The 288,358-nt window shown below is 42.4% G+C and overlaps 2 protein-coding genes across 7 annotated transcripts in view; one reads left to right on the top strand and one right to left on the bottom strand.

Annotated features, from left to right (window-relative positions):
• Positions 1-58,104, bottom strand: part of Prkacb (protein kinase cAMP-activated catalytic subunit beta) — a 90,483-nt gene extending 32,379 nt beyond the window's left edge. The window contains exon 1 of one of the 4 annotated variants that reach the window (XM_032897198.1): positions 57,640-58,104. In XM_032897198.1, coding sequence (XP_032753089.1) covers positions 57,640-57,685 — 46 coding nt within the window. In that variant the 5' untranslated portion in view covers positions 57,686-58,104. Of the gene's footprint in view, positions 1-13,524; positions 14,011-14,102; positions 14,291-26,784; positions 27,046-57,639 lie in introns of those variants that run through there. The other 3 variants (XM_032897201.1, XM_032897199.1, XM_032897200.1) reach the window with 3 other exon arrangements.
• Positions 58,105-97,583: 39,479 nt separating this feature from the next.
• Ttll7 (tubulin tyrosine ligase like 7) lies at positions 97,584-221,799 on the top strand. 3 transcript variants are annotated; one of them, XM_032897194.1, is made up of 22 exons: positions 97,584-97,794; positions 127,878-127,982; positions 136,217-136,415; positions 136,583-136,714; positions 138,780-138,901; positions 139,627-139,694; positions 143,356-143,514; positions 145,774-145,990; positions 151,326-151,490; positions 153,252-153,410; positions 155,656-155,750; positions 160,749-160,896; positions 161,085-161,158; positions 162,157-162,292; positions 165,155-165,241; positions 170,188-170,380; positions 174,230-174,438; positions 175,389-175,523; positions 177,761-177,841; positions 191,840-192,000; positions 198,845-199,018; positions 217,425-221,799. In XM_032897194.1, the coding sequence occupies exons 3-22, from the start codon at positions 136,391-136,393 to the stop codon at positions 217,543-217,545; spliced, it is 2,661 nt and encodes an 886-aa protein (XP_032753085.1). In that variant the 5' UTR covers positions 97,584-97,794; positions 127,878-127,982; positions 136,217-136,390; the 3' UTR covers positions 217,546-221,799. The 3 variants fall into 3 exon arrangements, with proteins under 3 accessions (XP_032753085.1, XP_032753086.1, XP_032753088.1); XM_032897195.1 differs by lacking the exon at positions 127,878-127,982; XM_032897197.1 differs by lacking the exons at positions 97,584-97,794; positions 127,878-127,982 and adding an exon at positions 128,422-129,294.
• Positions 221,800-288,358: the final 66,559 nt, after the last annotated feature.

Here is a 288,358-nt window from a genome sequence, read left to right as displayed (position 1 = left end):
TGTGGTTTATATTGTTAAATTTGTTAACTAAAGATGAGTCATTTAAGAGTATATCCTGTTTACACACTCCTCCCACAAATTCACTAACAAAGGCTTCTGCTTTTAAAACAAATTTTGATATTTTAGAAACAAATAACTGTAAACATTTAAAAATGATATATTTATTCTTACTTTTATGTGAAAAATGAGAATAAAACAGGATTACACAGGACCCTTTACTGTCTCCTTTGTGCAGCAGATTCCTGACATCTCCCTGTATGGCTGTATGGAGAAGCAAGGGGTGGAGGGCAGTGTGAAAGGCTGCAGAACAGTGAGATGCTAGGGAAGACACACTGCTGTACCAGCCGCTACTCTAAAAATAGGGAACGGCTGAATAAAGCCAGAGTTATGCTAGGCATGAGTCTACAATCCAGCCTGTGGAAGGCTGAGGCAGGTGCACTACAGTATATGCTCAAGACCAACCCGGGCCACACCGTGAGTTCCAGGCAAGGCTAGGCTACCGGGCAAGGCCTCTGTCCCACACAAACAGCAACAAAACCATTCTCACAGATCTCCAAATAAGACAGAGACCTGGAGTGAATGAGCAGCGGGGACCTGATCCATCTTGTGCTGTGCACTACTCTTTCTCACTTTCTCTACAGAACAATACCTTTGGCCCAACACAAACCAAAATGGGGCTCGACATTCTGTTCTGCCATTTCAATATGATGACAACAGGAGCATCAATAATAGACAGTAATTTTGAAAGAACGCTGGCTTATGCATTTCTGGGAATAGCATTTTACTACTTTCTAAGTATTGTATTATACAGTATTTCCAAAATACTTATTTTTAAAAATTAGAGAAAATTAATTTCCAAAGTTATGTTTCTCATGTACCAAAACAGTAAATTAACTGTTGCACCTAATTATCAACATGTGATCTAATACATTGTAGGATTGGAAAAGTCAAGAGGTTTTGGGTCAGTCTGAACTCTGATCTTTGGAAAGTTAGTATACTAGTTGTGGCTGAAGAGGGTTGGTTTGTTTTGTGTCAGACCTAGGACTCCAACCCAGGGACTTGCACTGTCTGGCATTAACTGTCTAGCATGCATTTTACGACTAAGCTTCACCCCAGGCTCAAAAAGGTTGGTTTTATATTTTATAACTAAGGTTTGTTTGTTTTTTGTTTTCATGGAATAGAAATGTCTGCACATGGCCTTGACTTGGAAATAATGGGTATAAGTTAAATTAGAAATAAAATACATCAGGACATACAACTATGTTTTCTTAAAAATACCACACTTGGTGATACTGAAAATAATACCATCTCTAATTTCTTCTGAAAAATATTTCAGTTCCCATGTATAAATAGAACGTGTACAAGTCATGGTGCAAAGTCCCCAGATTCCTGCAGGGATCAGATTGAATGGAGAAGGGAGAGAAGTGGAGAAAGACAGACCCTCAAGTGTCCTGCTGCAGCTGCTGTTGTTACCGTGAGCAGGTTGAAGGGAACAAGGCGAGTGGTCAGTGGGGGCAGTGAGGACAGGTGACAAATCAGTGTGCTGGGAACAGTCTCTTCTGTCTCTGTGACGAGCTCATGAGAAAGGTTTCTGATGCTGCTCAGTACGCATTAGTGCTTTGAAATGTTCTCCGTACTCATGAGTACTCTATTTATTGACTGGTCATACTGGGGCAAGCAAACGGTCAGAAAAGTTTTATGTGAAAACCATTACTTAGATGCACAATATGCACTGGTGAAATAATGTTTCAGTAACTTTAACATATAAAGGCGTTTTCTTTTAGAATCGAGAATATATTAGTTATAATTTTACTAAAGAACACCATGATGAAGTCTTCCTGAAACACACTTTTGTCCTATGCAGTATGAACAAACATGGAATCTCCAGTATGTATGTATGTATGTATGTACACCATTTATATGCAAAGACAAATGTAGTCAGCTCTCAGGAAAACAGTTGTGACTGATTATCTTTGATGATCTTTAAACAGCAGACAATCCAGAAGTGCATGGATTTGCCATGAAATTTTATTCTTTTCAGACATGGGTAAATTTAACTTCTAACTGCTTTTCTATGGGCATTGCCAAACTTGTTACCCATGAGGTGTTAGGAGGGGGAGGGATGCTAGGCAGGCTCACACACTGGACCTCAATCCATTTAGTGTGCCGTAAAGCAAGCCCTGGGAGGTTCTCACTTATCAGTTCTCTTCTCTTCTATTATATGATCTGGATATACATTTAAGCATTTGAACCAGTGTGACCGGCTGATACACAGTTTTTGGAACCTGGTACATAAGCAGAATACCAGCCCTACTAATCATAGCTGTGTGATCAAGACCCTTCATCAAAGCTTCTAAAAGTACCAGACAACTATCCTTAGTAACAACACTCCAGGGAATGGTTTTTCTGCAAATGTGTTTTGTTCTGTACTATTTATTAATGGTGCAAAAGAAGGCATACCAAAAACTCAACCAATTTAGTCAGGTACAATTTTACTTATCCAAATGAAATGATTTCCTCTTCGATTTTTGTTTCAATTTTCACTCAATTTTTTTTCTAGAATCTCCCATGTTGCACTCTGAAAGAGCTCACCGAAGGAATGTATATGCTCACTGAAGGAATCTATATGCTCACCCAGGGTTTGTCAGCTTTAGTTACCTACCGAAGAGATAAAGAAGGAGGCAACAAGAGCCAAGTCTCATGGATTTCCACAAGTACAGAAAAAAAGAAAATGCTCATTTCTTACAACTTTCTGTCCTCAGCACTGATGTCTTTGTACATTAGTTGGAAGCAAGTCACAACTTACAGTCAGATGAGAGTTCATTTCAAATAGGAAATTTAACTGACACTTCAAGTATGGCATAATTTTACCTCTGCAATTCACACAGTTCGACAATGAACAGGAATGTTGCAGTAGCAACCCTGAACACAGCCACAAGGCTTGCACTAGATGAACTGGATAGCTGCTGATCTGTCATGACACAGCCTGAGTCACACAAGATAGGTCTAACTGCCACATGTGATCACGACCACATCATGTGCAGAACGGGTACATCTATCCCTGGAGATGAGATGCCCTGCTACAGATGTTGACCTCTAGAGCCTCTGACAAGAGGCCTCTCGTCTTCCCCATCCCACCTTGCACAATAGAAGGACAACGTCCAGCCAAAGAATATTAGAAAACAAAAGAAACAGAGAAGGCAAACCTCAGGCTACAGATGCCTACAACAAAGCACAGCTAAACACTGTTCCACTCAACTGCATATTTCATAAGCCACTCTTCAACCAACAGCCTTCTGCAACTCTGACAGCCTTGTACTTTTAAGGAAAATTAAAATGAAACAAATTTTGGTATCAAACAGTAGTTGTCAGTTTTACATTTTTATCCTTTAAAGTTTATTATTTAAATATATGTAGCCAAATAAATGACTTTTTACATTAACATTTTATTTCTACCAATATTTTAGAACAAATATAAATGACTTTATCCTAACATACCACTTTATAAGTCTAATTTAATTATCATTTAATTTTCATATATATGCTTCTTCCTCTTCAGACATATCTAGTAGCCAACTCCTTTTTAATAAAACAAGTATTTACTATTAAATTTTCTATTCAGTTATTTGCAAATATTTATTCTTATACTTTGATTTTAAGTATTTTGGCTTAATAAAACATTTTGTGACGAAGGAAATGATTTGTTTAACTTTGTTGTTTTATGTAATATTCTACAGATAATAAATATAACATGAAGCCGAGAAAGTTATAGTAGGGGACAAAAGACATGTGAATGTGTGTCACTTGGACGGTAAGCTGAAGCATCACAGAGGACACATTTGTGCCGGATTTTGAAGGACAGTTGCTCTGACTGGCAAGGTTCTAAGAGAGGACACTGCAGGCTGAGGTGACCTTGTACAAATGCATGATATTCATTTGTCCAACCTAGCAGAGTTTTAGAAAGAAGACCAAGAAACGTGAACCTGGGGAATTTCTCTGTGGTTACAACAGGGAAACGACGCTCACTCCCACTGCTCTTCACTACTGCACTGTCAGTCAAGACTGAGAGGGAGGGAGGCTCTTGGTCCTGCAGAGGCTCAATGCCCCAGAGGAGGGGGATGCTAGAGGGATGAGGGGGGGAGTAAGATGGTGGGTGGGTGAGCATCCTATAAAGGGGAGGGGCAGGGGTGCGGTGTTTGTGGAGGGGAGACCAGGAAGAAGGACATTTGAAATGTAAACAAATAATTTTTAAAAAGACTAAGAGTGTGACAGGAAAAAGGCAAGAGACATGAGAACTTGTATCCGCAGAACTGTCATTATTCCTTGGTGACTGCTACTCAGGAAGTCAAGAGACTACCGCTGTGATCTTATAACCCACAACCAGGGTGGGTATAGTTTTAATCTGTTCTTTTTTTTTTTTTTTTTTTATTAACTTGAATATTTCTTATATACATTTTGAAAGTGTTATTCCTTTCCGGTTTCCGGGCAAACATCCCCCTCCCCCTCCCCTTCCTTATGGGTGTTCCCTCCCCACCTCCCCTATTGCCACCCTCCCCCCAACAGTCTAGTTCACTGGGGGTTCAGTCTTAGCAGGACCCAGGGCTTCCCCTTCCACTGGTGCTCTTACTAGGATATTCATTGCTACCTATGAGGTCAGAGTCCAGGGTCAGTCCATGTATAGTCTTTAGGTATAGTCCCTGGAAGCTCTGGTTGCGTGGCATTGTTGTACATATGGGGTCTTGAGCCCCTTCAAGCTCTTCCAGTTCTTTCTCTGATTCCTTCAACGGGGGTCCTATTCTCAGTTCAGTGGTTTGCTGCTGACATTCGCCTCTGTATTTGCTGTATTCTGGCTGTGTCTCTCAGGAGCGATCTACACTTCTGCACTTCTTTGCTTCATCCATCTTGTCTAATTGGGTGGCTGTATATATATGGGCCACATGTGGGGCAGGCTCTGAATGGGTGTTCCTTCAGTCTCTGTTTTAATCTTTGCCTCTCTCTTCCCTGCAAAGGGTATTCTTGTTCCCCTTTAAAGAAGGAGTGAAGCATTCACATTTTGATCATCCGTCTTGAGTTTCATTTGTTCTAGGCATCTAGGGTAATTCAGGCATTTGGGCTAATAGCCACTTATCAATGAGTGCATACCATGTATGTCTTTCTGTGATTGGGTTAGCTCACTCAGGATGATATTTTCCAGTTCCAACCATTTGCCTACTTAATTTCATAAAGTCGTTGTTTTTTTATAGCTGAGTAATATTCCATTGTGTAGATGTACCACATTTTCTGTATCCATTCCTCTGTTGAAGGGCATCTGGGTTCTTTCCAGCTTCTGGCTATTATAAATAAGGCTGCGATGAACATAGTGGAGCACGTGTCTTTTTTATATGTTGGGGCATCTTTTGGGTATATGCCCAAGAGAGGTATAGCTGGATCCTCAGGCAGTTCAATGTCCAATTTTCTGAGGAACCTCCAGACTGATTTCCAGAATGGTTGTACCAGTCTGCAATCCCACCAACAATGGAGGAGTGTTCCTCTTTCTCCACATCCCTCGCCAGCATTTGCTGTCACCTGAGTTTTTGATCTTAGCCATTCTCACTGGTGTGAGGTGAAATCTCAGGGTTGTTTTGATTTGCATTTCCCTGAAGTTTTAATCTGTTCTTTAAAAATGGTTTCCATGGGGGTTGGGGATTTAGCTCAGTGGTAGAGCGATTGCCTAGGAAGCGCAAGGCCCTGGGTTCGGTCCCCAGCTCCGGAAAAAAAAAAAAAAAAAAAAAAAAGAACAACAAAAATGGTTTCCATGAAAAGATTTAGCTCTTGTCTTTATTTTCTGTTCTACTAACTTTCATTCACGTCTGTCACTCACCCCACCTGAGTTCTGATTTATCTGTGCTGGATTTTCACCAACTGATTTACTTACACAGTTCTTTTCCTGAACACTTTACAAGCTATCATAAAAATGTAGCTCAAAATCCATTTTAGCTACTCTATAAATTTCAATATATAGTTGAGTTTTAATTTATAAAAGTTACTTCTTGGCTCATGAGTTATTGGTATTTTGTAAGTCCATGTTCATGCTCGGCCCAGGGAGTGTCACTATTAGAAGGTGTGACCCTGTTGGAGTAGGTGTGGCCTTGTTGGAGTAGGCATGGCACTGTCAGGGATGTGGGCTTTAATACCCTCATCGTAGCTGCCTGGAAGCCAGTACTCTCTGCTAGTAGCTTTCAGAGGAGGATGTAGAACTCTCAGCTCCTCCTGCACCATGCCTGCCTGGCTGCTGCCATGTTCCTGCCTTCATGATCCTGGACTCCAGCCCCAATTAAATGCTGTCCTTTATAAGAGTTGCCTTGGTCATGGTGTCTGTTCACAGCAGTAAAACCCTAACTAAGACAATAAGCAAACATATTTTTGTTTGTTAATGAACCTTTATTGACTACACTCAATTATTCCATGTCAAATATTGTAAGTAAATATATCTCCACTCTTTCAAATATGTTGAATATGCTTAATTATATAATAAGCAATCTCTATGTTTCTCTTTATTATCTAATGACTACATAAGGAATATACATATAATCTATAAATTTTATATTTTATAATTTCTCTCATATAGGCCAGTTTTGTTTTATGTATCTTGAGACATCTATATATAATCTATACATTTGTAATTTAAAATTTCTCTTAAATAGGCCAGTTTTGTTTTATGCATTTTGAGAAATCTATATATAATCTATAAATTTTGTATTTTATAATTTCTCCTAAATAGGTCAGTTGTGTTTTGTGCATTTTGAGACTCGGAGGTATACATGGTTTTCATTTCTTCTTGTCACTGATGTTAAATGGGGATCCATAAATGACTTGAACTCTAAAATCTTACTATAAAATAAAATACTTGGAAGGTACAGACACTTACAAGCATGGTGAACAAAAACTTGAACATTGATATCTCTGTAGGAAACTTGAAAGGCTTGTCGTCCTAGCAGAGGTTTTCTAGTTAGGAGCTTATTTCTACTGGTATCAGTGTATTACCAGCCTGGATCTGTTCCAACAGTATGTTTTATTGGCAGCTCATAGACCACAGAATTAATATACATTAAGCCCAAAATGTTCTTGAGAGGAATCTGCTGATTGTCATTTCTTTGAAGAGGCATCCTACATGAACAAACACACATCCCACTCCTGACCCCATAGACTCAAGCCAAGACATTTAAACTTCCTTTGTATCTTCCCAGCAGAGGCTGGGTCTTCTAAGCAACACGTTCATTGAGATGATTTTCTTCTCTGAATCCTGACTGCCCATAGTGCTGGAAGAAACCTCATGCTGGAAAGACTGAAGGGCTTATCTTCTGTTTTTGTGAGGACATTTTCAGGAGAATCCTTAGCTGGGCGTGGTAGCACAGACTTTAGTCCCAGCACTCAGGAGATAGACCTCTGTGAGTCTGGGCCCACACAGTCGTCTATACAGCGAATTCCACACTATATAGCCAGAGCTACACAGTGAGAGCCTCTCAACCCCACCCAAAGGAGTAAAGGCCTTTGATCAAGGAGGGATGAAGTCTTCAGTGAAGTCACATCAGCTCCCTATGGCTCCTTTCCACTTCCCACCTTCTTTTTTGCACCCTGGGAATTTAATTCTGACAAATTTAGAATTCTATAAAATGTGCTTGTCAGAGTCTTCAGTCTAAGGTATTAGATCTTCACTATTTTTTTCCTCTTAGAAGGAGCTCTAAGTTATGTGGTTTCCAATTCTACATTTCCTCCCCCTCACCGGAAAGCTTCACATGAGATTTTAAGATGTAAAGAGATCTAGATGTTTGACGATTGATTTGTTACCTTAAAATTCAAAACTGCCATCAGAAAGTACATGGTGCTGATATCTGGTTGGTTTTGTCAAAACATGATGACTTCTGACTGGCAGACTCAGGCTTGTAAGTTTTGCTTTATGTTTTCCCATGTGCTAGGTGTGTGGTAGTGCATGCTTGAGGTCCCTGGCTCCAAAACAAAAACTCGTTTTCATTAATTAATTATAAAACAGAGCAAACAACTTTCTCTTCCATTACTACTGCCTCATGTGAACACTGCTCAATGAGTGTGTAGACTGACCTGCTTTGATATAATGCAGTGTTCACTTCATAGGCTTTCCCATTTGGTTCCTGAGACAGGGCTTTGCTGCACCAGTTGCTCTGTGTATTTTGAGGCAGGATCTGGGTGAGGAGCTCAGGTTGGCCTCGAGCTCCTGAGCCTAGTGCAGACTGCACTGCCACATCTAGCTTCCAATCTCTTATTCCTCTTATTTATATTTATCTGTGGGTGCATACGTACATGTGTGGTACATGCATATGGAGGTTAGGTGTCATTCCACTCCCCCTGCCCCAACCCGCACCACCGTCCTATGGCTTTGAGACTGAATCACTCTCTGAACCACAGGAAGATGTTTTGGCTACAGTGGCTGGCCACCAGCCTCTGGCCACAGTGCTGTGCTTGGTTATAGGTGTCTACAGCCATGCTGAGCTTTTATGTGGATCTTGGAAGCTAAGCTCAGGCCCTCATGCTTGCACAGGCTCTCTTTCTCATGGAGCCACCTCCCCAGCCTACACGCATTAAGTTTTATCTTGTCCATTTCCTTCATATGGCTGGTTCTTCACCTCATTAATTTGCTTTCCTACAGTGAGCAGTATGCACTCTCCTGACAGCTTGCTTCTTATCTTGCAAGCACCAGGTGGATTTTCTCATCATCTTTCATATCATAATACAATGCTTCTTTTCTGTTCTATTCTCGGCCTCTTCTCATCCGAGGCTTGTTCTTAGTAAAAGTTCATTCTATTTATGAATATGTATGCAAACGCCTATGTGTATGTGCATATATATGTACATGTAAGTGTGCTGGTGCCATGGATCTTTGAGAGCTGGAGTTAGAGGATTGGATGCTGCCTGATGTGGGTGCCAGGATTTGAACTCAAGTCCTTATGGCTGGGCAGAAAGGGTTCATAACTGCTGAGCCATGTCTCCAGCCATCCAGGGTCATTTCCTCTGTCCTATTTCATAGAAGTTGTGTTTACTCAAAATGTTGAAGAATTAATTCAGATGCTATCTGTAGCTTTTTAAAACAAATATTTCTGCATATAAGTTCATTTGTTTCCTGCTGAAGGCCGCGATTTTATCCTTTAATCATGTATAATAACCCTTTTATAGGCTCCACATTCCTTTTTTTTTTTTTTTTTTTTTTTTTGCTTATTTATCCACAAACAGTGGAAAGGTTTTAAAACATTTACACATGATCTAAAATAAAGGAGCAAGTTTTTCTTTGGATCTCTCATTTTCTTTTCTTTCTTTCTTTCTTTCTTTCTTTCTTTCTTTCTTTCTTTCTTTTTTTAAGAATCAACAGATAACTCAATTGCTGGGCACAACCAATAACATCCTAATCAGTAAGCCAGGCCAAATTAAATCCTCCCTCTAGTTCGTTACATCTTCCACACCCAGCTCTCTCTCCATCCTGGGTCTCTCATTTTCTATATAGGTGCTATTAGAAATAAGCTCTTGGATATTTTTCTCTGTATGCACACACATTATTAAACAATCCAGGAACTTTAAGAAATGTGCTTGGTGGCTCAGCAGTCAAGAGCACTGGCTGCTCTTGCAGAGGATCCAGGTTCAGTTCTCAGCACCCATGCAGATGGAGATCTGGGGTCTGGTCAGTGTAGTCACATACATACCATCAGGCAAAGCACTCGTATGCATTAACAACAAAGAAATGTCTAAGTGTCCAGGACAACGAGGATCTTGCTGGTACTGATGCCAGCACATCAAGGGAGAGCCCTTGGTATCCAGAAAACAAAGGCCATGCTTTCAATTTGCAATGACCTAATGAATTCCTGGCTGTCCCAACAGGCTTGGGAGAGCACAGAAGCAACAGGCAGTGCTGTCCTGCACCTATTTCCTCACAAGTCTTATCCTGGAAAGTTAGTGAGGATGAACTGGTTGCTTCTCTTACTTACAAATAATCCAAAGCAAACTGACTCTCGAGTGGTCCTCATCTAGCCTGCTCCACTACTGGGGAGAGGCCTCCTCACCAGCGGGGCTGAAGCACCACTTTACTGCTTTGTTCTTGTGCTTTCAGTCAGACAGAGAAGAGGGAAATTAACCAGATGCTCATTCCTGTTTAGGTCTGCACAATTCAGAAAACCATTATGTAATGTGTTCTTCAGACTGACCCCTCAATTGAGTTGGACCAAGAAGCAAGCTCCCAGGAGCTTAGAATCTGTACATATTTGTAGTGTGTCATACGATGTTTCCATATGTGGATACATTGTATGGTGTGCAAATCATATGGTGAGCATATCCGTCTCCTCATACCTTATTTTTGCAGTGAAAACATAGGACATCTTCTCACACAGAAACAACAGAACGCAGACTCATCCTCCCTAGGCATGCCACCATGAACAGCACACCCGTCTTGTTCCCCTCATCTCGTTGTAACAAAGGACCTGTTGACTAATGCCTCTTCTCCACAGCTGCTCCCTGGCTCTCTTCTTCATAAGCGTTTGGTATGTGAACCAGGAGTGTGCAGTCACTCTGTGTGTCAGATGACTCAGCTCCCTCTTACACAAACAGCACAGAAACCTGCTACATGCTGCGATGACGGAACATCAGACACAGGGAATAAAGAAATCACGTGTCTCAGAAAGAAAAGTCGAGAAAGGTGATATGATTCCAGGCTCCTTCACCAGTCCCAGTGCTGGTCCTTGTCAAAGCTTAGCTCTTCCTTTGCCTCAGAACTCAGCAGCTTCTGCATTCTGACAACACCTCTATCTGGGTATGCTTCTGCCTGAGTAGACTGCTATGTCTTCTAGTCAAAGGGCCTTATGGGAGCCAACTGAATTCTGGGAGAACTCCTTCGGAATTTATTTACAAAACGTGCTCATCAACAAGAGAAAATCTTCACCACATGAAATCAACTTACCAGGGGTCAGCCGAAGCTATTTTTATATTTAAGAGCAATTTTTAGATGCTAGAGAGAGGAAAGAGAGGATGAGTACAGTTAAAGGACTCAAAGGATGGTTTTCACTTAGGAGGTCCAGATCTAGAGCCAGAAATGCACACACAAATGTGTGTAATTTGCTTTAATAAATACTGTGGCACATCACACCTCTCTTTGAAAGCACAGAAGCATCCATCCCCTTCGAGTTTCTAATGGAGGTACTGAAAGCTATTATGGTCCTTGTGATTTCTACAAGGAATGTAAATATGGAAGATCATAACTAATACATGATGCAAGGGTGGGTCTCCCCTGACTTGCTAAGGAGTTTCATCTTTACTTTAGTGGTAATTCCAGAACTGCAAGTTTCACACTGTATTAAGAAATGGACTTATTTCAATTTAACAATCAGTATGAAAAATCATCTGAAGAGACATGAAACACGGAGCTCAGGAGGAGCACAGCCAGTCAGGGTAAGGGTGCTGAAAAGAGAGTGATGCCCAGTTCTAAAGGTGGTCTCAGTGTTCTGGGTCTGGAGAAAAGTCCTGGTGTACAATCAATGGAACTAAATGACCAAATACACAACCAGGGTGGCAAGTTCTAAACAACCCCAGATTCTGGCTTTACTTCCCATGTGGGTTGTGGAGTCATTAAGAGAAGTGAGCATCAAAGAGAATGGAAAAGACGTTAGGGGAGAAAGATACAGCTGACTCTTGTAATGGATGTCTCAGGTAGTGACTGAGGCGTGGGTAGGGATGAGATCACTGAGAAAATGCAGCACTGAGAGGGCCAAAGGCAGCTCCTCAGAGAAGAGCATGCGAATATCAGGAAGGAGGAAGAAATAGCTTTACAGCTACTTCCACACAGACATAGCTGTGTGTGCACCACACACATAGACACATATAATTTCACACTCAGATAAAAAGGCCTAATATTTGATTATTTTTATTAATGAAGCCACACTTATACTTTCCCGTATTTTAAAATGTCTAGAGCACTCAGTCACAGCAGGGGTGAATTTATTTGAGATAGAACATTCTTGGAGGAGCCAGTGTCTATTTGTTATTAGGACACTTGTGTGGTAGAAAAGGCGACTATGATCAAGCACACAAACACTCTTTCAGCCATAGCTGAAAACAAGAAAGGAGCAGCAGCAGCGTCCTCCGCTGAAACAACAGACTGTAAGGTCCAACAGCCACAGCGGTCGGCAGAAGGTCCTAAGGCAATGTGCAAACTTTTAAAGGAAATGAAAACGGAGCTTTATTCAAATAAACAAATAAATAAATAAATGGAAAGCATGATAACCAGGTTTCATATCTGCAGAATTCTAAGAAATGTCAACACATTGATTTCACAGTATCAAGGACTAAATCAGAATATCTACTCTAGACACAAGAACACAATTGTCCAGTCAATTCTTAACATTTGCACGCAAGACAACTCCTTGTGTATCAAATGCCACTCTTTAACATGAACCACACTGAGGAGGGTAATTTTAGATTGCAGCAGGATAAACAGCACTTCCTCGTTTTAATGAAGTCATCTCTACTTATGGAAGAAAACGTTCTTGGCTTTGAATGTCTTCACTATATCATCATCATCATCATCATCATCATCATCATCATCATCATCATCATCATCATCATCATCATCATCATCAAGCCCAAATCTTTCTGCAGAAGCTGATCCTGCACGTCTTAGGCAGGGACCCTGTCATGACAGGGCCACAGAATGCTCCCCCTGTAAGGGACACCTGGACCAGCCCTTTCCAGCTCCGCAGAGTGCTGCTGGGCGATGCTCTGAGCAAACACTCACTGTGACAACAGATGTCTATTTTTAGCTGCAGGTTTGCTTGAAGTGAACAGCCCCTGCCCGCCTGTGATAAGATGCTGCAGTACATGCTATGGCAGGTTTTCTCGGAACACAAAATAAAAGCACTTTTGAACAAGCTTAGAAAAATAAATAATCATAGCAAAATCATTTTCCCAAAATAATTTTAACAAAGGCTCCAAAGCCAAAACGTACATATTTATTTCATTCTTAATTCATTATTCTAAACCACTTATAATTAAATGCAATCCTCAAAAAAAAATCAATACAATTTTGGCAGCTTCTTATTTTCAGAATTAGTATTTTAAAAATAGTGCCCAAAAGAAGCTAACAAAAAATAGTATTTGGATAACCAAGTAATTAAAGGCAAGTTAATTAAATGTGGTTATCTTCAACCCTCACACTAAATAAAACCCTCCTTGTAGCGTAAGCGTCTTCCTTCTGATGTTTACAATACAGAAAGCAAGAGCAGAGCAGGTGAGCACAAGAGATCAACCATAAAGACAATCAGAGCTGGACCGATGGAGCTGTGAGCACTGTTATTGTTTACAGTCCTAACGGCCTTTACAGGCCCTTTACAATAATGCCTACATTAAAAGCATCAACGCGAATGTCATTACCACAGCTCTGGCTTTTATGACCTCCTCTACAAAATATTTTTCCTTGTACAATTAAATATTTTAAAAAAAATATATAGCAGAAGAGTCCCCACACCGACTACTCACCATTCATGATGACAGGCAGTGTCCCCAGAGCATACTGCTTGGAACAACAGCCGGCTGCAAAGGGAGCTATGCTAATCTCCGGAGGCAGGGACGGTGTAAACACGCACACTGGAGCAGGCAGTGAAAACCAGGCTCTCTTTTGTTTTAAAAAGAAAAGCCCCCGTAGCAACGCCTAAATGCCCAGTAGGAGGTACTACTAGAGAGCAAGCGAGTAAGCCAAAGAGGTTTTATGTAACGAGGTTCAGTTTTCCCAGCTAGCTATCCCAGCTTCCTTCATATACCTCCAGAATAACTCAAAATGGCAGGGAGAAATGCAAACGAGGAGGTATGCGGTATTCTCAATTGTATCTGCATGAGCTGTTACCACGGCAACATTAGACCAGCATTATCAGTGTCCTTCTGACCAAGAGCAGCTCTCCTGAAGCTGTAACCAACTAAAGCCAATAAAACACATTTTCATCTTAAGGCGACATGATCTCTAAATGACCACGTTCTCTACATGTAAGCACTGAGCTACCCTTTTCATATCTTTTCATATCAAACATATCTTTAAAATGTTGTTATCTTCCCATACTCACACAAGCCCATGTTGAATCCGGCGAGGACGACAGCAGATGATTGCACCTAAATGCCTCTCATTACAGCAGCTCCTGCCGCTGCGGACCTCACGGAGACTGGAGTGCTGCGTGCTGCTGCTAGCGACTATTGGCGATGAATCTTATTGCCCAGATCGCTGACAGCTTTCGTTTTCCATGAGGCAAAAGCCATACTGCAGCACAAATGCTAACTATCTAACATTCTGGACCATGGCAGAGGTGCAGTGCTGTCTATGATCTTCCTTTATAAAGGAAAATCAGGGAAAACACTTGTAAATTTCCATTAAGTTCAGCATTAAGTATCTGATGTTACCCAGATATTATTTAAAAAGACCCCACACAACAAATTTACTGGTAATCATTACTCAAGAGTGATGTTCCATCCATTACACAGTACTCTGAGGACAGACTATATGGCAAGGTGGGTAGGCTGGGTAGCATGACCAGTGGGCTGTTCTAATCCCAGAGACCTGAGATTTGCAGCTCTAGTGACAGGAAGAAGGGACTAGAGAACCCTGTCTGTGAGGCAGACCGTCAGCAGGTGAGCCTGCACCTTTGTGCAGTGCACCTGTGGTGATAAATAGTGAGCAAAGCTCCCCAAGAAACACCTAGACGGGGAGCTGGAAGGGACTTTCACTGCTCTGGTGCAGACCTGTCACAGCATTTCAGGAGGCTCTACTGGCCTCTGGGTAAGAATACTCAAGTCTGCTTCGTGCTTAGCTGCTCAGATCCCTTCGGCTTGGTCTGGAAGGCTTAGTAGGTGCACGGTCAGATGAAGGCCCCAAACTCTACACTGTAATGCTATCAGAGGTAAAGTGAACTGTAAGTAACGAGTAGGGAAACGTCCAGCTCCCCTAGCTTAATGTCCTAGAAGAGGCAGGAGCACAGTGATGGCCTAGACAGAGGTTCACAAGAAAATGGCTGTACTTGAGATCCAAAATTTAAAGCTGCTATGGACCAAACATGTGCTTCCCCATCTATGCCCAGCCCACCAAGCATGATCCCAGATAGCACACAACACTGAGTTCTGGGATCCAGGACAAAAACTGAAACCAGCGGTAAGTAACGTCCGTCACACCAGAATCAAGAGATGAGTAGCACATGCCATGCAGGACACTAAATCTACAACTGGACTGAAGACACTGAGGATGAAATGAAAAGACCAGTCCTTGGAGGAAAACAAACAGAATACAGAGTTACTACATATACCTTATTTTAAGGATTTGATTTTTGCCCAAACACATATCCACATATCATTCATGATGAGAAGGATAAGCAGAAATAGGATTTATGTATAGTTTAAAAAATATTTGCAACTGGCTCGTAAAACGTTAGATGAAATAAAAGGGAACTGTTTAAAGACTTGATGAGAATGATACAGCAGATGGGAATTTCAGTACAGAAAATAGAAATATGAAAATACAAAAAGTAGAGGTCTGATAAATAAATATAAAAACTTAAACTCACAATAATATTAACATCACGTTTCAGAAGGAAAACGACAACCCTGAAATGCTGAGCTGAAGTGATGTGTAAATACAAACAACAAACCCCAAGGGACATGCAAGTCTGAGACAGGAATCAATCTGAGGGACCAACATACATCTAATAGAAACAAGAGGAAGGAGAGGAGACGTGTTATATGTCTCATTGAAAGTAGAACAAGCCCTAGTCCATGAACCAGGTGAGCTAACAGGTGAGGTACTGCTAACTAGGACAAACACAGAGACACCCACACCTAGCCACTTCAAATTCAAGTTACTGAAAAATAAAAACAAAGAAGAAACCTTAAAAGCAGCAAGAGAAGAATCAGTACTAATTTCCAAGGGAAAATCAATTCAATGAATGCTAACTTCTCAATCAGAACTAAGAGTGGCCAGAAGACAGTGACATGATATATGGAAAATGCTAGAAGACATAAGAAACAAAACTGTCCAGTAATAACTGTATACCCAGGAAAATGATTGTCCAAAAACATAAAATAGAGCATTTCCAGGAGAAATTACAATAGAGACTATGTGCTTTAAGTACAAATGCACAATGGAGTTTTCAGATGACAATGGAATGCCATTAGAGAGTGAACTGACAGGAAGGGACAAAGAATAACAAAGCACAAACCATAAGGAAACACTTCTGTGGATGTACACACATGAAGGTTATGCATAGTACTAGACATGTGACTGTATATGAGCTGGTGAGTATCCAACCTTAAACTGCTAGGTATGAGCTCAAAAATGTACACATGCGTTATTAGTTCAAAAAAGTTTTATTTTATAAGAGAATTATATCAATCATATCCTAAGATCTCCCAGGGACTAAACCACCAACCAAAATGTACACATGGGGGGACCCATGGCTCCAGCTGCATATGTAGCAGAGGATGGCCTTGTCTGACATCAATGAGAGGAGAGGCCCTTGGTCCTGTGAAGGCTCGATGCCCCAGTGTAGGGGAATGCTAGGGAGGTGAGGTGGGAGTGAGTGGATGGGGGAGCATCTTCATAGAAGCACGGGGAAGGGGTATGGGAGAGGGGAAACAGGGAAAGGGGCTAACATTCAAAAATGCAAATAAATAAAATAGCCAATAAAAAATAGAGAAGTTAAAAACAAACAAACAAACAAACAAAAACCAAAAAACAAGGTTCAAGTATGGGTCATCTGTAAGAGACAGCCTAAAAACACAAACAGTTAAGATAAAAGATAAAAGATCACCACAACACCTACTTAGAAGATGCTATATACTTTGTTAATAAATATTCAAGAGACAAACGGCCATTCATTATACAACAACACAGCTGGAAAAGTAGCGACCATATTGAACAGAAGAGCTCCTGCAGTATCAAAGCAGACACTGAAAGCTGAAAGAGAAGTAGGTGACAATAACTGTACCCATGTGCTGTTTGGAGCAGACATACAGTATACAGCCTGTGTCTGTAAGCAGTTCTGTGGGAAGGGTTGTGAGTGTGTGCTCATATATGTGGACAGCAGACCCCACGACAGACCTGAGCATGTGACAGGTGCAGCCCATTGCTCTACCAGTTGTGTTCTGGAAAGCAATTTCCCTCCACAGTAACTCATTGTGGGGCTTCCCCTAATACTTCATTTCTATGAAGACATGACCCAGAGACCACCCATTTTAATTTTGTAATGAATAATGATTCTTAATCATGTACATACCTAGAGCTAGTAGAAAATCCAATATCATTGTGAAACCCACGTTTCCCTTTCTACATTGCAAATAGGATTGTTCTGAACCTTGTAGTGCTGACAGGGATCCACCTGTACACCTGTTCCTCAGTGCAAGTCACCAGGCAAAGCTTGTCTTAGGGAAATTAGATAGCGTTTTCTGGATCTCTGCTCATTTCATTGCTTCCAATGAAGAACATCCTTCCAGAGTTACTCTTTGCTCTGTTCTTCTAGATCACAGCTACACAGAATGGACCATGCCCAGCAAACAAGCAATGAGGCTCCCTGACTCTCCATCTGTGCACCTCAGCTCCTATCTTCATCCCCAGGTCAGTCGATGTGCCCGCCCTTCCTGGCAAGAGTGGTAACACTTCATATGCCGGAGGCCCATGGTGAACACAACACATGAGATGAAGTCAGACAGGAGCACATGATGCAGTGCAGAAGGAAATGCGTGTGAGTGTGAACTTGAGACTCACACACATGGGTGTACTACGTCAGAGTAGACGTTCTAATCTGTAAACTGAAGGCTGTGTTCTAAAATAATGCTAAACACACAAGCCAGCAACCAGTCTGTCTACTGGCATTACCAAGCATTATATATGGTCTATAATTATATATGGTGCCTTTATACAATTATCAGAGCAGTAACTTTGTTGATGGCGGTATTTCTCTAACGACACGAACAATGCATTGACCTACGAATTAGCACAGCTATAGCATCACTATGCAATTCAAGGCTTGTACTTCATTGTGTTCTAGTGGATCTGCCACCACAGTCGAGGTCCACTGCTCACTGAAAGTCAGTGACGCATGGCTAGCGTTGGTGACTTCAAGGCTCTTCCTAATAAATCATAGGAAAAGTAGACGGGAAGTGAATATGGATAAATCAAACTTGTACAATGACACTGAAAACTCATACACAAAAATACAGCACTAAAAGTCAGCAGAATGTTGTTCTTTTACAATGTACATGCACACGCGCTGTATTCATGTGTAAAACAAAATAATAAATGAATTAATTCAAAAGGCTTGTTCAATCGTTTAAAATACATTCTCTTATCAAGTATAATCAAGGACTTGCAAGACGGCCGAATGAAAGGCATCTGGCAGAAAGTCTGAAGGCATGAATTCTATCCCTAGGCCCCACAGTGTGGATGGGGAGAACTAACTTCTGTAAGTGATCTGTCAGTCCTCTGACTTCCACATCTGTGCCGTGGCATGCACGTCACACATGACACACACACATACACACACAGAGAGAGAGAGAGAGAGAGAGAGAGAGGGGGAGGGAGAGGGAGGGGGGTTCAGTAAAATTTTAAAAGCATAATTAAAGAATCAAAAACAGGACAGATTTTGGAAATCCTCAAATCCTCGGACACTGTATCACAAAGAGATCCCAAGGAAAATAAGAAAACCTTCTGTATAGCAGGGAACAACCTACGACCATTTCTAGTTCGCTCCCAGGGCTCCATGCACCCCATGCCGAGAGGTCCCACAACCTCACAGAAGTACAGTGCCTCCATCTGTGAACCAACTGTGGAAATAGAAACTGTGGGTGATTAGCAGGTCCCAAAGTAATCATTTCTTCCATTTTTTTGAAACTAATGAAAATGGAAGAAATAATCAATAAAATTGAAAATATGAAAGTCTCACCAATAATACAGAACTACAAATATTGAGGAACATTTACATATGACAAAACACTAATTATTGAATTGAAAAATAAAAAAAAAGAGTATCATGACAAAAGGCTAGACAAAAGATCATAAAGAAACATTATTAGCAATTTCATGCTAAGCACATTTAGGTTTAGGTAAATTAGTAAAAATACAAATTACAAGAACCCAATCAGAAAAAAATGGATAAATTATTTAAAAGTTACAAATTATCAAAAACTAACTCCCAAAGAAGTAGAAACCCTGAATTGGCACATAGGGGCTGGAGAGATAGCTCAGTAGTTAGGAGCATTGGCTGAGAGGACCCAGGTTCAATTCAGCACCTACATGTTAGCTCATGACTGTCTGTAACTCCAGTTCCAGGCCTTCTGACACCTTCACACAAGCATATATGCAGGCAAAACACCAATATGCATAAAATAAAAAGAAATTTAAAAAAATTAAAATAGTTAAAAGGTTTTCCCATAATTGAAAGTTCAAATCCAATGGGTTCATGAAGGAATACTATGAAGTTATTAAAACCAGTTTTATGGGGGCTGGGGATTTAGCTCAGCGGTAGAGCGCTTACCTAGGAAGCGCAAGGCCCTGGGTTCGGTCCCCAGCTCCGAAAAAAAGAACCAAAAAAAAAAACCCAGTTTTATACAAAACAGAGTATTCACAGTTATACAGAATTCAGATTAGAGAACACTTGTGACTCATTTTCTGAGGACTAAAAAGAAAACTGGGAAAGCCCTAAAGAAAGCTACAGAGCAGTACTCCACAGTGCTGATGCAGAGATCTCCGCCCAAATTCTGCAAGTGCGCTGAAGGGTCACTCCATGGCATGCAGGCTTACCTCAGGAAGGCAAGATGGTTCCATGTTGAAGACTAATGAATCAAGTACATGAAGAGCACACAGGACAAACCACATGACCACTAGCATGTGCAGCAACAGCATGCTACAAACTCCTGTAGCCTTTAAATACTCTTAAGAGCTAAGAGTAGAAGGGGCTCTTACACTATGCAGGGACTAATATGCAGAGAAAACTCCAGTGGGAATCACAGTTGACAGTGAAGAACGAATGGACTGTTTTCCCGTAAGGTGGGCACAAACCACTCAGCTGCAAAACTTTGTAGAGCCAAGGAATTAGGAGAAATATTCAAGATGTTCCAATGTATAAGAAGCTTTATATGAAGACAACATGATCTAATCTGAAGAGAATTTTAAATGTATAAAGAAACTATTAAGAATAATTTAAAAATAAGCATATAAAGGTGAAATTAAGAAATGGTCTTATTCACAAAAGCATTAGTAGAATTAAAGCTCTTAGAGATGAACTCAGAGGTATCGCAGACAGTAATGTGCATCTACAGAGACTGAGAGGGACGTGACTTGTTAAGATGACAATTTCTCACAAAGTAATCAATAGACCCCACACCGTATCTAGAGAAACTTCAATAGGCTTGTCTGTAGAAGATGAAAAGGTGATCTAGAAATTTATATGGAAAGACAAAGCCCTCAAAATAGTTCAAAGAATTTTGATAAAAGGACAAAATTAGCAAAATTACACTGCTGGGTTTCAAAACTCATAGTGACCGAATCAGTGTGGCTGTTGTAAGAATACACATCGTTCACTGACGCAGAGCTGTGGGTTCACAGATAAATGTCTACCTTGACACGGGTGAGCTCCGACAAAGGAGTTAAGATAGTTCAATGGAGGAAAGTTTTCATTAAAAATGAAGTAATGAACCAGACACACATATAAAAAACTTCAACCTATACTTCACAGTAAATATAAAAGTGAAAAATGGGCCTGTAGGAGAAAACACAGATTAAAGATATAAATGGGTTTTGGTAAACAAAGATTCCCTAAGTCCTGGCACAAAAGGCACAGCACACAAAGGAAGAGGAAGCTAAAACTGACTTCATTAAAGTGGTGACCTTTCCTTCTTCAAAGATAACATTTTAAGAAATAATGAGACCTGTCAGAAGCTAAGAGCAAATGTTTGCAAGTTATAAGTCTTCAAAAGAATTTGGACCGTGAGTATATAATGGATTCTTAAGACTTAATAAAAAGAAGGCACTTTAACTTTAAAAGTGGACAAAATATTTAAATATACATGTGTCCAAACCAGATAGACAAATGGCTTCTGAGATTGTAAAAATAACCAGTATTACCAGTTATTCTGAACGCAGAAACTGAAGCCTACTGGGACTCTCAGCTCAAACCTCAAACTGGCTGTGCCCTACAAGGCCAGTGAGCACATGAAGGAGCTCCACGCCTCCGAGTCACAAGCGAAGGGGAAAGCGGTGCGGCTACTTGGAGAAAGTATGCTGGCTGGTGCTTCTTCTTTCTTAAAGAAGATTTATTTATTTTATGTATATGTATACTTATTTTATGTATATGTATACTTATTTTATATATATGTATACTTATTTTATGTATATGTATACTTATTTTATGTATATGTATACTTATGTATATGTATACTTATTTTATGTATATGTATACTTATTTTATGTATATGTATACTTATTTTATGTATATGTATACTTATTTTATGTATATGTATACTTATTTTATGTATATGTATACTTATTTTATGTATATGTATACTTATTTTATGTATATGTATACTTATTTTATGTATATGTATACTTATTTTATGTATATGTATACTTATTTTATGTATATGTATACTTATTATATGTATATGAGTGCACTCTCTTCACACACTCCAGAAGAGGGCATCAGATCCCATTACAGATGGTTGTGAGCCACCATGTGGTTGCTGGGAATTGAACTCATAACCTCTGGAAAAGTAGCCAGTGCTCTGAACCGCTGAGGCATCTATCTCTCCAGCCTTGGCTGTTTCTTCAAAATATAAAAATATATGACGCAATCATTTTATTCCCAGTACACTCCTATATAGCTACTAAAAAAACCTGTTCACTCAGACTTGTTTTTAAATGTTTATCCTAACATTATCCAAATAGCCAAAGAATCTAGAAACAATCCTTTTTTTAGTCAATCACAGAACAGAACAGATAAAGCAAATGTGTTCTGGCCATACAACACAAGATGATTTTGCAATAAACAAGAAACAACTACTTGTATATTCTGCAACATAGATGAAAGGTGTCAGAAACAATAGGTTACATACTATTTAATTCCAGTAATGTAAAACATCCAGAAAAAGAAATTAATAGAAAGAGGAGGTAGCTGAGTATTTATGAGTTTGAAGGAAGAGTGGGAGATCAGCTCTATCTGGATTCAATGATGGGAATGTACTGTTGGTACTCAACTGCTAGGGGTTGAGGAGTTATTTTAGTATTTTTATTAAATATCTGTAAACCTTTCAAAGAAACTGCAAAGACCACAGTGGAGCCAGTTAGAAGAGTCCATCAGCATAAGCCTAAAGGATACAAAATATTAAGATAACAAAGCATTTACTCAGAACAGTGGGTCAGAATGAACCCATACTCTTTATGTCTCCAAGAAGTTCAAAATCAAACCACATAGACAGACACAGCAGGAAGACTAAAATAAAAGAAGCACAGCTCTAACATCATAAACTACGCCTTGGTGAAAGTGAGCAGAGGATGATCAGAACATGAGGAAAGGAATAGTGGGTTCCAGAAGAATGAAAGATGGAGGGACAGGGTACTTTAAGAGCTAATATATGAAAGGCATTTTAACTATGAGCAAATCTCTACACGGGAAAAACTGCAGAAGGAACTCCCATCAGAATACGGTGAACAGATATGGATAGGCAGGAAATTCACTAGTAGGCAACCACAAACTGTCATATTTGCTGTAGCTTAATAGTGCTAGTCTGAATTAAAGACTAAACACAAACCAACGGAAAGTGTGCTAGCTACAAGCACTTCCTAGTAGAAGACTGAGCAAATTAAATTATCCTCAAGTGCATATCACAGATTCTTTTGGCTCTTTTATCTAAGGTGTCATTATATTATGATTTCCCATTTTAAAAAATGATGTTAATATGGCTGGAAATATCGCTCGCCTACCCACTACGTTCGTTCAGTTATACTCCCAGCATCACACACAGACATGGGGGAAGAGAGGAGGGATTGGAAGGGATGGAGACATTATATCGGCTTTCTATTATTACAGTTCAACATTCTGAATACTAAGTGTCATATTGCTTCTGGCTGCTACTGTTTCTGACTTCTAATTTCCCCCATAATCTTTATAATCATAATCTTTAGAACTTTATAATCATAGTTTTAAAGATGCTTTATTTTTCTATTATGTGTATGAATGTTTCCCTATAAGAATGTATGAGTAGCACACGTGTGCCTGATGCCTAAGGCCTGAAGAGGTCTTTGGATCTCCTGGGACAGGAATTACAGGAGCTTGTGGACTGTCATGTGAGTTCTGGGTACTGAAGCCAGGTCCTCTGCCAGAGGAGCAAGTAAGTGCTCTTAACTCTGGGAAATTTCTCTGACCTCTATAATCAGTTTATAAACTATGATATAACAAATATTAAAATATTTTTAATGAGTAGAAATTGTTTATAATCAATGAGCTCATAAAATAGTTGCAAAATTTAAAAAAAGGAAAAAATTTAAAATTTTAAATTTTAAATTTTAAAAAAATTTAGAAGTTACAATTGCACAAATTGGGTTTAGAGAGCTTCAAAAGGATTAAAAATGATAGTCTATTACAGTCACATGAGCTATAAGTTCTAAGGAAATTCATAGCCTAGGTCACTACAGCATTTGCTGTACAATGCACTTGACTAAAATTAGCTTGTATGCACCAGAGAAACTGACAAGCATCCCTTGGGAAGGTCAGTAGAGTGTAGGAAGGTACTAACAGACGGGCTCTTTAAAATGCTGCAGCTCAGACACTGAAGTGTGAAACTCAATGGCTAACAACATACAAGTCTTCGACTGCTTTCAGTTTTATAGAACTGCAATTCTGACAAAAATTATTTAAAAGGGAAACAATAAATTTTCTAGGAAGACAAGTCAATGAATGTCAATAACGCATCTATTGAGTCAGGACAAAAGGAATTCCTCTGTGCGGTTACTAAAACGGGATGTATAGGTGTGTAAATAGCTATGACATATTTTATCAATCGGGAGTTACTGTTAATTAATTTGAAAGTAAAAGCTGAAACCCCCAGAACAACTCTGTAGCCTATGTTCTATATTTATTCCTACAAAAAACATCCTTGGAGAAGAAAAAACTTTGATTAAAGTTTATTACATTTCATATGTGCCATTTGATGAAAGGGGCATGCTATTATTCTCAGGTTGAAGCAGGAGGATGCCAGTCATGGGCTGCTACATATTGAGTCCAAAGCTAACCTGAGCTACATTAAAACCAAAATACCTCTTCAAAAACCAAAACTGCATTTACCTAAATGAACCTTCAATCTTTACTCAAGAGTCCATGCGCCTAATTTTTAGATTGTGACTTCCACACTTAGTTGTTTCTTAAAACAGCACTTTGGGACACGGCACCCCTTGGTGTGTCAGGAGACATGGTTTCCATTTTCTGGTAAAACATGTCATGCGTGTAAATTCCATTGAGTAGCTTCCAACAATCCAACAATGCCCGAAAACTGCTCACTGCCCAGAGCTCGTCTTTGGTCTAGTGAGACAGCTCCAAGAGTAGAGGCATTGTCCCTGAACCTGCTGACCTGGGTTCGATCCCCAGGACCTACATGGTGCAAGACGAGAATGTCCTGCAAGCTGCCCTCTGGTTTCTACACTTACGCATTTTCACCCAGGACCCCAAACAAGTGTTTTTAAAGCCATTTCTTAGCACATACACAAACGGATGCAGACTGCTTTCACCACAGGGAACAAACAAGTGCAGAATACAGAAAGGACAGGATCAGCTTCTCTTCTCTGCATTTCCTCCGTGCACCGACACACCAGAGCACATGCTCACTGTGCCCCTCCTCACATAGGAAATCACAGGGCCTGTCAGAATGGTTTGAGGATATGAAAAGGAGAAGAGGGTGGGGGATCACTCACTGAACTCGCTGCTCCTTAGCCAGTTCTCACTCCAGCTCACTCCTCACACAACTGCAACCTTGGGTCAGAACTGTGTGTGTGTGTACGCCATGATCCTAGTGCCCCATTTTTGTCTTTTTCAAAAGAAAAGATAAAACTAGTATTCCTTAAAGTCTATTTCTTTAAAAGAAATTATGTGTTACAAAGCTGTATTCTGTCACTACATTTACTAATGCTTCAGAAAGTGCATAGGTCTTGTACACTATGGCCATCTGGTTGGAAACATAACCTCCAATGATTAAATTCCATCACAGTCATCCCAAAGCAGAGGACTAACTCTTCCCTTGTTAAAGTTAAACATACTTTTAAAGAACACAAAAGGATCTCCAAAAGGGTTTAGAAGGCTGCAGTTTGCAGAGCAGGCACCAGGACACGGGGCCCTTGTCACACAACAAGTTGAATACTGAGACTTTACTCCAGTTTTTATCAGTTCACTGAGACAGACAGAAGACTCTGCATGTGTTAGCTTCCTATGTAGTGACGATAACACGAAGTACTGCAATCTTTCTGAGAAGTTGGGCATAATGGTACAAGGTTAGAATTGTAGCATTCAGGAAGCTAGGCAGCAGGATTTACTTCCTTGAATTTGCAGCTGCACTGTGAGATCTTGTGTGAAAACACAGACAGAGATAAAGACACACACACACACACATACACACACACACACACACACACAGAAGCAGAGAGACACAGACACACACATGCACATATACATACATGTACAGGCATATGTGCATATATACAGACATACATGCACACAAATATACATATGCAGACAGACACATAGAATATGTTGAAAGAAAATGGTTTTGTACAAAAATATGCCCTTTTTCATATCTCCCTAAGGTAGCTTCAAGTTAAAAAGCAACTGTGACATAGTAAACAGTAGTCTGGGAGCTGCCCCAGAGCCGGCTACGTGCACATTTTTATTTCAAAAATGAGTTCTCTTACTTAACTGCTCTACAATCCATGGACACGAGGAGGCAAGTCCTGCTTCTCTTTAATGAGTACATAAAGGCAGGAGAGAAGGCTCCGATGCCGAGGGCAGTGGCTGTGTCTCAATCACACCATGCACTCCTTGGGAAGGGTACAAGCTAACACGGGGAACGGAGGCACTCCGCTGTTTACATGTGAGCTTGGCCTGTCATCATCTTGCCATCAAAGGTGACAAATCATTTTAGCAAAACAGTAAGTCTGGACATTCTAACAGGTCCTAAAAATATGTAATACATTATACAATTTGTTTAACCTATTTTATATTGATGCAAAATACAAGTATGAAAGATTTTGATTTCATCACGTAACAAATGTAAATTTTACATAGATTAATAATGTGCTTTTATTAGAAGGCCTTTTCTATAATACTTAAAGTGACTTTTACATGTACATTAAAGTAAGATGACAAACCTGTACAACGTAACTGTACATAAATGTTTCTTTTCACTTTTGAAATAAAAGAAATTTAAAAGTAAGTATATCATTGTCTATACTTTAGAACAAAAACCATAGTGACATATAACAGAAATTATGTAAGAGTGACACTGATATTTTGTAATTAATATTTGACCTAGGTAGTCAAAAAATTTTAAAAAAGAACGACATAGCTCAACTTATTTTTTTATGAACTTTCTCACCATCTTGAAAAAAAAAAGTCCTATGTAAATCAAAAAACAGACAACACTGGATTCTTTGTATTTGATCCTAAAACTCCAAGTACTTTAGCTGCTAATTACAGTGTATCAGTTTAAAAACCAAACCAAACCACTTACTTGGTTTGTCCCATGAGGCAGTGTGCTCGGAGGCCCGAAGGCCTTCTTCCTCCAGAGCTGCCTTCTGGTCCTGTGCAGTGCCTTTGGAGTGCCTGTGAAACAGCCGGCTGGCAAACCCCTCCAGTTTCTGGAGGGCGGTGGGCGTGCCAGTGTGCTGGCCAAAGGACAGTTCTTTGTGAGCTGCCATTCACGTGCATTTACACTTTAACTGCAAATGCTTCAGAAGGAGCTCAACTTCCTACCAAGAAGCTAAAAGCTATGCATGTGTTAAACTTCCTGTCTGCAGGGTTTGCAAACCACTACTGCCGCGGCTTCCTGTTAATATAAAACAGCACAGTAGTGTGCCTTTCTCAGTGAAACTCCTCATCTCAGCTACAGACGCATACTTTAAAACGTGCAATATCGCTAAAGGCTCTCGGTTTGAGTGTTCTGATATTGGTATGCCTGAGAACGAGCACGAGAACTTTAAAGGTTCATAGATAGAGAAGGATAAGAAGTATTTTTGAAAATGTGGAAAACTAGTTAAACATGTATTACAACCCCATGTAAATAACCAGAGGCCAAATATTAACACGCTAGAATGAGTTTACAGGAAGTCAGCTCACATACAGACTTTATGAATCTTTATAAGCAGTTTACTTTTCATCAAAATTGGTTCAAAAAAATAGCAATGGATAACATGACATGACTAAGAAAAAATATGTACTAATCTCATAATTTCAAAGGACTCAGAGGTTAATGTATATGAGAACTACAGAAACAGCATACCAGTACCACCTATTATAATGTACCTGTCTATAAATAATAAATTTCAAAACATTCTAACATTTGGAAAGAATGAGAAAAAATCAGATTTAAATTATGAAATCATATGGTAACTATAAGTTCTAATTTTATAAGCTGTTAGCAGTACCAGAACTTTTCCTTGAGAGAAAAGAACCCCTTCAGTTGGCTGGTGAATGTTAAACGCCTAGCATACACGACTGCTGTTTCCTTGGTCTTATAATTTAATGATCTCTTAGAAACATCACATACAATAAAAAAAAAAAATCATGTCCAGTTTACAAGATAAAGGTACTGGTGGTATATAAGAAGGATTTTGAGTGTTAGCCTCTTGACTCATGTGTGTCAGAAATGTATGGCTTTTCTCTTTGGAAGTTCAAATAAAGGAAAAGAAAGGAAAAGACTTTTAAAGTCTTTCTGAAATATGTCTAAATCCATATTTCCTGTTAACTATTTTAACATAATAAATAACAATAAAAATGGTAAATAAACTAAGCAGTCATGCAGTCACACTAGAGCAGCACACTGCAGGCTCCCAGGCAGGCCTGCCAGGGAGACCGTGAGCAGAGAGCTCTGCTACCTAAAACCCTCAGGGTCTCTGGAGTTATACAACCAGGGTAGACAGGTATGCAGGACCTACATGACCAGCCTTTCAACCTTAAAATGTGTAGCTTTCTCTTAAGCCCTCAGTTCCCTTGACTGGCTCTCCTGATAGAAAGAGCACCAGTGGAAGGGGAAGCCTTTGGTCCTGCCAAGACTGAAGCCCCAGTGAACATGATTGTTGTGGGGAGGGTGGTAATGGGGGGAGGATGGGGAGGGGAACACCCATATAGAATGGGAGGGGGAGGGGCTAGGGGGATGTTGGTATGGAAACTGGGAAGGGGAATAACACTCGAAATGTAAATAAGAAATACCCAAGTTAATAAAGATGGAAAAAAAAAAAAGAATTCTGCTCACTGTCCCGCTCAGCAGAGTCACCTTGTCAGCAGAGAGGGCTGCTACATAACACAGAGGGAAGCAGCTATACTGGTCCCACGGCCCTTACCTTGTCATACTATACTGGCTGTTTGTCACCTTGTGCTCCCTTTGTTATTATCTAAATTTGTGAGCACATGAGTTCGTATATGCATATTATTACATACAATAAGATCAATAAAGCATGTAAGCATTACTTTTAGCACTCCAAAGGTCTAACTAAAATCACCAAATACTAGAAAACATTACCGTTAACAACAGGACTCTAATTGTAAACAAACTAGTAAGCACTAAGTAATTTATTCAGTTAATAACAGAAGTGATATTATTGGACTTTTCACAGTTGTCTACAACCAAAGTTTGTCTTCATTCTCTTCTGTTCATAAAGTGCAAATGTAGATTTCCAAAAACGCTCCGCATTCATTTCTGCCACATGGCCTCCCCACATATACTCATGGTGGTCCCTTGCCAAACATAACTGAACACACTTTCTCAGCTATAATGCTTTTTAATAGGCATCTAGCTTATGTTTGATGTTACCTAAATACAGAAAGTCCCACATTCAAACAAGAACACTGGGATTCATTCAACTAAAGTACATAAGATTTAAAATTATAGCAAAAAAGTAAACTTTACAAACTGAGTATCTTGAAAATGCTATGTTTGATAGCTCTTTGCTGGTGGTGGTAATAAAACTGGTTCCTTTTGTTCGAAAGACCTTGCAGAACATAGAGTATTTAATGTTAAAATATCTGTCTATACTAATGTGACCAGGAAGCTGTTGCTATGGAGGTGCCACAGGGACCTGGATTTTATTTTAAAGGACTCTGCTGGCATCTACTGCCTGAAAGGCACAACTGCAGCTCCAACTAAACTGGAATTACAAGAAGCAGCAGCGGGTGTGGAGGTAAACTCGCTCTGATTGCCAAGAGATGTGGCGCATGCACGCACGCGCAGTACACAGACTTGCACACATGAATACTGAATAGCAAATATTAGCAATATATTTTCTAAGTACTTTACCATATGTAGTATCACATGTGTGACATTAAGGTTCATAAAGTCTTCACAAATGAATAGTAACCCCAGTATTGTGACTCCCACCACCCACCTCAGTACTATTTGGGGATTCAACCAGGGGTCTCATACATTCTAAACAAGGACTGCACTGGCTAATATTTATTTTCAGATATTTCAGACACTGTATTTTGAGACAGGACTTTGTTACGAAGCCCAGGCTGGCCTGGAATTTGAGATTCCCTTGTCTTGGAATCTCTTGGGACAGCAGGACAATGGCACCAAGCTCATCTGACCACGTCCACTTCAAGAAGAAACTGCCCTTGGGCTGCATGAGGATCTCTCCAGAAGCAGCTTCCTAGTCAGTTTCAGTTTTTCATGGATGGAAAGGGAGGTGAAGGTGGTGGGCACGATGGGCTGCTGGACCTACTGGCAAGGGTCTGAGACTCTGCCATAGTGTGTTTTCCTTCAGACGGTTGGTCACTTTGGAGTCTCAGTTTCATGTCCATATCTATGTGTGCAAGCACACTGGGGCCTAGCAAACTTATGTACAGAAGTCTGAGGGTTAAGCAAGTCATGGAATCATATTTAGTAGTAATGACATTGCCTTCATGTGGAGGACAAATGACACCATGACCTTATTACTCAAATATGGCTTTACACAGCAAGTGAGATTCATGGTGCATAGCACAGTGACTGGCATTTACCTACATAGTCAGAATAGCTCATGTTTTCAGTAAATATTTCATCGTGTAGATTTATAACAATGTGGATATCCACTTACTATTAAACTTCATTTGCACCTACTGAAACTCAAATGGCTGAATATGGGTCCCAGTCTTTTATTTTATCTACCCGTGTCAAGTCCCTGCACATGTACCATACTGACTTGGAAGCTGCAGAATTGCAAGCCAATCTAAAATCTTACAGTGTAAATCTGCTAACTCCCATTATATTACCTTTCTACAATCTCTCTCTCTCTCTCTCTCTCTCTCTCTCTCTCTCTCTGTGTGTGTGTGTGTGTGTGTGTGTGTGTGTGTGTGTGTGTGTGAGTTAGTTAGTTAGTTAGTTAGTTAGTTAGTTAGGGTTTTACTGCTATGAACAGACACCATGACCAAGGCAACTCTTATAGGGAAAACATTTCATTGGGGCTGGCTTGCAAGTTCAAAGGTCAGTCCACTGTCACCAAGAGGGGAGCATGGCAGTATCCAGGCAGATATGGTATAGGAGGAGCTGACAATTCTATATCTTGTTCTGAAGGAACAGGAAAAAACTAGCTTCTAGGGAGCTAGGATGAGGGTCTTAAAGCCCACACCCACAGTGACACACCTACTCCAACAAGGTCACACCTTCTAATAGTGCCATCCCCTGGGCCAAGCATATTCACACCATCAGACTCCACTCCCTAGTTCTCATAGGCTTCTTCAAACGCATGATCTATGGGGCCACACCTAGCCACTGTATAATAAAAAAAAATACATTTATCCAACTTTCAAAGTCCCCGTAGTCTATAGCAGTCTGAAAAGTGTTAAAAGTCAAAGTTCAAAGTCTCTTCTGAGATTCATCCAATCATTTAACTGTAATCCCCAAGGCAAGACAGGAAACCAGCTGGTCAAACTCCAAACTCTGCATCTCCATGTCTGACGCCAACTGCAACTAAGGCTTCACCTTCATAATGGCCTTCCATGGCCTCTCACAGTGCCCAGCCTCAGCTGCTCTCCATGACCCCTTCACGCCTTCAAAACCCGTACCACCTGGGTGACTCTTACACATTACCAAGTACAGCTGCAGCATGAGGTACAGCCTTGGCTATCTCTACAACACAGCTTCTTCGTGCTCTCTGAAAACACTTCCCAGATTTCACCTCAGTGATGCTGGTCTCTTCTTAATCAGCACTAATGTCTTAGCTCCAGCAACCAGCATCAATTGTCCAGCAGTCCCTTCTATTCTTGAATATAAAGCCAAAGCTCCAGGGCCAAGGCTGCCACGTTCTGCTGCTCGATGGGGCTGGAACATGCCCGCCCCTCCCTAATTCTGTTTTCCAACTCCCTCACTGCCTAAGGTTGGTTGTCTTGGAACTTGCTCTGTAGATTAACCTTGAACTCAGAAATCTGCATGGCTCTGTCTCTGGAATGCTGGGATTAAAGGCCTGGGTTTAAGATTTTCTTTACCTAAAACTTCCTCTGTCCCAGGCAGGCCTTGAACTCAGAGATCTTCTTGACTTTGACTTCTGGGACTAAAAGTGTGTACCACCATGTCTGGGCCACTGTTCTTAAGATCCAGATAAAAAACCTGTGTCCTCCAGCTTCAAGATCTGGATCACAAGTGTTCTCCATTTCGGGAGTGTAGCTCATTCCAGATTAAAAGTCCAAACTATTTCTTGTTCAACTGCAAACACTCTTGCCCTGAGATCACCACTCCCTTGATCTCTTTATCTACTTAATACAGAATTTAGCTGCATTTGATTTCCTGGTGCCCTTTTATTATTACTTGAATCATACATTTTATATTTTTCCTAAGTTTGCTATGTTTGTTCAAACAAACCACTCTTCATGAGACTTAACCAGAGAACAAAGTCTCTGTTGGGCTTTTTTGAGACTTCCTTTGTCAATTAATACAAATTTGTCTCAGGTAGGCTCTTCAGACAAGGGCAAAAAGCAGTCACATTCTTCACCAAAATATCATAAAAACAGTCTCTTGGTCACATGTTAAAATTATTCTCCACTGAAACTTCTTGGGTTAGATCAGCACAGGTCAAATCACTGCAACAAAGTCTTCCATTTTCCTACTAGGATGGCCCAGTAAGCCCCATTTAAAGCATTCCACTGCTTTCCAAATCCAAACTCCCCAAATCCATATTCTTCCAAACAAAAGCATGGTCAGGCCTATCACAGCAATACTGCAGTTCCTGGTACAAATTTCTTAGGGTTTTACTGCTGTGAACAGACATCACAACCAAGGCAACTCTTATAAGGACAACATTTATTTGGGGCTGGCTTACAGGTTCAGAGGTTCAGTTCATTATTAAGGCAAGAACATGTCAGCATTCAGGCAGGCATGGTGCAGGAGGAGCTGAGAGTTCTAATCTTTATCTGAAGGCTGTTAGAAGACTGGATTCCAGGCAGCTAGGATGAGGGTCTCAAAACCTACTCCCACAGTGACACACCTACTCCAATAGGGCCACACCCTCTAATAGTGCCACTCCCTGGGCTAAGCATATACAGATCATCACAGCATGCTAACATGCTAACTTTCTAGTCTCTCCCTTGTTTTTGTACATTTCTTGGAATTTTATATATAGATTTAATCTTTTTGAACAGGGTTCCCCTAAGATTTATGCCATCCATTTACTTCTTTGTTATATTGAATGTCTACGACTTTCAGCATAACATTCACAAGAGAGGACACACGTTTTTGATCCAGATGTGAGAAGCCATGGCAGGCCATTGGTGAAGGTGGAGCCTTAGTTATAGTTGATGGCCAAGGCGTGAAGGGGTCATGCAAGAAAAGGTGGTTTGCCACCATGAAGAGAGTCTACGAGAGGCTATTGGCGAAGCCTAGTTGCAGCAGATGAGCCCAGCGTACTGGAGATGATAATAACACGGGATGATCACCAAGAACAGCAGCAGCAGTGGAGTCAACCAGAGCCTAGAGTGCTACGGAAGACAGGGCTGGAGATGTGACCCAAGTCCTTTGGAGGAGCCCAGAAGAGCATGTGTGGATCCCAGACACTGGAACAAGAGGCTGTGAAGTTGAAGTTGACTTGGAAACCCCAAGATATTTAAGATGCCAGAGCTGTGGGCTATCTGCTGAGGAGAGCTGCTAACAAGGAGTGGAACCAGCTCACAAGAAAGTCTGTTGCAGTCAACAAGATGAGAAAGAAGTTGGAGATCTGAAGACCACTTTGACATCAGACACGCAGATGAGTTTAGAATTTGCCCAGTGGATTTCCTGTCTTGCTTAGGGGATCACAGTTAAGTGACTGGATGAATCTTGGAAGAGACTTTGACTTTGAAATGTAAGCCAGGCAAACATATAACCTTTAAAGGATATATATATACACTTTATATTGGTTCTGTTTCTCTAGAGAACTCTAATGTAATAGTGTTGTTTATTAACTTCCATAGCCTGGATTTGCTTAATTATTTGCTCTTCATTTTATTTTAAAATTAGCCAGCATCACCAATATTAGGTTTCATCATGCATTTTCAAACAAACCTTGTTTTTGCTGACTCTCCCAATCTTCTACACCCAATCCATCTTGTCCCTCTGCTCCGTCATCTCCTGTGTTTTCACTCCACACTTGTTCTTCCTCACTCTCTCCACATCTCCCCAGCTCCTGCTCTTCCTGGTTCCGCAGTCTCTGGCCACACTCACCCCCACTTACAAACATACACAGACATTAGAAACCAAGATCCTTATGAGAAGGGTCAAACAACACTTGTCTGAGACTTAACCATGTGTTGATATAAGTTTACAGCTGCATATATTTTTCTACATATTTCATTGTTTGAGAGCTGAAGCAAATTCCAATGAGTACTTATTCTCCTAAGGACCACTTTGTCTAGTCCCTGCCTTGTTTCATATACATTTTTAAATTATTTTTCTAGTTTTTTTGAAGAATGCCACCTGAAATTTTGATGGAAATTGCATAGAATCAATTAGGACCTACCTCAAAAACATGACAATTACCTAGGTAATTCTAGATTTGTCAAGATGGGAGTAAGTGTAACAGTATTTATATGGTATATTCTCCCCCAATTCTCCTGATCGGAAACAATATTCTCCAAAAGAGATCTCGTGTAGACTAACTATAATAACGTAATTATTGGCAGACTTGGGTTGAGGTCTACAGCTCCTTTCGGTTGCTCTCCTTACGTTTAATGACTTGGCAGTGCCCATCTTTCAGGTCAGTGCACTGGTTCCATCTGTCTTGACACACAAATACATTGGTGACATCACACGCCCAATGAAGAAGAGAGAGCACTCACTGCCTTCGTAATGTTTCTATCTTCTTTACTCTTCCTCCTCCTACCATTCGAATCCCCAGGCGAGCAGTGCTTTTGACAATGCTGGTAATGTGCATTCTATAGACTTTTCATATCAGAATTTCTTTCATTAAGCTAAGATTTTATTGTACAACAAATTGAGGTGTACAATGCTGCATAAATCCTACTCTAGCTTTACCGACATCTGCTTTTATGTGGAGGCTTTTTATAATCAGTCCATCGATACTGACACACTAAGGTTAACCAGTTCACTGGTTTCACATAATGTCCTTTTCTGCTCCTGGATTCCACCCAGGATGCCACACTCCGTTCAGCCCCATAGGAAGAACACTATTAGCTAAGCAGACCCTCAGAGCTCCCAGGGACTAAACCACCAACCAGAGTACACGTGGATGGGTCCACGGCTCCAGCTGCATATGTAACGGATGATTGGCTTATCTGGAATCAATGGGAAAGGAGGTGGTTAGTCCTGTGGAGGCTGATGCCCCAGCAAAGGGGAATGCCAGAGGGGTGAGGCAGGATTGGTTGGTGGGTGGGAAAGTACCCTTTAAGAGGCAAAGGGGAGGGGGAAAGAGATAAGGGGTTGTGTAGGGGAGACCAGGAAGGGGAACATTTGAAATATAAATAAATAAATCAATTTAAAAAATGGTCAGAGAAACACACACACACACACACACACACACACACACACACACACACACACACACCATTATGGCTTCTGTGAACTCTATATCTGACCATTTATAACATGTTTAGTGATAGAAAATAAACTGACACAGCACCTTACCAAAAGGGAGCAGCAATATGACGTTTTTTTGAAACTGAACTTAAGATTCTTAAAGAATTCTAGGTCAGCCATTAAGAAATGTTTCTAAAAATCAGTGCAATAATGTTGAGAGGGTAATGAATAAAATTATGTAAAATTAAAGTTAAACCAGAAAGAGGCCCAAAAGTAGGAGAAAAGGTAAATGCACTAAAGTAGAAATAGTTACAAACAACAAATGTGAATCTAGGTCAAGGGTCACTTTTAAGAATGATGTTAGGACACCAACTACAAAACAGGTATTATCACTATAGATTAAGATGAGACTCAAATACAAAAGCAAAATCAGGATCCAAGCATGTGTTTATCCAGGGAGCTCACCCTAGTCAGATGGCTAGAAAAGGGACAGAAAAGCCTACCTTGCAGTCACTGACACAGGATGTGGGCATGATGTGTTAGCTTCAGAAGACACAGACTCAGAGCATGAGCTGAGAATGATGAAAGACAGGGGCATTACATACTTATTAGCAGGCAAGGTTTTGAAAAGCAGCTCAAAGCACGAGAAACACAATCCACTATTACAATCAGGAACTCCAGCACTACTCTTTTAAAAATCAATTAATTGATCAGCAGTTTGAAAATCAGCTCAGAGTATTGATCACCTGAATAGTGATGAAATTAGCTTTATTCAGTTGATACGTGTGGCCTATTCTACTCAGTAACAACAGCATATACAGCTTTATAGTTGTCCTAAAGAGTCATGCCAGACATAATAGCACAAACTTAGATCCACACTCAGCTGTTTTTCCCTGCAAACAGTGGTTCCCAGCCATATGTCACAACTTTATTTCCTACACACATGCACACGCACACACACACACACACACGAAATATATTAAAAAGGAACATGCACAGATTCATAGTTTCTAGAGGGTTCAATTATTGACATCTGGGTGCACTGCCTTTATGTATGAGGTGAGGGGAGCCCTGGTCCCCAGCATATGACACAACTTTTTACATTGGCTCATAGGTTCTATGGGTCTCTCCCTGTCTGCAAGCATGGTCTTTCATTGTTGGCAATAACAAACGTCCCCAGTCTACTGCATGGAGTCTGTGTTATCCCAGGTCTCCATGGTTTAGACCCCTGTGCACTGCTACTTGACACAGAAGTTCAATCAAGTGTTCAGTGTGCACCTCGCCTGACGTGTGCTTGGGAGAAAAGTACCACACAAGACTTCCCTCACGGTTTCCTCTGTGCAGGAAACTCCCTTTCAGGCACGTGTTCTGGAGCACTTTTTGGTGAAGCCCGCTGTGGATTAAGTTGCCTAGAGTATCAGCTGGGATGGGCAGGGTAGATTTTAAAACCATGAAATTTACCACCATGCCTGTCTCTTTCCAGGCTTCGGTTTTCCTATCCAAAATACCCACTGTCATTTGTTCTTCAAAATATTTCCAAAGCTACTGTATGTATCCTGGTGGGAGAGAGAATGAGGTGAACTTACCTCATCTTATTAATCAACATGAGAAGCCAATGGCATGGCTTTTTTTTTTTTTTTTTAGTAATTTGATAACTGATTTAGAAAGTAAAAAAATTAAAAGTAGCTCAATTTCAATATGATTTAAGTGTGGAATCGATACATACACTTTTCTAAGTAAGTCCAATCAAGTTATACTGCTTCTGTCACAGAAGTATGTAACAAAGTATACACATGGGCTGGAGCGATGACCTGCGACTAAGCACTTGCAAAGGACCCAAGTCTGTACCTAGTATCCCAAGGCAGCTCACAAATGTCTGTAACGTGGATAACCTCCTCTGGCCTCCGTAGGCGCCAGGCACAGACATGGTGCACATACATACATGCAGACACTCATATACATAAAATAAAACCCTTCTGGAAAACCTTATACAATATATTCCTTTCAAATGCAATTTTATATAAAATTCTATGGTAACCACTAGTGATGCTGTTATTAATAAGGAATTACTATTTTACACTCAGGAAACTGTTTTCAACTAAACAAATTTTCATGATCAACCTCTGTATTTTTCAGCCTTGTATCTCCTTAAGGCCCAAAATAACAGACAACAATACTTGAAGTCTAGTATTCTGAAGTCAGTTTATAATCTTGCTGGATATTCTCTCTTTCTAGGGAAAAACTCAGGTGACTTCCGATGGCCTCCAAATCCAAGCAGTTTCACCTACTTTTACCAGGCCTCCACCTGGTGTGGTTTCACACAACAGTGCGGATGCACACAGTCCTTTTGAGTCTTCCTGGCCGTGTTTGCAAATTCGATTCCTTGCTCTGCTTCAAAGCCATACCTGGGATTAGGCAGCTCACTTCTGGAAGGTAGGGGGGTCTGCTCCCTCCTCCCACTAGCTCGCTCCACCAATCCCCTTGGATTGTGAGGGTGTTACTGTGCTTGGCGAGGATCTTGTGCAGGTGAAGTTAAGGGAGCTTATCAGTAACCATGAAACAGTCAGTCAGGTGGCCTGCGATAACCACATTGGCTTTAACATGGGAAGATGCTCTTCCATTGGAAGAAGAGCAATTACATGGAAGGAAGTCATTAGATTTCAAACTTGAGAAGATTCAGAGTGTCTTATCCAAGCTAGAGCCTATAGGGCCCAAGAACCAGCATCAAAGGCCTCTAGGAGTTAGGGGCAACCTCTACACATCAATCAGCAAAGAAACAAAGTCATTCTCACATTCAAAAGGAACTGAATCAAATACATGATGACTATGTGTGAAAGCAGGTTCATTCCTATGACGTCTAGGTAAGACTCAACCAGCACCAGAACGGAGTGGTAATGAGTGGGTATTGCTTGAAATCATTTGAGCACAGTAATTCACAGGAAGAATAGAAAACAGATACGACCTGAATGAAACAGAGTGAGAGAAATCGGGAGTGAAACAACAATCGAGCAGGACAACAATGAAGTATAAAATTTGAAACTCCAGATTATGACACAGATATTATCTTCCTCAAACATTTTAAAGACCTTCATGGTGGTGACAAGCTTCTGAGTCATTTACCTAATCAATATCCAAGACCTTGGCTGGGCAGCCATCTACATCACTGTTGAGGGATTCTCTAACTGAAACGGGTGAAAAGGAAATTTCTCTCCCCAACCTCCTGTAGCCCTAAGGAAAATGAAGTAAGGCACCAGAGCCAGCCCCTTTGCACCCAGGGAGCTTCTGACAATGTGCCTAAGGGCAAGCTTTAGAACTCAGATATCTGACTGGCAGTGCTTATTTGTATGAGTGTGCGTGTGCGTGTGCGTGTGCGCGCGTGTGTGCGATCTCCAAGACATAACTTCAAGTGGCATTCTCAGGAAGACCTTTCTTTCAGTGGTCAGGCTAGGCTGACTTGCTAGCCAGTGAGCCCCGTAGATCTAAGCGTCTACTCCAGGGCTGGATTCCACGCACATGCTACCATGTCTGGCTTTGGCTCTTTTGGTTTTCTTTCTAGAGATTGAAGTCATGGCCTAAAACTTGATAGAGTGATCTGCTCAGTTCCTAGAGGACATTTGTTAGTCCTCAGTATAGCAAATGTACTTTAGGATACTACATTCCACTATTTTCAATTTATCTATTTTAAATAAACAGTATTTGCAAAAGTTTCCCTCCTCCCTCCCTCCCTCCCTCCTCCTCCCTCCTCCTCCCTCTCCTCCCTCCATCTCCCTATCCCACCTACCTGCTAGGTACATACTCCAATCACAAAGCTAAACCCCTAACTTTTCCTTCTACAAATGTTTTGTACTTGGAAATACCTTGGAAATGTGAAAACATATCAAGGTGCCACAAAAACAGGGATAAAAAACACTAATAGATTTTCTGATTTTATTTTCATTTTAAAGTTCCAACAAGAAATCACCAGACATTAGTTTCTGTATTAGAATTTTGTTCTGCCTTATCAACTTCCATTTCTATATTACTTTCCAAGTTATAAGTGCATGTTGTGTGGTAAACAGCCACACACACCACCATGTATTCTCTCCCTATAACATTTAGCACATCTTACAACTAAGAAACGGGTGTCAGGCTGAGGCTTTGAGGCTTACAGTGAGAATGAGGTCACAGTTTAAGTGACCGCTATATGCAGTACTCCAGCCCCAAATAGAATATGCTACCATGATATAAATAATTAGATGACATTCAGCGCATAGCAGTATAAGAAATGGAGTCTACCAGAAGGTGGCAGAATGGGGCTGTGTAGAATTGAAATTAAAAACTATAAAATTCTTTTGTCATTTCTGTAGACTTGGACAACAGATGAAAACCACAAATTTAGACCCTCATAGGAAGATGTGCTAGGAATGCGCAAGAACTTACCTCACACACAGGCTGTACTCTCGCATAGGCCATGCTATCAGAAGACTAATAGCCATCTTCCTGCTCCCAGAAGCCTGTTCAGACAACACTGAGAGAAATATGGCTCTTCACATCCTTTGTCTCATTCCAATATTGTGTTTGAATTTACTAAAAATTCCTTGGAGAATTACTGCAAATGTTACACAACGCATTTTATGTGGTAAGGTTGGTAGCAGTTATGAGGAACAGCAAGGTGAAATCCTTCATAAAAGTTCATAATACTGTTAAGAGATCATTTTAGCTATCACTAAAGATGTTTTGGAACTGCCAATGAAAAGTATAATTACCAAGGCCTAATTTGAATGCATATGAATATAATTTACATGTCACAACATTCAAATAAAAGTTAAGTTAAAAACACAATGAAATGTCAGAATATTACAGATGAGCCACAGAGCAGTAAACCACCAATATTCTTACACAGTAAAACAAATCATGAGAAGTTTGAAGAGCATTTCAAAGCACTAAGTAGGGAAAAATTCCAAACAGAGCACTCAGTTACATAATCAATATAAGAACAATACTATGAACATGGAGGCAGGAGAGTGACTATCTCCGAGAGTCTGTCTCAAAAGTAAGAGGCAGTGAGATGAGCAGCAAGTGCTGGCTCCTGCCGTCGGTGTTCTGAGGTCTTAGAGCTCACATATGAAAGGCAAGCAACAGTGCTACTTCTTCCACTGCTAAAACGTATTGGGAACTGCAGGGGGGAGATGCTAGCGGCGCACCTCAACACTCTACTTCACTAGTTATGATTATAAATCCTAACAATTACCATTCCTTCACGTACAGCAAAAGTCTGGAGAGTTAACTATGGTATGCTCTATTAATTATAATTTTGTAGTTATTTATGAAGCGAACTCTTTAGATTTTGATTTCATTTTATATTGCTCTTGAATACATATAAAAAGTTTCTCGACCCTATTTACATTCCTATCCTCACTTCTGAATCAATCTGTGACTCAGACAGTACTGAGTTTACATCATTATTTATTTTCTTTTATGATATAATAAACACTCAGTGCTGACTTATTTCTTGCAGGGCTTTATCACTTCCTACCTTTTCTTCCAAGCTGTGGCCACCGATTTTAGGATGGTGTCTATAACAACAAGTCTGTCAGAGCTGTCTGGTTGACCATAACTATGAAACCGTAAAGTTTAGAAAACAGTCTAATATCAAATATCCTACGTTTAAGAATTAAGCATGTTAGAGTCACTGGAATATAGCTCCATATTTTATTCATTGGGAAAGTCTGCTTTCTGCCCTGAAATTCTGCTTTATAAAGCTAAGACCTTGGAAGAGGTCTTATCATCCTAATAAATTCCTCGACACAGTTGAGAGCCACCTGGGTACTCTGGATGCCTCATTCACTGAAACAACAGGCAGGAGAGGATTCCATCTCTGGGAGATTCAGCAGGGAGGCCCCGTTTCCTGCGATGAGATGGAGATATGACGTGTGCTGCAGATCCATGCAATCTTGTGTGTATCCTCTGGTAATGTCAATACTGACAATAAAAACACACAGATGACTCCAGCAGTCCAATACAATGATCCTTGATTTACAAAGGTTTAAATTAAAAGGGTACAGAGTAACACACTCAGTAGAAACTTCTATTGTAAGTTTTGAATTTTCATCTTTTCCCAGGCTGGCAATATGCACTGGGATCTTTGTGATATCGGGCAGGGGAAGGGGCACAGCTCCTAGCCGACCTCATGACACTCTTACATGAGGTACTGTTAGGCAATCGTGGTGCTCAATGCATTCTTAATTAAAATATTTTCAGCTTAAGAAGGGTTTATTAGGAAGTACTACTGAATTCTCCGTGGTGTAAGAGTAACTGTCTGAACTCCTACCACGCCAAAGCACCCAGTCTATCTTATACACTGATGGTAGGAACACGGGATCAATAATAAAGTTATAAATGTAATACCAATTCCCAACAAGATGAGTGACTAGACTAGTTACTGAGAAGCAGCACTTCCTGAGTTTTATGTGTGCATGTATAATTGTGCAAAGTGGAAATTTCAGATTTCTTTAACAACTAGATGTGTCATGTGAATTTTTCTGGAAGCCATCTTGTGAGCATGTGATGCTTTGCTGAAAACAGACACTTAAGAGGGCACATGATATTGGAAAGAATCTAAACAGAACACACAAACAGTGAGAGGATGCTCTTGCGTTGCTATGCTGTGTAACACTTCACTGGTCTTAGCTGGCCTTCACTTCGGAGAAACATCCCGAAGAACTTCTTGTGGTATTCTGGCCACTTGCTATTAGGGGGAGCCTTGTTGTTTCTGCTGGATCCTGCCACCACTACTGATTCACATTTGGTGTTTGCTATTAAACTGTACTGCTGGTATCCTGACAATGAAGAGTGGAATTGCCCCAAGAAACTATTTTTAAACAGGTCCACCAAAGCCTACAAAAAGATCAAGATTTACCTGTGGTCTCAGTCCTGTGACAAGGACACTCTAAATAAATGAATGAAAGGTTTTGATTTAAAGCCCTAATAGTCAATAAAGAACGCCCTCTCCTCCAAAAAAAAAAAAAAAAAAAAAAAAAAGTCCACAACACCCTTTTCCTATTTAACCTTCTTTCTCCTCTACTTCTGGTGGGTGGGTCAGAAGGAAAGTTGAAGCATTTAAGAACCTTAAATAAAGTAAGTTTTGAAAAAAATGTAAGCCTACATTCGTGTGATTTTATAAACATCGGGGTTTTTCTGCTTCCTTCAGTAATTTTATGTAAGGAACGCTTATGGGAGTTAACTACATTCAGCACTGGAACTGCAGGGAATCAAGGAGAGTATCATGAGGAACTAACTGGAGCCAATACCCAGAGACTGACGGAGAGACTGATGGATCTGAGGAGTCTCCTTTTGGTTCAATGCTGTGTTTTCATGTACATGAATGATCTGAGATGGGAGTATGGAACGGATGCCTTTGCTGGGGACCAGCAGGAGAGGGGAATAAACAGGCAAAGAACAGAGCACCCTTGAAGGCACAAGGAGGCTCAACCCAGTCTTCCCTTTCTGTGACAGTAGAAGAGGAAAGCTCTAAAGCCCACTTCCTGGACTTCCTATCTCTGAGATACAAAGCCTCCACTGTGATTGCTTCTCCCGTCTGCAGCACATCTGTGGCAGACAGCAGTGTTCAAGTTACTTCAGCTCCACCTTCAGAGTAACAGAAAAGGTTACATTAGTATTCTAAGACAGAGTTGACAGAGAAAGAGACAAAGAAAGGCATAAGTATAATTACAGTATTTGAGATATTATTATGCCTAAAGTCAATCTTACTACTTTTGCTCTCAAATTACTTGAAAACTATTTTCTTTCTGTTTTTTTTTTTTTTTTTCCTTCTTTTGAGACCAGGTCTTATGTAAGCTAACTGGCCTGCCCTGGTGCACTGGCCTCTACTCTCCACAGTGACAGGGTCACAGGTGGTTCCAGCACAGGCTCCCTCTGTTTCAGCCTGTTCAGCTGAGTCAAGTTCTGCATCTTGAAATGAAAAATGAAAAGTTCTGCATCTTCAAAGAAAGAAACAAACAAAAGCCCCAATTCCAAAATACTCCAGAACCAAGAGTAATTTATACTATCCTACCAAATACTCCAGAACCAAAAGTAAGTTATACTATCTACCTTTGTATGCATTAACTACTCTGTTTAAGCTTATTTTTAAGAGCTACTAAGTTATGAGGCTACCAAATCTATCTTGCCTTTTTCAATCAAAGAAATGAATATTACAGATGGTTTGGACAACTTTTAAGCAAAGTTAATCATAGATCATGTTGTGACCAAGAAAAAAGAGAATGACAAGGGTGTCAAAGATATTTACAAAACAGTTCAAGTATCTATCATACTCAAGAGTTCCAGCGTCACACCCCTGCCAATAAAGCACAATGATCCCTAGGATCTGTGTCCAGCAGAGCCCTGGATCTTCCCACTGTAGTCACTGTCAGTGTCTTCTGACGCTCAGTGACCTTGACGGACAGCTGGTTTTCTGGAAACCTTAGGGAGCACTGTATGTTATTACCCAATTTTATCCTCAGTAGCCAAACAATTAATGGCATGGAATAACCATAAGAGCAATGGAATTCTAATTATATTCCAAATTAAAAATACAGCTAAGATTAAAGAAGTGATGAAGACCAGGACATGGCTCTTAGCATTGATTGGAATTTATAAAGTAATAATCTGATATTACAGTGTAGTAAGTGGTGGACAAATACAATGTCTAGAGAAACTAGGAGAAGAGCAAAATTAAAACCAACAAGGAAGTGCACAGCACTGAACAGGAAGATCTGAAAAGCACAAAGATCGGCTGTATGACAAAAACAAGCAACAAGCACAAAACCTAGTATATTAACAAGTACCTCAGTCCATAAGGAATTGTCCAAAAATAAAGGTTGTTATAGCTGATTAGCAAAATATCAATTATTCTAGAGAAGCACTGAAAAGTTACATTAGGTATTGAGAAGCTAAGACTACTGAGACAGTATGTCATACACATGCTAGCAAGAATTAACAGGTGAGCTACGCTAACGCCTAACAAATTGAAGAGGGAGATATTATGAGGACACAAGTAACCATAAAAGACGAAGATCCACAAATCCTCTGCCTTAACGTACAGAAGTATTTAAAATGAATACTTTGGCAGACTGAAAAGAAGCACAAAGATCCAGCAAGACTTTATGTATGTAGCTATAATTAACATTAAAAGATAATCAATAAGAATAAGAACACTGACGCACACTGTGACTAAGATCTAAGACTGTAAGGCCTGAGAGATGGGGAAACTCTGTAAGCAGCAAGTAGAGTGCAGACACCTTATAACCCAGCAGGATGCTTAGCAGAAGTCACTATTCCCACACAGTGGTGTGTGTGTGTGCCTATGTGCTGGTATGCATATGGGAGCATGCATGTGTGTATCTGTTATGTGCATATAATATATATATATGTGTGTGTGTGTGTGTGTGTGTGTGTGTGTGTGTATAACCCTTTTATATCAAGTCCAAAAATTTATAAGATTGAAAAATCTTTCAAAATATATTCTAATCCCAATGAAACTAAAATTTCAAGCATTTGAAAACTAAACATTAGAAAACACTAGTAAAAGAAAATGTCATAAATATTAAAATATAACACAAAACTCACTTCTACATAAATGATACAAAATGATATTGAATTAGATATTAATGATAATTAAGCTGAACATTTTCTACATAGTCAATATTGGTTTAACATTCAAAATCCATAGCTATGAAAAGAACTTTTAACAGACTGCCCATTGCTCTAATTTGGTTTTTGCTGCTGTGATAAATGGCATGACCAAAAGCAACTTGGGAAGCAAAAGTTTATAGGCTTCTATTTTCAGGGCACAGCCATTATTGACAGAATTAAGAAGAACTCAAAGCATGATGATAGCGGCAACAATTATGGTGGAAACTGCTGCTTACTGGCTTACTCTCTGGCTCTGCTCAGCTAGCATATATATATATATATATATATATATATATATATATATATATACATATATACACACACACATATATACACACATATATATACATATATATACAAGTATATACATATATACACATAATTTATATGTGCTAGAGAAAGAATATACATATATGTCTATATATACATACACACACACACACACACACACACACACACATATATACACACACACACACACAGAGACATAATTTGTATATGCTGGACAAAGAATAGATCTTCCTCAATCAGACAAAGGTATATATATATAATATATGTATATGTAAGTATATACATATGTATACACACATACATACATATGTATATCCCTGCTTAGGGATGCTGCCACCTTCAGTGGGTTGGACCCTCACATAGCAATCAATCACCTATCAGGATAATCTTTTACAAATAAAGTCCCAGGCCAATTAGATCTGGGCAATTCCCCAATTAAGATTCCATCAGATGACTCTGAGCTATGTCAAGTTGATAGGTGAAGTTAACTAGGACACCCATTTTCTATTTTATATGTATAGACTCTTATACATATATGAGAAATATACATGTAAGTAGTATATGCTAACACTGTATATTCATATGTATATGTATATACATGTATGTATATAGTATATAATATATACACAATATATGTATACATGTAGACACACATAATTTATATATGCTAGAAAAGAATATATATACATATATATACATATATATACAGACACATAATTTGTATATGCTAAACAAAGAATAGATCTTCCTCAGACAAAGGTATGGTTAGAGGCACACTGTTGAAAGCACATTAAGATCCAGAGTTTTCCTATATCCTTCTGCTTCCTAGCTGCTACGATGCAAAGTTTTGCTGTACCACATACATGCTAGCCCTTACAATGCTCTGCCTTGTCAAAGGTCAAAGCAGCAAAGCCTGCTGACCATGATCTGAGAATTGCTGACACCATAAGCCAAAACAAATCTTTCCTCCTAGTAAGTTCTCAGATATGGTCACCGTAGCAATAACAACAAAAATAATCTAATCTCTCTCTCTCTCTCTCTCTCTCTCTCTCTCTCTCTCTCTCTCACTCACACACACACACACACACACACACACACACACACACACACACACGCACAAAGTTAGATTCCTAGATAGGCCAGTATGAATATCTCCGTACTGTAAGCTGAAGATGAAACCAGATAAGAGATATACGTGACTTTCTATCTGGTGTTTTCATTGTGATATATGAGGATAGATTATTATTAGAAGAAGAAGATAGTGCAGAAGCCAGACAGAAGAATGAGAGAGTTGTTCAGAGAAATCTAGTCTGACTGTGTTGCTGACAGCCCAGATAACAGTGAATTTAGAGCATCCTTCCACATGGCATTCTCCAAGTGTTCAATTCTTAACTGAAAACACAGAGAAGGAGGAGAGCGGAGTCTCTCAGAGTCGGGTTTTATGAAGCAGATATGATAAAAAGACTTGTGAAGGTTCTGGGTCCATGTCATCCTGACTGGTTAAGAAGGCAATGAGGAGAGAATGAGTGGATGCATAAGTAAGAACATTTTAAAGGCACCCAGAAAGTAGACAATGTGTGCACAGAACTGATAGCTACCCTGGCAGTCAGGGAGCCGTCCATCAGTATGACAAGGTTCTTGATGAGATGAGGTATCCAAATGAAGTACAGGGAAGGAGGTTACAGACAAGAAAGAAGGTTTTCTGAGGCTCAGTGATGATGAATAGTTATCCGTACAGAATTTGAAACCGTCTTAAATAGATGCTCGGCTTAAGGACAGAAAGAGATTGTGATGTCCATGCTTTTGGTAAATGAGAAGCAAGCAAGCCACAGATTAAATAACAGGAAGAATGGGCAGCCGTAGTACAGGTGAGTGACGACACCTCAAAAGAAGGAGTTTTCAAAGGTTAAGGAAAACATCTTTCCTCCCTAAAACCTATTTTCTCCCATTTCAAGTGTGGTAATTTTGGGGCTAGAGAGATGGCTCGGTGGTTGAGAGCTTGTGTGACTTAGGCTCCTAATATCCATTTCAGGTGGCTCAGGACTGTCCGTAACTCCAGCTCCAAAGGGACTGACACCTCTGATATTCAGAGCCACCTGCACTCATGGGGGAACACACAGACACACAGACACACACAGACACACACAGACACACACACACACACACACACACACACACACACACTTTAAAAGAAGTAATATGACTTTGATTCAGTAAACTGTTCTTTACTAAATAAAAGCAACCCCATCAGGTCAAGCAGCTGTTCCCCCAACTGTCGATGCAGTACAAAGTACTTCCCCCACATCACTTACAAAACAGAATTCAGTTTTTAAAAAATGCATGCATATGGATGTTTTGTCTTCATGAATGTCTGTGCCCCGTGTGCATGACTGGTGCCTGTGGAAGCTAGATGAGGATGGTAGATCATCTGAAAGGGATTACAGACATTTGTGAGCCACCATGTGGGTACTGGGAATTGAACCCAGGTCCTCTGAAAGCGCATAGATGCTTGCTCTTAAGCATTGAGCTGTCTCTCCAGCTCCCAAGTGTGGTATTTTTATCACCCATTAAACCGTCCATGATTTTCGTTTCCATCATGGCATAAGCCATCATCAACCCTGGCAAACTCTGGAGTGAAAATACTAAGCAAGCTCCCTGTTTCTTGTATGGATGAAAATGTCCTGAGGCACAGTCCTGGACTGCAGCGTACCATGTCTTTCTTACCACGTCAGACTCCATCCCTCTGGAACCCTAGGCACAGATGTCAGGTTTATCAGCATATATTCCCAGAGGAGTTTCATAAAGTATGAACAGTCAATGCCTAGCCAGTCCTTAATAATGACGACTTCCTCTGAAAAGGGCACATACACCCAGTAGAACGTGGGTCAGTTAACTATGATGAAGGTGCAGAGAGAAGCAGTGCAGGCTTCGATGACAGAGCACGGTGAGCTGCATAATTTCAGAGTTTTACATCTCTGGAACAAATCTCCTTTAAGTTTGATCACTTACAGAAAGAAGCAAGTGACCTTCCCCCCTGCCAGAGGATGTAAATGCAGGCTTGGGGACCCAGAGAGGATTTGTGACAATGCTTTACAAGTCCTTGCAAAAGATTTACATCAACATCTCCTGTACTATTTATGACAAAATGAAGACAGGCTGCAGACTCTGTGGCATGGACTGAAAGCCACAGGTTTCAGTCTAAAGCTTCTGCGATGCTCACTGGACATGAGAGTGGAACTTTGCCATCATTACACACTTCCTGCAGCGCAGGTAGCTAGATTCTAGTGCATTATGGTGAAGATGGTGATTTTAGTTATAAAGGGGTAAAGGATTCAATAACCAATTTTAATGAAGTCCACACTGCCAATGAGCTTTTTAAAATCATAGAGTACAGAAAGCTAATGTAGGAATCTCCACCATGTGAAGAGGACTTAACATGTTATGACAATACGATGAATAAATGACTTATAAACAATAAACAAGTGAGTGACGTTTTCCTAGGTAACAGAGTTAACAGCCCAGGTCACTTAGGACTCAGCTGTCTGCTCCTGAAGCAATGGCAAGGACTCGTAGAGTACATGCACTACCCAGAAGCTCCTCTTTTGGCCTCTTTGCTGATGCAAGTAAGGGTGATGACCTGTTTCCTGCTGGCACTGAGGATTATATGCATGGGAGACTTCAACAGTGAGACGGCAGGAAGATCCTCAATACTGACCAAGGAACTGCTGCTGATCACGAAAATGCAAAAACACTAATGAGGGTGCTTAACAAGAAATTTGCCTTCAATGGTACTGCAGTTGAGCATCTCCATAAATGTATTTCAGCTACCATGGCAGCTTCTGACAGAGATTGGGCAGGCTGAGAAAGACCAGGAGAGGTACATGGGTTTCAAGTGCTGACAACACTCTGAATCTTAAGTGAGGATTTTCTTGCAATGAGTAGATTTTCCCTTCTGTCATTTGTCACAGGTTTAAAACCGTCACAGTTTGTATAAGGTAACCATTTGGGGTCCACTTTTAACTTAGACTAGTCTAACTCCATCATGCAATCGACTGAAAAGAACCATTAAAAAAAGCATTTTCCAGCCTTACGGAATAACACTGTTGAAACTACAGTAAAGTTGTGATTGTGTGTGTGTGTGTTCCCTGCCCCATCATTTTCTGTTGTCACCATATGTACTTGATAGTTTTTTTTAATTCTGTTTCATATAATGTCAAATCTACCTAAGTCATTTTATTGTTTACAAAGTTTCCTAGCCACAAAGTCCTGTTACTGTTTTGTACCCACAACCTGTTCAGCACTTTTTACTCTGGTGTTCAAAGCCCTTCTGGTATGTTAGTGGCTTTCACTGACCCTCAACTGCTAAGGAGGCTACACCACAAATGTTTTGTGCATCCCTCCTTCTCGCTCTGATGGCTTCTGTTGTTCACAGCAGCAGTTCTCAAGCTTTGGGGACCCCTTTGGGAGTTGCTTATCAGATATCCTTCCTAGCAGATCTTTACATTACAATTCATAACAGCAGCAAAATTAGTTATAAAGTAGAACAAAATAACCTCATGGTTGGGGTGAGCATGACAGGAGGACTGCACCGAACCGTGGCAGCATTAGGACGGCTGACAAGTGCCGGTTCACAGCACCTCCCAACTGTTTTCAGACACTTGGATTAGGGCTTTTTGGCTCCCTATTGGGGTGCAAAGAAAATTTCCCAGAAATTCCATAGCAGCAGCTCCTTGGGGACTTAGTTCTCAATCCAAAGACTTGAAGCATATGCCCTGCATGTGAATGATTGCTTATTTTCATTTCCTCACTGTCTCCTCCCAGCTACTGCCATGGTAGCCATAGATGTCGGCAGTTTTACGAGTTTTGCTCATTGTTTAATATTCAAATATGCTGAAGCTAATGCAGATGTTGTTATGACATTAGTACTGTCTGGCAGGGTTTCTACACACAGGTCGGTCAAACAGCTGTGCATTCACACAGCTGAGATGAAACAACCTGGCCTGAGAACTCTGGGCAGCATCTTCTGCTGCAACCTGCTTTTAAGGTAGCTATGTTTTCATTAAACTGTACGTAAAACTCATTTTAAATTACTCGTAAAACTCATTTTAAATTACTCTTCTTCCATCCACCTGCCCACCATGGCCTCCCACGTGATCGTGCTACCCAGGTATATTGGTAGGTACGTGTGATATTTCAGAAGGTGCAGGTAGCAGGATATGACCTGTAACAACCCAGTAAGGGCAGATTCAAGTATACTGCTTACGCTTCTCTAACAGGCTCAGGAGAGAGCAGCTTTTGAAAAACCAAAGTAGCATCTTCCTACCTGCCCTCAAATACAAATAAAAACAAAATGAAATTTTGCTTCAGCTTTCTTTTTACTCAGCAATCCAGTCAAGCAGAGTTTATGGGAAAGCTGTGTTAGCATTTTTATTTCAAATAAAATACATTTGTACTAAAAAGCACACATGTGGTGGACACTGTTTCTGTGCTACACATCACATTGTCCTGTAGAGAACACCAGCAGAGAAACAAAGTAGCTGGAGTGCTGCACATAGACGTGTGACCCCAGACTCCACAGACAACTGCAGACCACTCACGAACTTTGCACTCGTCCCTATAGAAAGTCTCATGCTCCCTTACTGCCTAGCTCCCATGCCAGGCCCATGTGTCCTATGCCTTCCACAAACATTTTGAGTAGCTGTCTTCCAGCTTGAGGACAAGAAGCAGGTCTGACTTTTATCTGCATCTACACGCAGCACAGCACCTAGTGTGGTGCAGACACTCAGGAAGGGCCTGAGGGAGAAACATCAGAGGACTGATGACAGATACACAGATATTTTCTGTGTAAGTCTGAGCTGCAAGATGATTTGTCTCACAACTACAGCTGAAGATGAAACATATTCTCCCCCATGAACATTCATGACTGCTAACTTGGAAGCGGACGGGTATTCAAGGAGTTAACTTACCAGGAGAGCCAGCCCTTATAAAAGAAGCTAAGTAATGCTTATATGGTCACCTCCTAAAAAAGAATGACAAACAAATTTTATAAAATGAGACCATTAAATGGTCAAATCTCAAAGGCTCGATTTTTCAGGATGAAATCCACATGGGAAAGATGGGTCTGCCATAAACTTTCACATGAAATTCAACAACTGCCTAAGAAGTCACCACAGAGTCAACAAGTAACCTCAAGCACAGCCATAAGGCGTGGCACTCACATCTAGCTATAGCAAGCCAGATAAAAGACATCACATCTCTACTGGATTTCTAAGGCAGAACTAATTTCAACTAAGCTAGTGCAGTAATTCAATTAGTGCTTTTCTGTCTTTAAAAGAATCCTAAATTTAACCCAAAACCATTTGCTTAGACAGAGAGCAGTAAATCGAATTTATCATAGAACATCCAAGTCTTTCATTGTATGAGCTACAGGAAGGCATTACCCCCATCTAGTACACTAAAGCACACCAAAAGCCCCTGGGGCTAAATATCCACACCAAGGCCAACAACTTATTTCTAAAACAGAAATTTTATCAAATCTCTTTCCCTGATTTCAGAAGCTATAATGGTTGTCTTTAGGACCAAATTCTGAGTCTTCCCATGTGGCTCTGTCCTATGAGTTCATTATATAATCTTTATCACCAACTCCATAGTCTACCATTAAGTTAGAAAAGGCAATTTTCTTCCTAATCTTGACATAGTGTGTTGTCTCTGTCCTTTGAATTTCTCCTACAGTCTCTTTGGTTTCTCATTTCAGGATCCCACTAAGGATCCATCTCTTTGAAAGTCTTTTCAAACCTCGTCTACCCCATCCTAGGGGAAAAGATCAGTCCTTCTCTTGGCTCCCCTGCTAACCTTTCATGACTAATGTTGTTGTTGTCCTTTAGAATTGAATGTGGCCAATCTTTCTTTGTACATCATCACATGTACTCTAACACATAAGCTTACTTATGTGTACGGAATAAATGAATGAGTAAATGGATGGAAGAACAAGAAAAAAAAGCTTGATAAAGTATTTTATGTCTATGCCCAGGTTTCTCCTGATATGACCAAGGGAGCCTTTAACTCATGGTTCTCCTACTCCAGCCCATCGATTCCTGGTACTACAGGTGTGTGCACCACTACAAGACACTCCTGAAGAGCATGCACAGGTGTGTGCACCACATGCGTGAGTGTGATACACACACAGAAATCAAAGAAAAACCCCAGCTGTTAGCCCGCACGTCCACCTTTCTGACCCTGGGCCTCTGTTGTTTGCTGCAGAGTGCACCGAGCTAGCTAAACTGAAGCTTCCAGGGACTCTCCTGGCCTGGCCTGGCCTCCCTTCTCACCATAAAGGCCTGGATATTACAAATGTGCACTACTGTGCTGGCTTGAGTGAGTTCTACCACTGTGAACCCAGGGCTTCCTGGCTGCGCTTTATTCACTGAACTGACTCTCTGGACCTAGAAGGAGTATTTTTTTTTTCAAGACAGATTAAATGCTGTAAATAATTCAGTACTGATGTTTTATCTTCTATAAATTCCATATTTTTATAACTTTTCAATGGAAATTTATATTTACCAGAGGAAATTTGGTCACAAACCTATTTATTAATATAAATAGGTAACTATATTCTTAAATTTATAAATGATAATGATTGCTTTACCTTGTTAATTCAGTGGAGTATCACAACTAACTGTGGTTAACTTCTAACTGTCCATCAGAATCTTAAGCTACTCTGGCTTACACAGACTCTTCTTCCAGGCTAGTTTCTAGCTCTCAGCCATGGCTGCCCTTCCTAAGCTGGCTCTCATGCTTCTCCACCATCCTGCTGCCACAAGTGCAAAGCACCAACCTGTCTGTGTCCTGCAGAGGAGCCTGGGCAGAAGAGCAGGACGGATGACGCCCAAATGGGAGGTAGCTCTAAACAGTAATCCACACAAAAATAGAAATCGAGAACTAAAGAGATCAAGTGTTGAGTTCATAATTCTGTTTTATCTTTTAACCAAAACTATTCCCAAGTACCTCTGCCAGTCTATTGACAACTCCACTTCTAATTACCATTTAAGAAACTTGTTAATCTGATAAATAAAAAGTACAAAGACATAAGAAGAGAAAACTAAATTCACTTCTTGTCAACAATTGATCCTAAAATACTGTCAATCAAATATACATTTCCACCAAAGGGAACTTCAGGGAACTTTTTGAGTCTATCAAACTACTACATCTTAATTTGTACACTATGTTTATAAGTCGTTACCTAGAAGAAATGCAGATGACTTTGAGAAAATATATATCTAGAATTTTGTTCATCTAAATACACTCTTTATTAACAAAATTATAGATTAAGGGTTGGCGTTTTTATTAAATGTAAAGACATCGCTTGTCAAAAACAGGCTGTCAACCCACCAAACATCATCTAGACAAGTGCAAGGGAAAATACAGTCCTTCCGTGGTGCGGCTGCGGTCCATGTGCTCAACAGCAGCATCTGTGTAGAAACCACCTCACTGGGCAGTGACGTGGAGAACATATCTACCATCATAGGACTATTTAAAATCATGGTAAGATGCAAAAGCCTAAATTCATTAATAGCAATGTAAGTTCAACTGACCTCTTGGCTTGCTTACTACCTAACAGGAAGATAAGGGAAATTTAGAAATGAGGAATAAACCACATGACAATGAAGGTTTTAAGAGTAGAAAGGTGATTATATATGGTTAATTTAGCATTGAAAATGAAATACCTAAAGAAAATAATTTAGCCCTGCCCCCATTTTTAGATGATGATATGAATCTAGAAAATGGTACAGGAATGATAATCTTCCTTATTTAAGATAGTCAGCAGATCCAAATAGAGTTATCATTGGAAGTAATGAAGTATGTTATCATTAATAAACTGAAACAAAGAACTGGCTATTCTTTGTCCTGAAGCTGACTTTCTGCTGGGTACTCAAAAAGAATGCTCAGCAGGACTCTTAGGTTAGAGGCTCTGATTCTAGCCTAAGTTCAGATGCCACTCCTTGATGAACTACGATGCAACCTTTAACTAGTTACACATCATTTCTTTATCCACTTTTGAAAATGGGGCAACATTAGAACCATTCCATAGGGTTTGAAAAGGTATGCATGGCAATGTGTGCAAAGCACCCAGAGAAAGACACACACTAGTTCTCCAAAACGTTAAGAAGTTTGCATTTGCTGAACTTAATCTACTGATGACTTTCTCTGATCAGTTTCTACCTATTCTCAAGGTCTCTTTTTCCTTTCTCTTTTGAGACAAGGTCTCATGATGTCACTATTGCTGACCTCAACTTTATATTGAGCAGGCTAGCCTTGAACTCAGAAGCCTTGAACAGCCGTCTTCTGCCTCTCCAGTGTTGGGATTAAAGGTGTGTGCCATCTCATCTAGTCTAAGCTCCAAGGTCATTTCCAAAAACCATCATAAAACCACTGGGCTACAGAGTAGCTTTCCTACTTCTGCTCATGGGAGAATTAACACCCAACAGTGGTTACCCCTGGACACGCTTACCATGTGTAATATGTAGATCACTGACAGCCTGGAGATGTAAAATATGTTTTAAAAGAACAAAAACATTTCCCTGATTAAAAGAAAAGCATGGGGTTCTGTGGGTTTCTTTTTTTCCCTCTTTTGTATTAATAAGACTATGTGAGCAACATATTTAACTGGGAAATAAGATACTCTTGAATCACAAGGATTGAAACATCTCTGAGACTTGTAGCCTCTTGTTTCTAAAAGTTTAAGGTTCTACGTATTAAATGATGTTTAAATAAGTATACTCAAATTTTGGAAGACATTGTTTCAAGAGTAATTTTTAAAACACATAGGAGACTTATATAAAGGCAAAAGTTGTTCTTTGAAACACCCCCGTTCTCTGAGGAATTCAAATTAACTTATCTCTAGAAACTGTGGAGATCAGAATGGAATCCTTTAATTTTGTGGGTGTAGGAGCAAGGCCTTGGATGGTCAAAGCTAAAAAATTTAAAAAAAAAAAGTCAAGCCAAACCAAATCAAACTAAAACAACACTGATAAAACAACCCCCAAACAAAAACAACCCCCTAAACAAACAAAACAAAAAACAAGGAGCTACCAGAGCCTCACATTTATCTTTATACCCAACTTCATTCTTTGGGAGTATTTTTAGAATTAAACTCTAGAATTACCTGTCTGTGGGAGGCTTCTTCCTCATCAAACTGCAGATCTTACCTTCATATCTTTAATTAGCACTTCAAATCAAAAACTTCCCTGCTGATAATTTCTGGTGTTCTAATTTTACTCTCAGTGTCAGCACTTACAGTCTACCTTTCACCTGATACTACATAGTAAAACCTTAGGATTTTGTCCACAGGGTCTACCAGGAAACCCAAAGTGGGTAGTAACTACTCTGAAAGAGGACAGACTAATTACTTAGTGACGTGGGATGCAGTGAGAGCATCAGTGCTGTTCTTCACTCTCTCGTTAAGAACACGATCTCAACCCTTGCTTCTTCAGGGCTGGCACTTGGTTGGGTCTTGAGATAGGATGAGTGCATAGACTGAACTCTTAAGATCACATACATATATCTACAAGTGTATTTTATGTATCAAGAGAAGTTTAAATAATTACATTTAAAACATGAGCCTCAAATTTTCAAGAATAATTCATTTGAAAATATACAGAACATTTAGTCACACAATGGTAAGACATGTTTTGTCATGAAGTTTTATGAAATTATACCACTTCTTTGCTACAGAAGAACACCAGCACATCAGCAAACATTTCTCCAAATGAAGCCATGAGAGCTGATCCACAAATGCCTCATATGATTTCCCATGAGACATCTGCTACCTTCTTTCCACACTTCACAATATTTTGCAAATTATTCTAAAGATCTTCAGTTTCTATAAATAAACTCACACAAGACTTTGTCGTAGTTACCAGTTTAAATTCACATCATCTGGGGGAACTGGTTGGAAACATAATAGCAGAAATGTATAGACTACTGGAGAGTGGATTATCATTAAAAATATAAGAACTGTAAAGACAGCACTTGCTAAGAACATTACTGGGCTGATCCAACTATCAAGTTCATTTTTATAACACACTCAGCATAGACTGGACAAGAGAAATAGGGGAAGAGTAATGTTAAGTGGATATAAAATTTTGTCATACTTCATTTTTTGTGAGTCTGTATGATTAGTTACTACATTTGCACAATAAATAAAGATAATACGGAAGTCCTAATTCTACATTGGCTTTTCAAGTTGGCACATGCTCACCTACAGTTTGCACTACTGTTCATATAACTGTCCGGGAACAAACCATATTAATGAAACAACCCCCTAAATCTGACTTTGTGGTTTACATTCCATAAAAGCAATAGCTGGACCGTCTGTCGATTCAATTCTGCTGTATTCATGAGGATCAAAAGCTGTTTGCTTCAAGCTAATTACAGGATTAGCTGTATTCTTCTGCTATAAACACAGACATAACGGAAGATATTTTTTACAGAATCATGAACAAATTGTCAGACTTACTTCAAGGGCTGAGATGTCATTTACAATGTAACAAAAGAGTACTGTTCGTTAATTATTCTGAATTAGAAATTATAATATGAACCGTATAATGGCACACGATTTTTTCACAACCTGTTAACACTACACGTGTATATGTGTTTACATATAAAACCGTGCTACTACACCTCCACGACTCTTGAAATTTTGTATAAAGTACTGAATGTCTGCACTTTGAGCTCTCAGAAGAAAGCACTTCAGCTTTCTTCTTTCCTCATCACCTTTAAGTTTTACAGGCATCCTGGTGCATTCCTGGATGTCTAGGGTAAAAACAAAGCTGTCTCACTTTTTTTTTCCCTCGAATGGATAAAGTTGCTGCTTGTGTTTATGTCTGCCATCCCTAATGTGGGTGAAAGAAAGAGCCTTAGACACTGAGGGTTAACGTCACCTTTGGAGACTCACACCCGGCACTCACCTTGTGATGAGATTGATATATAGATCCATGAGAAGTAAAAAAGAGCCAACTCAACCCAAACGCACTACCTGTAGCTCCCCTAAAAGAGGAGTTAGGGTGTTGGGGGCTCTGGGAAAAGGGAGAAGAGCTAAGGGTGCGATCACAAAAGGGACTTCTTTTCAAGGACCATATTTGGGGAAGCTTTCCAGACTGTGGCAGCCCTCCTCGCTCTAGTAAAACAGGGGATCACAGAGACCGCGCGGCCCGCCTTCCCTCCAGCAAGCCCGGGCGCTCGGCCCTCACCCCGGAGCCTTAGTGGGGGAGGGGACAGAGGAGGCGGCCGGCCCCCGGGGCCCCTGGAATTGTTAGCTGCGGCCGCCGCGAGGCCTGGCCCGTGGCTCGCGGCCTTGGGGGACTCCGGCCCGGGGTGCTGCACCGCAGCCCATCCGGCGGGAACCCAGCCAGGGCCTTCAACTCGACTCACCGCTCTCCACTTCGCTGCCTTTCTTGGCGATCGCCGTGTTCCCCATGACCCGGGAGTCGGTAAGCGGGAGTGACGGAGGGGAGGGGACCGGGGCCGTCCCGCCGCCCCGCAGTCTGCAGCAACTCCTGCTTTTGTTTGACTCCCACAGACCCTGGAGCGCAGCGTCCGGGTGCACAGAGCGGCTGGGTGTCTAGAAGAGATGCTGCGAGCTCCCGGGCAGAAACCGGGACTGTGGCGGTGGCGGCGGCGCGCGGACACTCCCCCTTCCCGAGCCCGCCCTCCAGGCGCGTCCCCGACACTGCGCGTCCCCAGTAAACGCACACCCAAAGTGCGACCTCCGCCTCTTTCCGGGCGGGCGCGCCGGAAGTGACGTACGCAAGCCCCCCGTTGGATGGGAACCCCCTCTGTGCAGCGCTGAAGTGGTAAATAATTGTTCTCCGGAGTGGATGCTGAGCTTGGCCTCGGAGGCTAATCTCGAGGTTGCGAGGGACATGGAAACCGTTAGCTTGGAAGCACCCCAAATCCTTCCTCGGCGTGGTATCCGGTGCGGTAGAGCCGGACGGGGGGCACAGTGCCAGGGCTCGGCTTGCTCCCACATCCGTGCTGCCTGCGTTCCGCATACAAAGGTTGCTCACTCGGTGGCTAGAGGAATGTGCGTGCGCTCCTCCGCTTCCTGCGGACCCTGCTGATCCTTAGGTCAGCCTTGGCCAGGAACGCTGGCCAGCTGCCACTGGAACTTCTTCCCTTCGCTCTAATAGGTATTCTTCCAACACACTAGGTCAATCGCCAACTTTCTGGACAGGTTATTCCTTCCCGAGTTCGCTTTCCTTGGTCTCACCTAATCACCCTCTTCTGTCAGACTTTCTAAGGAGAGATGCGGGAATGTATTACTGTTTTTACACAAGTACGTTATGTGCATCATCAGAGTCACTAATTTCATGTGTAAATTTCAAAATAAATACATTCCCAATTGATTGTTGCGTTTTTATGCATCTTAGAGAACTTAAGTTTTCTGTGAGGTTATTAGATATTTAATCACCTAGCTCTCTAGTAGTTTTTGTACTGTATTCTTTTGAGCTTTGCTATCTAAGCAAGAATTCCAGATTTATAACAGAAAGATTAACTTCTGGAAGGTCAGAGACCATGTATATTAATGTCTGCAGCTCAAACTACAATTGGGGTATAATGAACTGATGGCTGTTGACTGGAAAGTAAGTTAAGGAGATTTTTCTTAGAACGTTTTTAAAGTTTTGTTACTGGGGGGGAAAGTAGCGGTGACTGGAAGATTCTAAACAAAGTCATGTTTCTATTTCTTATCGGCAATTATGTTAAAGCCAAGGGTGCACACCAAGTACACTGCATTCTAAGTGTTGTACAAATAGTAAGTAATTTCCTCATAAAGTCTCTATGAAAATGTAGCGTTACTATCATTGTTTTACTTAAGGTCCAGCGGGGGCACAGAGACATTAAAGGACTTACCTAAGTCGCACAGATATTACCTAATTAGAATTTGAAATGAAGAAGGTAAATCCATACCATCTGGAAAAAAATGCCAGAATGGTATATTTATTATTTTGGTTTTAAATGAATTGAGAAATTATAACTTAAGAATAGACCATTGTTTAGAGAAGATGTCGTTTACATACCAAGGTCAGAAAATAACTTTAATCACTCGATACGAAAATAACTTTAATCACTCAATACTACTGATCGGGGCTACCACAAACTGGAATAAACTGTGATATAACTTTCAAACATACACACACACAGACACACACACACACACACATATATGTGTGTGTGTGTGTGTGTGTATGTATATCTTCAGACCATGCCAGAAACTTAGTGCAGTATCTATCATCGACATATATATTTGTCCAATTAGTCCTTTCCAAATGTTTTATTTGTCCAAGGAAGTATGAAAATACTTTATCAGTCACTTCTTCAGATTTTACTTTTTGTAAAGATCTTCATGTCTTATAAAATTAATAATTTACCTGTTTCTCTGGCTAATCAGCTCTGATTTTTTTTGGATTCCTACATCCAACCAAAGAACCCACACAAAAACTGAAGGGGGATAGTATGATGCTTTGAATAGGTATGGCCCCCATAGACTCATGTGTTTGAGTGCTTGGCCACAGAGAGTGTCTCTATTAGGAGGTGTGGCCTTGATGGAGGAAGTGTGTCCTTGTGGGGTGGGCTTTGAGGTCTTTTATGCTCAAGCTAAGGTCAGTGACACAGTCCCTCCTTGCCGACTGTGAATCAAAATGTAGAATTCTCAGCTCTATCACCAGGTCTACCTGCAAGCTTCCATGCTTCCAACCATGATGACAATGGACTGAACCTCTGAAACTGTAAGCCAGCCCCAATTAAATGTTGTCCTTTGTAAGAGTTGCCTTGGTCAGGGTGTCTCTTCTCAGCAATAAAACTCAAACTAAGACAAATAGAGAAAAGTGTTCTGTCCTCTGATAAGCAGTTGGGCTCCAAAATGTGAGCTCAGTCTTCATGTGGGTCCTCCAGCAACCAGAGATGGGGCAGTCCCTAAAGCTCTTGCCTGTTTGTGGATCCCGTTCCCCTAACTGAGATGCCTTGTCTGGCCTCAGTGGGTGAGGATATACCCTGCAGAGACTTGATGTGCCAGGGTGGGGGATACCCAGGGGGTACACAACCTCTGAGAGGTGAAGGGGAGAGGGTAGATAGAGGAACTGTATGAGGGGAGATTGGGATGGGGGGGCAGCAATTGGGATGTAAAATGAATAAATTAATAGGAAAAAGTGTGGCTTTTGTTTATACTGTAAGACATCTGTGTTGTGGTAAATCAAATTCCCTCCATATAAAATCCCACTGACTTGGCAAGATAGAGAATTAGTTTAGTCCTTGAGAATGTTGACTATATTGTTCCCTGAGTTTCATTAAATATAAATAGAATAGCAAGGAGAGCAGACATGGAGGCCCATACCGTTAATCCCAGACTAAGGAAGCAGAGACGGGTGCTACACAGTGAGTTCCAGGACATCCAGGGTTACACAGACCCTGTCTCAAAAGAGAGATGTGGATGGGTTGGGGAGAAAGCAAGTAGATCACAGGATGTGAGGTTTATGTCGGCACCCAGTGATATCACACCCTTCCCAGTTTTAGCTTTGTGAATGCAATGTTTCGTATACTTTAAAAGTCCACTAACAAACCACATACACTCCAAATTTTATCGACTTTGTCTGAGAAGGACCTTCCTAGACCCCCTAGAATATTCCTGCTGCCCCCCTAGCAGTGACTTTTTACGTGTATGCAGGCCTGAGCACTAGCTGAAATGATAAGTGTACATGATTTTTCTCTTCCCTTAACCCTATTTTCAGTCATGAGTCATCTCTAGTAAGAGAGAAGTCTCCATTTACCGTCCATTTGGAAGGAGGCCATCAGCACCTCTTAGAAAGGTGGGCACTTAAGAGGTGGCTCATCAGGTAAAGCTCTTGGCAAGCCAGGTTGTTTCTGTTTCTACAGCCCTCTTAAAGGACAGTGGGGATGCCAGCCACCAGGGAAGGAGGAGAGATGGGATCTTGAGAGCAAGTTCACTGGCCAGGCTAGGTCAGGCCAGTGTAGAACTAAGAACTCCAGGTTCAGCAAGCCGTGCTGCCTCAAAGGCTGACAAAGATGAAGAAAGACTCCTAACATCACTGCGGAGCCTGCACATGCGCACCCGTGTGTGCTTCCACTCACAAGTGTGTCCACGTTGTGTAAACACGCATACACACATGCATAAGAGGAAGCTGTGCATACTCTTACAACATCCTGATGGTGAGTAATTTTTTAAAACGCCATCTCTCTTTCCTCTGTCCCTTTTGAGAGGAAAGTAAATTATTTGTTTACAACACAGAAAATGAGACCCACATGAATTTCCTGTCGTTTTTTTTTATACTATCGTTATGGCTTGTTTTATACTGCTTATTTAGTAAGCATGAGTTACTAAATAGATGTCTGTCCTATTATTAGAGACCTGTGGTTGAAAATAATGTTAAAAGAAAGCACCAGGTAATTCATAGCTGCTTTTGTCCTTCATACTAGTCACTACACACACACACACACACACACACACACACACACACACACACACACACACGGCTTTATAGGGGTGATTGGAGTATTTTAGGTAATAATGCTTTAAAAGTACACTATGGTTATTGATTAGTTAATATTAATGATCACTTATAATTGCACGCATGCTGCTTTTGATGATTAGAAAGGCATTTTCAATAGGAAATCATTACATCCTATCTAAAAGACTATCTCACAGTCGGATCTTTCTAAATTCTACAAATGGCAAAAATCTTTAGCTGTCCAGCTGTTCTGGGATGGTTGGATGGAACACCAGCCTCTTTTGACCACCAGTCACTTCGCTACACCATACACAAGCATGGGGTAAACCTGTACTTCACCTCTCTACTGCAGTCAGAGTAGGGAGCAGATTGTACAGAGAAAGATTGTCCTTCTGTATCCCATTGTCACTAACCTATGAGCATGCAGTGCTGTGTGGAAGGGAAAACCAGTGTGAACTGCTTTAGAAATTGTTGTTGTAAAAGCATTCTTGTCATTTTAATCTGATCATCACGACGACAGTACCTAACAGAGAAGAGAGCTTGCATATAGAATACATATATAATGAAATACATATGACTTGCATTTCTCAAATAAATAGAAGTCGAAAAGGACTAAGTAACTTGACCCGAGGTTTCTGGGCAGTAAGTGTCATAGCGTAACTTATACTCCCTCACTGTGGAAAGCAGCCGTGACCTCAGTCTTAATGAAACTCAGACTTTAGTGTCTCTATTTTACAGATGAGAAACTGAGCCTTCAAAACAGCGAGGCTCTGCGGCCTTCTCTCCCCAGTTCCCATTAACTCAGGGGTGAGAAAATTAAAAAAAAAAAACTAAATGCATGTTTATATTCTAGTTTTTTCTTATAATGCCAAGTTCTTATATTGTTTACTTAATTGCTAAGAATTTTGAAGAACAGTATCCTGCAAAATGATGTACAGGAATGACAGCTCTTGGTTTTGCTTTTGGTTTTGTTATTTTTTTTTTCGTTTACTGGGCCAGATAAACAAATTGAATCTTTGTATGGACAAGCAATTTTGATTTTATATCATCTTATATCACATAAATATAAACAGGGACTTATTTTGCCATCAAGGATTATAGTTATTATGAATACTTAGTTCATATAACCTTTCATTATTGTGTAGTTAAGTCATGAACCAAGTTTAATACTAGATGAAAGGTATAATTTCCCAAATAAAGAAGTCATTTTATAATAAATTAGAAACATAAAAATTGCTCAAATAATTCTAGAAGTCTATAAAAGATTTTTGTCAGGCAGAATTGGACTACCATTGTTCAAGATTAATTTATTATCTAAGGTCTATTATTCATCTTTTACAAGAAAGGAAGTTAACATATCTGACTGTGATTAAGTAACTTGCTCAGAGGAGAAAAGGAAATGATAGCTAAAGTCTAAGTGGAATTATGGCCTGTCCTTTTTGCAGAGTGACTGGAACCCAAACTCAGAATGTTGGAAAATATAAAAAGCAGAGGGAGATGCAACAATATATTTGCCACTTCCTATATGTAAGATGCTCAGAGAAGATTTATGTGTGATCTGGATGCTCTGATTTTACTAGTGTACTTACAAAAAGTACACAGAAGCCTTGTTGTGTGGGTGTATGGTTGTGTATTTTTGACTCATTGTCAGAACAAACATAACACCTAAATTTGCAAATCTTTGCTGCTCTGTGAAGTCACCAGATGTAACATAAGTAAGACCTTTCATGAATTGTCAGTTTTTTCTGTTTGGAGCCTTTTACCAATGTCAAGTGGGAAGACTGACCCACTCTATGAACTTAGAATTGTACTCATATTATTAATAGTGACAGTCCATAGAGTTTGGTATAGTAATGTAAGAAGAGTTGAGGCTTTGTCAGCAGAAAAAACTGGATACAAGACATCATTCTCCTACTCTCTGTGATTTGCATATACATTAATTTCCATTGGCAATATACGAAATTATATAGTTAAATACAAAAAGCACTCAGGATAGCTTTGATTTTAAATAACGAACAAGGGTGACTAAAAATGAAGTGCTATAAAACAGGGGAGGAGGAGGAATAAGAGGAGGAGGAAGAGGAGGAATAGGAGGAGGAAAAAGGAGGAGGAGGAGGAAAGAGAGGAGGAGGAGGGGAAGGGGAAGAAGAAGAAGAAGAAGAAGAAGAAGAAGAAGAAGAAGAAGAAGAAGAAGAAGAAGAAGAAGAAGAAGAAAAGTAGTAGTATAGTAAAGTGAAGGAGTTCACAGTCAGTGAAATTCAAAGGACGCCTGGAAAGACTCACAGAAGTGTCCCCTACAGACACTCACTGGAAGGCTATACAGCTGCCAACGTTGAAGAACCGGGTACCTCCAAAGAGCTGCAGGGCAGCTGCTGCTTGGCGTTTTCTGTTGATTCAGCAAAGGGAATCAAACAGAGACAAATCAACCATCCATCCCCACCTCTTCTCAGCCTTATCTCTTTACCACAAGTCAACCTATAAGGAGAAAATGCTATTGGCTTATGTTGGCTGAATGTTCTGTGTTTACCCAGAAGAAGGCAACTGGTTGGCAATCTCATGAGAATCATTTGCAGGGGAACAGGACTACCTGAAAGATTGGAATGCAACTGAACAACACAAAGTCTTCTGTGTGAACAGCATCAGCAGGGCATCAGTCTCTTAGTGGAACAGCCTTGCAGTGCTCCTCCCTCCTCCAAATGAGCCTGACTGTGTCATAATGTCATAGGTTATTGGGGGGAGGTGTTGTTTAAGTTATAGATATAAGTAATATGCTGTTACCTATATGAAAAGGATAATAATGTGCTCCCTAGAATATCCTAGAATATGTCTGTAGTAATTATTGTATCTTCAGTGACAGGGAAATTAAGATATCTAGTTACTGTCATAAACCAGGGCATTATCCTGGAGTACTCGTGTGGGAACGATGCAATCACAAAGTTCCTTAGCAGTTGGTCAGGGAGGCAGAAGAACATATTGAATGATGGGATGTGAGGAGGACTGGGCACCTCTTCTGGTTTTCAGGATGGAAGAAGGTAAGAGCGGCAGAATGGGAGTGGCCTGTAGGAGCTGGGAAAAGCAAGGAAGTGTCTCATCCTTGGAGCTCTTCAAAAAGACATCCAGCCATGGAGACGTGACCATGTTATAACAAGGAGACCTGGGTCAAAGTTCTGACCCACAATCTAAGAATTTTGCATTTCTTTAACAGCTTATGATAATTTACTATGGTAGCACCAATGTCTAATAAATTTAAAATAGATTCAAGAAAAAGTTAGGAAAAATAATTTGCTAGTTGGCCTGGACATAGGATCCCAAGCCAGTGGTCAGTGATCTTCACAGCATTGTGGATACACTAGAAATTCTTACATTTAGGAACACAGACAGGATAAAGAGTGTAAGTACCATTAACTGTTTTAAATTATTCTGATAAATAGATAATTCTTTAGGTTGCAATTAATGAAAATGAAGTTAAATATACTTCTTTGGTTTCTGACCTGAAGGATCAAATGGTTATTTCAATAAAGTCTTCAGAATATGACATGACCATTATAAAAATAAATGTTTCCTTTTTTTAATTTTGAAATTGACAATTATTTTGTATTAATTTGCATGCAAATAGTTGACCTTAGAGTATATTCTATGTGAAACCACAATTATTGTTTTGTTAGATATGATTAACTGTCCTAAATAAGGGATTATTTCCCTGCAAGTTTAGGGGCCGGAGAGGCAGAGTCCCTGTCCAAAGAGGAGGGAACAAAAGAATTGGAAAGATGTGCGGTGTCTGAAACTGTGTGGGGTGATAAGACCAGTGCAGACAATACAGATCTAGCGTAGGATTCAGAGTTGTTTCCAAGGCAGCGCTGAAGGGCGCCCACAGTTCTTCAGAGTAAGTTCTCCCACACGCAGCATCCTTGCCTTTGAAATTGCTCTTGGCAAGATGATAAAAGTGATCATGTAGCCAGCCTCTGACTTGAAAGAATCGTAAGTTACAAACCACAGAAATTTCTCAAAGGCAGAAAGTCAGTAACAGAGGGATCTGTGAGAAAAAAAAAAACATAATCAAAAGCTTAATATAATCAAGAAGGTTTGATTTGCCAGTGTGTGCGTTTGGAGTTCGAGCTAGCTCTTTTCCAGAAAGTTAAAGGCCTGGTACCTGGTTGACTTCTGCTCTACACAATAGCAAGCATCACCGACCATAATTCAAGACAGAGGACAGCCCTCCTCTACTGCAGGGGACTCAGAACAACCCACCTTTTAAGATGATGTGATCTGGAGCCCAGCCTGGTGGTACACACTTTTAACCTTAGGACTTAGGAGGCAAAAGCAGGAGGATCTCTATGAATTGGAGGCCAACCTGGTCCCTGCAGCAAGTTCTAAGACAGCTGGGGCTCTGTAGAAAGACCCTATCTCAAATGGCTAGGAGAAGGAGACAGAGAGAAAAGAGTGCGTGGGCTCTGTGTGAGCTTTGATGTTCATATATTTTAGTGCGGCCCAAATGTTCATTTTAAAGAAGTAACACCGCCACAGTCTATTGATTGCCTAGATCAGCAATCTCAACACATAGTTCAACGTAAACCCTTGTAAGTACTGAGGTTTGTAGTGGATTTAAGGAGTCGGTACTAACGATTTATCTAGTATATTTTTAATACTATCTCTCTCTCTCTCTCTCTCTCTCTCTCTCTCTCTCTCTCTCTCTCTCTCTCTCTGTAATATGGAAATTAGTGGAGAAAATACTCAATTGGGAAAACTAGAATTGTTGAAGTTTACCTTGGACCACATACTATACAAGACATTCATGTCTACTCATTGAATCCCTAAATTACCGTCCATAGTCTGTCCACCACCATCCCAGCTGACAGGTGATGCTGAATGACAGGTGATAAGCTTTCTTCTGGATGGGATGGCAATGTCTGTCTTATAGCTAGTCTAGACATCATCCCATATCCTACCTTTTCTTCCACCCCTCAAATAGTTTCAAACTGTGAAGTCAACCGATCTAAAAATATTGCACAAGTGTAAATGTACAAACCCAGCAGTGTTGGTGGCAGCAAATCAAAGCCTGAAAGAGAAGTAGAAAATTATCGCACTCCAAATGTGTTGATATGAACCTTTCCAGTTCTCTGTCTTCACGCGAAGATAACACCCGAAGGAGTCATTTTTTGTTTCCCTTTGAATTCGTTGCAGGTTTGTTTGTTTTCTTAACTTGCTATTTAAGCATACAGCACTAGAAAATAATTCTTCAGTTGTGCCTAGAAAATAATTCTTCAGTTGTGCCTGCTTTTGAAACGTATTTGGAAAGGTAAGGGTTGACTTACACCTTGCATCTTCTCCCCCACCACCTTCCCAAGGTAGTCCTATTGTGGTGTGTGCTTACAAGTTGTAACACTAGTGTACCAGTATGTGGTCACACCTTGTAGTGTATGATTTGTGTTCAAATCGCTTCCTGAATGTTACTTATTCAGATTATGTTTCTGTAAGAAGTCCTGCTTATAAACAAGTACACTGAATGGCATATAATTTAGTCGAATGTATAGCAAACAGTTGAATTGAAGGTTGCAGTTTGTAGAGTTGAGCGTAGTCATTTCCCATCGGCAATAACGAGCTATTTTAAAAGGTGACTGCATCAACTTTTAGTAAACCATTCGTGGCTAGTCATAGATTTCTGTCTTTGTGTGTAATATCATGTTCGAAAGTTACCTATGCATCCTTTATGTAAAATTCCTAATTGTACTTTTACCTGCTTTTCTAGAATCTTCAGACAACTTTCTTTCTTGGAGCCTTGAATGTTTCCTGAATTCTAATCCTTTGTAATCTTATATAAGGTATTAATACGATTCTCACTACTCACGTTATTTTTGGTGTGTGTGTGTGTGTGATTTTTTAAGCTTTATAAAAAAAATAACTAATGTATTCATGTGTGCACTAAGACTGTTGGCACGTGTGGAAAGCAGCCACACACACTGAGAATAATGAGCACACACCTTTCCTTCTCAAGTCTTAGCATGCTCCTCGATAGTCCTTCTCCCTTGTCCCTCCTCACCTACCCAACCCCACACAATGAGTAATGGGCCCTGAGTTCCTATAGACTTTTGCAAAGCATTTAATTTTAATACTGGACTCATGTTGTAAATGTTCTTTTGTAGTTTGGTGCCTTTTCCATGGAATCATCATTTTCAGATTAAAATGGTGGTTGGTGTATCAAGAATTACCTCACTTTTATTGGCCACAGCATTACACTTTATAGATTGCTTTCTACAAATGCCTGTTGATAATCCTTCCATCATCCGAGGCCATTGCTAACAATCTCCTAGGATATTCATGTGCAGGTTTACCATATGGGATGTACATTCATTGTCACGCATAAATTCTAGGCATGGACTGGCTTGCTCATAACACATTATTTTAAAGGATAAACAGACTTTTCCTAATGCATTCTAAAGTTTCCTAACACGTGTTTTCCACTGTTCTGCACCCTGCCTGCCTCCTGTGTGATCCTTCCTTTTGTAATTCTTTCTGGCGTTCTGACATGCTAATACCGTGTTGTGGCTGTAATTCGCATTCATTTAGTGATTCCTTCGGTCGAATAGAATATCTTTTTCTTGCTCTCTTGCTCTCTATATATTCTTATTAAAACATCTGTTTAAATTTTCTTCCCACTTTTAAAGTTAAAATTTACTGTAGTTGATTCATATAGCATAAAACTATACATACTTGTGTAGCAGTATATGGTATTTCATAATGCCACAATCATCCATTATTTCTTTGTGTGGAACATTCTAATTCCTTCTGTCTTTTAGAAATACATGGCCCATTATTACCTAAAGCCAAGCTACTACGTTTCTCAGTTGTATCTAACTGTATCCACTGATTGGCCTCTTTCTCTCCTTGCTTCCTCTGGGCTCTGTCCAGTCTCTGGTGAGCTCCATTCTGCTTTCACCCTCCACTGTGTCAAGTGTTTATACTCCACCTGTGAGACAGACTGTTTGCTAACTTCTGGGCCTGTCTTATTTCAGTTAACACATTGGCATTCATTTGCATTCAGATTGCCTTAAGTTTCCGTAATAAAATATCTTTACAAATCAACTTAAGGAAGAAAGGGTTTATTCTAGATCACAGTTCAAGGGTGCAGCCCACCATGGTGGTGAGGTGAAGGCAGCAAGAATTCCTAGGAGCTGGCCACAAAGAACCCAAAGTCAAGAAGCAGACAGTAGTCAAAGTTTGCATGCCAGTCCTCAGCTCTCTCTGCCTCACAGAGTCCAGGATCCCATTGCCATTGGCTAGTTCACAATTAAGATGGGATTTTCCACACCAGATAATATAATCAAGGAATTATCCGCAGATTATCAGCTTCCTATCCCCAATGATTCAACTGATAATGACAGTTGCCATTAACCATCACACAGGTTGTCACATATGGCAAGATGTCATTCTCTTCCATGACTGAATAACTCTGCACTGGATATAACGCAACCTGTCTTTCTCTGTCCACCCACCCACTGATGGTTATGTTGTTTCCATTTCTTGGCTATTGTGAATAGTATTGCAATAAACATGGAGTGAGAGGTAATTAACACACTGATGTAATTTCATTTGGATATGTACTGGATCATATGAGAGTTCTATTTCAAAATTTTAATGGCATCCCATATTATTTTCTATGTGATGGTGCTAACATTTCATTGCCACCAGCATGTGTGAGAGCTCCCTTTTGCTCACCATCACACAACTTTGGTGGCTTTAATAATAACCTTCCATCCCTGAGTGAGGTGATTTCTTTGATTTCTCCAACAATCAGTTACTGTTAGTCATTTTCCTGTATACCTGTTGGCCCTTTGTATGTTTAAAGAAATCTTTATTTGTTTATTGTCCATTGTCCAATCAGGTTATTTGATTTTACCATTGAGATTTTTAGTTCATTTTGCACTTTATCTTGAGTTTATATATTATAAATATTCTATATTTGCCAGCAGCTGGCCTTAGGGGAACAGGCTAGGTGAGACAGAGTTAGATGATGATCTCTGGCCTTGTAACTTTCTCTAACTGGACTGGATGCGACCAGCTCCTGGCTTCTGACTTAGCACTCTCTTACTCATTCTGTGACTGAAAGCCACTGCCTTCTTTTCTCTTTATCTCTCTGTGCTTTATTTTTACCTTATGGACCTCTGTGCTTTATTAAATGCTCTATCGTTATTTTCTAACTCTCTATTACTGTTTTATACTTCATTATGTGATGAAAACTTAACTATTTATTACTGTTCTGTGCTAAAAACTTAACTCTTTCTTACTTTACTTAAATGAGTGCTAAGATCTGGTGACTAACACGTGCTGTTTAGCAGTGTGGAATTAAAAGGATTTATTGTTAGATGCCTCTCTTCAGGCAGCCAGAAACCCTTCACTGGCCAGACTGGTTGAACCAGAGAGAAAAAGGAAAAGAGAGATGTCACTCACAGAGACAGATACCTGATGAAACAGAAAATAGCTACATCACTACATTGGTGGGTGGGTGGATGGATGGATGGATGGATGGATGGATGGATGGATGGATGGACAGATGGATGAATGGATGGATGGGTGGGTGGGTGGATGAATGGATGGATGGATGGACAGATGGATGAATGGATGGATGGGTAGGTGGGTGGATGGATGGATGGATGGATGGACAGATGGATGGATAGACAGATGGATGGACGGATGGACAGATGGGTGGATGGATAGGTGGATGGCACAGAGCCCCACAAGCCAAAGCGCCATCTTTATTTCTTTCCTCTGGCCTTTCTTACAGACAAAAGTTCTTAAAAAGAAAATAACTGCCTAGATAAAATGTTACACAAAATAAGAGTTGCAAAAGGATGTTGATATTAAGTTCAAAGCAGTGTTTATTCTATTTGCTCATTATAAGTTCAAAGCAACAGTTTCATGGGGCCTTGCCTTATCATAGTGCACACCTGTGGCTTCATCCTTGGACATGAATGTTTTTCCTTGAATGCAAATTTGTTCCAAGTCTATTTCTCTTTTTAGTGTAAATATGAGCTATCATTATATGTCTTATTATATAGCCTTTACTTACTATTCTGAGGAGTGGGCACATTCTATTCATGATTTTAACTTTGTTACATCTTTCTAGCAAAATGACTAACAGCATCTCTTAAAACTTTCTTCCTAAGTTGTTTTGATCAAATCAAGAGTTCTATTAAATCATTCATTCATCTAAACAGCATTAATCCATGAAAGTTCATCTTTATGTTGATCTGCAGGAAATCTGCTCAGGGTGGGCTAACGCCCAGGGGTTCTTACTCTAATTTAATAATGACAGGAAAGGCATGTCAGTTCCAAGAAGCAATCCTGAGATGAAGTCTCTCTGGGACCTTGCTTCATAGAGCTTGCCCATTGCAGGAAGGTCACCTGCTAGCCTTAGTCTTTCCCTGATGGCTCCTGACACATACTGAGTTCATTTACATAGTACCTGTTTAAATGTATAGTTTGAAAATGTTGCCTCCCTTGTTGTAGTTTGTCTGTCCTCACCGTTGATTGGCCCTTGCCTGAGAATATTATGGTTTGATGACTTCCCATTTGTCTACTTTTCGTTTCTAATGCTTTGGGCTTGTAGTCCCTTCTGCAATCCTTATCAGTGACAATGTCTTAAAACATTTTCTCTATGTTCTCTTTTAGGCATTTCAAGATATCAAGCCTTGTAAGCATTTAATCTATTTTGACTTGAGTTTTGTACCTAGTGAGAGGCAGGTGTCTACTTTTATCCATCTGTGTATGTGCATATCCAGCTTTCCCACCGCTCTATTGAAAATATGGTACTTTCCTCAGTTAATGTTATGTGTACCTCCAAAGAAAGTGTATACATGTACACAAATCCACAAACAAATAAAAAGATACCCCATGATCAAAATTGTGCATACACATGCACATCCAAACACTCTCAGAGTGAGTGTGGAGATGGCTCAGAGCAACGCTTGCCCCAGAGGCAGGAGAGCCTGAACGTGGATTCCTCGAACCCACTTAACAACCAAGCACATCTGTAGCCCCAGTGCTGAGTCAGAGATAATATCCCGGAGCTCACTTGTCAGCTAACTTAACGGAACTGCTGAGCTCCGCGTTCAGTGAAAGTTTGATCTCTCTTTGGCAAGGCGAGAGATTGAGGACGACACTGGACATCAACCTCTGACATCTATACGCTATGAACACATCAACACACCAGTGAATGAAAGCATGCATAGCACACACACTCGAGCATGTGCACGCGCACACAAACACACACACACACACACATACACCCACATGGCTATTAGACTTAATAAGATTTTTTTTAATCAAGGCTTAACAATCACCACAGACTCATTTTAAAATTAACTCTATTCCTATATTTTAGCAACGAACAAGTAGGATTTAGAAACTTAAAGTAAATCTTATAATAGCATCGAACATATCCAGTGCATACGATTAGATCTATAAGGAGTGTCAGGATCTGTAAACTCAACACTCCAAGATGTTATGAGAAGTTGAGACCCAACAAGGTGACACAGTGCTTAGGGGTTGGAAGACTTAGCTTCATTAAAGTGTCAGCTGCTGCCAGGCTCACTGTCAAAAACCATGCAATCTCGAGAAAAATCAGAGAAAGCGTTCTTCTTCTAAAACTGGCTAGTTGGCTGAAATTCTCATGTAAAAATGCAAAGGCAGCATGGCTTTGAAAACAGAAGCAAGTCGGAAAACTTCCGGGAGCTTGGAGACAGGATGAAGTCATGACATAGGCGTGACCATGGGTGTAAATATGGAGGAACTGGGGATAACCAGTGCCGAGACAATGCTCACAGAAGAGGAAAGAGCACACAGGTTAACAATCCACATGAGTGCACTCATTGATTAGTGGCTATTAGCCCAAATGCTCGAATTACCCTAGATGCACAGAACACATGAAACTCAAGAAAGATGGCCAAAATGGAAATGCTTCACTCCTTCTTTAAAAGGGGAACAAGAATACCCTTGGCAGGGAATAGGGAGGCAAAGTTTAGAACAGAGGCAGAAGGAACACCCATTCAGAGCCTGCCCCACATGTGGCCCATACATATACAGCCACCAAACTAGACAAGATGGATGAAGCAAAGAAGTGCAGGCTGACAGGAACTGGATGTAGATCTCTCCTGAGAGACACAGCCAGAATACAGCAAATACAGAGGCCAATGCCAGCAGCAAACCACTGAACTGAGAATGGGACCCCATTGAAGGAATCAGAGAAAGAACTGGAAGAGCTTGAAGGGCTCGAGACCCCAGATGAACAACAATGCCAACCAACCAGAGCTTCCAGGGACTAAGCCACTACCCAAAGACTATACATGGACTGACCCTGGGCTCCAACCTCATAGGTAGCAATGAATAGCCTAGTAAGAGCACCAGTGGAAGGGGAAGCCCTTGGTCCTGCCAAGACTGAACACCTAGTGAACGTGATTGTTGGGGGGAGGGTGGTAATGGGGGAAGGATGGGGAGGGGAAGTCCATATAGAAGGGGAGGGGGAGAGGCTAGGGGGATGTTGGCCGGGAAACCGGGAAGGGGAATAACAATCAAAATGTAAATAAGAAATACTCAAGTTAATAAAGATAAAAAACAATCCACATGAAACATTTAGATAATTTAAAATTAACTTTGATACGTACCTTATGCTGTCTCTGAATCGTAACTCAGATGTGGTCCTATATTTAAATAACTGGAAATACTCTTACAGATGAATAAGAGTATTTCCAGTTATACATTTTAGAAATATTTATTTTTATAATTTTATTATGTGTGTCTGTGTGTGTGTCCATGAGTGTTGGTTTTCATGAAGGCCAGAGGTGCGGCCCCTTGCCTGTGCAGCTGAAGTTACAGGCAGTTGTGAGTCATACAATTTGAGTGCTGGGAACCAAATTCGAGTCTGCAGTAGTGTGTACGCTAACCACTGGGCCACTCCCTGTCCCCAGCTATGTTTTATTTCTTTGTTATTGTACCATCAGAATCTTTTTCTTCATGTTATTTCTGCTTTGATTTTTTTTCCAGTGTGCTTTGTGACAAACTTCAGTTTCATTTTGTATGTGTCACAAGTCTACATAAAAGATTGCATTCTGCGGGGTTTTGTATTTCCTACATGTGGTTAGGTCTACTAACCATGCTGCTCCAGTATTCTGTCTGCTCCTGCTTTGGCTGTTTAATCTACTAAACACGGAAGGAAGCGTGTTACGACTTCCCACCCGGATCGTGGTGTGTTTTCTTTATAACCTCTCCAGCATACCTCCCCCTGTACACCCTGCAGGCAGTACTCTTTGAAGGGACAAGTGATAGAGTTCATCTGTTTCACGCGTCACACACTCTCTGAGCCTGTGTCCCCTGCCAGTTCCTGTGCTTCCGTCTAAGGATAATGACACCAACGAATCGGTCTGATGGGGAATGCGGAGAAAGAAACGCTTTGAAGGCAGGGGACTTTTCTCACGCAGTGTGTGCTGGAAAGTGTGGGTTCATTAAAAGGGGAAGATTTAACTCTAGTGTGGGAAAAACATCCCTGAAGGAAGGAGCATCTGTTCTACTTGAACACCGACGTGGAAATGGCAGTCAGAGGATTTGACAACAGTGGCTGAAAGGTGTCCTTCAAAATTTATGCGGTGGAAACTTAATTCCTGATTTCCCTTGATGAGTAGTAGAAACTTAATTCCTGATTTAGCTGACCATGGTTGGTGCTTGGGGGGTTGTGGGAAGAAGCTGGGGTTAAGTGAGATGAGGAGAATGAAGCTGCCATTGTGAGATTAGTGACTTTGGAAGTGGTGGAAGAAAGTCTGGTCCTGCCCCCAGACCTTGCAAGTGAAGCATCTGCCGTATTCTAACAGCCAGAAGATCCCAACCAGACTCAAGCATCTTGATCTCAGGCTTCCCAGGTTCTAGAATGGTGACGATGCTTTTACTTTCCGAGTAACAGTCTCATAAAAACATGGCGGAAGATCGATGGGAACAGCAAGCTTGTGCCAGCTCACACGGGAAGCATGCGAAGGGGAGTCTGTGTGGGGCACTAAGAAGGGAGGCGGCCGGCTGGTGAGGGCAGAGATAGATGCAACCCATCCTGGGGCACTTCCTTTCATGAGAACGATCGCATTCAAGTCACTACATACATACAATACACACTACATACAGTACGACACGAGAGAAGCCTTCCACCTTCAGTGGAAGGCAGTGGTGGAGGAAATTTGCAGAGAACGTCCCAGTCAGGTTGTCCAAATCATCTCTAGCATTGATAACAAATGAACCATGAAAGCGTCAGACAATTGGGTTCGTTAGATTTATTTATTTACCAACCTATTCATTTTCAAATATTGGTTTTTTCAAGTCTCCATCACAACTAAGCCTGCACACACACAGCCCAACTTTGGTAGGGAAGATGAACTTAGAGGGTCTCTGAGAACGTTTTCCATCTTCCCACAGGCTTCTGCCCCTTCCTTTTGCATGACTGAGCACAAAACCAAGCCACTTTCTCTGGTGGGAGATCGGGAAATGGAGAGGCTTGCTCTTTGAGAACAACCTTCCAGCTCTGGACCGAGCATCCTCCTTTACCATCCACTGATTAGGTCTCATGTTACTCGCTGCTGGTGGATGCAGGCCAGGAGAATGTGCAACGGATACTAGTTTCCCTCCATGCTTCAAATTCTACCAGACATGGAGTCCCACACACTGTGTTATACAACCTTACACAATGCCCCTTCCTTTGCTTTTCCCCGTCACATAGTGGGTTTTCTTTTTAATATTTTAAAATGTCAACATGTTTTAAATCCAATTGCCTTATTGGCAGCATATGTTCTTTGTGGACAACAGAGATTTTACAGGTTTTTTTTTCCATTCACAAAATATGTATTGTTCAGGCCAATTTTACGTCAGCTTGAGTCAGGCTGGAGTCATCTGCAAGGCGAGAACAGCCATTGAGAAAATGCCTCCATAAGGTGGGGCTGTAGGCAAGTCTGTAGAGCATTTTGATTAGTGATCGGTGTGGGAGAGTCCAGCCCATTGTGGGCGAGGCCATTTCTGGGCTGCTGGTCCTGGGTTCTATAAGAAAGCAGGCTGAGCAAACCAAGGGAAGCAAGCCAGTAAGCAGCACTCCTCCATGGCCTCTGCATCAGCTCCTGCCATTAGGTTTCTGCCCTGTGTGAGTTCCTGTCCTGACTTCCTTCATTGATGGACTACAGTGTGGACGTATAAGTCAAATAAACCCTTTCTTCCCCGACTTGCTTTTGGTCATGGTGTTTCATCACAGCAAAAGAAACTCGAACTAGGAGAGGTATCTTGAAATGCATAACTATTCTTTTCCATCTTATTTCTTGCTTTAAACATAAAAGAAGTATATTTCATATAGTGTGTGTGTGTGTGTGTGTGTGTGTGTGTGTGTGTGTTATGCATACAAGTATGCATGGCTATGTGCACCTACTGGGTACATGGGCAAGCCAGAGGAAGATGGCTCATCTCATTCCCTTGAGACAAGATCTTTCACTGGACCTGGAGCTAAGCTGACACCCAGCAAGCCCCATGGGTTCTCCTGTGTCTGCCACTGTCCAGAGCAGCAGAGTGACAGGGGACACATAGCCACGCCCCCTCTTTTCCTGAGTGCTGAGAATTCAGATTTGGGTTCGTGCTTGTGTGGCAGCTGCTGTTACCCACTGGGCCATCCCCCCCAAAGGTGCCCCTCATTCTCAGTGTCTCGACGCAGTTGGGGAACAACATGGCCACCTGCGTAAAGCGACTCTGATGCTATTTTCCTGTAAGCCATCCCAATTACATAACACAGACCGAATGAAGAAGCAAATGAAGGAATTGCCACTTGGTTCAAAACCAGCCCTGGATGTGCAAAATGTAAATTCAGATTTACACGCGTGAATACAATGCCACAGATGTAGGATCCTCTGCATATTTGATTCACAATTGCGAAGAATGTCGATGCTGTGTCTAAGACTTTTTAAATGGTTTTGGGATAATGTATGGGAGTCACCATTTGAAAGACTTGGAGTATAGTTTAGCAAATGAAAGCTACGTCTCTCAAAGCACGTAGAAAGCTTTGCCTAGCAAAGCGATTGACTTAGTATAACTTAAAAGGTAGAAAATACCAAATTGGAGAAGAAATACTGAATATACACATACCCCAGATTTCTAGTTTCAAAATGTGATGATAAATTAAAGGCTTAATCACCGTCCAGATGAACTGTGGATATGAAAGGCAGTGACTCAAAAATTCACGGATGCTGCAGTTCCCTGCAATTCCCTGCCTTGCAAGGTGCATGCGCTGCACTAGAGGAGGACGTGAAGCAAACTCTCACTTAGACCCAGCTGCACACGCATGGCAGGGAACTGCCAGGACCTGTACTGCAGAGAGAGAAAGCTCGAAAGAATTAACAGTCTCTGAGGGCTGTGATTTGAATGGCTGGACTACACAACAATTCTCTTTATGAAGTCAGTTGCTTTATGTATTTTTTGTAACAAAATCGATTAATATAGCTTATCTTGTTATCTTGTTACTCTAAAAGTATAAACATTCTAAGTATTGGTCTTTAGACAATAAAAACCTAACCCTCCACCCAAAAAAAAAAACCAACTTGGGAAAACAATACAATATTTTTATGTGTTGAATAATAAGATATGAATCAATCCAAAATTCGTAACATTTCTCCAGTGTAAAAATATACATGTAGTGTATGGGGGATATTTTGATTACAAATAGAAGAAAACATAACATCTTCCAAAGGCTACATTTAGAAAGACTATATATAGATTTCTCATTTTAAGGTCATTGACAGGATAAAAACACTTTATGGAAAACAAAGAAATAAACCTGGATTCCATAATCCCATTCCTTAAGAATCTGCTTTTGGTGTGCTACATTGGAGGAGCAGACAGATGACCAATGGTGGGACATCACGTGGGCCATGATTAAAAGAGGGGCGTATCAAGTTTTTCCATTTACAACCTCATTTTGTTATAGAAACTTTTACATGACCCCAGGTAATATATGTATATACACACATGCACATACACACACACACACACACACACACACACACACACACAGGCACACATACAGTGTACATATAAACCAAATATTCTCTGATAGTAAGTTCTTAAATTTTTTATTTTAAAATAATGATTCGGCATCCATGTACTGTGATCACTTGTTAAAGACAGAAGCGAGTGTGCACAGGAATGAGATAGATGGCGACTTTTGCATGAAGAATTAAATCCTGGCCTAAGAGTTGATCCTGCAGAGAATAGAACATCTTGGATATTTTCAGAGTTGATAAATATTTGACTTTTGGAATTACTAGTGCTGAGAATGGAGTTTTGTCACGTAGTAAACTCACAGTAATTCACAACATAGATTGGTCTGGAACCCATAATACTTCAGGCAGACCCAGTTGGTGTTGTGTGGTGCTGAGGGCGTGTGCAAAGTGAGACTAGTGTGTGTTCAGAGCCAAGGCCAGCTTGAAGCTGTGTCATGCCACACAGGTAAGCACTACCAGAAACGCCTTAGATCTAGTATGGTTTTGAATTAATTTTTGTTGTTAACAATTTCACAAACTTTTTATTGTTGCCGAATTCTCACCCACCCCCCATCTCCATTCAGTTATGTGACTCTGCATGAGGTCACAGTTTCAGAAGTTGGGGGAAAAAAACTTAACAGCGCCTAGAAGAGTGAGTATGTTATCAGGCAAACCATTCAAAGGGCAAAGTTAAAGCTAGAGAGAAGTCTCGGTGGATGGGAACCCTCTCTGCTCTTGCAGAGGATGTAGATTTCGTGCCCATCATTCATGCAGTGGCTCCCAACTATCTGTGTTCCCAGTCCTTGAATCTGGACTCGCCTGGCAGCTGTAGGAGGCACATGGTAAATGTGCGCATGTGCAGCAAAACCACCCAAACATAGAAATGAAAACAAAATAAATGTTTAAATATAGCGCAGATCCGAAAGTCAATCTAGCTCTATAGCTCCTGGAAGTAGTAGAACCTGATAAACAGAGAAGAGACGTGTGGATGAGTAGAGCAGATGCAGTGCTGAAGTGCCGCAGACAGACAGCCGGTCAGTCAGACACAGCAGACAGACGGTCGGACCGAGGGACTGCGCTCAGGCTCGGTCTAATTACCACTTCCGTGCTTTTATACATCTAGTCCATCAACTATCTTACCCTCACATCCTAAATTCCTAGAATAGGGTAAATAAGTGTTTTAGTTACTTCTGTTGCTACAACAAAATACCTAACAAAGCAAGTTAAAGGCACAGTGCGTCCTGGTGGCAGGAACTCGAGGCAGACGATCAGTTTGCAAACACAGGCAGGAGGCAGAGTGATGAGTGCTCGGCTTGCTTTCTCCGTTTTCTTTGGTACAGGGTCTGAACCTGAAGAACGGGTCCATGAGAATGGCCCCATAGGTTTGTATATTTGAAAGCTTAGTCCCTGAGACCGTTTTAGGAAAGATTAGCATCATGGCCTTGTTGGAGGAAGTGTGTCACTAGGCTTTGACGTTTCAAAAGTCCATGCCAGGCCCAGTAAGGTATAAGCTCTAAGCTACCAGTTCAACACTATACCCACTTCTCTGCTGCTGTGTTCCACACCACAATGGTCATGGACTCACCTGAAACTTTAAGCAAGCCACCGAATTAAAAACTTTCTCTTATAAGTACTTTGATCACAGTGTATCATCATAATAATAGAAATATCTAAGGCTGTTCACAGTTAAACTGGACCTTTTGGATTCAGTTACCCTCCAAGCCCCATCTTCTAAGTGAGTCTAGACACTAGCTAATATGACAATATTAGCTAGCACAGTTAGTGTATAACTATGGAATCACTACAGAGATAAAATGTATCAAACATACAAAGTATCAAGTGTTGCATATGCTGCAAAATAAATACTAAATTACTGTTGGCTATGAGGACCAGCAATGTCCTCATAGCTTCCTGTCAAACAGGGTCCAACCACAGGGTAAGCATACCTGCAATATGTAAGGTAAGGCTTTTAATACAAGGATTACTCTTCCCCTAACTGGAAGCTGGCCCACAATTTTGTGTCTAACTAAATAGTCTTTCAGTATCCACACTGTCAGTGGTAGGATGCTGGCTGACAACTGGATGAATCAGAGCCTCATAGGGCAGTGAGAACGTTCTGCTAAACAGACCTGGATGAGCTGGAAAAGCTATGATCCTAGTGGGATGTCCCATCGACAAATTCGCCTGGGAAATTGGGGGCATAGGCACTTTCAGAGACAAATGGTGAAGAGGGCAGGATATAGGCCATAATATTAGTGCCTCAGAAGAATCACGTAAATAATTTAATAAGTAAAAAGACAATGTCTCTCTCTCTAAAAAAAAAAAAAAAAAAAACCCTGAAAGATGAAACAGGGAAACTGCAGGAGGGGCAATTAGGAAAGCCCTTGAAAAGAGGACCAGATTTCAGCAACTTACTGAATTAGCAACTAGCCAATGATTCCCAATATGTCTAACATTTTGTGCACGTCTAAAGTTATAGCTTTGTGGGCTAGGTAACACCCACATTATGAGGGACAGCTCCGTTTCATGGTCACAAAATGGCTTATGGTTGTACATCAGTTTTTACCAAGGCCATCACTGTAGAATTCTTACTAACAAGGATAGGGTTGTTGCATCCCCTGGCTCACAAAGTCCAGTCAGCATAATGCTATCAGTATGGTAGTGCAGAACCTTGTGAAGGGAAAGGCTATCTGGATTCCTGCAAAACATGCTATCCACTGGGTTAATATCTCCCGAGATATACAGAGTTAATATCTCCCAAGGCTACTTAACGACCTTAACGACCACATACGCTGTCCTCACTGTCTTCAAAGTGCTTTCACTAAGTGTTATTCGCAGCAATGGGGTAAAAGGAACTTTCTAGATCAATAGCTGTTTACCAGGTAACATGAAGATGTGTTAACTTGGTCAAGCTATGCAGCTACATTGGGTATCAGTGAGTCAGCTTATAGTTCAGCGCGTGAGACTTCACCACCCACCTCCAAATCCCATGTTTCCTGCAGTATCCAACAGAGAGTGGAATGGCTGGTGTGGTAGATTTCATTCATCCTTTCAGTGAAGTGGACACAGGCGAAAGGCTAAGCAGACTTGGGAAGGAACATTTTGCTGAGGCAGACACAAGAGAAAGGATGTTCTGCTAGAGCGAGGCCCTGGAAGGACACGTGATGAGGGATTCTTCACTAACAGCACACGTGCATTGGGCTGCCTTACACATTGAATATTTGAGTTGCATTTGTCAGGACTTCATAGAAAAAGAGCGCACCAAAAACTCCTGGCGGTGGGCTGCAATTTCTTGCTGCTTCCTTGGATTCGGGCTGATTGGCAGAGTGATGTCAGCTGAGGCAAGACCCGTGGAGGACGCGTGATGTTTGGAGGGAGTGTAAATAGGACTGGGCAGGCAGTGATGGAGGCTGAGCTGGGTTTGCTTATAGAGCTAGCTGTGCAGTGGTTGTTGGTATCCTGTCTTCGCTGATCTTCACTTCACTGAGAGAGGAAGAAGGGAGAACTTTTCTTGGTGCTCCTGTTGGCCCTAGTCCCTCCTGCCGAGGCTGAGGCTGCTAATCTGTGTTTGCTATCCCGACTGTACTGAGCTGGACTACTCATATATCCCTAGAGTAGGGAGTGTGTGTGTGTGTGTGTGTGTGTGTGTGTGTGTGTGTGTGTGTGTGTGAAGTCAAACTCTAGCCTTCACTTCCACGCACACACATGTATATATGCACCTGTGCACACCTGTATTCATTTACACATATGACCACACACACACATCTACACATGGAAATAAAAAGAAGAAATGAGTGATATTGGCAGGAAGTATGATATTCTTGAACCGGGCCAGGAACATAGTGCTACAGAGGGAAAAGAAAGCCCCTGTGGAGATCAACAGGTTAAGACTTAGCAGCTGACTGACTGAAAGGCCTAACGGGGCAGAAGCACTCAGGTGCTCGCCGTAGCCGGGGCCTTGGATCACATAGGAGAGCCTAACCGAATGTTTTAGGAATGCACGCTGAAGTTATCCCTGGTTGCTCCTCCTTATATCTGTGACCACAGACAACTTGATTTTTTTTTTGTGGAGCCTCAATTTCTCATCTGTAAAACCAAGCTGATCACAGCACATCAATCACAGAACAGCTACAAGAGGTATACTGTCACCAGAGACAGGTTTTAGAGACCACTGGAAGAAGCACTTTAGGGAGCTAGGGAATACATTAAAGATAGACCAATATGCAAGTTTACTGTTACTGTGTTCCTGGAATAACAGGCCAGATGGGGAAATGAGTGTAGGTGTCTCCAGTGTTTCTGTGAAAGGAATGTTCAGGAAAATGTGTATACAAGAAAAATAAAGCCCTTTTCTCCCACTATGCTGATTAGTGTTATCCCCACTTGATACAACCTTTTGTCACTTGAGAAGAGGGAACCTCAATTGTGAAAAATGCCTCTATAAGATCCATCTGTAAGGCATTCTCTTAATTAGTGCTTGATGTGGGAGGGCCCAGCCCAAAGTGGGTGGTGCCACCCCTGGGCTGGTGGTTCTGGGTTCTGTAAGAAAGCAGGCCGAGGAAGCCATGAGGAACAAGCCAGTAAGCCACACCTCTCCATGCCCTCTGAATCAACTCCTGTCTCTAGGTTCCTACCCTGGTTGAGTTCCTGTCCTGACTTCTTTCAGTGATGAACAATAATCTAGAAGCATAAGACAGATAAACTCTCTGCTTCCCAAGTTGGTTTTGGCCATGATGTTTCTTCACGGCAATAGAAACCCAAGTCCTGTCTTGCTTCACATGTTTATCCTTCCTGACCCGTTCACTCTCTTTAATTTCATATTAAGCTAATCTCATTTTATCCTATTGTGTGTTTGTTTGATGGCAGTATATGTCATACACATTTCTGAGTATATAATATAGAGACCAGACTATATAACATCTTTCTCCATTTTTTTTCTGCCCTAGCTTTTGAGCCGGAGTCTCATAGAACCCAGAGCTTGCTGGATTGGCCACTTTGACTGGCTAATGGACTCTGGGCATCTTCCCTTCTCTGCTGAGAATACAGCTGCATTGCAGTGCCTGGATTTTCCATGGATTCTAAGGATTCAGCTTAAGTCATCAAGCTTGTACAGAAATCTGCCTAGCAGTTCTTTAGTTTTTAATAGAAACTAATGTGGTCCTTAATTTTTAAAAACGTTATACATGTATGTGGTGTGTGTGTGTGTGTGTGTGTGTGTGTGTGTGTATCTATGTGTGCATGCTCACATGTGTGGACACATGTGTGCGAGTAGGTATGTATGCACATGTGTTCATGTGTGTGTAGGCCCAAAGTTGATATAGGATATTTTGCACACTCTATATTGAGCACACTCTAGTTTATGTATTAGTTCTTTCCTTGAATCCATGGCTTGCTGATTCTAGTCAGTCCAGCCAGCCAGCTGGCCCAGGGACCCTGTTCTCTATGTTGTGTCCTTGAATAGCAGAAGGCTGCCATACCTTCCAAACCTTTATGTGGCAGTCAGGTTTGCACTGTGTAGCCATGAGTTGTTAATCTACTCTGAGCTCCCGGTGGGTATAATCTCATCTCTGCACCTGCCCAAGAGCTCTGGATTCACAAATGAAACACACACACACACACACACACACACACACACACACACACGTTTATATTTTGATATGCTTTCACTAGCTCAGTGGCAAAGCATGTCCTGAACCTCTATACACACAGCCCTCCAGTATTCCTGAGTGAACACTTTTTACATCTATATTTTATCTTTGCTGCCCCAGACCCAAGCCAGAGAAGCCAGGCTCCTGGGCCTGCTTCCTTGACTCTTACATGTCTGCGGGCTCTTCTGTCCCCTGTGTTTCTCTCCTGGGAATCCTAAAAGTTCCACCTCTTTCACCTTGCCGAGCCATTAGCCACTGGCTCTTTACTGAACAATCAAAAACCAGTTGGGGACAGGGACCTTCAGTGTCTGGACACATAGATTCCCGTGTGATTTTGGGAGCCGAATTAAGACAAAGCATTAAAATCAATCTCCACCAAGACACGTGATTGACTCACTCAGACATGTGTGCCGCAGGAGGGTTTAATTCTGAATTTTTAATGATAGACTTTAAAAATCTCTATGCAGGCACACAAACACAATTTCTCTGCAAATCATCCATCTGTGTTCCTTAAATTTCAGAATGAATTTTCTAAATTGGAATACAAAGCAATATGCTGTGTTATGTTGCATTCATATGCATGCGCCATGATACACATTTGATTTTTAACCCTCCCTTCCTCACTGCCTTCCCACATGGATAACATTCCCTCTGCTTTCCTGTCGCATGCATTCCACATGCATGACCTTTCCTATCCTTCCCTCCCTCAAGAATTGTCCTTTCCTCTCTGGGTCTTCATTATACTTCACGCTTGGCACATGTAGATATGTATAAAGATGTTTATATTCCACGCAAGTGACTGTCTTCCAGTCTCACTTATTTTGTTTAATATTTTGAACCCCGGTTTCATCCATTTTCCTAAAATCACCATAACTTCATTCTTCTTTGTGATTGAATAAACTTCCTGTGCATTTACTGCATCTCTTTGTCTGCTCCTCTGATGGAGTTTCTTGACTGTTACAGAGAATCAAAGACCTCATACAATGCCAGTCAACTGAGAAAAGATAAAGGCTTAAAAAAAAGACAAAGGCTTGGGTTATGAAGGATGGCATCTAAGTCGTAATTATAGTTAAGTCCAAGTAATCTGATCACAGAAACGATCACGCACAAACTATCGCACTAGTATAACCTGTATGTCATTCATAAATCCAACCCCAGTAACTTCACCTCTTGAGAAATGTGTTTCTCAGGGAATGAAGAGGAGTCTCTGGGGTTTTCAAAGACATCATACGTTCGTGGTGAATGCTATGTTTTTCTCTTAGGACTGAGAGAGCTAGTTTTTGTTCTAGTGTGAGCTCCAGTGGGACTCTTATTTGACCATCTAAGAATCTGGGGAGCATGCTCACACATCCCACACCCTGGATATATGGAAAAGTGTGCATGCTATACAGCTTGATTCAACGATAGTCACAATGCAGTCAATGCAAAACACAGACGAGAAGAAAGTTTCTGTTTCTCCTTTTTTTGTTCACTGAAGCTGAGCACTCTCACCATACACCTAGCACTTTCTATGCCACCTTTTAATGTTCAATAGACCTGTGCTTGAATCCCCTCTATTCCAGCTTTCTTATCTGTGAAACATGAGAAGTCAACAGTACCCACTTCATAAAGTTACAGGAGCAATGAATAGCACGTGAACAACATTATCCCTGCTGGTATGCATCTTTGGATCTAGTCCAGCATTGCTTGACATCAGTTTCCCAATTGTGATTGGTAATGTAGCCCTGATTTGCAACAGAAAATTTGCAAATCTAAGCTAACGAGCAATTTGTAAATTATTCAAATGAGGTCTTTACTAAAAGTTCCTAGACTCCTGATTTTTGTTACATTACCTGCCCACCAGAAGGGAAGTCTAAAGCAGAAGGAAGAAATGAACAAGGAAGGGCAGAAAAAAATGTGCATGCTTAGGGAACTTTCAGCTGTGTCCCACACCTCAGTATAGTAAAGTTGAATCCGTGGTCACTCAGATGCCCTTCCAGCAGCTTTTGAATTTGAATGACTGCCTTCATACACAACCTTATAATAAATTATAATATGTCTAATTCCAGACGGTGACAGAAATATTCGTCTACCAGTCAGGGAAAAGTTAAAACAGAATGACAGAAACAAGTGCAGAGGCTGGGGAGAAAGCTTAGGAAGGCACTTGCCTTGAAAGCACAGAACTTGAGTTCATCCCTTCAAACTCACATTAAAGACAAAAAAACAAAAAAGGCTTGCTGGATAGCCTTATTTACTTGGCAAGTGCCAGACCAGTGAGAAACATTGTCTCAAAGAGAGGGTAGATGACATCTTGAGGACCTTTAGACAGTGCTGTTCTCTGCCCCACCCCCACTCCAATGAAAGACAGACCACTTCTTTGCCCAAGCTATGACCAGATGCAGAAAGGGGAGAGGGGCATTGCTGGTTTGTTGAGTGTAACAGAATACTCGAGCCTGACTCTATTCAAAGGCAAGGAAAGGAGTTGGTCTTGCTTGGGCTGTGTCTAGCTCACACTTCTGGGGATACAGGGCATGGTGGTGGAGTCACAGTAGATGTACCCCAGTAGCAGGAACATGGGTGGGACAGAACAAGCCCCTGGCCAGGCAGGAAACCAGAGAGTGACTCAGAGGTCAAGATGATTCTTATAATAACTATCTTATAAGAATAAAGTTAGGATCTCATAGGAACTAACTCTTTCTGACCACAGCACCTCTATTAACGCAATGACTTGCAATTATTTTCCATCTTTTATAAGATGTCCCCACAATCTCCTTCACTGCCACACCAAACACTCAAAATTGAGCCCTAGGGTGACAGTCTCAATGCCTTCCCTGTCAACAGCTCATCTTAGCCTCTAGATGTTTCCATGCCTCTAGGCAGGTTCACTCCAGTGTGCAAGACACTGAAGTCTCTGTAGCTTCCCCCCCCCTCACTTCCGCAAGGCACGCTTGTGTCTTTGTCAGTATACGCTTTCTTGCTCTCCTCCGGCCTCATTGACCTAAAACAACATATTTAAGCCTGTCACATATCAAAATGCAACATGATATCATACATGACACTACATAGCACAGTATTAACAAGTGTGACATCTGATCCTCTCATAATTATTGTTACAATAGCCTATCTGACGTGATCAAGCAGTCCCAACTACTACAATGCCAAATCCAGGATTTAAGATGATTAGAAATTGGTGACAATCATGGTTATTTCTGTATATCACTCTATTATTGGTGTCTTCGTCAGGAATAGAAGTGGGTAAATGGAATTTTCAAAGCCTTCACAATTTTGAGTATTTTGTTAACGTCTTCGTTGTTCTAGGCGTTTGGCTTTTTGAGATAGTTCTCCCTGGGTAGCTGAAGCTGCCCTTGACCTCTATGTGGAACAGGCTTGTTTCAAACCCACAGGGATCCACCTGCCTCTGGCTCCCAAGAGCTGGAGTCAGAGGTATGCACCACCACCTCTGGTGAGTTAACCTACTTATACCAGCCTTCACCACTGTGCTGTCTGGTTTTGTGTGTCAACTCGACACAAGCTGCAGTTATCACAGAGAAAGGAGACTCAGTTGAGGAAATGCCTTCATGAGATCCAGCTGTAAGGCATTTTCTCAATTAGTGATCAACGGGGAAGGACCCAACCCATTGTGGGTGGTGCCGTCCCTGGACTGGTGGTCTTGGGTTCTATAAGAGAGCAAGCTGAGCAAGTCAGGGGAAGCAAGCCGGTAAGTAACATCCCTCATGAACTCTGCATCAGCTCCTGCTTCCTGACTTGCTTGAGTTCCAGTCCTGAGTTCCTTTGGTGATGAACAGCAATGTGGAAGTGTAAGCTGAATAAGCCCTTTCCTCCCCAACTTGCTTCTTGGTCATGATGTTTGTGCAGGAATAGAAACCCTGACTAAGACAACCACACTCTTCCAAAGCTTGAGTGTTTATGAGCTCTGTCTCAAAGGATCGAGGGTATTAACTGAAGCCACAGGTAAGCTAAATAAATAGAAACGGGTTCAAATTTACACACATAAAAAAAATTCAAAGATCTGGATAGTAAGGACCACTTTTCCTGAAAGAAGTGGACTCCAGGGGAGAGATTTCTGACTCGCCATCTTTCCCCCCAAGCCTATCTGACAGTTCTAGGAAGGCTGCACAGTTGGACACCGTGGAGCAAAGAATGACTCAGGGTGCTGCTTCTGTGGAGGGTGGAGTTGTGGTCGTGGAGGTCAGAAAAGAATCCCCTGTGTTGTCTGCAGATATGACTGACATTGATTTCAGTCTGTGGTAGCTGCTTACTCTTGTTCACTCAGAAATGTTTGTTCACTCAGTGTTTGCTATATGACGATCCCCATTAGTCTTGGGCTATAGCAAATAGGATCAATATGAAGACTGCCTATACATTACTTGCTTTACGTTTCATTACTCAGTGTTGTGCTGGGATGTTTAGGTAATGATAATATAGAATGCTAATCTCCTTATCTTCCTCAGTGAACCAGGAAAGGGGTGTAGAAGTTAACACCAGGGAACCCAGATGAACTCATTGAAATGGCAAACCTAGTGTGTGTATTCCTAACTGATACTTTAAGAAAATGAGATTCCGTTGCCTTTGGAAGAGAAAGACTTTGTAGAGCTTGAAACAGTTTACCCTCTTGGTATAAATAGATGACTTGCAGGGACCACTGTGTCCTGAGAATACTGTGGCATCTTTGCTCTTGGCAGTAACGTAAGACCAAAGGGTAAGGTCAAAGGCTGTGCAGAATTAAATCTCATCCAGCTCTTTATTGTGAGCCAGCTTTCTATCCCTGTGCTTCCGAGAAAACTACCATTTTTGGAATCTCGAGAGTGAACCCAGGGGTTACCAAGGTCAGTGTACTGTTTACTTGGCAATGGGATGGCTTCCTTAAGAATCTGGCCTTTTAGTGAAATGCTTTTGTCCGGGACACTTGGGTCCTCAAATGCAATGGACCACACTGGCTTTACTTCTGCAATCAGGCAAGAGACTTGGGGAGTAAGGAGGGAGGTGTGTGGAAACCAGAAAGAGCTGATCACAGAAAAACTTGAATACTACAGTTGCTAGATTTGTATCCTGGGGGAAGTTATTTAATATTTTGAAAATATTAGTTTTCCTACTTTTGTTTATACCTGAAGACTAATGCTGCCTCAGCCTTGGTTAGAGAAACCTCTTTTTTGTTTCCGCTACAGGAGGTAGCTAATACTGAAACTCAAAATGGATCAAAGGGTTGAGAGCAATTGTCTGTTCGGTGTTCAACCCTCCATGGGGACATCTGTATCCTTGGCTCTGAGGCTCAGGGAGCACCAGGAAGATGGATCATCATACAAGTGGAACAGATAGAAACATGGAAGGCCGAGAAGTACGCAGCAAAGCATTTGCTGGACATGGCATGACACTGCGCTCACGAATTCACAGCAGCTGGTGTTACCTGCACAAGCTGGGCCTTTAGCTTTTCAACATGGCTAGGGCAAGATCTCATTGGGGCCCACTCTTCCTGGGGGAACTGCTGACAGTTAATGGATATCGAGAGATTCTGTTGTTTTCTTCAATGGTCTAATCATTGATAAATCACGTAAGACCCTGTAAATAACTCCTCCTCCATGCTCATACAAGCAACCCTAATTAAACTCAGCAGAACACCATTAAAAAACACATGAAAACAGGAAGGAAATTTATTTGAAAAAAGAAAAAAATTTCAGCAGGAGGAGAAGCAAGGTAGGCCAACAAGAGTGAAAATGACCAAAATTATAATATATACACACACGTGTGAAATTGCCAAATAGTATTCTTAAAGAATCAGTTTTCCTGTATATTAGATGGATATATATGGAAATACTTTATGTATGTAATGTGTGATATGCCTTTAACATTCAGTATTGTAAAAGTTATTATTAGTCTGTAAAAAGTGCTACAGTAATTTATCAGACTTGCAGCCTCTGTAAGGGATTTTGGTTGAATTTCTTTAAATAAAAAACAGAGGTGGATCTGATACACTGAGCTGTTGATATTAACACAGTGCCTGGCTATAATTATCATCTAGACATTTTGGTCTTATTCATAATTAGACTTGCAAATTACAATTAGCAGAGGAAGGTGCCAGTCACCAGGATCTGCAAGCAGAAAGCCTCCAGCTGTGTCCCTCACAGTGTGGAGAATGAGTCTGACTGAATAACAGTGGCCATGTTCTCTCTTCAGATCTTGTTTGGAGGCTTTGTCAAGCACCACACTTTGACCTGCAAACTGCATCATAAACTTAAGTTTGCCAAGCACCACACTTTGGTCTGCAAACTGCATCATAAACCTAAGTTCAAAGTCAGGAAAGCCAAGGTTTGAATGTGTATATGTGTGTGTGTGTGTGTGTGTGTGTGTGTGTGTGTGTGGTTAGGGTTCACTTTTTGGTATTGTTCCTCAGGTGCTGTCTACCTTGGTTTTGAGGTGGAGTCTCTCACTGACTGGGAACTTGTCAGATTGGAGAGGCTCCCTAGCAAGCAAGTGTCAGGGCCCACCTTTTTCTTCTTCCCCTGTTTTGGGCCTGTGAATGCATTGTACGGTGCCTGGCTTTTTAATATGGTCTGGAGATGAAACGAAGCCTCTGTGTTTGTCAAACAAGCAGGTCAGCAACTGAACCATCTCTCCAGCCTGCGTTTTATTTTTCAGTCTGCTTTGCTGTGGTTTAGTTTGAATGACTCCGTGAAAAAGAGATGACTTTGTGGATCCTGAGCTAGATAAACCAGTTAATCCTTGGACCAGTCATCATTCCTTATGAAGTTCTGGAAAATAGCCATGTGTGACATAATTAAAAGCGTGTTTCCCCTCACACTTCAAAGACTGCATATAAAAATGTAGACACGGAGACCGTGTGTGGTCATATTTACCTCTGAGGCTCCTGGAGTTCACTCAGCCTGTCCTTGACTTGTTTCAGGGAGGGGCCTAGGGCCGGGGTAGACTCCAAGGGCTCAGATGCTTGCTAAGCACATTGTATCCTTCTGTGCTCTGAGAGTTCAGGAAAGCAGTCTCCTGCCAGGCAGGCTTTGGTGGTGCTGGCACTGCTGATTCACCTGATGATAAAAGCCCAACCTTACAGTTGGTTCAGCTGAGCCGGGAAGAAATGAGCAGAGGGAACTCCCAAGGTAAACAACAAGACTTGTTTATCTTTGTCACGAAGTCCCAAATATTAGCTCTTTGTTTCTTACTCAGTTTCCTATGCAACAGCCCTTTAGTGATTGCCTGATTCTCTACCTTCCTTCCTAAGATTTGAACCCATGATCTGGACCAATAGTCAGTGTTAGCAGGAGATATCAAGCTAGGGCTGAGAAATGGCTTAGTAGTAAATTACTGATCTTTAGCCTAATCATAAAACATAGTAAAACAAAACAATATAATGAATACTCAAATTAAGTGTCTTTGGGGAATGGCGTGGTTACTGAACCAAGCTGTGCCCAATTTTTTCACCCTTACAGTGGGTCATTTTTGATGAGGAGACCATTCAGATCTTCATTCAAATATATTCTTGGCTGGTTTTGGTCTTCTAGGTAAGCCCTAACTAGTCATCAAAGTCTGTGCAGCCTGGACTGACAGGCACCCCAGCTTTCTTTCCTGGGGCCTTTTTATAACATGAAACTATGTGTTGGAACATGCAACAACAGTTACCACAGACAGCTTGGCTCTAGGCAGGTACCAAAATGGATGAATGACTCAGATCTGATGTCTACTTTTCTAACACCAACTTTTTAGCACCAGGTAAAAATTCTAGAGCCATAGCCCTGGTCTTAGGAAACTGTGGGGAGATGTTTATTGACACTGACTTACTGCCTGACAGAGGGAGAGATTCAAATAAAAGTGAATTTGAGTTATAGAAAACAATTCAGCCTAGGGGAGAGCGAATATATGTTGGTACAAACACAGCTCCTGTGGACTTCTGATTTCTGGCTCGATCCTCTCGGCTGACCCAATGTGCTTTCTCATGCAACCCTGAACCATCTGTCTAGGTTCTGCATCTTTGCTCTTTGTGTTTTCCTTGTAAGAATCTTGTGACTGTGGCCTCTCTAGGTAGCTGGGTGGAAATGAGTCTCCAGCAATGCCAGGCGCGAAGAAGAAGGAAACTAGCACGACCTCACTCCCAAGGCTCAGGCAAAGAACATCGTTATCGAATTAGCTAGAACTGAAAGCAGCGGTCACTGGGACTGTAGGGTGGTTGGAAGTCTCCGGGTTTCAGGCCAGAAGACAATGCTGGCTCTGATCTCCTTGTCCTCACTAGGCCATGAAAGAACTATGCAGGAAGCTAATCTTCCTGTTTCCGAGGATGTGGGAGTACATGGAGATCTGTGAGCATGGGAGTTTCCTTCAGGGTCTACAACAGGACGTGGAGGCCACTGCTTGGAACCAGCAGCCTCTGTTCTTAGAGAAAGCTTCCTCTTTGGCTATCTGTAGGACTCCAGAGATTCTGGATGAGCACGGCTGTGCCGCCCAGCTTTGTTTGTTTTGCTGTTTGTTTTGTTGTTGTTCTTTCGGTTTGCTTTGTCAACTGCATACAAACTAGAGTCGTCTGAAAGGACAAAGCATCCGCTGAGAAAAAGCTTCCATAAGAACTGCCTGGAGGTCAGACTGTGGGGCTGTGTTATGATAAACGATCCACAAGGGAGGGCACAGCCCACGTGGGTAGTACGGTCCCCTAGGCAGGTGGTTCGGGATTGCATGAGAGAGCAAATTGGGTCAGCCAAGAGGAGCGAGCCAGTTATCAGAAGTCCTTCCTGGGCTTTGCTTCAGTTCCTGCCTCCAGGTTTCTGCTTTGGTTTCCTGCCTCGGATTCCTCCTGTGACACTGGAATGTGAGTAGCTGAAATAAACCATTTCCTCCTCAACTAGAAACCCCAAAACACCCCGTGAGTTGATGGACGAAAATGGCCGTATACCAGCTCAGAGAGCAGCCATTAAAAACAGCCATTAGCACTGCTATAGTGCTTCTGAGGGAGACAGGAAATATAAATAATTAAGAACAACATTAGTACGTCTTTCTGGAAGTGGAACCATGACTTCCCATGTCCTATTTCAGGGAGAAGGTCTACACTGAAATGTGTACATGTGGTCCAAGATCCATGTCTATTAAATATGTCAAAGCATGAGGCCAAACCAGCTAGCGAGACAAAATTCTACTGGCTGTCCTGGAATTCCCTCTGCAGATCAGGCAGCTTTTTGGGGATTCTGTTTGGGGCACTCTTCCCATTAGTGGAAAATCTTCGCAAAAACCTGCTTAACTCCAACACTGTAACATCAAAACATTGGTAACATTAGATTTTGAGACATGAATTTAGGGGGTGATATATGTTCACATCACAGAACATTTTTATAGAGAACATTTTATTTCTTCAATAGGGCATGTAAACATACAGATAAATACATTTCCTATCTCAGTAAACTATTTATATAATTATGCACACCATCGAAAGAAACTGTCAATAAATTACAACTTTTACAATCTCATCCTATTCCAGTTGAGCATTAAGAAACACTCAATGAAGTAAAAGAATAAAATTTGAAAAGATGTAGTAATCCAGAGATCTTGGGAAATGGGATACTTCTAAAACAATGGAGGGCAATTAAAAATGATAGAGCAGAGATAATTTTTAATGAAAAGTTTATAATACCAGAACAGAGACATAAGAATTAAAAACAAGAACACCACCACCACCAATAGGAACCCTGAAGTAGATCAATAGTGGAGACTTGAGTGGTGACTGCCTGCAGTCAGATGAATTCAGTGTCTTCCAACTTATTAAAGGAGATAATTCCAATCTTATTTAAATTATTGCAGGTGTTAGAAATAGGGGTGTTCCTTGGGTAATTTTATGAAGTCAGAATAACAATACCACAGCCAGCAAAAGCAACAGCAGCAACTGGAAAGGTAGATCTGCTTTGTCCTAGTATAGATGCCAAACATGAGAAAAACAGGTCAAAGGCTGTAACAGAGCAAGAGTGTCCACCCCAAAGCAGGCTTGAACAAGGAAGGAAATGGGGTGCAGTTCAAGAAGTCTGGTTACATATGGATTACCAGCCACTGTCGATAGGCTGTGAAGGGGAAATTGGCAGAGGACAAGTCATTGGAGGGAAAGGAAATGCTAAGCAAAATAGGAAGGAGATGCATACAGCTAAGAAAGGCACACTAGTAATGGTTTACATGTACAACGTTAAGCCTTCACTCAACCTCAGGAATCACACAAGCTTCTCCATAATTGCCTACAGTGGCATCTCTAGCCACCAAGGAGACCAAGGGATTCATGACAAAAAGGAGATGAAGTTACCTTTCCTGAATATAGACCTCCCCCCTTTCTTAGAAAATTCTCTGAGGCTTCCGTAGTCAAGCACGTCATTTGGCTGCATTGGATAAACACAAGATAAACTGCAGAGGACACTGGTCCTCTGCCTATCCAGGAAATAACACTCAGAGATATCAGAAGGATATTTGGTTCAGAAGGCAGATGTTGTATGCAACATTATTAGGTGAGCTTGGTAAGAAAGGTACAGCATGCAGAGCATTAAAACTACAAACACCAAGGTTAGAAATAATAGTGTTATAAACACGTCAATTCTCCAAAAATTGTACACAAATATAACACAGTTTTAAGCACCATTTTCCTTATACATAAAGAACTTTATGCATAAAGAGTGCTTTACAAGTGAAGGTGCTCAATGGGTAGGAGCACTTGCTATGAATCCCGCTGACCTAAATTTGATACCTAGGGCCACAGGCTAGAAGGAGAAAATCACTCCCTTAACTTGTCCTCTGACCTCTGTATGGGTGCTGTGCCATGCATCTATAGATAAATGCAATAAAAAATGTTGAAAAGAACCCCGAAAGCTGTCCTATGCACATAGGTACATTTCTATACAATGACTGGGGGATTTTATATATCAAAGGTTTACAATAACCATTTCTTGTTTCCTGCTTAGTTAATGGTTGGGGCAAAGAGTTAAGTCCAGAAGGCTGGAGAGAGGGGCTGAGGGAGAGGGAGACAGAGATAATGGAGGGAAGACAGAGGGGGTTCAAGAAAAAGAGGAGAGAGGGAGGTGGAGGAAGGGAGGGGGCTCTCCATTGTTCTCGTTTTGTATAGTTTGGTCAAACTGTTTGTGCAGTAGGATCGACTATGTGGCATCACAAAATAGGGGTTCCACATTTCGCCTCGATTTCCTGAGATAAGTTGCCCAACGCCTTTAGGAATCACCGGCTAGATACATGATGCCTTCGCTCATTTTAGATTCCGAGAACATAAAGTGTTTCCCATGAGAGCGTTAGCATCTAATCCTCATATGTGAGAAATGACTCATCTCTCTTAGAAACTAGCAGTGCAAATAGATGTCAAACTATGTATGGCTGGGCACACTGGTGTAAGCCTATCTTCCCAGCACTTGGTAGGCTGTCAGGATTCACAGCAAAACCGTGTCAAGAAACCAAAAATGAATGCAGAAGTATGAAATAGATTTCCTTACTGCAAACAGGCATGAAATTCATGGCTTGCTTTCCGAGCGGCAGACTACCAGGACGGTATGTGGAATGTGATGCCAGGCGCTGGCTCAAGTTTGAAGGCAGCTTTCCCTCTAACGTTGTCATTTTAACTAGCGGTTTCATTGTCTTTATGATGGACGTGGTAGTAATGTTTACCTCAGAAATATTAATCATTCACTAAGTACTAGCTCAAGGCAGACTAGGAGAAGCCACACAACTCACATCTTCAGCTGAGTATATGGGATGATGCAAACGTTGACCTAATCTGACGTATGTTAGAAATTGAGTGAGCATGCTCTGTTAAGCCTTCTGCCCTGAGCGGTTTACCACAACTTAATTTTGTCAAACGCACCAAGCCCTGTTTTTACCTTCTTAGTATCATTTCGAGGCAATACTTTTAAAGATTCCTAGATCATGCTCGTTTGTGAATACAAATGAATTTGCCTTAATAGCTGACATGTAAATAACGCTTACAGCAACCTTGGATACTAACGATCCTTCCCGTAAGTCAAGCTTCATTCACCCCAGAAAATCTTTTCTCTCCCCACGTCTGACCTGCCTCTTGCCACAAGGATTAGAAAAGTAGTGCATAGATCTAAAACCTCATATGCTCATCTTGGAAAGTGATTTTTCCCTCTGTGGCCGTACTATATATTTAGGTTTTCAAGACATTGAAAGGGAACAGAGGGCGCAGGCCCTGTGACACCCCACCCCCTTCACTTGGACGACGTCCCAAGTTGTCATAAAATATTCCCTTTCTGCATTTGGAAACATGTGCTAAGAACATCAACGTTTGAATAGGTGGCTACAGATGACACAGCACCATCAAGTCCCTAGATCCATAGGCCATGTCCCTTCTTTTTGTATTCGTTTCTATCTTGGATTCTTCTCTGTCTCCATTACTGCTACCTTTAACAGGGAAACAACTGAATGTGGAGAGAGCTGCACATATCTGAGGCTGAGGCTGTATGCCCCGTGTTGAGCTGTTGGCTTCTCTAGGGAGTCGGCTCTCTGGGCTCCCCAGCAACACGGACTCTGGGGATGGCTGCTATGCCTGTGCTGACGTGTGGACATCAGCATCTGTTTACCTTATCCCAAGAGCACGCCACACGGAAAAGCAACAACCTCTGCTCCAGAGTTCTGTAAATGGTCCCTGTCTTGAGCTTCGAAGTTGGGAGTGACTCTTACTCTTGCTTGGGATTGGAAGAATGGTGGCCTGAAATTCAAGCATAGTGTAAGGGCTCAGAGTAACGATAGTGTGAGATTGGCAGCAGATCCTTATCCTCACGGAATGCTCCGTTGAGCTTTTGACCTTGATGCCCCCAACTCTTCTGGGAAAAGTCCATTCACTTCTTTCTGGTCCCCTGTTCTACATCAGGGTTGATGTCCACGTTAGATACTCAAATATCCTTTCTCCATCATAAAACCCAATTTTCACAAAGGTCAAGCTCACACCCGGGTCCCAGCGATAGCTATGTTAAGGCTTACAGTGTATTCCCTGCCCCCCCCTCGCCTGGAGCATTAAGTCCAGATGTCAGCATCTGTTCTGCACCATTTAAAACCCCATCTAAAAACCAGGAGCTTTCCCACTGATCTCAATAGGAGTAAAGTGGGAAGCAAAGGCTAGACTTTAAAATGCTTCCACTGTAATGTTCACGTAAATGCTCGATTTATGTTGGCTTGTTCAAGGGGACACCACTTTAATCCAGAAACAGTAACTGTAAAGTTGGGACATTTCATTTTATTTGGGGTACACCAAGCACTGAACCCTAGTCACATTTTATAAGTAACTACCAATTTTATTCTGGATGGAGAGAACTAAACAGTTGTTAACCATTGCGTTCTGGAAACACAATGTGAGTCTGGCTGGGTCAGGGGCAGGAAACCCATGGAAGTCAAAGAAATTTCATGCTTATGAACTTTTCCCAGTCACGTGAGGTTCATCTCATGTAAGATCACGATTATTTCTGAGTTACCAAGACAGCAATCTCTGAACTCATGAACAAAAACCCACAACTATTCTTGAATTTCTTCTGGGTTCTTCCATAGATCTGTTCAAAGTGTCTGCCCCTTCAATCTACATTTTCCAACTTCCGTGTTGAGAATTTGACAGTGGCTCTAACGTCCTCAGACATACAAACCACCTGCTGGGAGGGCGCTCACTCGATCATACCGTCTAACTTTTAGATTGACTTTTGATATTCTTTTATTATTAGCTAAATAATGATAAAAGATCAGAAGAGCCCATTTGCGAGGTCTAAGGCACTCCTCTGTGATAAGCTGACACAGGGACTTGGGACCTGGTAGCCTAGGTCACCGGGTGAAGAAGGAGGTGGCTCAGATAGGTGTCAAGCCAGCTCTCCTAGCATCCCCTTAGGAGGGGACGCCACCCTGGAGCTAGCGTTGCTAGGTCCTCTGTTAAGGGCGTTCCGAACGCTCCCTGAGCGGGACCAAGAATAAGGCGGGGTGAGGGGTGTCCTGGAAAGCCCAGCTCATCCTTCTGTACACCTAAATGAGAAGCCACGGATCCAAGAAGTCCGTAGCTCTCAGGGCGAGCTGCGGGCAGAGGTCCCTCCTTTTCCTTGCTTTTTCCTGCCCGTCGCTAGCCCTCCCGAGGTTCTGGTGCTCGCACCTCCATGCACGACGCGCACCCCTGGGCGCAGCGGGCAAATGGTCTGGTCCATCGGTAGCTTCCACCCCCTTGGGAACGACAGCTGCTCCAGCTGCTCCTGGTCGGGTCGAGCTTCTGAGCTCTGAACCGTGGCTGCCCCGGCGGTGGGCGAGCTGAGGTGATCCCAGGACGACCCGTGGGGTGGGCCGACCGGGGAGCCTCCAGCCGCTGGCGGGGAGTTGTAGGCCACCGAGGGACCGGCCCCTGGATCCAGCCAGAGAGGTGCCTCAGCTGTGAGTACCTGCCCTTGCCCCCGCCCCTCTCCTCCACACCCCAGGTCCAGGCGCCCATTCCCCCGTCCCTGTCCTGGCTGGAGACGTGCCAGGGTGGAAGCTGTGAGGAGGGCGGCTGCTGCCAGGCTCATGATTCAGCATCATTGGCGCCCAGTGGTTTGGGTAGAAGGAGGAGGGGGACTAGACCGGATTATTTGTGGGGTCCCACTTCAGTTTCTAGACCCGCTCTGGTAGTGTGAAGGGGGCAGAGCTTCCAGTCCCCTACTGGGTTGACCTGTCTTGATATTCTGTTCCGAGCCCCAGTGTCTACCTCCTTGAGCAAAGCATGTTGTGTATTCTTGAAAGTGTGTCAGTGAGCTCTCGCTCCCCCCACCTCCCTTTCCTTCTCATCCCACTAGATATCCACTTTATCTGATTATCAAAACATCCCCCAAAACTGAAAAAAAATTTTTTTTGTAGAACTTGTCTTATATTCAGCATTGATTTGACTGATTCAAAAAAGAAAAGATGTATAGGGATTATGAATAATAACCATGTTTTAGGCACATTTGTGTGTGTGTGTGTGTGTGTGCGTGTGCGTGTGCGCGTGCGCGTGTGTGCACGCACGCGCGTGCAATCGAGTTAGATTATCACATCAACTCAGAGTCAGTTCTGGAAAGTAAGGACCAGAAATCTTAAATTACAATCTCAAGGTCACAGAACAAGAATTTGAATCCAGGTCTCCCTCACTGCAACATCCACGGACCATCTTCTGTATCAGTCAGTCTTGGGTCCTTCATTAGATATTAAGTATAAAATTAATTTTCATGGGAGTAATCTTAAGCACTAGCGACAGCGACCTGTAAACTTTCTGCACACATGGGAGTGACCCTGTGAGAGAACATCCACTTCCTTAGCGTCTAGCAAAAAATGTCTATTTGGACAACTCTCTCTGGGAGAGCTGGGCCCGAAACCAGAGATGCACAACCCGATTGTGGGTGGTGGTAGATGCTGGATGCTCGAGTCTTGGGAGAATCAATTAGCCTCACAGTAAGCAATCTGGAAATTGCTATTTAATCTTTGGGCAACACTCAAAGGAAGAACAGTGATCTAGTTTACGGGGTGCGAGACTGAATTGTGCACAGCGCGGTGTTAAATAAAGCCGGGACTCAAGTAATGCTACTTGGCTTGTCACAGCCTTGGGACTTGGCATGGCAGGTGACAGTTTATAGGTTAAGGAGCTGAACTAAGGAGGAGGTTTGAGGTCATCCAGTAAGTGCTAGCACACGACAGGCTTATTAAATAGAACATGGATGTGCTAGAGTAAGATGGGTACGTGGACAGTGGGAAATGGGTTTTGTTCATCCGTGCCCTGCCCGTCAGAGGCAACAGTCATATTGACCTTGTACGCTCCTCTGCAGAAGTGGTGGACACTGGGTCTTTCTTTCTCCTCTGGCAGGTCCTTTGGCTGCTTTCATTTATGATTTATGGATTTTTTCCCTTAAGATATGCAACTCTTGTTGATGTCCCGGGTGTCAGGTTGCTAATGCACAGATGGTGTTTATTTCTAAGTCCTGGCAGAGTATTTGATGGCACACAAGAACACGGCCATTTAGTCCATCACTTCTGAAGCACTGGAACAATTGATCTGGAGAACTCTCTTTTTCGTTAAAAGGGATATTAATAGACTAAAGTCCACAGCCTAAGTAAGGACCTAACGTGGAGACAAAGAGTTATATTTGTCGTTCGGACAAAACCTGCAAGAGAAGCGGGACCCTGTGAGTGGTCTTGTGATTTCTAGAAGGTCATTTCATTTGTTATTTATATTCTGCACCTTGGTGAGGCATACTGCAATCCAATCTGTTTGATCCCAAGAGGAACCTCGGAATGGATATGAATGAATAAGCAGAAATAGACTATTTACTGCTCCAGAAGCAGAAAATGGAAAGTGCAGGTCCTGCTAGTGATGTCATAGGCAGGGTTTTAAAACAGCGAGCGGGCTTCACTTAGATGATACCACCGAGGGTACAGCTGCTCTGTAGAGTTCTACTTCCTCACTGCCTCCTGTGTATTTGGCCAGTAACTACTGAAAAGCATCCAAATTTATGACTTCAAGAAACTCCAGGTCTAGATGAGAGGTATTTACCTACTCAGAAATAACGAACTGAGTGACATAGAATGGTCTCAATGTCGGCAGGTGGCTTAACATTAGGTGCTATAGCAATACCTGAAAGAGGGAACCCGTAGAAGCGGGGGTGGGGGTGGGGGGTCAGACGGCCAGGACCGTCTTCGTGCACAGAAGTGAATTAAGTGACCATCTGAAACTTAGATGATTTCCATAGGTAGAGAAACGGTCAGTTGAGATGTGCTGGGCTCTGGGCTATGAGGAACTTCAAAGGTCAGGTGTGAGACTGGTGTCTGATGAGGTAGCCACAGAACCAGTAGAGATAGTTTTAGTCAGAGTGAGTTTTTCTTGTTCCCGATCATCGTTTCCTTTGCCTCAGTACCCTAGCAGGAAAATGGAGTCCTTTCGGACACTAAAAGAATTATCAACTAAATGCAGGAAAAAAAATTCTGTGAAAATAAAATATTCCTTTTAATGAGAGTCACCCTTTAAATTTTTTATCCATCGTACAATTATGAGCAAATTGGAAAGTATGAAAATATAAATAGGTAGCGGACTCTTACCAAGCGAAGACAACCATTGGCAGCTTTATTCGTGTTTGGCTTCAACTGGGAGTGGCTATTACTGTATTTTTTTTTCCACTTTTACTAATTTTCACAAAATTGTGAGCACTCATTTTAAATACCCAAGTAGCTCTCCATGAGGTAGACATACTGATTGATTTCCTAATCAATCCTCCTTGTCAATAAATTATTGATCATAATCATGACATCCTGGTGAGCATTTTGATGCCTAAACTTTTTTATCTTGAAGATCAAATCTGTAGGCTGACATCTCTGGAGAAAGGGTATGGACTCTTCAAGTTGGACGCTTTCAGCAAGCTTTGAGTCTCTACTAAAGCTTACATGTCCAGTTCAGGTGCAGTTGGCTATACAATATTAGTGTGTTTTTAAAAATGCTAGTCATGTCTGTGGCTTCTCAGATCGCCCTGTTTCGGGCAACTCAGCTTTTCCTCTGAACAAGTAACCATATCCTAAGAGCCTAGAGAAAGTGAGCATTTAGAGCTAAAGAAAGAAGACACGGTTAAAGCCAGAGAACAGGTCTGATGTGAAAGGGGGAGCGTCTGTCCAGAGAAGAGGCACCTGTGATAGAGAACCTTCATTCAGCTCCTGGGGATGTGTTTGTGGGCCCAACTCTACCATTTTCCTGTTTCCTGAAACAGTCTCCTTCAGACTTTAGCCTCCCGTCTTCTATGTCACATTCCCAGGTCTTTAGCTTTGGTACCTCAGTAATGCTGGGCACGGATTGAAGCTCCCTCAGTCTATAACGTAGAGAATCAGTGACCCGTGCCACACCACAACTCTTTGCAGGAGCCCCCACTACAAAGTCCACCGGTACAAGGCACATTTGATGGGCCTTGATGGCTCCTGTTTACCCCCTGCTGTATGTTTGTCAGAGATGACCCTTGAGCAGAGGGGCGGCTGGGAGATGCATAACATGTTTAGTGTCACCACCCAACACTTAGATTCTTACCTCATTTCTCACCAGAGGAAAAAATTTCCTCTGTGGAGGAGACCGTGCCTCAGTTTTCCTTATGTGTTGAAAAGACACATAACATCCCTTCCCTATTAAGAGTAAGACAGGAGCCCATAGTTCAGAAGGTGCTTTACCTGGGCTCTTGACTTATTCCCCAAAGTTCTTCATTGGGCTTCTCTGGGGATCCACTTCCGTCCTTCTTTCTGACACTGGGGCTCCACTGAGGCAGTTGGCTCTAAAGGGTCTCTGGTAGGGGAAGGGAGACAAGGGGTATGACTACTATGGAGGACACACTTAGGAGCTGAAGCTTGTTCTAAAACGAGTCAGTCTTGAAGCAAAGAAGACTAGAGCATTGCACTGCAAACCTCAGTGGAGCTTGACCGTCCTCTTAGGCCCCAGGAGATGATTTCTGATGGAAGCTAGGCTTTCAAGCACCTGAGGATTTTAAGCTGAATTTGCCTTATGGTTAGTTGGAGCCTATTATGAAAAAGTTGGCTTAAGTTCTTAGGAGCTTACAGGTCTCTTTCCATTTGTCTCAGGCATTATTCATCAAACATAGAGTGGATGTGTAACTGGGTTTAACTCTTCATTCCCCGTTCACCTTTATTTCCCATTGGACCACATGACCGCCATTCGTGTATACCACTAGTGTATACCACTAGTGTCCCATTAGTGACAAAGCCAAGACAACAGGCTCATTTAGACTCTAGGGCATGGGTGCTTGATGTGTTAACTCCCCACCTTTCTTTCTCACATCTTTTATTTGAAAGCACCTGGTTGGTTGGCTGGCTTTTTTTTTTCTTCAGGTTTTAGAATTCAGTGGTCAAGAGCTCATTGGGGTCTTCTCTCAGGGTGCCCCAAAGGTCTCTGGGGTCGCTTATCCCCGCCCTGAAATTAATGATATTGTCGATATGCAAAGCCGCCATGTTGGCTGCTGATTCTCAATTGTTGGGACACCTAAGCTACCAGCCCTGTGTTATTTTTGTCCCTCTGCCTGGCCGTGTGAAACGAAACGTTGCATTTGACAAAGGATTATTTTTGAACAATTCTAGCTCTCTCACCCACTGCCTTGTGAAGTGTGAACTGGTACCACACAGCCTATTCGACGGGATGAAAATAGCCTGGTTTCTTTTTTAAAACTTTATTTTTATGTGGAAAGTTCCTCCCTCCTCCGTTAGCATTTGGGCAGTGAAGCTGTCGTTTAAAGCAAGTAGGACATCTGTAGATTTAGCCGGTGAGGGGACAGCAATCCAGGTCGCATCTTCAAGATCACTCCCTGGCTGTAGGTCGTGGCTGGCTTGTGGACATCCCTAGACACTCTCATTGAAGGTAATTCCATCTCTCTTCTCTAAGTATTCCTCCTTGAACTGCATGCAGAACTTAATTGGCATTGCCTTACTGTATTTTAATGTGGAATATTGGTGAGAAAAGCAACTGTAGGTTTGAGTCACTGCATTTCCTGGAAACATCTTAGTGCGTAATTCTGTCCTAATTGAAAGTCTACTCTTCAAAGGACCCATTAGATAAAACATGCGGCCACATGGAACATCTGGAGTGATAACTGGAGAAGCAGAATAGTTAAGTTGGTTCTTAGTCTGTGTCTGGTACAGTCTGCGGCTAACTAATGGCCCTGGAATAGTCCCGGAAAGGGATAAGATGGGAACTGAACCCTTTTCTGTAGTCGATTGGTTTAATATTCATGAGCCATCTGGGAGTATATTTACTTAGTCTTGATCACATCCACAGAATAATCATGAGTGACATAATCTACAATCCTATGATGGGCAGGAATCATTTTAACAATGTGAAAAATAGAACTAAAGAGACACAAAGCCAGCAGACATTGGCGTACAGAGAACCAGCACCTGGCCCATAACCGTCCCTCTAAATACATGTCTCGGTATGGCTTCTCCACACCCGCTGCTCGTACCTTATAGGAAACGAAGAGGATGCCCATGGCTGGCTTTTATTGATAGTCTTTTGGTTTCTCTTCCTTTAGGGCACTTGAGAAAAACTTAATTTATTGAATACCTTCGTGATCAATAGTTCACTTTTAAACCCACTAATTTTGGAAAGTATGAAATATCTTTTCTAGAAGTCGACAGAGATAAGTTGAAAGAAAACAGGCATCTTAAGTACTAAGGGAGGCTGTAAGGGAGGGAAGGACCAGTGCTTCCCAGAATCAGTAATGAGCTTGGGTCAGAGTTGGCTCAGCAGGAAAAGTGCTTGCTTCACAAGCGAGAGACCCAAGTTTGAACTCTCGAACCCATGTGACCCATGTGAAGGTGGAAGGAGGGAAATTACTTCCTAAGGGCTCCTCTGATTCTATTTGTCCCGTGTACATGTGTGACCTTCCTTTAATAGTGTGCATATGCACATACAAATATTATATAAATGACTTTAAAAGTTAAAATAATATTAGATTATATCTGAGCAAAAACCTTTTTGCACCTGTCTAAAACTGATACCAGACAGACATTTGGTGTAATGAAATGGTTGCTGTTCCCTATGTTTTGGGGCTGTCGTTTTGGAAAAAGTGACATTTTATTTTTAAAACGTTTATTTGGGGGTGTGTGTATCTCAAGAGCTTTTTTTTAGCCTTGACTCGGTATTAAGTATAACATGACTTCCTCATTAGTTAAGCATAGCATATGTGTTTCCATTTGGTACTTAATTTGAGAATGTTGTTTCTAGAACATGCAAGGGATAAGAGCAATAAAGATACAGAATGTGTGAATGTTAAAAAGCACCTTCTATTGGGAATAACTTTAAGAAAATGCATGTGGGGGGTGGAGAGATCTCTCGGTGGTTAAGTCATTGTGCTGGAATGGGTCCCAAATTTGGGCCCTAGCCCCCCTTGTGAGGCAGGTCACAATTGCCTGTAACTCCAGCTCCAAGGGAGCTAATACATCCTTCTGCCTTCTGTGGCCCCCTGCTCTCACGACCACAAACCTACACAGACACAGACACAGACACAGACACAGACACAGACACAGACACACACACACACATACACACAGACACAGACACAGACACACACACACACACGACACACACACACACAGACACACACACAGACACACACAGACACACACACAGACACACACACACACACACACACACACACACACAGACACACACACACAGACACACAGACACAGACACAGACACACACACACACACACACACACACACACACACACAGACACACACACACAGACACACACACACACACACACACACAGACATACACACAGACACACACAGAGACACACACACAGACACACACACAGACACACACTATTAAAATAATTATAATTAAAAATAAAATAATATCAAAGAACCTCATAAAACCCAAAAAAAGTATGCTCAGTATTATCGAATATAAATTTTGGATCTTCAAAAATTGGCTGATGATACCGAAATGGACAGTCCATCTTTTTACGTAATCGTACATCTTGTGTCAATATGAAAGTGATTGTAGTGTTTTCTAAAAAAAAAAAAAATACAGCAGTCACTGCTGACCTATGATGTCATCCTTCACGGTTTCATTTACAAATGGATAACCGTGGTCTAAAAAATATCAAGTGGGAAGTTCTTGAAATAATGGTTCACCGTTCTGAGTAGCGAGGCTCCAGAGCGTGCAGGCAGTGGCACTGGGGACTTAGATGTGGTAAGAAGAAGTAGCAAATACCCAAGCAACCAGGCAAGAACGCCCAATAAGGAAGAAAACAATCAAGGGCAGTGGTTTCCATGGCCGTGAGCACAGTGAGGTATGAACAAGGACATTCGTGTGCCTTTTGCGTGTCGGATCGTTGGGCTGTCTTATTTTCACCCTTGAGTTGTCGTTGTTGACTTCCTACTGTGCCTAGTTTATGAACGGAACACATACATGCACAAAACACATACATGCGAAACCATAGTATACTAGAGTTGGATCTGGCCAAGATTTCAGGCCTTCGCTGTGTCTGGGAAAGTATGTCGTTCCTCTTTTTATGATCTCAGCCACAGGTAGCCAACATTGTGCTTTCTGTGCCTATGAATTTAAATATGTTAGATACTGATCTAATGAGATAGGATCTCAGGGGGACGGAGTCAGAAGCTGTGTGCCCTCAGGGTTCACCCTGCTATATGTAGCAGGGGTCAGATTTCCCCTCCATCTGAAGGCTGAGTAGTAAGGCACTGTGTGGATGGATCCCACCGCGTTCCTCTGTTGGCTCCTTTATGGCATCTGTGTTGTTTTCACTCCATGGCTCTAGTGGATGTGGGAATCACACGTCTCTTCAGGCTCTGTCTCCGCCGTTCTCGAATTGCATTCGCAAGCAGGGTGCCTGGGTCATAGGGTGGTTCTACTTTGCACACTTTGAGGAACTCCCATGTTGTTTTGTACAGAAGTTTCAGTGTTTTGCCACCAGCCCTGCACACGTGTTCCAATCTCCACACTCACGCTGACACTACCTCCTTTGGGGTGTTCTGTGAAGTGACGTCTCACTGTGGTTTGGGGTGTATTTCTCAGTGCCACTGCACATCCACCTTTTCATATGCTTAGAATATACACATTGTCTTCAGAGACATGTCTATTAAAGGCATCCGTTTAGAAATAGCATTAGATATTTGATTGTTTCAAAAAGCATTCTTTGATTTTCATTGTTACACTGTAGCGTTTGTGCACTCTAGCTGCTAATCGTGTGTTCAGTAGATGCTTTGCAGATATGGTTTCCTATTCTGTGGATCATTTTTCCCCTCTGCTATGGTCTTTTTAATTTTATATAGTCAATTTTTCTATTTTTGCTTTTCTTGCTTACATATATAATTGTTTATTTTAGCAGTCTAAAAATTTACTGTTGGATTGTTTCAAAAGGTATGTTCTTCAATTATTTTTCCTTATTTTAAAAAATCTATGAGATTACTTTTGTAAATCTGTAATCATGATATATACCATGCCATTTTATAAATTAAACTTAGCGTCCGTCTTGTTTGTCTGTGGAAACATTTGAAGTTAGTCAATATCCTCACTATCTCAGCTTTTCCAAGTTGTGAGCATGACAGATTCTCCCAGGCTGTCTTACTTGACGTCTTCTGTCAATATCGACAAGTTTGATGATACAGATTTTGGCACGCATTAAAGTCCTTTCTCTTTACCTGGAACAAATATGAATGACACCCAATTTCAAATTACTGTTTCTATTTTCTTGTTGTCAGTGAGTAAACGTGCAGTCGGTTTTGTGTCTCAATTTTGTTAGCCTGTAACCTTACTGAATTTGTTTCTTGGTGACAGAATTTACAGATATTTTCTCTTCATACTAAACATCTGCACAGCATCATTACATCATCTGCATTACATCATCCACACAACAATTTGCTTTCCTTCCAACCTACACGCCTCTTTTGCTCTTAGTGCAATGGCTGGAACCTCTGGTATCACCTTAAATAAAGGTGATGAGTTGATAGCGTTTCCCTGTTCCTGGGGTTAAGCAGACATTGCTTAGTCCCTGCTAAGTACAATGCTAGTGGTAGCATGCGTGTGTGTGTGTGTGTGTGTGTGTGTGTGTGTGTGTGTGTGTCTGTGTCTGTGTCTCTGTGTGTGTCTCTCTGTCTGTATATATGTGTGTGTGTCTCTCTGTGTGTATATGTGTGTGTCTCTGTATGTGTGTGTCTCTCTCTGTGTGTGTCTCTGTGTGTGTGTGTGTGTGTGTGTATTGTCATTGTCATCCCACTGTTTCTGCCAACCCTTCCATAAATTGAAAATGTTTAAAACCTTGCAAATTGCTTGTGTGCTGAATATATATTTACGTTTATGATTCCTTTTCACTTCCCCTCCCAGAAAAAAAAAATAGAGTAACTATTTGCATAGCATCTGTGTTGTATTGTTAGCAATGCAGAGGGCTTAAAGAATGCACAGGATGACAGTGTCCATTACATGGGAATACACGCTGCTTTATTAAGGAATTTGAACACGGACAGATGTTGTTATCTTTTGGGGGTTTTAGAACTCCTGTGCCTGCTGTTTCTGGAGGTCCACGACATCCCTCTCTGTTCCTAATACAATGAGACTTTTACCGTGAATGGTGGTGACAGCCATAAGTGGTAGAATATGTCTGATTGCAGCACTTGGGAAATAGAGGCAGGATTAGGAGTTCAAGGTTATCCTTGGCTATATAATGACTTCGAAGCTAGTAAGGGTTACATGAAATCCTGGCTCAAAATTCAAAAAGACAAATAATTATTATTGATTAGTCACAAGCACGTATATACACATAATTGCTACATTTGGTAAGAACATTTGCATCTAAATTTATGAAGGACAGTGGTCTGTGGCTTCTTTTATTCGTTCTTTGTGTGATTTTGGTCTTAGGTTCTAAACCATGAGTTGGGAATTATTTCTTCTTCCATATTCTGACGGAACCATCTGGGACAGGGACATTCCCTTTTCAGAAATTTTTAAATTAAAAAAAGACCTCTAATTGTTGAGTAACTGCTCAGATGATGTCTTTTCTCTGTGAACAAGATCTGGCAGTTTGTCATTTTTGAGGGACATTCTCCAGGTGACTGGGTTTATGCGTACATTTGTCCTCGGATTTCCCTCACTACCTACTTTCCACTGCTTCGAAGTTTCTTCTGCGTGCTCCGGCTTTCTTTTCTCTACTTTTTAAAGTTCTTAGACAAGCTGAGGGTGTGGACTCATGATGTCTTCTCCCATCTCATGCCAGCATTTATGCTCAACACGATTCCTCTTGACACGGTTTCGCTTCTGTTTTACAGAGTGTGGCGTTACATTATTTATTTACAGTCTGTTCTAGATCAGTGTTAAAGAAAGCATTTCTGTTTGACCCCTGGGCTACTGAGGAACCTTTTTTCCACCTGTGTATGTTTTGTAAGGTTTTATTTTATTTTTTATTTATGTGTGTGTGTGCATGTGTGCATGTAAGAGTTTACACACACACATGCAGGCATCTATGGGGCCAGAGGAGGGCATTTCTTAGAGCTGGAATTGCAGCAGTTGTTAGCCTCCAGACATGAGGGACTTAAACTCAGATCCTTTGAAAGAGCTGAAAGTGCTTTTAACCTGTGATCCTGCTTTCCAGCTTCCTTTTACATTTAAGTTAATTTTAATTGGGTCTTGAGATTTGGCCCAGGTAGTCTTGAATTCATGGCCCTAAGTTGTCATCCCAGCCTGGCCTCTGAGCGGCTAGAGCTACAGGTGCAGGCTGTGATGCTTGATGGAGAAGAAACTGACTTCTCTGAGTGGGGAAACTTTGCTGCCTTGGTTTCTAGCTTATTTCTTCTACTTAGTGAAGGAATCTATTGTGGTTTAAATTATTTAAAATTTGCCTAAAAGTTCACCTTGGTTTGTAAATCTTCCTGGGTTTTATGGGTGAAAATACAGCATGTGGTAGAAGCCTGATGCGTTCTTGAAATAATGTGTATTCTCCTGGTTCTGGGTAGGATATTTTAAAGCCAACCAGATCCTATCAGCTAATCCATCGCTCAGCTCCGCTCTCTGAATGCAGCTCTGTCAACTGTCACATATATGTAGGGTCCCTCAGTGTTCGCTTTTCTGTGACTAGTATTTCAATAGCACAATATCCTTCAGATTCACCCACCTTGTCACAGGGAACATGATTGTCTCGTCAAGAGTTAAATAGTATTCCACACTATAACTACATGCTATATATATATATATATATATATATATATATTCTGTCTATCTATCTTTATGCTATATATATTAAACTTTTCTGTCTGTTGACCAACACACTGGGGCTGGAGTCATCCCTTTGCTTCACTTGAGGACTCCCAAAGGATACACTGGATCCTCCTTGTCCAAACTAACCCCATTGAAAGGTTATTGTCATAAGATCTGAGTCTACTAACGACTTTTGACACGCTGAACTTATGAGGGAATCAGAGTCAAGTTCATGTCTTACCTCCATATTGTTCTGAAATTATGAACAACCACTCTGGTTAAAAGCCAAAAAGTATTTCATATAAGAAATCTTCATTGTGATCATCTCTTGATTAGAGCCTTTTAATTTTAAGCAAATGCAGTGTGTGCTATTCTATGACTCCCGAGTGTTCTTTCCCTTCTTCCCCGCCCCCAACACTTTCCAGTCTCTGGTGAGCAATATTCCACTCACAGCTTGTGTGCATCAACTCTGTCCAGTTCCGTAGGTGGATGCCAGCTCTCGTGCACGTTTCTTTTGTTCCTGAATAACAGCACCTAACACACTCCAGCTTCACTGGTGTCTTATCATCGACTGACTCCACATTGCCTATGTGTACTGCGTTTCCTGTTTCCACGGGTTAGCTGTTGTGAACAGTGCTACAGTAGATGTCAGAGCAAAGACGGCCTTTGTGCATACGGATTGAATTTTCTTTGCCGTGGATCTGCCAACGGGATGGCTTGAGTGTCTGATAGCCCTACCTTAAGTCCCAATGAACTTCCAGACTGTTCTGAAGTAGTTCTACTAATATACATTCCCGCCAGCAGTGTCAAGCGTTCCTGTGTTTTTCACGTGCTTGCCAGCCGTTGGTAACTGGTACAATGACGTACTGACTGTTTTTGACTGAGTGCATTTTTCCTCTAGGACAAGCAAAGTCTCCAGTGGGCCTTTCTAGAAGATGGTTGGGAAGGTTGATCCTTCCTTTTTAATGAAATGATTCTAATCTGCCCATCTCTTTTGCATTTGAGTCCTGGAGAGGGACCCTCTCAAGAGACTTTGTCTTCCATATGTTGCTTCTCCTCTGTTTGTGAGGAACTAGACACAGGTCCCAGGAAGATGAGAAAGAAGGGCTTCGTGGAGTCATAAAACCTCTTGGGTTTTTTAGTAGCGGGCTCTCCCTTTCTGAAGTGGCAGTCTATTGGACAAGCTGCCTCAGATTCCATAAAGATTAACATTACTATTCTACCTCTGTGGTGATTGGTTATATCCTTGGCAGGTAAGGTAGGTGTTCTGGGGGACCTACCTCATACGTTTAAAAGGAGAGGAATGGAAAACACCGGTTTGGGAGCTGATTCCCAAAGGCATGGCACCCAAAGTATAACCTCTATATGCAGGTGAAGTTGTCACACAAAGCATTGCTGTGCGCAGAAAAATAAACAGGATGCAGAAGACTGCTGCACCTGACATGAGTCAGCGACACTGTCAGACACCATCCAGTGCGTGTGTGTGTGTGTGTGTGTGTGTGTGTGTGTGCATGTGTGCATGTGTGCGTGTGTGGGTGCGCACGCGCACATGTGCGTCACACACTCAGACATCAGGCTGGTGTCTGTCACTAACGTCCAAGCCTGTGCTATAACGTGAAGCTGCACGAGAATGGTCAGGTCAAATATGGAAACGGAATAGTGGTGTGTAATTTTACCTATGTCTGAAGATGTGGTGAGGTTGTTACTAGTGCTTCTGGAGTTTATCCTTCTGGAAGCCCCACCCCACCCCCACCCCCACCCAGTAAGCTTTTCAGAGTGCTTCGGATTCCTCAAATAGATTATGGCAGAGCAGTGTCTGTGTTCTCTGGGTCACTCTAAATTTAAGTCTCCTTTCCATCCTCTTATAAATTCCTCAAATGGTAAATTTTGATTCTAGTTTTTAAAGTTTTTATATTCTGCAGTTGAGAGCATACCTGCAGTCAATGACGTCTATTAAATCTCTTAAAGTTCAGATTGCTATGCTATAAAGGAGTTTATATTGATGGAAACTGTAAGGTATTAAAGCCACAGTACACACATACACACAGTACATATATAATATGTACCGTAGAAGCAAACTTCGTTTTGAATTATCGAAAGTCACAGCATTTAAGTAACGTTGGCAAATGGGGAAACATGATAAAATGGCTTTCTAGAGGTGAGCACACAGTAGGAAAATTTTGATGGAGTTTAAAAGTCAAGATCTCGAGAGCATCGGTGGGTCCCATTTGATCGGGTTTTTAGAAATTTCCCTCCTTTATAGATTATAAGATAGGGAGAAACCGTAAGTTAATTTAGTGTATCTTGTTAACTGTCATCTGCTGACTTGGAAGCAAGTAGGAAAAGATGAATCCGGAAACCCATTTGTGTTGGAATTGGTAGAACAGGCTGATGGCTGTGTTCTAGGACCTACACTGGGTACCTCACAACCTCCACTGGAATCAGTACAGCACCCTCTTCTGGACGCCACAGGCACTGCACTCACACGCATACACAAACACATGCACATAGCTTTAAAGAAGTTTCTCTTCCTGTGTTTGGTGTGATCTTTGGCGGAGAAGCTTGTCTTTGGGAAAGTACGTGGCTTACCCAGGTATTAGAGTAGTGGTAGAAGAAATTTATAATCATTCAGAAAAATGGACGACACCTTTATTTTTAATAATTTACTTCATAGCACCAAAATGTTATGGGTAATGTAGAGGTGCTTGATATTATTATTATTATTATTATTATTATTATTATTAGCTTAATTTTGGATTTTTTGAGCAGGCTCTCTCTGTATAGCTCCTTGTTGTCCTGGAACTCACTCTGTAGACCAGGTTGGCCTTGAACTCACAGAGATCTGTATGCCTCTGCCTCCCAAGTGCTTGGATTAAAAGCGTGCACTCTCACTTCCCAGCAGATATATATATATATATATATATACATATATATATATGTATATATACATATATATTCTATAAATAAATAAATATATTCTATAAAATACATATATGTATATATTCTATAAATAAATAAATAAATAAATAAATATATATATATATATATATATATGAAACTCTATATTAGAAAGTTTTTCCACAGTCTGCCCTTTTCCGTAGCAGCATTTAAGCAGGGCTGGGGATGCAGCTCTGTCTGCAGAGCATTTAACTACCATGAACAGAACTCGGGTCCTCACCACTGCATACACCGTGTGGCAGTGCAGACCTAGAGTTTGCAAGGTGGGAGGGGAGCAGAGTAGTTCAGAGATCTCCCTGGGTACAGAGCGAGTGCAGAGACAGCCAGGTCTGCACGTCCCAACATGAGGTACTGTCGGGTAACGTGACAGTGCCATTCTACCCCGCTGGTTCTCCCCTGGAGACAGGAAGGGGAGAGGTGACGACTGAACTGTCCACTGGGTGCAGCAGTGCGCCCAGCAGAAGGGAGACACCACAGGGGAGTGTAAACTGAGGAGGGAAGGACTTTCTCCAGACTGCCTTGCGTCTAGTTTGAGTATCCTTCAAGTTTTGTCTAAAATTGTGATAGGAAGTACAATTTTCTTCATGATATTGTCTATACCCCCCCACATGTACTCACGCATGCACGCACACACATACTTTTTAAAATGTTTCTAACTTAAATAGAATTACATAACATTTTTTACTCTCTTTTTCCTCTCCAGCCTCACCTAGCTACCCTCCATCTTTCATGTCCCCTCATGTTGGTCTCCTCATTTTCTTCATTATTATTACACACACACACACACACACACACACACACACACGTATATATAATCCATGAATGTTTACGAACGAGTATATCTAAATATAACTTGCTGAGTTAGTAATTGTTGGCGTGTATATGTTCTCAAGACAGACCACTCTGCATTGGACAACCCAAAAGGGGGCTCATCCCTCAAAGAGGCTAATTCTCCCTTCGCCAGCACGTCACTATTTGCCTGTATTTCTTTGTCTAGCGGTGGTTTATGCTAACATGTCCATTGAGTTGTCACCGTTCTGACCTTGTTTAGACATTTCCCAGAGAGATTGTTTCACACCAGACTTCCTTGTGTTCCGACTCTTATAGTCCTTCCACCTCCATGGTGTTTCCTGGACCACTGCTGGAGGCGCTGTGAGGTAGAGAACCCATTGGTGCTACACTCTGCACGACCACTTCATCTTTGCATTGTGTCCAGCTGCGGTTTCCTGTAGTGGTCCCTGTTGGCTGTAAAGAGAGGCTTCTTTGATGTGGGGTGGTAGCTACGGTCATCTGTGGGTAGAAAGGTAAGATTTAGACTCCAGGAAGGAGTCGCGCTGGTCTAACACAATGGCGTCAGTAGATCCTTTCCTAAGTCCATGAGCTCACTGATCCTGGGGGAAGCAGGCTAGATTTCCAGGACCAGTACATGATTTTCCTATTGCCGAATGGGCTGTATGCCCGGTTAGACATCTGGGTTGCCACCTAGATGTGAGTGCCACTGATCACACCTTATGGGTAGCTTGCCACGCTGGTAATCGCGGTGGTTCATATGTCTTGCAGATGGGTAGGTCTCTGTAACTGCTGCCCTCCCTTGGCAGCTTGGGAAAGCTTCAGGTCAGATCCAGCTCATGTCATCTGAGTCCCCTGTCCTAAGTGTGCAGTGTTTTTAGCAACTGAGGTCTACCCTAAACTCCTGAGAGGTGACCAAGGGCCACATCAAAAGTGTACATTATTTTTGGAGTCACTTGGACTACCCTGATCGACCGCTCAGAGGGTAGGTTTCCTCTGCTTGGTACTGGGATAACTAAAGTCCACTGTAGAGCTTCAACCACACACACTCACTGAGTTGGTCTCCTGCTCTCCTAAGGTTTATGGTCTGCATTTACCAATGAAAGATTGGGGTTGGGGGATTTAGCTCAGTGGTAGAGCGCTTGCCTAGGAAGCTTAAGGCCCTGGGTTCGGTCCCCAGTCCGAAAAAAAAAAAAAAAAAAAAAAAAAAAAAAAAAAGAAAGACAAGCAGACAACATACTTACTAAGGCTCACCATCTGTAGAGAGGCTCTGTCATCTGATGCAGACACACAAAGGGACCATTTGGGATTCCTGACTTGTTTCCTACCGTCCTGTTAACAATGAAGGCGTCTTTGCCACCGAGAAGCAACAGGGCACAGTGCAAAGGGGTTTAAGACTCTAATGGAGCTGTCCGACACTCGGACAAGTGACTGAGTGTCTCTGAGTTTCAGGTTTTCCCATTGAAAATGGTCGGTAGGGCAGTTCTGAGGAGGAATCAGAAGTGTGCATCTGTCTGAACAGTGGTTCTCAGCCTTCACTGTGTGTCTGCATCACAAAAGGAGCTTGAGGAAACCTTGACCCAGGCTGAATTCTAGATCCATTATATTAGAAGATTCGAGTCTGGAACTGAGGCTGAGGCTTCAGGTTTTTATTTTTGTTTGCTTGTTCGTTTTTTGTTTTTTGTTTTTTTTTTTTGTTCCATTCACATAGTTGATAAAGCCTAGAGTATGGTGCAGAGAGTGACGTAGGGTTTGACACATGCAGGTGACCACCAGCAACATACGTAGTTCATTCTTCTAGGCTGCTTACTAGTGAAGAAGAAATATTTGCTTTGTATTCGTCCTTCTGTCACATAATAGGTTAGTATGTGGCCGCCATTAAGAAGACATTGCTTAGTGGTATGGAAAGTGCTGACTTAAACATAAGATGTACATGGCATTGCTTAAAGATGGAATTGGCTTATGCTAACGTTTCTAGACTTTACATAAGACTTAAATATTTAGATTAGAATCTAAACCTTCAATACTCTCTTATAGAGTAGGTGCAGTATCAGTTTGACATAGGTAAACTCTTCAAATATATAATGGTCTCCATATTAGCAAGAATATGTTGATCCTGTGTAGCGATACTTGTGTGGAGTAGTTGGGTTGACTTGTAGAGATTGTGAGAAGTGCTGAAGCCATAACTGAATGTGATGGACATTGTTGTATTATCAGTGTGAGGATCTGCTCTATGGTCTCCCTGCTGACACCAGGATTGGGTCATTTCCCCTGGCACTGTGGAGCCAGGACCGAGGAACTGCAAGCCTAGAGAAACGCCTGCTCCTTTAATCGTGAGCTTTTGTTCAGATGCGGTTAAGTTCATTCCACAGCAGTAGAAATTCATCCTCTCCACCGAGAATAGGGGCCATATTCTGAATCTAATCTTTCAATGAAGCTCTCCAAGGTGATAAGCCCAAATTAGACATACTCCATGCCGATTGAATCCCAGAGTTTGGAGAGAAGCATTCAGACCAGAGTTGCGTCTCCCAGAGACCTGCATCGCCAACTTGATTCTCTTTGTCTCGTGCACCCCTTCGTATTTCCCAACAAGCTCCCATGGCACCGTGGAACCAGACGGGCCTCTCAGGTTTAAAAGTTGAAATTTAGCATGTATTACATGTAGATTTTTGAGCGACATTGTCCGAGTGATTTAATTAAGATTAATAACAAAACATCTCATAAACGCTAATAAAACCACACATTCCTGCGTGACTGATAAAACAGGCTTGAATTTGCCCATGATCTTGCCCATCATCCTCGTTTTTCTGTGAAATGCTGACCACATTCTTTTGAAGAATTTTTGCACATAAATACTATATGCTGTAGATTTGTTACTGTTAAAGAGTTTGAACATTTTAGATAGATGCCTGAGGAAGAAAGGAAAGGAAAGCCAAGGGATTCCTGGTCCTGAGAAGACAGCTGTGTTGTTGTTGACCTTAAGCTGTCAAGTCTTCCAAACAACTTTCCTGGTATCTGGGGGTGGATGGGTGGGGAAGATGTTGCCCATTAGGAGTTCAGTGCAGAGGTCAGCCGTGGTAGGGACCGTGAACTTGGAATGTAATAGGGGTGCATCTGGCCTGTAGCGGAAGGAATGGGCCCACTTTCTTTGTAAGCAGAGAACTGGTGTTGGAATCGGGTCCTATAGACCAGAGTGGCTTTATATAACATATGTAATTATCCCCCGCTTCATCACATGCAAGTTGATGGGGAAAGTCTCTACCGGGTATGCTTTCTGGTGTTAGAGCACAAAGGGTGTGAGGCTGACTGTTAAATTGTTTGCTTGAAGGAGCAGGGTGCCAGTCTTACTGCCTACGGCAGTGTTGTCATGTTTATTGGCAGAATCCTTGCCAGACACAGAGGGCTTTAGAATTTATCACACAACCTATATAAACACTCGTATTTATTCCTCCAGCCATTAAACAAACACTCGTCTGTTACCCAGCATGTCCCAGTGCCTTCTGGGTACTTGGGATAAGTGAGTGAAGCAAGCAGCATCCTCTTCTTTGTAAGTCTGTAGTCCCCAGAGACGGCTAGAATCAGGCTAGAAGGGACCAGAGGCTGTGAGAGTGAGGTCGGAACGGGAACTCCACCCGAACATAAGCCAGGGACAGGACGGCTTGCCTTCCAGATGGGAAGAATGGATGTGCGAAGTCTGTGTACGTGGGAGAGACAAGTGATTGGAGCACAGAGAAAGGGAATGTGCCTTAGCGTCTCCGTGAAAGGCTGGAGGGAAGCCGCCAGCTGGATTTATCTGACGGGAGTTCCATCAGGGAGGGGGGCCTTCAAAAAAGGCACGATGGAAGAATCTATAGCAAAGTACTGGTTTTAGCAGTCATCCGGAAGACGTTGAGTTCTTGCATCCCTGCATCTGTGGTGAATCAACAGACAATCAAAGACCTGGACATGACTGGGAAAGCACAGGTCAAAACTAGTCTTTGTCAGACTGCTACTCCGTGTAACCCTAACAGCGGGGTTGGACTTCAGGAGCACCTGATGCTCTTTGCCACGGGGCCACATTTATGCCTGGATGTGACAGGTTTGGAGAGGTTGAAGGAGAAGACTCTGGAGAAGGCAGGGAAGCTTCCCCTTTATTGCTGCCCCACGTCATCAAGGACAGAAGCAGAGCAGTGCCTGCATGGGGCCCTGTCCTTGCCCCCAGGGCATAATGGCAATCTTAAAAAAATGCAGGCTGATTCTTTCTGTCACTGTCACTAACTTGAATTCAGGCAAGGACAGGGCTTCTAAGAGATATGTATTAGTTTAGTCTCTCATCCCATGAAAGATCATTTTCAGTTAGATTTTGAGTGTTTTCATGTTAGCATTGTACAGCCAGCAAAACCTATGCAAGCCAGCTGGAGTGGTGGTTATTTAAGGTGGGTGTCTCAGTTAGGGTCTTACTGCTGTGAACAGACACCATGACCAAGGCAAATCTTATAAGGACAACATTTAATTGGGGATGGCTCACAAGTTCAGAGGTTCAGTCCAGTATCATCAAGGTGGGATCATGGCAGCATCCAGGCAGCCATGGTGCAGGAGCTGAGAGATCCACATCTTCATCTGAAGGCTGCTAGTAGAACACTGGCTTCCAGGCAGCTAGGATGAGGGTCTTAAAGCCACAGTGACAGACACACTCCAACAGGGCCACACCTTCTAATAGTGCCACTCCCTAGACCAAGCATATACAAACCACCACATGGGGCAAGGATGAGAGAGTAAATAGTAGATTTGCATTCTGGAGTCCTGTGTTCCGGTGGGGAAAACAGATCGGGAACATTTGAGTGGATGACGTGATCATGTTAGGAACTTAGTTAATGATCAGAGTGAGCAGTGGTGCCAGCAAGGACGAGGGCAGAAACAAGTAAGGGCGAGTTACGGTTGTAGAGTACCAGAGTTGGGTGATGTGATTCTTAAGTGCCGGGGCAGAGGAAAGCGTCAAGGTCACGGACTGGTTCTGGACACTGAGTTTGCTGTGGCACTGAGAATATCCAGATGGAAATGTCTGGCAGGGACATCGTATGGATAGCAGTCATTGCTACAGGAGCAGAAGCATCCCTTGGAGAGAAATATTAGTTACCTGCGTGTACATCACTGGCTTTCTTTCTGGGGCCTCAGGCTGGCTCACTTCTGCTTTATTCTTGGGCACTTGGTACCCCACTGCTTCCCCAGCACTGAAGAGAACCTCCCCCCCATCTCTGCTCTAAATCTTTGCATATTCACATGCTTGCCTCCCTGCTGCTGTTAATCCCATGTCATCCTAGCTCCCAGTGGTCCACATCATCCTTGTTTCAGGATTAGCGAGCTTTATTTGCATAGTCAAATAGCCTCATTTTTCCCTCTTTGCCTATTAAGGGTCTGACTATCTGGGGACGATACACAAACAAGGGAGGCTGTTGTGTCCAGTAAGTCTGGATTTTCAAAACACGTTTGAGGCAGCCTCTACCCCGTTGCTAGTCTGTTGTACGCTTTGTCTCTCTCTCTTTTTTTATTGTCTTCAATCTCCTGCCTCCCCCTCAAAAACCAGATTTTTGAAATTGTCTCCCTCTGCTCCTGCTTTGTCCAAATGTTCGTTATATATTTTTTTCTCGTTTTCTCCTCAGTTCTTGAAGGTCTTCTTTTCGTATACAGTTTAATCTTAGTGATCTGATTTTTTACATGGCTGTCTCAAAAATAATCAGCTCTACTTTTCTAAGTAAGATGACTTCCTCCTTTTATTCCCTCCCTCCCTCCCTCTCTTTCTGTAGATCTCAAATGTCTGTTTATACTGCTCTTGAAAAGGCAAGGAACAAGTCTCCTACACACCTTCTTAGCAACAGGGCCAGCATACTGCATTCTACCACCTTGGGGTCTCCACATTCTTCTCCCACCTCTGACGACCGCCTGTCACAGCAGGTAAAAGCTTTTCATCCAGAATACACAACGAATTCATGAGGCTCAAAGCAGACCTTCCAGTTAAAAAACAGACCAAGGACGGTCTGGCATGCAAAGGGAGATCCCTTAGCTGCCTTACAGCTGTATTAGCAGCTGCAGCAGGGGTAAGACCACACAGTCCTCTAATGCCCCGCGTCTAAAACCCTGACACCACCAAACGCTAATGTGTAGAGCAACTGGGATGCTCAGTGCCTGCTGACATCAAGGAATGGAAAACCACGGTGAAAATGTATCGAAAAAAAATCTTCACGTAGGACTCAGTTTCTTTAAAGTAGACAAAGTATCTTTCACACCCAACTCTCTAGAAATAAATCTACTAATTACCAATCCACCAATCTACTAGTTGCATGAATTATTCACCCATTTATGAAGAAGGCAGAGGTTGGTGTAGGACCAGTGCTGAGCGGCACCCTCAGCGCCCTGCTCTCATCCCCTCTGGTGTCTTCCCACTTCAATAGGCTCCTCCCCCTTCAGTGCTCTACTGGGCCTTTCTCTGCCTGAGGGTGTTCAAGGCACTCCTGAAAGCCTTGACGTGGTCCTTTGCCATCCCCCGCCAAGATGCTTTCTCTTTTCTGTGCTGCTCAAAGGCAGGAGACGATGAGAATTAATCCTCCATCGCTATCGCTCCCATAGTAACTTTCAGCTGAACACTGGGCGCGCTCTCAAACTGTGAGCTTTATCTCCGCGGTGAGCGAGCATTGGTTTCCTGGTTTCCTAGGGGCCTAAGCCCTAGCTTGACACACCCTTCTTGGTTGCCTTCCCTTCCCTGTACCACTTAGCAGCATTTCCTGTTAAGTTGCCCATGCTGCTGGTGTGTGAATCCTTGCTTTTTGAGGAGCACGAACAGGCAAGAGGCACCATCTCTCATTTCTTTTCCCCTCCTCCTTCTCCTCGTCCTCTCTTTTCCTTCTCCTTCTCTTCCTCTACTCCTTTCCTCCTCTTCTTACTCCTTTTCCTTCCCGTCCCTTTCTCTTCCTCAGTGTTCCAGGACCTTGTCCCCATTTAGGGAATCTCTCTGCTGCCGAGTTCTATCCCCGGTCTTGGTTTTTAAAAATTGCGAATGTCTTAATTTACACCCACTTCCTGGTGACCTCAGACCTGACACAGGAAAGAACTCAAATCAGAACCTAAAGAATAAATTAGTTCCACATTGACGAGGAAGGTTCGGTTTCTAGGATTTCAGGGGTGTGCTTTCTCTCTCTTCATCTCTAATGGGAAAACAAATCTTTTCAGTGGGTTCAGTGCTTGCCCGGTCCCCCTTTGCTCTGACTGCGGTGTGGATAGCACTCGGTTAATAGGACTTGTATTCTAACTTCACTGATATTTTTACATGATGACCTCAGTCTTGGCTTGAGAATCTGGAATCTGGGATCAGCTTGTTTACATTTTGATTTGCCCTGGAACCGTTAGCCTCAGAGGTGGTTTAGCAAATACTTCAAGGACTAAAATAAACACAGAATGCTATGACTCACAATCATAATCCTTCCGCACTCCTTAGGAATCAGTCTTCTAGAAAAAGCCAAATTAAAACAGGCCTTTATTGATACAGCTGATGAAAATTCATCCTGGCATATGATTCATGGTTATTTCCTATTATTGTAACATAGTTGGATAAAATGGCATATTTACTCAGAATTAGTAAATCAAAGCAAACATTAAGCTTCACAATTCATTCATCCATTCAAGGGAAGATAAATATTATCTCGTTTCATATGAATCATTCACAGCCTTGCTCAAGACACTGTATCTTCTCAAACTAGTGAAAACTTTTCACACTACATTTTCCTAACCATGTCATAACCCACTTTGACTACATTGAGTATATTTAGATTGTTTCCAGTTGCTATTTTCCTTTTTTATTTTATTATTTTAATTTTGTATGTATGAATTTTTAGGTCAAGTCATGAATTTTAGGACAGGTCATGAATTTTAGGACAAATTCCTGGAGTTAAAGGTGCTTGTGAGTTGCGGTGTGGGTGCTGGGAACAGAACCTGAGTCCTCTTGGAGAGCTGCCAGTATTCGTCGTCAACTCTTCAGCCCCAAAAATTCGGTATTTTAAGGAGTAGCTTGGCATATTCCAACATCGTGGATGCTTTTCTCAGGTCTGGCTTCTGAAGGTAGGATCCTTACACCTAAGGCATACACACAGGACATATTTGAGGAGTTTTCAACGTTTTGTGGTTGATTTCTAGAATGTTTGTTACTGATTGTCTAAAGCTATACAGACTTCCTTCAGGTGAAGTGGCAACTTAAATTGCTTTGAGTTTATTTCGGTAATTTTTCTGTGCTCATTTTTTTTCTAATTTAACAGCAGTAAAGTTAGTTATTCATAAGGCGGTGATCTAACAATACAGAGACAATGATTTATTATTATTATATTATAATATATTATTATAATTATACTGTTATGAAATGTATTATTCATAAATGACATTTCGAGTTTAGCATCATCACACCGAGTCAGTATAATTCAGGAAGCAAACTAAGAAAACTCACCACCGCCCCACCTCGTTTGCTTAAGTTTGCTTGCTTCTCCTCTGGGAATGTAGTATTTCATTTTCCATAACTCTATTACCTGCATATTACATCCAAGGAACATCTGACACTGGATATTGTCAAGTGGTTTTTTTCCTGTCCCATTTAAGACCGTGTTCGAGTTGAGAAAATAGAAACAATAAAATCGAATAGAAGAATTTTGCAGCTGTTATTTGAGATGACTAAAGTTAAGAAATATTTGGGGATGATGGAGAGTTAGCTCATCAGTTATGAGCACTTGATCGTCTTCTAGAGAACTCAGATTTGAACCCAGCAACCTCGTGGCCGCTCAAAATCAAATGTAACGACAGTTCTAGGGGATCCTGGCCTCCATGGGCACCAGACATGTATGTGGTAGACAGACATACACGCAAGCATATATGAAGTAAAGATTAAAACAGACGTATTTATAGAGTGCTATGTTGTGCAGATGGTTTTATAGTCAAGGAAAATTTCCTCTTTAATAATTTGTTATTTATATTTTATATTATGATAAGCACAAATGGTCTTCTTTGGAGAGTAAAAGGTTGAAATAAGTGTGCTCAGTCCTTATTGTGATCTTTCAGAAGAGTGAGTTGTGTAGATTTTAAGTAAAATATAATAAATAAAATAAAAAGGAAGGTCAGAAACTGGGTATGGTGGCTCACACACGTAATCCAAGACCTAGGAGCCTGAGGCATGAGGTTTGCCGCCAAGCTGGGGGTCAGCCTGGGCTACAGGGCAGAGCTGTTTGAAGAAACAAAACACAGGCAACGGTTTTGTTACAGTGAGTAAACACAAGGACTTCTTTTAAATATCCCTAACACTCCCTCCCTAGCATCCTTCCTACAAGGTATCTCCTCCTTTGGCCTAGGAGACTTCCATTTGGCAATCGTGTGGACTAGGTTTACAAACCTAGTCCTATTTTCCCTTGGCAACCTAAGGTGGTGTCTGCCTGGTGATGTAACAATGGGTGAACCCGTGAACAGGACTGATGAGTCAGACCCCTGACGCCAGTGTTACAAGAATCAAGAGGAATGGTACTATTCCAGGTCAGTATTCTAGCTGTCTGTGATGGTTAACAGTGACTGTCGACTTAACAGGTTCTAGAATCACCTAACAGACAACCCCCTAGGCTTGCTGGGAAGGGTTATCCAGATGAGTTCAGGTGCAAAGGCTCACCTCGGCTGGGCGTCGGCACCATCCATGGACTGGGATCCTGGACAGAATGACATGGAGTTAGTGCAGCACCAGTGTTCTTCATAAGGACTTCATGGTTATGGATGCAATGTGACCGTCTAGCTGCAGGCTCCCACAGGTGTAGCTCTCTCATCGCATGGACTGTGCCCTCAGACCAGGGGCCAGAATCAACTTCTCCTTCCCCAAGTCGCTTCTGTCAGGCATTTTGTCACAGCAATGAGACAGGTGACTAACACACTGTCTCTAAGCCTTCTGCCCTGTATTGAAGTTAGTACAAATACATATATGTGATATACAACCGCGTTAATATTTGAAATAAAATCTGTTTTGCCTGGTATTCAGCGGTTTCATAACATTATCTACTAAGTACCAAGAAGTAAACAAAATGGACATCTGATCAGCCAGAATAGCTTCCCCACCGAAAACTTGAATTTGAGTACAGGCTGTGTGCACTGGACTCACCGTGCTTGTAGTCTTGTCCTCTTGGTGACTGAGTAAGGAGCGGAGGTTGTGTGAATGAAGAGGGAGGCAAAATGTCAGGGAGGCTCACTTGGGGATTAGAAGGGAGGAGAGCCACTACTCACACCCCTGGTGACTTGTGATTTCAGATAAAGGCAGCCGTGGTATTGATCTTTAAACCAGTTGCCCACTGGGTTTCTTGCAGCTAATGAGCCAAGGGCAGGGTGCTGTCTCCTCCAGCACCAGGGATGTGGGTCGCCATGACTCCCACCCAGGGCCTGACGCTAATTTAGCTAATGCCGTGGGAGAATGGTGTCATAGGCACTGCCTTTAGGATACAGTTCTACTCTCAGCCAAGGCTCGGCAAATGCCCCAAGCTTCTTCCCTTACATCCTGCAGACCATTCTCCAGGATCCTGTAACAGTTGTTTTGGTGGCCTGGGGAAATTTTGTCTTCTTTTTATTTTCAAGAAGAATTGCTAACTTTTCATTTGGGTCCAGTTTTAACAGAATCTTGAAGCTAGGCGTTTCGAAGGAGACCCGAGTTAGAAGCTCCGTCTTGATTGGGAATGACCAGCCTCCTCTTTTCTTTTTGTCTATCCCTCTTTTCAATTTGCGTGCCCGTGTACACGGTACAGATTGTTGGTGTTAGACTGGATGTGGGAGTAGCTCACAGGGCATTGTTCTCCTGGCCCCACCTGCTGCAGTACTGACGAGTTTGCTCCACAGCCACAGATCTCCACAGTTGAGCTGATCATGTCTAGGTCTGGACGGACAAGGGTCTCAGCCTAGCCCAGCCCTGAGGCGGGACATGAGCCACACTGCTGTAACCTGGAGCACGCCACCTGGTAATCTTCTTCTCCAGGGGATTTTCATGCTGGATCCAGTGTGAGAACCGCAGGGCTTAAAGGAAGTGTCGCTGTCATAAATTGTTTTACACTAGAAATAGTGACAGCCACCCAGCAGCCGTTTTCCAGCCGGGATCAAATGTCATCACCGCAAGTCACGCCATGATCTCATTTACTTGAGGAAATGAAACGTGTGCGTGTTTCAACTCTGCAAAAGTGCTTTTAAAATCTTACCTTTTCCTTTAGACACATTGGAAGAGACTTTAAGGACACCTCGCTTTATGCATTAAGAAAGAGAGAGAGAATTAAGTAAGACAAAGTGGTCAAAGCATTTCTTAAATGTTTTCCCATTTTTTTTTTCTTTGTAATGCAACCTTCATATTGTGTGCCCCGGACATGTGGGGTTGATGGTGCAGCCAGTGTGTGATGGCACATGTATAGAATCTCAGAATTTGGGAGACTGAGGCAGGAGTATTGCCAGTTTGAGAACAGCCTGGGGGTTACATGGCTGTCTCCCCGAAAGAGAAAGGAAGAAGGTGAGGTGGAAGGAAGGGAAAGAGGCAGAGAGGCAGGGGAAGGGAGTCAGTTTGTTTTGGAGCACTTCTGTGGTGTTCTGTGCTGGTTCGTGTTTTCCTCCGCACTGAATGATGCCGGCCTGCTGACTGATGTGTGTGAACTGATGATGGTAACTCTCTGAGGACTCCCCCTTGCTGACTGTGACTGTAAAATGTGGCACAGTTTTAGAGAGAGAGGAGAGAAAAGAAGCTGACTTAAGGAGTTTCTTCCTGTGGCTGGAGGCTTGCGAGTCGGAAACTTGCTGATGGGCTTGGAGTGTAAAGAAGGGGTGATGTCGAGCCTGAATGCACACAGGACTGGGTCACAGCTGCCCTCAATCTGCTTTCCCGATCGACTTCAACCCACGGAATGGGGCTCACTCAGGAGACGGAGAGCAGATGCCTGCAGATTTAGGCACTAATTGCACCTGCAAAGTACGTTTGCAGCAACGTGCCGACGGCCACTCGAACAATGTGGATGTGGCATCCTCTCGAAGTCGGTCCATAGGACCACAAGTTACGAGGAGGTCGCCTTTATCTGTGGTCATGTGGTTGCAGATCTGCTGCCGATGTAAGATCATTCCCGAGTGAATTTTAGCCTTTCTGTCGTCGATTGCCTTCTTACCTACAGTAGGTGGAAATCCAAGGAAGCCTCTTCATATGCTTGAGGGCAGGGGAGGGTATGGAGTTCGTCCTGCTGCTGCTCTCATTCTTGAGAATTAGAAGGGCTTGAAATGTTTTACTCCTGGAGAACGACTGGGGTCTTACAGATGCGTGGACAGCAGCAAGTTGACCGTGCCCACGTGTAGCTCCCTTTTGGAGAAGTGATTAGCTCGAGATATCTTAAAAATAAAACTTCATTCAAAGTCCATGACCTCGGCTATTCATACCAACTCTAAGCATGCTCAAGAATGACAATCAGCACAAGACTGTATTCTCCTCTACGAAAATATAGTCTTGTGGTTCAAAGAAGAGATCCAAACGGAGCGTTTAAAGAACCCACTAGCAGTAGAGAACGACTCTCAGTAGGGAGGGTATTTAAAATTACACACTAAACGTATATCGTTATGAGTATTTTTTCCTATGTTCTTAACACTGTGTGCTGTTTTTGCCCAATGGATTGACAGAAAATAGTTCAATGAAAGCAGTGTAGGAAGGACTGGGGAGGTGGCTAAGTAGTTAAGGATGCCTGCTGATCCTGCAGAAGGACCAAAGTTCAATCTCTAGAACCCAGGTCAATCAACTCAAGACCCATCTGTAATTCCAGCTCCATGGAGTCATACAACCTCTTCTGGCCTCCATGGGCACTGCACTCACATGTGCAGACCTATATGCAGGTATAAACACACACACACACACACAAATAAACAAAATAATATTTGAATAATGTGATATGTAAATTTCAGGAATACATGCAGTTTGCACTGCATTAATCAAAAAAATATTCTAAGGACTGAACATCGTTTTCTAATGAGACTTTTATAATGGGTAATTTTGGATATTAGATCAACACTCTTAAACATGGTAAATTCTAATCCCTCATAGCACGATTGAAAATCAGCCTTGTTGCTTTGATATTGTGTTCACTTTGCACCTCTGAGATGCATTCTATGGATGTATGACGTTGCCTCTGACTCTGTAGCTGTCTTGTGCTCATTGTCATCCTTGATCATACTTAGGGTTGTTACGAATAGCCGATGTCATCGACGTTGAAGGAAGTTTTACTTTTAAGATATCTCAAGCTAAATTACTTCCCCCAAAGAAAACTGCATGTGGGCATGGTGAACTAAAAGTCATACATTTTACTCTATCTAATAAGTTGGTGTGCACTTGTCTTAGTTGAGGTCGCTGTTGCTCTGATGACACATTATAACCAAAAGCAAGTTGTGGATGTAAGGGGCTTTCTGGCTTCCCCTTCCATACCGTAATCTGCCATTGAAGAGAGCCAGGACCGGAACCCAAACAGGACAGGAGTCTGGAAGCAGATGCAGAGGCCATGGAGGGTGGGGAGCTTACTGTCTTGCTCCCCAAGGCTTTCCCAGCCTGCTTCCTTATAGAAACCTGGAGCAGCCCAGTGGTGGCCCCACCCAGCATGGGTTGTGCCCTCCCCTACCAATCACTAATTGAGAAAATATTCTACTGGCTTGCCTGGAGCCTGATCTTACAGAGACATTTTCTCACAGCTTGTGTCAGCTTGACATAAACACATAAAAACGTTTAATAAGAAATATAATGAACCCGTAAGGGAGCAACTGAATGTTTGAACAGATAGGTGACAGTTTGCAGCATCAGTTGGCGGTGTATGATTAGGGAAGGGGAAAGGTCAAGAGAGGGAATCTTTGAGAGAATAAGTGTTGATGAGTTGAGAGCCTCTGTGGAAACCGTATCATTGAGCCCTGGCTAGCTTCGGGCTCCAGCCCTGTTCTGCATTTCATCCATGTTTATTTTGAAGAACAAAAATAGCCCTCTCCCTCCATGTGTCTATAAAAGGACTGTGCAGTGGCTAAGGCCGTAGTGCTAGAGACAGTGGTCATAATAAGATTTATTTTTATTTTATGTTTATGCGTATTGGCCAGTATATATATATATATATATATATATATATATATATATATATATATATATATATGTGTGTGTGTGTGTGTGTGTGTGTGTGTGTGTGTGTGTGTGTGTGTGAGAGAGAGAGAGAGAGAGAGAGAGAGAGAAGAGGAGGAGAAAGGCACATGTGCCTTGTGCGTGCAGTACCCACAGAGGCCAGAAGGGGGCAATAGATCCCTGGAACTAGAGTTATGGATTCCTGCGAGTCGCCCTATGGGTGCTGGGAACCAGGTTCGGGAACCAAACGCTGGTTCTCTGGAAGAACAGCGAGTTCATAACTGCTGAGCTATGCCTCCCTCTAGTCCTTAGAGAGTTTTTAAAGGTTGGGATTTTTAAGTGCGCTAATCTTACTAGAACACAGTGGAATTTAGTCAGTCTGGTTGGCGGATGGCCTGAGAGGCAGAGATGAGTTTCTTCCCTCAGACATTGCCATGGAAACTCACTCTGCATCTTCTTCAGTGATCCAGAAACACACTGGCCATTTTTCCTGCTTAAAATATTAGATTGATGCGCGTGTGTTAGCTTTGCTTGCGGAAGTCCATGGAGTGTTTTGTGAAGACTGGAGAATTTTCCAAACTTTTAATGGCTGGAGTTAGTTTTATGTGATTTAATTTCACCCAGAAGCATTTGGAAACGATGGCAGAATTATCCGGCTTCTAAGCTGTTAGTACAATTGTAACTTTTAAATCTTAAGTCCAAGAGCCTTCCAGAGAGTAGTATCTCTCTAGCACGGTCAACTTAAGTTGCATTCTAGCTTTTCCTGGAGGCCGGCGGGTTTTGGAGAAAAAGCCAAGAAGACACACCTTGAAGCATCTTTATTTAATTTTTAAAATTGTATTCATTTTTATTTGTTTCTGTTTAAACAGAAGTAAGAAGTCAAACCTGAAGTCCTGCAGCTGGCTCATGGAGTAATGGATGTGTATTGTCTCTGATTCTAACGCACATCACAAGAAGGGACCTGTTCCTTTCCGGTGAGTCTGAGAGTGAGCACCGGGCTTAATTCTTGGCCTTCCTTCACTGTAAGCCAACTCCAGGGACAGAGAGGATGGGATTGTGGGATTGCTGTAGGCCAGCTGCCTGTCCTCGAACCTGGGGTTGTCTCCCGTCTTTCCCAAAGCTCATATGGCTCCAAGGCAAAACATGCCTGTTGGCGTGTTGATTATTTATACGGAAATCACCTGCGTAATTGTCACGTCAGAAAAGGCCAGGCAGCATGTTTTTTTCCTGGATGACATAAACTGTAAAGATCCTTTTTCAAGGGCTCATTTTCCCAGCTGTGTTAGACACCGGTCCTGATCACCAGAATATAAGAAGTGGAGCTGCGGTGAACCCCGATGACCAAGGTCTGAAGTGATCTCCAGGATCTGTCCCTTGCCATCTTAGTGCCCCAGAACTTACTAGTCTGTCTGTCTGTCCTTCTGTCTGTCCATCCTGCCTCATTCCTCTCCTAAGTATGGAAACATCTGCTTTACTAACCTCTTCAGGCTGCATTCTTTTGTGAGAATCCCCGTTTATGTGTAAAATTAATAAAACGTTTATACTTTTATTGGGATCCTGGCCCCTAACCACCTCTCATCAGAACTATGGCAAAGCACAGATCTCTCTCTTCTGAACACGGGTTGAGAGGAAGTGGTGGTCTCTCACCAGAAGAAACTGGTTAAGAGAAAACTGTAGACAGGGGCAGAGGTAATAGGTGATCAAACAAAGCCCACACCGTTCCACTGGCTTTGTATGCTGGCTTACATATCCCTTGAAAAATCTTTTGTTTTATGTGTCTGGATGTTTTGCCCATGTACCACATGAGTGCCTGTTGCCTCTGGAGGAGCTGGAATTTCAGATGCTTGTGAGCCGCCCTGAGGGTGCTGGCTGTTGAGCATAGGTTCTCTGGAAGATGTTCCCAGCTACAGAGCCACCTCTCTAAGCCTGGTATGTCCTTTTGAAAGCCCAGCATGATTCTTGTAGGAGTAACACATCGACCAAGAGGATCAGTTAGGTAGGTGGTGGGGACAGAAGCTTAAAACAGCAGGGGCCTAAACAAGATGGATGTCTGTTTCCCAACAGACACAGCAATTCCAAGATAAAATCCGATCACTGAATTACTCAGCACCTGCAATCACGTGTGCACCCAAGGCAGGGGAGCAAATAGTGAGAGTCCACTGGAAAACTACTCTCCCAGTTGTAACTGGGAGGTCCCGCCAAACCAAGTCCTTTCATTCTTCCTATTGGCGGCCTCAATGCCTACGCTTTTAGAGTCATCTGGTCACTTCCGTCTAAGGACGTCAGGTAAATTTAGTTACTTAGGACATTGACACCCTCACCAAGAGTTCAATCCATGGTTGTTTGGTAAGGACAGTTTAATGAATTATCTCAAGTGGATAACTGAGTGACTAATATGGGTGGTAGAGGGAGCTTCTTTAGCAATCTAACCCCCACACACCCCCAGCCCCCACACATACCCACACACCAAAGTCTTACAACATAGACCAGATTGGCCTTGAACTCAGTAACCTCCTGCTTCAGTCTCCCCTGTTCCTGGATTACAGGCATGTACTGTCATGATGAGTAGTTTAATGAATGTAATGATTTTAATATTTAATGATTCATAAGCACAGATATAAAAATAAGCATTGGACTAATATATATCCTTAAATTTGTAATGTCTGTGCACCAAATAAATATCAAACAAGGTATTCAAAGGGAGAATTAAGAAGGATTTTGTTGTGTCTGTCTCAGGTTTGGCTATGCCATGACAAGCCAAGGAGTGTCAGAAGAGCCACCAGACTTATAAGTGATATTGAAAAGTTAAGTTTTGGACAGTGAGAACTGTGCTGGTGTCACATGACCCTGCAGTGATGTCTTCTGTGCATCAGTGAGGGCTGATGAGCAGTTTGATATCTATTGTTACCGTTCTGGTAAAGAGGAGAGAACTGGTGATTTTACACCTCCTCCATTTTCCTCAGCGTTCCTGAAGCATGTTTCTGAGCTGGGATAGTAGGGTGCAGAACATGTGCAGTCCCACCTGAATATATCAGAACAAGACAGTGCTTCATGTAGAGAAGTGTAGGCTGGTGCTTTGAGGATGCCTTAGATTTATAACTGTGTGTATGTGTGTGTGTGTGTGTGTGTGTGTGTTACTGTTTATGTGTGTATGCATGTGTGTGTCCATATGTTCATGTGTGTGTCTCTGTATATGTGTGCATGTGTGTTCATGCATGTCTGTGCATGCATGCATGTGTGTGTGCATGTGTATGTGTTGCACATCAGTGCATTTGTGTGTCCCTGTGTACATGTATATGTACATGTATGTGCATACATTCATGCGTGTTCATTTATGTGCATGCATGTGTAGGTGTGTATATGCATATGTGTGTGCATGTATGTGTGCCTGTGCATGTGTGTACCCATGAGCACATGTAAATGTCTAGACAGAAGCAAGTGAAATGTGCACAAATTAACTACGGACATACGTTATTCGTAGAGAGCAAGTGTGACTTCTCCTCCCCTGCACCCCCACTTTGGGGAGAACTGAGAACTTTTTGGAATACAATATTATATTCTTGGAGAACATGTCAAAGGGTTTTTTTTTTTTTACTCCATTTAAGCATTTAATATGATATGAGATAACTTTGTATTCCATTACTCGAGTAACTTTATCACTTGATTTGAACTTTATTTAATCCTAGACTTACTGAATCAGATTCGTGCTTTTTCATCACATCAAGTAGTGGGGATACACACACTAAAGGGGCGATGCCTTCAACGTATGCTGTGCTGTGTTAGTGGTTGCTCCGGTTTCTTGTGTCACACTCAGCTAGATGCTAAGGCCGAGACACTCCACGGGCTTTTGTCACTGTTGCCTTTGGGTGACCCCAGGCAAACCGTGGGAATCCACTGGAGCCACTGCCCAAGGCCAGTCTCAGAGTGAGCACTTGGCTCTCCCACTCTTCCGTTTACTCACCCTTGGCTCCTGCATGCTTTTTAGAAGTGTCTGGCCAAGCGATTCCTTCAGATCCACAACATTCTACATAGCCAGCTACAGGCTCAGGGAGTTCAGCCACAGCGGGAACGGGACACAAACGTCCCTGTGTTTAGGAAGCAAGTGGCTTCTCCAAACTTTTTCAATTCGAACACACGGTGAAGAGGGTCAATACTCTATTGTTAGGAGAACAGTTAGAGTGACGTCATCCATTGTTCACCAGTCACGCGGCTGTGCACACTGAAATATATTGTCATTTTTTTTTTTTTTTTTTTTGGCAGAAGCAGAAGCAAGGTTAGTTAGGCTGCAGGAGGAATCTGTGTTCTTTTCACAAGACTTACTTTTATTTTACGGTCATGAGCGTTTTGCCTGAATGCAGGTGTATATATCACATCGGACATGTGCAGTGTCTGCGGGGACCAAAGGAGCGCATTGGATCCTCCTGGATCTGGGGTTACAATCGTTTGGAGAAGCCGTGCGGGTTTTACGAATGCACTGGGTCCTCTGGAAGAGCAGCAAGTGGCCTAACCCGCCGAGCTATCTCTCCAGCCCCATCCTGTGTTTAATTGGATGTGTATTCTATATAAAATTAGAGGTGTTTCTTGTCTTCAGTGACAGATTTTATTTATTTTCGGGTCCATACCCATCCATATTTTTTTCTGCAACTGTCAACTGAGGCACTTAGCTCCTGGGATTGGCTTCTTCCCTGCAGATCTTTTGATGCGTGGAGCAGCTCCTGCCTCTTCTCTAAGCCAGGCATATGGAAGTCACAAGCGATTACCACATCTCTCTTGGTCATCAAGTCCGGCTGCTGTACTACGGTGACACTCTTCTCTATGCGTGTGATACTGACTGTGGCCACACACTCAGTCTTCCTGCCTTGGACCCTCACATATCTCCCTCACAGTGTTCTTCCTCCTCCCGTTACACAGCCAGAGTCATCTCTGGGAAGTCCTTCAAGGGCAATGTCCAGTGGGGTACTTCCAGAGAAACACACCGTGGCTCACGCCAAGCTGTCAGGCACCTCTGTTTCTAATGATCGCACCAAAAGGCGGAGCCGTGACCGATGCGTGTTAACTCACGATGACATCAGTTGTCACACTCTTGTGCTTCTTCGCTCTGAAGAAGCCTGCTGGCTTCCAGGTCCCCCCTCTTCAGAAGGCGTCGGGCCTGGTGGCTGCCTTTCCGTGCTGCTCTTGTTACCTTTCTTCACACGCATCGGTTTCTAAGCAGTGTTTGTGTGTGTGCAATTTGTAGCGTTTTAAACCTTATGTGAATAATATGCTGCATGTATTCTTGGGCGGTTTTCTAGAATCTTTTCCTCAGCTTTTATGTAGTTCTTGTTCCAGTTCCAGTTCATTTCATTTCTTTGCTTTATAGGATTTTATTGTGTGCATAAACCATAGAATATTTACCTCTCTCTCTGATGTTGATCCGTTTCCCGTTTCTCTTTTCCCTTCCCCCCCCCCTCAATAATTTGATCCTCTGTGCCCTTTCAGATCGAGGTCCCTTACTTCTGCCCCAACACTGAGTATAACGTCTATTATTAAACTTAATGGTCTGTTTTGATAGTCAGTGATTTTTGATGCATTTATGAACGTGTTAGTCAACCACAGTGGCTAGCTTACAGTCAGGAGATGTGATGCTCTTCTCCCTTAGCTGCCACAGGCCCTCTCAACTTTAGCAAGCGAGGAACTCTATAGGATTTCCCCCCTCTTTTCTAGCTGCTGAAATAAAGCGCTTTCCTTGCCCAGTGCTGTCTCCTCCACCTACTGCTTAGCCTGGGGATTTCCAAGTCAGCAATATGGTTGTGTTTCAGAACGATCAGCTTAAAGAAAACAGACTCCAGTCTGACATGACCCCCCCCCACTTCCTAGAGTATGCCAGTCCCTCCCCCACCCCGCGCACCTCCCATTGGCCTTATAGTCCACTTTCAGTCTGCAGCAGAGTCATGGCTGGCAGTCGAGGTGTCTTACGCCCGGACTGGAGACTATTGAGGTCAGCCATTGGCTTGAGATCATACATTCCTGAGAGCTGTGTAGGTGGTGTCAACGCTGGAGTGACTGGAGTATTTTGAGAAGCACTTGCAGCCTGTAACAGCTGCTTTCTCCATTGCTGTTATGGAGGATAAACTTGTAAAATCAATTTAAGGAACAAAGAGTTTGTTTTGGCCTATGGTTCTCCAGCGGTAGAGTCTATCATGGCAGAGAAGTTAGGCACTAGCCTAGACAGCATGCAAACCTTTACAACACATGCTCTCCTTTTAAAGACAGGTATAGTTGGCCCCACAATGCTTCCTATAGAAGTCAGTCTTCTCCCCATCAAAGCTCCTGGTCACAGCACACCACTGAAGCTCTATGCACGACTGCATTGTTCTGTGGGTTTGACCCAGCGGCACTGTATTATAGAAACGTCTCTCTGCTTCTAACGTAGACTGTGGAAATTGTGTGTTGTAAGCGATAGGCATTTGCCGCTCACCATTCTGAGGTCCGCTTTTCTTACCTAAAAGGACTGCAGAGTAAGTTTTTAAAAAACTCACCGTATCAGTTACTATGTGTGTCTACAACAAAATACCGACTATTGGATGATGGGTGGGTCATAAAAGCCCACATCTCACAGCGTTGACATTACAGCCTCCATACCCAAGGACTGACAGACACACTCTTAGCCTTCTTTGTTGCTGTGTTCACACACGGCCTGGGAGAAAGGCAAAAGGGGCCACACACTTCACGAAGCTCTGTGCACGAGAGAAACCTCTATGACCTCCTCACCTCCTCGTCATAGTATTACATAGGATTAGGATTCTCCACGAATTCAGGTAGAAATAACGTCCAAAGCATAGCATGCATTAGCTTAGTAACAGGTGTCTACTGAGCACCGCCAGACTCCCGTTCTGGGAACTACGAGGTGAGCAAGGCCGAAGATAACCACTCTCTTCGGGAAGCTCACGTTCTAGATGGTGTTTTGTTTGCTTGGGTACAAATAAAGATCTCCAGAGTAGGCCAGAAGAGAGAGAAATGAATCCCTCGCACACCAGGCTAAAGCAGCCGTTTGTCTAGATTTTCAGTGATTGGTGGAGGTTCAAGGAGAGCGTGGAGGTCATTTCAGGCACTGATGCTTTGATGGTTTGGGGCTTTGGTGAGAAAGCATTGTCTTAAAGTCTTTCCTAGGTAAATAAGTCATGCTTCCAGTTTTTGGAGAGTAGACGAATAGTAGCTTATCTTCGTGAGGTTGTAAGCATGTTTTCTCAAATTCCTTGCCTAAACTAAAGCGGATTGGCTAGAATTGGGAGGATACAGTCAAGTCCTCCTCAGAGTTTGTTTGGCACGTCCACCAAATCATGAATTGGATAGGGTAGAGCTTAGTTAGATAGGACTAGGATCGTTTTAAACACTTCAAATTCCTGTGTGACTCCGAGAAACCTTTTTATTCTTCACCATTGACAAGGTTGTTTTGTAACGTAAGTTCAGAAATTACCAGGGCTCTTTCAGGAGCCTGGCATACTCCGGAAAGAGTTGTTTTCAAACTCTGACTTGTCACTGACTTCTAATGGGAGAGTGCGGCATCCCTGTGAAGGGGCCTTTGTTTACTCCAGTAACAAGGATCGGTCACGAAATCCCAAACTCAGTGTGCTCCCTGAAGTGTCAGAGAGCTTCTAATCAGAACCGAACTGGACTCCAGGACACCCTGTTCTTCCCTCAGAGCGGTGACCTAGTCCACTTCCAGCTTGGACTCAGGAGCTGGGAGATCAGTTGAGAGATGTTTAGTGCAAGTCCCCTGTTTGGTTCGAAGTATGGTGCATTTCCAGAATGCGGGCCGTCTTCTGAGCACCAAATTAGCCTTGCAAGCTCCTTATATGTCCATGTAATGTTAGTGTGGTGTCTAAAAATAGTGGAGCTGGATGGATGAAATAGCTACTTAGGCAAAACCGAATCAAAGCTCTCGCTTTGTTTATTTAATTTTTTTTTTAATTTTACGCCGTCGTCTCTATATCTAGATGTTGTGGGAAAATGATGTGAAGTTCAAAGCTTGCTTATAAGGTTATTTTCTTTAAATCCTTAACACACTGCTTACCCACCATGAGTTTCTAATCAATAATAGTTTCTTAGTCTTTATAGTGAGTCATACTGGAGACTAATTTGCATTAAAATGGTCTCCGAGAATGAATAAGGCTGTAAGTGTCCTTTAATGAGATCTCACTGTTAATAATGAATATTGAGGACCCTGGGGGGATGAGTCAACGTTAATGTCACAGGATTTATGATAGTCTGACAATCCGGGGGAAGCTCCCATCTCATCCTCTTGTTTAACATAACAGCTTTGATGTCTTGCCCATTGTGATTAGAGACATTTTATAGGCGTTCAAAGAAGACAGGAGTTGTCTGAGAGTTGAGACTGGGAACTTGTCAGTATAGTCAAGACCCAGTGCCCTGGTCCTTCCGCTGACCCCGCAGATGCCCACAGAGCATATGGGGATCCTGCTGGCTGGCATGCAGCTGAACCGAGACACTTCACTCCTTAAGGGGGCATCTTGTTCCTCTGTGTGCTTAAATAAGATCCTGCCATGACAAGCCTGCCTATCTTTGTGTATTTCAAACCTGTTCCTGTATCTTAAGCCATGGTTCAGTCTGCTTCACAAAGTCATCCCTCCTTACCTTTGTAAAAATGAATCCCTGCCCACGTTCCTTCCGGGAGTGACCCCCACCCTCCTGGTTAGTCCATTGCTTCCTGGGAAAAGCACCATCTTGGGAACAGGTGAAGAACTGGAAGGAAGGGACTCTGACTTTGGCCCTCTCCATATCTGTCTCCACGCTACCTCTTTCTTGGTAGAAAGAGAGAAAGTTGTTCATTCTTTCTGAGCTCAGCTAACTTTTCTATAACACCGGGATAAAAAACTTCTCCCAATCAGGCTTGATAAAAGGCCATCTTTTATAAGCCTCAAGATTCTCAATGTGCATTGCACAGCAGTGAATTTTATTGTCTTTATTTCTGTGTGTAGTGTGTATATGAAGAAGGCCTTTAGATTGAAAAAAAAAACTATGTATACTCTATACTTTCAGGCCACAAAGCCACACTTTGGCATTTTCTACATGGGTTAATAACAGCTTCATACGTGTTTTTATGGGATGAATTGACCTTTGCTATTATGTGGTTTCTCATGAGAATGGTGTTGGCACGAGAAACATCATGAAATTGTGTCTTAAATAACTTTGTTTTAAATCGCTCTAGGTAGCATCCCAGCCCAAAACTTGTGCCGTGAAATCCAAGACTGTGACCCAGATAATGTAATAGGATCTTCCTATGATTTGGGGCCATATCCTACTTAGATGAACTTGGGACATCCAGCCTTACCAAGCACTTGGAACTACACACAGGCTCCGTGCTTGCTTGGTATAGGTTACCATGCCATCTCTGCCTCAAGACGGGGGTAAGTGGACGGGCCTAACCGTACTAGAGCGTGTTTAGAAAATACGATATTCAAGCTTCGGAAGTGTCACCATTCACAGTTTTAACTTGCCGGCAACAGCATGTATGTTTCGGGTCATAATGTTTGTATTTTAGTGACAACTGTTCACTTTATGTTTCTTTTTAAAGTTATTCAGGGATCATCTCCCCTGGATATGAATACAGAATTACCTTATCACTGCACAATGAAAAGGAAAGTCAGAAAAAAGAAAAAGAAGGGAATTATTACAGCGAATGTTGCTGGAACAAAGTTTGAAATTGGTGAGTTTCCTGAGAACCCTTCACTTTGCATAACTGTTGGAAAAACTGCCTTGGTATTAAAAACAGTGCAGGGTTCTTGAGAGACAACTATTTTTACGTAATGGATTTTTAAATTGCTTCTGTAAAATTTCTGACAGGTTAGAAGAACTCTTTTTTTCCATGCAGTGGAGGATGCTTTTAAAAGGTGCTAATAGATTTCTAAATTTTCAGTTCAAACAAAGAAATGCATTCAATTAACTAGGCTTTCTCTTTGAGAGAAGCTGCAGGTCTGATGCACAACACTGGGTTTTTCCGTAATGTTTAAAAGCACTAGCTATCTGAGCTTTGAGGCACATCGTAAAAAGATTTAGATATGTCTGATCTTACAAAGACGTGAGAATGTAGAATATATCTTTTCATCCATCCTTATGTAATCTGAATGTGTCTGGCCTGACTGGTGTGTGTGCACAAGAAGACCCTAGACTTAAGCACCCATCACTGCCAGGATGTCCTATCACCGGGAGCCACCAGTTATGCCTGAAGTTCAGATGTGTTTGTGTGTCTCCTGGGTAGGTTTTTGTGCCTGTCGCTCTTGTGTGCTGTGAACCCGATAGGGGAGGAATCTTGCAGGCCCTATGGCTTCCGCTTTCATGCTCTATTTGTGTCTAAAGGGCACGCTAGCAGCGGAACCCCGAGGAGGCCGCCACCACAGCATGGAAATCTTGTGTGTGTACTTGATGAAACAAGATATAACTTCATTCTGCTGCTCTTAGATAGCAGCTCTCTGACCTCATTTACATGGTGTCTTGGTTAGGATTTCCGTGGCTATGAACAGACACCATCACCAAGGCAACTCTTAGAAGGACAACATTTAATTGGGGCTGTCTTACGGGTTCAGAGGGTCAGTCCATTATCATCATGGTGGGAAGCATGCAGCGTGCAGGCAGACATGAGGCAGGAGGAGAATTCTACATCTGGATCCAAAGGCAGGCAGAAGGAGGCTCCTTCCGAGGCAGCTCGGAGGAGGGTCTCTTCTACACTGGGAGGAGCCTGAGCCTAGGAGCCTCAAAACCCGCCCCCACAGTGATGCACTTCCTCTTAGAAGGCTACACCTCCTCCAGTAAGGCCACACCTCTTAATAGTGCCACTTCCTCTCTAGATATCGTTATATTCCAGGCCTCACTGCATATAAAACCAGTTCTTTCTCTAGCAAACAGCCAAGAGCCCGTAGGATTTGAGATCAGCTGTGCGTGCTTATCAGTTTTATACCTGACCTAAGTCAGCCACACAATTCACATCACTTCTCAAATATCAGTGGATCATGGTATAAAGAAAACATTAAATAAAGGAACTCTGGAAGCCTTGGCATGTAGAGACCCTTTTCCTTTAGGACCCAGAATTCACTGGAACTCAAAGGTTACCCCAACTGTATGACTCGTCTTAATTTTAAACTCAAAATTCGTGGAAAAGAGAAATGCCAATATGCTAACTGTAACATCTAGGCTAAATAGAAGCATGGGTGTTTTGTGGTCAAAAGGATACCCCAAGAGTAATCTTTTTTTCAGTGGGATCTCAGGGTTGGGAGCAGTAGAGAACCAGTTTCCAAGTCCCCAGTGAATTTGGTTTCAGTGCTGCATACTCTGAGGAAACGGAGCTGACTTGGCAACAAGAAGGGCGAAAGGCACAGGGCAGATCTGATGGTCGAGAGTATTTTTACCTTTCCAAGTTTATATCTAGTCCCAGGTCATGGAAGAGCCCTGATGGTAAATGTCCCTGTGTTGGGTTAAATCAGCTGTCTGTGTGTTTCTACCGTACCAAAGTCACTCTCCAAACCGTGCTGTGTTGTGGTAAATTGCAGAGGACTATGACTTAAGGCTTTTTGGTGCAGCCTAATTCCGTTCCCAGTTTGCGTGGGGAATGATTTGGTCCTGGATAAGCGCCGTCACCGGTAACGCGCTAATGCTGTAAGGAGCAGCGTTGGTCTACACCTGGAATGCTGTGGACGCACGCATGTGCGTTTGCGTTTCCACTCTGAGTGTCTTTAAGGTTGTTCTGGCCCAGGTTTGATTTAATCACTTCCCTTCAGTTCGTTTAGTAATAGATGAGATGGGATTTATCAAAACTCCTGATGAAGACGAGACGAGCAACCTTATCTGGTGCGATGCTGCTGTTCAGCAGGAGAAGATTACGGACCTGCAGAACTACCAGGTGTGGACTGGGGATGACGCGGATGACGCGCACGCAGCCAGCGTGAGGGGGCGGGGCTACACCACCCACTCCTTAAGATGAGTGACAACGGGATTAGATTGGGCCTTGGTGGGCAAAGACCTTATAGCATCAGCTCAATGGAGTCTTGACTTTTACATCTTCAGCGCAATACAAACACGTTTAGAAGAAATGGAAAGCAAATAGAAAAACCTACAAGGAAGTAAAGCAATCTAAGTTTGCTACTTTCCCTTCCCATCCTTCCCCCCCTCTCTCTCTTCCTCGCTCCTCCTCCCCTTCCCCTCCTTTCCCCTCCTCCTCCCCTCCCCCTCCCTCCCCTCGTCCTCTTCATTGCTTTGATTCTGAGAATAAATACATAGTAGAACAGATGGAATAAATGTTTTAAGTCCCGTGCTATCGATGCCTGTATTTATGTCTAGTATTCCAAAGGCAGTATGGGTATTGAACTGTCACTTAACCAACACAGAATATTAGGACTTTCTAACCTTTGTAAGGTCTTTCCCAGATCTGTTCAATTTTTTTTCACTGATCATCATACTTTTAAATTTCACAAGTTGTTAGCCGTTTAATTTTAAATCCTTCACATTAATAATTTCCAACTTACTATACCATAAAGCTCAAAGGATATTTTTAACTGTGTTACAGTATAAAAGCGTATTGTATTCACTGATTCATTAAATGTTAATGTTTACCTTTTTATTTTTCAGAGAATCAACCATTTTCCAGGAATGGGGGAGATCTGTAGGAAGGATTTCTTAGCAAGAAATATGACGAAGTAATCTTCATTTTCTTATAATAGAGAAGACCTGAGCAAGCTTTATACTGTGGCTGTGGTGGTACTCTGTTGTGCGAGGTTATATTGAATTGAACGATCATCAGATGGGAGAGAGACCCTCAGCTAGAGTGGCCCTGGTTCCAGCTTTTAAGTTTGTGCAGGGTTCACTGAGGCCCAGGGAGGCGACATCCTGCAGAAAGTGGTACAAGAGCTCCTAGTGGGGCCGGACCCCAGTTGGTTTTCTGAATCTCAGGATCCCTTTTTGTTAGAACTTGAAGGCTCTTAAGGAACAAAATGGTCTTCCTGGTTAAACCTTAGGAGAAGTCATTTGCTCCATTGAATGATGTCTGTTTAGTGACTCGTAAACATTACACTTTCCAAGTGCCATCCCAGATGCATGCACACATGCTCCCACACACGTGTGCCCACACCCAGTCAGGATAATGCACACATCTCCGAGGTCAGGAGCTAGAGTAGCAATCCTTCCAGGGAAAAACTAGTGTTAGGCACTCAAATGCTTTGTTGGAAAAAAAACCTTTAGAATATTTATGCAGTTTCTGTCGGTTAGAATTAGTTTGATTTTTTTTTTTTTGCTTGAGAATGTTGAGTGACAAGCAGTATTTTTGAAAGAAAGCAGTATCCCTTAAAGACACCATAGAACCATATGTGTAATTAAAGATTGAGCATTGATATTACGCATGTGTATGTTTACAATTGTACAGTCATTCGTGTAATTTTACATCTAGCTTATATGTCAAAAGCTAACTTTTCAAGTAGGTGAGATATGTAAGATATAAAAGACAGGTACCACATGGGCAGTTTTAAAGATTATTGCCTATAAAAGCCTTAACTCAGCCTAATTTCAGGTTCTTGCTAAATGTAATAAAGAACTGTAAAGGCGTTAAAGCAGAAGCTACAGCATTAACACAAATTTTACTTTTTAAGAAGCAAAATTATCTAATTAGTCAACATTGTCCCCTTTTTGAATTGATATTATCTAGCTGTGGGCTTAGCAGATATTGAGCAAATGCAGTTGGAAATTGTGTTATTTCCAGTCTTGTGGTGGTTATGTCACGTTTGCGTACATTCACAGGAAAGAGAGTTAGGAGGAAAGGTGAAAGGAAGGGGGAAGGATGGGAGAGGGGGAGGGGGGAGGGAGAGGCAGGAGGAGGGAGGGGGAGAGGACAGGTGCACTGTGACGTTCACACTTGTGGCTGCAGGTGCGTGCTCCTGCAGACCAGAGGGGGACGCTGTGTACCCCGCTCTGTCACACCCCGCCTCACTTCCTGCAGACAATGTCTCTCACTGAACTGGAGCTGGGCTAGTGGGTAGCCCCAGTGATTGTCCTGCCTTCACTTCCCTGTAGTACTGGGCTCTAAGTGCATATGTGGCTGCACCTCAATGTCGACCTAGATTCTGGGGATTTGACATCATGCTCACGTGCTTGCTCAGGGAATACTCTTACCACTGACCCATCACCCCAGCCGAACACCACTCAAACACATGCACACACACACCACACACATACACACACAGTCACACACACCACATACATGTACCACACATACATATACACATACATCACACATACCACACACACATCCTACAATACCACAGACCACACACACACACACACACACACACACACACACACTACATATACACAATACAATCCATACACTCCACACATACAACACACACAATACACCTGCACATACCACATATACATACACCATGCACACACACACAACACACATACACATCACACACATACCACATGCATGCTCTACACATACATATACACATACAACACACACACCACACATACACATCCAACAATAACACACACACATATCACATACACCACATACATGCACCACACACACAATACACCCCCACATACCACACATACATATATCATGCACACACAAACACCATACATATACATACACTACACATATACATACCACATACATATACACATACATCGCACACACCACACACATACCACACACAGAGTATACCCACAAACACATCACACACGCCACACATACATACACTATATACACAAACATATACCACACATGTATATACTCGCATCACACATAAACTTCCCCGCACACCACATACCACACACCACATCATGCACACACATGCACACACCATATGTGCATATCACATACCACACCCATGCATACACACGTATACATCACACACCATACACATACACATAAACATATACAAACACACACATATACATCACAACAAACACAAACACACACATGCACACGCACACGCATGCACACACACCAGGAACATCTTTTGGAAAGTTCTTGGCATGTGTACCTATGTGAGTGGGTAGCTGATTCGCCCCCTGCTGATGCCCTTCTGCACATTCTCCTCTCAGATTTAGCCTTTGCTTTTGTGCTGTGTGTCTCCTGTGCTTGTATTTTGAGTAACCTTAATTGTAGACTATACTCACGATCACTACAGATCTAGAAAAATTGTCTCTTTTGAAAATATTTTCTTAAAGCCTGGAAAATGCTGTTAGGATTTTTGGGTGCTTGTCCAGAGGGACCCAGGTTTGAGTCCCAGCCCCCACATAGCAGTTCACAACTGTTGTAGCTCCAGTTCCAGAGAATCAGATGCCCCTTTCTGGTTTATTCAGGCACCAGGCACATGCATGGTGCACAGACAAAATGTGCATATATATTGAGTAAAAAAATTATCTTTAATAACATTTAAAAATCATTCCTCATTTTCATTTTTATTGGGAATTGATTAATAAATATAAAGTACTTGACATTTTGGATAAATCAAAAGGAAAACATTTTTTTCAGGCCTAGTCGTACAAATACGTAATCCTAGCTACTTTGGAGCAGGAGGAGAATTGAGAGGCCAAGGTCTGCCTGAGCAGCTAGGGAGCCTCGATTTAAAATATGAACTCCACAGTAGGCAGTGGGCGTGCTCGGTGGTCAACACTTGCACATGGGAGGACTCGTGGTCAAGCTCCAGTACCTCCACATCCCCCCAAAACCAGCGTTTTACACTTGCAGTGCCATCGAACTGTGGGTCCCAATAGGCAGCACAGTCCTTGCAAACGCAGCACAATCAGGACGTACTGAGGGACTCAGAGATCCAGGCGCTTGTCTCACAACAGTAGCTAAACTCCAAACAATGGCATAGAAAGAAACCACCGTCTGTGATGATGTAGGGTGCTGGAACACCAGGGACAAAGGGCAGTATAGACGCTGCCCTTCCTAAACCCTCCACGAGAACTAGCGCTGATAGTTGTTTAGCCTGCCCCTCGATGCCTCCAGTCTTCATCTTGTGAGCATAGCCTGTCCGTAACCTCACTGGAGGCAGAGGGGTCACCACCTCACCTTACTGCACCAGGGCCTAGCACAGCGCATCATCAATAAGTTATTTATCGAATTAAAACATAAGTCCGTGTGTAATTGACAATTCGTCAGTGAGATTCTTGTCTCCTTATGCGGTTGATAACTCGGCTGGGTTATTGTCCAGTACATTTTCTTCACAACAAGTAAAGGAACAAGTGAAAGAAAGAAAAAACTCCAAGCCTACATAGTATAACCGTTACAGAACTGAGATTTATTTAGCCTGAATAGAATTTATGTTTCCGCTTGCCTCCGACCTCCAGGATGATCAAGTCTCGGCCCATGGATTATACCTTTGTTCCTCGAACGTGGATTTTCCCTTCTGAGTATACTCAATTCCAAAACTATGTGAAAGAATTGAAGAAAAAACGGAAGCAGAAAACTTTTATAATAAAACCAGCTAATGGTGCAATGGGTCATGGGTAGGTTAATTTTTTTTTTCTGGAAAATGTGAACATTGCAAAAGGAGAGAAGACGTGCACACAACTTCTTAGGCTTGAATACCATACTAGAAAAGCAATACGTCTCTAGCTGGCATGATTTTATGACTACATCTTCTAGAAGACTTTAGTTATCCAGTTAAAGAGTAACCAAGGCTTGTGAGACTTTAAAGAAATAATAGCATGCAGGGGAAAGTTTATTTCCTCATTTATTCACAAACACGACGCATGCTTACAGCAATTTCAAAATATTGGATAATAAGGTAAATTGCTTCAGTGCAGCCAAATTAGCTCGGAGAACAAAGTAGAAGGAATTGTCTTGTCATGATGAGAAGGCTTGAGGCGAGATGTGTATGTCCTTGCTTTATAAGTAAGTGTTTTCCTTTGGTAGCCATGGTAATTGGATTAAGGCCTCACAGGGCGCTAAGCTGACACCCCAAAGAACCAGTTAGTTTACCCAGGAATAGAGTGCGCAAAGTAACATTTTTGATTCTCTTTGCTTACGTTTGGTTTTCTGCAGTGCACTTTTAAAGAGAAAGTTGGCTATTTTTATCAAAATCCATGCAAGTCATTTGAACTTTTTTTTTTTTAAATTTAAAGTGTTATATGCAAGCGGTCCTTGGAAATGCTAGCTTTTTTTTTTATTTTAAGAAAATGTTTAACTCGTGAGCACGATGCACTGATTCAATGGCACAGTGTGCTCAAGCTCGGACGTGCACACGCTAACAAGCGTGTTAGTAAGTGGGAATTTTGTGCCAGTTTGATGAGTAGCAGGCTAGCTTCCTGTCACTCATTAGTGCTCAACGGAAGTTGGAGGAGCGGTGAGGACAGGTCCTCGGTTCTCAAATTTGTGTTTAATAAATGATTATGAATATTATAGGCATATATTTGATACCAATGGGGGAACATTATGAAAATGACTTTCTCCATAGAGAGGGATTATTTGGAATGTCATGGTAGTGAATGGGTACAGGAGGCTTCCGTTACCAGCTGACCTGACCCACTTCTAGTGCCCTGTTACTGAAGGTGGGCTACCAAGACTGCAGTTACCGTAGCGGAGCCATTAAACTATCATGGTGGAGCCACTTAACTACCAGAGCAGAGCCACTTAACTACCAGAGCTGAGCCATTTAACTACCATGATGGAGCCACTTAACTACCAGAGCTGAGCCATTTAACTACCATGATGGAGCCACTTAACTACCAGAGCTGAGCCACTTAACTACCAGAGCTGAGCCATTTAACTACCATGATGGAGCCACTTAACTACCATGGCAGAGCCATTTAACTACCATGGCGGAGCCATTTCCCCCTTCGTTTTGATCATTGTTTTGCTTGCTAAATTTTGTAGCTCATCAAGAACATTTTTTAAGGCTTATATCCTTGAAATATTGCTTATCATACAGTGTCACATCTTGTCTCTTGTCTGTCATGGCAATTTTTGTTTTTGTCATATACAACTGTAACCACTTCAGAATACCACTTGATTACCTTCTTCCATTATTCCCACTCTCAATCTTTTGTGTACCTCGTTCTAAGGGGGCTCTTTTTTCGATGACACTGTAATTAGACCAATTTTTAAAAACCTATTTCTCGAGTCACACTTTTCAAGCCAATCTGTTGGCATTAGAATTGCTTAATAAAAGAGAACAGTTTTCTTCTGTTGTTTTGTTGTTTATGTATCCATATCATGCTTGCTATATTTCATGTCATTAAATTTTTCCTCATGACTTCGCACTTCTCCGTGTAAATAATTATTTTATTGCATACCCTTTAAATCATGTAGTAATTTCTTCTATTGTAAGTATTTTGTGTTAGGCAAATCAAAGCAAGCTGAGTTCATCTAGAAAGCCTGCAGCAGGTCAAAGTAAACGCACAGGAATTGGTCCACTTGGCCCACTCTAGACCAGCCTCAGGGCTGGGAGTAGGGAGCAGAACCACTGCTCACCTGGGATTGAGTAGTGGAATAGAATTAGTTAAAATGTCAAAAGCTCTGTCAGGTAGCACTTACTCCTGTTCCCTCCCTCCCCCCTTCTCCCTCCATGGTAAAATATTCTCTGGATGTTGCAAGCTTTCATTTAGCTTCTGATACTACCCCACTCATAGCTCTTGTGGAGGGCAGAATTCTGGAATTTTCTGTAACACTGTTCTCTTCCTGAATACATAGATGACATTTTTTTTCCTGGTCTTTCAACCTCCATATCAAATTATTTATTTTTTATTTTTTTTCTTTAAACTTAGGATTTCATTGATAAGAAATGGGGATAAAATTCCATCTCAGGATCATTTGATAGTTCAAGAATACATTGAAAAGCCTTTCCTAATGGAAGGCTACAAGTTCGATTTACGGATTTATATTTTGGTTACATCCTGTGATCCACTAAAGATATTCCTCTACCACGATGGGCTTGTGCGAATGGGGACGGAGAAGTACATTCCACCAAACGAGTCCAACTTGGTAAGTGACAACGGAGAACTTCGGATTGCTCATTTGTTCAATGTTTGAGTCGTCTGTTACGTGTAAGGACTGTATGGCGTGACATTTCGTGTCCTTAGAGCTGAAGGAACAACGTGCTCCCCACTGACAGGCAGTGCTGTGAAGAATAAAGTCAGTGCAGTGTGGGAAGAGAGTGAAGGGCAGGGATCACGAGGTTCAGTTCCCCCACTAGGAGCTGACATTTGACGGGGCTTCTTGTAGAAGGTATTGTTTGAGCATGGAAACATGGAGGAAAATATGTAGATAAAAGCAGGAGTTTATCAGCATCAGGGTTAGTTCGTAGTGGCAGAGGGAGGCAGGGTTCTAAATTCGCATAGACCACTCATTAAGCTAAGGGGAAAAGGCTCAATGCTCCTGGGTGTGTTGAGAGATCTAGTAACCAAACCATTTCCTAAGTATTTTTCCAGTAATATTTCCTTTGGTATAGCAACTAATGCTCACTAAAGTAGCAAATGCAATTTACCATGAAGATAATAAACTGTAACTTATTGGTTATACATGCCACATTGTAAGTTATCATTCATACTTAAAAATTTAGTTAACTTCTAATCTTATGTTTTGAGTGTACTAAGTGTAAGAAAAATCATGTTATTATTTCTTAACTTTCCAAAGGCCCCATGTTGTTATTCTCTTCCAACATTCGCATAGTCTTCTAGCAAGATTGGTCATTTCAAAATTGAGTAGTGGCTGACCTTCAAAGTTGTCACCATTAGTAAACTAAACGTCTTGCATACTTGACAAGGAAGAAATGGGGGAGCTGTAAGGACATTAGGAAAAGGCATTAGAAGGAAAGAAGGTCTGCCTCTAACTTTCAGCAAGGAGTGTTTGAAGTGTATGGCAGTCCCTGGAATTACGATACTCTTGGAGAAACATAAACACAGTGTGACTTCATAGAAGCAGCAGTCTAATGTCGAGGAGGAAACAGGAACACCTGAAAGGCAAGTGTCAGTGGATTTCTAAAATTGAGGGAGCTATGGCTGTTCACGGGATGCTATCTTTCCAGATGGGGTCTAACATCAAAAGAAGACTGAGGAATGAGCTAGCCAGGCTCCAGATTTGGGGGGAGCACCACACAAAACAGAGGTTTAGGGAAAAGAATAGGGGAAGTCTGTAGGAAGCAGACAAGTTTAGTTCGCCAAGGTGCAGAGCAGAAAGAGGATGACTGTGCACAGATAACCTGAGTCCCAGAAACAAGATCTTTCCAGATGTTGTCAGGGACTTTCTAGGACTTGGGGACTCAGCTCAAGACGATACAATGAATGAATGAGTTAAATTTGGGGTTTTAAGAAGCCCATCTGGCCTGCTGTATAAGGGGTAAGGAAGGAACAGTGTGTGGGGGGCAATAAAAGAGACTTGGAATATGGGAGAGCAGACACGACTTCAGTCCAGCTGCATGAGATGAAAGATGTTTCCGAAATCGGGGCATAGATTTGAGATAGAGTGAAGGAAATGCAGATAGTAATATTCTGCTAGAGCTACGGGCTGGATCTGTGGAATGGGGAAAATTAAAAGAGAACTCAAGAGTGTTTGGCCTGGACAGCTGGAAGGAGCTCTGGAAGGCTTTGTGGAAAAATAATGTATAATAATGACCTTCAACTGGATCTGTTCTGCGAGGATCTCGTTATCCACAGAACTACCTGATCTATGTGCTTAATTTGGGGGCATGTCAGTTTGTAGATCATAGTCTAAATTACCGGAATGGGTAAGAGTATGCTGGACACGTGTAAGGTGGCGACGTCTCCTGATTAAGCTATGCATGTATAGCAGACTCACGGGGTTAGAGGATCATAACGAGAGCTGGGGAGAAGAGAGGCAAACCTCCATGCCTTATTTCGATACCTGCTTTTGAGCATTTAAGTTCCTGGTTTTGGTGCCTTACATGTGTAGAAAAAGGTAAGTCTACGTTAACATCCAGTATCCATCACTCATCTCTATGATTCTATTACTAAATAAATCCACAAGGGCTTGTGTGAAGAAAAAACATTAAAATATTGTGGAAATTGGTTGTACACTTACATAAAATATGATTTTTTTAAAAGGTGAAATAGAAGTCAGAGCAGTTTCTTTGGTGGTTTGGGAGGGCATGCTATTGCCTGACTCTTTTTACTCCAATTTCAAGTTTTTAAAATAGTGAATGTCACTTTTTATTAGATCTTGTATTTCCCTAGGAAGTTATATTGTAAACTTAATTATAGTTGCTAATGAATTTATGAGCATCATTGCATGCAGTTTGGTTCATGACAGAGATTATGACGGAGAATTTAAAATGTTGAAACATAGCACTGATTTTTCATTTTGTTTTGCTTTTTTTGAAACAGCATCTTATGTAGCCTGGGCTGGCCTAGACTCACTATTTAGCCAGAGATAAACCTGAGCGCCTGGTTCACTTGGCTGCATCTTCTAAATGCTCGAATTACAGACATATGCCAACATGCCCACTCTCTGTAGTGACCGCTCCATCCTTGAAAAGTCTCCTGTGTTCCAAGCCACACGAGCCTTTGTGATCATGCAGTGTTGGGAATGGCTACACAATTTAAAGCCTGCAGGTTTTTCTGGGGTTCCTCTTACACTTTCTTCTGTGGTTGTTCCTTAAATATCACATAATGATTAAAAAGAAAGATTTTCAGTAGTAATAGGCACACAGGTTAATAAACAGGTAGCTGGAATGACCATCCCTGTTTATTTGCTTTAAAGATTTTTATTTAACATCCAGAGCTATAATATACATATGTATAATATACATATTATAGTATATATAATATACATATTATATATCTGTAATATGCCTATGTTACATGTATATGTGTGTGTTTATGTATACATGTGTACATGTGTATACATGTACATGTGTGTGTATGTGTATGTATGTATATTCATTGTGATGTAAAAATTTTATTCAAAACAATCCTGAGGAGCAGGACTAGGAAATGGGTGGGAATTAAAGACATCTTATCAACTTTTATGCCAACTGGATGGGGAAACATTAGAAGTTTACTGAGAGTTAAGAGAAGTTTTAGGTTTTGGATTCTTTTCAAGTTTAAAGAAAATAGTGCCAATAAACAGGAAGCGTGGTGCTACTTCCTGAGTCTGAGGCAAGATGATCATAAGTTTCATGCAGTGTGGGCTACACAGTGAGTTCCAGGTTATCCAGTGAGATCGTGTCCCAAAACAAGCAAACAAACAGGATCCATCTAAAACAGCGAAACGAAATGAAAAGTCTAAAACACAAATGCCATAAACGAGGCCAGCTCTGTCTCACACTTGTCCTGTAGACATGTGTAGACAGCATGTAGACATGTGTAGAGATCATGTAGACATCTGCAGACAGTATGTAGATATTTGTAGTCATCCTGTAGCCATCTGTAGTCATCCTGTGGACATCTGTAGATAGCATGTAGATATCTATAGACAGCATGTAGACATCTGTAGACTGCATGTGGACAGCATGTAGATATCTGTAGAGCTCATATTGACAGTATGTAGACATCTGTAGACTGCATGTAGACATCTGTAGACAGCATGTAGACATCTGTAGACACCATATAGATACTCATAGGCACCATGTAGACATCTGTAGACAGCATATAGACATTTGTAGTCTGCATGTAGATATTTGTAGATAGCATGTAGATATCTATAGAGCTCATGTTGACAGTATGTAGACATCTGTAGACAGTGTGTAGGCATAATGTAGAAATCCTGTGGACATCTGTAGACACCATATAGACATCTGTAGACATCTATAGACAACATGTAGACATCATATAGACACCATGTAGACATATGTAGATAGCATGTAGATAGCCTTAATGGTTACTATTGATGTCAGGTGCTGTCTGCCGAGGGCCCAGGTGACCTCTCAATCAGTGTGCGGTGTGGGGACAGATGTGTTTGTAGTTCTGTGTCTTGGGTACCCTGCTTCCTTATACCATCAATTTTTAATTGTTTTTTAAAAGCTGTAGCATGTTTCTTAGAAGATTCCTTCCCCAAATAGATTTGAATAAACAATGAATGGGGGGCCAAGCACTGAAAACTAGTGGGGTAATGAAGGGCTAATGGAGTAGTTTTACTCATCAACACCTCACATTTTAATTTCTACCTTTGATGTCATTCATTGGTATTTTGATTGTAGATATCATAAATAATTCGTGATTCATCCTGCAGTACTAACATTCATGGCCCTCTTGAGGGAAAAGTGCCATTTTATCTCACTGGAAAATATTTATGGGTTTCATTATGACCCATAAATATATGCATATACGCACGTGACGTATTTTGATCATCTTTCCCCAAGTGCCCTTTCTTGTCCTCCTCACACACTTTCTCACACCTAAGTACCCCCCTTTTATACTTCCATGCCCTTTTATTTTTATTTTTTAGTTTCATAGGTTTCCTTATATTGCTTTTTTTGACATTAATTATTCTAATCTCAAGTAATTGCAGCATTTGTGAATTCCTGGGTGCAGTGGCCATGTCTCTCCAGAATGAGCATCTATAACTTTCTGCTCTTTCTCCAGCTCTCACGTTCTTCTTTTCCCCCCTTTCTGTGATGTCCACTAAGCTTTGGACGGGGGAAATGCAGACGTTCTGTAGCTAGTTGAACACTCAGATATCAAGTATGCCCATCACCCAGATTGGTGACGAGGCTGTCATTAGTAAGCCCACTGTGTAAACAAGCCTCTCTCATCAAAACTAGCAGCCCCACTAACCTAGGGGCACAAACATCCTTGTTTTGAAGGCAGTTTGACAAGTTTACAGCACCAGACATGGATTCCTTGCTGTGCAATGGACGGTGAGTCCAAACAGGATGCGGTTGGCTCTCCCATTACTGAGTTGTCACTAGAGGGGCAGCAGGCACATGCCCCCCCCAGTCATCAGCGGGAGAATCGATGATGCTTCTAACCCCACAGCACCTTCAACACCATGCGAAACGATCCAGCAGGGAGGAAGCTTCTGCCCAGTTCTAGTTTGATTACTTTATTTCCTTTGAGCAGAGCATACAGTGTCTTCCACAGTAATGTCTAGTGTTGATGGGTACTCAGTGGTGGTGGCAACTGCCTGAACTGTTTTGGGGGTCACTGAACCCTCATTGATCAGCATTCTGCAGCTCACCCTCAGCCCCAAGGGCTTTCTTTGCTCAGCCCATGCCTTTAGGGAAAAGCTTTCTGCATCGATGCTCGCCATCTCTGGGGTTAAGAACTTTTACGTTTTATCAAGTCTCTAAGGTTCTCTTTCCGGCGACACCACATGGCCGTGGCTCTCGCCGGTGGTGACCCTTTGCTCTTCCTCCTCACAGACCCAGTTATACATGCATCTGACCAACTACTCAGTGAACAAACACAATGAACGGTTTGAACGCAATGAAACGGAAGACAAAGGCAGCAAGCGTTCAATCAAGTGGTTTACCGAATTCCTACAGGCCAATCAACACGATGTTACCAAGTTCTGGAGCGATATCTCGGTAAGAGTATTGTATTCTGTAACTGCAAATGTATATTCACTAGCATTAAATTTAAATACCAGCAAACTTAAAAAAAAAAAAGAGTATCGTATCTGAGGTTGAGCAGAAGAGATTTTTCTTGTGACAGGCCTTGGGAAGTAAGAACTTCATTTCCAGGGAAAGGTATTTTTACCTTCAACAATCCCAGGGCATGGAGTTATGCTATCAGGAGAGGTACACAGGGTGTCACAAAGGGCTTCAAATGGAAGGGAGAAGGAAGGTGATATCTAAAATAGAATAGCAAGAAGTTTATTTTAAAGTAAGCATGGCATTAGTTTTGAGGATGAAGTTTTGCTTATTGATACGTTTATCATTTTACCACCCATCCACCCACCCACCTATTCAATCCATTCATCATCCATCCATCCATTCATCCATCCATCCATCCATCCATCCATCCATCCATCCACCCACCCACCCACCCTCTCTCCAATCCATTCACCCATCTACTTACTCATTAATCCAGAACATACTCCAGGCTTTCCCCTTCTGGCACTCTTTTGTCCTTCTTCACCATATGAGTTTGGGTCTTTGAGAGAGTTTCCATGAAAACATAACCTTCCATGCTGCCTTAGTCGGGGATGTCAGAGTGAAGGACCAGCCAGAGAGCAGTGGTCAGCTCTCCTCTTTACACTCTGGCTTTAGTCATATTTTTCCCACCAAACTGAGTTAGATGGACGCGCTCAAGCAAGACTAGTGGAGGGTATGGAAATTAACTTCTGTTAGATCCCAAGGTACAATTTTTAGAGGTGAGCCTGGAATGCTAATGTAAGTCTCATAATCTCTGACACATTTTGCGGTCTCTACAAATCAGGATACTTAGCTAGATGGTTACGAACAACCAGTCAGACGAGAATATTTTAAAAACATTTCCAATGCATTATTACAACTGTGGAACTGCAATGAATATGCAGCCACTGAACACTGAACTTTGGGTGACGTTCAGTGCCTCTGGGTGACAACACTGAGCTTAATGCCTTTCTCCCCGTTTTCTGTGAAACTGCTTCCACCCAAAGGTAGGATGTTTGCCATGAGCCATGAGAGGGATTCCTGAAAAACATCAGACCAGCAGTGGAACAGTAGTTAAGTAGCTAACACTTAGCGAAGGCTTGCTCTGTGTCTCTCGCTGGACTTCGTGTCAGGATCTGTACACGTGGAGGTCCCCTAAGGCTATTTGTGGAATGCCGCACCCGCCCTCAAATTTTCCCTCCTTGTAGTTCTTCTCCATTTGTACAGGGCTAGCATATACTCCTTTTTTTTTTCTTATTTGCTTATGAATGCCTTTGAGCATCTCCAATGCCAGGCACTATTATGGACAATGGGATGGTGCAAAAAAAGGAAGAAAGTACAAGTATCTTGTTCAAACACAGAAAAGCATCAACTGGTTCCATGCCGTAGGATGCATTCTCAAACATGGCTGCTCTTCAGGCTGGATGCGGAAGTCCTGTCCGGGATGGCACGGGGAGCTCAGGGAAAAGCCTGCAGGAAGATGGGACAGCACAGAGCCTGGGTGGGAAGGAGTGTCACCTACCAGAGAAAATCAGAGAGTGTGGCAGATAGATGGACGGACAAAGAGCAGCACTGGGGGTGGGGTGGGGAGTGGGTGCAGAAGAGCTTGGGAGGCTGGTGCCAAAGAGGGTGCAGGGCCCCCCTAGGCCACGTTTTGAAAGTGAAACTGCATCCGAGTAAAGCACTTGATGCCTTCCGTCTCGATTTCAACAGGAGTTGGTGGTAAAGACGCTGATTGTAGCAGAACCTCATGTCCTGCACGCTTATCGGATGTGCAGACCCGGCCAGCCCCCCGGGAGCGAGAGCGTCTGCTTCGAAGTCCTGGGCTTCGACATCTTGTTGGATAGGAAGCTCAAGCCTTGGCTTCTGGAGGTAAGGCGTCCTCTAAGGCGTGTAAAGAGACACCGCGTTCATCACGGCCCTTCGTGTTTAAAAACCGGGTTTCAAGTGTGGACTTGGCACACGTGCCCCCAGCTCACTGGCTGGAGTGAGGCCGGAGTGGAGCGTATGTGGGAGGGAGGGAGTGGAAATTCTGGGGCAGAACGCTCCCGAGGATGAATGGATAGGATTTTCTATCCCGCCCTCTCTTTAATGTAGAGGGAGCTGACTCTGAGCTGTTGGCCGCTTACACAGTGAACTCTGGGTCTTACGTCTCCTCTGCGTGGGCACTGCCTCTGGACCCCGTCTTTACTGTGTCTTTAAGCACTGCACGGAGAAGGGCTCCAGTTGATGACTTTTTAGTACCCAGTGCTTAACACTGCAGGGGACAGACGTTCCCCCTTATGGCCATCTGATATTTCTGAAATCTGAATGGGTTTGCGGCCTGCACCATCTAGTTATTATTAATCTTACTGTGAAATGTCACTTAATGTATGGAGCAGTGTAACGCATATGAAGACAACCCTGCTTTTGTCTTGCCCAGTCACATTTATATCTGTGTCACGCACGAGGCACCTTAGCATCTTTGTCCAGCTCTCTCCCGTCCAGATGGTCTCTCTAGGACCCCTGCTCGGTCACCACAGAAGGAACCTGCCTTCTCGAGGCCACTCCTTACTGTTTGTAGACATCTGTCAGGGCGACAGCACAGGAGGAGTTATGTTTCCAGGAACCCTCTGCCACAGAAGCTCGAATCAACCCTGCCCTTTCATTCCGGAGGGCTGTCCCTCTCAGGTTAGCTGTTTGACGTGAGAAATCGCATCACGGTCTCCAGGTTCCCACAGGCAACCTGGATGGGTGTGACGTGAGATCGTGATCCAAAATGCATTTTGGAGGAAAGTACACATTTTGAATTGGAGCGAGGGAGAGAAAGAGAGGAATGTTGCCTGGGCAAATTGCCTGCATCACAGGTCCAAGAATGTTCAGTTTGCTGCTGGCTAGAATTTTAGTCCGCTTTGGGTCCTAGAAATAAGACCTGTGTGAGTCGTGTCGGCTCCCCTGCACCGGCCGTTCCTGGATGGAGGAGTCCTCAACCGTCTGTGTCTGGAATCTTGTTCCCGAGATTGCACACGTTGACCCCAGAACCCGTCCCCTGCCTGCTGTTGTCTTTTCCTCTGCTCCTGTCCTGTTCATTCATCCTTGACGGGTGGGGGGCGAAGGCGCTCTCGTGGTTCACAAGGAGGAAAGCAAAGGATTGCTGGGAATAAGAACTTTATAAAACGCGGAAGTGACCTTCGGAAGAGGCTTTGCTCACAGGAACTTTCCGATTAGCTGGCTACGTCACAGCGTACTGAACAGTTGAATTCTGTGTGTTTTTTTAAAGCTCCCAATAGACATTTTTTTTTTATTCTCTATCCTTCGTGGTTTACATCTTACTCAGCTCAGAATCATTAATGTCAAGCATCCCATAGCATTGCTGTGTGTGTGGAGTGAATATTCTGCGTGTTCAGATTGTTAAATGTACAGTGTGAGAGCCTGCTCTTCCTTTTGCTGCCTACGTGAGTCTCACCCACAGCGTTGAGACTTTCTGGCGCCACCACGTGGAGTAAAGCGGAAACTGTCTGAGAAGGGGAATGCCTAGCTATTTAGAATCTGGCCAAGGATTGGCAAACTTAAAGGAATTTCCAAGCACTGAAAACATTTTCAGGATGGAAAACTGTGTCCGGTCTGTTGTTAGGAGTGTTTTCCGAGTGGTTGAATCAATCCTTGCAGACATCAAGGGTAATAAATCACTACCGAGCTAGGTAGAGAGAAACCAAATTTACATTTTAGGAAGCAAAAGAATTCATCAGGAAGATCTGAACAGAGGGGGCTGGTGGCATCTACATGCTGAGCACACACGCATGTGTAACCATCAGTGGGTTGGTAATACCTCTGTTATAGGTCTTCCTAGCTTTCACGGTCAGTTGTATTTGATTTCCCTAAGGCTTGATGGGTCAGTGGTTGAAGAGTGGTCAGGAAATTCTGGCGATTAGGAATGAACCCGTGGGTGGGGAAGCAGGTGCCTGCAGGTGTTTTCTGCAGTTCTTTGCCCTCGGGTAACAGAAAAACAGGTGCGGTGGTGAGGTCTAGCGCTTCTTCCACGTGGAGTCGGAGGCTCGTGACTGGGAGTCCACATACATTTGAGAAACACGGCTGGGTTGTGTACTGATCTCCTCACTGCTTTCTCTGTGAATTTCAGATTAATCGAGCCCCAAGCTTTGGAACTGATCAGAAAATAGACTATGACGTCAAACGGGGGGTTCTGCTAAATGCACTGAAGCTGCTGAACATCAGGTGAGACATCTTCCCGCTCGCCGGGGCCCCCCAAAATCTGGTGAGCCTTTTCCTCGCTTGCTGGGGTCCCCCAAACATCTGGTGAGCCTTTTCCCTGCTTGCTGGGGTCCCCCAAACATCAGGCGAGACTTTCCCCTGCTCGCTAGGGTACACTATACATTCAGCTGAGCCTTTTCCCTGTTTGCTGCTGTCCCCCCAAATATGGGGTGAACTTTACTCGACTCCTCCCTGGGGTCTCTCAGACACCAGGTAAGCCTTTTTCATACCCACTGGGGCCTCCCCCGACACCAAGTGAGCCTTTCTCCCACGTGCTGGGGCCCCCACCTTTGGCACAGATCAGGCACTCACACGAGAAACTGGCTTTGCATTGCGAATCTCTCCTATTTTCTGTTTCTCATTTCGGCTTTCTTCGCTCCATTGTGCAAACCCACGTTGTTTTAACATGCCTTTCCATTTCCCCGTGCCCACTGCCTTTGCCGCCCCATACAGTCCATTGCATCCTGTGGGAACTGCATTAAATCACAGACTTTATCATAAAGTACAAGTCGGCTTGGTGTTGGTGTGGTAGGGGACCCTCTCTAACTTACCTTCCTTCTCCTGGGAGGAAAGGCAAGTACCAGCCACTCAGGAAACCGTAAACAAGGATTCCTCCCTTCCTGGGTCTTTCTTTTCTGTCTGGCTTCTGTACGAAAAGAGATGTCATTGCTCAGTGAGACAACCGAGTGGGAAGGAAGATTGGAAGGGAAACCTGCTGGGGGCAGGGCCATGGTCCCAGGTATTCAAAATGCTGTCACGCACGAAGGGCTTTTGACCCATTGTGGAAGGAATTTGTTAGGGGAGGCAGGAAGATTGTTTGAAGCCAGCTTTGGATACAGTAAACCTGCTTCATCAAGGAGAAGAGAGAGAGAGAGAGAGAGAGAGAGAGAGAGAGAGAGAGAGAGAGAGAGAGAGAGAGCGCTATTTAACTTAGCTGCCCTGTGCTGCGTGTCTGACTTTTGCTGGGAGAAACCCAGCTCATGGCACCCGACTCGAGGGCCCTGACGATTGGGATTCTATACCTAGCTTATGGGATCCTGTAAGGGATTCTTTTATTTAAAACTTTGCAAGCATTTAGCAGTTACTATCGAGACCTGGTTTTGTCTGGTAAGGCACCTGGAGAAAAGGACGCGAAGTCTGGCTGTTCATCCGCGCATGGCTTCTGCTGCTGGGCAGAAGGTGCGTGCGTCTGCACTTTCAGTTTTGTAGTTGTCACTGCGCCTACCCGCTCCACGATCTGTACCTTTTACATATTACAGCACCTTATGCTCAACTTACGGATATCCCTGGAGCATCTTTGATTTACAAACAGTGACACTGATTCAGAAATTATCTGTAGATATTCTTGGTCACTTCAGAGGTCAGACAACGTAAGGGGCAAGAGATTTCTAAGTCTAGGAGCACGGAGCTTCCTCCACGTGTACCTTCATGTTCCCCACGGGACAGAGCGAGGGTTTTAATACTTAGAGCACACGTGTGTTGCACACCTGTCTTCCCTCGTGCAAGGGGGGCACCGCAGCACACAGCACTTCATGGTCCACCCTTTCACCCCACATCCCCTGCTTCCCATCCCCCTGTTATGTCCTGGCTTCATTTCTCTTTTCTCTGTGTCAATTTCACTCATCCTTGTGAGCATGACACTGGAGTCCGTGATCCGAGTACCTATGAAGTGATGCACTCTGGTGGCTCGGGCCCTGTCTGGAGCCCAGATCCCGAATTTATCATTGTCCGCTGACAGTGAGTGCTACACCATTATATTATTACTATAACTGTCACTGTCACTATTATTGCCATTATTATTAGCCTAACCTGTGATTATAAACGTTTACTAAATCAGCAAGGAAGTGAATGAATGAGTGGACAAGGCATCCCCTATTTAGCCCAAGTATGAGTAGAACTCAGGCTTTTCCTTCCGTCATACCTCTTGCGTTATTTCTTTCTCCCCACTGCTGGTGATCACGTACGCCTCCGTCCCACAAACGTTAAATATGAACATAGGTACTCACTGGGTGTTTAAAAAGCCTATTTCCTCTAGAGTTGATGAAGGACTTTTTACAGGCCCCTTACTATCACCACAAATAGGTACAGTTCTCTTATGTGTCCCGAAGGGCCACGTGCTCAACGTGACTATGACACCAGGGAACAGGACTTCAGGTACCCCAGTGCTACCATCACTTGGCATACACGAGACAAGGGAGCGGTCCCTGGACGGACTCACAGGACAGTGCGTGTGGACCGTGGTGAAGACAGAAAGTGTTCCGTTGCTGTTCTCCGCTAGCTAAGGGCAACCATTCACGTGACAGTAATAGCAGCGGGGCGCAGTCCTCTTCCCCTTCCTCCTTTGTGAGGAATCAGCTAAACGTTGCCAACCCCACGGCTGCCACTTAGCTCTTCATGCTCCTCTCCCAGAGCAGGGTCAGCAGGCCCAAGCAGAGAGTCAACACTTGTAATAAACGCATGTCCAAATCCTTGGTGTAATTGGGGTAGAATCATGCTACTATTCCTTTCATTCTAGCAAAGCTCTCCTAGGCTGAAGAAATTATATAGAGGATAGGTTTATCTGTCCCACAGTTCTGAAGGCCAAGGATACGCTTGCTTGCTTGCTTGCTTTTTCTTGGCTTCTTGTGAGGGCCTCATACTGCGTCTCCTCATCGTGGGAAAGGAGAAGGAACTCAAGCACGTACTGAAGAGCAGGCGGGAAGTAGTGAGGCAGACCGGGAAGCTGGCGAGCTTGGTCAACAGTCAGATTTCACCGCCAGTCATTCAGCACCTAAGACTCAATTCAACTCAGAACTAACCCAGCGTTTCCAGAAACATGGATGACCCGTTCTTGGTGATTCCCCTAATCACCTTGCTCTAGAGTCTTCCTCTAAAGGGTCTGTTAACTCTCAGGATGTTAGGTTGGAGAGCAAGCTCCCAGGACGTGGACCTCTGGGGCCAGACACCATGCTTTATAGCATATGTATTGACTACCTTCATGTCAATATTTCCCCTTAAAACCCATCTCAAGCCTCCCCTCCCCCCTTCTTGACTTCACCATCCTCTCCACCATTCCGTGCCCTGTATGTTGGTTTCTATCCTGTCTCCCATCCTGGCTAGGCTGTCACCTCCACAAGGGCAGTGGACCCTCTGTCTGTTTTCGTACCCCTTGGGCCATAGCTAGTGTGGAGAATTTTGAACTAGAACACAAAGGGAGAACCTTGTCGTCTGGGAAACGACTTGTTAAGAACTGAGGGAGGGGGAAGGTAGAGCGTCTTCCCACGTCTGCTGTGACCAGTGCAGGATGCACCACAGAGGGGTGGAGGAAGCCCCCTGCCCAGAGACTCTCAAAGTTATGTGTGTCCACACAGGTGTGCGTGCAGCTCTGGTGTGACCTGACTTGGGACCCTAGTGCTGTGTTAGAACCCAGGGTCGCTTGCTTGCTGGGTCTGCTGGTCCAACCTGCAGATAAGAGTTAGAAAGAGGAAGTGGGTTTGTTTACAGTTCTGACTGGAGAAGAAGGAGGGGCATTCCAAGCTCCGCCCAAGTCAACTGTAGCTGTGCTATTATTTATAAGACTAAACAAAAGCCAGCAGACGCCGCCTTCGTCCACTTGGCTGAACTGCACAGCGGCCATTTTCTTGCAGAGCATTCCTCTCCTATCACCCCAGCAGGATATGTAATAGAGAAACTCTTATGCTTCGGGCTTCTGTGGGCAGGACTCTAGTGCCTGGTTCTGGGCTTTTTTTTTTTTTTTTCTAATAAAAGACCACACCTCTATGAAGAAAACCAAAAAAGGTCCCTCTTTCCCGTGCCCCTCTCCCACTTTTCCTTTTTATTTTTCTCTCTTCTTTTTCCTTTTGTCTCTGCTATATACAAGTGATTATTTTAGAACAACTGGGATCTTAAACATGAGGAGGAGGATGATGGTGGAGGTGATGACACTGACGATGATAAATATCTCAGCCCTGGAATTTCCTCTCCCCTGAGCACACTCAGCCGGACCCACAGTCGTCATGGGAACAGAAATATTCTCAGTCACTAACACCAGGAATCTGTCTTGTCCCTCACTTTACGTCTGTCCTTTCCCCAAACTATTGTCTTTGGAAGAGCCATCCTTAATGGCTTCAGCGGGACACTCTGTAGCTTCCACAACTCTTCCTTCTTCGAACTGAGCAGACAGCACTCCATCTTTCCCCTTTGATTGGCATCCATGTCAGAGTAACGGCAACAGAAGCTGTGACGGTGTCTAAGATTAGGGATGAGGGCTCTGGTTACGTCTTTGCGGCTGAGGGCAGCATTTATTTTGCTTTTCAATGTCTTTTGGATTCTACCGTGCTGCATCTGCAGTGGCAAAGAAAGATCTCAGACTTAGTCGGGCTCCACGCGGGAGGGACAGGAGAGGAGGGAGGTACAGAGGCAAATGTCGGCGAGCAGGGCTTCTTCTCTGCACACTAGAGAGTTGTTGCTAAATGCCCACAGTTGAGCAAAACAATGGGAGGGATGTGGAGTCAATTTTCAAGCGATGACACTCCCTAGGGTTCCAGACTTGTCTGCAAGTGCAGGAAAGAGTGCTCAGTCTAGCAGAGTGTAAATAAAACAAATTGGGAGAAGGAAGAGAGAGACACATTTGTCAATTACCTAGATTAAGTCTGTAGGGGGAAACAAAACACATCAGTGTGGCTTACGTTTAAGAGAGAGGGAGACAGATTCAGCATTTAATTCACCAAAGACTATAGATGTTGCATTTCTAGGATGAACTATGAAGCCAGGAGCTGTGGACTCTTCAAGATATACAGGATTTCTATCTCTGACCTTCCATACAGAGAGCCCCTTTCCTTGATGATTAGATGTATGTGAGGATATCATCTTACCAGTTCTCTTCCTGGTTCAGCATGTGTCCTCACCTGCAGCTCCTCCTCAGGGGGATGCCATCAGAACTTCTCTGAGGTGAGAGTCACGGTCTTGTGTCTTACATTTCAGGACCAGCGATAAAAGGAAAAACTTAGCCAAGCAAAAGGCAGAGGCTCAGAGGAGGCTGTACGGTCAAAATCCAATAAGAAGGCTTTCGCCAGGCTCCTCCGACTGGGAGCAGCAGAGGCACCAGCTGGAGAGGCGGAAAGAAGAGTTGGTACGGGCGCCGGGCTTGGGGTCTTGGCTTTTTATTCCGACTTGTGCTGTGGCACAGAGAGAACCCATGCTAGGCAAGCAGTCTGCCACCGAGCCGCACTCCGGCCTGCTGGGAACATTTTAACGACTCCTTAACAATTTCAACTGCATGACCTAGCATAATTTTTATAAACATCTGTTCATTTTTAGAAAGAGAGACTCCTTCAAGTACGAAAGCAGATTTCCCAAGAAGAACATGAAAACCGACACATGGGGAATTACAGGTAGACACTTCTGCCAGTTTGTTGTTGTTGTTGTTGTTGTTGTTGTTGTTTTGTTTTGTTTTTCTGAGACCAAAGAGGTGGTGCTTCATTCTAACCTTTTTCTGTGTATTTTAAGAGCTGTGCTTGCTTTGTTAGAAACAGCTTTCACACACTGTTTCAGAACACGAAAGGGTATGTGCAGGTAGATGGCTCTGGCTTGACGGAGCTCCCGTTGGCTGGCCCAGCTTCTGCTCTGCCTGGAGAGGCTTTCAACCAACCTTTTCTGTGACTGTCCTAGGTCATTATGTAGTATTTTAAGAACAGCAAATGTCAAGGCTCCTAGTACTCTTTCTGGCAGTTTCTGGCGACTGCTGTACTTCCTTAACAACTAGGCAAACTAAGAAGGCATTTGAAGGGTCTGGGTGGAGATGGGAGAGTGGGTGAGGGAGATCGGCACAAAATACCCCTGGAAAGAACAAAGAGGAACTCCTTAATATTATGGGAAAGATGGTCCCTCCTCCCAGCCTGACATTGCCACATGAGGACTTAGCAAAGGGCGGGGAAGGGGGTTCAGATTTTCTTACCTTTTCTGGTAGACAGTCTTCCCTGACGTCAACACCTCCATAGCAGCCAGGAGAGGGGAAGATACTTTTCCCATTCTGCCTCCACTCTATTTTCATTTCCTTACCCCTGAAAGATTGTTCAGACGAGTACATGCAATCCTACATACTTGTTTGTATGTTGAGACTGTGTTATCCCAGCTCCTCAGGACACTTACCAAGTTCAGTATTTCACCAACTTCTCCAATCACCATTCTTCAAACACTTCAGCGAAACTTCTCTCCATAAATGTTAAGTGGTGTAGCAGATGGCTACCCCCTTAACCATCCACATCTGTGTCTAGCACCTAGGTGGCCCAGAGCAGGGAGGGCGACGGCCTTTCAAACCTGGTGATCTTGACTACTGAATTGGGTTAGACTCTTTTAAGCCAATGGGTTTCTCTGATTTCCTTTCCTGTAGGAGAATTTATCCTCCAGAAGATAAAACACTGCTTGAGAAGTATGAAGGTCTGCTGGCTGTCGCCTTCCAGACCTTCCTCTCGGGAAGAGCGACTTCCTTCCATCGAGAGATGAACAATCCTCTGAAGAAGATGCGGGTGAGGATGAGCTTTTGCGTACAGCGAAGGGAGAGCCAGGCAGTGTGTCCGTAGCGAAGGACCCAGCTTAGGCTGAAGATATGGCTCAGTGGGTAGAAGTGCTTGCTGTTTAAGCGTGAAGATCCGATTCCAAATCCTCTATACCCAAGTACAAAGCCTGTTGTAAGCACGCATGCATCTGTAACCCCAGCCTCATGGCGCATAAACAGGAAGATCCCTGGGCATTACCAGCTGCCAACCTGGTTCAGATTCAGGGAGAGACCCTGTCTCGAGGGAACGAGGTGGAGCGGTAGACACAGAACCCTCACTGACTTCTGTACACACAAACACACACATACAAACACATGCACACACATGCGTGCAAGTAGATATACATAAACACACACACATACATGTACACACACAAGCATGCATACAGACATACACACATGCATATATACACATGCGCACACATATTTGCATACAGAGATACACAAACATACACACATGCACATATACCTGCACCATACAGACATCCACAAAGACATATGCACAAACATGCACACATGCACAACACACGTACAAATATACACATGTACACATACAAGCATGCACACAGATATATACACATAAACACACCAATACATTCACAAACATACACATACACACACTTTTACTTGCACACAGACACACGTGCATGCACATAGAGTCATACACACATGCACATAGACCTATACATACACACATACACACATACACACATACACACACACACACACACACATACACACACATGATGGGCACCAGCTAAACTTTACATATAGAAACACTTTACCTTTATGATGTTCTTGATTCTTTTCTTCTTAAGAGGTGGTCACATTTCAGAGCTAACCAAGTGGCTTCATCAATAAGATGCCTAACAGGACACACTTCAGGCAGATGATTCTGATAGTGTGTTGTAATTTCATTATATCATAATGAAATGCCTTCTGACATAGATGCGTGTATGAAACTGGATAAAGAAACCCAGGGAGGTAACCCAGTGGCCTGTGACGTTCTTCTTTTAACTACAGCTAACACTGCAGTAGTTTTTCTTGATGCTACTTAGACTTGGCAAAGAGGAGAAGTTAAGATTCCATCCTTCCATTGCCTTACTAGCAATTGGGAGACTGAGGCAGAAGGGTTGCCTGGGTGGCCTATTGAATTCAAGAGCAGCCTGGGCTCCAGAACGAGGCCGTGCCTTGGAAATCTTAAGCACAAGCACACACCCTCATGTCTTTCTTCCGTTTACCTGTTACAGTTTCCCCATTTCCACTCCTCTGTGTCATCCTCCTCTCTCCTCCTCCCCCTCCCTCATTTTTCTTTCTCACCCTCTCTCCATCCTCCCCACCCCTTTCTGCCTTTCCTCCCCCTTTGTCCTTGTCTATTGGTAATCCATTGCATTATAACAAACCTCTGCGTTTATTTGCTTACTGTGTGGCCCTGGCAGGTAGCAGCTGAGTGGTTCCCTGGGCTGATCTTACCTAGCAGTGATCTGTGTAGGGCGGACATGTTTGCATTTAGCCAGGGATAGAATGTCATGGCGGCCTCAACCGCATGTCTAGGCAATTAGGTAAGGTGTTGGCACACCTCGGAGCCAGATGAATGTCTCTATTTTTGAGTGTGCTCTCAACAGACAAGCTAGCTGGGTCTCTTAATGTATCATCCCGGTAATGACGGTCTTAACTCAGTAGAACTCATCTATGATGACTTTGTGTCTGCTCATCTTTGCTGGGATTCGACAGAGGTTCCCCAAGTGGAAAGTGACCACTCCTGTCTGCTCTCTAGGGAGGAACCTCTCTCTTTCTGGAGAGTTGAACTCCTTTTCTCTTTGTTCACCTGTAGCTTTCTTTTTTAAAATATATGGCTGTTTAGTTTATCTGGAGTTTTTAGGATGAAAACATTGTTTTGTATGATTTTTCTTCTGAATAAAATTAGACTCCTTGAGATTAGTTTTGGGTTTCTAAAGATGCTGTCCATATAATCCAGTGTAGGATCAGAGCCCGAGGCTTTTTAGATTTTTATAGCTATCTTTCCTAGATTGGAATGCATTTCTACTGTGGGCGGTGACTCCTCCTTTCTTTCAATAAACTTGAAGGAGATTTTGAAGTAGAAATCACCATATGTGATCATAGTTTCGCCTGTGAGAAGGTCTGGATCCCGCAATGAGGTGGCTGTCTTTGCCCCTCAGTACAGCTGCGTGGGTTCGCTCCACTCCCCGTGTTGGTGGGTGGTCTTATAGTTTTCCCTTTGATTTCAGAATAGATTCAGAGGCTCATAAGAGAAGGCTATTGGGATACTTAGAGATTTCCTCTACCAGTGACAGGCCCTGAATCAAAATATTTCGTGAGGCTGTAAAAATATTCTTGCGATAAATTAATATATTTCTAAGCAGCTTCGTTACATGGTACCCATTAAAATTCTAACATTAAAATTTTCCTAAATGAAACTCTCGGTCAGCTTTCATTCTCTGTTTCCTGTTTTGATATTAAGCTGTGCTGGTCAGTGGAGGAATGATCAATGGTATGCAGTCTGGAAGACGAACATGAGCTTTACACGTCTTAGTGTCTAGTGAGCTGGTTCGTTTAGGTTGGGTTGAGATTTTAATAGTAGGCTGGGAAGTTCATGCTTGCTTATGATAGCACACACACTTCATCCCTGCATTGTGTTTATCAACAGATTTTGGTAAAGTTTCTTGAAGTTTAATGTTTCTTTCTTTGATCTGAGTGAGCCCCACTACGTAGGTTCTAGAATAACCACCGCACACCAACTTGTAGGGATCAATGACCTCGTCCAAATGTCCCTGTTCCTCTAGTGATCAGCATTCTAATCATGTTTTTGAAGGAGGAAGATCTTCTGGATCTCCTGGAACAGTGTGAAATCGATGATGAAAAGCTGATGGGGAAAACCACCCGGGTCCGAGGACCGAAGGTGAGATGACGGTGCCCAAGTCCATGTCACGAGTGCAAGTGCTCTCTGCACTTCCCGTAACAGTTAGGATGCGTTTTTCATAGGAACTTCAGGAACTTCGGGTTCAGTGAAGGCAACACCGGGCAAATGGCATTTCCTCACACTCATGAGCCTTGTTTCATTAATTTTGGTTCATCCCCAAGTGCTAATGAATGCCTGGAGATTCATATAGGCTGGGTGTAGGAGGACTACTCTTATTCTAAGTCCAGCATGCGGGATTATAGATAAGGCAAATTATGCCACTAGAGGGACATTAACAGGGAGCTCTCCTGTCTGTTCACTTAGTTTTCATACAATGTGAAGGCCCACACTGCATGCTGAGTGTAAGCCTAGAGTTTTCAAATCCTACTTCTTTAACCTGGGTTCTTTAGCCTCCCCTCTAGACCACCACCCACCAGAGATAGGAGAAAAGAAAGGTTAAGAGGAAATGGGGTTTGAGGATCTGTTTAGAAACAGTTCTTTGGGTGGGGGGCACAATTCCAATCTCCGTTGTCAGCAGTCCAGCCCACCATCAGCACACCAAACACCAGTCAGCAGCAGCAGTCCAGTTCACTCAGCCAACACCAAACACGAATCAGCAGCCGCGGTCCAATCCAGAAGAAACCGAGAAGCTCTCCTGAGCGGAAAGAAGCCCCCGGAATTTCAGGAGAAGTCCTTGGGCGAGTTATTCTCTATGAAGTCAAGAAGAGCAAAGATCAGCTGCACAGTGCAAGGCGAACCAATTCAAGACAGCCTTCAGCAAAGACTAGCGAAGAGGAGCAAAGCGACCTAATACGAGAGCTTCGTCACACTGTCTGTGGGGCTAAGCTTATACTCTTTCCAACCATCACCCGTCTCTCACCCGTCTGCTTCAGCTAACAGCACTCCACATAACTGAGTCCCCAAAGACACCAGAAATTTCCATTTCAGTTGAGTGTAATTCCGTTCTCCCTTTTCTTGCCCGTTTTGTTTCTCCTATTAGCTTCCCCAGTCTTCCTCAACAATTTTTTTTACTTTTATTCTCATACAAAGTATATGTACATGATTTATTGTATCTATATAAAATGCAGTAACCACAACCGAGAGAAAAATATACGATATTTGTCTGAGCCTGTCTTAATTCACATAACGCGGATATCCCAGTTGTGCGTGTTCCTATAGACGACACAAATTTGGCTTCCTCATGGCTGAAAATGTTTATTGTGTACACGAAGCCGCATTTCCTCGTCCATTGCTCTGTTGTTGACATTTAGGGTCAGCGACGTAGCCCAGCCATTGCGAACCATGTGGTAATAAGTGCTGCTGTCGGGAATCTCTGCAGTGTCTTTGGGAGCCTTTCCGTTGCTGACACAGTGACATTGACAGAGCGTTCTTACAAACAGACGCAGTTCTTAGGAGCGGGGGCACTGTTGCGTCGTCAGAAGAGAGGCCCGGGTTTGCCTCACTCACCGTCTGTGATGTTGCTTCCTCGGTTTAGTCTATGAGATGTTCCTCACTAGCAGGGAAGCACGAAGTTGAGTTTGTGAAATCACAGACACTTCTCAGTGCGTACTTCACTTACACTTCAGCATCGCAGAGCCATCTCACCATCCACACACACGCTCATGATCTGTTAGGCTCGTATGCTTGAATACCTGTCCACTAGAACACGCAGGCGTGCTTTATTAAACATCAAACACACAGGTGTGCTTTAATACTTGTTCAGTACGACAAAGAGGAAGAAAAAACACTGATGCAATGCTGGACTGATTACAAACTCCCTAACTAGCCTGCATCATGCTATGTTGTGTGAGCTTGCCCCTGCACCACTATGCAGACTTAAGTTTGAGTCTACTTAAACTTCCCCTCGCACCCCCTCTTTCCCATGAGTGATGAGTGATGCTGTTTCAGAGCCGTTGTGACAAGTCATTCTTGGTGTGAGGTTGTGTGCACTTTTAGGGTCTCTCCTCTGCAGCACCTAAGAGCGTCTAGTACATTGCACATTCCCAAATCTATTGGTCAAGATTGTTGAATGTGTCCAAAATGTTCCCACTGGCTAGTTGAAGAGGGGACAGGTAACTGTCAAAGCAAGGTGTACATGGTGAGTATGCAGTGTAAATTAGGAGGGTTGCCTGGAGACAGCCTTCTGGACCGGAGGTGTTTCCACTGGAAACCGATTTGCAAAATGAGCCTTGCTCACAAGGGTTAGGGGACACGAAAGGCAGAGCCTTGGGGTTGTGATACTGTGTGGGTCGAGTGTGATGGAGGTGTGGAAGTCTGTGGCACGCTTCAGGAGCAAGAACTGAAAATGATAACAAGGCAATCCTGTCAAGGGACATCCTCGTGAAGACCTCGGATGTCACGGATTATTCTGAAAGCTGAACATCCGTGTGAAACAAGTATGTTTAGATTGTCTGAGAAAGTGAATGCCTTTATACATCATGGCTCCATTGGGGGAAACACTCGAGGAGTTTTAAAGCTTTGTCTTCTTAGAAGTATCTTGCATCAACCAGTTCTTCCACTAGAGTTCCTGAACTGTACATAGCAGTCGTCATCGTATGGCAAAGCCAACTTGGGATAGCCTGGGGACACAGCATTGATGGTAGAAAGGCATGGGCAAAGGCCCTTGGCATCTTATTTTCCTTATGTAAGACTTGCTGTCCAAATCAAAGCAATAGAGGTTCCAGGGAAGAACCCACATCACATATTTTTCCAACTTCGCTCATTCTAGGTAAACAGGAGGAATTAACGGTGTATTTGGTGAAGTGAAATGAACTGGGAAATCCTTCACTCGTTAAAGTCAGAAGAATTTCTAAACAGCTGAGAATAGCATAATTACTGTAGAAGTATATTCATAAATTTTTATTTAAGTTTTATCATGGTGTCTAAAGTGGCCCAAACTTCTAAAGAGAACTCCCATTTCAGAGAGACAGTGCTTCATGGTGAACAGTGGTCACTAAGGTCTTTATTAGTTGAAGAATATTTTTGTTAAATCAACGTTGTACAGGATAAATAGTATTTATACTATACTATATATAGTATTTTACTATATATATTACTATAGTATTTTACTACACTATATATAGTATTTTACTATACCATATATTTGCCATATGATATATAGTAAACAATGTTTGAGAATTTGAGGAATATTAATTAGCCACACAAAGCATTAGTGATGTTCTTAAGTTGGTAAGTACACATTTGTTTTATCTATACCTATACATATTTTTACATCTGCCCTGTTTCATAATAAAATTACGTAGCATAATTTATGTCATAACTTCACGCCACTTTCAAAATTCCATCATACGGTTAGAGCACAACTGGGATTTTAAGTTGCCAGGACTCCTGTTTGCTCATTGCTTGAATGGTATGTTGGTCAAAAGTCCTAAATGTTTGCATGACCCAGTGCTTCAGCGGCCCCACTTCCTCTATGGTTCCCTGGTAGGGTTGAATAATTATGTAGTCCGGGTCGTTGGGAAACTGTGCACTGCTGGAAAGGAGGGCGCTCCTGCAAGCCTAGTCTCTCCTCCGTCCCTTTGGGGTGCGCTAAACTTCTGCAGAGCCATCTTTTCTCTAAAGTTCATGTTTGTCAAGGTTGTCAACGTGTTTGATGATTGTGTTGCTGGCAAAGATTTTTATGCATTTCCATTTGAACATTTTTGGTCGTCTGTGAATATTAGGCCATCAGAAGGAAAGCATGTGCTTAAAGACAAGTTGGTACCTAGTGTGTTCAGTTCCTTTTCCATTTTGGTTGTATTTCATCCTTCACACAGGCTGTCACTTTATCATCATGTTTGGCTTGCTCTGTGTTCTAGACGCTTCTTGAAATGCCTCTCTTCCTTTCTTATTCTACACTGTCACACTGAAGGGACAGTTTTTCCCCCACAAATTCCCACGACACCCATGGAATTCATTATGGTATACAATAACATCAAAGCCACCGGTACACAACCGCAGAAGCCTGTCTCCTCAGGAACAGGAGGTATATGATGTGTGCAGCAAGCAGCTTTAAAACAACCGAGGGACAGAGCTGTCTGGTTCTCCATTCTGTACACTCTATCGTCTCATCTCTCCCCTGCCCCTTAACCTGGCGTCTTTAGAAGCATGTATCACAGGGAGTGGAAGCAGGTTGATTCAGTGAGCAATGTCAGGGCGCAATACTATGACCGTCAGATCTGTGCAGAGTCACTCTTCTGCATCCTGGCCCTCTTCCAAAAGTTTCACACCACAGTGATTTTCACATGTCGTGTTGTAGTCTCTATGAAGTGGATAACACACACACACACACACACACACACACACACACACACACACACACACACACGCAGGCTTGGAGAGTCTGGCCGTGGGTCCAATTCCAAGGAAAATAAATAGATGGATAAATAAATATGAATAAATAAATAAATATGAATCGTGAACTCGCCATATATGTAAAGCTCTACTTCCTGGACGTTACCTGAGTGATAGATATTGGGCTATGTTTTAGTGCGTGGTGTTCTAATGGATTTTCTTGTTGCTGCTCTCTTAGTCCTTTTGTCCTTCTTGCCTCTCTTTCTCCCTCCCCACCTCCCACTCACATTTTAATTGGGTAGGGCCTGATGTCTAATCTTAGGCAGAGTCAGGAAAGCTGATCAGGTTTGGGATTATCTGTATTTTTTTGAATATTAAACACTTCCCCTCACTCCTTGTTTTTATTTACAGAAACTCGCCGTTGTTTATCACAATCATGTAGAAACAGCCTTGTCCTCACCAGAACCGAGCCATACATAGCATGCTAAGCCAGGCTCACAGCTGGGGCATGCTGTACTGGCTGAAAGGCAGGGAGCAGCAGAGAGGGGTTCCTGTCACCACTAATGGGTGGAGAGCATGGGCGGGCGGGGGTGGGGTTTAAAAACAGTTCAGTGTGCAGTGGGGTTCTAACCAATCATGTCCCTCCGTTTCAGCCCCTGTACTGCATGCCAGAGTGTGCAGAGGTCATGAAGATGCAGAAGTGTTACGGCAGCAGTGACAGCAGCTATGACAGCAGCGGCAGCAGCAGCAACTCAGATCTGGACGAGAACGATAAAGAACTGTGTCAGAAGAGACTAGACCAAGTCCCATATAGCTTTAAGCACAGCAAGCTATTCCAGCAATCCAGTAAGTCAATCTCTCCTACGTTGGTTGAGGAAGAACTATAGACTCGAAACTCTTGAACTCAATAAAAAGTCCTTGGGCCAAAAGAAGCATTGTCCTGTGTGAGGAGACCTGTGTTCTCTCCCCTGTCTCTCCCTAGCCAGAGCTTGGGTCCACCCTCAAGCCCTCTCAACTTCTGTAAGAAGGAAGTGGGTTGAATTGAGGACCCTTCCCTCCATCCCATAATGTGCCCGTTAAGTCGTGGCCTGGGTTTTGTGGACGTGCCATAAGGCTTCTTCTAGGTGGAAGGCGTTCTTTTTTTTTACGCCCACATCGTTGTCTGACTCAGTTTCTACCCGTCACTTACTTTGTTTGGTATGGCTACTTACTTTTAAACATCTCTCAGGCATTTGGCTTGCTACGTCTGTGAGCCCCAGAACCCGGAAGTAGTCGACATTTTGCTCCCTCTAGCTTTCTTGCTGGGTAAGCATTTAATCAGGGCCTTGGGTGCATCATAGCTTTTCTTCTACCCCGTTCCCTTCAGCTATCTCCACTCTCTCCCTTTCCTTTCCTTCCTTCAGTGCCAATGGCCGTGGGCCAGCCTCTGATTTGTCACTCACCCTTAAATAGCCAAGCTAATACCCCCCCCCCGTCGTTTTCCAGCCTTTTTTGAAAAACACCTTCTTGCTGCTACCTCTGGCCTAGGACTGACATAAGACCCGTGTCACACGTCACATAGCACCTCAAGGGTCCACTGGATTCTCCAGCTCGGCAGTGTAGTGAACAGGGCAGGAGGTTTTGCAGAGCTGATCTCCAGCCCTGGTTAGCGTATGTGGGTCCTGGCCATGCGTCTTAAAACTGGCCTTTGAGACTTGTAGGAAAGAACCCAAGGAATGAAGAACTAAGACAAAGAAGACAGAGAAACAACCCGAACATCCCATCAAGATGCACGCATCCACTGCTCCTGTCATGGAAGGTTTGGGTATTTAGCAGGGAATCCACCTTATTGATTGATAGACCGAAGCACCAGCCATTGATAGCTGTTACACTCCTTCAGTTCTTTTCCTGAAGGACTTTGACTTGGTTTTTATTTTGGAAGCTGGCGGTCTTATGTCCAGGTTTTGCTGGATTTTTAGATCGCTTTGTCTGTCAACTAATGTGACTGTTATTTGATAGCACGAACTGATGAGGGTCAGGGAGAGAGAAGACCCAGCTCTGAGATCGTACTATGCTCTGGGACCGAGAGGTTCAAGAACCAAAATTGGAGTGTAGCATAACAAAGTGGGATGCAGAATTAAAACAGGTTTTTATGTAGAAATCTTTATTTTAAGTCAGCCTAATTCAACTACACATTTATCTCCTTATCGTATCTTTTGGTGGGGGTTATAACAAGGGTTTTGCTATGTTTTGTGTTAATCTTTAACACTTTAATCTTATGCCAGGTGCATCATAGCCACAAATCCTCTAATGAACAAGGGCAGAATCCAGATCACCAGTAACACTTTCTTGTGTAGATCGTGCACTTAGGGTATTGTTAAAACCTCACAAAACAACATGAAACACTTTTTTTCCTCACACCACTTATAGGTGGAAGTCACGACCATGTTTCCTAATCTATTCAGAGCCACCGGTGTATCTAACCATTTTAGTTTTCTTGTCTGGATTTCCAGGGATGTAGGTGATAAGGGAGAAACTGAGACGTTGACATTTTCCTTCTTCCCCATGAAGGTTCTTCTCACGCAATCCCTACCCAAGACCTGTAGCTGGGAGAAAATGGTTTAGGATTCTTCCTTCCTTCCTCTCCTTCCTTCCTTCCTTTCCTTCCTTCCTTTCTTTTCTTCCTTCCTTCCCTTCCTTTCTTTCTTCCTTTTCTTCCTTCCTTTTCTTCCTTCCTTCCTCCCTCCCTCCCTCCCTCACTTCCTTCCTTCCTTCCTTCCTCCTTCCTTCCTTCCTTCCTCCCTTCCTCTCTGTCTTTTTCCTTCATTGTTGTGAACACGACCTTTGCATTATTGTTGTATGTTGAATACGTGACCATCGTAACTAATGCCTTTTAAAGGTAGAACAGTGACATATTCCTATACACAGTGCTGTGAGTCACAGGTACAGAAGGAAGCTAAGACCACAACAGAAGTTCTTCATTTTGTTTTCAAAAAGCATCTTCTAAAACTTGAATGAGTGTACATTTTATGCTCCCCAGAACATAAAGAAACAATGCATCTACCACATGCTCACAGTACCTTTTAGAAGTGCACCCCCAAATCTGCATTTATATCCATCGCTTTTATGAAGTTTTGAGTTCCTTTCAACAGCTGATGAAGAGAGACCTCTAGGTGTGCAACCTGGCTTCGTGCGAGTTTTGTAAATTTATTTAACCAATGAAGATGGATATATTCTCCAAGCAGAGAACAAACCCAGGATAGAGGATCTACTGGAAAAAATTGAGCGGAATGAAAAATTAAAATGCTGGCGGTATTGAGCAAGTCTCTTTTTTCCAGGGCTGGAGCCACAGCTCACCAGGGATGCTGCTTCTCTTTTGTCAGTGCTCCCAGAATGTACAAGGGCAAATACTTGATGGTTTCCTTAGATACTTATTTCGATAACAGTCCTGTTCTTTGACTTCATTTTTTTCTTCACTTAAATATTTTGCTATTGAAATGTGTGTGTGTATGTGTGTATATATGTGTGTGTGTGTGTGTGTGTGTGTGTGTGTGTGTGTGTGTGTGTGTGTGTGTGTGTGTGTGTATATGTGTTTGTATATGTGTGTGTGTATGTGTGTGTGTGTGTGTGTGTGTGTGTGTGTGTGTGTGTGTGTGTATATGTGTGTGTGTGTGTGTGTGTGTGTGTGTGTGTGTGTGTAAGCGTGCCAGTTTTGCTGCAGCTCTTTCAACAGTCGATTATATTTACATTAGAATAACCTTCATATTGTTCTGTCCTGTGACTCCCACCAGAAGCCCTGAGTTCCGTCCCTTATCTGTTCACCCTGGCCACCGTCTGTTTTTCTTTCTCCTCTCCCATGATACTTACTATGAAACGGCTTATTTCTGACCTACACTGAGACTCTAATAGCCAGTTTTAACCCAAGGTTAGTAGATAGCGTTGTGGACTTACCGAGAAGTGGATTCAAATGGTGAGGACTTGCGGCGTTGGCTGACCTTGGCCACCATCTTGCTGTGTGACTTTGGGAAGGCTCTTCTGATATTCTAGACGATAGAAATCCCGTCCTGGCTGGAGAGATGGCTCCGTGGGTGAAATGTGCACTGTGCAAGTTTGAGGTTCAAATTCCCAGAACTCAAACGATACTGGGGGGCGGTAGCATGTCTGTATTCCTGTGTTCCTATGGCAGGAGTGGAGGTGAAGACAGGGGAGTCCCGGTACTTTTGGGGGTTGAGTAGTCTTGCGTCTACAGCAGGGAAAGGTGAATAACGAGGAGGCTTTGTCTCAAACAAGGCTGAAAGGTGAGGACCGAAAACTGAAGCTGTCCTCTGAACTCCACCGTGTGCCGTGGCGTGTGTGTTCCTGCATTTACACACACACGCGCACACACACACACACACACACACACACACACACACACTTTCTGCCCAGGTTTCTATAAGAGTGACATCCAGGTAAATTCTGGTCCCTCAGTGCCTCATGGATTTTCATCTCTTTCCCTCTGATTCTCTAACATCATGCTCGGAGAACTTAGCACTGAAGTCTCGCTTATAGTGTTTTCCCAGCAAAACTGTCCTTCACGTACCAGAACTTCTCTTCTCGTGATGGTGTCTAGGCTTGACCTTGGTCACCCAGCCACCACCTGGTCTAATCGTTAGTCTGCGGAGACCCACTAGGGAGAAAAGTGTACTAACAGCACCACTTCTCCATCATCGATAGATTCCATGAGGCGTTCGGTCAGCTGCCCTCGGTCCATCTCTGCTCACTTACCTTCCAGAGGGGATGTGCGCCCCTTTTCTTCTCAACAAGTGATACCATTAGCACGACCAACTTCAGCGTCCCGGTCACATTCCTTAAACCGCGCATCCTCCTACATGAGACACCTGCCTCCCAGTCACGACGCCAGCTCTGCCAGCAACGCTCTGGTGGTAAGCTATCGATTGTCTGCGCCCTCCCAGGGTCGCAGAAAGCTGTACTCAATGCAGGTGGAGAGGGGATCAGCCGAGAGGATGAGGAGAGGGACCCCCGATCCCTTCTGTAATTTGGTCATGACCTTTGGAAAGTGCATTGTTCACGTATCCTGGACTCCTCAAAGGCAAGCTCCACCATACCACAGAGCTCAAGGTTGGAGAGAGAGAGAGAGAGGCGTGGCTTTCCTTTTTATCTCACGACGCAGGAGAGTAACGCTGTCCGTAATTATTCCCTGATGCAGGAGGGTAACATTTGTAATCATTTTTGTAAATGCATGCTTCTTTTTCTTGCAACATCTTAATCTTCGATAGAAACAAGCACATTTAGTGTATGGAAAATACCTCTTTAGATTAATAGTTTAGGTAAAGTCTACTCATCCAGCCTATGTGCGGTGTAGTTTAGAATGCCTTCTGTATATTAAATTAGCCTGGGGTATCCCCTTTACAGTTTATACTAGAGGCATTTACAAGTGAAAAAGTCAGTGGGTTTTGTTATATTTTGCTGGAGTTAGACCAGAGAGTTATATAAAGTCGCCGTTTCCTTAACATTAACAAATTTCAGAGTGAGTCTTTCCAGTGGGAAAATTCAGGAAACGTAAGTGAATTCATTCCCTTCGTCATGATGACTGATCTTGTTATCCAACCCAAGAATTGGTGGTAAATGAAACAGATTGGGAAGTCCTTTTAAGTTACTCATATGTAATGTTGATATCTTGAGCAAGAGAAAATACAATCAGGAGAAAATATAAAAGGTATTACAAATAACGACTAATTTAATGCTAAAAGTTCAGAAATGTCCATTAAAAAAATTAAAAGTGCACCCCTTTTACCCAGAACTATCTTTTCAAGTTATACCGGTACAGTGGAATGAGACCCAGTCCATGTGTCTGTATTCTTTCAAATTTAAGGACGAGTCTTTGCGGGAACTGAAGACAAAAGAGCAGGAAGACGACCTCACCAGTCAGACCTTGTTTGTCCTCAAGGACATGAGGATCCGCTTTCCGGGGAAGTCGGACGCAGAGTCAGAGCTCCTGATAGAAGATGTGAGTATCTGCATAAAATCCAGTCTAGTCTTCTTAGAGTAGTAAATTGATCTGCCTGGGACTGGGGGAGGGATCTGTTGGCAAAGCACTTCCTGGGCCAGAGGAGGCCCGGAGTGTGGATCCTCAGACCTTACATGCAGACCTGACCTGGTGACCTGCGGCTGTGACCTCAGCCCTGGAAGAGGCAGAGAAAGGAAGACCCGGGGTTCCATGAACCGCAGGTCCCAGTGAAAAGACCTCCAAGCCTGACCTCTCACCTCCCCAGGCATGCATTCACATGCATGTGCACACACATGAACACCAACATACCCGTGCACTGTACACATACGTGCACGCACCCAGGCCTCCTATGCATCCACACACACAAAGAAAACCTGTACTCTCTGGTCGCATTGTACTTAATAGAATAGAAAGTGTGATTGATATTACTTTTAGCCCCCAGAAACCTTATAAAGAATTCATTTTAGTTATTAGGAACATTTTATCATATAATATGGCTTTCAAGTGAGATTAGCATCAAATAATAACGGTTCTTCACGATCAAAGAAATATCAGGAAAACTCAGTTGAAGAGCTTAGGATGAAAAGAGACAGGATGAAGATAGGGCCCTGTTAGAAAATGGCAGGAAGACTTACAGGTGATGCCTGGAAAAATCAAGTTTTGAAATGCCTCGCGTCCGCCACCTAGTGGAGCGTTTGGAAACGACAGAAGTTCAGACGCTCCTCAGTCAGGACTCGCATCTAGCTTAGAAAGAAACACAAGGTCCCTGAAATGATGGGATGGAAGAACGTTTCTTCACTCAAGGTTTCTCTTCTCCATCCATCACGCTTTAAAAATGCCCATACTCAGATCATTTATCGGTCACAGAACGCCTGAGGGTGGGGTAGATGGGTTGTGATTTTTTTTTCCCCACCAGAAGACAAGGCACCATCTAGTGGTCATGTGTAGAAAAAGCTCTCACCGGGTCCTTATACTGTCACCTGGCTTTATAAAGCAAGTGCACAGAAATAACAAAACAAGAAAAAGATTTCTTGCGGCAAAAATCCTTAACGATATCATACGTATTCTCGTTATTGGATAATTATCGTTAAGTATCCAAGTCTTTTGAATTCGAGTTGATACGTTTTTTCAAAAGTGAAAGTCATATGTTGCTTGTGACAGCAAAAGAAAATTTAGACTGAGTATAAGCTATTGTGATAGATATGCTTTAAAATTTTTAAGTTACTTTTTTTTATTTCTTGTGTTTGCGTGTGGGTCCCAGGGATTGAACGAAGGTTATACTTGCCAGTCAACACTTTGCCACCTATCACCAGCCTGGAAGTTTTAACTTATTTTGATAATGTTTTTTCTAATAAAAGTCAGCAAGTTTGCAGCCAATGTATCATTTTTGTCTGTCTTTTACAATCTGATATTTCCTTTTTGAATTTATTTTTTTTCTACGAATACTTTGCCTCCAAGTATGGATGCGCACCACGGGTGTGCCCTCCGTTGAGAGGTCAAGGAAGGCATCACGCCCACTACAATGGGACTCACAGCTCTGTGTTGCCAAGTGAGTGCAGGGAATTGAACCCAGGTCCCCCACAAGAGGAGCGAGTGCTTAACCACTGAGCTGCCGCTGCGGTCCCATTAAGTTCTGCTGTTTTTAATTAGAAAGCCAGAGAGTGGAACTAATGCATGCGGCTAATGTGACTCTTCTGGGGAGAAGACTGTTAGGCTCATACAATTGGTGAGACATGATTGATAATGGACGGCAGGCATTAGGGTCTTTGCTGCACCTCTGCTGTGTTCCAGACTTGAACGTTTGCCACAGTACACATTACTAGAACATATAGAGAGAAATTTTGTAGATACACAGGTAACACAAAAGAAAGGGCCAGGAGAGCTCTAACCAAATATAGGCTGACTTTGAATGTTTTATTCAATATTGTGTTACTATGTGAATAAATGTCGAAGACCTGTGGGCTGGAGTCCTACCTAAACTGTGTGTATTTAAGGATTTCTAACTTTTATTCACCGAGTGATATTACTCTTACTGAAGAGAGAGTGCTCAGGTCTAGAACCCCTGGCTTGTCTCAGTTTTTGCAGGTATCTTCTTGTGAATGGTAGGATTTTTTATTCTAAGCAATCTCATAGAGCCTTCGCTGCACAAATGAATATACTCAGGGCTAACACATTCGCTCAGTACTTTTTTCTGTGGGCATTCTAGATTAAATTTGTTGACTTCTCTCTCCCAACAGATCATGGATAACTGGAAGCATTATAAAACAAAAGTGGCTTCATATTGGCTCATAAAACTGGACTCCGTAAAGCAACGGAAAGTGAGTAGCACTCGAAAATCCCTTTGCCCTTTACGTATCCATTACGCTAAAACGTTTATTCAAGTGCATATGTGTATATGTGAACACTTATTTGCTTGTGTCTTCAACAAACACTGTGGACCTATCATGTGTTAGACAAGGTTTATGATTGTGAGGGTAAAACGTGGATCTAAGACAAAGTATCTCTGTGAATCAGTGTGTCAGCCAATATCTGTGAATCTGTGTGTCAGCAGATATCTGTGAATCGGTGTGTCAGCCGATATCTGTGAATCAGTGTGTCAGCCGATATCTGTGAATCAGTGTGTCAGCAGATATCTGTGAATCAGTGTGCCAGCCGATATCTGTGAATCAGTGTGCCAGCCGATATCTGTGAATCAGTGTGCCAGCCGATATCTGTGAATCAGTGTGTTAGCCGAGCATGGAGCAGAAACAAAGGTCAGGGGGTGAAAACCAGTCTGATGTGCGTAGGTATGGATGATGGATCACAGTTTTACTTATTAATCTATCCACGTGGTATTTTTTCATTGTTGTTGTTGGAAAAGTAAGTGATGCAGTAGTTGTAAGAGATGGATTTGGATGGTGGGTCAGAGCTCAGATGGTGACTTTATGGGGTATGAGAAGAAAGGGTTTACTTTAGTGGGTGAGAGGCCACTGGAAAAGTTTGAGAAGAGTGTTATAGTCTGACTAGTAACTTTAAAGGACGGAGAACTACTTGAAGAGCATAGAATTGAGGAGAGAGAACGTGGCACGGAGTAGAAAGTGGTGAGATGGTTTATAGGGTACTTGAGGCAAGAGACAGGGAGTGGGCAGCTTGGGCGCGGATGGAATGCCTCAATTCTGTAGGTTTCTCGTGGTTCTTTTGTTGTGTGGGTTTATAAAGATTTATTTTAGGGGCCGGAGAGATGGTCCAACAGTTAATAGCATTGGTCGCTCTTCCACACCCCCCAGGTTCTATTCTGAGCACCCACATGGAGGCTTATAACCTCCAGTTTCAGGAGATACATGCTGTCTTCTGCCTCTAAGGGCACTGCATGTGCTCAGTGCACAGACACACAGACAAGTAAAACACCCACACACATAAAACTGCTTATTTTATTTGCATATATATATATATATATATATATGCATGTATAATTTTGCACCATGTGCATCCAGGACCCCAGAGAGGTCAAAAGAGGTTTCTTATCTCCTGAAACTGAAGTTACAGACATGTGTGAATCTCCACATGGGTACTAGGGTGTGAAGGGGGGTCCTCTGCAAGACCAGGAGCTCTGACCCACTGAGCCATCTCTCCAGCCCCCTGTTCTGTTGTGCTTTGAGTTGTATATGTTATGTAGATGTATTGATTAGCGTCTTTGATGTACATATGGGTTTGAGAGCAGGGCTGAGTTGGGTGTCGAGTCTGTAAGGTGTTTCCAGGAATAGGGTTGGACGGGACTATGTAGAAAGTTTGTAAGACTAGAGTTTCTGGGACTCTGTGAGCTCAGAGGCTCTCCCGAAGGGAGGAATGGAGAGGTGGGAGGATTCTTTGAAGAGGACCTAGAAGAGACCGGTGGTGTCCAGTGAAAACAGCAGGGTTGGGTGTCCCTGAAGGCATGTGAAGTTACCTTAGCAACATACGCATAGGAAGTTGCTGCTAGGAGTTGAGCATCGACCTGTTGGTTGTTTTGGGCAAACGTGGAGGTTAGTGGTTACAACAGTCAAATTCCGAGAAGTCAGAGGTAACAAAATGTAACTGGAGGGAATTCAGTTAGAGCCTCTCAAAGAGGAAAAGGGGCAAACACTTTTCAGAGAGCTGGGTGGGAGACAAACAGAAGTGGTGGTAATGAGAAGAGAGGTGTGGGCTAGTAAGGCTTTATGTTTTCTTTCTGCCTTAAAAATGAAGACTCATTTGTGTGTGGGTGGCACTAGTCTGGAACAAGGACTGGCAAAGAGGGGCAGTAGGAAGTCCTCCAGGAAACCGAGGTCTGGTCCAACAAGAGCAGTTATTATAAACAGAGGCGAGAGGAAGGGCCCCAGAGTGCGACAGAAGAAGTGAGATGTGAGGGGACAGCAAAGTGCACATGACAGCTGCCAGGAGCATAGGAGGCAGGGTCGGCCTCACCTTGGGAGGCTTGTCTCATGCGCTGGGCTGTTTCTCAGGAGCTAGTACCGTTTCAGTAGCTCTAGGAAAGTTAAGACGAATTAACATCTGGCCGTTCTATGAGTTGATAGATTAGATGAAATTTGAAATCAATGAGGTTACCTAGTTTACCGGAATAAACTGATCCATCAGCTCATGTGTTGTCCTGCCATGGACAAAGGCGGCATCCCCACTGAGGAGTATGTGTCAGAGATGGCCACAGAGGTAGACACTGACCATGGGTGAGCCATGGGTGTGTGGCTTCTCAGCCACCGAGTCAGTCCACCATTGTGGAGCCTAAGTCAGAGAACCTTATCTTCCCGTGAGTCTCTTTAGGTCATGATATTTTATCACAGCCAAGTAACTTCCGCAATGATGTTGAAACAATTGGTTATCTTAGAAGAGAATAAAGGGAGCTTGTTTCTTTACACAAAATAAACTCCATGTGGGTCACAGCTTGGTATAGACAACATAGCAAACTGTTAAGACAAAGGAAATGCGGACAGAAAGAGGATCCTAATTGTAGACTGGAGGTAAACTGTCTTAAAACAGACCCGACCAAGAGAGCTTAAAGGGAAAGCTCGGAAGGTTGTTTCATGGAGACTTAGTCCGTGTGGGTAGTGGCTCTTCCCCACAATCCTGCATTCCGGAAGCCAAGGCAGGAAGACTGTTGGGAGTTCCAGCTTAGTCTGGGCTACACTGTGAAACCACACCTCAGAAAAACAAACAAACAAAATACCCAAAATAACCCAACCCCTCCAAAACTTAGGAATGGCAAAAGACACCATAAAGCAAGTTAAAGGCAGAATGGGTTTGGGGGTGTTGAGCAGGTAAGGAACTGAGTTGAGCGGTTGGAGTGGGGGGTTGAATAGTAGGGGGTTTGGGGGGGCGAGGGGGTTGATCACGTGGGGTACTGTTGAGGAAGACTGATACTTAGTGTCCATGATGTGAAAAGTAGCAGAGGTAACCCAATCATTCTTAGCAGTCAGTCAACAAAAGACAGACAGGATCACAAACATCGACAAGTAGTGTGGCAAAGTGCATAAAAGGATGATCTACTAGATCTTCAAATAGCCAATTAGCATGCAAATAGATCCTCCACCTCACTGGCAAGGAGGCAACAGCAAGTGAAAACTATCCTCCAGGCAAGAATTAGTAAGAGGGATAATTCTCACCAGTGGGCCTAGCATGGCTAAGAGGGCCATTGCTCCACTATCAGATAGAATACAGTGGTGTAACTAACTCTACAGAAAGGTCATTCATGATGCTTATCAAATCATGGATGCCCGTAGCCCTGTGAGTCATAAGAACCATCCCTTGCACTGTGTGTGCCCTGTAGGCTTTCATCCGGAAATGTAGGAAAGACTTCCATAGGACAACATTTATAACAGCTCTGTTAAAAACCAAGTCCTAGAAGCAGCTTGAGTGCCCCACAGTGGGTCTTTTGGTTAAAAAGACCTGGCGCATCCTTGCAATTTAACGGCATTTGATCGAGGACTATTCTAGAATCTTATTGGAGCAGAATATAGAATTCATGCCTATGACTTAAGACCTGTGAAACAAACACGGTAGTTGAATAACACACACATCCTTGTCCTGGGCAAAGCACACAGCAAGAAACAAGACTCTGGGAGGCAGGCGCCCTCTGCTCCCTGGTTCTCTCTTTGAAATCCCTGGAGACACTCTGTGTCCAGCACAACCGTGCCTGTCAGAACCGAGGAGCCCTTCAGATCTGGGGGCCATCTTCTCCTGTCTCAGTTTCACCCACACGCTCTGGATGGTGAACTCCAGGATCAATAGCCAAGTGAGATAAACATTCCGGGCTGAGTCTTAGGAGCTCAGCCCCTTGGAGCTTTCTACAAGGGTGGGAAGGGTCTGTGTCTGTGATGCCCCGTGTCACTCACTAGTCACGTCACGCGCTTGAACACTTGAACTACTGTGACCATGGAATTGAATTTGGAACTTAGTTTCGATTCATCTAGAGCGAGAGGACAGTCCTGTCGATTGGCTTCTGCATTTAACAGAGTAGGTCTAAAGAGACAAGATGCCGTCTTCTAAATGGTCCTCCATGAAAACTGTCTTTGCTATCTTCCCACTTATGAAATTAGAAGAACCATGAGAACGTCGTGATGTTTTTTATTTGAAATCAAGCTAAAAAGATACTCTATATTAAAGTAGTAAGTTCCACAGTAATCTACATTGTTACATTTTAATCTACTAATGAGTGTATTACTTAAAATTAACCCATCTGTCTGGTTTTTTGTCTGTCTGCCTTTTTGTCTGTCTGTCTGCCTGCCTGCTTGTCTGTCTTCCTATCTCTCTGTCATTACTTTCTTTTATCTTTCTTAAAGCAGCTGTGTAGTGACTTATACTCCCAACACTGACGAGTTAAGGCAGCCATGTCTACATAGCAAGCTCCAGGTCACACAGTGAGATCCCACTTCAGAGTACCTTCATTTGATTGACTATGTACCAAATTATGATTATTTCCAGAGGATCACTATACAGAGCTGAGAGAAGGGAAGTAATGCTATTTATTGTCCTTTCCCCTTTTTACTTTGTGTATTTCTATATTTTTTTCAAGTTACCATGATCTTTCTACGAGGAGAGGGATGGCTGAGAGAGATGGACCTGTCTGTTGGAAACAAGTTGGTTAAATAACAGAGACGGGGGTTGGCTCCATGGCCCAAAGAAACAAGGAAAGGAGGTAGAACTGGGCTCTGAGCCCAGGCTTTTAATCTAGGTTGCATGGGCAAGAGAGTCACAAGTTCAAGTCCAACCTAAGCTTTAGAACGAGTTAAAGGTTAACCTGGGTGAATTAGAAAAGAACCTACCTCAAAATAGCAAATACAAAACAGGTTGAGGGACATGGCTCAGGTGCTTGCCTGGCATTTGCATGAAGTCCTGGTTCAGTCTCTGGCACCACAAACAAACAAACAAACAAACAACAACAAATAAAACCCCAAACCCAAACCCAACCCAAACCAAACCAAACCAACCAACCAATCAAACAAAGAAACAAACAAACAAACAAACAACAAAAAACAAACCCACACCCACACCCACAGCCACACCCACCAAACACAAGAAAAGCAAATGCAAGAAAGGGAAGAATCCAGAGAATTCGGAGTTAAAACAGAGAGGTGGATAAAGACTGCCCTGACTGCAGCACCTTCCTCCCACACAATACGCCATCCTTCAGAACATGCCTTCTGTCACCTTCATGCCCCCTTTACGACTCCCTCACACCCACAAATTATCTTCTCCCTTTCGACATTTCAGGGCATTTGTACCTGCCTTCTGCCTACTGTGAGAGGTTTATGAATTTTGAAAACCCCTTTAGGGCTAACATGCTATCAGCCACCTGCCTGGGGTCCTCTTTGTACCCACAGTCTGTGGGAAGGAAGGGGAACCTATGTCAGTGCTGGACAGTCCTGGTGAGTGACACTGCTCTACGAGCAGAGTCCAGGGCTGACTGCTCCAAGTCCATTAGAGGTCAGGGAAGCAAAGACCTGTGGAGGTTTTGGCCTCTGCACTAGGCTAACCGGCTGTGGACTGGCACTTGGAAGCCTTGAGTAGTGGTGCCTCCGTCCAGCTCTAACGCCTCAGGTAGAGATGGGCTCCTCTAATCTGTCCACAAATGAATCTCCCTTGTAGTCACCTGCCGTTGCCCGTGCCTTGCACTGCCCACTGTCTAACCCTACCTGCCCCTGGGGGTTAGAGGTGAGGTGCAAGCTCATCCGAATGCAGCAATCCTCGGTCTCTCAGGCAGTCCTCAGTTAGGTCCTCCTGCAGGAGGTGCCTTTTGCAGGCACGCGGCTCAGTGGTCATGCAGAGCTGGCCGCACTCTTCTGCCTTCCATGTCTGCCACTGTGTTTGTTATATCAGCGTGATTCCAGAATGCCGGGTAAACACGAGCTGAGCTTCTGGTGTAACTTGAAAAGTGGAGTCTACGGACAGAAAGGATTGTTCCATATGTTAAAGCATTGTTCCATGCTAGACTAGACATTTGAGAATAAATATAAGCACTTGTGGATTTACAAGCTCGTGCATAGTCCACCATGCCAGGTCCACCATGCACATTTACTGTAAGGACACTGTGTGCTCCTCGGTTGAGGCCTGCTCAGAGGCTATCCTGAGGGAGCAAGGAGGTTGTGCCAATGTGAGGTCCAGGATCTTCACTCTCAGTTTATATATCTTTCACTCCAGTTTTTTGGGCTCCCGTTTTGCCTCGTTCATTGGTCAAATCCCATCCAAAGGTGTTATGTTTCCTGTGTGCTTTAAGATATAAGAAGATACCCATTCCTGACCAAAGCCTGCTAATAATGTTTCATAGTTAATGTTGGCTCAACCGTTACGATCATCCCCTACATGGCTAGTTTAATAGTTCTATTTGGCGCCAAAGAATTCAAGTATTGGATTTCGGCATTCAAAGGATGAAAAGGGCTGATCTGAATTGGAGAAAAATCGATCTTGCCAAGAGGCCCCCAGACGTGGTTGAGAACTGCTAGACAGAGGCAGTGAGCGGAAGAGAAGCCCTGGAATCCCACAATGCAACTCATTTGTAGCATTTTTTTTTCTTGCTGTGGTCATGGTTAAGTCTCCCTCTTTCCTCACCTATTCTGTCCTTCAAGAGGCTTTTGCTTGACAGACTCTGATTTCTCAGTGTAGTGAGGGGCACCTGGCATAGCAACATGCAAGGGCTCTCGGCAGCTGCCATTCTCTGATGACGTTCTCCACTACGGGACCGTGTCCAGCACGCTCTCCCAGGAGGCTGCATTGGACTCCACGTTCTAAATGTGTAGAACTTTCCATCTTTGTAAAAACTATCTATGCCAAATTGATAACTCTTCTACCAATTCCCATGCAAAGAAGCACAGGCCATCCTATCCCATAATGCACGTCATCACGCCAGTCGACAAAGGAGGTACCACATTTTGTCGCAAACAAAGATTTATTGTTTTAATTAAAATTTAAAACTTTTTTCCCTGCTTACTCCAGAGTATGCAAATTACTTACCTGAAATTCTTAAAACTTACCTCAGACAGGGATAAGAGTGTGGAATTATCATTCTCAAAGATCACTGGGGTACATTACAGTGTGCCTAGCTGATTTATCTATATTATAAATTCAAACACATAAATATTTTTTTCTCCCTCTTGTCTCTATTTCAAATTTATTTCTGGGGAAATGAGTATCAAATGACTGATTAACTTGTGACGAGTGAACGAATATCAGAACAAGATGTAGTGTGTTGAAAAGAAAGCTATCTCTATATCTATACATATATACATTCATATATATATACACACATATACATATACACATACACACACATACAAACATACACATATACATACACATATACATATACACATACACACATACAAACATACACATATACATACACACATATACATATACACACACAAACACACACATACAAACATACACATATACATAAACACACATACATATACATACACTCACACATACAAACATACACATATACATGTAGACACATACACACACACACACACACACACACACACACACACGAGCGGGAATGAGAGAGTCAGTGTCACAGGGTAGAAAGAGTCCCTGGCCTTAGGGAAATGCAGCTTTGGGTTTGGTATACTCCTACCCTTACTGTAGCTGAGAGAATAAACAGACCTTCTCTGAGAGTTGTAGCTACAGGCAGTGGACAGTTCTTGTGAGAAAGTGAAGCCTTGTGTGCACTGGAACCTTGTGTGCAGAATTCTGTGTAGAATGTATAGAAATGACCTCTTGACTTACCCTGTTGACCTGTGTCTAACTTGCTGTCATTTCCTTAGAAAGCTAGAAAATATATCAAAGACAAGAAGAAATGATGTCCATCAGCCATGGAATGCAGTTAGATCTTAGAGAACCAAAGATTTAACTAACGTTTTTGATGTGGATAAATCGGATGCATCATTCTTTCAGCTGTGACAACAGTCATCACTGGAGAGCTTTGCCCCCGTGGGATGCAGTTGCTAAGTGAAGATAATTAGAAGTGAAGGAAGTTTCTATGGGGAACACCCAAGGGGAGAGATCTGAAGGAGGCAGGGAGAGCATTTCAGCTACAGCACAGGTCCGACTTGGGAGCTGAAGGGAGCAGATGGACAGAAACGACCTCAGACCTTCTTAAGAAGGTGTTGGCCAGACTGATGGACTAAAACTTGGTGTCAGAGGGTTGGCATGGGGTAGGAGCACCCCCAGCCACGCTCACTTCTTGGGTGAGTGAAGCCTAGGTAAACATAGGCAGTAGCTGACTATTACAAGACTGGGAGAGCATCAGATGACCAAACTCTTTAAAACAGGTGGATCTGAGTTGCACGGATCCATGGCTGACACCCAGGTTGTTTATTACTTAATTTGCCAAGAATGTATTGGTTGCCAGTTTTGTCCATGAACTCAGCTGGGTGCTGTTGGAGATTTTGAAAATCAGTTTCATGTTTTTATCACTTAACCACGAACTCTTCAGACATTTGTGGAGGGATTGGCACCTCTCAAGGATTCATACATCTACTCTGAGGTCACTGTTGAAATACGTGTTCACCTCACTTTTCTTGGTTGCAGGGCAGTGACATTGCTCATGGTGCATTAGAGTTCTGTGACACTCAGAGCTTAGCTTGCCAGGCACAGAGACTCCCACATGCTTTGGCGTGTATGTGAGTGTGTGTACTTGTGTGTGTGTGTGTGTGTGTGTGTGTGTGTGTGTGCACGTGTGCATGTACATGTTTGTGTATTCGTGGAAATAAGATTATTTGCCTCTCTTCACAGTTTCCTTAATGGGTATCAAATATTAAATATCTGGAGCTCAAGACTTAGATTCTGGAGCGAGTCCTCAGAGGGCGGAGTTGGGAATAGTTCTCTTATTCAACATCAGATTGCGGTAACCCTGTAGTTGTTCAGCTTCCCGCCAAGAGCTGTGCTTCAGACACTCCGCAAGGGATATGCACATGAGGTATGGGTGTGCTGCCGTGTTGATGGGCTGTGAAGATCGCCCAATTTGCTGAAAAGCACATTCTCTGTTGCCATACGTAGGCATGAGAGAACCCAGTTACCTTGTCATATTCCATTTACAGTTGTGTTAGGGTTTTTAATGGATCCCTGCTGATCAGAGCTGCTTGGCAGCAAATCCCTTTTCACACCTACCCTAGCTGCTGCTGCCCGCACTCCAGAGCTGCTGTCTCCCATCTCTGTGTTGGTCGGCCTGATAGAGGACGCTACTCCACTACTCTGAGTGGTTCATTCTGTGTCAGCAAATCCGCCCTCACCCTGTAGCCGCAGCGGCTGCACACATCGTTAGAGCCTCGCACGGCGATGTCAATGCTGCTCCGAAACCGACTTCACCCCTTGCCATTATTTTAATTTAGGACCAACTGCTCAGCCATATGGAGTAGTTTGTCACTCAGCATCTGTAGTGGCAAAAATATGTATTTATCCACGTGCTTCACGCCTTCCGATGGGCTATGTTTCATAAAAAAAGACAGGTCTTTTTGCTTTACTAACGTGGCCATTCACTGAATTTTCCATTTGCTTTCCCCACAGAGGGCTTAGTGTTAGATTGGCATGCTTTGCAAAGTCATAAAGAAATGATACTTAATTCCGTGCATTAGCTTCTCCTGGGCTCACGGTCAAGCGCCACAAGGACACCTTGCTCTCCATTTATCATTATACTTCACAAACTGTTCAAGCATCTGGGCGGGGGAGTGTGACATAGTGGGTACAGGCTTACCTAGCAACGCACAAAACTCCGGGTTTGATCCCTGGCTGGACTCACAGGCCTGTAATCCTAGCACGTGGGCGGTGGGAACGGGAGGGTCAAATTCTCTGTTATACTCCGCTCTATAACAAGTTTAAGGCCACGGTGGTATGGGGGCTGGAGAGGTGGCTCAGCGGTTAAGAGCACTGACTGCTCCCCCAGAGGTCATGAGTTCAATTCCCAGCAACCACATGGTGGCTAAAGGTGCAACCATGTATCCTTCAAACAGCCAGTCCAAACCCAATGGGCACCAAGGAGGAGGCACCTAGCACCTAGCACAGCGACTATTCTTATCTTCTCAAATATTACTTCTTAGAACAGATCTGAACCTAAGAAGAGACGGTTGGAGTTTCTCCCTGGCTTTTGCTGTTGGTCTATGTGAGAAGACAAAACTGTGTGGTAGTGTTCAGAGAGGCTGAGCTGTCTGTAACTCAAACAAGTTGTTTTCTGTTCTGGCCTGATTTGTCCATTTTAAGATCTCAAACGTTTTTAGCAACTTTACACTTCACTGAATACCTGGATGGCAAGGCCTCATTCGCCTGAACTCATGTGTTATCTGACAGGAAATAACGTATCATTTCTCTATCTTGCTTTGTCTATTTTCATCCTCTCTCTCTCTCTCTCTCTCTCTCTCTCTCTCTCTCTCTCTCTCGATCTATTTATTTTATTTATATGAGTACACTGTAGCTGTCTTCACATAGACCAGAAGAGGGCATAGGATCCCATTACAGATGGTTGTGAGCCACCAAGTGGTTGTTGGGAATTGAACTCAGGACCCCTGGAAGAGCAAACAGTGCTCTTAACCGCTGAGCCCTCATTTTCATCTTTTTCTAAAGAAATATTACTGTGCATGGTCATGGACTCCACCCAGGGGATTTTGAAAGGGGGCATAGACTAATGGTACTTGTCTCAGGCCTTGGTTTTGGGATTTAAGGACGTAATATATGCAGACATGCCTAGAACAAGTCTAAGCCCCGATGCTCACCTCATCTGCATAGGTTTTCCTTGAACAATCCGTAAGTGGTAGCCCTTGTCCTAAGCCTTTGGGGACAGGATAGATGTGTGACTAGATGTGGCACCAATTCTCTGTTATTAATTGATGGGACGTTAAAATCAGATGACGGACAATAGAGGATGACAGACAATAGAGGAAGGTCTGGTCAGTGAGGGATTGTGTGGTGGGTTAGTGTTAAGTGGGCTGTCCCCCCAAGTGATGATGTCTGAAGAATACAGAATTCTCTAGAGGACTAGGCAGAGACTGCTTTTGTTAGCAAAGAGCTTGTCTGAAGAGGACGTGTCTGGATTCTTTTCCTTTAAACTACGGAAACAGATCTTTCTAACCCATTTCCTCTCCTAAGACCAGAGTTTGCCTTCAGAGGAAGCTTATTGCAAACTGAAAGCGAGGAGAATCAGAGAGCATTGGAGTTCCTGTGATGCTCTGTAGAACAGAGCAAGCACCTACCTTCACCAAGAGGTACCTAAGTTCCCCAGGCTAGAAAAGCTCTCCTGAGCAGGGGGAAATCTGAGTTGTGGAATGGAAGCTTTCTCAAGCCCATAGGCCCTGGTTTACAGGCACATGTGGGTTAGGATGCTAGACTATCATGCTTTTAAAATTCTCCCTAGACTAAGAATATTACATGTAGAGCCGTGTCCTGGGGAGCGTCTTAAATAGTGTGCTTTGCACAGTGCTTGGCATGGGCACAGTATGAGGTCGTTGCATAGGGTAGTGTTTAAATCCTGAGTACTGATAGCATTTTTCTTTTTTTGGTTATTTTATGTAACTCATATTTAGTCTCAAGATTAGCTCATGGTAACCTGTAGTTGACTACCTTTTTATTCTTTCATTTTTGAATTATGATTGTTGCCCTATTGTATCACTTACCAATACATTGGCAGAAAGCGGAAAGGAACCTTGAGAAAAACTTTTATTGTGTTTCCGCCATTGTTCACTCTTACATCACAGCACTCAAAAGTCCTGCTTTCTGCATTAAATATTGCCAAGCATTAAATGAATAGCTTAAATGAAATTTAAAACAGCATAAATTAAATCGATTCCTAGTATGAATATTGTATCAGCGCTATTGTGAATAATTCACATGAAAGTGTTTTTTTAATCCTCTTTGTAATTAAGGAGTCATTATCCTGGAGAGTGTCTGTCATGAGCTGCTTTCTCGTGGGGTGCACTGTCTCTCTCCTGTTCCCTGAGCTTGCTGGCACACGTCAACATACAGCAGCGTGTGCATTCCTGCCCCCATTTCACAGTAATGGAAGCAGGAGGAAGGGAAGGGAAGCCACCATGTGGCCCTCACACTTCACTGTGAGGACGTGTAGTTGTATTCTGCAAAGATGGGTGATGGCTTGAAGTTGAACTTGGTCACCAGCAGCTAATATCACTTAATATTTGGGGAGCACCTATAGTAAGAAGTGATTAAATATGTTCATGATATTAATATCTTGTTGGATATGTATGTTTGAGTATATCTTCTCCGTACTTTGCTTATTTCCTTTTTCTTTTATAGTATCTTTGTGTGAAATACTGTGTTTATATATGTGTGTGTATGTTATATTGTGTTTATGTTCATGCATGTGTGTGTTAGATATACTGTATGTGTGTGAGATATACTGTATTTATGTGTGTATATGTTATATACTGTTTATGTATGTGTGAGATATTCTGTCTTTAAGTCTTTGTGTGAGATATACTGTTTTTATGTATGTGTGAGAGATATACTGTGTTTTTATGTGTGTGAGCTATACCGTGTTCATGTATATGTGTGAGATATACTGTGTTTATATGGGTGAGATATACTGTGTTTATGTTCATGCATGTGTATGTTAGATATACTGTATTTATGTGTGTATATGTTATATACTGTTTATGTATGTGTGAGATATTGTCTTTAAGTCTTTGTGTGAGATATTCTATCTTTATGTATTTGTGTGAGATATACTGTTTTTATTTATGTGTGAGATATATTCTGTGTTTATATGTGTGTGAGCTATACCATGTTCATGTATATGTGTGAGATATACTGTCTTTATGTATATGTGTGAGATATACTGTGTTTATGTATGTCTATGCATATTCCTGGGAACCAGAAGCCAACATCAGCAGTCCTCCTGGTTTCTCTCCAGCTTACCTTTTAGTCAGCTGTTTTCGCTTACTCTTATTATGTGCGTGTTTGGGGGCTGCTTCACTGCTGGGCACACGTGGAAGCCTGAGAGAGGCCTGTGGAACAGCTTCCACTCTCAGGGGGATTCCAGGACACGAACATAGGTCAGCAGACATAGCATTCATAGCTGACAAGCACCTTTATCTACTGGGCCATCCAACCCACCCACCCTGTATGCTTTGAGACAGAGCCTCTCACTGAACTAGGCTGCCTGGCCTGAGAGCTCAGGGGATCTGCCTGTCCCTGTCCCTGTCTCTTTACTGCTGAGATCACAACGTGCCACAGCGTCGGGCTTTCTCTTTATGGCATTGCTAATAACTGTGGGTTCTTTATATAAGTATGACCACAGTGTTATGCAACTTAGGAAATCTTACTCAGGGCCTGTAAGGCTTGGGCCCATGGACACTTTTTTATATCACTTGATATATAAATCTTTCTAGAATTGGGATTTGCAGTTTGGGTGAAGTTCAACGTCCTGTGCTATTCTTCGTAAAGCATTTATTTTACAGTCTCCGCCTGTTTCAGCCCTATCTGCTTGCTTCCGCAGTTAGCACTGACCAGCAGACTTTCACACGTGTTGGTGTGTATTTCTGCTCAGTCCTTTTTCCCTCTCCATCCTCCTCCCTCCCTCCCTCCCTCCCTCCTTCCCTCCCTCCCTTCCCCCCTCCCCTCTCCCTGCAGGCATTTGTCTCTCACATTTAAGGCAGCATGGTCATACATGCTCATAATGTGCTCATTTGGGAGGCAAACGCAGGAGGCTCTGGAACTAGCGCCAGCTTCAGTGACATAGTAAATCCTTGGTCAGCCTGGGCTGCAGGAGATGGCCCCTGCACACCTTCCACTGAGGGGAGAGGTCTTTGACCCTTAGCCTCACGGATGCACATGCACACCTTAAGTACTTGTCTTTCCACTAGGTTTTGGACATAGTAAAATCAAGTATCCGTACAGTTCTTCCAAGGATCTGGAGGGTCCCCGATGCTGAAGAACTGAGTCTGTACCGGATTTTCAACAGGGTATTCAATCGCCTACTCTGGAGCCACGGCCAGGGACTGTGGAGCTCTTTCTGTGATTCAGGGTAAGCCAAAGCTGTGTTATTTCCTGTGGCTGCATTTTTACTGTGTTACTATTTATTCATAAAGGTAGACCATGAGAATGGTCAAATATCGTTAATAATAGTCCTTTGACACAGATTTTACCTCATATAATTAGCATACTCAAGTATACTTTAGAGCAAGTCAGTTGATTTGGATGTCAGTAGTGAGCTCTGCGTTCAGTGCGAGACCTTCTCTACAAAAACAGGATAGAGCACAATTAGGAAGGACGCCCAGCATCGAACTCCGCTCCTCATACACACATGCAGAAACACTTGCAGGACACATGCACACACACAGAATGCACATACCACACACACACACAACATGCATACATACCACACATACACAACTTGCATACATACCACACACACAGACATACACACTACACACAAAACATACATGTACATTATACACAAACACTACACACATATCCGTATATATACTGCAGGCGCGCGCGCACACACACACACACACACACACACACACACACACACACACACACACACACATTCTTATTTACCCACCACAATAAAAGGGATTTCTGGGCAGTCTTGCCACCAGCGTCTCATATCCTTGCTCTGTCTTGTTGCTTGCACTTTTGTAACTGTCCTCGCCTGCCTTCAGGGTCTATAGCGGTCTACAGACAGCCATCTAAGCACCCACCCTAAGTCCCTCAGGCCTTTCTCTTCTTATCATCTCCTGTTTGGAGTGTGCTCCATAGAAACTCTTCATTTTCCAAATATCTTAAAAGTCCGTGCATTCTTCATTATTTGAGTCCTACCTAGAAGCCCAACACTTCCCCCTGTTCTAAAACCGTAACACACTGTTCTGCTCTGACACGGTCCGTGAGCAGCATTTGCACGTTCTAGCCACGGGACTGAATCCTCCGTGCCTTTTGGGGATCCCCTCCCACCATTAGTCATCCATCATTCACCAGTAGGGAAAAGCACTCTGGATTGCAGTGACACCTGAGGATAGTCTTGGCTATCATGCATTTCTATCCAGCTTTAGATGAATCATTTGATCTGTTTTCTATAGCCCCTCAGTTGATGGTGCTCTAGAATGTTCCTCTCTATCTGAACCCATTTTATTTGGTTTGTTTGGTTTATTTGTGGATCCTTTGGTTTGGCGCTACATTGGAATTTCAGCTCCTGCCCACCATGGAAGGCTGTGAGACAGTGTGCTACTTGTATTAATGCTGGGTGTTTGCCAGAGTCAGGATCTGAGGATATACATCTGCTGAGTCAGCATCTGAGGATCTAAATCTGCTGAGTCAGCATCTGAGGATCTAAATCTGCTGAGTCAGCATCTGAGGATATACATCTGCTGAGTCAGCATCAGAGGATATACATCTGCTGAGTCAGCATCAGAGGATATATCTGCTGAGTCAGCATCTGAGGGTATATATCTGCTGAGTCAGCATCTGAGGATATACATCTGCTGAGTCAGCATCTGAGGGTATACATCTGCTGAGTCAGCATCTGAGGATATACATCTGCTGAGCCAGCATCTGAGGATATACATCTGCTGAGTCAGCATCTGAGGATATACATCTGCTGAGTCAGCATCTGAGGATATATATCTGCTGAGTCAGCATCTGAGGGTATATATCTGCTGAGTCAGCATCTGAGGATATACATCTGCTGAGTCAACATCTGAGGGTATATATCTGCTGAGTCAGCATCTGAGGATATACATCTGCTGAGTCAGCATCTGAGGATATACATCTGCTGAGTCAGCATCTGAGGATATACATCAGTTGACTTCACTGACCTCGGGGCTCTATTTCCTCACTCGATTTTGGTAACATATTCTGGCATAGTTGAAGTTCTTTCTCACATGCCACTAGCATAATACTCTGCAAATCTCCATGGTGGCATCTTTCCCTACAAATACTGACAGCAGTTGTAAGTCAAACTTACTGAAGGCTTACAAAACAGAAGTCAGTTGTTCACCTATTCTCCATAACAGTATCTAGAGTAAACTATTCCTGTTACCTTCACTTGGTAAAATACACACAGAACCTGTCATTTATCCAGGCTCCTACAGAGATTGGGTGAGCCTTCATTTAGACTCAGGAAGTCTGAGTTGAGATCTTAGAGCAGGGCAGTGTTCACTGTCCCCAGATGCATCTGCCAGAGTTACCAAGCACTGGTCACATCCAGTCCCAGTGAGGTACGGCTGAGCATGTGGGAGAGAGATACTCCGGAGTTCAATATGGCTTCACTCTGCCCATTTCTCGCACCTTCATGGGTTTAGACATTTAGCCTTGGGCTTTATTTGACAGCTACACAAGTGAGCTTTGTAGGATTCCGTGACTCTGTGAAGCTACGTGCTGTTGCTTGTCTTTGGTCCTCTTTTTGGATCTTCCACGGCTCTACTGTATCTTCTGAAGCTTTGTCCGGCTGTGTGTGTGCCTTTAACAGCTGGTCTGACAGCTATGGAGTCAAGGAAATCTAGTCTTTGAGGCAGGGGTGGGAAAAAAAAAAAAGGAAATCTAGTCTTCTCATTTCTTAAGAAATGATTTTAATTTAAAAAAGTGTAGCTTTCTTAGTCATTTATGTGGAAAATATTAGACAAATGTAATTTAAGTAACTCTAGGACAGTTCCATACCTGTCACTGCTAACATACCCAAGAATAAGACGGAACAAATAGGCCACCTCGCCTACCTGAGACATGAACCATTTTATAAATCGTTCTTGCCAGTTTCAATAAATTCAGCCCCAGGCTTTTGTATCAGATGGCGAGTAGAACGGTCCATCTTCTCTTGCTGTACACTCATGGCCAACAACCCCTTGGTTCCACGTAGTCCTCCAGGAGATTTTTAAAAGGTACATTTTTTAAAGGAGATATTTTATTTTAAAGGTTATGTATATGTGTGTGTGTGTTTGAGGGCATATCCATGTGATATGCATTGGATCCCCTGAAGCTAGAATTATGGGCGCTTGTAAGCTTTACAGCATGGGTGCTGGAATGCAAGCCAAGGCCCCGTTAGGAGAAAAGGAAGCACTCTTAACACTAAGTCGTCATTTCAGCCCCTCCTTCCTCTGGGAGTGTTTTGATGGTTCACATTCTGACTGTGGTAGTCTCATAAGGAGTGTGGTTTTGGAGTTTTATTAAATAAAATTATCTACCATGCTTTTCTGAACTGAGAGAATTCTAGATTTCTGAGGACTCTAACTCAGGAAAGGTGGCTCGGGCGGGTAAGATTTCAGTGAGACCTACTGGAAGAATAGCTGTTGTCCACATAAAGCAGGGAGGGGGGAGTGGCAAGGGAGGGGACTGTAAAGAAGGAAGGAGATGAAGAGAAAGAGGAAGTGGGGGAAGCTAACAACAGTGTGAAAGAGGGAGTCCACCAGTTCTCTCTGTACCCTGACCGAGGCATTCCAGTTTAGACCTTTTAGCCCAAAACATTTTCTATGGGAGTTTATCTTCTATGGAAGGTTTATTATTTATTTTCAAGATCTTAGCTCAGAAATAAACTGTAAGAAATATTCTTGAGTATGCTAATGAAGGGAGTCAGCTGTCCTAGAGTTACTGAAATTATATTTGTCAAAGATTTTCCACATAACTGAGCAGGAAAACAACACATTTTATTTTGCTTGAATTAAAACCATTCCTTGAGAAATGAGAAGACTAGATTTCCTCCACCTTGACTCCATAGCTGTCAGACCAGCTGTTAAAGGCACACACACGGCCGGGTAAAGTTTCAGAAGATACAGGGGAACTGTGGAAGATCTGGACTGAGGTCCAGTGAGCAGCGGCACGTGGCTTCACAGGGTGGCTTGGTTTCAGGCTTCGAGCTACCCCAGCGTGAAAATCAGTGTACATAAAGATAGGCATTAGGCGATGTGACCATAGTCCTTTACGGCTCTCCCATCTGACTGTGTTCACAGTAGGTCTTCAACTCTCAAACCTTTCTTCTGGTGGTTACTCACTCACTCGACAGACTGTCCAGATTTTTAAATACACAAAGCAAAACTGTTCTTTCTCTTCAGTCCACCCAGGCCACAAAGGAATAAATCAGTTCCCCTCTTCAGTTTTACTGAAAGTTTCCGAGAGGAAAAGGCAGGGTGATTGGATTATTGAAGAACAGGGTAATTTCTAAGTCTTGCATTTCTCTTTGTTATGAGAAGTTTTCAGGACTCTATCCCTTGCCATTATGTCAGCAGAAGGGTCATCTAAAGCCACCCCTCTAATATTTCTCAGAAGACTAGGGAAAACCAAAAGAGCTATTTAATCATTTAATTTTTCTTTTAGAATTCATCGACGTTGGCACTTCTGTTTCTGCAGAACATAGATTTAGAAAGCAGGCAACGAGATCTTGAGAGGTTTTTTTTTTTTCATTTGAAAGCACTGGCATTTCTAACTCTTCTTATCTCTTTTTATCCTTGTAAGACCAAAACCAAAACCAAAACCAACCACAAAAGAACCCCACAGAACTTTGTGCTGTTAGTTTGGGAAGTTGGGATTCAAGGGGTAGCTTAGGCGTTTTCATAGATACCTTTGATGACAAACCCTAGCTGGGAGTGGGCTGGGGTGGGAGGGCTGAGTCTCTACGACAGCTTTCCTGTCCGTGGAGGATGTTCTGCAGTCCCTGACGGCAGGACTCTTTCTCTTTTCTCGGCTGAGGGTTTCGGTACGCTCACACTTGAATATAACTTAATAGACCAGAACAGAGTACTCCACCAGTGATGTGGAATGCATACACAAGAAGTGCACACAGGGGGTTGGGATTTAACTAAGTGGTAGAACACTTTCCTAGCAAGCAAAAGGCCCTGGGGTCGGTCCCCAGCTCCGAAAAAAAAAAAAAAAAAAAAAAAAAAAAGAAGTGCACACAGGACATTGACACATATGTTTTTCTCAGAAAGGGGATGGTAGACCCATCAAAGCTGTTCTTCTAACATAGGCGGGTGCCAGCAAGCCACCTTGCCCACCATGGGCAGTTGGTAAGCCACCTTGCCCACCATGGGCAGTTGGTAAACCATCTTGTCTACCATGGGCAGTTGGTAAGCCATCTGGTCTACCATGAGCAGTTGGTAGCATCAAAGGACTTAAAAACTAGCGTTACCTGTTACGGAGAAAGTTACATCAAGTTGAAATGACGTTCATCTTGTCACTTCACCTTCTCTTCCCCTCTAAATTCTAAGGTCAGCCCAGAAAAAGAATCTGAGAGACCTGGTACAGATCCAAACCGAGCCTCAAAGCATCAAAACATGAATAATCCTGTTCAAAATGGAGGGGGATGAGGAAGGCAGACTTTGCTAGACAAATCAGGACCCCGGCAGAGAGGCCTAGGTGGGCAGTCAAAACATAGGGTGTTTTCTGTGTATTTACAGGCATACACAATTTTATATCTCCCAGCTCAGACATTTAAGGTCTTTTAGATTATGCATCTTAAATACAAATGTAAGTGGTAATTATCTTCTCTGGTGTTTTCCTGGTTAATTAAGTAATATACCTGCATTACCTATACCTGTAGCCATAATATTTATTTTGATAACACACATAGTTTGTCTTATGTTTAGCAGTAAATTTTGAGTTAGTTGAGCTAACATTTAATTGTTTATGGATCAGAAATGTTTATGCCTTTGCTAAGGAGAAAGTATTATATTTAGACTTGAATATTTCCAAACCCAGAAGAAAATCTGTTTCTTTCAATTATCTCACTTGAGCTTTGACCCTGCAAGGAAATGACCTAGCAAGTGACAACTTGCTGACGACGTGCTGTCTTTAGGACCGTGTTTGTTTTTGTTTTTGTTTTTTATTTCTTTACCTGAGAAAATAAACAGTTGTCTTTGTAGAGAACAAAACAAAACAAAACAATACCCCTCAAACACTTTTCAATGTATAAATATTTTTTTAATTTAAAATACATAAAATAGCCACTGAAGGCTGAAAATTGAGTCTTTGAATTTCCTGTTGGGATCTTGGTTTCTTTTGAATGATTTTTTAAATGCTTTTTTCTTTGTGAAAACCTACCTATTCTTTGCCCTGAGGATTACCCAAATTGGTTATGGTTAAGAGAGACTTGAACCATTATGAAATTTCAAGCCACTTTCCCCTGAAGGTTTGAAAAGAGTCCCCCCTCCTTCATCCTTGCTAAGGTCTGCCTGGATTAAGCCTTGAGGACTCACTTGGGATTTGCTAACAGTAGCACACCAGCAGCTACTTTCCAGAATATTAGAGCCCTTCCCACTGTGGAGCTAGTTTCCTGGCAGAGGGAAGATACCATTTCCTCTGTGGGGTGAGCACCTGTCAGGGTGCATCATCTGAGGAAGCCTCAAGGAGAGAGAGAGAGAGAGAGAGAGAGAGAGAGAGAGAGAGAGAGAGAGAGAGAGAGAGAGAGAGAGAGAGAGAGAAACTGTGCAAGGGGTGCTCATAATCAAGGGGTCAAACTGATGTTCCTAAAGCAGGGTAGCCATAAATTAAGTCACGAAGACTGTATATAATCTCTTTGTTTCTAGTATCATGTTAAATATAAATTTAAAAAAAACCCATATCCTAGAATACCTAAAATTAAATTTACAGATACTTTGATATGGAATAGTTTCACTGTTTAAAAGCAGGAATGAGTCATTTTGTTCGCTCCTCATGTTGGGTAGCACTCAGAGCCTTAAAGAGAAATCCTGTCATCATTTGTTTTTTTTTTAAAAAAATGAAGACTAATCTCCCAATTTGTATCTATTATAAAATGTTCATGCTCACTACACACATGAGGGGCCATTTCTGCCTTCTTGCCCAGTTTGCGGCCAGATCACCAAGGTGTCTGGTTGCCGTTTTTAACAGTGAACAGGAAGTCAGGTCTGTTTCTATGCCAACAGATCCTCCTGGGAGAGCATCTTCAATAAGGGCCCGGAGGTGGTGACCCCTCTGCAGCTCCAGTGCTGCCAGCGCCTGGTGGAGCTCTGCAAACAGTGTCTGCTTGTGGTTTACAAATACACGACGGAGACCAGAGGACCCATCTCGGGCATTGGTCCCGACTGGGGTAACTCCAGGTACGCCTTACATACTCAGGTCCCCGTGAGTTTTTGTGAAGGCACATGGCTTAGCACAGTTTGAAATTGAGAGTCTTTTAAAATTATGAATCTCCTTATGTTTTATGTAACCCGGGAATTATCTAAAACAGAAAATATATCCATGTTATATTTGCTTTCATTTGTAGTCTTTGTTTTTTTTGTTTGTTTGTTTGTTTGTTTTTGTTTTTTGTTTTTTGCTATTCTTTTTTTATTTTTTATTTATTTTATTATTTTTTTATTAAGTTGAGTATTTCTTATTTACATTTCGAATGTTTCCGGGCAAACATCCCCCTCCCCTCCCCCTTCCCTTCTTTATGGGTGTTCCCCTCCCTCCTTCCCCCATTGCCGCCTCCCCCAACAATCACGTTCACTGGGGTTCAGTCTTAGCAGGACCAAGGGCTTCCCCTTCCACTGGTGATCTTACTAGGATATTCATTGCTACCTATGAGGTTGGAGTCCAGGGTCAGTCCATGTATAGTCTTTAGGTAGTGGCTTAGTCCCTGGAAGCTCAGTTGCTTGGCATTGTTGTTCATAAGGGGTCTCGAGCCCCTTCAAGCTCTTCCAGTTCTTTCTCTGATTCCTTCAACGGGGGTCCTATTCTCAGTTCAGTGGTTTGCTGCTGGCATTCGCCTCTGTATTTGCTATATTCTGGCTGTGTCTCTCAGGAGAGATCTACATCCGGCTCCTGTTGGCCTGCACTTCTTTGCTTCACCCATCTTGTCTAATTGGGTGGCTGTATATGTATGGGCCACATGTGGGGCAGGCTCTGAATGGGTGTTCCTTCTGTGTCTGTTTTAATCTTTGCCTCTCTATTCCCTGCCAAGGGTATGCTTGTTTTTTTTTTTTTTTTTTTTTTTTTTTTTTTTTTTTTTTTTTTTTCGGGCTGGGGACCGAACCCAGGACCTTGCGCTTCCTAGGCAAGCGCTCTACCACTGAGCCAAATCCCCAACCCCGCCAAGGGTATTCTTGTTCCCCCTTTTAAAGAAGGAGTGAAGCATTCACATTTTTTTTTTTTTTTTTTATTAACTTGAGTATTTCTTATGTACATTTGAAAGTGTTATTCCTTTCCGGTTTCGGCAAACATCCTTCCCTCCCCCCTTCCTTATGGGTGTTCTCCTCCCCACCCTCCCCTATTGCCGCCCTTCCCCGACAGTCTAGTTCACTGGGGTTCAGTCTTAGCAGGACCAAGGGCTTCCCCTTCCACTGGTGCTCTTACTAGGATATTCATTGCTACCTATGAGGTCAGAGTCCAGGGTCAGTCCATGTATAGTCTTTGGGTAGTGGCTTAGTCCCTGGAAGCTCTGGTTGCTTGGCATTGTTGTACATATGGGGTCTCAAGCCCCTTCAAGCTCTTCCAGTTCTTTCTCTGATTCCTTCAACGGGGGTCCTATTCTCAGTTCAGTGGTTTGCTGCTGGCATTCGCCTCAGTGTATTCAGTGTATTTGCTGTATTCTGGCTGTGTCTCTCAGGATCGATCTACATCCGGCTCCTGTCGGTCTGCACTTCTTTGCTTCATCCATCTTGTCTAATTGGGTGGCTCTATATGTATGGGCCACATGTGGGGCAGGCTCTGAATGGGTGTTCCTTCAGTCTCTGTTTTAATCTTTGCCTCTCTCTTCCCTGCCAAGGGTATTCTTGTTCCCCTTTTAAAGAAGGAGTGAAGCCTTCACATTTTGATCATCCGTCTTGAGTTTCATTTGTTCTAGGCATCTAGGGTAATTCAAGCATTTGGGCTAATAGCCACTTATCAGTGAGTGCATACCATGTATGTCTTTCTGTGATTGGATTAGCTCACTCAGGATGATATTTTCCAGTTCCAACCATTTGCCTACGAATTTCATAAAGTCGTTGTTTTTGATAGCTGAGTAATATTCCATTGTGTAGATGTACCACATTTTCTGTATCCATTCCTCTGTTGAAGGGCATCTGGGTTCTTTCCAGCTTCTGGCTATTATAAATAAGGCTGCTATGAACATAATGGAGCACGTGTCTTTTTTATATGTTGGGGCATCTTGTGGGTATATGCCAAAGAGAGGTATAGCTGGATCCTCAGGTAGTTCAATGTCCAATTTTCTGAGGAATCTCCAGACTGATTTCCAGAATGGTTTTACCAGTCTGCAATTCCACCAACAATGGAGGAGTGTTCCTCTTTCTCCACATCTTTGCCAGCATTTGTTGTCACCTGAGTTTTTGATCTTAGCCTTTCTCACTGGTGTGAGGTGAAATCTCAGGGTTGTTTTGATTTGCATTTCCCTTATGACTAAAGATGTTGAACATGTCTTTAGGTGTTTCTCAGCCATTCGGCATTCCTCCGCTGTGAATTCTTTGTTTAGCTCTGAACCCCATTTTTTAATAGGGTTATTTGTCTCCCTGCGGTCTAACTTCTTGAGTTCTTTGTATATTTTGGATATAAGGCCTCTATCTGTTGTAGGATTGGTAAAGATCTTTTCCCAATCTGTTGGTTGCCGTTTTGTCCTAATGACAGTGTCCTTTGCCTTACAGAAACTTTGCAGTTTTATGAGATCCCATTTGTCGATTCTTGATCTTAGAGCATAAGCCATTGGTGTTTTGTTCAGGAAATTTTTTCCAGTGCCCATGTGTTCGAGATGCTGCCCTAGTTTTTCTTCTGTTAGTTTGAGTGTATCTGGTTTGATGTGGAGGTCCTTGATCCACTTGTACAGGGTGATGAGCATGGATCGATTTGCATTCTTCTACATGTTGACCTCCAGTTGAACCAGCACCATTTGCTGAAAATGCTATCTTTTTTCCATTTAATGGTTTTGGCTCCTTTGTCAAAAATCAGGTGACCATAGGTGTGTGGGTTCATTACTGGGTCTTCAATTCTATTCTATTGGTCTATCTCTCTGTCTCTGTACCAATACCATGCAGTTTTTATCACTATTGCTCTGTAATATTGCTTGAGTTCAGGGATAGTGATTCCCCCTGAAGTCCTTTTACTGTTGAGAATAGTTTTACCTATCCTGGGTTTTTTGTTATTCCAGATGAATTTGAAAATTGTTCTGTCTAACTCTTTGAAGAATTGGATTGGTGTTTTGATGGGGATTGCATTGAATCTGTAGATCGCTTTTGGTAAAATGACCATTTTACTATATTAATCCTGCCAATCCATGAGCATGGGAGATCTTTTCCATCTTCTGAGGTCTTCTTCAATTTCTTTCTTCAGAGTCTTGAAGTTCTTATTGTACAGATCTTTTTACTTGCTTGGTTAAAGTCACACCGAGGTACTTTATATTGTTTGGGTCTATTATGAAGGGTGTCGTTTCCCTAATTTCTTTCTCGGCTTGTTTCTCTTTTGCGTAGAGGAAGGCTACTGATTTATTTGAGTTAATTTTATACCCAGCCACTTTGCTGAAGTTGTTTATCAGGTTTAGTAGTTCTCTGGTGGAACTTTTGGGATCACTTAAATATACTATTATATCATCTGTAAATAGTGATATTTTGACTTCTTCTTTACCAATCTGTATCCCCTTGATTTCCTTTTGTTGTCTGATTGCTCTGGCTAGAACTTCAAGAACTATATTGAATAAGTAGGGAGAGAGTGGGCAGCCTTGTTTAGCCCCTGATTTTAGTGGGATTGCTTCAAGTTTCTCTCCATTTAGTTTAATGTTAGCAACTGGTTTGCTGTATATGGCTTTTACTATGTTTAGGTATGGGCCTTGAATTCCTATTCTTTCCAGGACATGAAGGGGTGTTGAATTTTGTCAAATGCTTTCTCAGCATCTAATGAAATGATCGTGTGGTTTTGTTCTTTCAGTTTGTTTATATAATGGATCACGTTGATGGTTTTCCGTATATTAAACCATCCCTGCATGCCTGGGATGAAGCCTACTTGATCATGGTGGATGATTGTTTTGATGTGCTCTTGGATTCAGTTTGCCAGAACTTTATTGAGTATTTTTGCGTCGATATTCATAAGGGAAATTGGTCTGAAGTTCTCTTTCTTTGTTGGGTCTTTGTGTGGTTTAGGTATAAGAGTAATTGTGGCTTCATAGAAGGAATTCAGTAGTGCTCCATCTGTTTCAATTTTGTGGAATAGTTTGGATAGTATTGGTATGAGGTCTTCTATGAAGGTCTGATAGAATTGTGCACTAAACCTGTCTGGACCTGGGCTCTTTTTGGTTGGGAGACCTTTAATGACTGCTTCTATTTCCTTAGGAGTTATGGGGTTGTTTAACTGGTTTATCTGTTCCTGATTTAACTTCGGTACCTGATATCTGTCTAGGAAATTGTCCATTTCCTGCAGATTTTCAAGTTTTGTTGAATATAGGCTTTTATTGTAAGATCTGATGATTTTTTGAATTTCCTCTGAATCTGTAGTTATGTCTCCCTTTTCATTTCTGATTTTGTTCATTTGAACACACTCTCTGTGTCCTCTCTTTAGTCTGGCTAAGGGTTTATCTATCTTGTTGATTTTCTCAAAGAACCAACTTTTGGTTCTGTTGATTCTTTCTATGGTCCTTTTTGTTTCTACTTGGCTGATTTCAGCTCTGAGTTTGATTATTTCCTGTCTTTTACTACTCCTGGGTGTATTTGCTTCTTTTTATTCTAGAGCTTTTAGGTGTGCTGTCAAGCTGCTGACATATGCTCTCTCCTGTTTCTTTCTGCAGGCACTCAGAGCTATGAGTTTTTCTCTTAGCACAGCTTTCATTGTGTCCCATAAGTTTGGGTATGTTGTACCTTCATTTTCATTAAATTCTAAAAAGTTTTTAATTTCTTTCTTTATTTCTTCCTTGACCAAGTTATCATTGAGTAGAGCATTGTTCAACTTCCACGTATATGTGGGCGTTCTTCCCTTATTGTTATTGAAGACCAGCTTTAGGCTGTGGTGGTCCGATGGCACGCATGGGATTATTTCTATCTTTCTGTACCTGTTGAGGCCCGTTTTTTGACCAATTATATGGTCAATTTTGGAGAAAGTACCATGAGGAGCTGAGAAGAATGTATATCCTTTTGCTTTAGGATAGAATGTTCTTTAAATATCTTTTAAGTCCATTTGGTTCATGACTTCTCTTAGTCTGTCTACGTCTCTGTTTAATTTCTGTTTCCATGATCTGTCCATTGATGAGAGTGGGGTGTTGAAATCTCCTACTATTATTGTGTGAGGTGCAATGTATGTTTTGAGCTTTAGTAAGGTTTGTTTTACGTATGTAGGTGCCCTTGTATTTGGGGCATAGATATTTAGGATTGAGAGTTCATCTTGGTGGATTTTTCCTTTGATGAATATGAAGTGTCCTTCCTTATCTTTTTTGATGATTTTAGTTGAAAATTGATTTCATTTGATATTAGAATGGCTACTCCAGCTTGCTTCTTCCGACCATTTGCTTGGAAAGTTGATTTCCAGCCTTTCACTCTGAGGTAGTGTCTGTCTTTGTCTCTGAGGTGTGTTTCCTGTAGTCAGCAGAATGCAGGGTCCTCATTGCGCATCCAGTTTGTTAATCTATGTCTTTTTATTGGGGAGTTGAGACCATTGATGTTGAGAGATATTAAGCAATAGTGATTATTGCTTCCTGTTATATTCATATTTGGATGTGAGGTTATGTTTGTGTGTTTTTCTTCTCTTTGTTTTGTTGCCAAGACGATTAGTTTCTTGCCTCTTCTAGGGTGTAGCTTGCCTCCTTATGTTGGGCTTTACCATTTATTATCCTTTGTAGTGCTGGATTTGTAGAAAGATATTGTGTAAATTTGGTTTTGTCATGGAATATCTTGGTTTCTCCATCTATGTTAATTGAGAGTTTTGCAGGATACAGTAACCTGGGCTGGCATTTGTGTTCTCTTAGGGTCTGTATGACATCTGTCCAGGATCTTCTGGCTTTCATAGTCTCTGGCGAAAAGTCTGGTGTGATTCTGATAGGTCTGCCTTTATATGTTACTTGACCTTTTTCCCTTACTGCTTTTAATATTCTTTCTTTATTTTGTGCATTTGGTGTTTTGACTATTATGTGTCGGGAGGTGTTTCTTTTCTCGTCCAATCTATTTGGAGTTCTGTAGGCTTCTTGTATGCCTATGGGTATCTCTTTTTTTAGGTTAGGGAAGTTTTCTTCTATGATTTTGTTGAAGATATGTACTGGTCCTTTGAGCTGGGAGTCTTCACTCTCTTCTATACCTATTATCCTTAGGTTTGATCTTCTCATTGAGTCCTGGATTCCCTGTATGTTTTGGACCAGTAGCTTTTTCCGCTTTACATTATCTTTGACAGTTGAGTCACTGATTTCTATGGAATCTTCTGCTCCTGAGATTCTCTCTTCCATCTCTTGTATTCTGTTGGTGATGCTTGTATCTCCGGCTCCTTGTCTCTTCCTTTGGTTTTCTATATCCAGGGTTGTTTCCATGTGTTCTTTCTTGATTGCTTCTATTTCCATTTTTTAATTCCTTCAACTGTTTGATTGTGTTTTCCTGGAATTCTTTCAGGGATTTTGTGATTCCTCTCTATGGGCTTCTACTTGTATATTTATGTTTTCCTGGAATTCTTTCAGGAATTTTTGCGATTCCTCTCTGTAGGCTTCTACTTGTTTATTAATGTTTTCCTGTGTTTCTCTAAGGGAGTTCTTCACGTCTTTCTTGAAGTCCTCCAGCATCATGATCAAATATGATTTTGAAACTAGATCTTGCTTTTCTGGTGTGTTTGGATATTCCATGTTTGTTTTGGTGGGAGAATTGGGTTCCGATGATGTCATGTAGTCTTGGTTTCTGTTGCTTGGGTTCCTGCGCTTGCCTCTCACCATCAGATTATCTCTAGTGTTACTTTGTTCTGCTATTTCTGACAGTGGCTAGACTGTCCTATAAGCCTCTGTGTCAGGAGTGCTGTAGACCTGTTTTGCTGTTTTCTTTCAGCCAGTTATGGGGACAGAGTGTTCTGCTTTGGGGCGTGTAGTTTTTCCTCTCTACAGGTCTTCAGCTGTTCCTGTGGGCCTGTGTCTTGAGTTCACCAGGCAGGTCGCTTGGAGCTGGAAGGTTTGTCTTACCTGTGGTCCCAAGGCTCAAGTTTGCTCGTGGGGTGTTGCTTATGAGCTCTCCGAGGCGGCAGCAACCAGAAAGATCTGCGCCACCCTTTCCGGGAGCTTCCGTGCACCAGGGTTTCAGATGGCTTTTGGTGTTTTCCTCTGGAGATGTGGGCAGAGTGTAGTCTCTTCTGGTTTTCCAGGCGTGTCTGCCTCTCTGAAGGTTTAGCTCTCCCTCCCACGGGATTTGGGTGCAGAGAACTGTTTATCTGGTCGTTCCCTTCAGGTTCCAGCGGTGTCTCAGACGCAGCGGATTTCCTGCTCCTGTGCCCTTATCCAAGGGAACCCAGAGGCCGTATACAGTTTCCTCTTGGGCCAGGGATGTGGGCAGGGGTGGGCAGTGTTGGTGGTCTCTTCCGCTCTGCAGTCTCAGGAGTGCTCACCTGTCTCGGCGGTGAGCTCTCTCTCCCACGGGGTTTGGGAGCAGTGAGCTGGAGGCAGGGAGCCGGAGATTGGGACTCCTGCTAAAAACCGGAAGTGTCTGTAGTCTTTGTTTTTAAGAGACCGAACAGGTATGGCAACCCCAAACCTAAAGAAGGTAGATAGATGGTGAACGGAAACAAGCGGGCTTGACTTAAATATTCTTGTTTCCAAAAAATTGGGTAAGAGCACGCCAAGCTGTTGGAATGAAGTTAGTCGTTATTCCCTAACAGGGGTATGTCAGCATTCACCTCCGAGAACAATACAGTCTAGAAGGTGCCTCTGATTTGATTTTTATTGTCCAGCACGCCTCTACCAAGACATGGCCAAGCTGATCGGCAGGATGCAAATGTTTGTAGAGTTCAATTTCAAAATCAAGTCTCATGCCTGACGAGTTAAAACATGTAGCTATTTTAAAGTCAGAAACACAGAAACAGGCAACTGTTGAACTGCAAGATTACAGGTAGACAAGTAGTCCATTTCCAACACAGTTACAGTACCTGGTAGAACTGAGGATGAACGGTAACTTCCTGTACATTGAACCCATGGTCTTGCACAGGACAGACCTGTTCCCTATGCTCTGAGTTAGTTCCCAGTCTTTGTCATGGTAGCTTCATCATGCAAATGTGACACTACCTAAAGTAGAAGAATGCGAGCTGTGAAAATAAAGCCACTGCCTAAAATGAGTCAGGGAGTAGGCTAAAAACTAATGAGCAAATGGAACCCTAGATGTTGGTGCAGAATGACCTCAGGGAGGGCCCTCAAGCCCCTGTCTCTGCGACAGTGACCTGTGACCACAAAGTGGATCAGAATATTTTTCTCAGAAGGGACCAGCAGACACACTTGCCAACCCAGACTTTGTTTTCTATACACCGTGTAGGCTGTTTTAACCAGTTTTATCCCTTTTGCATGTGGTGGCCTAATGATCACAACAACTCTAGTGACAGAGTTAGCTGTGAGTATTTTAAAGTTGTATTGTACAGTTTTAACGGGAAATAAACCTTTCGTTAATGGATTTAAACAAATTGTAGCCATTGTGTTGACGTTCCAGCACAGAAATGAAAAGCCTTTTCTTTAGGGCATAACACGCTGTGAGTGTCCAGGAGTCTCACACAGGCAGGAATTCATCAGTGCTCTGTCCTGAAATTCTAGGTCTGCAACTCAGTGTCTATTGATGGATCCGATAGTTTTGTGAGGAAGATCAGTCTGGAGGAAGAGGTCACACCCCACAGTTGCTTCAGGTGTTTTCTTCTAATCTTTGTGGCCAGGAGAGGTATCCTCTTCCTGTAACCTTCAGTTCCAGACTTCCAAGAGCCTCTCAGATGAGCCTGGGGTTACAGGTCTAAGCACCATGAGGTTTCAGTAAGCTCGCACCATCACTCCTGCCCAAGTTCAGAACCCTTCATTACAGGAGATGGATTTCGAAGTGGAATTTTACTGACAAGCCTTACTGGGGAAATGGTGTAGGTGACTCCTGTGAGTTTTCTAATACACAATTAAACTTATCTTCTTGAAAGGCAGACTTGGATCAACATGAAGTTTCTACTGCCGTGGCCTAAGAAGTTTAATTCCTTCCGTGAGGGCCGGAGAGTAATGGAACGTGCAATTTCTCTGCAGAAGGGCTAGGCCAGGCAAGCGTGTGTCCTCCTCTGGTCCACTGGTCAGATGATGCAGTTCTGGAAAGAGGCCAGGACATAGTGAGAGTTAGCTCTTGAGGGAAACCCAAGGAGAGGAGGATAATAAACATTTTAGTGCAGTAGCTAGCTTTTAAAACCCAGATGGGTGTCACAGCAATTTAAGAGCAGTAGCTTCAACTCATAGGGAAATGAATCTATAACACTTTACTTTATAGACTTTAGCCTTTGATGGATTAATTACTTTTATTTCTAAAGTATACTTGATAAATATGCACGTGAATGCATATGTATACATTAATTACAAGCAAGGGTGTACCTAAGTATGAATGTAACATATGCATTCATGAATTAAGCTTGAGCACTTTTATGAGGAGATATGTCTTTGGAAATTTTATCCAAAAGAACCCCACCCCCCACAAAAAACAAAATGAAACAAAGAGAGACAGTTGGCCTCACCTAGTTTTACAGACCTATGCATACCATGACCTTTGAACAATATTTCCTAAGAAGTTTTAAATACTAGATGCAAGAAAGTGGTTTCTGACCTTGAAACCTTACAAAAATAACACACCAATAAAAAAGACACAGCACACGTAAGTCTCATAATAGCCAAACAACTAGGGTTGGTGTAGGAACCAGGGCTTTCATTTAGAAATATGCACGTGTCTATGCGCTCTTGAGGATACTAACGTTTAGGACTGGCTTGATGCTCCACTGTACTAGGCCTGGTTGGTAAATTCTCAGGCTCTCCTCTTTAGTGCCTAGGTTTATATGGGCTCACTGACAACCCCACCTTGAGAATAGAAAAGGAGAGAACTTAGTTTCTCTTTGTTTTAAGGCTAGTTACCCACCTTCCATACAAAAAACCAAACAGAGCTTCATTCACGAAGAAAAACAAACGTTCTTTCTCACCTATCAACCCAAGGGCAAAATCCGAAGCTATAGACTAGCAAACTGAAGCAAGGTTAGCTAGAGCAGTCCTCATCCGGCTTCTGCGTGTAGCACTGGTGTTAGGCTCCGTAACCTGAGGGAGAGATTGAAGTCTTTTGCTACCTGATAGAATAGAGGGGCGGAGAGATGGCTGGCACGTGGCTGAGAGAGAGGAATGTTCACGGTGGGTATGGCAGGCCCTGGGTTTGACCCGTAGCTTTGCTCCCAGTTTCAGGTTCTGACAAATTGTGTTATCAGATTGAGTTATACTTGTGATTAGGAAACTGTTTATCCAACCAGAAAAAGGCAGAGCAGGGATTTCTGCAGAGTCACACATGCCCAAACACCCAGCATTCCTGCTCCAGCGAGGAAGAAATCATGGCTGCCTGGCACGCCAGCTCCCATGCAGCCTTGTAACCAAGGGGCCTCAGAGGACCGAGGACGAAGACGGGTGTACGGCATTGGGTTTGAGATGGAGAGGTAGTAAAGAAATCTGGGTTCTTAAGCATCTAAAGAGAAACAAAGTAACTTTAACAATCTTGATGAAATCAACCAATCTAAGTGAGTAAATTATTATTTCCTTAGATTTCTAAGTACTTGAGAAAAGAAGTCCAACTTTATCCATTAAGTTGATGAGCGAAGCATGCAGTTATGAAGGGTAAAATGGAAAATTTCCAAGGAGAGTATATCCATGAGTTTGAGATGTATAAATGGCCATTAGACAAGTAGCACCAAAAGCGTTAATCCTAAATGAAAAGATGGCTGTATTTTATATTAAAATTAGGTACATATATGAATAATTATCAGCACAGCCTATTAAAAATGAAAAAAAAAAACCAGAAAGCTACAGACTAGAGAAAGATGCCTGTAATCCGTATACCATATGGACTATAATGTTACAAGGAATGGGGCTGCAGGACTGTAATCCCAGCATGCAGGAACAGAGGTATATGCAGAGAATCAGGAGTTCAAAGCCAGCCTTAGCTACATAGCAAGTTCAATCCAGCCAGGATTCCAAGTGACCCTACCTCAGGACAAAAAAGCAAAACACAGACAAGAATAAAGTCTGGTAGAAGTTATATATGAGTTCTTACAACTTTTAAACAAACAAACAAACAAACAAACAAAAAAACCCCAGACCACTTAATGGAGAATTGGTGAAGAAAATGTTGAAAAGGGGGGCAGGAAACATTTTAAAATGTACATGAGCAAGTTAGTATGCAAGACACTGCAGAATAGCAGAAGAAGGCCACCACAATGCCGCACACTGGAACTGCCAAGAACACCAAGAAACGAGAATCACCTTCATGGCAGGAAACAGCAAAACTGGTATCTGTTGAGCACTGCATACGGGACCCTACCACTTTCATGGCCTCCGTGGCAGTCATTTTCCGGTAGAAGTGCATAATCAGGAACACAAACACCCCTGGTCACGGTCATGCCAATGGTCATGGCATTGTTTACTTGTAATACTCTTTTCAAAAATTAGAAACAACCTAAGTATACAACAGAAGAATTGATACCCATTCTATAACATCACACAATGGAATAGCATTCAGTACTGGTAAGGAAAATGGTTTACCTGCAGGCTCAAATATGAGATGGAGCAAAGTTAGTCAGGAACAAAGGAATATCGACTTTATTTGATTGTTAATGAAAGTTAAGAAGCAAAACAGTCTTTTAGGAAGATGGATTCAGACAGGAGATAAGGATAGAAGTGTTGTAAACACCAAGATGGACTTAAGTCCGTGGAGAAAGAGGCTGCTGTAACTCTGGGCTCAGGGACTCTACAGATGCCCAGATGCCCAACAGGATGGCTTTCTACAAGTAGTCACTTCAGAACACGTATAAACTGAACGTCCTGTTTAACGTTCCTTTCTGAACGTGTGTTATACTTTACAGTTAAAAAGCTGCAAGCACATGGTATCATTAATGACCTGAGGCCACAGCAAGGCATGCTGATCTCAGGCAGAGGACCGTCTTACCCGTGGGGCTGGTGTTCAGGACATGTTAGCCGTCAGCAGTATTCTTCTGCGTACCCTCTCAGTGACTCTGGGACATGGGCAGGCCAGAGATCACTGGAGTCCTTGAGAGCTGAGAAACAGGTCTCACGTTAGTAGCACGTGACACAGTGCGTCTTTGACAATAGGCCTCGTCCTCTTCCTTTCCCAATCGAAGTTGAAACCACAAGGTATTTCATAATGGCTGGCAGCTCCCAAACAGGGATGTGCTCTGTCAATGTGTTAGAATACAGGGAGAGTAGCAAGGCCCAGGCTTGCTTTGCTGCTGAGGATGCAAAGTGACGTGGCTGCCGTGGAACTCGGTGCGGCATTTTCTCAGAAAAGCTAAATGTAAGTAAGTGCACATTCGACCCAGAAGTGACAACTCTAAGTATAGCCCCAAAGGCTCTGAAGCCAGGCTCCCGGATGCTTGCCCACCATCGTGGACAGCAGCGTCTGTTTTACAGAAGCCAGGCCATAGAACCAACTCAACCGCCATCAATAAGAGCAGAATGTGAGGTCATACAGTGGAGTATTAGCCTCACAACAGAGACAGCCAGTACAGGACTCAAAGGAGAAGCACGGCAAACATTCCAAGCTTGTAAGCAGACACAGTGGCATCTGTGATAAGTGTGTAAGTGTGACAGTCGACTTCATAATCTGGGAGTAAAATTGAAGTTTCCTAGGTAGGAAGGGTGGAGGGTGGAGGTGAAAGAAGCATTTTTATAAATCAAAAAAGAACTTTTTCGTGTATTCGATCACGTTTTTCATCTCCCCTAATCCCTCTCACATCCCCACCCACCCAACTATATGTTTTCTCACAGAAGCAAATCAAAACAAGACCACAAGCAACAAAAAGCCAAGAAACACACACAGAAGAACCCACCACAGTGAGAATCAGTCTGTCCAAGCAGACATTTTTGTCAATAGAAACACCGCTGACTTCGGTTTTCGTTGCTCTTTTAGGCCTGGACACGGGGCAGACCCTGAGTGTGGTAATCCACCCAGTGAGACTCAATTGGAGAAAACCGAATTTTCCTTTGCCTTGGGTATCATTTGCAGATAGGGTCTTGGTTGAGAGTGGGAGCCCATGTTCAGTTTTCTCCCTCAGTGCTGCCACCCCACCTGGCTTGAACCTGTCCAGGTCTTGTGCACGCTGCCAGTCTCTGTGAGTCTGTACGCACATCAGTCCTGTTGTGTCTGGAAGACAACTCTTCCCTCAGAGTAATCCATCACCTCTGGCTCTTAACAACCTTTCTGCCTCCTCTTCTATATATTCCCCGAGTCTTGAGGGGAAGGGGTTGATGATGGAGGAGGGACAGCATCTCCCAACAGACAGTGCTGACCAAACTGGATGGCTGCTTGCAGAGGAATGCATATAGAATCCTATCACTCACCCTGTGAAAATACTCAACTCCAAATGGATCAAGAACCTCAACATAAGACAGATAAATACCCTGGATCTGATAGAAGAGAAAATGAAGAACAGGCCTGAGCTCATGGACACAGGGAAGGACATTCTGAACAGGATCCCGACAGCTCGGGCACTAAGGATCAACAGTTAGCAAATGTTGTCAAGCTGAAACGCTCTGTACGGTAAAAGACACCATGGCTTCCTACCAAATGGGAAAAGATCATTACCAATATGATAGAACGCTCTTATCTAAACATATAAAGCATAAACATATTAAACATATAAACAAAAGGGCAACACGAAGAAACCAATAGCCTAATGTAAAAAATGGAGATGGAACTAAGTAGCCAGTTCCCCCCAAAGTTAAACACAAGTGGATACAAAACACACAAAGAAATGCTCGACATCTTTAGCCGTCAGGCAATGCAAACTAAAACCGCTCTGAGGTTTCATTTCAGCACAGTCAGAATGGCCAAGGTCAGTCAGCAAACGGCAGCTCCTGTTGGCAAGGTTGAGGAGCGCGGGGGATGTTCATCCGTGGCTAGTGGGAGTGTAAATCTGTGCAGCTATAAGAGATCAGTGCTGTGGTTCTGAGGCATCCGTACCTCGAGGTGGACCTCACGATTCAGTTATAATACATGCGGACATATACTCAAAGGCCTCTACGTCTCACTACCGAGGAACTTCCCCATCCGTGTTCGCTGATGAGCAGGGATTGGAAACAGCCTAGATGAGTGGCTTAGGGAGTGGTGGCACATTTGAGCATTGTTCAGCTGTTTAAAATGACATCGTAAAATTCATAGGTAAATGAAAGGAACAACAGAAAAAATAATGGTGAGACAACTTAGATCCCCAAAGACAGACACTGGAGCTTTTCCTCTTATGTGGACGCTAGCTTCAAGCCTTTGGTCTGTGTAACACAATCCAAATAACCACAGTGGCTAGGGACCTAGTAAGGGACTAGGGAAGAGAAGAGGATTTCCCCCAGAGTAGCCTTTTGTAAGTGTTTGCCGCTGAATTGAGGACTTGATGGTGTGCCAGGCAAGTCCTCTCTCCAGCGCGTTCCCGAACCCACGCTGAGGAGAAGAGAAACTAAGAAAACTAGGAAGTGCAGAGACTCGTTTTGGGATGGCAGCAGGATTCTAGACTTGCGGGTGGTTATATAAGATTAATAGACTTAACATACCAAATTTTATATCCAAAATGATAAAAAAAAATTTCTATGTCACAAAATTTCAAGACAGTAAGAAAAGTCCTCTAAAGCACAGGGAACACAGTCTGTTGAATTTTATTTACCCTGCAGTCCTCAGACCACGAATCTGGGTTCACCTGAAGGAGTTCAGGGGTCCTTGTCCTACTACAGAGAGATGCTGGAAGGTGAGTGTCACGTGTTCAAAGTGAATTTCCTATCAGTTTCGGATTGATTAGCATTCTGGGGATCACCAGAATCAGCAATAAGATAACATATAAAACTCTATACCAATCCGGAATTTTAAAAGTACGCATCCTCCGTCTACACACAACGGGCCCGTGAGGATGAGCACCCCTTGCCTTACGAATGAGGAGAATGGCTCTGGTGCAGAGTGAATGTACTCGCTCTGTTGTGCTGCTCCTGGGTACCAGTTAGCTATGAGCTATTTTGGTAAAGCCAAAAAAAAAAAAAGCTAGGACAAAAGCCGTAAGCTTCTTTGTATTTTTGGTACTTATATGGACCCTTCAGTTATAGTTTATAAATTTACTTCCTAGAGACAGTCTTCCTGCTTAAAAGAATCAAACTGTGTTATTTACCTCCAACACAAAGAACGATTTAAACGCACTCTTTGCTGTTCAGCTACTGTGGCGTCTCCCAGGAGATGTTAGTGGAGTCTTCGAGGCAAATAAGCCTTGCATCGCTCCATAGTGCCTTGCGATATCCGGGCATTTGCTTTAGGCGAGCAGTGTTTTTGCTGTATAATTTCATCTGCTCTTTCAAGTTCGTGATGATGCACTTCTCTTTTTATTCCAGTCCAAAAGAACAGTTTCTTAGTAACTTCCGCTTCTATTAAAAAGTTGGTCTTTGGGGTTGGGGATTTAGCTCAGTGGTAGAGCGCTTGCCTAGCAAGCGCAAGGCCCTGGGTTCGGTCCCCAGCTCTGAAAAAAAAAAGTTGGTCTTTGTGGCATGCATATACCAACACTGTTGTCCACTTCCTGTTTCTGGAAGTACACAATAACTTCATATAAATTCTGAAAGGACAAGTGTGGAATTGTCATGACCAAGAAGTTCAGTCCTGGACAGCAGCAGCCCTGTAGATGTGCAGAGGGCTCTGAAACTTTCAAGTCCCTTCGCTAGCTGTGTGACCAGAGGAAAGACACTTGACCCTGTGTTCTTGAGAAAGCTGATTTCACCCTTAAAATGGCGTTAGCAGTGACACTTACTTAGATGATTGTTATTTGAATTACATGTTAATATTTATAAGGAAATTATAAGTGCTAGCCTATAAAATACTATTTAAATAATCGTTAGTCTAAAATAAATTACCTAGGATCTTGTACTTTGTGGTTTTATTTACTTATTGTTTTCATGTACTAAGAAGAACTTTTGAAAGGCTAGGTGTTGTAGCCCAACTCCCAGGAAGTCCAGGGCAGGAAGATGGTGGCCTCCAGAGCTAGTGAGAGACAATAGAAAAACATTTTCGGGAATGTCGCTGAAGTGTCAATAGCACTGATTTATTGGAAATTAAAATTTTAATTAGAGGGCTGTCAAAATGGCTCAGTCGATAAAATGTTTGTCCCACAACCATGAAGACCTAAATTTAGATCCCCAGAACCCACATAGAAGCAAAACCTCGGCAGGCTTAATGGCCACCTATAATCCCAGAACCCAGTAGATAGGGGGCATTTGGGACAGACTGTCTAGCTTGTGAGCTAGAGAGGTCCAGGAAGAGACCCCGTCCCAGTAAGTAAAGTGGAAAATGATATAGAGAAACGACTGATGACGTCAACTTAAGGCCTCTATGCTCATGCCCAGGCGACCATATACGCATGCGTGAGTGCGCACTCTTGCCTGCACGCACGCACGTACGCACGTACGCATGTATGCACTCACACACATAGGTACGTGCATGTAGAGGTTGGCATGAGTTGCTGTTTACTGTATCATTCCTGATGCGTTTTCCAGAGGCTAGAGTAGCTCCCGGAAGTGTTGACTATGGAGTTTTGATCAAGCCCCTTAGTTTATTTTGTACCTTGCCCTACAAAAGAAGGGAAGCATTTTTTTTTTAATGGCAAAACATATCAGATTAATCTTTAGGACGTCACCAGCTCTTGACATCATAATTAATCCATATAAATTACCCTGGTGATATTAAGAAAATAATTTATATAACCTGTGATGTGAGAAATCAGTTGTTTCATTATTCATCACTCATTCTGGAATTTTGATTTAATTTAGTTTGTTGTGTATTATTTTACTGCTCTATTAACTTAATGATTGGAGCAATTATTTATAGTTTGTGATATTAGGTAACAGATTTAGTAGGTATTATTATTCATGATGAAGTAATGTTTATGGATATTATGGAAAACCCTATTTTAATCTGAATGCTGTTTGCAGTTTGATTATAATGAATTCTTTTCTTTCTCTAAGATTCACAAGAAACAACTGTAAATTTACTTTCCCATTAATATAGATGTATCATAATTCTCTCATTGCTTTACATAGAATAGACAGCTGACGGCTCTTGCACTCATTTTGTTTCTTCTCTGTTCATTTATGATGTTGTCTCTAGAGGATTCCTGTGTCCAGCGAAGGAAGTGAAACAGCTGATAGATACTCCCTGACATTTATTTATTGTTTCAAGACCACAGCTAATTTCTGGTCTTCTGTTGTCACATCTGTGATTGAAAATTCATCACATATCATTGTCCTGACTGTACAGTACATTGTTCAAGTCATTACTAAAACTTTGTCTTTGGATGTTATGGTTAATTTCCATATATATGTATATGTGTATGTTAAATTCCGTGTGTGTGTGTGTGTGTGTGTGTGTGTGTGTGTGTGTGTGTGTGTGTGTGCATTTCCTTGGCCATTCATCTCCTGCCCTATCGATTAGACTGACAATAATCTTATCAAGGTTTTCACAGGCGAAGATGATATGGATGCAGAACTTATATGTAATTCACAATTTTTAAGACTTGTCATTAAAAAAAAAACAAGGTCCGGTTTCTTGGCAAATGGGACCTGAACTGACATAAATTTACTTATAGTCTTTATTATTAATTGTGAATATTCATACTTTTATTATGCAAAATTAATGTTAGCATGTTAGCATGTTAGCATCCTGATGGAGATGTTACATAGAATATTTATTATCTTGTCTTTCTAAAATCACAAAGTGGGAAAAAAATCACATATTCAGAAATATGTTTGGCTACATGGTTACATATAACTTGTAACCATGAACACTGACTTGTCTAAGAATACAAAGTTTCCACTTAAAGATGTTTCAGATGAACTTTAGTTATAACGATCAGTGATACCTTATACAGTTAGGCTCCATGGTTTTTTATATCTTTGAAACAAATGCTACTGTTAATGTGGCTTGCCAAGTTCTCCATGAAAATCATTAATAAAGGGCTCAAGATGCACAAGTGTCTGCTTCTATGTCACATGTTTTAAAGAGATACCTCCTTAAGTCCACATGTTACCTTCACACACCAATAATGAACTGTTAATGTGAGTCAGTAAGCAATGGCGGGGGGCTTGAGTTCAAGAAGGATAGCACACTGTACACTAATTTATGTGTTTGTATCTCTATGTTCAACTCTTTGAAGTTCAGTCTTAGGAGGAAAATTCTCGTATGAATCGTACCATTGTGACAGCAACAGTATTCAGATGGGTAAATAATTAGTTGAGCAACCCTTTCTTGAGTGATGTTGACATTAAAGTTTTTGCAACGATCTAATTTTTCTAACTACCTTTTTTAGGTATTTGCTACCAGGAAGTACTCAATTCCTCATGAGGTCACCACTGTACAACATGAAATATAATTCACCCGGAATGACTCGCTCCAATGTTTTGTTTACGTCCCGATATGGCCGTTTGTGAAACTGAGTGGAAGATTGCCATGGGCGGTGCATAATAGCCATTCATTTTTTTTCTCCAGTTGAACCTTAAGGAAGCGACCCTTATGTGCTGTTTTATGTATATATGTCATATAAGTGTGTGAAATACATACACACATGCACTCAAGTAACATATAAATATATATATTTATTATATGTAAGAAGAATTAGCAGAAGACTGAATATAAGATTTAACCTTTCTGGAAATGTAATAAACCGTGTTAAAGTTGTTTACACAAATACGCAAATGTGTAGAATTTGCTAGGTTTATAATTAATTACTTCCTACTAGAAATGTTATTTTTTGCTGCAGAGTCGATCCTGAAGATCCCATCATGGTGTGATAAATTATTTTCTAGACAATAGGGCTTTCGGCTTGAGAAAACACTGATCGTATCCTATTACTTCTCTCTCTATTAATAGCTATGTAACAGTGAAACACAAGGCTTAGATGCCTGGGCTTGGCTTGACTATAGGATTAGGATAAAACGGGTTCCTTGTTACTCTAGCACACTGCAAAGTACTAGGAAATATCCCAGCCTGACTTTCCAACATCTTACTCCCCTAGATGGGAATTTAGCCGCTTGTTCTAGTGTGCATTTTCAGTAAAGATCTGGTAAGACCATGGAATCATGCAGAACGGGAGGCAATCCAGTGGGTCAAGAATCAAATGTAAACATACTTTGATTTGACATTTTCATGGCGAGTCACACAGCGAAACAAGACAACGGCAGTGACAGAAGCTGTGCTGTGTGACTTCTGTGTCACTCTTCTTTAGAAAGCATATCATGGAGTCTCTCAAAGTTGAGACCAATTTACCTCACAAAGTCCGATAACAGTAGCTTCTCATTTCACCCCAGAAAAGAATCTAGAGACCCTGAAGAGAAGACTCCAGTGATCCCAGGTCACCGTTCCTTGGTGCAATCTGGAGGGAGTCTTTATTCAAAGTTCAGTGTGAAGTTGTCTCCCTGTCCAGAGCCTTCATGCTTGGGTTTCAGGGCAGCACGCTCCTATTCTCCCTCTTCCTCCCTGCAGTCTGAAAACCAGCATGAGCTCTCGGCCTTGCATACAAATCGAGACCATGCCCTGTGGACCTTTGGACTCGGAAAGTACAATATTCGCTGGAACTTCCCTCCAGTGGTTATACTCACACATAAAGCTTTTGCAAAACTCGGAATATTCACCACCTTCCCTTATCTTCACATCTCTTCCCTGTAAAGGAAGAGGGAACTCCAAAGCAGCCAGGGGTCCCTTGATCTGGTCTCATCCAAAGCTGGACAGGTGGTGACCCAAAGTTGTAAGATTTAAGTATTTCATTTAAGAACTACCTTTGGGAATATACTTTTTACCGCAATATTCATATTTTTTTACACACATTACCGGCATCTACTTAACTGGTTTATGGCTGCCCACCCACATGCATTCCAGCAGAGATTTTTGTACTGGGAACATCCCACATAATTTTGTCTTACTGTTTTTTAAAGAGATTAAAGCCTCCAGGTAAAGAAGATGAGTGTGGTATTTAGGAGTCCGTGTTGTGGATTCTTCAACACGGCATAGATTCCTTAGAGTAGAGGATTCACATGCCAGAACACTTCTGAATCTTCATGGGGATAGTAAACAAATCAGCCCCTTTGGGGTTGGTCTGTAGCCATATTTGTTCTCAATTCTTGGTTTAAAAAAATCACGGAGGAATAAAAAAAAATCTAAAACTTATGGATATGTCATTGATAAGTGACACCAACCTAGTTTGTTGTCCATTCACCTTGTCTTACCTCACAAATGATCATTTAGTCGGATTGAGTATGTACTCTGAAACTTCTGTCAGGAACTAGGAAGGACTTTTCATTAAAAAAGAGAGGGGGATGTCCACGTTAGGAATTCTTACCCTAGAAACACACATTAAAAGCTAAGAGTAAATGCAATTACATGAAACTGCCAGGCGTTTGTGAAAAAAAACACGATTTTCTTATCTATCCAAGCAAGGCCTTGTTTTGAGCACTAGAATGTCATTGCCTCCATTTTCCAGTTTGGACTCGTTGGACAGGACGAAGTTGTGTAGAAAGCCATGTGTTCATTATCTAAGTGCATTACCTGGTGTGCTGTGGCCTGTGTTTGTCACAGCACCATCCCCTGATGAGCAGCCATGAGAAGACATGATAACGGACTGTAGAAGTCTCAGGAGGCCAGAGACAGGTATTAGAGGTATAAAATATTCCTTAGTTTTTGTTACCCATTTCTTGTGCATATGCTTCCAACACATCTGTAGTAGAAACTGTAAATCTCTCCTTAACAGAAGAGAAAGAAGACTCCAGAAGCTAGCTAGTCTCACCAGGATTTTTTCTGACAATGGACTTTGGTTTGCCTACAAGGAAGGGGTTGGGTGTAGACCTGCAGTGTAGACCACGGTGGTTCATTGCCAGGTTGGAATGCTTGCGCAAGCTAAGATACGGATGATTCCCCGATTGTCTAAGTAGTAACTCGCTTGTTTTATGTCCTCACCTGCAAACAGAATCTAAAGGTACAGCTTGGTTTTTACTTGAGTAAGCCAGCCCTGAAGGGTTGAATCTGTTAAAAGACCCTGTTGCAATATGAACGTAAAGTTGTATATGGGTGAAGCAACTCTACTGTCTGTAAGACGCGAGGGCTTGCCTAAATTAGAACAGAAAGCTTTTGTTACTCATCTTTAAAGTTCTAACCAAGCCAAAACCAAACCCCTTTCTTTGACGTAATGTTTTTGCATACACAGAGAGTAAGTGCCTCCTAGGCATCCAGAAAATGATTTCATTCAAATTATCTCATTAGCCTGGAAAATAGATGAGAATGGGATGATGCTGACTGGAAATTTTAGATATTTGAATAGAAATTCAATGCTTTCTTCCTTAACATGTCAATGTTATTCTGTGTGAACATTACCTTCAACCTTAAACATATGCAATACACACTATTCACAGATACCAAAAAGATAGCTGCATACACCTCATTACTTAATCTTCTACAAAGCACTTATTCATTCTTAAATATATATTCTTCTAAAAATAGTAAATACCTCGAAGTGACAGGAAATTCCTTCCTTCCCTATTTAGCAGTTGCTAGCTGACATCCCGAATCCCATGTACTTGGTTCTAAGCATTAAACAACAATAAAAATATAAGTATACAATTACATTCTTGTGACCTGGTGGTTTTTGGACATTTGCTTTTCCCTGTAAACCAAGAGCTTTAAATGTGAAGGGCCATGTTATCTACATATTAATTGTTAGGTATTTAATTGTTTTGAACTAATGTTGGCTTGTGAGCAAATGAAAACCGTAGAAATATATTCATAAAGCAAACAATTCTGCACACTCTCTCTCTCTCTCTCTCTCTCTCTCTCTCTCTCTCTCTCTCTCTCTCTCTCTCCTGTTCTCTGTCTTTAAATTTGAAGCTTTAGCTGTACATGATGGGCAAAGTAAAGAAAAGATTGAAGGATTGCCTTTTAAACACTGGTCTCCCTTGAATTTTTATAGTGGTGTGTTTTTACGAGAGCAACAATAAAACTTTGATGAAATATCGGGTCAGTTAGGTTTGCCGAGAACTTCAGGAGCAAGGTTGAAGGCTCCATACCTAAGACACACAAAGTGTCGACCCACGTGAAGTGAGACGCACTTTAACGGTCTTGCGACTGTAACTGATGGTTTGAGATGGCACCTGCTGAGATTGCTTCCATGTTTGAAGGTCTGCCACGCGGTAGGAGATGGGTATTGGAAGAAATTTACTCAGGTAATCCACGGTGAGACTAAGAGGGTTGTGTCACCTAGGACTCTGTATAAGGCTTCTGCTTTATCACCCCCTATGAACTCTAAAGCTCTTGCATCGACAAACACATCACTCAACAGAGTAATGGTAAATTGTAAGAAGGCTTGCCTTTGAACGGTGGCCGGATAACTATTGTATTTCTTTCTAAGGCTAACAGCCATTTTTGGTCCTTGAGTTCATATAAGAACTAATCTACATGCTACAGTATCTGAATGCCAATGAAGTCTGAATTTGAGGGGGGAGAGAATACATTTGCTGACACGACTCATGGGTCACATGATCCCTGTGTGCTTTGCTTCCTGTAAATGAATGCAGATGTTACAAAGATCCGCTTGAAATGCCAACAAAGTGTGCAGCTGGCATTGCTGTGGCATGCGCTACCGTGTGACACGTGTATGGCGAAACTACTTCAATTACCACAATAAAATGTCAACACAAGAAGCCTACGGTGTGTCATCCTTTGGCTTGTCTTTGCACGTGTATTCGCACACATACTGACTTCGGTAGAAGAGTTGGGCAACCAATTAAGCAAGCTGAACTGAGCCTTCAATTTGATGAAGGTATTTTCATGGTAATTTTTGGATTTTTAGCTACTGTGTAAACTACTCTAGGGGATGGGGCTACCTGCTGGTAAGAGTCAGGTCAAGAAAGTAGAATTGCCAACTTCTCTCCCTCGGATGGGAAGACAGAGTGTTCTAAGAGTCAGCAGCAACAGCTTAATGTGATTACACAATATAATAATTATATTATCTCAGGCATGAATTTTATGTCTTAGGAATTGACAATTTTATCATTTGCTAGCAATAATCAAAGCATCAAAACGAAGACCATTCTGTCTTATTGCTGCTCATCTCATCGCTCTTTGAGATGTTTGTAACAAATCTGGGATGGTTTCCCTTCATTTGTTTGATTTTCTGGGGAAGGAACTCAAAAGTGCCTGGAATCCAAGGCGAGGAATCCAATAGCAAGGATCCAGTCAGGTAGTGGGTAATTTAACACAGACATGCCTTGACTTCTCATTGACAACCAGATGGTGTGGAAATGACTATGTGTACTGCGTTTATGAATGTGTGTGTGCCTCTGTGTATGTACATGCATATGTATGTATATATAGGTGCATGTGTATGTTATGTCTATGTGTTTATGTATGTGTGTGAGTATATATGTGTATGTATATGTGTGTGCTTATGTATGTGTGTATGAGTATGTCTGTGTATTTGTGTGTGCTTATGTATGTGTGTGAGTATATATGTGTATGTATATGTGTGTGTACATCATATATGTATATGAATATGTATGTGTGTATGTGTATACATGTGCATGAGTTAGCCCACACTTCATCTATTCCAGGAGACAGGGTCTCTCAAACACATTGTTTAGCACGTTTAGCAGGTCACTTCTCTTTTAGCCGGGTTCCCTGGCCAGCAAGTCTAAGGAATCACCGCGCCTCCTCCACCTCTGCTCCCTCCCAAAGGGTTGGGGTTAGAGGGACATCGGCCATGTCCAGCTTTTGTGGGGGTGCAACAGATCTGAACTTAGACGTCCCAGGCTTGTGCAGCCAGTCCTTCTACCCACTGGTCCTTGTCTTCCCAGCCCCCAAAGGTGACTTTCAAAATGCATTTAAAAATTAATACTAATTTTATAAAAATACAAAATAAATTCTTTTTCAGTGATGGAAAATGATGATACCGATGTGTGTTCTTGGTATCTGCCTCTCCTATCAAAGAAAGCACCACGAATCAAGCAGTACACATGTAATTCACAACTATAATTCCATTTTATTAAAGGTCAAAAGTCTTTAATTGCAAAATAAAATATCCCGAAATAATTTATATTAGAAAACTAAACATGTCATATCCAAAAACGAAATGAACCTTAAGATCTTTTATCAGCGGCACAAGTTTAAACTAGTTTGGAGAGCGTTTTTTAGTGATTTTTCCTCATACACATACGGAGGGTGGTGGCAACAGTGCCTATTCCTGTGGTGTGGCAGAACTGGGGAAGAAAGTGCAGATGATGGATGTGTTGTCTGACTGTCTAGACCTAAGATGATTGGCAGGAGGCACTGGGAGTGCAGGTCAGAGGTGCAGTGCTCGCCTCACACCAGCGAGTCCTTGCTTGCCGTCTGCCACTGTGAAAACAAACCAGATGAGTCCCAGGAGTCTGGTCAGAAGAGCCTAGAGTATGTGTTAGTTCTACACGAAACTCATCATGGTATCTCGTGCTACAGTGCAGTTTCCAAAACTAGACTTCTATTAAGAAGACTTTGGAGAAGAGAAAGCCCAACCAATGTATGCACTGGTAAGTGATCAAGACCACAGTGTATTCCAGTAAACAATGGTGTTACGATTGCAGGCACAGAGAGTCAAACCTGGTGCGAGAAATTTACTAGGCCTTGTCCCTTGAGATTTGGCCATTTACAGAGACCATTTAAACTTGATTTTCAAGAGCGGTGGCTTGAATCCAGCAAACATGGCCAGAAATAAAATAAGCTTAATGGTACACAAGAATCAGACAAGCCATTTGCAGCAAACATTAATCGTGATGTGTGAAGTGGGGTAAAATACTCTAAGAATCCTGCCAGGACGCCCTCAGAACCGCTAATGAAAAGACAGGCAACATCCATCGGGTCCTACGCGATAAAGGCTTTTGTCTTTAAGGAGATTCCAACACTCCTCATTGGCAGCCAAGAGCTTCGCATGCTGTCTTGGTGTGTATCAAGAAGCACTTGAAGGCCATGTGAAATGATATTCTCAAACCAACGGCCTGCTGCTCATGGAGGGAGATGGAGTTTATCCAAAGCCTGTCACAGTCTTTGTGAGAGACAATATTTATCAAGTCAGACATTTTCCTGTGCCTGTTTTATTTAGAGGAACACAGTGGCAGTTCCCTCAGTAAATTCTGTCGCACTTGTCTTGTGCCATGCAAAAACACCGTGGAATTATCTCTAACAATATGACAGAGCCACCCTTGGTTGTGTTTAAGGAGTATAACACAAAATGTAGTATCAAGGCCCAAGCTGAAGAATTAAGCATTCTTTGTTAGGTTTTAAGTTTTAATTATGTGGATGTGTGTGTGTGTGTGTGTGTGTGTGTGTGTGTGTGTGTGTGTGTGGTGTATGTGAAGATGTGTACGAGGGCAGATACGCAGAGAAGGGAGGGCATCGTATCCCCTGGAGCTGGTGTGACAGGTGATTTTGAGCTGCCTTACATGGGTTCTGGGACCTGAATTCAGGTCCTCTGCAACAGCAAGAGTGTTCTTCACTCTTGTGCTATCTCTCCAGCCTCCCATTCTGAAGTATTTCATGCAGTTGCCAAAGCTACAGACATTAGCGTCGACTGGGTAGCAAATATCGTGGGGGACACTCACCTTCTTTGAACAGTCGTTTCATGACCGTCTTCAATATTCGAGTCAGTAAGAACGCAGAGGATGAATAAATGAAGCAGCCCTAAATGAGTGCTAGTGGAGACGCGTCCTTGGCGTATTCAATCAGTTCTGCAGTAACAAAACTTTCAAGGGTAACCACACAGCATACGCCTTGAGTCAAGCTCTGTGGTGGCTGTTGTGTCGCCTGCATTAGAACGAGATCCTCTCAGAGATCAAGAATGGAATTAATTTTGAAACCTGCAGCATGCTGTTAGCAGTAAAAATGTTAATCTGTGTGTTTATAATGCATCTGACTTAGAGGAAAAGTATATGGCACGGTATATCTGAAAAAAATAGAGGATATATAAACCTTAATACATTCTAAGAAAATGCCATTCCAGCATATTACCTCATTTTCATTAAAATGATGGAAACGTGAATACAGAGATTCACTTAGTCCTCGGGCTAAAAATAGGTAGATCATCAAAATCTAATATCATTTTAGCTCAAATTGGTATTTGTTCAGTAAATGTTCCACTTCATAATGTGAAAAGTACAAAGGGAAAATTCAAATTTGGGCGAGAAATGGGGCTTTAAAAACCAAACAAACAGCTAATTCTATTGTTTTGCCTCCCGAAGCTGAAGCCATTGGCTTGCCATGAAATGTTTATTGCGAAAAAGAACAAACAGATCCCTCCGAAGCGATCTCGAGTTCATCCAGTACTGCAGCGTCTTAGCCTCGGGTTCTTCAGCCAAGTCTTGCTTATATTTGATCTTTGAATTATGTCATCTTTCAGTTTCATCCTACTCACTCCTACCATTTCGCGGTGAAGCACAGCTACATTATCTCAAAAGAAAAAAGAAAGAAAGAAAAGAAACAAAAGGAAGAATTTAAAAATGAAAACAATGTTGCCAACTTTGATTGTCTTGACTAGAACAGTGAGACTTCACAGGCATCTGAGAGAGCAGAAGTGGGAACGCCACCATGCTGGTTAGGTTAATTGTCATCTTAAGTCAACCTAAAACTACCTGGAAGACGCTCTCATGAGGAACTGTCTATGTTGAGTAGGCCTTGGAGCCTGCCTGTGGGGAATTGTCTTAATTGTTGCAGAAGCATCTGGTCCTACGTGGGCAGCATTGTTTTCTAGGGAGGAAGTCCCGAGCTGTGTTAAGAGGAGGAGAGCCAAGACAAGCCTCCATGTGCTTACCTCTCCGCTCTTCACTGTAGGTACAATGTGACCAGTTACTTCTACCGCCACCGTTGAGCCTCTTGTAGAGATGGGCTGTCACCTGGGATTGTGAGCTAAAACAAGCCTTTCTCTTCCAGGTTGCCTTCGCTTAGGGTATCTTCTCACAGCAACAGAAACGAAGCTAGGATAAGGTGATCCACTTCTGCATCATTGTTTGTTTTCTTAGCTACCAAGCCTACACGCAGCATCCCATTGTTTTGAGAAGCTGGCAAAGGATTCAACCTAAGTCTGGTGGTTCCTCAGACTCCTTTGTGTCCTGTGGGAGGTATTTCCACAGGATTCTGCTGAAATTAAGAGGCAACTTAGGTGAAACAATGTTCATTCTGGCTCATGGTTTAAGAAGGGATGAAGAAGGGCTATAGTTGATCCTTCTTGGCTTGGGATGCCTTTGCTTTGACTTTGTCTGTGGGAAGGGCAGGCACTCCTCCCTTCACCTCTTCCTTCTCTGTGCCAAAACCGACCGTGGAGGCTTTGAGAGGTGGAGCCTCGTGGAGGAAGTCAGTCATCTCAGGGCTTTAGGCTTTACAGCCTCGCCCATTTCCTGTCCACTGTGCTTCCTGACTGGAGAAGTGACACCCTGTGCTCCTTGTAGCCATTCTTCCCTGTCATGGTACTGAAAGGCATCTAGAGCCACAACAAGACCACGACACCCCCCACTGTGGTCCAGGAGAAACAGGCTTACTTGAACACGGGCTGGAATGTGCCATATTTGGATGTGGCTGTTTTCCCAAGAGCTCATCTACTGTAGCCTTGACCTCAGCGTGCAAAAGGTAGGAGTAGGAGAAGACCATCTGGGCGCTGCCTCCTGAAAGGGTTTAGGCAGAGCTCATAAGGGTTGGTTAATTCTCTCAAGAGGAGAGAACCTGGTTGTTTTAGTTAGGTTTTCTATTGCTGTGATGAGGCACCAATACCATGGCAACTCTTAGAAAGGAAAACATTTAAGCGGGGCTAGTCCACTGTTATCATGGCAGGTAGACATGGTGCTAAAGAGGGAGTTCAAAGTCCTACATCTGGATCGGCAGGCAGAAGGGAGAGACTGAGAGTGGGCATGGTTTTGAGCTTCTGAGACTTCTAAGCCTACCCCCATAGTGACACACTTCCTCCAACAAAGCCACACCTATTCCAACAAGGTCAGACAGCCTAAAAGTGCCACTCCCTATGGAGCTCTGCGGGCCATTTTTATTTAAACCACCGCAATGATCTCACTGCCTGACAGCTTGATCTCTGTTGGTTTAATCCTTGCCATCACAAGGTCCAGTGTGATACTGTCACAACATGAAGCCTTTCCCAGAGCTGAGCAGATACCACTAATATGCCCTTGGACTTTGAGAACCATAACTCTTCTCTTTACAGAGAAATCCAGTCTCAGGTAGTTCACTACAGTATTGAAATCAGAACAACAAGATATGCACGCAAAGACATTTCACCGGAATAAATCCCAAATACCTAGATGTCATGCTTCATAGTTTGGATTTTGTCCTTACTGGTCTATTTTAAATTATATTTCAAAATTATTCTAAAAACTTTCCATACAATGTAATTTAATCATACCTACCCCCAAGTCCTCCCAGACACTCCCCATCTCCCTACTCACCCAACATGATGCTTTTTTCTCTCTTATAAAATAATAAACAAATCAAACTAAATCAAATCAAGTAAAAGCAAAACCCATGGAATCCATTTTGTGTTGGTCAACTCCTCCTGAACTTGAGGCTTGCCCTGAAGTATGTTTGGAATTCTCAGTGTCACATCATTGGAAAAAAATAGTGTCCTACTTCTCAGCAAAGGCATTGTTTCTTGATCAGGAGTGGGGCTCTGTGCTCGTCTCCTTTCTTTTATGCTGGGATTTTATCAGCTTGAACATGTGCAGGTCTCTGTGCTGTTAGAGTCTCTGGATTCATATCGCGCCAGTCCTTTTGAGAAAAGGGCTGAGGATGTAGAACCTATATTTGATGGATCTTTTTTTTCTTTTTTCTTTTTTTTTTTTTGTTCTTTTTTGAGCTGGGGACCGAATCTCAGGGCCTTGCGCTTCCTAGGTTGAAGGCCTACCACTGAGCTAAACCCCAGCCCTTAATGGATCTTTCTATATTTCAAAATTATTCTCAAACTATTATATTTCAAAATTATACTAACGACTTAGCCCTGTGGGAGAGAGGAAAGTGGATATTGGGAGCCGCCATACGAAGTAGTGGTGATGCTATTGCCCAAGCAGAGCAGATAAGGATGAAAGTCTACAATGTCTCCTCCCCTCGTTTGCTCTCCCTTTCTCTCCTCTCCCCCCTCCTCTCCTCCCTCCTCTCCAACTCCTAAGACATCTCTGAGAAAGATTGATGGCAGATGAAGAATAAAGAAGTGAAGTTGGAACCTTCCTAAAACAAACAAACAAAAAACACCATTTACCTATCCCAAGGAGCAGCTGCCTTTGCCTTGTTCTGCTGTATGCCCTACATACAGTGTACAGTAGTGGACATTATCATTTTAAAAGTCTTCTTTTAATATACAAAAGTTAATTTTATTTCCTTTAAGCAGCTTTTATTGGTTATTACATCTAGCCTCATGCTAACAAACACATGTTTCATATCAGCTAACTAGAATCATACTCGCTAGTAAAGAAAGAAATTATTAATATCCTCATTTTCCAAGGAAAAACCATCTAAACAAAGTATTATGAATATATATATATATATATATATATATATATATATATATATATATAACAGTTGTGTGTAAGAGAGCCCATCAAACATTTATTTCTAGCATAGAATACCTGTCCCCAGTGGGAGGGCCTGACCCTGATTCTCAGGTGACCTGGCTCTGTAGGCAGTGTGGTTTAGCACATTGCAAAGCTGCATGTCCACTGCCGTAGACTAAGTAGAGGCAAGCAGCAGAATGAAGCAAAAGGCAGCTTCTCCTTAGGAAGGATTCCTGGGTTTTGTAGTTTTATCTTTAACATGGATGAGAATTGTGTAATGCAATTGCTATAAGGCTGGATCCAAATCATACTGTATCACTTACCCAGAGCAGCCCCTATGTTCTTGTCTGATGCCTTGCCTCTATTTTCCTTATCTGTAAAATGGAGTGATAATGGTAGGAGTGCCCATAGGGGTGCTGGGAAGATCTATTTGTACAATTGTGTAGTCAGAAAGCTATAGTTTCGTCTTTATTCTCTCGGATGAGGAGCCTCCAACAGAACTCTACCCCAGGGTCAGGCTTTTTGTTTTATTAAATCAACACTTTTATTGACTTGGTGCAGCTTTTAGAGAGTTATTTTTATTATGTGGTTTGACAGTAGATTCTGATTATATGTTGTATTTAAAACCGATTCTCGCCCATCTTCAACTTAATGACTTGTAACACTGAAAACTGCATTCTCATTGATTGTGCTCCCCTGGTGTTGATTCTTTCTGTGTCTGTTACCGATATGATGATTTTTCTGTCGTCCCATCAATAACATTTGGAATGGCCTTCTGTCGCCAGATACCTTTTCATTTTGAGGTTTAAGTGGCAAGTGGGTAACTCTCCATGTTCAGTGATCATCTTCTCTAACATCGTTTCATTTCAGACGTGGTTTTGCTGTTGGCTTTCATTACGAGGAAACAGAGATTAATTCAAAAGGCCCCATTTCTGCATTCAGTGGCTGGTACTGTTGGTCAGCTGTGTTATCACCGACAGCTGTTGGAATTGTTTAGCGGACCTCTCACTGAGTCCATTTACATTATTTTTACATAAAATCATTAATTAATCAATAATTTTTTAACAAAACAGTAACTTTTTGTTTTAAAGATTTATTTATTCTATATAAGTACACTGTTGCTCTCTTCAGACACACCAGAAGAGGGCATCAGATCCCATTACAGATGGTTGTGAGCCACCATGTGGTTGCTTGGAATTGAACGCAGGACCTCTGGGAGAGCAGTCAGTGCTCTTAACTGCTGAACCATTTCTCCAGCCAACAAAACAGTAACTTTAGTGTATAAGATCTCCAAGTGAGTCCTGGGAACAAAGGCAGAGCTGAAACTGAAAAAATAATTCATCCAGATCTTCCTGGTAATCTTCCTCACACAGTGAGCTATGCCGGACTCAGGAGTTTCTTGGATGTGCACTGTGGATGCATTAAGCAGCCTCTGGCATGCGTGAGACACCGGAAAGCAATATACACTCTAGAAGCTAAGTCTGTGTGCTTGGGAGACAGAGGGGTCCACGTCAGTTGTTTTTTGGGTTGGTCTGTGTAAACGTTCAGGTGAGTCTCTCAGTTGAAAGGAGGATTCCACAAGGCTCTGGAATCTTCCCTCCTCTTGGTGCCTGACATTCAAACAGTAATGACGACTCATAAAACACCATTGTTGAATAAGAGCAAACTTTTACTCTCACAGTGTCATCATGAAACGTATACTACCTGCTTCCTGTGCAACACAAAAACACAGCCCAGCGATCTGCCACCGTCATGTGCTCAAGTATGTGGTACTTGGGCATGATAACAGTTCTCATATTTCCCAGCCTCTACTATTTTAGAGAGCTGGTGTAAGACGTGGAGGCAGGGGGATGGCTCAGCACGAGGGCTGGAAACCCATAGGGACCAAGTGAGTGTGGTGGACTGCCTGTAAGTCTAGCCTTGGAAGAAGCCAAGATGGGACCCTAGAGCAAGATGCTCTGTAAGGCTAGCCACACCCGGGATTTGATTTTTATTGAGGGATCTTGCATCAATGAAGGAGTGGAAGAGTCGTGGCAGGTGATTTCCCAAAGTCAGAGCTACTAAGAACACATTCATGCATGCACGTACAAGACACACACAAAACATGTGACCCATATGATGCAAGTATGCGATGCATATGAGAGAGGGGGGGGAAAGAGAGGGAGGGAAGGGGGGAGGAGGAGAGGGAGAGGGAGGAGGGGAGGAGAGGGGGGGAGAGAATGAAAAAGTACAACACAGTGGGAATAGATTTTGATTTAGGCAGAGAACATGTTCATTGTGAACAGTTTCTATCCTGACCGTAAAGCATGTTGACCTATTTGGTTTGTGTATGTCTAAAAGCAAGGGGCCTCTGTGTGTCGAAGCACTAAATCAGCACACTTCACGTATACCATGCTTCATGTGGAATGGTGTCCTCCAAGAAAGCTTTTCAGGGTTATATTCATTGTGATTAATGAATTAATATATTCATTGTTAATTACAAGCTTTCTTTGGTAAAAAGAAAATGTCTTCTTTCCAGTCCGTTTTATGTATCTATAGATATGTTACTAAATGCTTAATAACCAGTCTGGCCTGTGATATTCATGTTTCTCTCTCTCTCTCCTCTCCCTCTCTCTTTCACTGACAAAATCCTTCTTTAAGTGTTTGTCGATTTATACAGTGTTTATTAGACTCCTACCATGACAGATTTCATCTGTCAGAATTATGGCATTGAACATAGAGTTGTGGATAACGTACACAGTTAATTCTTACAAGCCGGTCCCAGCTGGCTCCAGCTCGGCACTGCTTGTGAAATTAAAACTGATTATCACAAAAGGTTTTGGGCGTCTCCTTATGCTGACCCAGTCACAATTCCTTGCTCTTTTCCCCCTATCAAATGAGAAAGTGGACGAAGCACTTAGGAGCCGTGCTAAGGCCCCACCTTTCCATGAGCGTTTCTCCAAAGTCACGCGTTAGGGCCTTCCTGTCTTCACTTTATTTGGCACTCGATTTATACCAAAATGGAATTTCCTGGAGTCTACCAATGAAAACATTGGAATGTGCACTCCCATTGGCTTCAAGTCACGTCAATTTAGAAACCCAGAATTATCTCAAGCACTCCTAGCTGTTCGAAGGTTAGCAATTAGCATTTTAATTTGTGCAAATGGCGCCGAGGACGCTGTATCCAAACAGGCTGTTTCTCTTAACAAGAAAACCTTTTTGAAAAAGTTTAAAAAAAAAAATTCCACCGTCACTCAAGCTGAACGGCGCTCCTCCTTCGCCAAGAGAGGGCAGCATAAGCATACTTTACAGAAATGCCTGCCCGTGGCTGGTCCCTCAGAAAAGCCCTTGAAGCCCCGTGGACACGCCCATTAAGAACCCATCTCTTTACCTGCTACTTGGTGGAGGAGGCGCTGTGATTAATTAGGGGTACACTGCGGTGGTTCATGAGGCATCCTACAGCCATCGTATCTTGTCTTTTAGGTATTTTCAGCACAATATATTTCTTAGGCTTTACTTCTGGTTTGCTCTTTATGTTTCAAAAATTCGACATTGTTTTTCCTGCTAGAAATGGCTTTCAACCGACACATTTTTCCGGTGGTATAACGAAGTTTCAGGGGGTCAAAAAAAAAAAAAAGAGTTTTTAAATGTGTGGAATGATGATTTTTAACTTTCTATCTTGTTTTAAAACCTTATCCAATTTTTGGAGAGCAATGTGACTGGAAACTTTGTGATGATTTCGGTACTGTATTAATTTCTTTTCTGTTATTGGGGTAAGATACTCTAATGGAAACCACTCGTGGGAGAAAGGCTTTATTTGGGCTTACAGTTCCATAATCACGTCCCTTGGAAGAAGCAGCAACAGGCCGGAAAGACCAGGCTGCGGGAACAGGAACCCAGAATAAGAAGCTGCCCAATCACGTTGTGCAGGACTCAGGGGACAGTAGCAAATGAGAGGCCAGGCTCTGAAATCTGGACCGTGCTTCCCGCAGGTGATGTCCTTTCCAAATAGAACAGCTGGCTGGGGCCCAAGTGTGCAAACATGATCCTGTGGGGGCATTTCCTCTTCAGACCATAATGACTGTGGCTAAATGCAAGGCCGGTTTGAATATAAACAAGGGACACTGGAATAACGTTGAGACTTCGTGGATTCTGAACTTTTGAACAATTAATTATAATTAACTTTAACTAGCAATTTTGCTGGATTTTGTACATTAACATCAGGGAAAGCATTTCTGCTTAAGGGTTCCATGTTCTAATAAAAGGCAATGTCTTTAGGCTGTAGGGACGAAATAGTAAATTCATATTGTTTCTATACAACAGCAGGAAGGCATTGCCTGAAACACATATCAGTTAAAATTGGGTAAGGCCAGATCTTAAAACACATCAGTAAGGAATGACTTACCACAGATTATGAATTTGTAGATTCATCAGTTTGGACTGGGAGGAGGTCATGAGGGAAGAAAAAGAAAGAAAAAAAGAACCCTCCTGATTAAAAATATATGTAATATTTATACATTTAGAAAGCACGTTGTTGTGTAATTTTAAATGTAGAAAGGGCAGAATATAATTGAAATACATGGAATTGAATTACATCAATTAAGGTGCATGTTTAAAGGCATTAGTAGAACTTTAAACTTTTGGTGCAAACTTCAGTCTACTTGTTATTTTCCGGAATTTATGTTGAAAGGTACGCAGTAAGAATTCCGATCCAGATTGGTGAGGCGGCTCAGTGGGCAAAGTCCTTGCTGCACAAGCATGGTGACCTTGGTTGGAATCCCCAGACATACAATTTAAAAAGCCAGGGGCAACAATGTGTAATGGCAGTCTGGCTATGAGTAGTGGGAAACCCCTAGAGGCCTGAGACAGCTTTCCTGGCAAATGTAGCAACCAACGGAGACATTGTTTCAAGGAAGCCGAGACAGAGGTCCAGGATGTTCTTTCACCTCTACATGCACATGGTGGCATCTGTGTGTCTGTGTTCACATACAGGAGCATGTACACACATGCACACGCAGAGTAAAAAAAAAAGTCAGTGTACCAAAGAGACATTTACTGGGTGTTCTAACAGCCTGGGACTCCTTTTCAAACATTAAAATGATAACTAGGACCCTAAGTCTTATTCCATTTTTTAATATAGTTATCTCAGACTATAAAATATTTCATGCCTTTAGTGATTCTCCTACCTACTCTAATCCACCACCAATCAGCCCGTCGAGTATTTATGGAGAACACGCCTGATGTCGGGTGTTTTCGGTGAAATCTAAAAGTCCAGGAGAAGAAATCCCAAAGACTCATAGAGGCACTGGGGTAGTTCAAGATGGCGGCCAGTGAGACTTGCATGAGGAATCTCAGAAGATGGTTCTTATGGGGGTGAAGGGGAAAGGAGATGCTTATCTGGGACTTTCAAAGCCATGGTACGGGCTCTAGATCGTGAGGAGATGCAGGCAGATGGTATTCATCACTTGGTTCTTGGAGGCAAGAGTAAGGCTTAGTAATTAGACTGAAGAAAGTGAGGTGTCTGATTTAGAATATTTATAGCTTCGCTCAACATGGTACAGCTAAGATATCTATAAGACTCGATTCCATTTGACACAGGGGAGGTAATTGCAAAAGGTCAAGACATAAAGGAAAATGGCGATTGAGCCAGATTGTCGACATGGTATTTTCTAGATATTCACAAATTATACAAATACTTTGATCCTTTCAAAGACTATTACCCACTGCATCAGTGTGGGCCTCATTCTATGAAGAAAATGAAACCATTGCTGTAGAAGATGAACCGGACGGTGAAGCTGCCCACCTGCTTTCCAACTGACGGACAAGGCAAACGACAGAAAATCAGACCTGAAGATCTGGCGGAGACCGGCAAGAACAGGCTCTGAAACAGTAGATGCAAAACACTTCTAAAGTTCTAAAAACCAGAGTGAGATTTCTGATATCAGAAAATGAGTCAAGGGACTGGAGGGACAGCTCAGTGGTTAAGAGAGTGTGTCGCACGTGGGGAGAACCCAGACTCTGTTCCCATCCCTTATTTCAGTTCCATGGGATCCTATGCTCCCTTCCAACCTAAATGAATATTACACATGTGTGACACACACATATAATGCAGCCAAACACGTATACACATAAAATAAAATGAAATAAATCTATTTTAAGAGAACACGTTACAAGAGTAGATAAAAACACAACCATACCATCATTTCCAACTCTTTAAATTATTATCCCTTTATTTCCTAAGAAACGGTTTTGGTACCAAATTCAAGGTATATGTGTATTATATTTGTGTTTATGTGTCTACATATATGAACATGTGTGTGATTTTACCCGAGACTGACTGTCGCAGGAGATTGAGAACTTGTTTCTCTATTAAATTCTGATGCATAAACCCAGAAGTGTCCCCCATACACTACATATGTAAGTATATAGAATTAAATATTTTAGCCTATTCTATAAGAAATCTATACATGTATACACTGTATTTTCATCCCTCCACCATGCCCCCCTCTCAATGTCAAACTTTCTTTTTTTTTCATAAAACTCTGAGACTGCTCAGTGTGGCGTGCATACACATGGCTGTCGACCACCCACGGGGACATGTGAAAACTGTGGGAAGGCGCCCTCTTGAAGAAACTGACCATCCTACAAGCAGCCATTTTTTTTTTAAACGTAAGAATTAAAGTTTAAGATCAGAGATGGTAAGAGTTGAACACCCCTAGCAAAATATACTTTACTAAACTTATAAAGACCAAGCAGTGGAATGTGAGATTTGAGGCAAACAAAGGGAAAGAATTACAAACCAAACAGAATTCTGACAATCAAATGGACCGCTATGAAGCTACAGGGAAAAGAAGACTTTTCCTCAAACACATTGAGGCTGAGTGTGAGAATTCAACATATGCACATTATGTGTCTAGAGAAACTGAACAGAGAAAGTAAGAGGCAACCACATACGTATACAGAATAAGGGATTATTAACTTCTCTGGTTCAGGAACATCTCACATTCATCCTGGTTGCATTTTAACACACCTGGGTTTCTTCTTAGTAAATGTTACCTAAAATATTGAAAATCAATTTCCATTGAGCAATATCTGTCCTTAAATCTTAGGCTACTTTGAAAACCCGATCATGAATAGAAACAGAAATGTTTCCTACTGCTCTTCCAAGCTCTGTGAGAAAGTAATTGAATATTGAAGGCTTCTCTACCTGATGGATTCAGAAGGCATTAGAAGGGTAAAGCTCTGTTTTGAATGGTTGAGGTCAGTGCTGAGAGGTTCTGGAAAATTTCTCAGAGGCTGAATGGAGTGCCTGTGACTATCTTGGGAAATGTGGAATGCGCTGTGAACTCCGTGTGGCCTGGCAAATGTTAAATGCAGGCATATGTCACTTATCAGCAGAGATCCAAGTCCAGAGAAACACGTGCTTGGTGCTTTCATGGTAGACTGCTCATCAGAGACTGCGCATGCTCAAACTGGATGGGACAGCCTGTTCCACACCTGGGCTATATGGTACAGCTGCACCATACATGTGGTCCACTGCTGAATGAATCATTATGGGGAACATAACTCATTTAATTTGCAAACTGAACAATTCCAAATCCAACTCACAGGTACTTGTATGGATTTGTCTTTGGAGTTCCTCATCCCAACACTTCCAAATAGTCTTCTTTTTGTGTCTCTTTTAACAAAGCTGGAATTCCACCCGACCTAACTTGAGCTCCTAGGAGAGAATGAAACACTGTTGCACTTAAAGCAACAAGTTGTTTGAAGTCCAGTTACTCTGAAAACTCATTTACCCGTGTTCAAATTAAGCCCGAGTTTAGAGAGCTGGAGGGAAACAGATAGAGGGAGTTGAGTGAAAACTTAACATTGACTTACTGTCTTAGTCATTGTTCTATTGCTGTGACGAGACACCATGACCCAGGTGACTTCTAAAACATAGCCTTAAAAGGGGGATGCTTATAGTTTTAGAGGGCGAGTCCATGATCACCCTGTCAGGAACATGGCAGTAAGAAAGCAGGCATGGTGTTAGAGCAATAGTTGAGAATTTTCTTCTGATCCCCAAGCCTAAGGGCAGAGGGGGGTGGGAGGATGTGTGTCTATGTGTACATGTGTGCATTTGTGTACACATGTGTGTATTTTGTGTGTACATGGAAGATCTGCTGTGCATCTATATATGAGTATGTATTTGTGTGATTGTGTATGCATGTGTTGTGAGTGTATAGTGATTGTGTAGAAGTGAGCATGCATTTGTATATGTGAGTGAAAATGTAAGTGTGTGAGAGTGTCTGCGTGTGTAAGTTTGTGTGCGTATGCACGTGTTTATGAGTATGTGTGATTGTGTGACTGTATATGTGAGTTTGAATGTATTGTGTGAGTGTGCATGTGAAAGTGTTGTGATTGTGTGCATATGAATGATTGTGTATGCAAGAGTATATTTGCATATTAGTATACACTGTGTTTTAATGTGTATGTGAACATGTATGTGCATGTGTGAGTGTGGAATTATATGTATATGAGTGTGTCTATATCTGAGTGGATGTGGGTCTGAGTGTGAATGTCTAGGATTGTGGGCATATGTGTGTGTGAATCTGTGAATGTGTGTGTATATTTACATACATGCGTGTATATTTGCGTGTTTATGTTTGTGTATGAACCTAAGGGCTGTCCAGAGCATGCCCATATTGAGACATTGGTAGGCTCTTAAGCAAAACGGTCTGTGTGAGGAGTTAACATTGACAGCGGATGTGTTCAATGAGAAGAACAAGCAACACTATCTGAACAAGGGTCCCTTGTTCTTTTCTCTCAACCTTTGCTCCTTGTCCTGATTTTGAAAATATTAGAGAACTGGCTGGTTGGGAAGATGGAGAGAAGGTAGCTCACCTCCCTTCCAAGGGTCTGAGTCCGTGATGATGGGAGGAAGAGGGGTTTTGAAGGAGACTTGGGAGTCGGACATTTGCATTTAACAGAGCCCTTTACTACCTGGAAGTGTTTTGTAGTTATGGAGGTAAGAGCGAACTCCGTTTTGTTATTGAGAATGACTGGATGCCTATGGGTTGCCACTTGAAATGTCATGACAGTGTGGGGTAGGGTCTGACACACTGAAAGGCAGTAGGAGGAGGAAATACAGCTGCTTCCTGTTTGGACTCATTATGCCCAGCCCTTTCAATAAGCTGGTTACACATCTATTGATTGGTATGGAGTCATACAGTGACTAATAGCTACTCACCCTGCATCTCAATAGCATGGGGCCTAAAGGAAGAAGAAGCACAGGCCGTGTTCAGAAACACCCAGATTCCCAGTCTACAGAGAGACGAGAGAGACCACCCACATGTCTGAAGCGTTGGTACATGCTCTCTTTTTGTCCTATTCAGGGTCACCACCTGAGTTTGTCTTCTTTCTCTTTTCAACCTCTTACTCATCGTCCATTCTCTGATTTCTGTGGCCAAAGCTGTCTTCACCACTACTGGTACATGACACTGTGCTCACCATCACCCACGCATGGCACTGTGCTTAACTGTTTATCCTCACTTTTCATGCTAGTATTTGCTATCAGGTTCTACCTCAACAGTAGCCTTCAAAGTGTTCCTGGTGTGGGTTTTCCTTACTTCTCATTTGAATCACTCATTGCCACATTCACAGATGTTAGACATCGCTATGCTGATGACAAAGGCATAGCACACAAGACTTGTGACTTGTTCTGTAAGTCCTTGGGATTTAAAAGGAGATGGGCTCGAAAGCCCATGCATTGTATAATTACCGTTTATGCGTGCTGTGACAGAGACGTGGGAGGTGATCACCACATAGTGAGTACACATTGAAATTTACTTTTTATCAACTTATGATTAAAGAACATTATGGAAACTTGGGGCTGGGGGTGATGGCTCAGTTGGGAAACTGCCTGTTGTATAAGCATTAGGACCCGAGTTTGGATTCCAAGAACCCATGTAAAAGCTGAACACAACGGGAGCCTATAACCACCAGGGTGACACAGGGTGGAGGAGTGGGGGGACAGGACAGGCAGATCCTTCAAGCCCATTGACGAACTTAGCCTAGATAAATCAATGCGCTCTAGGCTCGGCGAGAGACCCTGCTTCAGAATATACTGTGGAGACTGACCAAGAAGCATAGGGAGTCACTTTCAGGTCTCTGTAAGCACATACACATGTACACATGCACAATCAAGTACACACACACACACACACACACACACACACACAGAAAATAAAACATTTGCTTTCTCTTAACAGCGTATTAAGATGACATTTTTAAATGATATAAAACATAGCCTTTTAGGTAAGCCACCCAAATTAATCATTATATTTGAACAGTTGTCTGCAGTAGAGACATATATTACTCCCGCCTTTAAGGCCTAAATACAAATAGGTTATTGGTTTGTTTTAATTGAGGTTTAATTCTATTTAAAATGAGAGCTGCAGCTGCTTCGAAGGTAGTACTCACAAAACTTAACCTCATAATTCTGCTCTGAACACGGAAGATCTCAGAAAAACAAACACAAAAACACTGTTAGGTTAGATGGCCCCCAGCCTCACCCCCGGCCAGACCACTGTGCAATGTTGCTGATCCGTTGTCAGAACCCGTGGCAGGGAGCTTTGCAGGGTTACAGTGGCACCTGGACTTTTGACCCTGTACTTTAGGGTGTGTGTTTCGGATTTACTGGGAAGCTGAATTAATTCCTAGAAAATTACCAGTAGTATGAGTATGGATGACTGGGCATGTAGCATTTCATTCTTGCCTCATTATGCATTAGATTTGGGATCTCTCGATGCGTACACGATAGCTGAATACATCAGTCCGTCGCCACACTCTCGTGCTTTCTGCTTCTCCTCCCTTACGGAACTGTGTCCATCATAGTGTACAGCTGCTATTAAGGTGCATAATGTGTCTGTGGAGAAGAACCCTTAGGTGTTTGTTATGGCACCCTGTGTAAGATTGCAGGAAAACACGAGGAAATCGGGCTTGACCTTAACATGCACAGGCGTACGCCCACTTCCGGGCACCGCCCACTGTAGGCCCGCCCACCTCCGCTCACAGTCCTCATCCCACACCCTTGGTGTCTCTTGAAACGGGAAACTTTTTTTTCCTCTCAAGGCTTTAAGTTTCCCTCACTGATCCTGCTGTATTCTGGGTAAATGAGACATTTGCCACGGTCTTCTGGTACCTCAGTTTGGATTCTCCGTTTGTAGATGATTCTTAGAGGTGGAGGAGTTTCAGGAGGAGCAACAAATAGAAATGCTTTCGAAGCGCTTCCGCGGCCTATAGTACTCTGTAAATGCTTAATGACAATAATATACAGTAGGGCATCTTCCCTTGAAAACAGCAGGGGTGCTTCCTCCCGTAATGACCTGACAGATGGGTTATGGTATCTAATCCCCTTAAACCCCCAAAGCTCTTTGATAGTGGATGTTGTAAAAGGCCAGATTAGAGCCCATGCTGCTCTTTTATTGAGCCCTTTCTTTCAGAATCTATGCCATATTCAATGGCTTCCCTCTCTAAGTGTGGTCTGCGTAACCTGCTACCTGCAGGAACAATTAGGAGTAAAAATAGAGACCAAAGGACAGCGCACTCCTCTAGGAGAAATTAGTTAATGCTTGTTGTCCCCAATATTAAAAATCCACTCTGGCCTTCACACGCGGCTTTTATCGAAGGTTCCTGCCCTCCTAATTCCTGACTATTAATCTCAAGCTGTGGGTATTTGTCGATGTCAGACACAGGCTCTTTGTGTGCGTGTGATAGTCTCGCATGTGGTGAGAACGGAGCTTCGCTGGTATTAATTCTGCATCAGCGAGGTTTAGGAAAATCACAGGCAGTTTAGGGTATTTGTGGCATTTACGTAAGAGTCCAGCTGTCAGTCAGGTCCAGATGATGAAGGGGTGGTTAGCAACGGTTGCACTCAGCCTCAGTTCTGCTCTCAGACCTGGGCTGGACCAAGGTTCCACTTCTTGCTGTGCCCGTCTTCTGAGCTTAGCTACCAGATCCTCAAACCTTTCATGGCGGCCCCTGAATCCAAATTCAGCACACATCCTTAATTATCATTTATGCTTCCTCTGCATGCTTAGAGGTACAGGTTGTTCAGACATCCTCCAATGTGCGTAACCCACAGAACCAGACAGAGGACAGAGGAAGAGCCGCAGACAGTAATTGTCTCGAAACTGAATGTACTCCAGTGCGGTAATCAGTATTTAGCCCACCGTCTCTCTGAATCTGGGATATGTAATACCTCTGATGATTCTTCAAGGACGTTCCTGAGAATTCCCTACCTTTATGCCGGACCCTCCCCTTCTCGGTTTCTCAGAAATATCACTGTGTGCTTGTGCTCTCTCCTTCTTGTGCTCTCTCCTTCATGGCATCTCCGTAATCCCCCTCCCCCATCTGAGCTACCCCCACGACGCAAAGTGCCGAAGTCTATCACAACTTAACAGGGATCCTTAGCTTGGCTCTACATGACCTTCGTGCTTTTATGAGTCTCTGAACAGCAGAACTTTCCAAAAGAGTTATCCCCACATCCTGCTCCATGTTTCGGTTCTGTTTGTGTTGCTAGAACACAACGCAAAGTCATTTGTGAAAATAGGGAAATTGTCCCTCATCGTTCTGAAAATCTGGAAGTCCCACATCAAGGTGCCTGCAGGTTTGTCAGCTTCCAAGCTGACAGACGGACAGGAGGTAACCACAGTGGGATGAGAAAACTCCTTCTACTCATTTTATAAGAAAACAATCCATTCCTGAGATGAGGACCCCCAGGATTCAGTGATTTTGCAAAGATTCCAACCCTTAACAGCACTGTACTAGGGACCGAGTCCAACCAAAACCTTGGAGGGGGCACATGAGAATCATGGCTTCACTTTCTATTTTCTCATTATATATTCTTGCTTAGTGATGTGTGTGTGTGTGTGTGTGTGTATGTGTGCATGTGTGTGTATGTGTGTGCATGTGTGCATGTATGTGCATGTGTGTGCATGTGTGTATGTGTATATGCATGTATGCACATGTGTGTATGTGTGTATGCATGTGTGTGTATGTGTGTGCATGTGTGCATGAATGCACGTGTGTGTGTGTGTGTGTGTGTGTGTGTGTGTGTGTGTGTGCATGTGTTCATCAGGTATTAAACTCACCACAGATACACAGGGAACCTTTATTAGATTGATGCTCCTTTGTAACTAAGAACTGCTGTGCATTGCTCACTCTGTTATTTTACCGATCCATGTATGTATCCAATGTACAATGCGGATGAATGTACAATGCCCTATATGGACTTCTCTCAAATACCAAAGTCCCCTGAGCCCCACTGTAGGCAAACCTGTACTCCAGACAAACACTGATTTGGTTCTAAGTCCTAACTTTTTTCATGGCTGTTTTGAAATTCATGTCACTGACCGTTGGGCTGGTGTTAGTTTTGTTTGTTTGTCTGTGTCTATGATGGAGAAGCTTCCTTAAGAACTTTTCCCACGTGTGTTTTACTGGCGTGTATTCTTATTTCTCTTGGGTGGCTTTCTGGGCACAGAGCTGCCAGGTAGTGAGGTAGATGTGTGTTCCATGTCGTAAGAGACTGTCAGTGTTCAAACATTGTCCCACCATGTCTGTGCCTCAGTCAGCCTGTGTGGACTCCGCTTGTTTCAGTCTCCCCCATATATGACGGTATCAGCATTTTAAGTTTTGGCAGTTCTAGAACATGGGAAATAGTACCGGATTTTGGGTTGAGTCTGCATTTACTAATGAAAAGTATCCAAGCAGTTACTGGCCATTTTTGTAAAAATTGTTTTTCAGACCTTTTGATGGCTTAAAAATTGGGGATCATGTTGGTCAGTGGGGACAGCGTTCGAATGAGCACACGAGTTTTCTCCTTAGCTGAGGGACAGAGATACTCAGATCCCAGATGCTCCTTGGGCACCCAGTCGAGCTACAACATCGCATTTCAGGCTCAGTAAAGACTGCATCTCAAACAACGAGGAGGAGAAGCAGTTGGGGAAAGACATCCTTTGGCTTCCACACGGTTTGGTATGGATGTGTGCTGCTGTGTACACACAAACATGCAGCACACTCAGGTGTGCATATGCACAATTTTCACAAGACTTCCTTATTTGTACTTTATGGGTACAAGTGTTTTACCTGCATATATCTCTATTTCTATCTCTCTCTATCTATATGTGTACGTATGTAAACCATAGCCTGGTGCCTATGGCGTCTATAGGAGAGCATCAGATCTGTTGGAGCCATAATAAAGTTACAGAGAGCTGTGAACCACCGTGAAACTGAGCGTGCAAGAATAAAACGTGCACTTCCACTTTTCTCTAAGCGCTTCCCAACCTTTCAAGACCCCTCTGTTGAGAATTCTCTGTTTAGCTCTCTACCCCATTTTTTAGTTGGGTTATTTGGGCTTTTGGAGTCTAACTTCTTGAGTTTCTTTATTTTGGATAATAGCCCTCTATCAGATGTAGGGTTAGTGAAGATCTTTTCCCAATCTGTAGGTCGCCATTTTGTCCTAGTGACAGGGTCCTTTGCCTTATGGAAGCTTTTCACTTGCATGAGGTCTCATTTGTCAATTGCTGCTCTTACAGCCTGAGCCACTGGTGTTCTCTGTGCCAATGAGTTCGAGGCTCGTTCCCACTTTCTCTTCTATTGCAGTCAGTGCATCTGGTTTTATGTTGAGTCTTTGATCCAACTGGACTTGAGCTTTGTACTAGGTGACAAATATGGGTCTATTTGCATTCTTCTACATTCGGACTGCCAGTTATACCAGCACATTTGTTGAAGATGCTTTCTTTCTTCCACTGTATGATTTTTGGCTTCTTTATCAAAGATTAAGTGTCCATAGGTTTGCGAGTTTATTTCTGGGTCTCTGATTCTATTCCATTGTTTGAACTGTCTGTTTTTGTACTAATACCATGTGGTTTTTATCATTATTTCTCTGTAGTACAGCTCGAGGTCAGGGATGGCGATTCTCCCAGAAGTTCTTTTATTGTTGGGAATTGTTTTCACTATCCTAGGATTTTTGTTTTTCCATATGAAATTGCTCTTTCCATGTCTGTGAAGAATGTGTAAAAGAACATACAGAGGCTTGTCTGAAGTTCTCAGCATACGAGGCAGAGGACTGGGAAAGGATGCACCTAATCCTGTAAAGACTTGATGTCCCAGGGAAGGGGAATGCCTGGGGATGGAGGGGAAGGGGAGGGGAATAGGATGAAGAATTCTTGGAGGGGGGACATGGAGGGAGGGCAATATTTGGTATGTAAGTAAATAAAATAATTAATTGAAGGACAAAAAGTGCTTTTAATTCCTGAACCCTCTTTCTAGTTCCAGACATTTAAATTTTAAAAGTTAAAATTGAGGGATTTTTAAGGGTATATTAATTATACAACATGTATTTTGTGTGCAAATCTTTTGTTAAACTTGTATTTCAGGAGTTTTTCCTTTTTGTTTGTTTAAACGGTGTGTACTGTTAAAGGAACTTTAATATTGACAGTGATCTTGTCCTGTGCATTTTACAGCCATGACTTTTGTGCGCGCTTCATGTACAAAGTCTGCATGCCACAGAGTGATGAAAGCTTTCATGTATAGTTTTGTGTCCAGGTTTCGTAGACACAGCTTTTACATTTAATGCTGTAATCCATCTTAAATTAGGTTTTCGCTATTGAGTGAGGAAGGTATCGGAGAACCTTTATTTTCCCAGAAGGGAGTTCCATTGCTGCAGCATCAAGCGTTGAAAGGAATTTTCGATCTCTACTGAATTATCTTAGCACTTTGATAAAGATTCGAATGCATTTTCATGTAGCCTGTACTTATCTGTTTGTTTATTTTGCGTGTGTGTGTGTGTGTGTGTGTGTGTGTGTGTGTGTGTGTGTGTGTGTGTGTGTATGTCTACATAACTGTCCGTGTGCTTGCATGCAGGTGCCTGTGCAGGTCAAAACAGGGACTCGGATCTCTTGGAGGAGTTGTAAGTGGTTGTCAGAGGCCTGCTCTCGGGGCTGGGAATGGAACCTGGATCTCTGTAAGAGCAGCAAGTGCTCTGAATTGTTGAACCGTCTCTCCGGCCCTTCCTTACATGGCTTGTTTCGTAGAATATGATGGGTTTACCTTTATGCCAATGCGTATCAATTGCAATGGACTTATATTTATTTATGCATGTTTATATAAATGACATACATTTATTTATATTTATGAAGTTGTCTCTGCGGTAAGCTAATGCTTACTGATTTCTCTGGCTTCATATTAAGCACTGTTATCTACTGAGCGACCCTCGGGTTTCTTTTGGAGCTCGTGTCAGTCAGCTTTCAGCCCTTCATTCTACCATGTAAATCTAAGAAAACGAAACTCTCAAACTTTATGAAATTCTTATGGGTTTTGACTGATATCACTTTGGTTAAATTATACACCGGTTTGAGAAAAATGTACCACTTGAACGTCATCATATCTTCTAACAGTGGATGCAAGTCATCTTCTTACCTTCTTTTTTCTTCTTTTCTTTTTTCTTTTTTTTTCGGAGCTGGGGACTGAACCCAAGGCCTTGCGCTTGCTAGGCAAGCGCTCTACCACTGAGCTAAATCCCCAACTCCATCTTCTTATCTTCTTAACTCCCTTAGTACTTCTCAGAAACTTTAGGATTTTTAATATATAGATGGTGGTTTTTTTTTTTTTTTTTGTTGTTGTTAATGGTGTAGCCGCTTATTACCTGGTCTTGGTACAACTATGAACTGTGTTGTACATAGGATATCAAAACATAATGATCTCCACCACCTTATTTTCAGTCCCATCTGTGGGAGAGCCTCTGTCCCTCCTGTGTGAGGCAAGAGAGTCTGACAAGTTCCTCTTCTCCCCCTGCTGATCTGTGGCATCCCAAGGCAGTTCCACCAACACCTTATTTTCTGTCAGTTTTGCAGGACCTTATTTCCTTTTACAGTCGCACATCTTTGTTACTTGAGACCTGCTTAACTTTGTTTTTATTTTCTTTTATTAAGAGTAGAATGCAAACTTTGCAGAGCTGACCGTTATCTTAGTCATGGCTATGTCACCCACATTTTGAATAAAACCCAGTGATTATTAGGTCTTCATAAATGCTTTAGAATAAATGAATGAAGTGAACATGTACAAAGGAGGCAAGGCGCATGTTAATAACATTACCTGAATTTAAAAAAAAAACAAAAACAAAACAAACAGAATATGGAGGGTTTTATTTTATTTCATATTTATTTATTTATTTAATTTATTTATTGTTTTCATAGTTAGGAATAGTAGTATAATATGAATACAAAAGAAATAAATCAGACTTCATTTCCATATGTTTCAACGTTACCTGACAAGAAAACCAAGCTTCAGTGTTCAATCAACACATAAGAGAAATAAAACTACATTGTGAGAATAGAGTTTAAGACCTGAACATTCTAGGTCAGTGGTTCTCAACCCTCCCAATGGTACAACTCTAATACAGTCTCTCCTGTTGTAGTGATCCTCAACCATAAAGTTACTTTTGTTACCACTTCATTACTGCAATTTTGCTACCATTATGGATTACAATTTGCATGTCCAATATGCTGATGATCTTAGGCAATCCCAGTAAAAGGGTCATTCAGTCCTAAAAGGGTACAGACCCACAGGTTGAGAACCACTGATCTAGATCTAGATGGAACCCATGGCCACTGGTATGGAGACTGGCTGTGCTGTGACACAATCTAAGAAGAGGGAACCTCGGTTCAGAAAATGTCCCCATGGACAAGCCTGCGGAACATTGTCTCGATTGACGACTGATACGGTGGGCTTAGCCTGCTGTGTGCCATCCTTGGGAAGGTGGTGAAAGTTAAACTGAGCAAAACAGAAACCTCCAGGAAGCAGCATTTCCCCATGGCCTCTGCTTCTGCTCCCTCCTCTGGATTCCTGCAACACAGTATAATTAGTAGGTCAAAGAGTTACATAAAACTAATCATAGAAGCATCAGAACCAGTGTGTGTTCTCCGGCTGCAAATAAAAAGTTACATTCAGGATCCTAGCCTGGGATAAGGATCAATCTAGGCGCCACTTAAAAGCTAAATTTAAGGGTAGTCAAGCTTGTACCAAAATCATAGTCTAATAAATATTCTCAGAATTATAGTATGGTGCTCAACATTGGGATTCCTTTAGTCAGTCAAGATTTACTAAAGAATCATAAGAGGTTGGCAGTGCAGATAAAATCCCTTTGGGGAACGACACAACTTTGCGATTGCTTGAGGATCTGTTGAAAGTTGATCTTGGCCGTGCTTGGGTATTATTAGACCACATATGAGATGGAGAACTTGACAAATGGTGGAAGAAGATGAGAAACAGACAAAACTCACTTAGATATTTCAAACCTTGGGAAAATGGGCCTGGAGGGTGATACCTGTGTAAGTGTAAGGACCCGGGTCCTATAGTGCAGGATCCCAAGCACTAAAAGAGAGTATGACTTCATATGTAACCCCAGGCATTGGGAATCGGGGGATGGGCAGAGAGTCCTAGACCAGTCTAGTCAATTGCTGAGCTCTGGCCATCTGATGTCAGGGAGTCTTCAGGGAGATGAACTCGAGGAACTGATATCAGTTCCAGGCAGGAGAACCTTACGACCATTGAGCTGATGCTAGTCAAAAAATCAAAGTAAACTTAATACTTAATATATAATATTAAAATCAAAATATATCACAGTAGTGCTCTTAGTGTCAGAGTCACTTTTGGGAAGATATTAGAAATGTATTGTTTTATTTTGACTTTTTTTTTCAGCTGCGTTTTTCGGTAAGCTTGAATCGAGACATGAAGTTTCTTTGAAGTAAAATTGGGTAATGTCATAACAAGTTGAGGGAATATATCTCTGACAAATTAATCAATATTAATCTGGTAGCAAGCTTATAATATTTCTATCTTCAAACATGTTCTGTGTAACATTCTGTTAATAGTTTGCTTGAAAATATGAAAGGTATGATTTTTAGACACGCTAATAAGGTTGTCAAATATTTGATGCATGGAGACATCAAGAGAGAAACTAGAAGGCTCGTCTCCCACATCTCATTGGCTTCCATCAGATATAGCAGTGTTGCGTCATGTTTGGCAAATGCTTCTTTAAGAACTCTCCAGGGTATATCCCATCTAACCAGCCTTCAGAGAGCCTCTTGTGAAGAAATTCTGTAGTCACTTTAATCTACAGGGCAAATTTGGCAGTTGCTAGCAGTGAACATTTTTCTGAACGCACAAGGACCAAAAAACAATTGAAAAATCAAAAGCACAATGAATCTGAGGTGTTTCTGTCGGCTCTCACCCAGTTTGAGTCATACAGCCACACCTCGGCCTTGGTTCTGAACACACACCATGCCTTCTTTGCTCTGAGCGTTCATACCATCCTACCATCCAACACAGTAGGTCCTGTCTGAGCCCTTCCACCTTATAGACCATTGTATGTCCTGACCTGCAGTGATTTTGCTGTTCTTATTAAGTGGCTTAAATTTAGAAAGCAAAGGCTTTAAATGTTTTCCCCTCATAAATCTTCAGCAGGCAAGTGCCTTTGGATTGGATGAGAATGTTTCATTTAAAAGGCCGCCGTTTGAACCCATAGCCCGATTTTGTGAAAAGAAATACCAGATGACTTTTGGCTTGGAATTAAGGCAGACACTTTCTAACCATTTCTAAAATGGCCGTAAATATACTTCTGCCATTTAGTTGGTGACATGTGTTTATGATAATTGGTGTTCTCAACATTGATTATTATAAAATAAAAACGTCAGTCAGCTCTAAAAAGTGTTGACGACGGTCCATGCCCTATGATATCAAATATTCATTCAGGGTTTAATTCCTCACATAAAGCACACAAGCACGCCGATGACATTAATGTATAAATCTGCTTTCATCTTTAATAAGTGGCACAATTACATGAATATCAAAGAATTGTTTTAAAAATAAATTTCCCCATGATTTATGAACAGCGACCGTTTGATTTATAAGCTTACATCTATATACCCAGGATCATGCACAGCTTCTGAGACAAAAAGGGGTCCGCTAAGTGGAAAAGGCTTAAGGAGCTCTGGTCCAGATGCAGATGTTGATAAGCGGAAAGAATTAGCCGGGTGTAACCTGCGCTACACCAGAGCTAACTTTGAGAATGTGCATCTGGGCTTAAACAGAAAGCAAACGAGATAGGGTGCGGTCAAGTTAGGGGGAAGGCGTGGCCTGAGCTTTCCATCAGCTGCAGCTTTTAAAAGTAACCGAGTGACAGTGGTAGAGCGCTTGCCTAGGAAGCTTAAGGCCCTGGGTTGGTCCCCAGCTCGAAAAAAAAAGAACCAAAAAAAAAAAAAAAAAGTAACCGAGTGAGCTCAATCCACAGGCTGCAGGAGACACAGTCACTCACAAGCTCGTGCGATCTTAGTTTGTAAATAAGGAGAGCACAAACAGACGGGCGATCTTCTCGAATACTTCAGAGAATAGCCTCATACGAGCAGGGCGACGGCGTGGGTGAAGAGGCGTACAGTCTTGGTGCGGTGCAAGGGCGGGGGAGATGGCTTGGCTTGGTTGGTAACATGCTTGCTGTGAAAATAAGAGGATGAGTTTGATGCCCAGAGCCTGTGTGAAAAGCAGCATGGTGCACGCCCAGCGCTGGGGACGTGTAGACAGGAAGATCTCAGAGGCTCATTGGACAGCAGACTGAACCAGCGGACTTCGAGTCCCACTGAAGAGAGTCTCAGTCAAAAAATAAGGGGGGCTGTTCCGGAGGACATCTAAGGTTGTCCTCGAGTCGCCATCTGCACTCATGTGCACGTGCAGATTCGTGTACGCTCCCCATATCATATGGAAAACGAAGTGGAAAGTTTGGAAAATCTGGGGATAACTTGAAGATAGCTCGAAGGTAGGAGATATAATAGGATAAAAGAGAGACTGTACAGTGTTGGGAAGAAACAATAATAATCATTACTCATTGTAAACTCAAGAATTAGATATTTGTCAACGACTGTTAACCTACGGAGTTGTATGTTTGGGGTCCATAAATGAGAAATTTTCTGATTCTCAATGGTTTTATCACGGAATGGGCTACAGCAGAGTGAGCCACAGAGGGGAAGCGAATTTCTCCGACCGCTGTGAGTCTGCAGGTCGCTCTGTTTTTTCCTTCCTCGGGGAGCTGAGCTGGGAAAGGACCAGGTCCCCCAACCAGGCATGATGTGTAATAGAGCGCACTGGTAATCGATGAGGAGGCTATGGAGGACTTGGACGGCATGACCTATCAAGTTTCTTCTCCCAAAACTCATAAAGCGATATTTACCACTGTGAGTTCACCTTAGTTCCGACTCCAGCCTTTACCCTGGCAACCCCAAGAACTTAAATTGGTTTCTGTCTCAAACACAAGCAGACTTTGGCCTTCCGGGTCACATCAAGAATAACTGTTGCAGTCTGTCACTGCTGGGTTGATTTGGGTTATCAAATATCTCTCCTTCTTCCTCCGACCATATTTTTTTTTTCTTTTTGGGAAGGGGGATAATACTTCTGTTTTATCGCACATTATCTTAGTGCTCTCCATCTGTGATACATGAATAGGCTTCTGTACCATGCCCACCGCTCCTCCCTCTGCTATGATCTGGAACAGTTATCCAAGTGAGCATGACCAGGCCTTCCAGGATTCAGATTTACAGCACATCACACGAAAGCAGGGACGGTAGACGGAAGTTAAGTATTTGACTGTGTTTTCTGTGTAGATCGCTCCACCCCAGGGCCATGGCACCGCCTTGGTTTCTGGCCGATGAAGCCGTCTTGGTTCTTAACCGTTTTCCACTCTGGTTTTTCAATAATGTATGCGTCTCATGAATTCTCCTTTGATTACAGTAGGCAAAGTCAATTTGTAATGATTTCATCCAGAGGATCCCAGGTGATGTAAGACTTAGGCATACAATTCAAAAGTTTAATTTACTAATTTGCAAAAAAATACCAAAAGCCTGTTGGATAGGTAAGGTACCTTCCCGAGGAAAGGATCCCATACGGAGTTGGGATATCAAAAACCATTTCCTGATGATCAGAGAATCGGAACACGTCCATATGGATTTTAGGGGTTTGTGGTGTTTTCTTCAGTAAATCAAAATGACTATGAGCATAACGCCTCCCCACGCTCATGGATGCCCCCCGTGAATTCCTCCTTTGGTTTGAAATGATCAATTCCATTTACATTTTCTGAAACTCTCAGTCAGGTTACTGGTAATCCATACAGGTTTCAGATTCCACTCTTTAAGAAAAATGTTCATCCTCTTGGTAGTGCTTGGAGCCTGAAGCCGGAGGATCATGAAGCCGAAACCTATTTGGATTGCACTGTGATTCTCCCTGCTTCTCTGTCTCTCTGTCTTTCTGTGTCTCTGTCTTTTTGTCTCTGTGTCTTTGTCTCTGTCTCTCTTACACACCCACCCACCCACACACACACACACACACACACACACACACATACACAAAGATACAAAAAAAAGGACAATTGATATAATAAATAGATCGTACAGTATTAAAGTACTTAACATGAACTCCAAGTGATACCAAAGAGAAATAGCTGTGTTCATTCCTCTGATTCCTAAAGATTGGCTTCATTTTCATCCTTAAGGACTCTCATGATGTTCTTGACTGTCTTTTGTTTACCACCTATTCCTAAGTCTCCAGGTCATTTTAGGACAGACATTTAGACATAGAATTGGAAAATTTTGGCACTTTTGATCAGAATATAATTCTCAGTGCCTTTGATCTACTCTAAAATGTTTATTGAGGAACACAAGATGTTTCTTTCATGGGTACAGAAATTGACATTTGACATTGAATTGGATTATGATCAGGACAAAATTGAAAGTCATACATCCTATGAAAAGATGACTGCATTGGTGCACTGTTAGCCAGGAATATTCCTGGACAGAATGCTCAGATTGACCTATGTTGGGGTGCTGGGTTATCTTGGATGTGGTACACTGAATAAGTGGGGTCATGTTTCTTCAGGGTCAAGATAGGTCAGAGTGGTCATTCCCGCTAATAGTCCTACCTGTTTGCTAAAGGTATGAGTCTCAGGTTGTATGTAACTGGACGGGAGGCTTTTACACCAACTGACTGGGCCCTCCTCTTATAGCAAGAGAATGGATACTTCATTCAAACCAATCAGAGAATGAGAGTGGGAAGAACCACCATACAGATGCTCAATCATTTATGCATACAGTTTTATCTATACATGTATACTGATGAGCCAGGAACACTCATGGTGAGAAGCCAGCATTATGATTTTTATTTATTAGTAACATAAAATCTGTGAGGTATGAGTTTAGTGAAAGATCTTTGTCTCAAAAGTATGTAGAGATTAAAGCAAACATATCCAATGTTAATCTCTGGCCTCTCTCTTCCCCCCTCCCCCCTACACACACACACACACACACACACACACAGACACACACACACACCCCTGCACAGAACAGGTGCACACACACAATTAACACATATAAGTATAAATACAGAAGTACTCAGACATGCCAACATGAGGATATTGATTTAATCAGGTAATAGATTAACCTAAGTTAGTGGGGGATATGAGCTACTGGCTACACCGTGTGAAACAGGAAGCCACATTTCAAAGCTGTGTTTGGGAAAGAACTTGATTAGAATTTTGTCTTCATCCCTGGTTAGTTATGTGATCTTGAACAAGCTGCTTGACCTTTCTAAATTTCATCTTTGTTGCTACAGAGTAGGTATAAAATAATATCGCGACTATATTTTGTGTCAACTAATGTGCATAAAAATGACTTGAGAAAGATTCTCCTTTTGATGGGAAATATACGTGGTATGTCTGTGGGGCAAGTGTGCATGCGTGTGGACACACTCCATGGTGATCAGAGGACAACTAGTAGCAGTTAGTTCTCTCCTCTCACTGTGTGGATATTAGCATCAAAATCAGATTATCGTGCTGGGCGGAAGCACCTTTGTGCACTGGGCATCTTGCCAGTCCAGAAGGAGAGGTAGTTTTGGCTGTCTCGTTTGACATCCCTCTCTTAAAATGTGCTGGCTAAAACAGGATATTGAATTGAGCTCTATGTCTAGATTTGCAGTGAGATTCTCCCAAACGAGGAAAATCTCTTTCCTCTTCTAAATATTGCCTACTAGAGTCCCTGGGGAGCCTAGTGAGTAGGAAGCAGGACCAGTGGTGATCTCACCTTCTTGGGTGTGTAAGGAACTCAAGGGGAATGATCAGAGTTGTTCACTCAAAGACAATACAGTCTTGGAATACCTGTCTCCTCCCACATGGACCTAGGTGACAGGACGTCTGTGTCTGCTCTTTCCATTTCTAAGAGTAGCTGAATGAAACGGATGCCTCCACAGACAGAGTACTGCATGTTAGGTACTGGTTTTGATGAGGGGCAAAATGTCACACTCGGCATAGGAAAACTTCATGTGTCTTCCTATCTTCTGAATCTTCAGGCATCGGATGAGCTCACTGAGCTCGATCCATGTGGCCAGGATGCTGCTCAGGTAGTATGGAGGGACAAAGCACATCCTGTCAGGAGCAGATGGCAATGCTAGATGTCATGTCAGAGGACACCTGCACCGAGAAGAGAGCAAGCAGCAGAGTGGCATCCTTGCAAACCTCACATTGTCAAGGACACCAATTAAATCTGTGCTCTTTTGAGATGCTGGTTTGCAACCAAACTCGAGGCCAATTCTGGTGAAGAATAACATTCTCGGAGTCAGCGTGCACCAGTGAAACCAGTGGGCACGGATACCCGCAAGCCCTTCCCAGCAGGCAAAGGAACATCTGAATCCTTTTATTAAGTCTTTTGATGCAGCAGACTTCCACAAGCCTTGCACACTCCTCCTGCCACTCCCAGCAAAGGCCTTGACATATCTCTCCCTCCTTCCATGTAGCATAGTCCCAAGACTAATGGTTTGACTCTTTGTCTAATGGTTTTGACTCTTCCCTGGACTTGGCTGGTGTGTGTGTGTGTGTGTGTGTGTGTGTGTGTGTTTTGAATGGATGTGTGTTTGGATGCATGGATGTGTGTTTGTGCACAGACACCCTAGGTTTATGTGGGGTTTTCCTTGATTACCCTCTACCTCATCATTGAAAGAAGAATCTCTCAAATGAGCCCAGTGTTTATCTGAGATAGTAAAGCCGTCGGGCTTGTCTGAGGGAACCCTTTTCTAGACTTCTTAGGGCTTAAAATACATGTGAGCTTCCAAGTCTACCCAGCATTTGATTCTGGGGATCAAAACTCCAGTCCTCAGCTTACCTGGCAAGGGTTGTATCCGGAACCTTCTGCCCAGTGCCTGGACTTACCATGTGTTATAAGCGTTTTTTTAAAGGTAGTTTTAGTGTCATCCAACTAAGAGGCAGTCAAAGTTGTTTGACCCCTAGCGACCCACACGAGTCAGTTGTTGAGCCATCACCTTTCCTCCTAAAACAATTTCTGCTCCCCGTAAGACCACCAGCATCCTATCACCGTGCCCTTCAGCCTTTTAACCTTTCTCAGCACCTGTACTGCAGCCATTGTAGAGGCTCACCATTGGCAGCCCAAGTCTCCGAGCTTCCAAGGATTTCCCGATGTCTTGGTTCATTTTGCACAGAAAACTCGACGAGCCTTTGTTACCAGACCTGGAGTGAGTGGACCTCACTGAATTTTGCAGGATACGTTTAGTTTTAAAGCTTGATTCTGGCGTCCACTCACAGAACAACTGATTCTTACAGGCGATGCCAACACGATTTAAACAATCTCAGAAGGGGGGACTTGTTCATAGCGTTTAAAGTTTCTCTTTTCTCCGGTGAATCCTATCTTCGTAATCCAGCTTAAACATGTTGGCGACTCCTGAGGCTTTGCTTTCTAGATGCTGCTTTCATAACTGCCGGTAGCTACAGGTGATGGCTGTTCGTGTTTTCCTGCGAGGTAATGGGGTACCAAGTTTTGCAAAAAGGGAAAGGGCCAAGTTGGGTTTTTTTCCTTTTTAATTGACAAGAAGAGGGAAATAGAGCATTTAATAAGATTTGTTTTAAGGCTGTTATTTTGGAGATTGAAGCAAATCCTCTTAAATACTCCAAATTTTGAGTCATACAAACGTGCCTTTAGACTTGCTCTCCCCAACAGTGTAAATAAAACAAAACCAACCCTTCCCATTTCTGTGTGTGATGATGTCTTCTTTCCCCTCAGGGTCATGGGAAGTTATGCTGTAGGATCCATGGGGGGTTGGTCTCATTGATTATGATATATATTTAAAAGGTGTCCCCACTTACTTTTAAAAGACAATGAAATTATTTGCAGGACTTGACTATTATAAAATCAAAGTCCATCCTTCTGGGTCAGGTTAATTTAGGCAGACATATTTTAGTGCTTAATTTCAGAGTGCATTCCTCACCTGTAAATTTCAGTTTCCTGTCATAGAAACCCCAAAGGGATACCTGTCATGGCCAGAATATTTAGATTAATTGGGGTCTCTGTGATGTTTTCCAGCCCAGGATGACCTCATCACCTGTGGTAGGACTGGATTGTCCCTAGGCTCTGAGGTTGCATCCTGTCCTGCCATTCTTATCACCGTGTAGAAGTGTCCTCTGTCTGTTCGAGGGCGTCTCTTTCTGATTTTATTTTCTTTCTTCCCTGTGTGGTAAGGCACAGGTGGTCTGTATTAGTATACAGTTATTTTATGTACGATAATCCTATCTCCTTGCTCTGATTAAAAAAAAGGAGACACTAATTCCTAATTTAAAATATTCTTTCATTAATTAAAACCCCTGAATCTCACTTCCACGAGAGCTCGAGAAGTCTGGCAAATCCATAGGGAACACAGAGTTTTGGGAAATATCATCGCTGCTCTGTAAAATGTCAAGTGTCTTTGCAACAAACATTTATTTAGATGAATAGTTTGCTTACAAAGGAAATGCCTTCCTGGAAACTTAAATAGGTAGACACAAACTATGCAGCGTTTTCCCATAAAGCTCAGTGTTGCAAGATGGCCTCCCAAGTGTTACAGGGCCTTGACCCTTGAAGACCTATGACTCCTAAATAGGTGTAATAATATACAAGGGGTGGTCGTGTTCACTTTCCGAATGCTTTGACCTGGTTGAATGTGCCCAGTTGGCGAGAAATAATTTAAATACTAGTGACGTGCTGAAAAAATCCATCAGAACAACAAATTCATGTCAAATCTCCCGGAATTCTTATAGATCTTGAACAGTTTCCCAGTTGGTTCATCTGAGAGTGGAATTTTTTAAAAGTCAGATTTGTGTTTGCCACAGTTAGGATGCTCACAGCTGGGAAGCTAGCTCCCTTCATACTTCTCAATTTATGACCATTCAATGAGAAGAATGTTATTTCATATGTAGAGACATTTTAATAAAAGCCTCCAGCCTTCATGTCCTTTCTTCAGATTTTTAACAGATGGCACTGCATCGTTCTTGATTCTTAAAGAGACAACTTGCCTTAAGCGGTATGAAAACATGACCTTAATATAAAACAGGGGTGCGTATTTCTCAGCCAGTGACGGAAGACAGAAAAAAAATGCGGCCAGGCTAAGGGAGGATTCATGTTCTTTCCGGAAACTTCTCACTTAGCAAATGTAATTAGTTGCCGTTGGTTACCAGGTGGCTCCTCTGTGTTGATCATGACACTGAGCTCTTTATGCTTCCAAACCCTCAAAGGGACTTCCTGGCTTCGCTAAGAGCTCCGCTAAATACCTGAACTTTCCGCAAGAGGGCAGGTGACCTGTCTGTCGTCATTGCTTTTCTTGGCAGCTGAGCTCAGATTTGAACCCAAGCTACCTGACTGAACTCGTGCTTTTCAAGCCGTCTGATGGCTTTATTTTCCACTAGAGAAACACGTTATTTGTTCACTCTCGAGGTCTTTAAAACGCTCAAGCATTTTCCATCTTAAAACCACAAAATGGTATGCAAGCACTTCGAAAGGGTGCTGAGCTCAGCATCCCGAATGCCACGACCTTGTCTTTCCTCAGAGATTTAGCCCGGTCGCCAGCGTTTTGGAGAAGTGCATCGGCTGCAGCACTTACATTTATTCACTCGCAGAACTCAGGGAAGAGCTCCTTCTGGGAGAGCTATTTTCTTTCTCTTTTTAATTGCTTGGAGGGAGACTGCCTTTTCTCCTTATCAGAAAATCCCATCAAGTCTTTACCTAATTTTTGTGGGATTGCCTCCACACACTCTATTTCCTGTTGAGCTTTGCTCATTCATCTCTCTTTTAGAAAGACTATGCTCATTGATTGGGAGACTTGAATGGGCTTGGTGACATAGTGGGACCTCACATAACTCCAGTGTGTACAGAATATGATTAGAATATGGTGCAGGTTGTTTAAATATATTATCTTTCCATGGATTCCGGCCATTTCTCTTCCTATGGCATTCATTTTTGGGCTTTTATGGTGGAAAAGCACAGAAATCCTATGGTTTCACTAACAAATAAAAACAAGGGCTGGATCTGTTTTCTTTCATACCTGTAGTTGGGCAGATAATTCTGTTGAAATAATATAATCAAAACAAAAAATAGTTTAATGGGATGCTATTTCATAATATTTATTAGTCTGATTCTTAGAGATTCTGCATGTTGGAAATGCCCTTCATTCTGCACGAAACGGCAACTCTCAGGAGTTTATCTGATCAGAATTATCTATACATTTACATTAATACTAGATTTTAAAAGTTAAAGAGGACATAGTCTTTTCCATATCTTAAAGTTCAAGTCTTGCTGTTGCTAAAATAAATAAATAAATAAATCTACATTTTCTCTGCTCATGTGCAAGTATACGCACATATGTAGATGCCTGATTGTATATGTGTGGGATCATGTGGACGTTTGCACAAAAAAACTGTGGAGGGCTGAGCCTGATGTTGGGAGTATTCTTCAATCACTCTCTGCTTGATTTATTGAGACAGGGTCTCTTAGCTGAGCACACAGCTGGAGACATGGTGGGGCTGGCTCATTCCCTTGGCTTACTGTAGGCACATCCTGTCTGAACCCTCTGAACACTGCAATTATAGGAGAGAGTCCATGCCCACCTGGTACATATGGTGGTTGAGGCGATTCCAACTCTGGTCCTCATACTTGACAGCAGGTGCCTAAACCCCCAAGTAATCTCTCCAAATTTATGATTTTAATAATTAAGATCTGTAAATTTTAGAAGGTAATTAGTTAAATTATCAATCAACCCAACAAACTAATTTTTTTTTCTTTAAACAGCGAGTCTTATTTACAAATGCGGGCATTTCAAACTGGAACTATAAATGTTATGAATTCAGTTTTCTTTTAAACCCTTCAGGGACTTGGCCAGACAAGTTCATGTCTCTAATGAGCATAGCTGCCTCGAGAATTTAAATAAGCCTTCTAATTCTAATAAATTATTGAGCTTATAAATATAGTCAATCTAGTTCTCTGACATGTTCTAATTCTGTTTACAGGCTCAGTCAAAAATCTTGTACCTTTGACTTGAAATCGCTAGTCAATTACATATTTTAAATTGGAATTCTAAGGTTAATCTGTCAGACTCTAATGTGCCAATTCCACATCATTACAAACACTTTAAGCACTGAATATACACAGATTGTCCCAATGATTAAAAACCTATTCTTGAACTTGAAACAAAAGTCTTAATACTTCATCATCTTTATAATTAATTCTAAACCGTCCTGGATTTGGAAAGACATTCACTAAGGGATTACTTTACCATCTCAGATGTGGATTCTGAGGTTTTGGGCTGCAGAGTGATCCTTTTATCTTCTCTATGGACACCTGCTGTGATAGCAAGGTTCCAAACTTTGTCTTCTGCTGAGGTTTCATTCATCACCCCCTGCCCCCCAACCTGGTAATTGCTTCAGCTGACAGAAGCAGAGAAGGACCAGTCTGAGACACCCCAACAAGTATATACCTAACTCTTAACACCTTGGGTTCTATTATATATATTTTCAGATTAAATGTGAGTATCCCTTACATTTTTCCCCCCTCTTTGGGTTATAACACATATTACTTATTTTAATGGCATATTTTCTAATTATCTGTATTTCTCATAGTTATAAATGCATATTAATGAGATAAATATGCTATAAAACCACAAAATCTTTTAATAAATTCTTTTAAAAAGTTTTAAAAAAGATTTATTTATTATTTTATGTGTATGAAGGTTTGCCTGCATATGTGCATCATGTATACATGCCTGATGTCCCTAGAGGTCAGAAGAGAGTGTTGGGTTCTCTGCAACCAGAGTTACAGAGAGTCGCGAGCCACCATGCAAGTCCTCTGCCAGAGCAACCCATGTTGTTAACCACTTACCCATCTCTCCATATCCATAGTTTAGCAAATAAACAAATCAAGGCTGAGTAGAGAAGATTAGAGCTTCCTTATAGTTCCAGTGTATTGATTAAGAATTTCATTTTTCTTTTCAATTAGTTCATTGCTAAAATAGTCAAACTTTAAGAAACAGAATTTTCTTTCTTTCTTTCTTTCTTTCTTTCTTTCTTTCTTTCTTTCTTTCTTTCTTTCTTCTTTTCTTTCTTCCTTTCTTTCTTTCTCAAAAGGGCCTCTCTATGTAACCCACATTGGCCTTAAAATATGATGGTGCTCTCACATTAATCTTCTGGAGTTTTGGGACTGTTAGGAATGTGCCATTGTGCCTGGGTCCACACAAATGTCTTTCAAATGACTGTTTAATGATGTGATAACCAAAACTGCAGCAAGAAAGAGCAGGTCATTAGACTTCATCAAAATAGAACCCTTTGTGGAGAGACTACCAAATAGCTCTTTCCAGGTGCTCAAGGCTGGCTTCTAGTAAGGAAGAATCAAAATAACAAATATACAGTAACATTGTCAGGCACAGGGGAGAGCACTGGAACCCAGCAAGGTAGAGATGGGAAACATTTAAGGCATGCAGGGTTGAGATGCCAGTGTATTAGCTGGTACAACTTTGCTTCCCTATTCACAGGGGCCTCCCCTCTACAACTAGGATGACCTTCATTAGAGGGTGAATCAATGCCATCACCAGGTATGTGATGACCCTCACTACGAAAAGAATTCCATAGCCATCACAGGTTTGGAGCCCCTTAGGAAGCTACTTGCAGTCTGTACCACAGCTTTGCCTCACAGAAGAAACTTATATTGTCTTCCAACCCCCGGTGCTTAGGCTGTTGCAGCAAGAAGCCATCTTGGAGTAGACTTATGTTGAAGCAGGTCATTAGCAGCATCTCACCACTCAGCCTGATCTGTCATGTGGCCCAACTCTCCTGCTTTATCTGTACATTTGAAAGGGGTGACATCAGCATATAGCAAATAGATGCCCAAGTCCTGTTCTTAATGTAGTGTTTCTGTAACAGCTGACACACACCATCAACCTAGGTGCCCTTCCCAATGTAAGGGTGGATAAATAGAGTGTGGTGTACACAGCATTCAGTCCAAATATAAAGATAATTCTGCCGCATGTGATACCATGAATGAAGGTTATCTGTTATGTGCCATGAGACACACCCAGTGAGACAAATCTAGCATGTGCTACCTCTTATGTTGAAACAAAGAAACAGCAGCAGCAACAACAACAACAACAAAATCAATTTGTATGTGTGTTGATTAATAGAGGCTGGAAGGACTGAGGAAAGTGTTAGGTACAAAAAGGTTAAAAAAAGTAGTCAGGTAAAAGGTAGAGCTAGGGTTCAGTAGCACAGAGGGGTGACTATAGTTTTTAAAAACATATAAACTATTTTAAGTTTTTGTATTGAAAATAGATTCTTCCTTTATACAATACATCCTGGCCAGTGTCCTCTTCCTTTAATTCTCCCAGATGTCTTCCATCTACCCTGTCCCCCAAATCCATACCACCTCCATTTTTCCCTTCAGAAAGGATTAGGCCTCCAAGGGACATCAACCAAACAGAACAAAACAAGATACAATAAGACAAGGCAAAATCTCTCAAACTGAGGCTGAACAAGACAGCCTAAGAGGAGGAAAAGAATCCTAAGAGCAGGCAAAAGAGTCAGAGATATACCAGCTCCCACTGTTAGGAGTTTGAGAAAACCACTAAGCTAAAAGCCAAAATAAATATGCAGAGGACCTGGTGCAGAGGTTTGCAGACCCAGTGCTTGCCGTTTCAAACTCTGTGAGTCTCTATGAGCTCTGCTGAGTTGACTCAATGGGTCATGTTCTCCATCCTCTCTAACTCCTACAATCTTTCCTCTTCCTCTTCAGTGGGGTTCTCTGAGCTCTGAGGGGAGGGGCCCAATGGAGACCTCCAATCTAAACTCTCTCTCTCTGCTAATGTGTGGCTGAGGGTTTCTGCACCCGTTCCCATCTGCTGTTTGAAGAAGCTTCTCTTGTGACAACTGGACAAGGCACCAATCTGTGGGTACAGCAACATGTCAGCAGGAATCTTTTCATTATGTTTTTCAGTCAGTTTGGTTCTACCCTAGGTCTCTGGCTATCCAGTCTCTGGTTCCTGGTGATTCAAGCAGTGTAGGGCATGGGCTCCCTCTAGGGGCATGGGCCTCAAGTTAAATCAGACATTGGTTGGCCACTCCCTCAAGTTCAACACCGTCATTGCCTCCGCATATCTTGCAGACCAGAGAGACTGTAGGTTGAAGGTTTTGTGTCTGGGTTAGTGTCCAGATTTCTATCTTGGTAGCCTGCAGGGTTTCTTCCCACACCAAAGAGATTAGAATGCAGGAGTGAAGAAGGCTCCAGGTAGGTACCAACTGACCTTCCTACATTCAATGAGCAGGGTTGATGTTGTCCTTGACAAGGAGGTCCCACTGTCGGTTTTCAGAGAGCAATCCTCTATCCTAGGACCAGCCAGCCAGGGTTGTTTGGGGTTCTTTACAGAACACCCTTGGCAAACAACTTGACCAGATGCAACCTGGACCATCACTGGAAGCCTTTCTTGGCTATAAAGAATGGCCAGTTCAGACTCCATACCCCCCATTACAGGAGTCCTCACTAGGGTCATCCTCATAGATTCCAGGAAGTTTCTACTGCACTAGGTTTCCACACCATCCTCCCAGTGTTACCCAAGTCTACCTATCTCTCCTTACACTCTCTACCTCTACCCCTAACACCAGCTCCCATTCCTACGCATCTCCAGTTCACCCACAAAAGTGATTTTATTTTCGCTTCCCAGGGAGATCTGTGTGACCAGTCCCCAAGGCACCCTCTTTACCTAACCTCTCTGAGTCTGTGGATTGTAAGATTATCGTTTACTTAATATCTAATATCCACTCATAAGTGAGAGACACACCATGTCTGTCTTTCCAGGTCTTTTAAAGAAGTTTAAAAGAGGGATTCAATGTCTTCTGCTATGGAACAATGATAAAGAAGTGATTGATAACCACTCCATTTTTATCTGTCCATTGATTGAAATAGAATCTTATACTACGTGCATAGAATTAATACGTTATTAATTTTTGTGACTTATAAGACATTACCAAGAAACTGAAATACAAATTACAGAATAGGAGGGCTATTTGCAAATGGCTTATCTGATAAGATCATAGTATCAAACATGCTTTAGTAATAATCTCTTAGAGTTCTACAACAAAGACAAAAACTTAAATATAAACAGAGGAAAAATTGAATAGATAGTCCTCCGAAGAGCATACATTGATGTTCAACAAGAAACAAGAACATGGAAAGGCTCTCAGCTCTACTAACCACTGGGGAGCTATGACATTAAAACCCCAGTGAGCTACCAACTCACATCAACTAGGATGGTTATTAAATAAAGGAAATTAACTAGTATTAGCAAGGATGTGGAGAAATTAGAGTATCTGTACATTGCCAGTGGGAATAAAAAAAATGATGTAGCTACTGTGGAAAATAACTGGGCAGCACCACCAAAAGAACTAAATTCATAATTATCATATGACCCTGATTCTGCTTCCGTCCCAAAGAGCTGAAAGCAGATGTTCAAACGAAATGTGGTTTATGAATATTCATGGCGGTACAATTCGCAGTAGACGAGAAATGAAAACAGCGTTGTCTTTCTACTGCTGAATAGAGTAGAGTAAAAGACAGTATGCCCTTATACTGGAGTATTATTAAACTATCGAAAGGAATGATCCACGCTACAATATGAATTTAGAAACATGTCAAGTGACAGAATCCAGACACAGTGGGACTGGGGAGATGATTCAGTGGTTACAAGTGTCCGATGCTTTGGCAGAGCCCCTGAGCTCCAGTCCCACAATGCATATTGGGTAGCTCACAGCCACCTCTATCTCTAGAGCCCTGAATCTGATGGCTTCTTCTGGTCTCAAAGGGCACACACACACACACACACACACACACACACACACACACACACCCACATACACACACACAGATACACACACACATACCCACATCTCACACACACACACACACACGCACACACACAAATTAAAATATAAAAAAAGAATTCAGATACAGGTCATGTCAGTTATAATTCCTGATTATAAGACACTAAATCTCATAGAAGAGAAAGTGGGGAATAGCCTTGAACACATTGGTACAAGAGACAATTTCCTGAGCAGAACACCAATGGCTCAGGCTCTAAGATCAATAATTGATAAATGGGACCTCATGAAACTGAAAAAGCTTCTACAAGGCAAAGGACCCTGTCAGTAGGACAAAACGGCAGCTTACAATTGGGGAAAAGATCTCATCCCTAACTACATCTGAAGAGGGCTAATATTCAAAATATGCAAAGAACTCAAGAAGTTAGATTACAAAATACCAAACAGCCCAATTAAAAGTTGGGTACAGACTGAGCTAAACAAAGAATTATCAGCAGAGGAATCTGAAATGACCAAAAAGCACTTAAAGAAATGTTCAACATCCTTAGTCATAGGGTGCGATTAAAACAACCCTGAGATTTTACTTTATACCAATCAGTAGGTCTAAGCTCAGAAACTCAAGCAATGCCATATGCTGGTAAGGATGTGGAGAAAGGGGAATACTCCTTCATTGTTGATGGGATTGCAAACTTGTACAACCTCTATATAAATCAATATGGCGGTTTTCAGAAAATGGAAGTAATTCTACCTGGAGACCTAGCTATACTGTTCTTGGGCAGTTACCCAAAAGATGCTCCACCATCCCACAAGGACACTTGGTCCACTACGTTCATAGCTGCTTTATGAGGAGAAGGGGAAGGGCATGAAGGAGGTTCTCTGTGAGGGGGACTGGGAAGGGACAGAGTTTGATGTAAATTAATAAATTATTTGAAAAACATACACGATAGGTAAATTTATAAGTTCATTCATAAACATTTTGCTTTTCATGAGTTTGGGAAGCAGAATAATGACTTTATGACGGATATGGGGTTTCTCTTGGACTCTGAAGTGTTTTCAGAGAAGATTGAAAGGATGTCTACACATAATTTGGCTGTATTTAATGCTTTGTGTACGTTGTATACGTTAAACAGTTAATTGGTATTACATGAGTTTCCCCTCAATTAAACAAAGGTTTATTTATCTTCATTTGATGTGTGTGAGTATTTGCCTGAGTGTATTTCTGTGTATTCTGTGTCTGTCTGGTACCTAAGGAAGTTAAAAGAGAGTTGGGTCCCATGGGACTCAAATTCAGATGGTTGTGGGTCAATATAGAGGTGTTAGGAATTACACTTACCAAGTGCAGCCAGCTTTTAATATCTATATACTCTCTCAAAAAATTTTTTAACTGAAAAGGAAGTCTCTCAGAAACTCTTGTATTTTTTTCTTTCTTTTTAATTTTCCCCCCTGACCCTACCGAGGGTGACATTAAGGATTGAATCCGGCTATGCTCTTCCCACATTTGTGGGCATGCTTCGCCACTATGTGAAAATGTTTTCACTTGGGAAATGGTGAACAAAGCTGGTCAGTGTCAATAAACTCACGTCTTTATAGAAGCAAGCTGACCTCAGTCCTTCTGAGAAATCAGACATTGGCAATGATGCATGAATGGTGACTTTTCATTCATCCATTATCTTTTGTGCCACCGGGACCCTTTCTTCCATACCATGAATTTATTGAAGCACCCAAATACCAAGATTTGGTAAAGACAGAACAATTCCTCTATTGACTTCACCCTCGCTTTCCCAAGTGATCATAAGAGAATAACGGTTTCTCTGCTGTTATTCTCTAGAAGCAGTTACAACGAACACCAGTACCAGGGCTAGCTTGTGGAACAAGCTCAAAGGTGGAAAGAATCATTACCTCCATTCTGTAGGACGGAGACTGAGGGACAATAAACATAGAAAGACTCATTAGATATATAACTAGAAAATGGAGGAGCTCACCTTCCCACCAGAAAGGCTTAATCCTGAGCTAAGAGTTGTAAACTCATGGTTTTCTATTTTGCCTTTCCAACAAATCATTTATCAAGAGAAAGTAAGACCTGAAGTATTTCACAGTCCCTGAACAACATGCAGGATTCTATGTACTTCCTAGCTTTCGCCGCAGTTGAGATCACGTGACTGATTCTGACCTATGAGCTGTAAAGGGATGTTTGTCATTCATTTACAGAACTTAAGAGAAGTTCTCTAGGCTTTCTCTCCCACCTGCAAATAAGGAGGAAACTCCAAGAGAGTCATGAATCAGACAAGGCTTACATAGATCCCCGAGAGCATTCAAAAGGAACATTGCTTCCCCCTCAACCAAACAGATGGCTACAAGACTCACCTCCGACACGAGTGAGAAACATTTCCTATGTTAAGTCATGGGTTGACTTGATACTAAAACATATATTAGTATCTTGTGACTAACATTGTCTTGTTATAGATGACAAAAAACCTTGATTGGGGGGCCCCTGGTGACTCCTTAGCGGTTTAATGGTAGAATTGTGCTCTCGTGGAGGGATGTGGCAGAAGTAAGTAATTCATGTCGAGTCACCAGTGTGGTTTGCAAATCCAAAAGGAATTTTTATTCTACAAGAAAACTGGACACAGAAATGGATACACAGACCAAGGTAACGTCTATCAGCAGTGGTGTGCTTGACTGGAGGTCGGCAGCACACCAGTACCCAGGTAGGTGCCGCTGGCAGAGGAACTGGGCAGAGTTATCCTCATCCCTTCTGAAGAATCCAGACCCACAAGTGATCTTTGCACTTCCAGAACACATTTCTGTGCTTCGGCCTCTTAATTGTCATGGCGACGCTAGCAGACCAAAACAGTGCCCCCTGTGGGCTGCATCTGAGTAAAAGGGGAGTTCACATGCACTCCTTCCTGGGGTGATTCCTCTGAAGATGGGCTTTTCGAGAAGCTGGGACTGTCCAAGAATCTCATTGCATAAAATGGCCCCACTAGAGCAACAATTCTTTACCAGAAAGAAAATCCTTTTACAGATAAATCTGGGGAGGGGAAGGGGGCTTGTGCGGTGAAAGAATGTTCAAACAGTGATAGGGAGGGCTCCAATACATGGTACTGAAGATCTCGAGGTCAAGCAAGACAATTTTAAGGTCTGAAATTGAAATTTCTCACTAATAAATTCTTTACCCTGAGAGAAAGGGGAGCCTCGGACAAGAGAACCTGCTCACCCCTGGGAGTTCGTTCCCGCACGGAGAGCAAACTCAATCTTCCTGGGCCAGGCAGAGGTCGAGTCCAAGTGGAAGACTCTTTCTCTTTCTGCCTGTGGATTCTGGTTACTTTCCCTGCTTGCTTGAGCGACTCGCTCTGCATCTCTAAGTGACCTCCCTGAAGTAGGGAGAGAGAGTGGGAGGCATTCTTCATGTTGGCAACCGGAGCTCAAATATTTGTCAGGCTCTTAAAGGGAGGAATCAGCTGCAGAAAATATCCCTATGGAAAGGTGGTACAGGACCAGAAAAGCCCCCTGTGCGCATCTGCATCTCCCTCCCAGAAGAAAGGATAAAAAACAAAACAAAACAAGACCAAACCCCACAGCACCATAACAAATCACCCCCAACAGCCCCAAGTGACATGCCTTAAATCTGAGTGGCGTATAGTAGACTCCTGTATAATTGGCAATCTCTGTTATTTTTTTTTTCCTGCACATACCTTACTTGAGTAGAAGTAGATTAATAACTATGAATCATGGTCAGGCCTGCTATTTATTTACTCAGATGGTTTTAATTCCTAGAACAGAGGACTTGGGGGAATGACTTTGATTCCATTGTCTATTCCTTAGATACCCTGGCTGTGCCTTTTCTCCCCCTCCCCCACCCCATACCTCTTGCAAAGTCTATTTGATGACCATTGTAAGATATCCAGTGCCTGGCAGTTTACAAATTAACGACTAGACCCTGCGAGGACTTCCAGGACTATGGTAACGCGTCACAGTTGGTGGCTGTGGTAGTAGGGGAGAGGCTCCTGATTTGGATACAACTTCAGTGCCCACTTTAGGAAGTGGAAGGCTCCTGTACCAATTTCCCATCCTTCTTCATATCTGAAAATGGGAGTAGTGAACTCCGTGGCATCGTGGAGAGGCTCCCAGCTTGTGACCTACCTGCCAATGAAAAAGGCCTCACCCCTCTGTCAGCTCAGACTTAATAGGCAGGTCTGTTCCATTTAGTCCCATTATTTATTGTCCTCTGTGCTCTTCAAAGTAGGAGGAGGCGCCGAGGAGAAAGAAACATGAGTCAGAGTCCTGACCTCTAGAAGTTCATAAGGAAGGAAAAATTGACAGACTGGTCCTGAACCAGGTCATAAGGCAGCAGGCATCCTAGGCCAGATTGAATTCATTCTCAAATATCAAGTTGGCTCTTAAAGACCACGGAAAGACAATTATGTGAGAAAAATCTGGTAAATTAATGGGATGGATTTTTATGGAGAAGATGAAGTTTAGGCAGAGGCTGCCAAGTTAGGAAATGTACTCAACTGAAAGAGAGGAAGAATATGAAGAGGCCTCCCTGAAGCTTATAGAGCAGGGCGAAAAGGAATGCCCTGGAATGTTCCAGAACGAAGAAGAGTAGTGTATATTAACCTCTGCAAAAGAACTGGATGTTTATGCAGTTGGGGGTATTAAAACTGTGCATATGAAAGTATGTGTATAAATAGAAAATATTTCAGATGAAAACAAAAAGCTTACCAAATTATGTTTAGCCTTGAGTGTTTGAGCACATTTTTAAAAACTGGATAGTTTTTATTTACATTTCAAATGTTATCCTTTTTCCTGTTTTCTCCTCCAGAAACCCCCTATGCTATCCCCTCTCTTCCTGCTTCTGTGAGGGTGCTCCCCCACTCACCCACCTACTGCCTCCCGCTTCCCTGCCCAGGCACTCCCCTACACTGGAACATCGAGCCTTCACAGGACTAAGGACCTTTTCTCCCATTGTTGCCCTACAAGGCTATCCTCTGCTACATATGCGGCTGGAGCCATGGGTCACTCCATGTGTCCCTGGGAGCTCTAGGGGGTCTGGTTGGTTGATGTTGTTGTTCTTCCTATAGGGTTGCAAACCCCTTCAGCTCTTTCAGTTCTTTTTCTAACTCCTCCTCTTTTCCTAATCTGTTGGTTGCCATTTTGTCCTAATGACAGTATCCTTTGCCTTATAGAAGTTTTGCAGTTTTATGAAGTCCCATTTGTCTACGCTGGATCTTAGAGCATAAGCCATTGGCATTCTGTTCAGGAAATTTTCCCCAGTGCCCATGTGTTCAAGGTTCTTCCCCATTTTCTCTCCTATTAATTTTAGTATATCTGGTTTTATGCGAAGGTCCTCGATGCACTTGGACTTGAGCTTTCTACAAGGCGATAAGAATGGATCAATTTGCATTCTTCTACATGCTTACCTCCAGTTGAACCAGCACCATTTGTTGAAAATGCTATTTTCCACTGGATGGTTTTAGTTCCTTTGTCAAAGATCAAGTGACCATAGGTGTGTGGGTTTATTTCTGGGTCTTCAATTCTATTCCACTGATCTACCTGTCTATTCCTGTACCAATACCATACAGTTTTTTTTTTTTTATCACTATTGCTCTGTAATACAGCTCAAGGTCAGGGATGGTGATTCCCCCAGAAGTTCTTTTATTGTTGAGAATATAGTTTTCAATATCCTGGGTTTTTTGTTATTCCAATGAATTTGCAAATTGATCTTTCTAATCCTGTGAAGAATTGGAAGAGTTGGAATTTCGATGGGGATTGAACTGAATCTGTAGATTGCTTTTGGCAAGATGGCCATTTTACTATATTAATCCTGCAAATCCATGAACATGGGAGATCTTTCTATCTTCTGAGATATTCTTTGACTCCTTTCTTCAAAGACTTGACAAGTTCTTGTCATACAGATCTTTCTCTTGCTTAGTTAGAGTCACTCTAAGGTATTTTATATTATTTGTGACTATTGTGAAGGGTGTTATTTCCCTAATTTCTTTCTCAGCCTGTTTATCCTTTGAGTAGAGGAAATCTGCTGATTTGTTTGAGTTAATTTTGTATCCAGCCACTTCACTGAATTTATCAGGTTTTAGGAGTTCTCTGGTGGAATTTTTAGGGTCACTTAAATATGCTATCATATCATCTGCAAATAGTGGTATTTTGACTTCTTCCTTTCCAAGTTGTATCCCGTTGACCTCCTTTTGTTGTCTAATTGCTTTGTCTAGGACTTTGAGTATGATACTCAATAGGTAGGGAGAGAGTGGACATCCTTGTTTAGTCCATGATTTTATTGGGATTGCTTCAAATTTCTCTCCATTTAGTTTGATGTTGGCTACTGGTTTGCTGTATATTGTTTTTACTTTGTTTAGCTATGGGCCTTGAATTCCTGATCTTTCTAAGACTTTTTCCATGAAGGTGTGTTGAATTTTGTTAAATGTTTTCTCAGCATCTAATAAGATGATCATGTGTTTTTTTTCCTTTGGGTTTGTTTATATAATGGATTACATTGATGGATTTCTGTGTATTGTACCATCCCTACATCCCCAGGATAACACCTACTTGATCATGATGGATTATTGTTTTGATGTGTTCTTGGATTTGGTTTGCGATTATTTTATCGAGCATTTTGCATTGCTATTCATAAGGGAAATTGGTCTGAAGTTCTCTTTCTTTGTTAGGTCTTTGTGTGGTTTAGGTATAAGCATAATTATGGCTTCATAGAAGGACTTGGGTAGTGCTCCTTCTGTTTCTATTTTATGGAATAGTTTGAAGAGTAATGGTATTAGGTCTTCTTTGAAGGTCTGATATTATTCTGAACTAAATCCATCTGGTCGTGGACTTTATTTTATTTGGGAGAGTTTTAGTGACAGCTTCCATGTCTTTAGGGTTTTGGGATTGTTTAGATGGTTTATCTGATCCTGATTTAACTTTGGTACCTGGTATCTGTCTAGAAAATTGTCCATTTCCTCCAGATTTTACAGTTTTGTTGATTATAGGCTTTTGTATTAGGATTTGATAATTTTTTGAATTTCCTTAGTTTCTGTTATGTCTCCCTTTTCATTTCTGCATTTGTTAATTTGGATACTGTCTCTGTGTCCTTTGGTTAGTCTGGCTAAGGGTTTATCTATCTTGTTTATTTTCTTAAAGAACCAGCTCCTGGTTTTGTTGATTCTTTGTATAGTTCTTTTTGTTTCTACTTGGTTCATTTCAGCCCTGAGTTTGACTATTTCCTGCCATTTACTCCTCTTGGGTATATTTGTTGAGTGGATTTTTAAAATCTGATATATCATTTAAAAATTTATCATAGATGCTAAGGTAGAGATCCTCTATTGTTGAAACCTAGATGTTCTCTTTTACCAATCGAACCAGAAACTACCAATCCCAGAATGCCCATTTCTGCCAGTGGCCTCAAGTATGATGATTAACTTTAACTGTCAAGTTTTCATAACCTAGAATCATCTGGGAAGAAAGTCTTAGTGAGAGTTTGTCTACAATGGATTGGTCTGCTATATAAGTTAATTGATGTGGGAAGATCCAGCCCTCTGTTGACAGCAATATTCTCAGGAAGGGGTTCCTGACTGTATAGGGTCAAGAATTGGGTGAGCAAGACTAAACATGCATGCATCCATTGTCTCTCCTTAGGCTGTGGATGTGATGTGAATGGTTGTTTCAAGCTCCTGCCTGGTTTTTGTTCTGGGATTTATCCACAGTGATAGACTATAACCAGGGATTGGGAGCTCAAAAATAAATCCTGCCTCTTCTATGTTTTCTCCCCCCAAGATATTCTATTACAGCAACAGAAAACAAACTAGATCATGGAATTGGATCTTGAAGGTTAAACCTCTTTAGCATCAGGGCCAATCTATGTTTGAGTGATTCTTATTAGGAGAGTTTGGGTGTTCGGATGATTCTCTATTAGCCAGGTTTGTAGCAACCAGGCTGGAGTCCCATGACTGACCCCTTCAAGACCAAGCCCCTGCTCCTCAATCGAGGAGGGGATAAGTAAGACAAGAAACATCTTACAGTGAACTCCAAACACATTTGACATAGGGAAAGAGTTCTTCCCCGAAAGAGTGATGATATTCAGAAATCTGGACCACTAGAAAGCACGTAATATGACAGATACACTAAGGAGGTAAGATAGGAACTGGAAAGTAGGCCTTTAGGCAGGAAGTCAAGACAAGAGAGTGGCTCAGTCTTGGCTGAGATGGATAGCAACGGGTAAAGAAGTGAAGGACCAACCACCTTCCCATGAAGAGATTAGAATTGTGACTCAGCTAAACTGAACTCTTGGGCCCTCTCAGACTGAGCCACTAACCATAGAGCATACATGGGCTGGACAGAGGCTCCTGGCACATATATAGCAGATGTGCAGCTTGTTCTCCATGTGAGTCCTCCAACAACAGGAGTGGGGGCTGTCCCTAAAGCTGCTAACCTATCTGTGGAATCTATTCCCCAAATGGGTTGCCTTGTCTAACCTCAGTGGAAGAGGATGACTCTAACACTGCAGAGACTTGATGTTACAAGGGAAGGGGGATAGGGTAGGGACCCTGAGACAGAGGGGAGGCAGTGATCAGGATATAAAATGAATGAATGAATAAATAAATAAATAAATAAATAAATGAAAAGAAAAAAATGACCTTTATGCTTTTCACCTCAGTTCACAAATCCATAACATCCCTCCAAATAGTCAGACTACAGGCATCATTTTAGTGCAGGTCAAGCTGCATTGAGGAATATTTTATCTACTTACTACTCTCACTATGTACCGTGGCTTCTATCCTTGTAAATACATGTCCTCTTTTCAAGAAGCTTTGGCTTCTTTTCATTGACAGAGGCTCCAACACATGTTGTCCCTGCACATAGACACGGCAGTAGGTTCTTTCTTGATTATTTAAGATGATCTCTTAGGACCATTGAAGTCTACGTCTTGTGATGGCAGCATCGTCATTTCTTAAATACCTGTCTGTGGCCTTCTAATGAGTAGCAGTCTGATCAGCTTCCCTACGTAATGACCACCAGGCTGTAAAGCTTAGCTATACTTAAACTAGTCTTCCACTAAAAGTTAGCAGCAAACAACTAGCCTATAATGCTTTCTAAGAGGCAAGAGATACCTATTCTGTTGCTATAATTACTACTTCTCTCTTCATGATGACCCTGGAGGAATAGAGTCACAAAGTGGAGCTATCACTTTTTCTATTTTATTCCATCTGTTTACTTTGCACAGTAAATTACCAGCTCTGTTTGACATAGGAGTCAAACACTGCTGTGCCTCTTATCTGTGATTTTTGAAAATGTAGCAAAGCATATACCCTTTAATTCCAACATAATCAAGAATTTACTTTCCTAAACTACATTTCAGCTCTTTCCCTCTCATGTGGCTGGAAGAAGTTGGAGCGATTTCAAGTCGTTGGAGAATATGCTTACATCAACAAAAATTGGCAACTTTATTTCTGCACAGGGGAAAAAGCAAAAAATGGAAATTCCGGCAGGGTTAATGGGACTCTACCTGTGGCCAACTTGTTCCTGTGGTCTGTGATACTATTATTCAAAGGATGCTTAATTAGGCAATGTACTTATACCAGCAGATTCAGTGATTCTAAAGGTTGGAGGGCAATTGGCTGGGAGTCTCATGTCATTTCATGAACCTTAAAACCTTTGCAGCTGAAGGATGTGGAACTCTTCTCATCAGTGGCCCTGCCTGGTCACACCAGAGAAGCCATTGTGCCTCAGGATGGTGTTCAGTGGGTCAAGCTTCTCTGCCTGGGGAGTTGAAGAAATGAAGTAATTGATTGTACTCTGAATAGATTGTGAGAGATGCTAATTAATTCACACATCAACAGACAGCAACCTTCAGTTTTATTCAACTTGTACTCATTGGGGTTGCTCTCTACGGCAGCTACAAAGTTACAGCTGGGCACTTGGAGCTTAGTCACATAATCTGCCCTAGTTAGGGGTTCTCATGATGTCATTACCACCACGAACAAAAGCAACCTGGGGAGGAAAGGGTTTATTTCTGCATACAACTCTCAGATCACACTCTTGACTGAGAGAAGTCAGGGCAGGAACTCACCTCAGGAACCTGGAGGCATGGACTGAAGCAGAGGCCATGGAGACATACTGCTTACTGGTTTTTAGGTCATGGATTCCTTAGCCTGCTTTCTTATACAGCCCGGGACTACTTACAGGGATAGCCCATCCGTGGGATAGGCCCTCCATATCAATCAACAACCACGAAAAGTCATCACAGATCTGTTTGCAAAACTAATGCTAAGGAGGCATTTTACCAATTAAAATTCATTTTTCCTAGTCATGTCTAAGTTTGTGTCAAAACTTAAGCTGAAAAAAAAAAACCCAACAAGTACATGTTCTATTATTTTCTCACAGCAGATTCTGTGGGAGAAGGAATTGCTAATAGACTGTTTCACTGAACACAATGGCAAACTGAGTGGTCGAAATGCATTACAGGGGCTGTATGGATAAGGGGCTCTGACCCAGGCTATAGGAGGAGATTGGGAATTTTCCCATATGAGTAGCTACTGGAACTGAATCTTTAAAGAAGGAATGAGACAGAAGGAAAAACTGAAAGTGCAGGAAATACAATGATACTTGGGACATGTCTTCCCGAGCAATTTGAATTTCTGGTGCTTAACAAGGAGATGAGGTACCGGCAGATTGATAAAGAGACTGTTTACGTCATGCCATCTACAGGTAGTGGTGGTGGGAAAAGAAAATTAAAGGTCTGAAGGGATGGTCCATACCCATTGAGTTTGGGTTCAGTGGCCTGGGAAGAAAACATTTGAGCAAGGCAAGGCTGATGGCAGAGGACAATGGATCTTGTGACAGTCCAGGAGAGAACTGACAAGAACCCAGGAACCTAAGAGATAGAATGCTTGGACTCAGGCAATGTTCGGGAGTTCAAGGGTAGAAGTCTGTCAGGAGATGGAGATCCACACATCATTACCATGCAGGTTTGTGTGTGAGGATGCCTACTTATGGCCACACTAAACGTGTTACATTTAGTCCTTTGGAGGACACAGCCCCCTGGAGGAAGTGGACAGTAGTGAGAGTGAATGCACTCAGAGAAAGAGAAGGGTCAATAAACTGGTAGAGTTAAACCAGGAGAGCAAAGGGTTGAAGGCACTTTACCAATGATGGTTGGTCTTCATGACTGCACTGTGCTGGACTGACTTCGTTAATAAGCATTTAATGAACACCAAGGACTTTTCTGATTCATAAATATGATGCTATATATTGCCAGCTTCACAGGGTCTCGCATCATCTTGGAAACAGATCTCTGGGCCTGTCGGTAAGGGACATTCTAGATTAGGTTTAGCGAGGTTGGAAGATCCATCTCAAGTGTGGGTGGCACCATTGCATGGGATAGCATCCTAGACTGGGAAACAGTGGAAGCCGAACAGGAACATTCTCTGCTTTTGTCTCACTGGACTGTGGAAGTAGTGACCACACCTAAAACATCTCATGCTGTGGCTTCCCTGAAATGATGGATGGGACCTTCACACTGTGCCAGAACAAACCCTTTCTTCCTTAGGATGCGTTTTTAAAAGGCATTTTTCTCAAGGCAATAAAAAAGTTAACCAAGACAATAAATTACAATTAGTTTACAACTCCGTCACAGTTGACGTGCGACCTGACTAGCAAGATGCAAACTGCAAAGTACGTTGGTTGGCGTCTCGTCAGCCCGGTATGTCTAGGTTCCACGTTGTCTTTAGTACGATTGTGCATCCAATTTAGAGTTCTTACAAAGCTTTCGAGTGTCAGCACTGACTTTAGTCCCTTTCTGTTTCTAGCTTAAAGAGTTGAACGAAACCTTTGTAAGAAGGCAGACGTACGTTTGTGCATGCCATTCAGAAAGATGGCAGCAGAGGTGGCCGTAGGTAAAACATCACAATAGAGCGGGAACAGTTACTCCTTCCAGTCCTCACAGCGTGGGGGACTGGGTGGAGTGGGGGACTGGGTGCTTCTCAAGGGTAGCTTTTACTGTTCATCTGGAGGAACTCTACCCCTCTCTGTGCCTCTCGTTCCCATGTGTAAAGATCTCACCACACGCAAACACATTCTCAGATCAAGTTGGTATATAGTATAAAAAAAAAAAAACCCGAAACCACATTTACTCAGGTCAATTTGCATCCCCAATGAGTGAGACTGCTTGTGAAGAGTCATCTCGTCATACAAAAGGCCCTCCTTACCTCTGTGAGGAAGTTAAAGACGATGTGTTACCACATTCATTGGTCTTTATCTCTTTGCGTATCTGAGCTGTACCCCAGAGTAAAAGAATCATCAGGGCTGTGCTGATCAATGAGACCAGTTATTCTTTGGTCACTGGACATTGGTTAAGCACATTGTTAGGCCTCCCACTGGGACCTAAGGTAACAGAGACGGATTAGGTCTACTTAACAGTCATTGAATTATTCACAGTCTTGCAAGATAATTCATGTCGTAGTTCTTTGTGGACTCCTATCGTCTTCCTCTATAGTACTCCATGCTTTGCAGCCCATAGAACCCAGTATACAGATGGAAACAAAATGGTTTACTTGAACACCAGAGTGTCTTGTGCAACTAGCTAAGTATTTCTGTGGGGGCTTATATGTGCATGCGTGTGCGTGTGCACACACATGTAGAGGCCAGAGGTCATCTCAGATATTGTTTTTCAGGTTTGAGGCAGGGTATCTCACTACCACCTGGAACTCACCAGTCAGTTCATGTGCGATGGCTGACCAGGGGGCACCAGGGATCAGGCTGCCTTTCTATTCTTGGCCGTAGAATGGCAACTGTGCTCCACCCTACACAGCCTTTCAAGTGGGATACTTAGATCCTCACGTTTATGCTTCAAACACTTTACCGACCAAGTCACCTCTTTAGACCCAAGGCACTTGTTGACTTTTGCATCATAAATTTTGTTTGGAAGATTGATGTTAGTTCCATTCAGATTCCCCATTTATTGCACAGCTTCTGGGCTCTCCTCTCCAGGTTTGGGAGCCTTAGACCATAACAGAGGAGGTATTTCCTGTTGCTTCCAGGACCCCAGGAATTCTCCTAAAAGTGAATGGAAAAAAATCTCTCTTCCCATACAAACACACAGCAGTAAATAATACATCAAACCCCAATAGAATCACTACTGGCCACTTGTCATTTTAGGATGGCCAACATGTTATTAATTAGCAAAGGACATGTTCGTTATAATATTCCCAGCAATGTGCCCTTTTCTCCTTCTAGCTAAGTGTTTATGTGAAATGCTTTGCTTTTATGGTTAAAAATCTTATAATCACATTCTCTTCGTGCTCACAAAATAGCATTTGGCTTAAAGAACTGATGTTTTCTCTGGTAACTTCCACACGGCATCTGTTCAAACTACTGCATTAATTTGCTAAATGATTATTGTGTCTCTGCGCTTGCCTCGTGGAAACCTATCTTTTGCTAATTCTCATTCCCTAAAACTTCAGCAAGCGACTGCGAAACTCCAGTCTGCTCCATCTGGCAGGGGCTTTGTTTCCCAAGTGGCTATGTGCTCCTGTGGTTGTTGTTGTTGTTGTTGTTGTTGTTGTTGTTGTTGTTGTTGTGTGTGTGTGTGTGTGTGTGTGTGTGTGTGTGTGTGTGTATGTATGTGTGTGTGGGGGGGGTTAGAGTCCATAGGACATTTATTTCTGCCAAAGTTTTAAAATATGATAGATGTAATTTTGAATAACGTATATCAACTTCTTCCTAGATTTTCCAGTCTGGAAAAATGGGTAAACTGAGATTAACGCTTTTATATTATTATTGTGAAGTGTGGAATAATTTCTTAGTCTTTACTTATTTTAATATTATATTCGTTATGGTAGAACAGATACAAGTCCTTGAAATCACACACATCACTAACCTTGTTACTGGATAAGCTTGTTGCTTGGAGTGAATTTCCCGATTTGCTAAATAGAATATCTTTTAAATTAACATTATGTAACGGGTCGGACATGCTATAACAAAGACAACTTTGGACGACATATGCGATAAAAGCACTGTGGTCTCTCACCTCATGCCATGACTTTGCAGTCCTCATATTTAGAGCGTCCTTCTGGTCACCCATCTCTTGCCCCCACAGGTGTTCTCAGTACTGTAGAAGTGAAGCTTCACTGAGCATATCTGCTGCTTACTAGTCGCAGAGACCCCGCCATAATTATCTCTCCGCAGGTGTACGTGTCAATGTTTTAATTGAGAATATATTATCCCTAGGTACGTGAGACACTATTTTATGTCATGTGTGTCACCTTTCTGGAAGCATGCCTGCGAGCACGCCAGTGTATGTGTGTGTTTTTTCACTCTCTCGACAGTGTCTGTTGTGTGTTGGCTACGTAGAAGGCAGTGCTGTGGGCATTCCATGTAATTACTGAGTAAACGAAGTGCACGTGTCTTTCCTATGATGCTTACATTCCTAAAAGGGAAGACAGCAAACAAACATATAAATAGATTCGGTAGGATGTTGTAAATTATGATATATTTTGTAGATAAACATAGCATAAATTCTTGATCAAGGGGATTGTTATATGAGATGGGGTTGAAATGTTAAATGGGGGGATTCACACTGTGTCATTGAAAAGGTGACATTTACAGACAAATAGAGATTAAAGTTACTCCGAGTCCGGTTTTCTAAAAAGTGCATTTCCTAAGTTCACAAACTGCAGCGCTTTGAACTTGCTTGCTTCTCAAAACACAAGAATCCTCCCTTGGCCCCTGTTCTGCTTTTGCTGCATTTGGAATTTGTGGGGTTTAAACTGGTACCTGTTCTGTGCATGGTGTCACAACTGCTGTGAGTTTGTACGTGCAAATGCCCTGCTGGGTCTGAAAAACAACTTCCTTAAGTCATCCACAGCCTCTAGGTCTTAAAAAAACATTCTTCCCTGTCTTCTGCAATGATTGTTGCGCTTTGGAATGAGGGGATGTGGTAAAGATGAGGAGGGCATATGATATAGATGTCCCATTTACAGCTAAGCATTCAGCAGTGTCTTATTTTTGTGCACCTTGAGCAGTTGCAGGTCTCTATGTTAACCAACATATCCTGCCAATAGAAGCTTTTCAGATGAAGACTGACAGGTGCATTGGCCTATGGGTATAAGTGTAAGCCATTAGGAGTCAATTACCTGTTTAATGAAATTAATAATAGCAGGTTCTTCCCCAGAGACTATTAGCTGTCTATCCATAGGTCATTGACCCTAATAACAGGGCTAGATATGGATTTCAAACTGTGAGACAGGCCTTGACCCAATTAGAATCTGGTTGGTGACACTTGTGACATTCATGCCATTATTGGACTAGCAGGCATATCCTGTCAGGCTGCTTATTATTGTAGCTTGGAGAATTCATATCTGGGTAAGATTGATGGCTACTTTTCTCTCCTTTTAGTGTACCCAGCATCTTCTTCCTACACTATGAAAGCTTGCCTGTGGGAATGAAGCTTCCCAGTGAGAACTAGTTTGATTTCTCCATGTCTTATGACTCAGGTACGTTCTCTCTCAGCAATAGAGTCTTACTGTCAAGTCACATTTGTTACAACTGATAACGTGACATTGCCTATCAAAGCCATAGTTTACAGTAAAGTCATATATTCCATGCATTTTTCATTCTATGTGCACTGTATAAGTGTCTTGTCCTCCATGATTTTTGACAAATGTGCAATAATTCTATGGTGCATTTTGTATATCATGGATTGTATAGTCTGTGAATTTCAACTACTCTCTGGCATGCATCCATCTTTATTATGCTACACAGACAGAATAGTTAGACTGTTCTGTGTACCACATACTTACCCCCCTTCCAGGAAATCACTGATATTTCTCTTTTCTCATAGTTTTACCATTTCAAGAACATCACAAATCATACAGTAAAGTCTTTTCAGATGAGCTTCTTTAACTTACCAATATGCATTTAAGATTTCTCCATGTTTATTGTAGTCTAAATGTCACTATCTGGTTTGTGAGACTGCTTCTACCTTGCTTTGAGCCTTGGCTGGAGGTGAGTCTGTGATTCATGATTGGAGGAATAAGCTATAGATTCCCACCCCTGTCTGTTTTCAGGGCCATTACTAACCAATCACAATCAACCAGGTCAGACAAACAAGACTAGACCGTGCAGCAGGACCCTTTGGAATCACTTAAACCATTCAATGCTAAGTGAGCCAACCCCACCTTTTCTCCTCTCTTTGGGAGGCACAGATACACATGCACTGCTCCTTTTCTCCTGCCTTGTGAATGACTTCATTGTGTCTCCTGTCACTGCCATTGTGTGTGGTTTCTCCCCTGAGGACTCTAATTATAACTCATTTACAAGTTTTATAACACTACTCTCTCTGTCAATTTGTGTATGAGTTCACCCATGATAATAGGCAAAGCACACTGTATAAACACAGCTTATGTTGACTTCTATTTATTGGAAACTCCCTCAGATGATTTAAACTCTCAGCAACCATGAATAAAGCTATAAATGCAGTCTCATCAAACTTTGTGTGTGCACACTCATGTTCAACTCTTTTACGTAAATAACAAAGAAAGTAATTCTTAAATAGGAAAAACGGTTTTGCTTTGTAAGAAGCCTACTAAACTCTTTTGTCCAGTGTTTGCCATTTTTCTTTGCTATCACCAACGAATGAGAGTCCACATTGCCCTACAACCTTGTCAGCACTTGGTACTGTCAGTGTTTGGAAGTTGGCTATACTAACAAAAATGGAAGGCTTGTTACGATTTGGATGTTATAAGTGCCCCCAAGACCCACTTACTCAGTGCTAGGCAATCAGAGTAGCCCTACTAAGAGGTGATGGAACCATTATGTGACACAGTCTAGAGGGAGGTCCTTGGATCATTGAGGCTATGTTCTGGAGGTCATTCTTATAGGAATCCTTGTTATTTCTCTCAAGAATACTGTGGTCAAAGCCTGAGCTTGCACCCAGCAGGTAGAGGTACTTGAAGTCAAACCTGACAACCCAAGTTGGGTCTCATACCTCAGGTAGAAGAAAAGAATTGACTCCATCAAGATGTCCCCTGACACCAATATCTGCTTCATGATGTAGGTGTGAGCTCATACTCACTTACTTCCGCCACCCCTCTCTCACTCACACAGAGGCACTTGTGCACATATGCGCTATTGTGCACCCATATGCTCGGTTCACCTCATAAAATGTGAAAGACAGTTAGGGTCCCTTATTCTGCTACTGTTCCTGGTTTAGAATCCAGTTGCCTATTTACTCCTGATAGACATTTCTGCAATGGTCCCCTGTCATATTACATGCAGTGAAACACCAAGGAACAATGTCTGCTGGGCCTGCTGTATGTCATTTATACTTCCAACTGCCATGACCGAGAGATAAACTCACCATTCCTTCTATAAGCTAACAGTTAGAATTATGTGCTAATGAAAAGCTGACTGTCACATGACTGTCACATGACCGTCACCCCACTGTCCACTGCTGTGTAAATTTCTAACTCACACCTGACACAGGACAATGAGCTTCTTTCAATGCTTGCATTCTATCTCTGTCGTTTTGGGTGAAACTGTCCATCTCATATGCTTGTTTTTTTCTTTTAGTTGTACTGTCAATTTTCATATTGTTGAGTTTTAAGAGCTAATTGGATAAATGCCGGATATGTCTTTTATGTGTCTTTTTTTCACACTGCTGTCTGCTTCCCTGACTTTCATGGCTGTGTTCTCGTAACTGATAGCCTTCTGTGGCAATTTTAACTTATTTAAAGTTTATTTTTGTAAGTATTTATTGACATAACGAATTGAAGCTTCTAATATCTATTACTGTAATGCTTTAATAGTCACCAGATGCCAAACAATCAATGAATCAATACTTAGATTTATCATATTTTTTAGACACAGGGAAGATATCATAGCAATAAAATCTTCAAGAGAATCATGCTTTATTCTGAGTGATGACTAATAAAGATATGGGGCTGTATCTGTGTGACTCAATATTGGCAGAAATTCCGAGAACTGGGGCCTGTGTAGATACAGTTACTGAGAAAAAATTTATGATCTCATGAGGCTTGGCCTTGACCTCCAGGGTCAGATACTTTGTAGACAAGTGGCAAAGAATAAACATAAAGTTTCTGACTGTCGAGTGCTCCAAGCACGATAAACACTATTGCATGGCTAGTCCCTAAGGGGGCAGAGCACAGCTTCCTGATAAGTCAGTTATGTGAAAAAAAAAGACTGGAAAATTTTCTTGTTTTAAGAAGTAGTAGAGCAATGTACCTATTGGATGAGTATAATTAATATTTACTCTAAGTGTTCATTCATTCATTTGGGAGACCTTTCATTTTCTTTTTGAATAAATATATATTGGTCTCTTCTCCATGATAATCACTATACAGGATCCCAGGCCTAGAAGATGAAGAGGCTCTAATCTCTGAAGTATACCAGAGCCAGTGACCGTGTGAACATCAGTGCTCTCGACTGAACATTAGTCATGCTGTTTCCTGAGTGAGAAGAGAGTGATGGCAGACCATGGAGACTGTGGGGGCACTGGCTGCGTGGGTAGAAGAGGCTTCTTCCTCTTTAACTTGTCTTTGTCCTTCTCATCCCCTCCTGAATTTTACACAGTGGCTTTAGGAGGACAGAACTGATGAACGTCCTCGGGGCATAGTAACAGGAACTGTGTATGGTTCTTCTAAGGAGTCACTGTAGGCGAGCTGTGTTTCTGTGTGGAGTGTTTGGCCTCAAGCAGTGTGAAAAGTGTTGCAGAGTAGGGGAATCAAGGCTCAAGCATGGTAGAAGGGTGTCTAGGACTTATACAGAGAAAATTAAAGCAAACATAAGAGGAATAAAGTGAGGCAGATTTTGGTGGTTTTGATGAGAATATAAGAATGGACTTTGTATTGCATTAGAACTGAAGTTACCAAAGTAAGCTCATGAATGAATTACAAATCTCCATGTATGCAGAGAAATAAAAGCTCTCTCTCTTCCCATGCTGTGTGTGTGTGTGTGTGTGTGTGTGTGTGTTCGTTCTGCATACTGTGCACACTGATGATGTGACATACCAGTTGTAATGAACACAGCAAGTATCCAAAACTTTTGCTGGATTCTTCACAGGCAGGGCTTTTCAGAGATGAGCCTTCATAATTTGTTCAGAAAGCAGTGTAATATTCAGTGATGAACGTACACCAAGCACACAGACTCAATCTGGAAGAAACTCCCATTGGTCACTTTTGGGGTGCATTCGGGTACTCAGTGATCAGCAAGAGCAATAAGATTCTTACTTCTTAGGTAAAGCAATACAAGACCACACCAAGGCAAATAGATGAATAGAGATGGAAAGCTGCATGAGGAACAGGGTAATTTAGGATCTGCTAAGCCTCTTGCTGTGTTCATCTCACAGCAGGACATTCTAAAAGTTATTTGAGATACATGCTCAAGGGCAAAGGAAATGTGACTCTTGCTTAGCAAAACCCACTTATACAGAAATTAAGCCAATCCTATGAAAGGAAGATGTCAATCTTTCAAAAACAACAAAACGAACACTCACCAATCTCTCTTGATGCACCAGCATCTCTCAGTACTATCGCCTTAGGGAATCAAATGTTTTCAGGGGGAGAAACATCCCTAAGCTCTGGCACTGCCACACGAGGAAGTTTTTCCCTCTATGTACTTAATTGAAAAGTGAAAAAGCAACCATTCAATGGAGATATCAGAGGGAAGTAGTCTTGTCAAGTATTCATTCTAGCAGTATTTGAAATGGGTTAAGTCATGTGTGGTAATGAGATGTCATGAATTACACACAGTGGCATTTCCACAAGTTGTTGAAGATGTAAGGACCTGGCTCTGAGCATGGAGGAAGACTAGAGAGAACTTAACAAAGAACACTGGGTAAAAACTTTCTTGTGATCTTCAGAACCACCAAAGTCATGAAAGTCAAGAAAACATGGAGGATCCGTCATGTGGAATGGTACCGAGGTAACAGAAAGCATTGTGGGATTCTGGACCGGAACCTTCTGCTATGAAGGAAGTCTTTGTGAAATGGAGGGAATACATGAGATTTATTAATTAGATGGGAGCACTGTATCAATGCCAATTTCCCCACGTCAGTTGTATAACACAATATGCGGCAGTAAAGTCATTGTCTTTCTTTATGAGGTACATACTCTGTGATGATTGGTCTTGACTGTCAACTTGACAACTTAGAATCACCTAGGAGACACACCTCTAGCATGTTGTGAGGTCGTTTCCAGAGAAGATAAAAAATGGAGGATGACCTAACCTCAAGATGGGCACCATCAAAGGTTGGCATCAGTATAAAGACTTTTGGAAGTGTGTGTGTCTGGTCACTTTTGCTTCTTCTTGAGAGGATGTGTCTGTCGTTGGTGCTGTCATTCTCCGCTAGCATAGACTTTCTTTAGCTTTCCAAAGCGGACTCAGTACTAGCAACTTCCAGGTTTTCAACGCTTGATCAGGCTGTCCGATGCCTCTAGACTCATGAATGTTGAAGGTACAGGGTTTTTCAGACTACCCACATCTTTGATTACACACACACACACACACACACACACACACACAAGTTTGCTAATGTTGTGGCCCTTTAATATGGTTTCTCATGTTGTGGTGACCCCAACTATAAAATATTTTATTGCTACTTCATAATTGCAATTTTGTTACTGTTATGAATCACAACGTAAATATCTGATATGCATGGTATCTGATATATGTTCCCTGTAGCTATAGTATACATATTCTATTGATTCTGCTTCTTAAGAGAACTTTGACCGAAGTGTTTAGGCTGTGAGATACCACACTATCAAGTGGTTTAGGGAAAACATTTGTGTGGCACTGTGGTAGCTTAGAGAGGTTCTTTCCTTATACAGATATTTGATTTTTACAGTAACAAGATGGAGAAATACTGGCACTTTCAGAGGGATTGGTGCTTCTCTTGAAAGACTGAAGTCTTACTTTCACAGGACTTGAGTTGGTTTCTATGGAAATGGGTTTTGCTAAGTGAACTCCATGCTTCCTATGACCTTACATGTACATCTCACTTAACATTTAGATTTTTCTGTTATGAGTTGAACATGGTGAGGTGGTTATTGGTTATCAGAGCTCTAGAAGATTCTAGCATCATGCTATGGGCTTCTAAAACTGTACTCTAAGTAAAATAACCTTTCTTAACGAAGTGCCTGGCCATAGACATTTTGATAGAAAACATATATGTACAACTTCTTTACAAGTTTGAGATTGCTTAAGAAATATAATGCAACAGGCTTTGGTGGCCAAAGTGTATGATACAACAGTTCATGCGGTTAAGGAAGGGAGAATGCAAGTTCAGGGTCTACCCGAACAACTTAATGAGAGACTCTAAAACTAAAAGGGCTAGAGAAATAGCTCAGTGATAAGCACATTAGACTCAATCCCCCATACTAAAAAGGAAGGAGAGGTGCAGAGAGAGAGACAAAGAGAGAGACAGAGAGAGACAGAGACAGAGAGACAGAGACAGAGAGACAGAGAGACAGAGACACACAGAGATACAGGAAGACAGAGATATAGAATGAATGAGTAGAGAAAAGAATGATCCTCAAGTGTATCATGTTAAAATCTTTGTGACCAGCTTGCAACACACTGGTCAACTATCGGGGTGAATGTATAAAGTTAGATTATTGTGCATCGTCTGAAAGGGGGTACTGGGCTCCTCTGTGCTCTAAATTTCTCCTCCCCACCTCTTGCTTCTAGTTATCCTGAAGTAAACACCACTCTTCCTTCACATGCCCCATCCATGGTATACCATGGTGATATAGGCCTGAAACGAAGGGCCAAGCCACCACAAGCTGAATCCACGAAACAGTGAGCCCACCTGGCCACTCCTTGTTTGAGGTTGGCTTGCATGAGTGTTCTTTACAGTAACATAAACCAGACTTACACAAATTATCTGTAATCGTGATGGAGAACACAGTTGTTGCAGACACTAGAGGGTGTCTAAAACAGCTTTCAGTGAACAGCTGCTTCTGGGATTTCAGAGGTGAGATCTAGGCCAGGCTTTCGCAGTGAAATGCCCTCAACGGAAGCACCCACTTTCCCTGGCTGGCTATTTCTCCATCAGTAGAGAAATAGGTATCTTCCTACTCTAACATTCAACCCCGCGGTTTTATCTTAATCTATTATAGCTCGACCCTGACTCTGAAGGGTTGTCGTTGTTTGTTGTTGTGCAACGTTCTTTGCATCTACCCGCCCCAGGGAGGTCTTTGACTAATGTATCCCGTAGTTTGGCAGCTAGGCCACTGTGTCTCCATTTAATCCACCTCAGGCAGTCAGGATTAGTGTTTCTGATGCACTGAGCTCTGGAAAGGGAGCACACCCCGGCTTAACAGTTAGAGATAAATCCACGTTCTCTTCTGTCCTGTATAATTCCAGCAGCATGAGTTGATGTTCGCTTGGGATCTTGCCACAGAGAACATTCCCTTGGAGGGCCTCCAAATGTTAATTCTGGGGATGATGGCCGTTCCAGGAGAGGCTGAGCCAGATGGGCAAGACTGGACATTCATAAGAGTCTCATCTCTCCACACTAAGGCCCGTCTGCATTTTAGAACACACTGAGAAATACTGAGCAAATTCCACAAAAATAAGGACCAACCACACATAAAAATAGTCGCTGCAATTGACATTTAGCCAATGGAAATTTATGCACCATGGTGTGCTGAGAAACCTCTCTATTTAATAATAACCAGATACAAGAGAATAGAAACAGGATGCAGGACGACTGAAACGTCAAGACCTGCATGCAGAATATGTTATGGAGTGTCAGCTTTCAGTACCAAATGCAGCAGCTGAATGCACCATTTAATTGAGGTATTTTCTACCAGTTGTTTATTATAAGAATCGGTAGTGATATTATATGATTAGAAAGAACACCAACAGTAATTAGGGATCCCTTTGCCTAATTACCATAGAGCATGACACATAATTTATGCTCAATGAATACTTGTAGAATGAAGTGGTGAAGGGATCTATTCTCCTGTGACTATTATTTTCATGGAGGTTGACTTGGGCAGCTATTTTTATAAAATGCAAAATCTGGGTTTTCTGTAGAATTCTAAACCACATGGAGATCAAGTAAGAATTTATTAAACCTAATAATAAATATTTCAAGTGAAATAAAACACACACTGAGAGATCTTTTTCTCCAGTGAGAATTCTGCTTCTCTTTCTATTATTTTTAGCTATAAGACAGGAGTGCATGTATGCGTGTGTGTATGTGTGCATATGTGTGTGGCGTGTGTGTGTATGTGTGTGTGAATGCATGTGTGGTGTATGCGCACATGTGTATGTGTGTGGCTTGCTTGTGCATCTGTGTGCATGTGTATGGCATGTGTGTATGGGTGTCTGTGGCCTGTGAGAATATGTATGTGCATGTGTGTGTGTCCATATGTGCATGCATGTGTGTGCGTGTATGTGTGTGCATATGTTTGTGCATGTATGTGTGCATTCATGTATGCATGTGTGCATGTGTGTGCATGTATGTGTGTGCATATGTGTGCATGCATGTGCATTTGTGTAAGCATGTGTGCATGCGTGTGCATGTGTGTATGGCATGTGTATATAGATATCTGTGGCATGGGTGTGCACATGTGTGTGCATGTGTGTGTAGTATGTGTGTGTGTGTGTGTGAGTCTTTCTTATCCCTTCATATCCACTCCTCCTATCCAGCAGGTAAGAGTACCATAAACTGGAATGATGTTTCCTTATGTGCGTACTGAGATTTCTCCACTACAGCTCGATGCTGCTATGGGATTGATGGCTTCCTTATAAAGCTTGGGTAATGAATAGTCCAAGATTTATTTTCACATTTACTTAGGACAATCTCTTCATTGTCACTGTGCCAGCATCACTAGCACAACCTGATGCGGCACATAAAAAAGCACAAGCTTTGGAGCAAAAGAAGAAAATGTCTGGCCTTCAACATCTGCTCTGTCGCTTGTCAGTCTCATGCCCAGGGCAGTTACTGGGCATATTTGAACCTTGTTTTTTAGTCTTGGTGGTTGTCCTCATGGGAAAAAAAAGCAGGTATTTCTCATACTAATTATCTGGCACTTAGTAGGTCTAAAAGTTAATTGTCTTCTAGTTAATTTTCTGTGAGCATTTTAACTTACATTCATCTTAATGCTTTTGCTTGTCCCAACTCTTCCATGGTTTCTTATCGCTTCTCACTCTCACATCCAACAAATCAAACCCCCAGCTCCCTGTGCAGATCAACTATTTCCACAGGTTTGCATCTCTTTGCTGATCATATAAGGAAGGGAAGAGTTTGGGGTTCTCTGAGTAACCCTAGGCCTTCTGCCAGAACGGAAGTCTCCATTTGTTTCCTGATGACGTCAGTAGAAGCATGTTTAATGGTTAAGCTTGCTTTTAATATCAACTTGCCACAAATTAGAATCACCCAAATTGGGAGCCTCACTTGAGAAATTGTCTTAATTGCCTAAACTGATGTGGGAATATCTACCCCAAATGTGAACAGCATGTTCTGCTGGGAGCCCAGATGCAGGGTCATGACAGTCTAGGTACAGGGTCATGACAGCCCAGGTGCAGGGTCATGACAGCCCAGGTGCAGGGTCATGACAGCCCAGATGCAGGGTCATGACAATCCAGGTGCAGGGTCATGGCAGCCCAGGTACAGGGTCATGACAGCCCAGGTGCAGGGTCATGACAGCCCAGGTGCAGGGTCATGACAGCCCAGGTGCAGGGTCATGACAGCCCAGGTGCAGGAGTCATGATAACCCAGGTGCAGGGTCATGACAGCTCAGTTGCAGGACTCATGACAGCTTAGTTGCAGGACTCATGACAGCTCAGTTGCAGGGCCTTGGTAGCCCAGATGCAGGGTCACAGAAGCCAGATGCGGGGTTATGCAGCCCAGATTCAGGTCGTGACAGCCCAGATAAGGGGTCATGGTAGCCCAGATGCAGGTGTTTGCCTTTCGCTGGCTTGGCCTCCCCTGTCATCACCAAGTTACTTCATCCTCTCCCGCTGAGAATGATTTCTTCGATAGCATCAGAACAAGGATCTGCAGGTTTCTACTGTTAACTAAGGAGGAGCAATATCTCTCCAGGAGCTACCATGTTTTCAGGGCTACACCAGGATGGCTGAGGCAGCCAGCTGCAAGGACTGGCAACAGGCCTCTCTGACTTTACCCATCTTGAGGAACTCCAGTTACCACTTCAGGGCTTTTGTTCCTGTTCTTTCTGATATGAGGAAGCTGGTCTCCAAGACAGCCCCATTATCCCAGCTGACCTCCTTCTTCGCCTTCTTGAGAGGTCTTCCTGGGCTTTGCTATCTAAATTAGTACCAGCAACATCCCTTGCTGTCCTTTAATCGGTCTTGCATTCCTAACACATGCACATTTGAGACGATTTTGTGGTCATTTTTTGTAAAATTGTTGTCTTCAGATACAGAATCCCTAGAATGAGGGGAGTCTGTCCCCTTCGCTGAAAGTATATCTGA

This window comes from Rattus rattus, chromosome 3, assembly GCF_011064425.1.
Source record: "Rattus rattus isolate New Zealand chromosome 3, Rrattus_CSIRO_v1, whole genome shotgun sequence".
NCBI lineage: Eukaryota > Metazoa > Chordata > Mammalia > Rodentia > Muridae > Rattus > Rattus rattus.
Note: the sequence above shows the minus strand (reverse complement) of the source record. Positions and strands in the feature narration are given on the sequence as shown.

What these genes read in the sequence shown, in the direction of transcription:
- Ttll7 (XM_032897195.1), top strand. Translation starts at nt 136,391, where the DNA reads ATGCCATCTCTGCCTCAAGACGGGG. An exon ending in ATCTCTGCCTCAAGACGGGG is followed by an intron (nt 136,416 to 136,582) that starts GTAAGTGGACGG and finishes TTCTTTTTAAAG; the next exon opens with TTATTCAGGGATCATCTCCC. An exon ending in CAAGCTATTCCAGCAATCCA is followed by an intron (nt 170,381 to 174,229) that starts GTAAGTCAATCT and finishes CATCATCGATAG; the next exon opens with ATTCCATGAGGCGTTCGGTC.